The sequence below is a fragment of the Dysidea avara genome, chromosome 13 (genome assembly GCF_963678975.1).
Source record: "Dysidea avara chromosome 13, odDysAvar1.4, whole genome shotgun sequence".
Lineage (NCBI taxonomy): Eukaryota > Metazoa > Porifera > Demospongiae > Dictyoceratida > Dysideidae > Dysidea > Dysidea avara.
In genome coordinates, this window is record NC_089284.1 from 5044174 (window position 1) to 5316105 (window position 271932).

Sequence of the window (271932 nt, forward strand, 5' to 3'; positions counted from 1 at the left end):
AGGATGCAAGCAATAAGAGGCAATAACAAACTGATTGTGGGAATTAAGCTCAGTATTCAATGGCTAAATATCTTTCATGTTTTTGTCTTCACACATTGTACCATAATCACTGCTGCAAGGAAATGAGTGTTGGCATATATTTAGCAGCCCATGTGGATATAGCTAGCTAGCGGTAAGAACTCTTCATCTTAATATAATAAGACATTTGGTATGTTAACACTTTGGTGTATATCACTGTAGGTTACCATGATTAGATGACAATTAAAATTTTCTCACTACCAATCAAGAACAGAAATCTATCGAAACTCCTTTTTCCCCCAAGACGACCATTGAATGGAATTCCTTACCCTATATCCTGATCTTCATGAGATTGACACAGACACATTTAGGTTGTACTTATTTACTTAATTGTAATTGTACATTAGCGTGTTACCCCTAAGGGTTTTGCTAATCAATAAATAAATAAAATAAAAATAGATGCGAAGTTGTAACTGCAACCTCGGGAATAAGTCACATGATGGGTATATGGTAGCTGGAGTATCTGTATAGGTGCATGGCTCCAATGAGGAGACTAAGAATAGTATAAGCAGCTATGCATGAGGACTCCTCCTGGAGCTACTTTACTTGACAAGCATACCAGTGCTGCATGTATACTCCCATCATATGACTTCTTGATTATCTGGAAGCAGTATAGGTGCAGTTTTCAAACCCTATAATAGGCACTGTCAGTTAACTAGAGTACTTTGGGAATCTCAGCATTAATTGTAAGTTTATAATGTTAAATGTTTATGGTTTCAAAGAACTTAGCAGCTAACTTTCAATATTGATGACTTATAGCTAGTCTATATACCTAACCTATGACAGCTATAGTCCATCAATTCACAGGCCATCAATGTGGGTTCCTGGTGGGATAGTTAACCAAACATTCTCGACTGCTCTATTAGAGTGTTTCGATTGTTTTAGCAAAAGGATCCAACCAATGCTGCAAAGAAACACTGTGCTGCAAAATCAACCTGTATACTGAATGATGACCTTTATCAGGCATTTTCCATGGGTTGTTCCTGTTTCTGCTTTCGTCTACTTACCCTTCAACTTTTTTGTCATGAATTTTATGTTTACTTAGACCCTTCATGTTAGCACTAGCTTCTTTTTTGCACACAAACACTGGTATATAATGCTGGTAATTCATCACTACTTGACAATCAGTGAAACTAGCACAGGTCAGCTTTTTCCTACTCAATAATTAATGCTGCATTCAACAGCTGTCAACATACAACACTATAGGCAAACAGTTGTTAATGGTGGGTACATGTTTACTGTCCTATATAGCCATTGAAGTTTGCCCCTCCTATCTTCTGGTACCCACCCTGTGTTATGACACATAAACAGTTGTTATTCTAAATTTTACAATTGTAACTGGCTACTAGAAAAGTTGTATTAGCTATACATTAGGTACATGCACAGGTGTTGCGAGACAGGAGCACTGAAGCACATCAATTTTGTGATGTGGTTGAGAGCAGGTATAAAATTTCTGCAACACACTCTATCTTATAAAGAATATTATCTACTACGTCTCAGCAAAATCCCCTCTAGTTAAAACAGCTTTTTTCTGCATTATCTACAGCAGTGAATTCCCTTAAACATACCGAGTGTGAGTGTGGAATTTCTCTGAAAACACTTATTGGTCACTAATGATGCTTAAATTGGTTTCAGTGTTTATAGTTGTACAGGAGCTGTCTCTAACTGGGTACCATAATCAGTGAAACTAGCAAGCTGACCTGTGCTAGTTTCACTGATTGTCAAGTAGTGATGAATTGCCAGCATTATATACCAGTGTTTGTGTACAAAAAAGAATCTAGTGCTAACATGAAGGGTCTAAGTAAACATAAAATTCATGACAAAAAAGTTGAAGGGTAAGTAGACAAAAACAGAAACAGGAACAACCCACAGTATGGCAGAAGTATCAGACAGATAAGTATTGTAACTACATGTGGTATTAAATTAATGATTGCCAGATTATAGTCATTCCCAAAATTACACCTTCACTGTAGTACTAGACGTGTATGGCAGGCTCTGATGGCTATGTCAGTCATTCAGGTACATATAGATTGCATGACAATTCATAAAATTATAGTCTATCTTTGCTGTGACATTTTAACTCGCAGTGTACCAAATATACAGATACATTACTGTATGTTATTGTTATTACGAAGTGGCAAGCACATTCACATATATTCCAATACTAGTCTAAAACCATAATCATTTTTGTGCTCTGAAAAATTATTTGAAGCTGTACAAGATTTCAATGCGAATAAATGCACAGTAAAACTATAAATGATTATTATATCAAATTTTGCATTGATGACATGCAAGTACATTTATCTAGCTTTTAATTTGTATAGCCCATACAGCATACACATGAGGGACACCAGTGTATACTGTTGACCAGCCGGACAATACTACTTTACACACATCAAATTTGTGAAGTATTCGGCAGAGTTGTATGTGTGATGTGGAAACACCTGTATCAAAAAATGATAATCAATTCTGTAAAATGCTGAAGAAGTGCATAGAAGCATATTCTCCGTAGAAGGAGATCCCCAAACAGAAAATACTACTGTAAGGGTGAGTCCATTTCTCTGAAGTTATCGGCTGCTAATCATTTTAATTGACAGAAAATAGCTATAGCTAATAAACTGAATCAAAGGTTTTCCACCATTGCATAACCCCAGCCGGTTCTCTATCTCCATTGTAGCTAATTGGCTGCATGATTAGATTAATTATAGTCACATAATTTCCTGTGCAATAAAATATTTAAACATGATTAGTGACCAATAAGTGTCTTTCAGGAAAATGTCTTCACTGTTATGATATTTGGATCCTGTTATACTTCTTATATGCAATGCTGCAGGGGAATATGGGCAAGTTGTAGCTCATGTTATATCCGTGGCTTGTACAAATAACATGTTATACATGAGCAAATAATTGTTTACATGTAGTTATGCCAAGAAAATCATCAAGCAGCTTCTGGGCTGAAGGAATCAGAGAAGCTACAAAGGAAATTTTATAGCAACACAAAGAATGGAACACTCTATTTGAGCACTCAAGTGTTCTAATGGAACATTTTATTGCAACATCGTGTGCCTAAATGAATTTCAAATATCTTTTTTTTCATCTGAGAGGTCTTTGTTAGAAATGGGGTGAATTGGTCAGGGGTATAGTTTTGATCATCAAATTGAGTGCACTGCTTAGTTACTATACATACATAATTATATTATATCCTGCACCTTGTACCAACCATTGAGGTATGCTCCTTCCCTTAACAACTCCTGCATCTTCCAAATAGACTATAAGTCTAAAAAACACTTATTGCATGGTTTATAGAGTTCATACTATATTATGAACTCTTGTTTATACTAATGATACTTAAATTTGGTTTCACTGCTTGTTGTACAGGAAATAAAAAGTATCTATCAGTATCCCACCATAGGAATCTGCAAAGATGCATACTGAAAGTCTGTGTATCTGCACAATAGAGACATATATAAGTACAGTTATACAGGTATATGTGGTTCTAAAGGTAAAATTGCACCATAAAATAGTCAATCCTCAAATTGCATTGTTACTGTAGTGACAGACACACAGATGTTGAACATTCCTGCAATACTCTGTCCTGTCACACTGTCTTGGCTTATAAGTAAGAATCCAGCCAGCACTGCATGGTCATTCTCTAGAGGATATACTGCAGCATTGCATACAAGAAGTATAACAGGATCCAAATACCATAACAGTGAAAACATTTTCCTGAAAAACACTTATTGGTCACTAATCATGTTTAAATATTTTATTGCACAGGAAATTATGTGACTCTATAATCAATCTAATCATACAGCCAATTAGCTACAATGGAGACAGAGAACGGGCTGGGGTTATGCAATGGTGGAAAACCTTTGATTCAGTTTCTGCATCATTAGCTATATTTCCCGTCAATTAAAATGATCAGTGGCCAATAACTTCAGAGAAATGAACTCACCCTTACAGTAGTATTTTCTGTATAAAACTATACTAGTAACTGTAGATATACCAGCTTGTCTCTATATGCATCGCATCTTTCACTTTTGGTAATTGGGTGTCAGCACAGTTCAAGGTACGTAATAGCAAAGTTGAACTCTGCATAATAAAAGACCTCCATTAGTTGTGACAGTGGTGACATAGCTACTCTATCACCTCATGATGTGACAGTGATGATGTCAAAGAATTCAATGTGTAGGATGCAAGCAAAAAGAACTTGGTAATGATATACTGATTGTGGAAATTAAGCTATAGATCCTTCATGTTTTTGTCTTCACATTGTACCAGTACTAGTATCACTGCTGCAAGGAGTTGAGTGTTGGCATAGAGCAGCAAAGCTGGAGCTGAGTGTTGGCATATAGAGCAGCAAAGTGCAGTTCATGTGGATATAGTGGTAAGAACTCTTCATCTTATAGACATCATGTATGGTATACTAACACTTGATTGTGTGGCTGTAGCTTACTATGATGAACAGATATATGTAGCTAGTTCTCCTTACCATAAACTTCCAGAACCAACTCGTGATTTTTTAAAAATTCTTTATCTAGGCGATAGAATGTGCTATCATCATAAAATTTTCAGGAAATCTAAACCACTTTACACACCACTTTACACTTTGAATTTGGTGTTAATTTCAGACTTTTATAAAGATGTGTGGGTGCAGTAGTGAATAACACTGTAAATAAACCTGTTTTTTTACAGCAAAACATAACAGTTTAAGGCAACCTAAATTAAATACATTTAATATGTTCACATGTAGTTAAAAGTTACAGAGGATTTTTTTGATTGCTACTTTGATATGATTGATTATGTGGAAACTTAAATGTTAAAAATGATAACAAATACCACACACCTGCAGAGATCAACATTGCTTTATCTTACTCACCATTAAATTTTTGTTTGAATGGTCCCATACTTCGTTGTGTTCATCCAACCCAGAAACACTCGCTTCACTTTGAAAGAGTAAAATAACTATCCTTCCGTTTTCCTTCTTCACATAACGATGTACAAAGGGCCATGCATGCAGGGGCATAGCCAGGGTTTTTAGAAGTGGGGTTCCAAGAGCATTATAGAGTTACCAGAAGCGGGGGTCTGGGGGAACAGTCCCCAGCCACTGAGAGACTTTCAATATTTTAATGAATCAAAACTCAGCAAATTGCTATATTTTATGCAAAAAAATACATTAATTATAAAGCATATAAGTGCCTTTGGGATGAAGCTAGTACTAGATAAAGCTACCTAGTGGAAACAGACAACATAACACATAGAGACACATATAATAACTTGTAAGTGATAGTTATCTCACTGGTATAGGAACCATGAATCCACTGATACAAATAGAATGACTTACAATCAAAACATTGTAATTAAGTACAAAATATGCATAGCTAGCATAGATTCATTTTGCATAACAAATTATTGGAGTTGTATATCTTTATACACTGTACCAGGGGCGGAGAAATAGGGGGGGTAGTGCCCCCTCACTTTTCCAATGCCCAGTTGCCAAAATAAAGCAACCATTTTAGTCATTACTTTGCCTTTGGATTTGTGCTACAGGTTATGCAAGCATGAAACACTGCATGAATTAGTGCTGGGAGTGCACGAGATCGATATACTCTAATAGAGTAGTCACCTAGCTACTCTAATAGAGCATTCAGCGGAATCATAAGTTTGCCCTGCCATATGTATTTAATTCAATATGTCTTCATATGTATATAATCAACAGCATGAGTCTCTGAAATGCCTCCATTTACTGATGTATCTAATTGTACAGTGTCTCAATGATAGTCATTGCATAGGGAGTATCCTATTCAACTACACATATTCTACTGAAAATGCTCTCAGATTCAATCTCAAAGCATCCAAATCTCAAAATTTTCCTGTGGGGTATGCCCTTAGTATTGACATGCTTTGCATGCTAGAGTGCAAAGCACACTAAGGTACAGTTAATGATTTTAAAACACTTTTGTAATTTACAACCAACCCACATGACTTGCCCCCCACTTTTGAGTACTGTTCTCCGCCCCTGCACTGTACACCAAAGCTATAGCAGTATAAGGTCATGTCCAGTTCTGCATTTAACATTAGAATGTCTGATAAACTTCACTAATTCCTTAACATATGGATATGAAAATTCAATGCATATTTTATTAGAGTATACGTGACTGCTCTATTAGAGTATATACCTGACTGCTCTATTAGAGTGTATCGATCTTTTTAACAAGTTTTGAAGAGGGCTCATGTTACCTCTGTAAATCCTTCCCTGGGAGAATGCTTTATCAAATGTTGTGCTGTGCTATACACTATATTACTTACTCATTTTGTCCTGCCACACTAAAATGGTATGTTAGGGTCCTACATGCTGTAAACTCAGAAGTCTAAATTTTAGAGAGGGGTTCCTGAACCCCTCGGAACCCCCCTCCCTATGCCCCTGATAACTCGGCCGTACTTCGTCGTATCGACTTTTGCTTGGTGTCATGTTACTCCTCACGTGATGGCGCTATAGATATCACGTGATAAATACGAATGTAGAAGGGCTGAAAATAATTTAGCGCAGGTGAGTTCCTTGTTTGTATGTTGAAAGTTCATATACTGGCAGATAGCTTACTCTTTGCCAATTAATAAAATCTGTTTTTCGAAGCGATCAGATAAACTGCTTCATGAGATATGCTTGTTTGTAACCGCCTATGTAGCTAGCTCTCGAGCTAGCTAGTTTGGCAAAACTGAGTATTGTGCGTTTTCAAATTCGTTTTTTATCAAATCCAGTTTTCTGGATTATGAGGGTTTAAGGGTTAATACATGTGTGTCACAATTTTCATCATATGTAGCATTGAATTTTTTGTGCCATTAAAACTTCTATATCAATCTGTGCTATAGTTTTATTCATAAAATAAGTGCATGGGGTGTTGAGGGATTGCTATGTAGTAAAGTTTTATGAAGCATTATTTTGAAGTTTAGGAAGTTTGTGGAAGGAGAACTATATAGGCAGGTCAGTGATAGTTGATAACTCAACTGGCGTACTGCAATATGAGTACATTTGAGGTAGATGTTTATCATCCACCACCCAACATGTCAAAGAGAGCTGCTACTATACCCATTGCACTCAGGTATGGTTTATGGACATAGTTTACTAACTTTACTACTAATTTAACATTACCTTTCTACACCTATTAACATTCATTGGGCAGTCATCTTGAAAGTTTATAGAAGATTTTGGCTCATCATTACCCACCCCTTGCATGCAGTACAGTGTTAAAGTTAAATTCAAGAAAGCTATCTGAAACAATGAAGTATGCATTTGTTAATCAAAAGTTCAAGTAGCAAATGTTAGGCATGTGTGCTGGATCACTGGACGGCTTGCTATTTCACTTCCAGCAGTACAAAACGGGTTTCTTTGTATCGTCCATCATAGTAGGCTTCTATGTTGTTTTGATATCCTCTGCGGAGAACGACACCAAGGTATTTACCATTGTCAGCCTTCAGGTAGACACCTCCTTTATTTTTATCATACTCAACTTCAAATTCACTATATTGATCAATGTGTGGTTTAGCAGCTTCAATGTTATCTTGGCCAAACCGATTGATCCTGCTCAGAAAGTTCCAGCCGCCATTATCACCTTTAAAGGAAACTTTATTATTGTATAAAACACTAGCTCGAAAATAACAGAAAACATCAATCATAGACTTCTCCGCTTCTATATAATCAACTAATCCACGTCGAATTCGGCTAAGAAATTTTCTGTTGTGGGCTAGGAGTACATAAGTATTCCCAGCCTTGATTGGGCTTTGGCCAAGGTCTGTTTCATCCTCAATTTCAACCAACCCACCAGAACTCGCTGAGGTTGCATGAATTGCGGTGAACAGCATAACCAAAAGAGCAACATTCAAAGTGAATATCATCTTGAACAGTGACAACTGCATCTGAACAGTGACAACTGAATTGAGGCTAGATAGAAAATTAAAAAGCTTTTTATAGTAACTGAATGGCCTTATCTTCAAGGAAAACCACCTTGTAACTGATGGAAGTAGAGATTAGCAAGTTACAGCCAGGACAGCTGCCAATGAAGCCAGATGATTGTTTGCTAAAGTTAAGGGTTAGGTTAAAAATCAATATCCTCCAACCAACTTAACAACTAACCTTATTTTGTGTTAGGCTAAATGTAATGTAAAACATTTGTGTGTTAGCCAAATTTGTCACTTTCTTTAATATATATATGATATGTTCTAATGTCATTATTGCATCTTAGTGGTGTTTGTTAGAAATGGAGTGTATGGTGGATCAGGGCCAGTATATTGATTCATATTTCTTGTAACAAAAATTCAAGTACATGAATTTTGTGCCCTTCATGTTTACACAAACACTGGTTATAATAGTGCTGTGACAATGCATCACCACCTGAAAATTGGTGAAACCACTACTCAGTATTAATGCTGCATTTCTCTATTACAAGTAACTGAGACAAACAGTTGTTAATAATGGGTACACTGTTTACTGTCTATAGCCTTCATCTTGTATTTACCATTGAAGTGTGCCCCTTCCTTTGCTATCTCCTTCACCCACCCTGCTAGCTGTCTAAAGCAATAAGGACTTTTGTGCTCTGAAAATTATTTGAAGCTGTACAAGATTTCAGTGGTTGAATTAGTGAATAAGTAAAACTACAAAATGATTACTACATCATATAATTTGCATAGATGCATGCAAGTACGTACATTGATCTAGCATTTAATTCACATAAACTATACAATATACATGTGTTACCATATCAGGAACATTGGACAGTTTTGCTTGGCCCCAAGGTGTACCAGTATCTACTGTTGACCAGCCAGACAATACTACTACAAGTCTGTCAAACGTTGAGCAGAGTTGTTTGTGTGAAGTGAAAATACTTGTATCGAAAATGGTGATCGATTCTGTAAAAGTGTAGAACAGTCCACAAACAGAAAATTTTAACACTACTGTAAGGGTGAGTTCATTTCTCTGAAGTTGTTGGCCACTAATCATTTTTATCAACAGGAAATATAGCTAATGATGCAGAAAACGGTTTTCCACCATTACATAACCCCAGCCTGTTCTCTGTCTCCATTGTAGCTAATAGGCTGTATGATTAGATTAATTATAGGGTCACATATAATTTCCTGTGCGATACAAATATTTAAACATGATTGCTAATCATGTTTAAATATTTTTATTGCACAGGAAATTATGTGACTCTACAATCAATCTAATCATTCAACCAATTATAGGAGACAGAGAACAGGCTGGGATTATGTAATGGTGGAAAGTCATTTTCTGCATCATTAGCTATATTTCCTGTTGATAAAAATGATTAGTGGCTGACAACTTCAGAGAATGAACTCACCCTTACAGTAGTGTAAGGGTGAGTTCTGACAGCATTCACAGATAATCTGCCCAGGACATTAAAGCCAGAAAATACTCTAATAGAGCAATCACCGATTATACAATTGCAACAGTCAGAAGTTCTGAGAACCATGCTCAGGTATGTTGATTCCAATAACTGATCATTTTATCTAAATGCTTATTCAAATAGTGATATTATTATAATAAGTGATTGTTATTATTTGAGTAATGGACTGCTCTATTACAGGATTTGATCTGGCTAATGTCCTGGACTACACTTTTACAGAATCGATCACCATATTTGATACAAGTGTTTTCACTTCACACAAACAACTCTGCTCACAGACTTGCAGTAGTATTGTCTGGCTGGTCAACAGTAGATACTGGTACACCTTGGGGCCAAGCAAAACTGTCCAATGTTCCTGAAAAGGTCTTCACTGTTATTGTATTTGGATCCTGTTATACTTCTTATATACAATGCTGCAGGGACATATGTTGTAGCATCTGTGCATGGCTTGTACAAATAACATGTTATACATGAGCAAATAATTATTTGCAGCTATGCCAAGGAAATCATCAAGCAGCTTCTGGGCTGAAGGGATCAGAGAAGCTACAAATGAAATAATTCATAACAACATGCAACACACAGCACTCAAGTATTCTAATGGAACATTACATTGCAACATCGTGTGCTTGAATTTTCCTAAATGAGTTTCAAATATCTTTTCTTTTTTCATCTGAGAGCCGGGCCTTTGTTAGAAACAGGGTGCATTAGTCGGGTAGTTTTGATCATTGTAAAAACTGAGTATACTGCTTAGATACTTTACATATACCAATGTATATTATATCCTGCACCTTGTACTGACGGTTGAGGTGTGCTCCTTCCCTTACCAGCTCCTACATCTTCCAAATAGACTATATGTCTGATAAACACTTATTGGTCACTAATGCATATTTGATATTAAATTTGGTTTATTATAAAGTATCTATCCCACTCGGGATCTGCAAAGAAGGATACTGTAAGCCTGTGTATCTGCACAATAGAGACAGACATAAGTACAGTTGTGGTTCTAAATTTCATACCAGTAAATTGCACCGTAAAATAGTCAATCCTCAAATTACATTGTACGGTAGCAACAGACACACAGCCTGGTGTTGAACATGCGATGCTCTGTCCTACTCTAATAGTCCTATCAGTCATCCAAACTCACCTTTAAAAAGTTAAATATATACATGCAGCTTTTGCTGTTATAATTTAACTCATGGTTGGAACAATTTTCACTAAATTTATAAAGTTAAGGCATGTTAGCATGCAGGCACTGAAGAGTGGAAAAGATGCTATTATTATTTCAAAATGGCAATGCTATAGCCAGCTTAATTAGGGAATGTACTTATTTCCATGACAAGGTTTCAATGTTAAGATGACACCCAGACTAAACTTTTGATCTAGAACAACTTATTAAGTTACAGCAGAGACAGAGAACTGGGACAAATAATCTCCTTCCTTCAAATTGTAGTTCTTGTTATATGCATGATAGTTTTATATAAATCATCAGTGCAGATTTAGATACAGATGGTATCTTTCCCCACCTTTTTTAAGGGGCTACAGAGCAATAACTAAAACTGAGATACTCTATTTGAGTGGCCAAGTCCTGTGTGCTTGAATTTTGCTATGAGAATATTTAAAATCAAAAACTGCCCCTGAATCTTTTAACAAAGACCATGTACTCTGATGTAATAATGATATTTGGACATCTCATGTTTGTAGTAAAATTGAGTTCACTGTTTGCTAACTGTATCTTGTACATATTTATCATTAACACACATGTGCTAGCTCCTGAATGTACTTCTGTTTGGTGTGTGTGCTTACTCTAATTGTACCATAGAATAGTTTTCATGCAACAGCATTCTATATAGATTCATTAATTGTTTACCCCATAGGTGTTGAGTAATTACAATCAGCCTCCTTGCCATCTTTAGGACCAAAACATTAGAATATTCTAAATGAGAATTATACATGTAGTTTACTGTCCTTCACCTAGCATGTATCATGTCTGAGCATCTGTACTAAATGACCATTATACTGTTTGTGGCACCCAAGTACAGTGGCGTATCCAGGATTTTTCCTAATAGAGCGGCATAGCACCAAAAAATTAATGGGCATTTCGTGCACTCTGTGATACAATTATGAAACTTTCCACACAAATTGTGCTCCTCATGACATATGTTATTTGATATAGAGCCATCACAGATTTGACCTTTGGTGACCTTTAGAGCCATTTTTTCACTGAAAATTAATCATTATTGCCTTTATCTCCCTGCATGAGGCATTATTTTACACTGTTAAAACATAGTATCAAAGTAAAGGTGTTGATCCAAGAACTATATCAACTTTTGTTTGAAGTTTGTATCTCATTCCACTACAAAGTTATGGTCATTTTTGTATGTTATAAAATTCTTTGCCCTTGGGGTGTAAATTACTCATTTGAGTAATTCATAGAATTTCATGGTTAATATAAATGATCATGACTTTGAAATGCAATCACCTGTTGACTTCAAATAAAATCTGAGTAGTTCGTTTTAGTAGCACCTTTAATTTGAAACTGTGCAATACAGTGCCTCAGGGAGATAAAAACAAAAACAATGAATTTCAATACAAAAATGGCTGTAAAGGTCACCAAAGGTCAAATATGTGATGGCTCTATATCCAAACTGAAAATTATGTCACAAGGAGTACAACTTACATGGAAAGTTTCATAATTGTATCAAAAATTGCACAACTATCGTACTATATATATGCTGCTCTACTATAAGTGGTTTCCAGAGTTATATCAGTAACAGGAGTCTGAGGCACACTGCACCCCCAGCTGCTGACAGATTTTGAACATCACAGTAGAAACAAGCTGCACATTACTCACTATTTTGTGGCTGAAATTAGTAGTGACATTCACTACTACTTTTTTACAGTGCTAAAATGCTTCAAACTTACTTGATTTATGATTTCATGGGTAGCATAAGCGTATTCATGCTTGGTTCGTGCATTTAAGTCATAAATGAATTATGGTTTGTGGCTAGTCAGATATTGTAGTAACCCAAAAATATATACATACCCAAATTCTCCAATTTAAATAAAAACTTAAGATTTATAGCTGCTAACTTATTCAAGTTAACCTTTAACATCATATTTAAAATTGCAGTCTGTTATGAATGTTCTATTAGAGTAGTAAGACTGTTCTATGAGTGACTGCTCTATTAGAGTATCTTGATCTTTATATTAGCTTTGGCCATGTTCCCTTTTGAGGAACCAATATGAGTGTAAGTTTCCTAACACATTGTAGCTATATATACTACCCTGCACTGTTCCCATTTACTCTGCACATTTGTGCTGCCAAACTAAGATACTGTAGTTTGGTGTTCCTGCTGCAAACTCACAAGATAAAATTTCACGGGGGTTCCTGGAACCCCAGGAGTATGCCCCTGCAAAGATCTTGAAATTCAACTACTAGAGAAAGCTACTTTGAATATGGACAATAGTTTGTTTGTTGTTTTTGTTTTTATCTGCTTTAGCAGTTGTTAGGCACTGGAAGGTGAACACTGGATGGTGTGATGGTCTGTCTTTGCAAACAATATAAGGATGTTCTCTACTTAGTGTCATTCAAGCATTTCTTAAGCATGCAAGCATAGCAGATCATGGAGAACCAATGGGAGTAACTTATAAATGTATAATTAGTGGTTATTGATTTATATAGAATGTGTAGTAGTGTATGCTGACATTGCTCGACATGTTTGCCCAATTTTAATATTATGAATGATAAGCAATAACAATGATCTTTGAAATTGAACTTAGCAAACTACTGCACAACAAACTTTTCAATACAAGTTGTAAATGCCATATAGACAGTCAATTAACTTTTGTATCATCTTTTAGAAATGTTGTAAAATAAATGTGCAGCTTTTAAATCTTTTGATGTCTCAAGCCTCAAAGAAGTGCATGCAGTTAACACTGACTTTTCTATCAGAGTATCTTAATTTTATACAGAATTTGAAGTGTCTTGGCTATACTCTTGTTATAGCACAATCCATAAATCAATATAGATGCTATAACAGCAGTTAGCAGGTGATAGTACATGTGTTTAATATAGCTAGTTAACAATATAAAATGTCACAACATATGCACCAACAGCTTAGAGTCAAGGGTAGCTATAGTGTGAGGCCATTCTATTAGAGCTCTTTGATTTGTGATGCGTCTATAGTCACACGTATATTAAGGACAGTAAACCACATCTTATATGGTATAATTATGTACATAATTGTGCAAAAATAGGATAAAGTTCTTATAATTTTTGTATACGTATGTTTATAAAATCCATTTTACAAAATTGCAGTAAAATGGAGTAGATATTGTGTCAGCACTGGGTCACAATCTAGAATGGTTATTTGGCTGGCAGTGCATCTACTATCAAACACATGCACTGTTAGCTCTTTTCACTACTGCTCTTATATTCTATGTAAGTTGAATATACCTGCATGGGTCTATACTCCTGCTTTCTGCATTTCCTTAAGAGTGGTACTTGCATTTTGTTTAGCTATCTCTTCAATGTCTTAACAACATTAAGCTTTCATTCTGATGAGTGCAGTGTGGATATCTCTTGTATTGATTCTGTCAGCATTGAGTGTGTCTACACAGTCTTCCATTGCATTAGATCGGTACATATAATTATGCTAAACAACATCGAAGGGTGGTCTTTGCATCTGTTTACTCATTTACTCATTACAGTATATGTACAAGTATCTCTCACATTTTTACACCCAAGCAGTATGACTTTTTAAATAAAAGAGTTGTTGAAGCACCATCCAAAATATAGTAGGAAGTGTGAACTTTGGCTTGCATTTTGTATTGCAAAGCAAACTTCAAAGTGCCATGCAGATATCAGACACCTTATAAACTTTGATGCTTCAATTTTTCTAATGCAGATACGTGGCTTAGCTTGTTTACCCCTGTTCTGGTTAGCTATACCCCTGTGAACACCTTTGTATAACTGCTATCAGTTTATTCACAACATAAGAATGTAACATTGCAGCATAAAAATTCCAAACCCAAATATTATAACATGGCCCTTATATATATATAATATCTCTACCTGACTGTTTATTATTGCATGACTTGAAACATGTAACACTATAAAGTTAAGTCTAACATGTTTAAAATGCCAGATTGAGAAGAATGTCTATTCAACACAAATGCATAAATAGTAGCTATACATAATTACTTAAATAAACACAACAATTAAGGTGGACTTTGCTATTCCTGCAAAAAAGTAAATGCAATCAGCTTGCATGGCTTTGGGTCTTAACACATACAAAAGAAGTTATATCTAGCCATATTAAAACAGCCAAACTGTAAAAAAAGGTGTAGCCTCCAAAACAGGGTGAAAAAAGAAAGTCGACAGCCAAGAAATGGCTGCAATGAATTTATGTGGAATGCTATGTTGACAGTTGTACTGGCTATATATAGTACACAAGAGCTGAAAGATCCATTGCTATATACTAATGGCTACACTCCTCATTCAAACTATACATGGATCATTGACCTTCCAGCGGGGGCTGATCCAGCAGGGTTTCTGAGGTTTCAGGCAATTAACAGTTTCCACCCAAAAATCTGATATTTTAAACATGCATATATGTTAGGAATTGATTGATATAGGCTGCTTATGCTTGCTTCTGCTGGTGCAGTATCAGGAACTGGCTAAACTAATGGTAAAGAGGTGGAGCAATGTGAAGTTCGGCAAACATGGGTGCCATTCTGGGGATCTGGGGGCATGCCCCTAGAAAAATTCCAGGCCTTAAATAATTTGAGATATGATATAGACTGTTTTTACTGTGTTGGTACAAATAAACTAAGTAACTTAAAACTACAAATGTGACTGTTCTATTAGGGTAGTTAACTGCTCTATTAGAGTATTTCAATCTGAACCTTTGCAAATCAATACAAATCTCAGAATACATATTATTCAAAAGTTGCCTGAGGACTTCTCTAGGTTTAAGTGTGTATGCAACAGAAAATTTGGGGCATGCTCCCCAGTACTGAGGATTTCATGCTGCAGCAATGCAGATCATATAATGAGACATTTATGGTTCAGAAGTAACTATTTACAGCTACATATACGTAGCTGTAAAAATGTATGCATTGATATATAGCCTCCTTGGAGAGAGAGCTTACTTACTAATAAATAATTCATACAGCAAAGTAGTTTTTTTACACTTGCAGGTTGTGTCAGCAGTTATATACTGAGACACATCAGTAAATATTGTATAGCATATGTTTGAATAATTAAACCTAATAGTTTGTGTTACAAAGGGTTGAACAATAATAACAACACATTATAGTTGACAAATCTAACTGTTCATTATAGCTATCCACTTTCACTGTATGCCAAGAGTGCAGATGCTCTATGATGTTTGCATGCATACACATAAGGAATGATTTTGTGATTTCCACAAGCTGAAAAACATGGATGCTAACTCAGACCCTGGCAAAATAGCTGAATTAGATATTATGTATGAAATCTAAAACAAAATCTAACTCACATAAAAAATGTACCTTTGTTATGGCCCAATAACTGACAACATGTGGTATACTAATCACACTGTGCATGTAGCTATGTAATAGTGATTGAAATAGTTGTGAATTAGCAATTAAGTATTTGATTATTCTAAAGGTATTTCTATTACTTGAATAAGTATACACACAAACTACTGATATGTATTCAAACTTCGTTTAGGGAGTAACCACCAACATAATCGCTCTCTCTTCTTTTCTAAAATAGATATATATTACATAATATATAATTGTGTCACTTTATTTACTTATTATTGTGTAGGACTCAATCAAACAGTACAACACAGAGATACATGTAAGTGGAAAAATAACTTTGAGCAATGCAGTTTATTAAAATTAACTAAACATGTACTATATATTTAAATAAGCTCTTAGTAAATCAAATGCCAAATATACATAGCTAATAACCAAATATGTAGTTATGTATAATATCATATCCTTTCAGCACTATTATAAGGTAGTCAAGATTTATACCTATATACCGCATGGCTCCAGCTACAGCTAATGGTAGACTCTATGTGAAAGAGCAATAAGATCTCTGCAGACAAGTTGTTGCTTTTAGTATATATGTGAGCGGATTTGCAAAAAAAAAACACCTTTTTCCACACATTTTACATATCAACAAACAAAATGATGTAACACTTGATTCCTTATAACTGATTAACTTATTCTTAGTTTCAACATGCAGCCAGATACTGTAGCTACACGTATACATCCATGGAAAATTTCAGGCAATTAAAAGCCATGATAAAAAAGTTATGAAGCTTCAAACTTCCAAAAATGGGTCATATGTTGTAAGAGGAAAGGCAAATCCAGCCACATATGTGACCGAATTTGAGAAAAGGGGTCAACCAATATATCAAATTTGATGACTCATAACTTCAGATTGAAAAATGCTATTGACTTGGAATTTGGTTAGTAGTGAGTGCTAACATAGCTTAGTGGATGGAGCAAATTTCAGGTTAATATGTGTATTTATCACTAGGATATGGATTTCCAAGTTTATGTGTGTGGAAGACTCCTTTTTGCAAACCTGGTCACATATATGGTTTGCATAGAAGTGTACTACAAGCTAATACTTACCATGTATATCCTACTCCTCAGCTGACAAATAAGTTGCTTTCAGTTTATCTTGGCAAAACTCGTATTTAGTGGGATACGGATTGTATACATTCAAGTTCGGCTAACTAATTAGCTGCTAATAAATTTATGACAATTTGCTAACAACATTTACTGTCTACTTAAAATCTGTATTCAGCTAGCTCTGGACATTTTTGTTACTTCCTGTAACCACATACATGTGTGTTTTAACTATATACTTTTCTGTTATTACACATGTAAGCCAAAATTCTGCTTAATTGTGTGATTTTATATTCTGTTTGTGCTTACACATTATTAGCTACTTTTGTTAACAACCTGTATAGCTAGCGGGACTAGAGCTATAAGTCATAGCAAAATCTGTACAGTAATCTACAGAGAATATAAGTGTTTCTAATATTTTCGTTAACAGCATGTTTGCATGTCAAATGTTATGGATTTTGACAAACCTCAAACCCTCAACTATTCTCATAAAAGTCATGATGTCAAGAGAAGCCATGTATGTAAAACATGCATGTCAGCTATAAAAGCTGATGATCATATCACTGTATGATAACAAAGTGATTGTGGGAGGCTGTATGCAATGGTTGAAGTTCAGTCTTCTTCATATTTTAGTGTTAAGATACTGCTAGTATTAGTATCACTATTGCAGTACTCTGAATGCCAGATTCTATTAGGAAATCCTTGTGGAGGAAGTGGTAAGAAAACTGTTTGACAAATTTGCACACTTTGTTGTGTGGTGTACATGTAGCTTACTATGATGGGACAGATATAGGCAGGCCAGTGATAGTTGATAACTCAACTGGTGTACCACAATATGAGTACATTGAGGTAGATGGTTATCATCCACCATCCAACAAGTCAAAGAGAGCTGCTACTGCTTATAAGCACCGTCTGTGGCCAAAGGGCAAAGTCTACTTTGAGTTTCATAGTAGCTTAACTGGTGAGCTATAATGAACTGTCATATATTACTCTATTAGCAATCTTTAATATTCAGATGCAGAAAAGGAGGTAATTTATGATGCTATGAGACATTGGGAGGCTAAAACATGTATAAGATTTTGTCAAGGATGTACACCAGATGGATGCATCCGGTATTTCAGGGGACCAGGGTAAGTGAAACAATTATTTTTAATGTTACTACCCCTTTATGTGATTACATGAAGGGTCAAGCAATGTAGAGCAATGATAAATAATATTGCGTGCATAATAATTATTATGTTTTTGACATATGATGTTGAGCCATGATTTTTTATAGGTGCTGCTCTTATGTAGGGAGGATCAGTGGATATATTCAACCAGTTTCTATTGGGCAATATTGTGAATTTCCTCAAACAGTTCATGAAATTGGACATGCTCTTGGCTTTTGGCACGAGCAAAGTCGTCCTGACAGAGATGAGTATATTAAAGTTCATCCAAACAATATCCTAGCTGGACGAGTCCATAATTTTAATAAGGAGACCACTTCATCAGTTGACTCGTTAGGAGTAACATATGACTTCAATAGTATAATGCATTACAGTGCATACGCATTTTCAAAATCTCGTAGTGTAAAAACAATGACTTCAAAGGAACCTAACATTCCCCTTGGAAGGTCATCAGGACTAAGCCCTTTAGACATAATTCAAACCCAACTTCTGTATAAAGAACAATGCAGTAAGTTATTTTGTGGTTGGAGTTGTTTAAAATATCATATTAGAATTACGTGGATCATCAACAAGTCAGCTTCCACCCAAGAAAACTGTCACACCAGTCCCTCAAATAGTACTACCACCAAATGGCAAACACTTGAAGGGAATGAATGGTCGATTCTCTCCCCCTAATTACCCTCAGCCATATAAGAGCAACACTTGTTATGTATGGATCATTGAAGTCCCTGAAGGATATTTTATCTCTATTCAAATATTTAACATCCGCATTGCGTACGTAAATTGTGACACCACCATGTTAAGTAGACATTCATAGTTATACTACTATACTATACAGGTCACCATGCAATGTGAACCATGTAGCAGTGTACAGTGGAACAACAGATGATCGAAGCATTCTAATTAGGGAGGTGTGTGGTACTTGGGCCCGCTACCGATTCTGGACAGGACGTCACTTTGCTTACATTAAGTTTTGTACTGGGCCTTCTGCCAATACTAGGGGATATACTGGGTTCTCTGAAATATCTTTTGAAGCTAACGGTATATACACACACATATTTAACCGATGATAAAATATTTTTGTACTACAGATATCAATGAATGTCGCTACTCTTATTGTGACCATAATTGTACCAACCTGCAGGGATCTTACAAGTGTACATGTAATGATGGCTACTATCTAGATAGAGATGGCAAAAGTTGTTTAGGTAATCAGTGATAGTTAGAAATAATTGTTTCTAAATTATGTGTGTCATATTCAGATGTGAATGAGTGTGGTAATAGCAATGGAGGCTGTGCACAAAAATGTGTCAACACAGCAGGCAGTCATCGATGTGAGTGTTCCAATGGACAAATAGGCTGTTATGGAGGTGAGCATCTGTTATGACATTGTCACTTACTACTATAACAATATGTGTAGGAGTTAGTTGTATGGCAGCCAATTACACATACCAATAATTGTATGATATATATTCACAGGACAGTTATGTTCAAGTAATAATGGTGGGTGTGATCACAATTGTGCTGATAGGACATCTGGTCCAGTGTGCACTTGTAACAGTGGCTATGAGTTACAGAGTGATAAGAAATCTTGTCGTGGTCAGTGGTCTATATTGTTATCCAGTATTAAATAGTTAGTGTGTGTACTACTATAGACATCAATGAGTGTAATACTAACAGAGGGATATGTGGTGCTGGTGGAACTTGTGTGAACAGAGCAGGATCCTACACTTGTCGGTGTAATCGTGGGTATCAGTTGAGAAATAAGAAATGCCAAGGTATGCAGTTTTGATAATGTCACACAGTTAATGCACATTGTCCAATCAGATACTAATGAATGCTCTAATCCAACATCATGTGGTGCAAATAGTAAGTGTGTTAATCTACCAGGAACATACAGGTGTGACTGTAATAGTGGCTATATATTAAAGAGTGGACAGTGTAGAGGTATGAAGGAGATCATACCTAGAAATTTTAATCTTGTACACTACCAGATATTAATGAGTGTGCTGATCCAACATCATGTGATTCAACAAATCAGCGCTGCATTAATTTACTAGGGTCATTCAGGTGTGAGTGTAACAGTGGCTACAGGCAGTTGAGAAATGGACGCTGTGAAGGTATGTAGCTACATCAGTAATCAAAGGCGACTGATCTCAATTACACATGGCTTATATGTCAGTCCCAAATCACATCAGTCAGTAATCACCATGCATGGTTGCTGTAGCTTATAATATCCTACATCTGTGTGTGTGTGTTTTTTGTTGTTGTTGCAGACATTAATGAGTGCAGTGACAGGTCTCAGTGCTCTGATCCTAGCAAAAAATGTGTGAATCTACCTGGAACATTTAGATGTGAGTGTAAAGATGGTTACAAGCAACTGCAGAATAGGAACTGTGAAGGTATGTGTATGCGTTGTACGAGTGTTTAGTACCAATAAATGATTTAAAAGACCAAGGGAGCTAAGACATAATATGTATAGCCAATGCAGGGTCTAAAAAGGAACTAACAAAATATGCTGTACATCATGTATGTACGTATGTATGTTGTTTATTGGCCCATGCTGTCAAGCAGTTATTTACACTGTACATAATCAGCATTTCAATAATATCCTGTCCACGTTGTAGATATTGATGAGTGCACTACCAACCCAAGTGTATGTAAGAAAAATGAAAAATGTGTCAACAAACCAGGAGGATATTCTTGTCAGTGCAAACAAGGATATAGGAAAAATGATAGGGGAAACTGTAAAGGTATGTATGTGTGTACTAATCATTACAAGCTGTGTTAAGGAAAACAAATTCTGTGGTATTTGTTACAGAAGAATGTATTGCATCAGGGTATATTATTGTGCATACAGATATCAATGAATGTGCTGAGGGCACACACAAGTGTGAACACAAATGTGTGAACACAGAAGGATCACATTATTGTGAGTGTTCTGCTGGTTATGAAATAAAAAGGAGAAGCTGTAGAGATATGTGATGCATATTCTGTTTGATATTCATTGTGGATATAGCAATTAACCCTATTAAACATATATAGTAAATCATTTGTATCTAATTAACCTCAAAGATTGTTTGTGCCACTTCAGTAACCAGGAGCTGTTTGATACTTGGGTGTACTGCATGTTAAGTGTAACCTAATACTTGTAATGTGCATTGTGGTTTACTTAATATGCATTAATATGTACCCAACCCTAAGACAATCAGCCTGGTGTACAGTACAGGCAGACTACATTATCATGTATATAATTATGTATGTGCATGTGAATACAATGTTCTCATGCTATCTGTCTAGATATCAATGAGTGTGCTACTGGTAATCATACCTGTGAGCAGAAGTGTGTTAACACAGAGGGCTCCTACTCCTGTGAATGTCGCAGTGGTTATGAGCTTAGAAGAGACAAGCGTACATGTAGAGGTAAAGCAATTGATGTGATGAGCCATCATGTACTAAAATCATATTCATCACTTTCAGATATTAATGAGTGTAGAACTGGTAATCACAGTTGTGAACAGAAGTGTGTTAACACAGATGGGTCCTACCACTGTGAGTGTGAAAGTGGTTATGAGCTTAGAAGGAGATCATGCAGAGGTAAACTATATATTGATCATGTGCTAAAGTTACTGATCACTTGTAGATATTGATGAGTGCAAGGTTCAAGAACACAATAACTGTTCCCAGATATGTACTAACTTACCAGGCTCTTATCAGTGTGAGTGTAATAAAGGCTATCAACTACGTCGAGATCAAAAATCTTGCAGAGGTAAAGTGTCCAAGCAATCATATAATTCTTTGGTGTAGCTGCCATGGCAATAAACTTTTGTATGCTATTATTAACGTTGCCATATCATTGACACCATATATTTATGTCTCTTTTAACTGCAGTCCTTACCAAGCTGCTATATATAGGTAATCTGTTTAGTATTGTTATATACATAGAACATTAGTCACTAAATGCTTTGACTAATGACAGATCCATTTGGGGAAAATGTTGACTCTTGCAGCTTTTCAAGTGGTATGCACAAAGTTCATGTGGTAAATGTGTATATAGAAGCTGTATTAATAGGATGGCCTGCCATGGATGTAGGATGGCCTGTTCTTCCTCCATATATAGAGGAAGAACAGGCCATCCTCACCATGTATAGGCTTTAACTGATTTACCATAAAATGTATATCATACCTACAGCCGAGTCTTCATAATAATTCAGTGCTCCAGAATTCAGAACAATAATATGAACTCTCTCGCTACCATGATACTCTAATAGAACAGTAGTAGTATGCATTTACCATGTTTGTTCAACAAGAACTTTGAATAAAGATAAACATTGGCACGGATGAATATGCCACATCCAGACCACTCTGATACAATAACAAATGTCTAAATATTTCACTGTAAATTTAAGTGCGACAATAGCTAGAATTTTTTCTTCCTGGCCACACTTGCCTGCTTACATGTAAGGCTGGCTGTGCACCTCTCATCAATAAACCTATATACAGCTTACCCATCTAGAACTTTGGAGGTTGCTTTTTTGCATTCAAACATACCCAGCATCTATTATAACTGAATAGCTTTGCCTTTCATTTAAAGAACTAGAACTGTCTGTTGAATGTGTTAAAGAGTATGATGCCTAGTTGGTATTTACATTATTTTGTCATTTCCTTATGGCATAGGTGTAGCAGTGAGGGAGGCAAGTACCTTTTATTGATTTATGATTTTAATTGTAAAATGTTGCCCTAATAAAACAGTTAATGAAACAATCAGTGATAAAATTGCCCTTAGAACTGATCTAGAAAGTTACAATTCCGAACTTAGCTGTGAGGCTCAGATCCCCCTAAGAGACAGCATGCCTAACTTTAGGCCAGTTTAGGCCAGTGCCCCCATATTTACTAATATCTTATGCCTGGAATGGTGTCTCTTTGTTGAATGTATTGTCGCAAGGAGTTGATGAGACTGACTATGTGCCATTTTATATGTATGTTCTATTAGAGCTTTTTACTGTGTACAGACATCAATGAGTGTACAACTGGTCTCCATGACTGTGAACACATTTGTGTCAACAAACGTGGATCATATGAGTGTGAGTGTCAAGATGGCTATGAACCAGGGAGGAACAAGTCAACATGTAAAGGTATAATCACTGTGTATGCACTCCAACTTGTTTACTGCATGTGACTTGACTGACTTTTTCATTAAAACACTTTACTTACAGTCCATGAAGGATCAGTGTAATGAAGTTAACTACAGTTCATAAATCTAGACTTCTTGGAGATATCCTGGTTATGCATGTTCCTATTATATAGTACTACTTTGAAACATGTAATTGTCAAGGAAGGAATTGTCTCTGACAAACTGTTTATACAATAGTAGTATACAATGCAGATCTGTCATAGTGATTAATATATATCATTGGTGTAGACATTGATGAGTGCAAGAGAGGACTACACAAGTGTAGTGATCAGTCTACGTGCATGAACACATTAGGATCATACAAATGTGTTAGTGCTGACTGTTCTCCAGGATACAGAGACACTAAGGATGGATGTAAAGGTGTGTACATACTAAATATCTCCAACAATATTAGTTACTAGTGTATATACAGATATCAATGAGTGTGAAGGAGATCATGGGTGTGCTCATGAGTGTGTCAATACATTGGGAAGCTATAAGTGTACCTGCAGACCTGGATATAGGCTTGGTGGTAATGACAAAAGATGTAAAGGTGAGGATAATTACATAAAGTGCCATTTCTAGTTAACATATCGATGGTATGAGTTTTAAACAGTTATAGTTTATATTATTGTTCAGTCATGTGAATTTGTAACTAAACGATGGCTTCATGGCAATAACATTAGGTCAGTACTTGTGCTTAATGCATATGTTTGTATGTTACTCTGTGTGCGTGTGTGTGTGTGTGTGTGTGTGTGTGTGCGTGTGTGTGTGTGTGTGTGTGTGTGTGTGTGTGTGTGTGTGTGTGTGTGTGTGTGTGTGTGTGAGGTAGCATAACAAAGTGGCTAGAGTATTGGCCTGGTAATTAGGCTTGAGCCAATTATGCTCAAAATTTTTCCCAACATGCTTTCAGGAATTTCCCTAAATTTTCACCTTTTTTTGCTCTTCAGTGTTCCCATTATGCTTGCATTAAGTTAGCCAAATTTCTTACAATTATCTTGTGGAACATTAATCAGTTAATTCTGTATTAGAGTATTTCTCTACAAAGTGACTGTTCTGTTAGAGAGTATTGATATGAGGAGCTATTATACAATGCATTTGAGTTCACAACTGTAGTTTGCAGTTTTCAATACAGGACTGTTCTATTAGGGAGTATCAATCTATTTTAATTCCATAATTTGAAATATCCATCTAATATGCTAGGCATAGCACTCCAGCCTGTTATGCTCTTTATTATGCTGGCATATTTGTTGCAGGCCTACTGGTAATCAGAAAGCTCCAGGTTTGATGCCCAGTTATGTAAATTTGGTTCCTTGAGCAAGAAACTTTACTCACATTGCTCCAGTCTACCCAGCTGTGTAATGGGGACCTGGTAGCTCTTTGACTAATGCTGGTTACTTTGGCTGGCTTCCACATGCCATCCTTTGATGTCATTAACACTGAGTCACCTATTTTGAGGCTTTTCAATGGTTTTGCCTGGCGGTCGTAAAACATCTTTTGTTGTTTTCTGTGTTTTTGAAGTTCCTCCTGTACTGCAGTTGGGTTAATTGTTGCTGGCTTTAGTAAAATATTTGCTGTAGGTATGAGAGTCTTTGTCCGCCTCCCCATAAGTCGCTGGGCTGGTGACCCAAGGGTGTCTGACCATGGTGTGTTCCGATACTCTAGCAGTGCTAGGTAGTGGTCATTTCCATCATGTGCTGCCTTCTTCATCAATCGTTTGATGGTTTGTACTGCCTTTTCAGCCATGCCGTTGGACTGTGGATGGTATGGGCTGGATGTACGGTGGTCAATCTGGTATTGCTTGATAAACTGTTGGAACTCGTGGCTGGAAAATTGGGGGCCATTGTCGGATATCAAGACATCCGGTATTCCATGACGGGAGAACTGAGATTTGCAATGCTTAATTACTTGCTTTGCTGTGGTGTGAATGAGCAGGTCTAGTTCAACAAATCCTGAGTAATAGTCCACTATCACAAGGTACTGCTTTTGCTGCAGCTCAAAAAGATCAACATCAACTTTGGACCATGGACGGTCTGGGATAGAATGTGGGATGAGAGGCTCCTTCTGGTTTTTTCTTTGGTATGTATTGCAAGTGCTACAAGCTGAAACGGTATCTTGGATTTGGGATGACATCCCTGGCCAGTACATTATATCTCGGGCTCGCCGTTTGCATTTCTCTATACCTAAATGGGAACAGTGTATCAATTTCAACATCTCTGGCTGCATGGCCTTAGGGATTATGAGCTTTTCCCCTTTTAGAAGAACTCCGTCGCTGGAGGATATTTGATCTCGGAATGACCAATACGGTAAACACTCAGTTGGCACTTGTGACTTGTGATCTGGCCAACCATCCAGTGTTAGTTTCATTAATTGCTTTAGAGCTGAATCAGATTGGGTCATTGATTGAAATTGCTCTAACTTGGTTTTTGATATTGGCAGTGATGCTACTACATTCACTTCAAATTCAAATGATGTGGAGTCATCTGGCTGTTTTGTTAGATACGCTCTGGACAGAGTGTCTGCAATCACTAGCTGTTTACCAGGGCGGTAAATAAGATTGATTTGATACTTTTGTATGGACATAATCATCTTCTGGAGTCGCAGTGGTGCTTGATGTAGTGGCTTCTTGAGTATGGCTTCTAAGGGTTTATGGTCAGTCTCTACTTCAACAGACGGCATGCCAAAAATGTACTCGTGAAATCTGGTGCATCCAAAAACCACAGCTAGCATTTCTTTCTCAATCTGGGCGTAGTTCTGCTGGCACATAGTGAGGGCTCTGGATGCATAGGCAATGGGGTGATTATCTTGTAGAAGTACAGCTCCCAATCCTTTAGAACTGGCATCGACGGATAGTTTGGTAGGTTTACTGGGGTTGAAATACTTGAGCACAGGGGCAGTGGTGATTAATTTCTTCAAAGATAGAAAACTGTTGGCTTGTTCAGTGTGCCAATGCCATTCCACATTCTTTTCCAATAGGGTTCGTAGAGGCGAAGCTACAGTGGATAAATTTGGTATAAACTTGCCCAGATAAGTTAACATACCTAAGAATCTTTGAAGATCATCTTTGTTCTCTGGACATGGCATTTTAAGAATGGCATCGGTCTTTTTTGGATCAGGTTTGAGACCATCTTTGCTAAGTATGTGACCGATATAGGTAATGGCATCCTTTCTGATTTGGCACTTGGTTCTATTGAGCTTGAGATTTCTGTGCCGTGCTCTTTCTAAGACTTGTATTAAGCGGGTGTCGTGTTGCTCTTCATTTTCTCCCCATATGAGCAGGTCGTCCACAACAACTTCGACTCCTGGTATATCTTGAAACATCTCTGACATTATTTTCTGGAAAATGTCTTGGGAAGACGAGAGCCCGAAAGGAAGACGTTTGAACATGTAGCGTCCAAAGGGTGTGTTAAACGTACAAAGCTTTGCACTTGGTGTGTCTAATTGGACTTGCCAGAATCCAGAACTGGCATCCAGGACAGAGAAAACCTTGGCATTTGGCATTCTTGTAACGATGTCATCAATTGTGCTCATTGGATAGTAATCACGTTTGACTGCCTTGTTTAAATCGCGTGGGTCTATGCAGATTCTGAGGTTACCATTTGGTTTAACAATTGTTACCATACTATTTACCCAGTCTGTGGGTTCATCAACTTTCTGGATTACATCAAGATTTTCCATGCGACTGAGTTCCTGTTGAATTTTGGGTCTCAAAGTGACTGGAACTTTTCTCGGTGGGTGTACAATAGGCTGGGCATTTTTGTCAATTTTGATGTGGTACAAGGCGTCTGTGATACATCCCAATCCGTCAAAGACATCACTGTAGGCATTGAGAATATCATCAGGTTGGTTGTTGATAGCATCTAATCGTTGCACTAGATTCAGTTCCATACAAGTCGTCAAGCCTACTATGTTGGGAACATTCTGGTCAATCACTTCAAAAACCACAGGGTAACATTTTCCTTCGTGCTGGCAGTTTAGTGTGACCTTACCACATGTGTCGAGTCGTTGGCCACCAAAGGCAACTAGCCTTGCATGAGATTTTTGCAGTGGGGTTGAGCTTAGTTGGAGGTATTTCTGTCTGGAGATGACATTACATTGTGCACCTGTATCAATCTTAAAACTCATTTTCTGGCGATTTACGAGGATTGTTACTTTCCAATCGGGTGACTTTGAGGTAGCACATTGTATCATACCAATAAACATGTCGTCAGGGGAATCGGAGTCTTCATGTGTAACACTGTGCACTTTCTTTTGGTACTTTGTAGCAGTGTGACTTTGACAAACCTTTGCAAAATGGTTTCTACGACCACAATTGTAGCATTCTACGCCTTGTGCTGGACAGGGCTGGTGACGGTAGTGTTGATTTCCGCATCGGTCACATCGAGGTTTGGGGTTTGCTTCTTGACTTTGACGTCGTGCTGTAACAGCAAGGACTTCCTGATAGTGTGTTTCTTTACCGGTAGTACTGGAACTAATTGTTTTCAGTTGGGTAGATGTAGCTTCGTTCGCTCTACATATGTCGAGGGCCTTCTGAAGAGTTAAGTCGCTTTCTTTTAATAGACGCGCACGGGTCTTATCGCAAATAATGCCACACACAATTCGGTCACGAATCAGACCATCCTTCAATTCGGCAAATTCACAAGATTGAGCTTTTGTTTTTAAATCTGTTACATACTGATCAATGGTTTCTCCTGGTTGCTGGTTTCGCGTGTTGAACTTGTGTCTTTCCCACGTAATATTTTTGCGAGGGTTGCAATACTCATCAAACTTTTCTATTATTTTATCCACCTTGTTCTTGTCGTCGGAATTTTGCCATGAGAAAGTATTATAAACTTCCAGTGCCTCCGGTCCGGCCACGTGAAGAAAGGCTGCGGCTTGAATTCCCGCGTCTTTTGTAGATAGTCCACTAGCAAGGGAAAATATCCTGAAACGTTGTTTCCATCGTCTCCAGTTGTCAGCAATAGTTCCGTCTAAGTTTAATGCCTCTGGTGGCGAAAGCTGATCCATTTTCGCAAGAAACTTCTGACACCATGTAACAACGTGCTAAGAATGTTCTAGAATCATTTCACAACACTCACGTGCCTTGTACAATCACGTGCTAATCTATATATTACACTGGTGTTAACTGGGGAAACAGCCCACCCGACTGTAGCATCAATGGGTACCTGGTGTTGGGGAAGCAAATGCCCTTGTCGCACTTAGCGGTGTTGGGGATGTTGTGCCAGAACTTTGAGTTTGGCAATCTCTCTCTGTGAGACCTGGACAATCTTCCTATGGGATAATAGTCCTGCTACAGGAGGATTTCCTGCACAAGACTCAAGTACATGAGTAGTACACAGGTATCCCAGTGCTGGTTCACTGGTCAGCAATAGCTGTGTTTTGCATGACTGCTGTAGGCTTTGCTTGCTTACTTTGCTTTTATGTGTGTTTGTGTGTGTGTGTGTGTGTGTGTGTGTGTGCGTGTGTGTGTGTGTGTGTGTGTGTGTGTGTGTGATGCACGTGTGTGTTTAAATGGTACTATTGTCTTTCAATATATGTTTCTGGTACCACAGATAATGATGAATGTCTTACTAACAATGGAGGATGTGACCACATTTGTACAAACACCAAAGGATCTTACCAGTGTTCCTGTAACACTTCCTATGTGTTAGCAGCAGATAATATGAAATGCAATCTTGACAGTTGTGGCTATATCACAAAAGACCTAAGTGGATCCATTGCTACTAATGGCTATCCCAACTCATTGTATGCTCCTCATTCCAACTGTACATGGGTTATTGATCTTCCAAGAAGATACAAAAGCATCGAGTTGAAGTTTGATGGTTTATTCATTGAGCAATCAGTTGACTGTGTCAAAGACAAAGTGATAATATTAAATGGCAAAAATACCGACTCATTACCACTGGGTAGTTATTGTGGTTCTCAGTTACCGGCCACTGTACACAGCTCAACAGGTGATGTGACAGTTAGGTTCACTTCAGATGGTGCCAATAACAAAAAAGGATTTAAGTTACGTTATAGAGGATTAGAGGAAAGAGTAACAGGTGAGACATATAGTCTTTGAAAATCACTGTTTTTATTGTTGTAAACTCATTATAGGATTATTTGACTGTGACATAGTAATTACTGATGAAGGTACATTTGGTCCTACCACTTTTCCTTCAAAGTACATTGACCCAATGGCCTGTCAATATCGTATTGTGGCTCCAAGTAGAAAACAACGAGTAAAGCTGACATTTCTATATGTGGATGTTCATGATTCAGAGTGTTATTTGGATAATGTTTCAGTGTACAGTGGAAGACAAGCCACTATTGACAAAAGGCTAACACAGTTCTGTAATGGTAGTCATGGTAACACTGTAGTAACTTCAACAGGATCACGAATGGTAGTAGTATTTTTTGGAAACACACCAAAAAAGTATCGAGGATTTCATGCTTCTGTGCAGTTCTTACAATAAGGAATTACCAATTAATGACAGCAACTGACCATGTTTTGTTACTGGTTATAGTTTAACTGTGATTTTTATAGTGATGACGCAAAACTTTACATACACAAATAAAATTTGTTCTATGTGCATGTTATTGTGAAAGCTGCACAATAGTGGAAAGCACTTCTATAGTAAGGCTACATATATTCTGCACAGCATATGTTGCAAAGCTCATTGCAGCATTTACATGAGCTTTTTCAGATGTATTATAATACAAATTACTAATAAAATTTTTTGTATCTGACAATCTTCTTACAATCACCATCTGCAAGCTATGTATAACAGTGTGTGCAAGCACTGCAATCATTATACTCACTTCTTTATATATACACAGCACCTTATCTGGCAGTGTTATCCCACTAGGGACTTGTGAGAAAGCTAAACCCTGTAGCTATATGGAGAGAGTAAGATTCTTGAAACTGGTTATAAGCTTGCTCCTATAACATGCTTGTAACCAGGTCTGCAGGTATACACTCATAACTTAAACCCTTTTTTCATTAAATTGGTAGCTCTGTTTCCTCAAACCTCTTACTAACAACAGAGGATGTCACCACATTTGTACAGACACAAAAGGATTTAATTTAATTTAATTGTGCACATTAGGTCTATGCATGTATAAGACTGTTGCATAATCCAACATGATTAGTAAAACATGATCGTCTTTTCTGATTCTTTCAGGTCAGATAAATAGTAACCAACAAGTATCTCCAAACAATGTTGAAAAGCAACTCCTCACTATTATACTATGTCAGAGACCCAGAATCTCAGATGATGTGCTCACCTCCACTAATATTGCTAGCATTGCATGCTCTACAATTATAAAAATGTTCTACAGATGTGTATAGCTACAGACTGCCAACCTAGGGTATAGGTGATGCTTACTTAATGAAGAACTCAACACACTTATGTACAAGCAGGGTCACATTTTATTACAGATCTCTATACTATAAATTATAGTCACTTATATATATATATGGAATGTTTATATACTATGCAAGTTGTCATGCATGCAATTGTAGGGTCATATCAGTAAGCATAACTTATATGAAAGCACACAAGAACCCCCTAAAGCAACATTTCCTAGGGATCAACTTAATTAGGTCCCCAGTCAGTGTGTCATTACCATACTATAGGGAACCATTTTGACATGGAGCTATCCCAGGGCCCTTTAAAGTCTGCATGCATGGGCATCTCTGCAGTCACATCACTATCATTAAATGTGGTAAGAACAGATGTCATGGAGCACAGAATCTAGCTATGAAAGTGGGGAATCTGAAATGATGCTCTGATAAAGATGCTGACAGTAGCTCCATTACTATTTTAAAATTTCATTATTATTATTATTATAAAGCTTTACAGTGGCCAGTACTGACAATCTCTGACAGCAACAATTAATACACCATATCGATAAGTTCTGTTATAAATTTAGTTACAATTCATTTAACTATACAAAGCAATTTTGTGTGTGTTTAAACTTAAATATTAGTTTCTCATCCACCAATTACTCAAAATAGCAGTTGGGGAGGGTGTATCTTATTTTTAGCTAGATAGCTCACAAGACTTCGGAATACAACCTCCTTGGTATGCTCAGTCTAGCTATAAACTTAAAAAGTAGTCTACATGCAATAGCTAGATTCAGCCACTAACAAAACAGCGATGCGGATGTGGATACTAATAATTTAGTTTATGAATACTTTTTTTCATTTTCAGCTTTGCAGCCACCCCCCAAAAAGGGGCAAAATTAGGGGATTGAGATGCCAAAGTATCCCCTCCAAAATTTTAATATGTGCTAGTGGAAGCTACAACTATACAGGTGCAATTACATCCATAGCATACATGGAGAATGTAAAGATTAAAAGAGCAAGAAGGGAAGAGCTAATCTCTTCTAGGAATTAACAAGAGGAGTAAAGATTAAATTTTAGAGGTAAAGCCATTAAAAATCTACAAAAATCAAAGTACTCTAATAGAACAGTCAACTGTATTCTAATAGAACATTCATCATTGAAACATTTCTAAACTAAAGACCAGTGTGTACATGTTGAATTGTCCTATGCACTGCTATCTCATCAACATTATTCCATACCAATTGTTTGCACAATGAATCACACGAATGAGAACAATTTTTTTGAGTATAGTAGAAAGTTTCAGATGTGGTTACAAACTTGATACTAGAGTGAAATACTTTATTAAACATTAACTCTTATGAAATTTAAGCATCTATAAAGCTAACAGAACAGAGCTACAGCATCTGGAGGCTGCACAATTATTTGATCAAATTCCATGCTTTAGAACAAACAAAATGTGACCACTGTTGCATTTGAATGAGAAGCAACTGCAAGATTATTGCTGGTCGCAGTTTCATCTTTTAATGTTATTATAATTATTTAGGTTAACAGAATAAATATCTTAGCTTTCTAGAGGTTGCACTGCTAGACTCCTAACTTTGGATATACTGTAACATTTATGCGGTGCCTTTTATATGACATATTATACCACTGCCAGCTTGCAATGCTTATGCTTATTCAATAAGTTTAGTCAAAATTATTACTAATTTTTCCTGCCCCCAGGCCCCCCTAGATAAAGCATGCAGAGTCAGTGTGTATAGCACACTATATAGCTACTATAGTTGTATTAACCAGTCGCCTCTTTCCTTTCTAGTCCCCACTATAGATACTCCTAGCTTAGCACCTCTCTGTGGGAAATCCTAGATTTGCCCCCTACTCATGCAACCTCGAGCACTTTTTCCAGACATCATATACTCAGTCAAGCTCCGTACAGTATGCATGTCTCTTTATAGTAAAGAATTGCAGGGCATGAATAACTTTGGCCGCTGTCAGTGTCCTTTATGGTACTTTTATCTTGGAAACATGCTGTATACTGTAGTACTGTACCCTGGGAAGCTTGCTTCATGGAATATGACATGCATATATTCTTGTTACTGAGCAACGGTAATGTATACCAAAGCACTCAGACACTTTACTATATTGACCATTTATAGAACAATCACTTTTTCATCATTCTTCAACGTTTCAGTTACACGTTTATGACTCCCTGTATTCACAGGCTTTAGCCTTCTCACAGGTCCCTAGTGGGATAGTATTCACAGATCATTCCTGCAGCCTAATCTGCATTCTGGGACTTAAATTTTGATCAAAAGCAAACTAAAACTTATATAGCTATACTTCCAAACTTAATAAAACTAAAAGAAACCTGAACATTCACTGCTGTGGAAGTGACAAACCCCAGACCACTATTACGCCTTTCCTTTGCTTCACACAAACAAATACTGGCTGTACTAGTGTCCTTACCAAATTATGAACGTGCATGTAATCAATTATTTGCAAACCAATTAAGTATTGCTTAAGATTTATGCAAGTAAAAAGACTCTTACCTGGAAAGCAAATTACTCTTATTACTTAGCAACAACTTCTAAATTAATCTAGTACAATAATCTCATCTTGTCTTTAAAATCACTACTCAATGGGCAGCACACCATTTGTGCTGCATGCATTCAAAAGTTCATAATATCATGAACCCTTGATCGATGCATTCAATTGTCAATGCAATTATATAAATATTATAGTGTACATGCATGTATGTCATAAACAAATTCATTTAAAATTTGTCACTGTCATTTAAAATCCTTAAAAGTAATGCTATCAAACAATAAACCCACCACAACAGTCAGTATAAATTAGAATCAAAGATTTGAAGTCCCAAATTGCGTAAAATCATGCTAATTACTATAACCCTACCTGGCTCTGCTATACCACAAAAGGATGAATTCTTTCTTTGCCATATAATTACTATCAAGTCTAAGACTTCAAGAGGTCCATGCAGAACAGATTTGAAGGAAGTGGGTTAATAGAAAGAAGAGAGACACACTGCAAGAAGGGACACAGCTATTTTACAGCTTGTACACGTCATTGGTGGATACAGAAACCTTCTAAGTGGTTTACTACACAACCTTTAATTTTTGTGTCAATGTTTAATAACAAACAAGCTGTGTTTACTACCGGGGCAGTGATCATCACTAAGATAATGGTCCACTTCCTGGTTGCCATAGTGAGCATCTATATGACAATAGCAAAACAGCTCATCACCACATGGCATAAATTCACATTTTCATTGCAACTGTAAACCAGAAATTACATAAAGAAGTTTCTTCTTAACTGGTATATAGTTTGTCTATCGTGTTTTCATATGCAAATTCTCTACACAAAGCCTTATAGTTGTCTCGTGTGGCCAGACCACTATCTCACCTCCTCTTTTTCTTTGTGACATCATAGGTCAACAAGATAGGGTCTGGTGAATTACCATTGACAAAGTTGTGAATTTCCACCAAAATTTGGTGGATTCAAGTTGATTTCATTAGTTAGCTTTACATTGGCATGGCAGAACATAAAGTTTACCACAAAATTTAGAACAGGAATATATGCACAGAATAGAGGTCTTGTAGTTTTGGACACATTTGTCTGGCTAGCTGCACTGGCAAATCGAAGCACAATATACCACAAGTGAATTGGGGAATGTCATCATTACAAATTATTACTATAAAATCGTCTGCATGGTCATACACATGCATGGCTTAAAATACCAAGAATCCTGTTTAATAAATCCATGCCAAAAATGTCAGCTAAGCTGCAAAAAAAGGTGTGACATTCAAAAAAACCAAGATTTTACTTTGATAGAAAATCAAACGTGACAACCAAGAAATGGCCACCATGATGTTAATGCTAAATATGACAATCTGCTCATGATGGTCGGCACATCACACATGATCTGCTATACAAGTTTTGACTACCTACTTTGTAATGCTTCTCAGATCAACATTGCTGACAAAAGTTTGTGATATCATTTGCCACATGAAGACATCATGCATGTTCACTATACCAAGTCAGAGATCATTACTGAGAATATATTCATTACCTGGTATAGCAATATAGCCATTGTAAACTGCAAACATTACCAAATATAGTAGTGTATGTGTTTCACCCATATATAGCCTTATGGATAATGTGGCCAACTTACTATAACCACATGTGGTAGTGACTTTACCACAAAAAGGATGTTGAGGTATAATGTACAGCCAGTGTATGCATGGTTAGACTGTGAAGGTAACTGTTCCTGCATCATAATATGTAATATATAGTTTGTCATGTTTTCAGGTTTGCCTAATAATACATTTGTACAGCACATAATTACACTTGCATGGATCAATATTCAGGCTGTAGGACCATGCTGTTGCAGGTGTCCTTTACAGACCATCAGCACTTGTGCTGTACCTCATAAATAAATAAATAATTAAGCACTCTACCAAGTATATATACATGCATCCAAGAAAAGGCTGTCATACATCCTGCACTATAAGCTCAACTGTTCATGCAATTATATTGGTGGACTGTAGTGCAGTACTCAATATGATGCATATATAGATCATCTGCTGACACTAGAACGTGTAATATATTTGGATAACTCCATCAAAAATGTAGCTACTAGCTATTGAGAAGTTTCTATCTTTGCTGGTTATGTTCTTTCTTGATTTGGAAATCATCAAGAAACCATTAACTGGCACTGTTTTGAAAAACAATGCATCCTCTAATGGTAACTTACTTACGTATCTCACTGTTATATATTGAATAATGCGTGGACACATACGTCCTCTAATAATGCAGTCAGATGCTCTAATAGGGCATTCAAACAAACTATATGCATGCAGCTATAAATGTTGTACACACTTATAGCCTGCTCTTTAACCACTGATGTATGGTTAAGTGCAAGCGATATTCACTATACATAAAAATCATGTTGAAACCGAGCAGAAACTATTGAAATTTTACAAAATAAAGGTTAGTGAATCATATAGCGGGTGGATCAGTGAAGACTGTATATATACCGCTTAGATAAATACGTTAAGTACTTTTCTGCAATCATATCAGTTGCATCAGTAATGCATGTAATTATGCATACCTGCTTGATATAGTTCATATCTTAATTAATTCCAGGAACTGAGTATATGTCCATGCACCCTTTTAATTGATGATTGATTGATTGATTATAGGTATACTGAGTATAAGTCAGTGCAGCTGATATCTCTTATATAGCCGGAAAAATAAAATGAGTAAAAACCAATATTAGTGTTGAATAAAATGTAATACTTGCACATATAAGTAAGGTGAGTGAGTCCTCAGGCATGCACACACAGCCACAGATGGGTGTGCAAGTGGGTGTGGCAAGGAAATACAGCTAACAATAAAATTAAAAAAAAACTTAACACCTAAACTATAGATATGAAATATTAAGATGATTAACATCTGACCATTCTGGGATATCTCTTATACCTTCTAGGAGAAGAAACTAATACTCCAGCTGCCAAATCAAAATTATGCCTGCAGCTGGATTAAGTTATATTGAGCTCATTCTGAATAAAGTTGACACAGTTTTGAAAAGAAGATATAAAGATGCATGATGGCATAGGCGGATCTGAGGGGGGGCCAAGGGGTGCTGTGCCCCCCCTGGCCCTTCCCTTGCCCCCCTTGGACTCACAGTACTATATTGATACCAGAAACTGGAATCATGCATTCATACTGTATTCAGAAGTATAGAAAGCCAATGGGTAAATAGAAGACAACAGTTATAAATGTACTTTACAGTTATACTTACTGTACATTATAAAGAAAGTAAGTTTAAGTTTTTGTGCCAAGATCGAGATACTCTAATAGAGCAGTCACTACTCTAATAGAACAGTCACAATTCTAATGTCATAACAATGCTAGCTACTTTATATTTTGATTTATTACACTTTACCATCAAACAGGTTTTATCTCAGATAGGATAACTAATCTTTATATACATTGCAAGCATACACTTTTTAGCTAAATGTTACCAAAAATGCTCCCAAATTCAAACCTAGGAAGTCTAATTTTTAAAAATTTTCTCTAACTACAATCTTAAAATTGTATGTCTATCATTCATCCAGCTATACTGAATCTAGTTATACAACTGAATATAACCTGTATACTAGAATTCCTCTTAGTGGAATAGATGCTGTTGTACACTAAAACTTCTTGCCCCCCCTTGGCCCCCCCTGACAGTGCCTCCTAGATCCGCCTATGCATGATGGCAAGAAGTGGCCTAAAACACTTAATTCAACAGTGTTGTTGCTGTATATGGTGTAAAAAATTAGCAATACTTTAAATGACGCACACAGTATGATATACACATTGTAGCTAGGTATACTGCATTACTTTAGCAGGACTGAGCTGAAGATGGTGAAGTTCTCTGGTTGTGATGGTTTGCCGGGGGAAATTAGCTAGGTCTGGACTATGATGATCTGGGTGGATAAAATAATCATCACAGGTGAGCAGGCCGCAATGTGCCAGGGGATGGAGTGAAAGCAAAAGGTATCCTAGTGCATGGGCTTCAGTTTCATCACTGGTTTTCCTGTAATGACGTCATTGTAAAAACGAGTATATAGGTCACATGCTACTGCATGGCCGGTGTGACGAATTCAAGTTATGCATGGTGAATTGGTGATTGAGGTCGATGGCTAAAGTTTCTGATTCGTTGTGTTCTCTGCCGAACGTCATACCTGTGTTCGTAATCACAGTGTTGGCATTACTGGTGCGGTGTTATGAATGTCTACCGGCACCACCTCCTACAATGAAGACCTGTGGATTTGGTAAGGTGAACCGCATACTGAACAAGCTATAGCTGCACTTTGTTCACAAGTCCGATGATGAATGCATACATGCATGGCTGTGTGGTTTGGCTGTAGCCAGTTACGACGGAACAGATATAATGATGCCAGTTGTGATTGATAATTCCACTGGAGAACCACAATTCAAGCATGTCGAGATAGGTGGTTATGATACAATGAAGTCAAAGCGAGCCGCTACTTCGTATCAGTCTCGTCTGTGGCCAAATGGTACAGTCTACTTTAAATTTCATAGTGACTTAACAGGTAATTAGCAATCAGTTGCATTTTATACTAGCTAGCTATAGCTATACATTTTACATTAATAGATAAACAGAAGGAGATTTTTTATGATGCTATGAGACATTGGGAAGCTGAAACTTGTATAAGGTTTTATCCAGGGTACAATCTGCAGGGAGAAGGAGTCTTAATTTTCAGTGGGTCGGGGTAAGTAATGTGCTTATTATAGATTCCTTGTTTCTCTCATCACCTTCCATAAATTGGTCAAGTGCACAAATATTCAATGTGGAGAAAGATTAGCCATCCTTTACAGCAAAGAAAGCACTCCTCCCTGTTTAAGGAAAGCTGTATATATAGTATTAGCTTTGAAAGGTCCCTTAATTATAAAATAGCTCTTGTCTGCTATAGCCATTTGCTGCATGTAATGAGTAATTCCTTCACCCGTATCGATATTAAACAAGGAATCAGTTTGCCTGGTTTTATATGTAGTCTGAGCTATATTAGCAGTTTTATCAATAACTCTTGCATGTAATTCTTAGCCATTTAACTAATTTTTATCTTTCCAAGGGTAAAGCTTGATTTGCTTCATTGTACCCTTTCAAAAACATAATTCAACCACTGATATACTGAACTTGTGTAGTATACCACATCACAGGGAAGAATCACACTAGATGTATTGGTCCTATGAATTGCACAATTTAGACTCCAAATTATCTAGCTACATTTTCTGTCCACTACCTGTCAGTATAGCTACAGAAGACATAGTCTTAAAGGAATTATGAAGCTATTGGCATGCATGCTGGCTGCAAATTAGCACCTTAATCCAAGAAGAGAAAGAAAGATAGCAAAGTTTATATCCTATAGAACATTTGAACTTGATGATAGTATGCAGCACCAAGTCATCACAATCAGGCTGTCTATTTGTAGTACGTATTTTTAATCATGATCCATACTTAAATGATATACAGCTCAGTTGTGTATATGTGTATAGAATAGTCTGATGACTCAAAAGTGATCATCACAAATTAAATATGACATTATTTTTCTAAATGTAGGTGCTGCTCTGTTGTAGGAAGGGCTACTGGATATATTCAAGTACTTTCTTTTGGTCGCTTTTGTGGTTTTCCTGAGGCTGTTCATGAAATCGGACACGTTCTTGGCTTTTGGCATGAGCAAAGTCGTCCTGATAGAAATGAGTATATCAATATTCATCTAAATAATGTTGAACGTGGAACAGAACTTAATTTTGCAAGAGTAACACATATCAACTCACTAGGAGTAACTTATGACTTCAATAGCATAATGCACTACGATGAATTCGCTTTCTCAAGAAATGGTGAACAGACAATGAGTTCAAAAGAACCCAACATTCCCCTTGGAAGGTCAACAGGGCTCAGTCCTTTAGATACATTGCAGACCCAACTTCTTTATGAGGATTTGTGTAGTAAGTTACTTTGTGATAATGAAAACTGTTAAAACTGCTTGCCCTATTAGGATTACGTGGATCATTGGAAAGTCGGCTTCCACCTAAGATGGTTGTTACACCTCCTCCAATAGTCCTACCACCCACTGGCAAACACTTGAAGGGAAAGAGTGGTCACTTCTCTGCTCCTGATTACCCACAACCTTACAAGAGCAACACTAATCGTATATGGATCATTGAAGTTCCTGAAGGATATGTTGTTTACATTCAAATATTTAATATCAGCATAGAGTATGTGTACATGCTGCATTTTGATGCAGTGACTACACAGTTGCTGTTATTATATCACCATTGTTATTATAGGGAACCATGTGGTGTTAACCATGTAGCTGTGTTCAATGGAAGGACAGACAATCGAAGTATCCTGATAGATGAATATTGTGGTTCTAATGTTAAAAACAAATTTATAACACTGAGCAGTAATTTTGGTTACATAAAGTTTCAAACAGGATCTTCTGCCAACACTAAGGGATACACTGGGTTTGCTAAAATTACCTTTGAAGCTAGAGGTACAATTATATATACACATATAGCATCAAGTTTGTCACAAAGAGCTGTGTTGGCATTGCAGATATTGATGAGTGCCGGAATATTCTCTGTGACCATAAATGTACCAACCTGGAGGGATCTTACAAATGTACATGTAATGATGGCTACTATCTGGACAGAAATGGCAGAACATGTTTGGGTAGTCAATATACTATTCAGTGGTAGATTAAAGAGAATTTCCCATTAATATTAGTAGACGGTAGCCATAATTACTGTGCATCAGAATGCAACCCTCTCTCAGGAGAGTTTCCAGGGGTTTAGGAGATCGCTTTGGATTTTACACACTACTTGAAGCATTAAGAAATTGAAACTTTAGGTTTTCAGAATCTGGAATCTATCATGAAACAGGACACATTCTCTTTTATAATAATTTCTCACATGACCCCTTTCAAATTCCTGCAAGTACCCCTGCTCTCTGGATCCACTACTGAACTCACAATGGTTTTGTATAGTTAACCACCTCTCATGTATCATATTCAGATGTGAATGAGTGTGGCATTGACAATGGAGGCTGTACATATGAATGTGTCAACATGGCAGGCCGTCATCGATGTCAGTGTCCCAATAGAACAACAGGCTGTTATGGAGGTGAGCATATGTTATAGTGCCAGTCATAGTACAACTTGCAATTGGCTTAGAAGTAGTGGAGTACAGGCAGAATTCACAGCTTCTTAATGAAACTGTGTTAGCAGCAGCAGCAAACTATGTGACAGTGGTCTGACTAGTCAAATTCAGCTGTGTGCATGCTAAATATATATACAATGCCTAAAGAATAAGTGATGCAGGGTAGTATAACGGTGCTTATCAAACAAATAAGGTATCACAGTAGTGTATCACTTGAACAAGGAAAAGTGCTTAAAATGATGTCCTTTATTAATAAGACCATTTTTGCAGTAAACCTTACAACCTAGTGCTGCTGCTGCCACTGCTGCTACAGTTGTACTATTACTATTGATTGTATGACGCTACTGACAATGAGTCTGCATGACGTTTTGTACATTAATCAGTGGCAAATCAGACTTGCAGCCTTTAGCGAGTACCTAGTGGGATACAGAGTTTTTCCCAGCAAAATAAAGTACAGTGGTATAACTGTAAATATTGTACTAACATCAGTGTCATTTTTTTAAATTACATACATACCACATCAAAGAGATTTTGAGCAAAGTAGAGTGGTGCTGCACCACTCTACCATTCTTTAGGGAATAGCAATAAATGGGTGTAACAAACAAGATTGAGATATTCTATTAAAGAAAGCAATCAAAGTACTTTCAGTTATTATTAGACTTTGAAATTAATAAACACAGCAGAAGTAGTAATGTGCTGTTTCCATGGTGATAGTACATTTTTAATACTGCCTATACTTCTAACTGACACCTTTCGAGAGTAATGCATGCAGTTACTACAACCTTCCTCCAACTGAAAACAAACGTGTGTGTTTTTTTATGCAGACTTTGATGAGTGCCATGCCTATAGAGGGATTTGTGGTACTAATGGAACATGTGTAAACATACCAGGATCCTATACTTGTCAGTGTGATCCTGGGTATCAGTATAGTAATGGGAAATGTGAAGGTATTGAAAACATGATGAAGCTAGCCTGTGGATATATACACATTTCTACCCAATCAGATATTAATGAATGCTCTAATCCAACATCATGTGGTACAAATAGTCAATGTGTTAATCTACCAGGAACATACAGATGTGACTGTAATAGTGGCTATACATTAAGGAGTGGACAGTGTAGAGGTATGAAGGAGATAGTTATACTACATGTAACAAACTTAATTTTTATTTTTAATCAGATATTAACGAGTGTGCTGATCCAACATCATGTGGTCCAAATCAGCACTGCATCAATCTACCAGGCTCATTCCAGTGCAACTGTTTTAGTGGATTCAGACAGTTAAGAAGTGGCAATTGTGTAGGTACGTGTATAGGTATTGCCAAGTTATGGCAATTTGTTTGTTGTGCTTTGAATGTGTGGATATAAGCTTAGTATATTTTAGTGGTGCAAATGTGAGTTTTATATACCAAACATTGAATTTCAGAGGTTACAGGCCACAAGAATATTTTCTACATGTTTAACCTTAATGCAGCATGTTTTAAGCATGCAGCATGACTGCTTGAGTTAGTGTCCACACCCATATTAATCCTTGTTGAACTGTCCTCATAAATGCTTCAGATAGATTGCAAACTGTGAAGAGAAATGCTGTATTGTGTGTGCTAAAGCATTGGCACTCTAATAGAGCAGCAATATTAACAATCACTCATATAAATCATGATCTTTCACTACTGGCATTAAAGTATGCTCAGAAGCAAATTTGGGTCAGCAGTAACTTAAAAGAATGTCTTTGGGTGCTCTATAACAACATCTTAATCCTGTAGTGAATGTGCAACCTGCAATGTTTCATCACAAATTATTCCTATGTGGGCAGTCATAGAGCTGATCTAAAAGCATCACTATAGTGACATACCAGCAATGTATACTAAATGCTGAGAATGAATACGTATGTTCGCTTTTACGAAGTATGGAACAGGCTAATCAAGTTACAAAATGAAGAATCATGTTGTGGTGGACTAATTAGTTAGTGGCACAAAGATTTATGACTTGTATATGAATAACCAACTATGTGGTGTATTAAGAGTATCATATACTTTACTTGTAGAAGTGACTCTTTTCTTGCAGATATTAATGAATGCAGTAACAGAACTCAGTGTTCTGATCCTAACAAGAAATGTGTTAATCTACCTGGAACATTTAACTGTGAATGTAAAGATGGCTACAAGCAACTGCGGAATGGGAGCTGCGAAGGTATTGTATCATTATTTATTTTCAGGGTACCATTTCATGTAATCAAACCAAAAAAGGCAAAACAACATTTTATGATGATTTAAAATGATGTTGGTCATAATGGAGACTATAGTGTGTAGACTTATGCAGTATGTGTATGATTTGATGCACATCAACATGAAGATTATTTTTGCTATGCACTGTGCATGCTTATTCCACTAAACAGTGTTCTTTGCTACTTTCCAGACATTGATGAGTGCACAACTGACCCAAATGCATGTAAGAAAAATGAGAGATGCATCAACAGACCGGGAAGACATGTTTGTCAGTGTGAAAAAGGCTACAGGAGAAATGATAGAGGAGATTGTGAAGGTATAATATGACAAGCAAATTTTTCAGTTGATTGCTACTTCCTTCTACAATAGATATAAATGAATGTGAAGAGAACAATGTCTGTAGTGACTTTTGTGTAAATGCTATGGGGTCTTATCGGTGTGAGTGTAAGGAAGGATATGAATTGGCAAGGGATGGCAAAACATGTAGAGGTATAACCTGAACTACACATGTGTGTGTTTGTGTGTGTGTGTGTATGTCTCATCTCTAAGTAATAATATGGGACTGCTTGTAGCAGAATTTGGTCACTGACATGACACAAGATGGAATTTTTGTGTAGATATTAATGAGTGTGTTGATGGAACTCATACTTGTGAGCAGAAGTGTGTTAACATGAAAGGGTCTTACTCCTGTGAATGTCTGAGTGGTTATGAGCTTAGAGGAGACAAACGTACATGCAGAGGTAAATCATTAATGGCCACTGTGGTAAAAATTATTGTTTACTTGTAGATATCCATGAGTGCTTAACTGATACTCATGGTTGTGAACAGAAGTGTGTTAACACAGATGGCTCCTACCACTGTGAGTGTCAAAGTGGTTATGAGCTTAGGAGAGACAAACATACATGCAAAGGTAAATGATGAATTACCATACTGAAAATATTGATCACTTAATTGCAGATAATGATGAGTGTAGAACTGGTAACCACAATTGTGAGCAGAAGTGTGTTAACACAGAGGGCTCCTACTCCTGTAAATGTCTCAGTGGTTATGAGCTTAGGAGAGACAAGCGTACATGCAATGGTAAAACAGTAATGACCATCTGTGGCAGAAAATTATTTAAATTTATATAGATATTAACGAGTGCTTGACTGATACGCATGGTTGTGACCAGAAGTGTGTTAACACAGGTGGCTCCTACCACTGTGAGTGTCAAAGTGGTTATGAGCTTAGAGGGAGAGACAAACGTACATGCAAGGGTAAATTATAGTGCTAACTCTATTTATCTTGTATTAAAATTGCTGACCACTTGTAGATATTGATGAGTGCAGAGCTGGCAACCACACTTGTGAACAGAAGTGTATTAATACAGAGGGTTCCTACTCCTGCGAGTGCCAAAGTGGCTACAAGCTTAGGAGAAACAAGCGTACATGCAGAGGTGAGTTAATAATGGCCGTCTGTAATAGAAATTATTGATAACTTGTAGATATTAATGAGTGCTCAACTGATGCTCATGGTTGTGAACAGGAGTGTATAAATACAGATGGTGCCTACCATTGTGAGTGCCAAACTGGTTATGAACTTAAAAGAGACAAGCGTTCATGCCAAGGTGAATGATGAATTAACATACTAAAACTATTGACCACTTAATTGCAGATATTAATGAGTGTAGAACTAGTAACCACAGTTGTGAGCAGGAGTGTGTTAACACAGAGGGCTCCTACTCCTGTGAATGTTTCAGTGGTTATGAGCTTAGGAGAGACAAGCGTACATGCAATGGTGAATTAGTAATGACCATGTGTAACAAAATTATTGTTAACTTGTGTAGATATTAATGAGTGTTCATCTGATACTCATGGTTGTGAGCAGAAGTGTGTTAATACAGATGGCTCCTACCACTGTGAGTGTCAAAGTGGTTATGAGCTTAGACAGAGAGACAAGCGTACATGCAAAGGTAAACTAGTACTGGTCAAGTGTGCTAAAGTTATACCAATCACTTGTAGATATTGATGAGTGCAAGGTTCCAGAACACAATAACTGTTCCCAGATATGTACTAACTTACCAGGCTCTTATCAGTGTGAGTGTAGTAAAGGCTTTCAACTGCATCGAGACAAAAAGACTTGCAAAGGTAAAGTGTAGTGGGCATTCTCCTTCCTTTATTATTTGGCATTAATGCTTAACCATATTTCATTCCAGGCCTCACAGAATTATGCTGTAAATTTCCCTCCCTATTCTACTGGAGGTGTATATCCCAAGTTTCTTGAAAACTTCACATTATGCTTTTGTTATTCCCTAAATACATGTCCACTTTTTAAAATAATTTTCCTCAACTTTTGTGATCATACCGTTTACAAGCAAACAGTTTTGCTCTATTACACAACAGAAAAGTTATATTAAGTTGACAAGGTAGTTAGTGACTGTTGCACTTGTGAAGAATTATTTCACAAATAGCTCTAATGGAGTAGGTAACTGCTCTATTAAAGTATGTCAATATCCCATTACTTCAGAATGCTGGTTACCCCATCATTATGTCCTAAACAATTCAGGCATAGTTTCCTGAATTCTATATTTCTGCTCAGTAGCTCTCATTGTTAAAAACTGGGAATACAAAATTATTAATTCTGTATATTTTAACTGTCAACAACAGTTTGATGCATGTATATTGTGGAGCATTTTACTGTGTACAGACATTAATGAGTGCAAAACTGATCTCCACGATTGTGAGCACATTTGTGTCAACAAACATGGATCATATGAGTGTGTGTGCCGAGATGGCTATGAACCAGGGAGGAACAAGTCAACATGTAAAGGTGATCACCATAACTGTGATTCACGTGCAGACATTAGTAAAATTCAGTAACTGGTCTACAGGGAATGCATTCAAACTACAAAAAATAAAAATGTCTAGATGTAATGACTGATATATTATTTGTGCAGACATTGATGAGTGCAGTAGAGGATCACATGAGTGTAGCCACCTGTGCTTCAATACATTAGGATCATACTCATGTGGATGTCCTCAAGGTTACAGGGCCACCAATAGGAGAAGAGTTCCATGTGAAGGTATCTATACACTGAGTAACTTTGGCGGTATTAGTTACTAGTGTATAATATACAGACATCAATGAGTGTGAAGGAGATCATGGTTGTGCTCATGAGTGTATCAACACATTGGGAAGTTATGAGTGTACCTGCAGACCTGGATATAGGCTTAGTGGTAATGGCAAAAGATGTAGAGGTGAGGATGGTTATATATCACACTGGTGACAGTAGTGCATGCATATTATCATATCGTAAAATCTTGAAACATTTGTGTGAGCACGCTCTCATGAAGTATAGTAATAAAAGCTTCTGTAATAATGGCTGTAAGACAAAGTTTACCATTGTGGAAGTTTAGTACAGATTTCATTTCTTGTGTACTGATTGCTTTTGGTGTAAAACTTTCTGTTATGTGCATGGAAAGTGGATAAGCATAGAAACATGCATCCACACAGTTGTTCAAGAAACGATTTCACAAAACCAGGCATGTCTGACAAAAACAGTGCTGTGCAATACAGCTATCAGAAAACTTTACATTAATTCCTCAGAAATGGATAAAAGAGATCATAGTTCTGGGTACGTCCTGAACTCCAACCTGGATCCACTACTTCTGTATATCGAACAACCTTTTTACATTGTATCTGCATAAATTAGCTGCCTTTGTGGCCATGTATAGCTAGCTATCTATGGCTTATAGTCTGTTCTTGTGTCATTGTCTGTGTTTCATATCATGTGTGAAGTGAGAGAAATAGTTTGTAAGAATGTATGTATTTGAAACAGATATAAATGAATGTCTTACTAACAATGGAGGATGTGACCACAATTGTAAAAACACCAAAGGATCTTATCAGTGTTCCTGTTCTTCTCCCCATGTGCTAGCAGCAGATGACATGTCATGTATATTATGAATTGACTTTCATTTTACCCTATACTTGTGTGCGTGCATGTGATGTGTATGTTACATTATCACGCCATCTGTTTTGGTGGTCTTTTCTGCATGCATGTATATATATATATGAATTTATGATTGTTGTCTGAGATGACTGGTGTCATACGTCTGGTAAACCATGGCTTCTAACCACTTGGTTAATCTTTATCAATCAATGATCAGATATATAGTGGAAGTAACAGTTTAAAAATCTAAGGGCATCTCCAAAGAAAATGCTTGACAAGTAAATTTTCTGTGCTTATTCACCTTAACACAATAATTAACAATTACACTTGCGTATATTTTTACTGCAAAACACATAAGAATATGGTCTAGCCAAATTGTGAACTACCTTTGTGTGGACTGTTTAGCTATATAGGCATGTGGTACAATTCATTGTTGCAACAACAAATTATTATATAATATATGTATAAGCAGGACTGAAGTTTTAGTGGTAATATCTTGAATCAAAAACGTGAAGGAAAATTGTTGATCAATCCGCACTAAAAATGCTAGAACAGTAATCCCGCCAAAACAAAAGTCCAGTCCTTATCAGGCATCAAAAATGATGGCTGATTTTGTTGACCTTGTTAATCCAGTTATCTACCTGCATGTTTTACATATCATTATCATGTATTTGGCCTCTTGCATCCAAGCATTCTGTTAACTCACCAACTTTAAAAATCACATTCCAGCTACTAGTCAGTGAAACCTAGACCACAACTCTTAATTGAACAACTTCATCTAAAACATTTAATAGATATTATGTGCAATGACGCTTCACAAAAAATTAATACAGACACGAATTCTCATGTGTGCAGTATTGAGATTGAATTTAGTATGTGACCACACTAAGTCATGTACAGTAGGCAATACTCCTGTTGGTCCCTGGCTTGATTCCAAAGACTGAGTTTTGTAGTTGTCTTTTATTTATACTACTCAGATGCTAAAAGCATCATGGGGTGCATGATAGATGCTCAGTCAATCAAGTAAATGTGAACTTATAATTTGTGTACTGAGCTACTTGCACAAGTTTCTAGTTGTAGCAAGACATAAAATGACTTAAAAACTAAGATATGAATATCCCTTGTCAGACTCCCAGCTAGTATACATTTGTACTAGACAAACTGTTTATGGTGCCAAACAATGGATGTGCAGATAGTCTAACCATCACATCTTAAATCTTTTGTGAATTGGAGTATTTATATACAAAGTCGAACATGTGTAAAAGGTGCAATCAAGATACTCTAATAGGCCAGTCACCTAATAGAAAGTTCATGAGCAAAATCACATTAAAATAAAGCATAAATACATATGAACAATGTATTAATATGACAAATTGTACTTTTGTTGTTCATGACCATTATGGTATTCCTGTAAAAAGGAAAATAAGAAAGGTACAACAAAGCCAGCCTTAGGCCGTATAAGGCTTATGAACACAATATAGTTGAATTCTTTTCATTCAATACAGCCAGGATGTTTTTAAAAAGGGTGCACAGTGAAAAAGTGAAATCATTCTTAATTTCACAAATTTTCAGCTAGGATTTTTTTGGGGACACACCCATTTTTACAGCTTGGCTGCAGTTATGCTATATATATTGCAGGTAATTCAGTACTTTTTTTGTGATATCATAATCCACCCCTGGGCCCTGGCAGCTGGAAAATTCTACCATTTTTACAAAGTTGTTTAATAGTGATAGTACATACAACCTGGGTGGTACCAGACTCTTAGTCATCATGGTCCCCAGAGTTCAGATGTCACTGTACATCATACTTTACAGTTTAAGGAGTTCATGTTTGTTAGCTACTAACATTTCAAGCTACATCGGTGCTTGAACAGTAAACAAAATGTAGTGTTAGACAAAGCAAACCTTCAGGTGTTGTGTGATTCTTTCTCCCTTTCTCATCTCATTAACATCTTTCTGTAGCAGTCTGATCTCCTTTTCAGTGTCTGGAGTCGAGGGTAACTGGATAGCCACAGTTCTGTTAATGTATTGTTATCCTTTAGATCCTTTAGTAATTCTTGCACAGCTTTGCCACTAATGGGGTTGCTGTCAATATCTAGCCTGGTTAAAGTGGTGTTAGCAGCTAGGGTGGTAACAATATCATCGGTTCATCATCGGTAATGTAGTTGTGGCTAATGCACAGCTCCTGTAACTTTTTGGCATTCTCTGCTCTCCCAAATAATAGTTTTAGCTGTTTTTGAAGTTAACATGACAGCAGCCATGTGTAGATGTTTTATCGTCAAGGAGGGATGAGACAATATAGTGTACTGGTCAACACTGTCACCAATTTTAAGATAACCTGTAATCCATATTTCTTTTACTTTGCAGCTGAGGACAATATCACTGATGAAGGGAGAGGATAGTTGTGACTAAGGCTGTTTAAGGTCAAATCCAGCTTGGTAATAGTGATGTCACTACCGTTGAAATATTTGTGAATAGTGTGGAGTCCATAATCTCGGATGTAGCATTTGTTTAAGTTGACCTCCATCCACTGCTTGTGGGAAGAAGAGGAAAAGAACAGCTGAGATTTATTTCTCTCTCGCTGAAGTCTGTTGCCTCTTTGCACATTCTTTCATCATTAGCCTCATGAAAGCAGTGGAACAGGCAAAGACACTTTCTCTGATCAGTAAGAAATTTATAGCAATGGCTATTTTGTCATCTCCACCACACAAGAATTTTTAAAAAGCAGGTCGCTATCCTTTAGTCAGTGCAATATAAGTGGTGAACATGTTAACATGGAAATCACTCCAGAATTTCTCCTGAAGAAAATAAATTCTTCATCAGGTGGTAAGTGATTTATAATGTAATAAGCTCCTGATGAAGGAAATTGAATGTCATTGTTGTTCCAGTGAAGCTAAAGTGCCATACAGCTTGCAGTAGCCCAAACCCATTAATTGTCTGTGGAGAAGCTATGACATCAGGACATGTAACTCTGATCTTGTCATAGGTAAAAACTAGCTGATTATTTTCAAGTACTATTTTGCAGCAGGTTTCTGGCAATTTGGACAAACCAATAATTGTAAAAGAGTTGTCATATTTTTCATGATGTCGATAGATAGTGTGACAAAATAAAATTGCTCTAGAGTTGAGTAGCACTTTTTGGAAGGGAAATTCCATAATTATACAGATACAGCAATATCACTATGTTGAATGGCACACAACCCAGGTTACTGATGGTTAGATGTTCCTGAAGATACTGGACATACTCATCAATTTTGTGTGGTTTGCCTTTAAGTGTCTGTTCAATGTAGTATTGCCGTTCCTTTTTGGTAAACCCTAAAACTTCTGCTCTAACAACTGCCTGTTCCTGGAGCAGAAGTGAAGCATGTGGACGAGATGATACTACCATACCACAGAAAGGTAACACCTTTTAGTTAAGAATGTCTACAATTAAGCTATTCCTTTGTAGCTTTTTTGGATACTCATTGAAACCATCAAAAAGAGAAGTAGCACTTTTACCTCCATTTGACAATAGGTAATCACTACATGTTGTAGCGATTTCTAAAGCCTTTGTGTCCTTGCAAAATAGTTGGATGGATTGATGTTACACTCTGAATGTCGGGATTACGGAGACAAACTAGTAAACTTTGGATATACACAATATCAGTTTCTTTCCCCATTCAACTGCGATGTGCTTTAGTAAAACAGTCTTGCCTATTCCAGGTGCCCCTTCAAGTAATACAAATTTCTCACCATTATTATTTTCTAATGGGGTGAGGATATCTGTGACTTGTTTAGTTACAGTACTGGTATTGAGGACATGTTTTAATGTATTGTGGCAGCCTATCTTAAGATGTTTGTGAGCCGACTGACCACTAACAACTGAGTCAATGTCACCTGTTTAAATGAGTTTAGCTATTTCAGAAACTTGTTCTTGAGTATGCTGTTCTTGATGGTGAATCAGAACCTGTGGAGTAAAGTGTTTAGTAGGTGGGTGAGATGGCCATGTGCTTTCATCAACAATCTGTAATGCTTGTGTATTCATCATAGCCACCCGATTAGACAATTTGGAGATCACCTCAGCTCTTACAAGATAATCACTGTTATACTTGTACAGTAACTAAGTTATAACCCATGTCAGTGACAATTGCCATATAGATATATATGGTCACACAAAATGTGTAACCCTTGTCCTGTTGCATAAGCAGATGAGTAGTCTATCGTCTGGTTACACAGCAAGACAATTATGCTATTGATGAAAGTATATTATACTCGGTAGCAGAGGAAGTAGTTGATGTGAGGGGGGGGGGGGGCTGACCAGAGTATAGAATCTCTGGCAGCAATCCCTCAATGAATGAATAAGCCATCAAACTTCAATTCAATGTTATTGTATCTACATAACTGCAGCTGGAAGGTCATGATGCATGCATAGTATATAGTGCAGCCATTAGTATATAGCAACGGACCTTTCAACTCTTGTGTACTACATATAGCCAGTACAACGTATAACTGTCAACATAGCATTCCATATAAATTATATTAACACCATTGCAGCCATTTCTTGGCTGTCAACTTTCTTTTTCACCCTGTTTTTGGAGGCTACACCTTTTTTTACAGTTTGGCTGTTTTGATATGGCTAGATATAATTTATTTTGTATGTGTTAAGACACAAAGCCATGCAGGCTTACTTTTTTCACAAGAATAGTAAAGCGAGATAAAAACCACCTTGTTGTACTATTAATTTTATGCATTTGTGTTGAACGACATTCTATTAGAGTATCTCAATCAGGCATTTTAAACATGTTAGACTTAACTTTGCAGTGTTACATGTTTCAAGTCATGCAATAATTAACAATCAAGTAGAGATATTACATATATACATGTTATAATATTTGGGTTTGGAATTTTATGCTGTAATGTTACATCCTTATGCTGTGAATAAACTGATAGCAGTTATACAAAGGAGGTGTTCAAAGGGGTGTAGCTAACCAGAATGGTAAACAAGCTAAGACACGTACGTATCTGCATTAGAAGTTGAAACATTGAAGTTTACAAGGTGTCTGATATCTGCATAGAGCTTTGAAATTTGCTTTGCAATACAAAATGCAAGCCAAAATTCACACTTCCTGCTATGCAATTGAAATTCAAGTAGTTTTAGATGCTCCAACAACTCTTTTATGTAAAAAGTCATACTGCTTGGGTGTAAAAATGTGTGCAGCAGAGAGGTACTTGTACATAATATATGTACTGTATCTACTAAACAATGAGTAAACAGATGTAATGACCACTCTTTGATGGGTCTCATGCCAATTGGACCACGTAGCTGTTGCTTAGCATAATTATATGTACCAACCTAATGCAATGGAAGATTGTGTATACACACTCAATGCTGACAGAAGCAATACAAAAGATATCCGCACTCACACTCTTTCATCAGGATGGAAGCTTAATGTTGTTAAAGACATTGAAGACATAGCTAAACAAAACGCAAGTACCACTCTTAAGGAAATGCAGAAAGCAGGAGTATAGACCCATGCAGGCATATTCAACTTAATGCAGTAGTAAAAAGAGCTAACAGTGCATGTGTTTGATAGTAGATGCATTGCCAGTCAAATAACCATTCTAGATTGTAAGACACAATACCTACTCCATTTTACTGTAATTTTGTAAAAATAGATTAACATACATATGCAAAAATTATAAGAACTTTATCCTATTTTTGCACAATTTTATATCATATAAGATGTGGTTTACTGTCCTTAATATACGCGTGATTATAGATGCGTCACAAATCAAAGAGCTCTAATAGAATGGACTCACACAAAGCTACCCTCGACTCTAAGCCGTGAATGCATTTCACCTGATCTACTACCCTCCTGTATGTTGTGATATTTTATATTGTTAACAAACACATACTATCACCTGCTAACTTCTGTTATGACATCTATATTGATTTATGGATTGTGCTATAACAAGAGTAAGCCAAGGCACTTCAAATTCTGTATTAAAATTAAGATACTCTGATAGAAAAGTCAGTGTTAACTACATGCACTTCTTTGAGACTTGAGACATCAAAAGATTTTAAAGTTGCACATTTTTCTAAAAGATACAAAAAGTTAATTGACTGTCTGTATGGCATTTACAATTTGTATTGAAAAGTTTGTTGTGCAGTAGTTTGCTAAGTTCAATTTCAAAGATCATTGTTATTGTTTATCATTCATAATATTAAAATTGGGCAAACATGTCGAGCAATGTCAGCATACACTACTACACATTCCATATAAATCAATAACCACTAATTATACATTTATAAGTTACTCCCATTGGTTCTCCATGATCTGCTATGCTTGCATGCTTAAGAAATGCTTGAATGACACTAAGTAGAGAACATCCTTATATTGTTTGCAAAGACAGACCATCATACCATCCAGTGTTCACCTTCCAGTGCCTAACAACTGCTAAAGCAGATAAAAACAAAAACAACAAACAAACTATTGTCCATATTCAAAGTAGCTTTCTCTAGTTGAATTTCAAGATCTTTGAAGGGGCATACTCCTGGGGTTCCAGGAACCCCCTTGAAATTTAATCTTGTGAGCAGGAACTCCAAACTACAGTATCTTAGTTTGGCAGCACAAATATGCAGAGTAAATGGGAACAGTGCAGGGTAGTATAGCTACAGTGTGTTAGGAAACTTACACTCATATTGATTCCTCAAAAGCGAACATGGCTGCACTGTTCCCATTTACTCTGCATATTTGTGCTGCCAAACTAAGATACTGTAGTTTGGAGTTCCTGCTACAGACTCACAAGTTAAAATTTCAAGGAGGTCCCTGGAACCCCAGGAGTATGCCCCTGCAAAGATCTTGAAATTCAACTACTAGAGAAGGCTACTTTGAATATGGACCATGGTCAAAGCTTTTATAAAGATTGAGATACTCTAATAGAGCAGTCACTAATAGAACAATCTTTCTACTCTAATAGAACATTCATAACAGACTGCAATTTTAAATATGATATTAAAGGCTAACTTATTTTTAGCAGCTAAATCTTAAGTTTTTATTTAAATTGGAGAATTTGGTTATGTATATATTTTTGGGTCACTGCGATATCTAACTAGCCATAAACCATAATTCATTTATGACTTAAATGCACGAACCAAGTATGAATATGCTTATGCTACCCATGAAATCATAAATCAAGTAAATTTTGAAACATTTTAACACTGTAAAAAAGTAGTAGTGAATTTTACTACTGATTTCTGCCACAGTACTCACTATTTTTGTGTAGTGACCTTCACTACTTTTGTAGTGACTCTCACTACATAGTAGTGAATCTCACTACCATGTAGTGATGGTCACTACAAAAGTAGTAGTGAATGTCGCTACACAAAAGTAGTGAGTGTTGTGGCAGACATTAGAAGTGACCTTCACTAGTTTGTTTTTACTGTGAATGTTCAAAATCTGTCAGCAGCTGGGGGCGTAGTGTGCCCCAGACTCCTTATCTATATAACTCTGGAAACCACTTAGGAAAATCCTGCATATGCCACTGTACTTGGGTGCCACAAACAGTATAATGGTCATTTAGTACAAATGCTCAGACATGATACATGCTAGGTGAAGGACAGGAAACTACATCTATAATTCTCATTTAATGTTTTGGTCCTGGAGATGGCAAGGAATCTTTACTCAACACAGGGATGGATCTAGGATTTCAGAAGGGGGGTGCTAACATAATGGTTGGTTGGCTAAGAAAAGCGACAACTGGTTAATACAACTAGCTATATAGTGTGTGAACTATCTAGGGGGTCTGGGGGCATGCCCCAACAAAATTTTGCCTATTCATTATTAAAATTTGGCAATATTTTTGACTGAAAAATGATGCCAAGTGATTCACAATGCTTGTAAAGCATTGTGAGTCACCTAAGTGTAATAATGATGAAAATAATGACACCATTATTCCAGAACAGTTGTAATACTAGCTGTCATATAAGGGCACAACCAGTAACTAAAAATATATTTTTTACATAAAGAACAGGATGCAGCTACACATGCCATTAATTTTGTGTTTGAAATACCTAAATTTAGTGGTACATTAAATTTAACAATTTTAGAGTTTGGTTTTTTGCTAATTGATTACATCAATTCACGAATTAATAAAATTTATACGGTAAATTCATCAATATACAAGATCACTAAATTTAGTGTATCGCTTTGCTTAAGGAATAGCTAGTGTGCCTTATAGTCTCATGGCTCAAACTGTAACGTCCAAACAGTAATAATGAAGAGAGCGCTTAAGAGGGCAGGTATACACTTACCATGCGGTGTGTAGAGTACGCAAACGTAGAATTTTCCAGTTAGGGGGTCTGGGGTGATGCTTCCTCAGGAAATTTTTGGAATATAGCTATCACAAGATTGAATCTGGAAGCCATTTTTAACCAAATGCTCTATTGTACTGAAAGATTGTGGGGGTAAAAGATGGATGAGTTCAGTTGTAAGCAATTTTAGAAAAAACAGAACTACACTTGTAAATGCAATTGGATTATAAGGCAATACATAATAGTGGATTGTCAAAGGCATACACAGGATCGGATCTTAAGGTCACTACAGAGATTTAAAATGCACACAAAAACAAATTCAACTTTGTAGTATATATATAGCCACAGACTGTTCTGTTACTATTTCAATCTGACTTTTTACAACTAAATGGCCCCATCACCATATTAATTTTTTACAACCAGAGTCCAAAGTCACTTACATGCACAACTAGTTTTTGGCCACAACTAACTGCCTTATAACGTGACAGTGTAAATGCAGTGGTATCATTTGAACTTTTGAAGTTGAGCTTCAAGGGATTTGGGAGTGCAAACCCTGTATGACCTTAAATTTTATTAGCTTCGATTGATGCTAGATTCAGATAAATGCAGCATGGAACTTTGGTACTGATAAAGCAAAGACAAACAGTTCTCAGATACTACAGCCTTTTTAACTGTATACATGCTAAGAAATTAACTGTTATACTTAAGCATATCAACCCAAGCATCAATGTAGCAACAACTGAAAATACCCACTATAATATTAAACTATTTGACAGAAGTTGTTCTCAGAAAGTGATTAAATAAGGCAGGATGTTTGGAGCAATGGTAAGGTAGCAGTGCACAGGTCAAGAAAACACACTGGCAACTTCTTGAAAAAAAAATTATGATGGATGTTCTATTAGAGTAGTTGACTGTTCTATTAGAGTATTCGATTTTTAGTGGCTTTTGGGTTAAGTCTAACACCAAAAGTATAACCACTTAAAAACAGCCAAGCTGTAAAAAAAAAGACTGCGGCCCTCAAAAGCCTGGGTGAAAAAAGTTTATGAAATCAAAGGTGGCGGCCAAGAAATGGCTGCAATGATGTTAATGCTAATAAATTTTAACAATGTATACAGCCATTATTAAATTTTTTTAGCATTAACATTATTGTAGCCATTTTTTGGCTGCCACCTTTGATTTTACAACTTTTTTCACCCAAGATTTTGAGGGCTGCACTCTTTTTTTTACAGCTTGGCTGTTTTTGAGTGGATTTCACTTCTTTTTGCATTTTCAAAAACCAAATCCTGCACCCTTTTTACTGGGATATGATTTCCAGGCTGTTATATCACAAGTTTTACTAGCATAGCACTTATTATGATTATTATTATTTATTACAGGTAATTTGTAAGGCTAAACAGCCTGTTACACCGATCAACAGGTACAACAGTACAAGTAGACTAATTACATACACATATACATAGTGTTAGATGAATACTGGTCAATCAATTTCTTAAAATCATCAACTGATACTGCACATACTATTTCTTGGGGTAAGTTATTCCATGGTTCAACACCTCTTCTTGTAAAAAAATATTTCCTGACATTTGTTCTTGAATGTGTGACCTCTGGTGTGGGTAATGGGTGAAAAAGTAAAAAAGTCAGAATAGTCTATATCATACTTATCATGTAGCATATTGTAGACAACAATCATGTCACCTCTATAACGTCTACAATGCAATGATGGCAAGTTAAGTACTTTCAATTGTTCCTCGTAGTCAAGATTTCTTATAGATTTGATCATTCTAGTTGCTTTCTGCTGGATTTTTTCTAATTTTTGGATGTCTGTTTTATAGTAAGGTCTCCAAACCAAATTACTATATTCTATGATGATTATGATGATGATTGGCACAAGTCGGTCATACTCGTCTGCTCGCAGACTGCCTGGGGGCGAAACTAAGTTAATATACCACAAATATACCACTGATCGATACGAAAATGGCTCTGATTTGATGAAATAGCTACTAGATTGAGCCTCAAAGTGTTGCAACAATAGTATGGTGCTAATGCTCTAATAGAGCACACGTTTTTGCTTTCGCTGAAATCATCTAATAGAACACACATAGAATGTTCTAGAACAATCTAGATTTTACATTGGTAGCTAGATCAGTTTTACTTATTGAGCTAGAATTTTCATTTATAAGGTAGAAATTAAGTGAATTGATCAGCCGAGATAGCAGTGATTCAGTGGTTAAGGAAGCAGGCGTTAGGTATGGATGTCCTTGGTTCAAACTCAGTTCATTCTTTTTTCAACATTTATACACCTTTTTTTGCCTCCCATGCAGTGACTGCTGTATTAGAGTATCTCGATCCCGCGATTTTACACTTGCTTGGTTTTTGCTTTATAACTTTGTAGCTGTAAGTCTGTTGCTGTTCTAACCACCAAAGGGTACTCCTACAATGATCAGCCTATGTTCACACGAATTTTAAAGTTATTCCTCTACTCGGTTTACCCTGTAGCCGTGACAAAAGTTTCATCTTTTTTTATGTGAATAAACATTCATAACTCCTTGGATATTTATAAGATTCATAGCAAACTTGGTATGCGAATGTACCTTTATACACTTCTTTACTTGTGCCAAATATCGATACAATGGAGTTACAAGTTTGTGTTTTATAGCAATTTTTGCAAAGTGTGCGAAAAGAAATCAAAGCCCCCGTAGCCCCCCTACGGTGAAGAAGAAAAAAATGAAGAAATTAAAACGAAACTTTGGCCACTCATATCTCAGAAACGGCCATGGAGATTTCCTTCAAATTTGGTATGTGGCGTGGCCTACCTGGCGGGCACCTCTGTAGTGAAACTAGTTTCAATCGGATAAGGGATCATGGAGCTACAAAGGTGTGAAAATCGCGTTTTCTTTCTTCCTAGCTGTAAAATATACTCACGGTGTGGCGCGCCGGCTTCTTGGGCCGCACGACACACTACCGTGTCTTGATTTGAACCACTCTTAATAAAGATTAGCCATTCTCCTTTCTCTTTCCATCTTTTCATTGCCCATGCATACATATAAGATGCAATTGTATCTATACAACTTCTTGTATAGCATGTATTTTAATGTCATTCATTTATAAACTTCCTAGCTTGCACATGGTAAAATTTTGGAGGGGGGGGGCTTCACACCCCAAGATGCATGAAAACTTTTCTATGTACAATTAGAGTGACTCACTCCTTTGATAATATTAATATGATTGTAACTATATGCATGTTTGTTTTTTGTGTTGTAAGTTGTTTACTTTGGTTGTCTTTGTATTGGTTATACCTTGCTTTGTTTAGTTTTGTGTGTACTATCTATGTATTGTAATGTGTCCCTCCGGGCAAGGAAGAACGGCTGTAGCCGATTGCTCGGAGGTTAAATATATAAATCAAATCAAATCAGAGTAAACACACACACCAAACAGAAGTACATTCAGGAGCTAGCACATGTATTTTGATGGTAAATACGTACAAGATACAGTTAGCAAACAGTGAACTCAATTTTACAATGCACATGAGATGTCCAAATATCATTATTACATCTGACTGAGTACATGGTCTTTGTTAGAAATTTTTTTGATTTTAAATATTCTTGTAGCAAAATTCAAGCATATGGTATTTCAAATAAAGTATCTCAATTTTTAGATAATGCTTTGTAGCTCCTTAAAAAAGGTGGGGAAAGATACCATCTGTATCTAAATCTGCACTGGTGAATTATATGGTACATAAAACTATCATGCATATAACAAGAACTACAACTTGAAGGAAGGAGATTATTTGTCCCATAATAATCCATGCAGTTCTCTGTCTCCGCCGTAACCTAATCAGTTGTTCTAGACCAAAAGTTTAGTCTGGGTGTCATCTTACACCTGTAACATTGAAACCTTGTCATGGAAATAAGTACATTCCCTAATTAAGCTGGCTATAGCATTGCCATTTTGAAATAATGATAGCATCTTTTCCACTCTTCAGTGCATGCATGCTAACATGCCTTAACTTTAAATTCAGTGAAAATTGTACTAACCATGAGTTGAATTATAACAGCAAAAGCTGTATCTATTTACTTAACTTTTTAAAGGTGAGTTTGGATGACTGATAGGACTATTAGAGTAGGACAGAGCATCGCATGTTCAACACCAGGCTGTGTGTCTGTTGCTACCGTAACAATGTAATTTGAGGATTGACTATTTTACGGTGCAATTACTGGTATGAAATTTAGAACCACAACTGTACTTATGTCTGTCTCTATTGTGCAGATACACAGGCTTACAGTAACCTTTGCAGATCTCTAGTGGGATAGGTACTTATCGTTACTTTTTATAATAAACCAAATTTAATACAAATATACGTTAGTGACCAATAAGTGTTTTTCAGACATATAGTCTATTTGGAAGATGTAGGAGCTGGTAAGGGAAGGAGCACACCTCAACAGTCAGTACAAGGTGCAGCATATAATATACATTGGTATATGTAAAGTATCTAAGCAGTACACTCAGTTTTTACAATGATCAAAACTACCTGACCAATGCACCCTGTTTCTAACAAAAAAATTAAACATGATTAGTGACCAATAAGTGTTTTTCAGGAAAAGGTCTTCACTGTTATAGTATTTGGATCCTGTTATACTTCTTATATACAATGCTGCAGGGGTATATGGGCAAGTTGTAGCTCATGTTATATCTGTGGCTTGTATATACAAATAACATGTTATACATGAACAAATAACTATTTGTAGCTATGCCAAGAAAATCATCAAGCAGCTTCTGGGTTGAAGGGATCAGAGAAGCTACAAATGAAATTTCATAACAACACAGCACTCAAGTATTCTAATGGAACATTTCATTGTAACATCGTGTGCTTCAATTTTCCTAAATGAGTTACAAATATCTTTTTTTTTCATCTGAGAAAATATTTTTATTGCACATGGAATTATGTGACTCTAATTAATCTAATCATACAGCCAATTAGCTACAACGGAGACAGAGAACAGGCTGGGGTTATGTAATGGTGGAAAACCATTTTCTGCATCATTAGGCCAGGCCAAGTTGATTGACAGTTTATCGTCCGGGATATTTGAAAAAGTCATGCGGGCGGGAGGTCATTTTTCATATTTCATAATGTTTTTAGCATGGAAAAAGTAGCTTCACACAGTTACTATAGCTACTTTAACAATGATTGCAGAGCTTATTTGATTACGTCACTGTTAATACTTAGCTATTCGTTTATGCAATCTCTCTTTAAAAATCCATTTATTGAAGGTACTAACGTAGTAACGAGTCCAGGCTGGGAATAATCGTCACGTTTGTTGCACACATCATGTTTTTAATATGCAAAAACGAGTTCAGAAGCGTAAGCAATGATTATCACGTGAGAAATAATGAATTATGAAATTATTGCTCTATTCCTAAAAACTCATGCGGGCGGTGACGATAAACTGTGAATTAATTTGGCCTGGCCTTAGCTATCTGTTGATAAAAATGATTAGTGGCCGACAACTTCAGAGAAATGAACTCACCCTTACAGTAGTGTTAAATTTTCTGTTTGGGGACTGTTCTACACTTTTACAGAATCAATCACCATATGTGACCCAGACTGAGAAAACCAGTCTTATTGCCTATGTCAGCAGATTCGATTTTTTACCCAGGACACAAAGCTACATGAATAAACTATCTAATTCCACAATCAAAATCAGCTAGACTTCAGTGGTCTGGTTTGCTGGCTGCTTTTCCCAAGCCCAGTGGCGATCCGTACGTGCGGTGTGGGGCCTTAATGGAACTCTGGTCAGCCTGGGGGATGACTGTATGTGGCTATACAGCTCTGTGGTGTTGAATAAGTATCTCTGCTGTGAATTTCCTTTCATTTTAGCCAATTTTGAGACCTCAATGGCCCAAAACTTGGCCTAATTCATCCCTACGCCTTCCTTTTCAATTCATAGTCTTTGTGAAATACTTATAGGCACCGGATTGGAGAGATTCTGTACTACTGCTCCCATGTTTACTCTTAATGATACTCAGCACACACACACACGCATGCGTACACACTTACTATGACATAACACTTTACAATACCGGGGTTTTCAAGTCCGTTGTCCTATTATAATTGCGCATGCGCTAAAAACCTACTAACCGAAGGGCCATTCACTGGTGATAAAGGAGTCACAACAACACAGTGAGTAATAGTTTTACCACATTTACAATCATCCATCATAATAGGGCACACACAGTTACCTGATCTCACTTGAATCTGCCATTTCTTTCGCACTGCTAAGCGCATGCGCCAAAATACATAGGACAACGGACTTGAAAACCCCGGTACAATATAATGAGTTACTGTTCAGTCATTACATCTTGAACACCATTAGCCAATTTTGAGACCTTAACGGTCCAAAGCTTGGCCTAATTCATCTCTCAGACGTGACGGCTTCCTTTTCAATTCTTGAACACCATCTTGTCCGCCTTCCAGCCCCCCCCCCCGGCCGCCTCCCACCCATTTTGCAGCTCGCCTGATACAGTCAACCTCGGTTTAAAAACTATCTTACATGGCGGGAAACTTATAGTTATAGGCTACTTGCACAGTGGATGCTGTGGAAGGTAAGGGAATTGGTGTAAAATGCCGTGTGAAAATTTGGTACACATATATAGCTTCAACCATTGGCGAGTTACAACACAGTAAATACTTAAAACCGACGTTTCTCGATACTGTTAAATAGGCGATAAGCCCGGTTTTCCCAGACTGGGTCACATATTTCGATACAAATGTTTTCACTTCACACAAACAACTCTGCCAACACTTCACAGACTTGTAGTAGCTAGTTAGTATTGTCTGGCTGGTCAACACTGAGTAGACACTGGTACACCTTGGGACCAAGCAAAACTGTCCAATCACTAGCTACTGGAAGAGTTCTCATGAAAATCCAATGAAAGCAATTTTGAAAACCATCTGAAAATGTTGAAAACCCCCTGAAAAGTCAAAATTTCAATGGGTGGCCAAGAATTTTCATTATATTTTCACATATTAAACCTATGAAAATCCATTGAAATTTTACCAATGAATACTCCATGAAATTAGAATTTTCATTGGTTATTTTCATTAGATATTCATTGATTTGTTCAATGAAAATACTAGGAAAATAAAAATTCATTGGGGACACCAATGAAATTTTGACTTTTCATAGGTTTCTTTGAAAATTTCATTGGATTTTCAAGGCCAAATTGTCCAGTAGTGAATGTTCCTGATATGGTAGCTAACACATGTATATTGTATAGTTTATGTGAATTAAAAGCTAGATCAATGTATGTATTTGCATGTATCTATGCAAATTATATGATGTAGCAATCATTTAGATTTCCTGAAAATTTTATGATGATAGCACCTTCTATCGCCTAGATAAAGAATTTTAAAAAAATCATGAGTTGCTTCTGGAAGTTTATGGTAAGGAGAACTAGCTACGTATATCTGTTCCATCATAGTAAGCTACAGCCACACAATCAAGTGTTAACATACCACACATGATGTCTTAGCATAGTCTACTACCTTACCACACTGTTAAAAATAAAGAGTAACCACCACTCTGAGAGTTCCCAGTGTAGGGAGGATTTAACACCCCATGGAGAGTAACCAACACTCTGAAGAGAATAACCATTACTCTGAAGAGTAAGCGACACCACCTTCAGAGCATGTGTTACTCCCCAGTTACTCCTTTAGAGTAATAGTTACTCTCCAGGGGTGTTAAATCCTCCCTACACTGGGAACTCCTTGAGAGTTGTGGTTACTCTTCATTTTAACAGTGCACTATATCCACATTGACTGCACTTTGCTACTCTATGCCAACACTCAACTCCTTGCAGCAGTGATACTAGTACTGGTACAATGTGAAGACAAAACATGAAGGATCTATAGCTTAATTTCCACGATCAGTTTATCATTACCTAGCTCTTTTTGTTTGCATCCTACACATTGAATTCTTTGACATCATCACTGTCACATCATGAGGTGATAGAGTAGCTATATCATCACTGTCACAACTAATGGAGGTCTATTATGCAGAGTTCAACTTTGCTATTACCTTGAACTGTGCTGGCACCCATGCAATTACCAAAAGTGAAAGAAGCGATGCATATAAAGACAAGCTGGTATATCTACAGTTACTGATATAGTTTTATACGTATATCCTCTAGAGAATGACCAGTGCTGGCTGGATTCTTACTTATAAGCCAAGACAGTGTGACAGGACAGAGTATTCCAGGAATGTTCAACATCTGTGTGTTTGTCACTACAGTATTACAATGCAATTTGAGGATTGACTATTTAATGGTGCAATTTTACCTATATGAAATTTAGAACCACATATACCTGTATATAGCTGTACTTATATCTGTCTCTATTGTGCAGATACACAGACTTTCAGTATGCATCTTTGCAGATTCCTATGGTGGGATACTGATAGATACTTTTTATTTTTTAGAAACTAAGCAGTGCACTCAATTTGATGATCAAGACTACCCCTGACTAATTCACCCCATTTCTAACAAAGACCTCTCAGATGAAAAAAAGATATTTGAAATTCATTTAGGCACACGATGTTGCAATAAAATGTTCCATTAGAATACTTGAGTGCTCAAATAGAGTGTTGCATTCTTTACGTGTTGCTATAAAATTTCATTTGTAGCTTCTCTGATTCCTTCAGCCCAGAAGCTGCTTGATGATTTTCTTGGCATAGCTACATGTAAATAATTATTTGCTCATGTATAACATGTTACTTGTACAAGCCACGGATATAACATGAGCTACAACTTGCCTATATGCCCCTGCAGCATTGCATATAAGAAATATAACAGGATCCAAATACCATAACAGTGAAGACATTTTCCTGAAAAACACTTATTGGTCACTAATCATGTTTAAATATTTTATTGCATGGGAAATTATGTGACTCTATAATTAACCTAATCATACAGCCAATTAGCTACAATGGAGACAGAGAACAGGATGGGGTTATGCAATGGTGGAAAACCTTTGATTCAGTTCATTAGCTATATTTCCTGTCAATTATAATGATTAACAGCCGATAACTTCAGAGAAATGGACTCACCCTTACAGTAGTATTTTCTGTTTGGGGACTATTCTATGTACTCCTTCAGCATTTTACAGAATTGATTATCATTTTTTGATACAGGTGTTTTCACGTCACTCAACTCTGCCGAAGACTTCACAAATTTTATGTAGTACTGTCCTGCTGGTCAACAGTTATACACTGGTGTCCCTCATGTGTATGCTGTATGGGCTATACAATAAATGTACTTGCATGTCATCAATGCAAAATTTGATGTAATAATCATTTTATATAGTTTTACTGTGCATTTATTCGCATTGAAATCTTGTACAGCTTCAAATAATTTTTTCAGAGCACAAAAATGATTATTGTTTTAGACTAGTATTGGAATATATGTGAATGTCATTGTGCTTGTAACTTCATACCTTAATTTGCTTTTTTTTCGTAGTAAAATAATTTTCGTATGCAAAAACTTGTGACGAAAATTTCTTGCGCGAAATTTTTTTATATAACATCGAACTACTCTAATAGAACAGTCATTCACGTAAATCATACGAAAATATTTTTACAATTATCACGAAATTTTTTTTGCACGAAAATAAAACAAATTACGGTAATAACAATAACATACAGTAATGTACCCGCTGTATATTCGGTACACTGCAAGTTAAAATGTCACAGCAAAGATAGACTATAATTTTATGAACTGTCATGCAATCAATATGTACCTGAATGACTGACATAGCCATCAGAGCCTGCCATACATGTCTAATACTACAGTGAAGGTGTAATTTGAGGAATGACCATAATCTGGCAATCATTAATTTAATACCACATGTAGTTACAATACTTATCTGTCTGATACTTCTACCATACTGTGAGAATCAGTTAGAGACACTTCCTGTCCTGTACAACTATAAACAGTGAAACCAATTTAAGTATCATTAGTGACCAACAAGTGTTTTCAGAGAAATGATTCCACACTCACACTTAGTATGTTTAAGGGAGTTCACTGCTGTAGCTAATGCAAAAAAGCTGTTTTAACTAGAGAGGATTTTGCTGAGACGTAGTAGATAATATTCTTTATAAGATAGAGTGTGTTGCAGAAATTTTATACCTGCTCTCAGCCACATCACAAAATTGATGTGCCTCAGTGCTCCTGTCTATAACATTCAATATGTGCCTAATGTATAGCTAATACGACTTTTCCAGTAGCTGGTTACATTTGTAAAATTTATGTGTCATAATGCAGGATGGGTGCCAGGAGATAGCAAAGGGAAGGCCACATTTCAATGGCTATATACTAGTATATAGGACAGTAAACATGTACCCACCATTATTAACAGCTGCTTGCCTATAGTGTTGTATGTTGACAGCTGCTGAATTGAGCATTAATTATTGAGTAGAAAAAAGCTGACCTGTGCTGGTTTCACTGATTGTCAAGCAGTGATAAATTGCCAGCATTATATACCAGTATTTTTGTGCAAAATAAACATGAAAAGAAGCTAGTGTCAACATGAAGGGTCTAAGTAAACATGAAATTCATGACAAAAAAAGTGTGAAGAATTCAAGGAAAATGGGAACGGGACGGGAACGGAAAGCGGAAATGGAAACAATCCACGGAAAATGCCTGATAAAGATCATCATTCAATATACAGGTTGGATTTTGCAGCACAATGTTTCTTTGCAGCATTGGTTGGATCCTTTTGCTAAAACGATTGAAACACTGTAATAGAGCAGTCACCTGCATTAAAATACTCTAATAGAGCAGTCGAGAATGTTTGGTTGACTATCCCACCAGGAACCCACATTGATGGCCTGTGAATTGATGGACTATAGCTGTCATAGATTAGGTATATAGACTAGCTATAAGTCATCAATATTGAAAGTTAGCTGCTTAGTTCTTTGAAACCATAAACATTTAACATTATAAACTTAAAATTAATGCTGAGATTCACAAAGTACTTTAGTTAACTGACAGTGCCTATTATAGGGTTTGAAAACTGCACTTACTGCTTCCAGATAATCAAGAAGTCATATGATAGGAGTATACATGCAGCACTGGTATGCTTGTCTAGTGAATTGGCTCCAGGAGGAGTCCCCATGCATGGCTGCTCATATTATCCTTAGTCCTCATTGGAGGGTAATGGTAAAACCAGGAACGGAGAAATAGGAATCAGGAAACGAGAAATGGGTGGAAATAGAATTCCTTTGCTGCAGAACACTCTTCATTTGTAACTGAAGGGTAGTAAAGCACAGATTTTCTCACGACTTTAGTTGCTGAAGTAGCAGTGACTGCTGTATTAGAGTGTTTTTCACATTAGCTGTTGCTAAAAAAAAATCATAAGATAAGCATACAACTGTACTAACAATTGTATAATGTCTTGGTACAATATCAAATCTATCAATTAGATAAAGTCCAGAGGAGTGCAGCCTATTTCATTGTGGGGATTGTTTTTCTACACAGTACATTTCAAGTACATGAAAAGATGCCTCAGACATTCCCAACCTAAGTATATATTTTAGCACCTTAGGTTACTACAAAGTTTAAAATAGTATCAATACAACTAATGAAACCCATAATCATTTCTTTTTGTGCCCATAATGTAAACCCACAATTGATGTTTGCAAACCTCTGTATAAAAGTAATTTGTGACCAGATTTTACAAAACCGATCCAAATCGCACATCAGGCAAAATCAAACTAACACCACCAGTGGATAGCTACACTATCATACTAGTAGTTTTGACACTCAGTACCACTCAAACTACTCGAGGCTGGTTTCAACAGACGTCTTTTCTGGGGTGTGTGTAGAGCTTGAATGGCAGTTTTAGGCCTTGTGAAGGACCTGGCTTTAATTGGCAAGAATCAGTGGTTTACTGGTGGACAGCCTGGTAATGTAGGCCACTCGAATGACTCGAGGCTGGTTTCAACAGACGTCTTTTCCTGGGGGGTGTGTAGAGCTCAAATGGCAGTTTTAGGCCTTGTGAAGGACCTGGTGGACAGCCTGATAATGTAGGCCAGACGTTTTTCTGTGAATTTTGCTTCATATCAACCACTAAGGAGCCAGCACAGCCCTGTAATCTTGTCTCTGGACTCCAATTGTGGTCCGTCTCCATTTTGAGGTCTAGCCCTTGCCCACCCCGCCACCCTCCACCCTCCACCCCTTTGTGAGCACTCATGATACTACTTCGCTCGTCCAACAGCTCAGATTTTTTATCTTATTTGGCGGGAAACTCTACAAGCAGCTACAAGTACTGGAACTGATCTGAAAGATAACAGATTGATGTATCTTTAGTGTCAATTTCATACACGTGCTTGCTATCCTTGGAGAATTATGCTGGCCTGAACTCTTTAAAACTTCTAATGTGCGATTTGGGTCATTTTTCCAAAATCCAGTCACATTTGGTGAATGCAGGTTTGCCTTCCTTCACCTATTAGGTGAGCATACCAGAGCAGTATACATTTCTTATACCATGGCCACTCGGGGTTTGCCTGATTTATATTCCCACACCCTCGGGCTTGGGCATATATATTAGGCAAATCCCTCATATAACTAATATTGCACAGTTTGGTGTGGTGTTACGCATAGGATTCTGTTATGCAATATGAATGTTTTATTAGAGTAGTTTTAACTGCTCTATTAGAATACATCTGATTGATATAAATTATTTGAGTATCTCAATCTTTTTTCGCTACATACCCTTGCTCTCCCTTAATCCATTTTTTGAGGAATCAGTGTATGTTTCCTTATTATATACACTGTAGCTATACTACCCTACCATTTACTCTGTATATTTCTGCTGCCCGACTATAGTGTTCCCACAAATGAGTTAATATTTCAGAGCTGGTACTCCCCTGCCATATAGCAGCTAAATATAAGCTAATCTTCTTTAGTGGAAAGAGGAGGTAAAAAAGAGGTCATATAGGCATGAATGTCACCAGTTGATACTGTATTAGCAAGACTTTTCATTGTATACAGACTGTTGTCTCAAGCTGGCATTCTCCTATAGAAGCTTAATTCATGAAAGCAGTAAAAGATATGAAGGTATTTCAATTTTCAGCTTAAGAAATTCACCAGCAATAGTGATTTTGTCATTCTCACTACATAACAATTGTTTGCTGTCCCATTAGCATGAAGATCACCTCATAATTTATTCTAAAAAAAAGATGGGAGTTCTTATTTCATTAGCATGGTGAAAGGTGTGAATCTGATAAAGTGATGATTACATGCATGTACAAACTGCAATGATGAGAAAATTAAATGCCATTATTTTTTCAGTGGCTACAATGTTGTCAGCAGCCCATAGTCATTGATTGCTCTAGATCTAGCATATGTGGCTTGATATACATAAGGCAACTTAATAACCCTACATCTTGAACCAGGGAGGAATAAGTCAACATATCAAGGTTATCATTATTATATAGCTTTAACTTGGAGAAGCGTGCTCCCATGCAGGCCCCTGGAAGTTAGTGTGCATGGTTACACTGGTAAAGCACATTGTTTTTCACATTAGCTACATATTTATTTTTTAATTATCACATTTTCATTTATGTAGCCCACTTTTGTTGCATATGCTGTTCAAAATATTACCTAAATACTCTTAAAAACACAATGTGGATTGGATAATGGCATCTCTGGCATGGTGTGAATGCTGCTCACACTATAATGCCAAATTAGTTATTTATATTGCAGTATTGCAGTAACGTGCCCAATTCTTGCTTGTAATGTAATGTTCAGTGCAACCATGTGCATTTAATAATTTTTTGTTTGGAATGCCAGCAATGCACAAAGTAGCAATACAGCTAATCTGTTTTGTTTATTAAATATAAATAACATCACTGTCAAAAATTCAGCATAAAGTAAGTCAATTAATTGCCATTGTGCTCAGTATAGCAGTAATGTTTTATTATTATTACACTGAAGCATTACTGATATTCTCAATACTTGTTTGGCATGCTCCCAGTAAATAACACTGTTATTTGTTACCACAGTATCACTATGACTACCATTACAGAAATGTGTTTGTTTTTGTCTTACGCATGCAGTATGCTGTAACATCTGAATGACATTATCTGAATCATGAACATCCACATTACATAGACTGGAGCATTTCATCTCTGTTTTTTTGATGTGAACATGTGTATGATTGGATAGTGGTATAGTATGTGCTGATTAGTGAGCTGAAATTGACTTCTTCTTGATCTCTGCTCTGTTATGTACCTCACCCATAATTTTATGTAGCCATATATGCCTAACTAAGCATTGCAAAATAAAAAATATAATAAAAATTGAAGCATATAACAGACACATGAATGTTATCCTGGGGAATTCCCCCAGGAGAAAGTCATCTCTGAGATATGATTTTAGACTATTTTTGCTGTGTTGGTTAAGTAACTTTTAATCGTGACTGTTCTATTAGGATAGTTGACTGCTCTATATATTAGAGTATTTCTATCTGAACTTTTGATACCTTTATAAATCATTGTAAAATTGGCTGAACATATACTTGACCAGTTTCTGGAAACCTCAGAAATCTGCCTCTGCATAGAGTTTTAATTATTAATGAAATCCTTTGAATGTTCTATTAATCTAAGAGTATAGTTGACCACTATAATTAAAGTGTTCTAAAATTATTATAATTACATCTACCACACAACTTTGACCACCTCATTGATTTATTATTCCTCCACATTGCTTTTCCATGCTACACTTAAAAATAAAATTACACCTGTATAGTTTCTACCAGCAGCTTCCCAACTATCACGCAGTAAAAGAAATGAGGGGATGTCTTATAAGTAGTCACCTCTTCCCTGACTAATGAGTCTGCACTTACGCTATTTTTATATTCACTTTGTCTTTGACACAACCAGGTAATTTCTTAACTTCAACCTGATGCTATATATTGCTACTGGAAGGTCAGTGATCCATTGAGGAGCATGCAATGAGTTGGGGTAGGCTTTTTGTGTAGTATAACATTATAACCACCACAACCGTCAACATCGCATTTCATATTAACACAAAGTAAACTTTTTTGATCAAATGCTACAATATTTGTGTTATAGAATACCAAAAATTGAAACTTTTTAGAGGAGAAAATCTGATGAACTGCAAGCAAATCATCTCCCATAAACTTTGGCGTTCTATATGATATCCTGAGCAGACTAAGAAAGTAGTTTTCTAACTCAAATTGTGTGAGATATCAAATTCTAGTTATTAAAAATGATTTTACTGGCAGCTGCTTGGCTAGTATGGGTAAGTAAACTGCTGACAGAAATTATAGAGCTTCTACATATTTTCTAAGGATCAGTAACATTGCAGATTATGTAGCTAACCCACTGAAGCATTACAAAATGAGTTACATAAGTATATGCACAGTATACACAACGAACACATGGCTCCTGCAGGCTCTTGCCTAGACTGCAAGCTGTGGATCAAGTCACTACCTCGTTCGGAACTTTTGTCTGTATTCAGAAGAGTTTTATTGTATTGTATTGTATTAATGCTTTACAGTGACCAGCACTGAAGGTCTGCAGCAACATGTGCTAGTAACACGTTTCTGACTCCCTGTTTTCAGTAGCCTTCTTAGGTCCCTAGTGGGATCAATCAATAAGCACATCATAATCAAGACACACGCGGTAGTGTGTCGTGCGGCCCAAGAAGCCGGCGCGTAACACCCGTGAGTATATTGACAGGAAGAAAGAAAACGCAATTTTCGCACCTCCGTAGCTCTGTGCTTCCTTGATGAAACAAGACCATTTTTGCTGTGGACACTCCCTCCACCTTCAGCACTCCACATTTCAAATTAGAGCGAAATCGCTTCAAGCGTTCCCGAGATATGCGACTTCAAAAATTGGCTTAGTTTCTTCGTTTTTTTTCTTCTTATTTTTCTTCCTCTTTTCGCACACTTACAAAAACTGCTATAAAACGCGAACGTCATATCCGATTGCCTTGAAATTTGGCACACAGAAGGGCGGTATAAAGGCGCATCTCTGTACCAACTTTGGCTAGGATATGATAAACAGGAAAAGAGTTATGATCGATTATTCACGAAAAATAACACCAATATGTTGTCACGCCTACAGGGTAAACCGCGTATGGGAAGAAGCTGAAAATCGGTGGGTGAATAGGTTAACTATTGAACCTCAAACCTTTTGTGGATTGAAAGATATCGAGCTAAAAACCAGGAAGATACAACAAAAAAACCAACAGTGTGTAACAATTATGCAATCGAGATTAGCTAATAAAAAACGACTACTTGCCACGCCTACCAGATAAACCGCTAGGGGGAATGCTTTGAAAATCGCTGTACAGATGGAGTAATCATCTTAGAAAGGCTCTTCAATGGTGTAGAAGAATCAGACTTAAAGCCACAGAGTTATAACACGAAATCCAACTTGGTGCAGCAAGTGCGAGATCGAGATACTCTAATAGTCTATTAGAGTATCTCGTTTCCAACTCAAAATATGAAAGTGTCTCTTTTTGTTGTTTTTGGCGATTTTCACACAGGCTGACCTTTAAGATATAACAAACAACCGTTTATTTGTTGTTAAAATGCTTTAGCACTTGGTATTAGTGTAGTTTTTAGCATGCGTAAATACTCAAAAAGTGGTCACGTGACCAGCAATTCAATAGGCGATATTCAAAAATAATTATGGCTAAAGCCAGTTCATATGGTGAACTAGGACACAATTGTCATGTTTCTTACCTGAGTAACATTTTCTACATCTTGTAGTTCCGTAGCATGCACAAAGTGTGTAACTCGAACTATTGTGGGATCTTTGGTCACGTGACCACTTTTTGAGCATTTACGCATTCTAAAACTATGTTGTTACCAAGCGCTAAAGATATTTTAACAACAAATTAACACTTGTTTGTTATATCTTAAAGGTTGGCCTATGTGAAAATTGCTACAAATAATATAAATGAGCACTTTTGTATTTTGAGTGGAAACCCTATAATAATTAAATAGAGCAGTCATCCTAATAGAGCAGTCACCCTGAAGAGAATTCAAGACATCAGCTAGAAACAAGTAACCTGTATAGAGATCAGCTAGAAACAAGTCACCCTGTAGAGAGATCAGCTACAAACAATTCACCCTGTAGAGAGATCAGCTAGAAAAAGTTACCTTATAGGGAGTTCATGCAACTATGGAAAGGGATAGTTCAGCTAGAAGAAATCACCTTGTAGAGTTCAGCTACAAAGAAACTACCATGTAGAGAGTTCAACTACAAACAAATTGCCCTGTAGAGAGATCAATAGAAGAAGTTACCTTGTAGAGAGTTCAGCTACAAAGAAACCATCATGTAGAGAGTTTAGCTGCAAACAAATCTCCTGTAGAGAGTTCAGCTACAAACAAATCTCCCTGTAGAGAGATCAGCCAGAAGAAGTTTCCTTGTAGAGAGTTCAGCTACAAACAAATCACCCTGTAGAGAGATCAGCTAGAAGAAGTCACCTTGCAGAGAGTTCAGTTACAAAGAAACCATCATGTAGAAAGTTCAGCTACAAACTAGTGACCTTGTAGAGACATCAGCTAAAAGAAATTACCTTATGGAGAGTTCAGCTACAGAGAAACTATCATGTAGAGAGTTCAGCTGCAAACAAATCACATGTAGAGAGTTCAGCAACAAACAAATCTCCCTGTAGAGAGATCAGCTAGAAGAAATTATCTTGTGGAGAGTTCAGCTACAAAGAAACCATATTGTAGAGAGTTCAGCTGCAAACAAATCATCTATAGAGAGTTCAGCTACAAACAAATCTCCCTGTAGAGAGATCAGCTAGAAGAAGTTATCTTGTAGAGAGTTCAGCTACAAAGAAACCATCATGTAGAGAGTTCAGCTGCAAACAAATCACCTGTAGAGAGTTCAGCTACAAACAAATCACCCTGTAGAAAGATCAGCTAGAAGGAGTCACGTTGTAGAGAGTTCAGTTACAAAGAAATCATCATGTAGAGAGTTCAGCTACAAACTAGTGACCTTGTAGAGACATCAGCTAAAAGAAATTACCTTGTAGAGAGTTCAGCTACAAAGAAACCATCATGTAGAGAGTTCAGCTGCAAACAAATCACCCTGTAGAAAGATCAGCTAGAAGGAGTCACCTTGTAGAGAGTTCAGTTACAAAGAAACCACCATGTAGAGAGTTCAGCTTCAAAGAAATCACCCTGTAGAAAATTCAGCCACAAACAAATTGCCCTGTAGAAAGATTAGTTAGAAGAAGTTACCTTGTAGAGAGTTCAGCTACAAAGAAACCATTCTGTAAAGAGCTCAGCTGCAAACAAATCACCCTGTAGAGATATCAGCTAGAAGAAGTTACCTTGTAGATAGTTCAGCTACAAACAAATCACCCTGTAGAGAGATCAGCTAGAAGAAGTTACCTTGTAGATTGTTCAGCTACTAACAATTCACCCTGTAGAGAGGGCAGCAAGAAGAAGTCACCTTGTAGAGTGTTCAGTTACAAAGAAACCACCATGGAGAGTTCTGTAATAAATATATGTATTATATAGTGGTATACAAATACAAAAAGAAATGAAATCTAATCCAAAACAGCCAAGCTGTAAAAAAACAGTGCGGCCCTCAAAAAGGCTATGGTAAAAAAGATGTGAAACCCAAGGTGGCGGCCAAGAAATGGCTGTGATGGTAGGTTAATGGTAAAAATTTTAATAACGACAATTCAGGTGAATTTTTGTGCCGCTTGGCAAAAATTCACCTGAATTGTCGTTATTAAAATTTTTACCATTAACCTTGGCAAAAATTCACTTGAATTGTCGTTATTAAAATTTTTACCATTAACCTACCATCACAGCCATTTCTTGGCTGCCACCTTGGGTTTCACATCTTTTTTCACAATAGCCTTTTTGAGGGCCGCACTGTTTTTTTACAGCTTGGCTGTTTTGGATTAGATATTAGGGTCATTCCATACATACCAAATCAACAAAAAAAAATCCAGACCCTTTTTGATTTTCATGAAATTTGGCACAAACGTGGACCCTATCAAGAAACTTTCGCACACAAAAATTTGGCTCATTTCATTGGTCTCCCTTTAAGTTATGACCACTCAAAGTTTCTGTTGAAAATTTTATTTTATTTACATGACTTCAATAAAATGACCATAACTTTGCTTGTGATTCATGTAGAAACTTCTGGTTTAGATGTTTGAAATCCTTATTAAATTCTCTGTCAGGTGATATATAATGTTTTATAATTGCTAAAAGGAAAAGGTCAAACCACAAAAATGTAGCTTTTTCCTTTGATCTTAATTTTCAAAAATATATATTCTTTAATTAAATGTATTTTTGGTTTACATGTTGCTCCAATACCTATCAGTCATCACTGTGAGTTTAAAGTTGGGACCAATAGTAGATCATGAGTTATAGGTGTTAATGTGCATCCTTGTAATTACTGCTGTTTGTATGGTTCAAGTATGCAAAGATGCAATACCAATTGCAAGTAACTTTATATAATACTGTCACAATCATTTTATACATCGTTGGTTTATAAGTAAAGTGTAAGAAAACCCAGTAAAAGCTTATACTTAAATATGTATACTTAAGTAATTTTACCACTTATCAAGCTTGTTCCTGATTATGATGCCAAGTCTATTATATAGTAGTGAAATATTGAACTTGATGACATTTTCACTAGCTACAGTAACTGCTACTGCTACTGTTAGCATTTAATGCTGATTGTTGATATGCAAGTATGTATTTTGATACACAAATGTAGCTATAGTGGAAATTGTCTAAGCCAGTCAGGGCCAATTTTTTTGGCCTTAATATGCGGTGGCTATTTATATAGTTTGATGTGTATAAATGTCTTACTAGAACAATTTAAAGTTGGCCCTTAATAGAAAGGTGGCCTTTCGTTACAGGTGGCCACTAAGACAAGTTCCATTGTAATTTGAAACACTTACAAATAAAATATGATGTTACGTAGCTGCATTCTTTGTTCTTAACACAGGCATGAATGTTTCAATATTGTAATCTACTAGAGATTTTCTAACAAGTATAGTAATGAATGACTGATGCAGTATTAACAGCCTTTTCAACTTATACCTTAAAAATTCAATTGTGTACTGACATCAATGCATCAGGTTTCATTGCATATCAGAGTTACATGTGAATGATTGTAGAGACTGTCATGCAATACCGTATATCAATTAAATTTGGCGGTGAACTAAATTTGGCGAATTGGCGATTCGTCACGAATCCACCAAATTTAAATTTCGTCAATATTATTTTAAACCTTGGGTCAAATGGTTGTTGAAGTAGGTTTTCGACAAAGCTTCGACTGCTGAAACTGGTAAATTAGTGTGGTTCCACGCATGCAAATGGGTGTGGCTTACTGACTAGACTAGAACTTGTATTCGATTAGTAGGCGTGGCTCCATCTAAGCTTGCAGACAGCAGCAGACATGAATTTGTGTGCAGCCATTGATAAATGGGCGAGTATGCCTACAGACAGCATTAATAATCCTGAAAGTGGGTGTGGCCACGAAAGAAATTGGAGCACAGATATTCGAGTACAGTAGGCGCTATGGAAGCAGGACCAGAATATTCTTTAATTATAATTAACCCTTTGGCCCCTATATTAATTTAAAGCGAGTCAGCACAGCATCGTATACTTACGCCATTCGCCAATTTTTCAGTGAAAGCATTTCGCCAAATTAAAATTTCGCCAACTGCAATTTTATAGCGAATCGCCAAATATTAGTTTCGCTAATATTTGTTGTCATACGGTATGCACCACTTTCAGTCTCAGCTTGTACTATAACGCTCTGATTTTTAACTTTGAAATTAACTGCCTTGACCCTTTCCTTAATCGATTGTTGATGTCTTTCACTTAAGGCTATAGACATGTATCAGTGTGCAATTGCTGTAGTGAACCTTTCTACAATGTAATTTCTATGGAACATTTCTATGATTCTAATTATAGAAGAGCTACATTGCTATTTTTATCATGATACAGTTGATGTATGGAGTTTAAGCCAGGTACCTTAGGGCCAAAATTTTTGGCCCTTAATGTGCAGGTATCTGCATGCTTAATACATTTGCATAAGTGTATAGCAGCAATTTAAAATTGGTCCTTATGAAGTGGTGGCCTTTCTATACATGTGGCCACTTTCCACTCTATTCCATCAAATTTTTGATGAGTAAGTGGTTTTAGAACTGTACATCTTTCCAGCTAAGGCATTGTTTATAGGTACAAACATATAAAGGTGGTCTTTAAGTGTTCAGTTGCAGGCTTGCCCTTTCAATGTATGATTCAAAAGTGATATACAGTGTAACATATCTTAGTGGCTACCATAAAGGCCACCTTTTTATAAGGGCCAACTTAAAATAGGATATTTCTACTCTAATGCAACTATATGAAGTAGCTATCTACTAAGAAGCTTTGGATATAACTAAGACATGGCATTTCAATTCAACAGTTCCACTTTACATGTACATATGTATGAATAACTGTGTCGTTTGCATCCATTAAGATTGGAAACTATCATCATAATCTGTGGCCGAATATCATATTATTATTCAGTGAGTAAAATTGAAAGAATAGATTGGAATATCATTAGTTGTACAGTAAATCCCTTATGAATATAGCTACCTCTATAATAAGACCACCTTGTTGTAGTGGCCACCTCTATTATATAGGACACTGAACTTACAGCAAAAAACATAATCAGTGATTCCTTTAATAGGCAGCCTTATTATTGCTCCAACTTTCTTAGCTTTAAAAGTGGCTCTGTTAATATGGTTTCACTGTAGTGAGCCCTTATCAATACAAACCCTAACTATTTCAATGCATAAAATGATATTTGACGTACCAATATAAGGTTACTTGCAACTGGTATTAGAAATTACACTGTAAAATACCATACAAACAGCAGTGATTACAAGGCTACACATTAACACCTATAACTCATGATCTACTATTGGTCCCAACTTTAAACTCACAGTGATGAATGATGGGTATTGGAGCAACATGTAAACCAAAAATAAATTTAATTAAAGAATATGTATTTCTGAAAATTAATATCAAAGGAAAAAGCTACATATTTGTGGTTTTACCTTTTCCTTTTAGCAATTATAAAACATTATATATCATCTGATAGAGAATTTAATAAGGATTTCAAACATCTAAACCAGAAGTTACTACGTGAATCACAAGAAAAGTTATGGTCATTTTATTGAAGTCATGTAAGCAAAATAAAATTTTCAGCAGAAACTTTGAATGGTCATAACTTAAAGGGAGACCAATGAAATGAGCCAAATTTTTGTGTAAGAAAGTTTCTTGATAGAGTACACATTTATGCCAAATTTCATGAAAATCGAAAGGGGTCCAGATTTTTTTTTGTTGATTTGGTATGGAATGACCCATTATGTACGTGTACACAAAAGGTTGTGATTTGCAAATGCTCACAAATTTATTGTAATAAAAGTCTATAATCTACATGATGATATTACATATCTATGTATGTACAGGTAAAGTGGCCATCACTATAGCTAATCCATCTGGCTCTTAACTTGCTTTATGCATTACCTCAGCAGCATCACTATACTGCATTACTTGATGTACTATATACTAACGTTCAGAATACTATATGCATCAGAATTGTTCTCCAAACTGAGATATGATAAATGTGGTTACCAAGTGCATCTGCACAAGGTTGATGTGCATGGATAGTCATATCCCCCTTTAAATTCACACTCTATGATGTCTGTACCATGTACGTAGTTATTAGTTACCAGACACTGTACACAGCTCAACAGACGCTGTGACAGTCAAGTTCACTTTATGTGATACCATTGACAATAGGGGCTCAAGTTTCATTATAGAACAGAGAAGCAGGTGTCTATGGAAAATAATTGACTTCTGTTATATCACATTACTACTGTTTGACTGCTAGTATCTACTGAGAAATGTCCTATTACATTCCTTTAAATTATCATATACATTAACTTGTTTTTTTTTGTTACAAGAAAAAAACGTGATCTAATTATTATTAAATTGCGTTTGGCATTCTGTATATGCATAGTAATGTGGCTTGCTAGCACAGATTTGTGTTACTGTGGTAGCTTCAACAGGATCACAATATGACAGTCTGGAAACACACCAAACAGGCATCAAGGACTTCACACTGCAGTGCAGTTCATTTAGTAGTGACTATTGTTGAAATGTATGTTGCATTTCCCTGCATTGTATCAGCAATCATTACAAGTTTTGTAATAAATGTTTTAATCATATCATGTGACAGTTAGTGGCCTACAGAACTTGCATATATAAAAATTGTTATGCACTTAAACACATACTAGAGAAAATATCTTATATAACAATTGAGTTGGTGTATGCATGGTGGTTAATATCATTCTACTAAGTGATAAATTGTTTTGGACTAATTTGATTAGTCTTTGTCATGTAGGCAATTACATTTAATGTAGTACAAAAATATTATATTTCCATGCCATCAATCTCGACAAATTTCCTCGATTCTTCTGTCAACCGCAAGTAGGTCAATCTGAATCCTGTCCCACCTCTTGCTCGGCTCCTGAAATGGATCATCAGATTTGAAGTCCTAGAGACTATGGTAACTCTGCTATGAATTCCACACAATCTTCCATTGTTTGGCAGAGTTAGCTTGTCGGCATGATTAGATATTTTCAAATAATCCATCTTACAGTCTGGGGAGTAGTTCAGGTTCAAATTTGCAATATGTATTATATAATAGTGAGGCTTGTCAGAGATTATCTTCCATACACAATTATGAAATGGGGTATAGACACCAGGATAGCCAGGAGAGGAGATAATGACAGATTGCTTGTTTGTGTAAGTCTCGTGACACCCTGCAATATGTAACAGTTTAAAATGCACACTAACAATGCGAAACTTTTACTTTCACAGGTGATGTTGTCTGGATTTCTAGAGTATCCTAAGTGACATTTACAATGATATGATCCGTTAGTGTTCACGCACTGTTGAGCACAGCCTCCATTGTTAGTTCCACACTCATCAATGTCTGCAAGGGTTAAAGTATATACATCAATTAGTCCGTGATCTTTGCTTGAACTTTAAACCAGCCAAACTGATTAACTAACCTCCACAGGAAACTCCGTCATCCAATAATTTATATCCGGCAGTACACTGACATTTTCTTGTAGTACCAAAGGGAACACATATATGTGCACAGCCTCCGTTGTTCAGTGTACAGTGAGGTTCTGTAATAATACCATATACATTATGTAATGAGTCTGGTTTACCCTCACGTTGCTCCCGAAAGATATGTGCCTTAAATCCTTTGCCATTTTCTGCGTAATCACTATGGAATCGGATACTGAGCTTGCTACCTTTTTTCACAGTGATTGTGTCGTAGTAATTGTCACATAATCGTTTACCCCTATATTGATAATGAAATAACACTGGACCAGTTGAATGAGTAATGAAATGTGAAATATGTAGTATATAAACCAACACCTTAACCAGTAAACAATGTGGTGAATTAAGGCGGTACCATGTGCATACTTTATTGCCCTACCCTTTCCTATTATTAATTTAGTGTGTAAACTGTCAATAAAATATTACTACTCTTATAATAGTAACCTTTCTGTTCTCCCTGTTGCATTGACTTCAACAACATCAACATAATCATAATTGCATCCGTACGGTTGTCTTTCAACATGTATGTCCGCAAAAGAAATGCTCAAAGGTTTCTCTTCTGTGTTATAGATGCTCCACACACACTCCACATTGGCTTCATACAAGTTGGGATAACCAGGAGATGTGATGAGAAGGGGCTTCATGTTAACATTCTTAATCATTATACTGTTGCCACAGGTTTCTGTGATTGATTTAAACAGATTAATTACAGCACATTAGAAAACATTAAGCTCACACCTTGGCACAAATAATTATTATTAATCGCTGATTTTTTTGACAGAAAGCCACCTGATTTGACTGCACCACCAGAATTGCTGCTATCAAAAACCGTAGTATGCTTCTTGCTTGATAAAGGCTCTGCATCACCGATTCCCAGAATCTTGATAAAGATCGTGTTTAACTCAGTAATATTGGTGGATACTGATGGGGACAGAGACACTTCATGTTTCGATTCACTACCATAACCAAACGATGCACAGCTCCTGCAGTAAGATCACACATACCACATCATAACACCTTGTGTTAATCATAACACCTTGTGTTAATTTAATTAATAGCAAGAATTTCTCACGCATGTTATAATAAACAATACGTGAATTCCACATAACATACAGTAGTCACTATGTCTAACTGATGGGTTATTAGTAGCAGCCATTATAGTACACACCTTTCTCCGGGTATAAAAAACACGAAGCCATATTGGCTAGTGCGTGGCATGAATCTGATGCATGTAGAAAGCTCCCAATGCTTGATCTGCTTTTTGACAGCCATATAAATATCATCTGCGTGGAATAATTAGCTAAGTCATCAGCTTAATTTACACATACAATTAGTAATACAGAGACACAATGAATATACCTGAAAAATGTGTGTTCATCACATATGGAACGATTCCGCCTGGCCAGAGTCTGTTTGTGCCTGCATGTAGACAATGTTTGGGTAATCAACCATTGTGCACTGTTTACTTATTAAACAGGATTTTGAAATAACAATTTATACAATTGTATAGATTTTGAGGTTCATCTTGTGATGAATACATAAAGCATGTAATCCAATATTCTTTATCAGTGATACAGATACCCATACAAGTAAAGCTGAATTATTAATCCATAATTAAGCCTGTGACATTCATGAACGGCAAGCAATATATGACCAGGCGCATTCACCACCTAGCTAAGCCATACATTTCCTTTTTTGAATTTCCAACCATGCATGCAAAGAGCTATATATGCATGGTTTGCTAAACTGCAGTACCTGCATGGCCTTCTAGCTTGACTAGCTAGCTGGTGGTACGTAGCTACAATATCTCAAATTCTATTTGTGCTGGCATGCACTAGCAAGTTGAGATTGCCTGAGAAAGTGGTTAGGCCTTTTCATATTTGTGGACAAGGTAATATAACCAGTGGTCAGGGACCAAGTGTACTGAAGTATTAATGAAAGCTTTTGGTCAAGTGTTTAGCATATTTTGTTAACTTTGACACCTGGCTGCCGGCACAAAGGGAGCCATGGCAACTGTTTGGTTTAGTTTCTATGGATATAACAATCACTCACTATGCACACAAGTATATTTCATAGCCCAATCCATTCATTAAATAAACTAACCTGTTGCAGTAGCTCCTTCAGAGTTGCATGGATCAGCAGACACGCTCCAATGAACAGCTAGTAGAGAGATTAGCATCAGCTTCAGTTGGAGGATGAACATGGTCATATTACTCATGTAGCTAAATTGAAGTGGTTAGCTGTAAAAGAATTTGCAAGTACTTAAAACACATGGAATAGGTAGATAATCTACAGCTAGCTATGAAGTTTTGTTGCATGGATTGAGCCGTCATAAAACGCAGCCCAAGCAATACTTTAACGGTAGCTATGCTATAGCTATCTAAACTTTGGAGAAGGCTCACTGCTGAACACCTAACAGTCTCTTGCTATTGTGCTTGACTAGTTTAGCTAGCAATCCTTACCCTGACCGAGATCTGCCGATCGACAGTCCAAAGTCTTGATATGAAAGCCGTGCTTGCAAGTGAAATTGTACAAAAAATGCGCGTACACCCCGCTTTTATAGCGCTATGATAACAGATTACGTCAATAGCGAAACCATTGAAGAGTCCCTGAAAATTCGGATTCTGCACGTGCGATTCGTGGTGTGATTATCCTATTATGGACGAATTAACGGACAAGCAGTACTCATGGGAAACTGAATATGAGAAAAGCTGGTAATTTCAATTATAAGATCGCCTACTTTATCGTTTACTGGGTAATTGCAAACCACAATCGATACTTTTTTAGCATGCACTAGCCAAATGCATCGATGTTTTCCACATACACTCCTGTACAGAGCCTGTACAAATCGGTATGAAACTATATCAAAATCTCCCAAACTAATAATACTAGCTAGCTATCCTCCACCCAGGCATATGTACTAACAATACTAATGCACCTATCAATGTATTGCCCCACCACCCCCCCCTCGGGCGTAAGTGGGGCTTTACAGGGGGAATTGACTCGAAACTGCTGCCCCACTATGGGGCATTTGACGATCGTTCAGTAAGCACCAAAATATTTTTTTGTTGTAACTTCCTTCGCTATGTCAAATCCCGAGTAAATCCCGCGTTGCAACTGGGGCCAGCGGTGGTGATTTGACACGATAGGTTTGCCCTACTATGGGGCATTTGACATTCGGCTGTGTCAAATCCCCACTATAGCCCCATATATGCCCGAGGGGGGGGTAGTGGGGCAATACATTGATAGGTGCATAAATTGTGGGTAAAAGGTCCAACATACATATTCTATTTATAAAATTGGCGTATCTGTGTAGAATAGTGGTTTAGCTAGTACTTTAATTGTGACAATGTAGCTCTGGGACTAACAACTCATGACTGGCTGTTAGCATGCCGGAGGAGAATACAGAGTTAGTATTGCTGTGATATATTCATACCATGAATAGCTATGCTGCTTCTGCTTTTACATTTAAAAATTCAAAATTTACTTTTATATCTAAGGTAGATACTCTATAATTATGGTTGTGTCTATTGCCTTATATGGTCATCAGTGGTTAATTGTTTAGGGAAGAAATTCAAGAAGGTGAAGACGGATTGTTATCTGCCGCTGCCAGTGAACTCCAGTTCAAGGCAAAGAGAAGGAAGTATGTGGGTGATGTACAGTGTTGGGAGTAACGCGTTACGTAATATTATTTTGGTAACTAAGTAATATAACGAAATACGCTATAAAAACAGGTAATATAATTCAAGTTACTTTACTTACTAATGTAATACATTATCTAAGTAATATAGTTACTGTAACGAGTCTAATATTACGTAATTTTATTACTACAAGTAACGAAGTTACTAATCCCGTTAGTAATCCACTGTGTAATGCCTAGCCACAATGAAGTAATGAAGCCTACTGAATGAAACTTATTCACCGGCTTCTTACTTAAACCAAGATTTGCACATTGTCCAACAACGCAATCATGTCACGTGATTAGGTGATAGTTTCACATGTGATAGCTTTAAGGCTGTGGACACAAAGTAATATAATATGTAATATTATTATAGTTACTTTATTTTTTGGGTAACATGTAACTGTAACTAAATAGTTCTGTTGCAAGTAATATGTAATATGTAACTAGTTACTTATAAAAAGTAACTGTCCCAATACTGGTGATGTATTGTGCATACTTGTTATAATTGCGGAATTGATGCATGTATAACAGAGTCCGTGCACATGTCGCTACAATTGTTGAATAATTAATATATGTTTGATAAAGTTAAGAAAAAATTTTCAAGACGATGCTAGGTGTGTCCTCAGGTAACACAGTGCTGTAGACCGCACCTGATTGTATTATGGATCACACATGTATATATGGCTTAGCGAATAATGGCTTGTATATTTGAACGTAAAGGGAAGCCTGACTTGGTGTGGTACTTTGTCAATAAAATCACCTCATTACAAATCACATGCCTAAGGTGTACTTGACAACTGGCATATAGTGACCATGTCAGAGTGTTACTACCCAAACACATCTGCATGTACTGTATGACCCCTCCTGCCTAATAGCTTGTTTTGTGGTCCTATTGGCAGTCGTATTAGTTGAGGTTTACTGTACTGCAGTGAATAGTTGAATTACATTAGGCCCAACACACCTACCAACTATTGGAAGTGTTAATGAATTTTCACAGACGTGTTATAATTAATTATCTACATTGATATTTGTTGTAACCATGGAAATGTCAAAAATATGTCGCAAATTGGTACGGCCAGCGTAACAGGGACCATGTTATATTTTAGTAGCAGATATAGTCTCAGTAGTTAGGCCAAATTGTTTGGGTTAAATATAACATCTAATCTGTACTTGTCCATAGGATGTTGGAGCTACCAGCTAACATCAAACTAGGTGTGGTGAGTAAGCAGATTGTGTTGCATATGTTGCCTAGAAAAGGACAAAGGTGGTTCGTGTAGTTTCCTTATTTTGGCAGGTGCTATGTACCTTTAGGTAGTCTTGGCTTCTGCTTTAATTTTAGGGCTTGTTTTCATGCTAATCCTCATTATGGAAGTTGGTACGGAAGTGTTGCAATGAGGATATGCTGTGTTTTGCAGATGAGGCACTTATTTCTGATTGTTGACACATCTCGAGCAATGGACTTGCAGGACCTCAAACCCAACAGACTGAAGTGCACAGTTGAGGTAAATATGTGAAATGTGAGTGCATTTGTATGTTCCCATGGTGATAACAATAACTACAAACTGGCTCAATAGTGATAAGGGAGTTCTAAAAAAATTACTGTTCAGTGTGTTTAATGTGCATTTTGTAAACTATAAGAAAATAATTATTTTGTGTAACATTTAAATCTGTATGTAGTAAAATATGCTGTCTTTTTTAAACACAGCTGATTAAGAAATTTATCACTGATTACTTTGATCAGAATCCGATATCTCAGGTAACACCAACGTCTGTAGTCAAGAGCAACCAATTTGTTACTAGGAGTGCATACATGAACTTTTTGTTCTATTTAAAAAGCCTTAATTTTCATTTCTGAACATATACACCTTCGCATTTAACATAACTGGTTGCTAAGGTGGTAAAGTACTAACAAACTATCATACAACTTCCTATTAAATGGAGGCTTATCATCTTTTGAAAGTAAGAAGCCTCCTGAGACCACCAATTTTCTTTTTATTATAGCTGTGTAATGACTAACTAAAATGAATTTTTTTGTTATTGCTGCTTAACGACTGACTAAAAACAAATTCTTAATCAGTAGAATTCCTATTAAGTGGAGCTTTTGAAAATAGGAAGCCTCCTGAGACCGTCAAATTTCTACCTGTGTAACGTCTGACCAAAAATATAATTTTAAAATGCTCAATCAGTAGAATTTGTACTTTTTAATGTTTCAAGGTAACGAGTACAGAAGCCTTTTATTCTTTTGTGTAATTTTTGATAAGAAGTAGAGAAGGATATTGCTATATATGCTGATGGTCTATCAGTAAACATTGCCATGTGTAATGACATACAAGTTGCGTGCTAATGAGCTGCCACCCATCCTACTGGGCTATGTAGGACTGGAGGAGACCACGTTGTGTGACTTCCCTTGTTATATTGTGAATATGTTGGTGTTACAGTTAGGTATCATTACAACACAGAATGGACGTACACAGAAGCTGACTGAACTATCCAGTAAGTAAACTGTTTTACCTGTTGGTTGTAATATCTTATGTAGGTAATTGTCAAGCACATTTAACTGTTGTTCAGAATTTGGATACCAAGCCTTGCCTTGGAGAACCGTCACTACAAAACTCTATTGAGATGGCAGCTAGGGCATTAAGGTTAGCTATAGTTCAGTTGGTATGGCAACACACTGGCTAATGGATGGTCCTGTTTCCACTTTAGGAATGTACCATCTCATGCCAGCAGAGAGATATTGATCATATTTGGTTCATTGACTACATGTGATCCAGGAAATATTTTGGAGACAATTGAGGTGAAATGATGACAAAGTGTATAGCTAGTTTAGATCTTGTTTGTATTCATTGTGCTGGAGTATGGCTTGCTAGGGAGAATTGTTTGTTCAGGGATATACAGGAGGCACCTGTTTTCTTTTCCCTCCTTTACCATTGCTTATTGTTCTGTAACCACTACACACATAATCATAATAGCAGTACTATATATGGAGTAGAGTTTTTGACTTGCTAGGTGCTATGGTAGCTGAGGTATTGTGGCCTTGTTTTGCTTGAGCAGTTTAATTTGTAAGGTACAATGTCTGAATTGTTGTGAGTGTTTGTAAGCTGGTGAGTTGTACTTGTTCTGCTTGTGAACAGGTGTTATGTAAAGCCTCCATTCAGTGTTCAATCATTGGGCTTGCTGCCGAGGTGAACATCTGCAAGACGCTGTGCCACCAAACTGAAGGTGATAATGCAGTCTGCTTGTACCCATAATTTGTTCACATTAATCTGTTGGCAAAATTGGTGGTCACTTTGTGTAAAGTTACTTAACAATGAATGTAATTATTTTTTACTTATTAATGTTGTTAGTCAAGCTCTGTGCTAGGCAGGGAACAAAACATTAGCACATTAAGAATAATTGGCCTTGTTTTCAGCTACTATTTAAACATTTAAACTGTAGAAACAGTGTACGTATCTTAGCAATTCATGTGTTGTGACCACAATATATTGCAACAGAGCTATATGTACTCTTTTCAGAGGTAGTACAGACATCATGTGAGCCTGCCCTTTAGACAACGTGGGCTCTGCATGTTGCTTTAATTTTCTATGTTTAGGAATGGTTTAGAGCTATTTTATTTGCTTTGTAACAGTAGACGACATGTAGGATCAATTGACTACTAATTAGTTAAGAGAATGCTCTATGTTTTTGTTAGTCACCCAGGTGTCAATGATGTATAGAATACAATATTGAAGCCAGCTCACTCACTGAATTGATATCATTCTAGCTAGCTATTGAGAATCATTTCTTTTTGGAATTATATGTAGCATAGCCTTATGATTGGCTTGTCGTTTCTCGTATGGGCAGGAGTGATAACTACATAGTTACTTGCAATGTCATTGGCTGGCTTTCACAATTCCTAATTTTGACACAACTACATTGTTTAAAAATTTTCATCTACAATTCCTATTAAAGGCTGAGCCTGTATGACTACCTATGCACACCTGAGCTGTCATCAAAACCCACACTGTAATTTGGAATGCAACAAGTTGGTCTCTACAAATTGGACATAATTATATTGATGATGTAGTACAATGTAGTTATGCCATATGACATAACATCTGACATTACTATACCATTCAGGAAGTTTAGGTTTGTTGTAGTCTATTAAACTATTGTATAGTTCTGGTGAAATTAATGAATTTAAATAAATAGAAGTCTTTAAGTTATCAATTGATGTATGTGCACACAAGTGACAATTGTTTCACAACTTTGATGACCTTGCAGTCATCATTTCCAGTAAGAAGTTATATGATTTGTTATTAGGAATTTATTCTGTTGTACTGGATGAACAACATTTTGGAGGACTGTTAACCCAGCAGTGTAGACCTCCTGCTGCAAAGGTACTTGGGTGTGTGTGTGTGTGTGTGTGTGTGTGTGTGTGTGTGTGTGTGTGTGTGTGTGTGTGTGTGTGTGTGTGTGTGTGTGTGTGCGCGCGTGCGTGTGCGTGTATGTGTTTATATGTAATGTGTACGTGCGTGCAACGTGTGTAATCATGTGATGTACTACCCATATAGGTTGACTCTGAAGCTTCTCTGATCAAAATGGGTTAGTCATTAGATTAGTGTGCAGGCAAAATTTGCTTACTTTGTAGTCCAAGACAGCTAATGTTAGCCTCCGTAATGTTAACCCTAGCTGAATGTGATGTCTCAGGATGTTCTGTATAGTGTAACCTGTTAATTTCTCATAACAGGAGATTAATTTTCAGTTTAGCTGAAATCATTATTAATCTACTCATAGGGTTTCCGCAACACAGAATGAATGGACTTCCTTCATTGTGTATGTGGTAAGAATGTTTTGTAGCAAAAATGTGTTAATTAAAATGCGTGACATTGCAAGAATATTGAAAGTCTCATACACATCCGTACTAGCCCGAGGCTGTCACAGTAATATTTGATAAATGTCATTTGTCACATTTAACTGCTTGTAAACTGAAAGTGTATGCCTGAAGGCTCTTTTTGAAGTCTTCTCTGCTTTGTATTGTCAAATTATCACACTTTGTTAATGTTATTAAACGATTTCTTTTTTTTAGCCACTTGAACAATCCAGACAGCTGTAAGCTTTCCAATGAAGGGTATTTCTGTCCTCAGGTAAGCTCTGATTGCAGGTGGGTGGCATGTAGTACTCAGCGTTTACTATGTCTATGACAACATTCTCTAATATCCTATGGAATTCAGTGGCGGATACAGGGGGGGTTGCAATGGTTTCAGCTGAAACTCCTCTGAAAATTTCTAGATCCGCCACTGGAATTCTAGAGTGGATTCAATTTTTACCCTTTGCTCTTTGTATACTCCTATGTCATTCTGGCTAACACACACTCTGCTTTTGTAGTACTGAATTTTTTGTTAGATATGAACTGAAACACAAGTGCCTAAGGACTTTGATGATAGACTTTGATGATAGCTAGAGTGGACTTTGTGGACTTTGAAGATAGAGTGCTCTTTAATTAGAACCTAATGTTTATTTTAGTAGTATGCCAAGCATTTTAATGATGGACAATTCACAAAGACATTTTTAAATAGTGCCATGAATTAGTGCACCTCATTTTATATAATGGCAGGTCCCAAACACTGTTCTACATAGCCTCATATGTCATCAATAAAGCTACCTCTTTATTAAAGCCATAACCCCATAGATGGTCCTGTACTGTTTGTAAAACGTCATTAATAGAGCCACCTGTTGAACTACTTAATATGGCCTCATGAAGTGGCCTTAGTAATAAGAGAATGAAATATATGCCTTTTCCATATTTGGGACCTCTGTAAAAGGTAACTACTAAGTAAGGGTTTACTGTTAATAAATGGTGATGGTAGTAACAGTGAGCTTAACAGTGTACTTGATTACCGTATGGTAAAAACTTTGGCGATAAAAAAGTTTGGCGAAAATGCACTATTGCAAAATTGGCAACAAAAAAAAAACTTTGGCAAATGGGTCTTCACCTTAAATATTTCTATGATCTATGATAGAACGTAGCTACCACATACTGTACCGCTCGAATGCAACTGTGCTACACTTAATGCCAGTGATTAAACAACTGTGATGTGTTGAGTTTTGCTGATTTTCCTGTCTAACTGTTTACTCTGAAATGACAATTGCTGTACTAACACCATCCAGTCATGTAATTGCACACAACAACAGTTATTGACACTGAAAACATTGCTATAGTATGTTCACGTTGAGCTGAATCCTGAAAAACAGCTAAAAATTAAAAGTTGATTTTTTCTAAACAGAGTTAACACTTCAGCCAACCAGATGATTATTGGTAACAGCAAAGGTGTCAACAACAAACACGTACAGTTTGGCTCCATTACAATTTCGGGAAAGGGCAGTAATGGATGGACACTATACTTATATGGCTTCCCCATAGGAAATGTATAGTGAAAATTTTGATTGGCCGTAAATATTATGTCAAACATTTGAACAAAAAGATTTTGAAATATTTTTAGCGGGTCAAGCAGTACTACAAATGAGCCAAATATCAAGATCGTGTGTAATTGTATCCATGAGTTATTAAATGTTTTTGAGGATTCGGCTCAACTTGAACATACTATAATGTCAGTTGTTGTCTATTGCAATTCCTTGAAGTGATGGCAAATAAAAGGTGTATATAACATTTCCTAAGAATGAAATGAATCATGATGTGAACATGTATGCTAATGTTGGCAGCTCATAAAGCATTTCTACTAACAACAAGGGAATTCTATAAATAGGACCATAAATGGAGTGTAGTGAAAAGGGAAGTTTTGGTGAAACCATGGCACACTGATTTGTTGCATAAACAGTTTGCGTGCTTGAAGTTGTATGATTTGGTTTGTGACATGAGACATCTGGTGGGATGACATGGCTGATGTCCGGCATATTTGGTATGAAGTATGTATGCTGAGCCTGTGTATTTGGCTGGCAGGTCTGAGCTGGGCTGACAACTGCATACAACTTACAAATACAGTCTCATACTGTCTTTAAGAAATTTAAAGTAATTTGACAGTTGTTTTGGCAAATTCTATGTGGTGTATGGTATATAAGCCTGTGTATTTGATGGTGTGAATTTTAGCACGTAATTCATAATGATAGACCCAGGTCATTTGGATTTGGCTGAATTCTCAAATGATTTTAACAATTACAAATATGCACAACCAGAAAGGAGAGGCTCAGGGTACACTGGATGACCATTGCATAATAGTATGACCAGCTGAGATACCTTTTGATCATATGCATATCATTGGGTAATCAGGTATGATAACTAGAGGTTTAATCTACGTAACATTAGTAGCTACACTTCGATTAAAGATAAAATTGGTGGAACATTTCTAGGAACTTGTACAGTGTGAAATTGAAAAGAAACCGATCTGTTTAATCTGATTGCTTTGTGGTTCATTGATAGCATTCTCGATGTCCTTTTTGTCAGACACACCAACAGTAGATGTCTTTGTAAATGAGACATCAAGTTACATTTTTTTTGAGTGGTTCGTGACAATTTTGAATTAGATGGGATGTGCCCTGCTTTATTATGTTACTGTGCTGGTGTAATTTAACTTCTGTAGTTTCTATGATTACTGTTTACTCAGAGTTTTCTATACCATGTTGTAAAGCCATTGAGTGCTTGGGAAGATTGATCACAGCATGCAGCCATTCAGTTTGGTAATTGAGTAATATTTTTGTTAACCTCCTTATGATAATCATAGTAGAAGTTAGTTACTTCACATATTTGATATCACCTACCATGCAGACATATGTGTGTATCCAACGGTTGGATTGAATAGCCTGTAATTTAATAGGCTCACTCTATATGTAAACTCATGCTTGCCTGGTCAATTGGTGATCGTTGTGAATTAAAGTATTCACAATAGGTAGTACCATATTTCTTAACAAAACACCTTCTAGTCTGTAGTGTAATGTTGCTGTTTTTAGTTGCTTCTTATCATCTTGGTGTTGTCATGCAAGAAATATTAACCACCAGAAATGCTGCATCATGCAAAAGCTGTTCTTCAATTGCGTTCTCAACATACGTAATACAATTCCTTGTTTTTTTTTAGGTAGGCTGGGGCAATCGGAGTAAAATTTCTTGCTCAAGGAATCAGTCACCATCCAGGAATTGAACCTGGAACCTATGATTACCAAGCCAATACCCTACTACACTGTTCAATCACGATTTCTCCTCACATGCTATCATTGTAATGTGAAGTCTAGTTATGTTGTTAGGCATGTACGGTCAGTATCATTAAATTACAGTTATGTAAGCTGGCATAAACCATATAGTTCTTTGTAATGGTATCGGCTTGTAGCGGTATACTTGAGCAAGTTGTCACATGAAAGTGTGTCGGAGCCTTCTGTACTGTTGTAGACAGAACAAGCAAATTAATTTTAACTACACAAGGCATTCATGCACTATTTGCTAATTTCACCATTTTATGCATGTGGATTTTTGATTGTCTGCACATGTGAAACCAATGCGAAACTTTGAAGTTGTTGTGATGTACACTAATAAAGTCCTTCAGGTCTGAGATGCTTGTCTTTCCCTGTATTGACAGTTAGTTGATCTATAGTCACTACAGAAAGCCAAGCAATTTTTTCTCTCTCTCTATACTGGTATTTTGCCAATGGTTCCACAATTTGTTTCTTTGTGCTATTATTTCTCTCAACCCTAAACAGTTTTCTCTGTCAGTCTCTCTCTCTCTCCCAATTACACTAAAATTTAGGTGTACTTTGAAGAGCACAGACAGGTGTAACAGCCTTGCGCATGTTGGAAAGTAATAAAGTAAATGTTTAGTGTGTATGGGCTGCACGTCTGTATTCCCTTGTGGCTCGGACTAGTTTGTGATTTTCAATGTTTATATATGCCAAAGGCTTGATTGCAGAAAAGTGTTTAGTCTAGCCTATCAAGATAATAGTATGGTTATTAGGTTGGGTATCCACGGGTGGTAGTTTATTTGTAATTTACATGCTTTTATTGAATTCTGATGAAGAAAAGAAACCATGGCAGGATGCACCAAGACAAATTGTAATTTTATATAACCAGTTTTGTGTGGGCAAATTAAAGAACTTATTGTATTGTAACTTAGAGATCATAACTAAGTTACAGTAAGGTGTAAGGGCTGGGATGCCAATGTGTGCTTATCTATTGAAGCCACTTACAAGTTGAGGGATATAGTTATATCACAGATACGTTGCTGTGATGTTGCACTGCGTCTCGACATGAAGTATGTATAAACAAAAGATCTTTTTCATGTTTTGTACTAGTATGCCAAGCATTTTAATGATGGACAATTCACAAAAACATTTTTAAATAGTGCCATGAATTAGTGCACCTCATTTTATATAATGGCAGGTCCCAAACACTGCTCTACATTATATAGTTATACAACGGCCACGAGTGCTCTGCCTGATATAAACGCACGAGCCTGAGGGCCGTTAGGCCCGAAGGCAAGTGCGTTTATACAGGCAGAGCACGAGTGCACGTTGTATAACTGTTATGTACCACTCACCTAATAGGTAGGGAGAGTCTCACAAGACAGTTGTAACACTTATAAAGGCCAGGTTTCTAACATCGATTGTGGGTAACCAAGCCGGACGTTGCGATAACGTTCCCCCTGCAATACTGCAGCCACCTGAGATATTGAAAGCTAGTACGCTATGGGTTATATCACTAACCTGCATTTGCTGTTCGACTCTCATCATGTAGTGCTCAGCATGCCAGCGTGATCACTCAATCGCCATATAGACTAAGCGCCAGACTAATTGCCATAGTGATTCTCTCGAGCGAAAGAAAGCAGCTAAATAGACGGTTTAAGTAAACAAAACCTAACTACTAAATGATACTAGTCTAATTCTTACTATTCACACTGGCTAAACTTGAATCTGGTGGCTTGACAAAACTGGTTACCACAATCGAACGTAAAGGTTAGTATTATTTAGAATATATTAGTTTTATTGAGTCATGGACTACAGTTTAATCTGGGCTAAGATGGCACCAGACTAGTAATGTGTATAAGTATAAGTACGTTTATATATATGTAGACTAGAGTTGTGGCCACCCGCGTTGGCTTTTTCAATCGCCATTGGCTGCTTGTAAACATTATACGTATTGGTGACGTTATGGCCCACAATCGACTTCTACATGTCAGGCTATAAAAGAATTCGAGTGATCTGTGAAGTGTCTTTCCACCTATTAGGTGAGGTGTCGTGGTGGTCTTGGCCACCGGCACTTGTGTTATGCTGCACAAAACTGCAGCCAGTGCAATATCTGTATATTGCACTGTGGTCTACAAAACCGCAACCGGTGCGTTATAAGTTATAATGCACTCGCTGCGGTCTGCAGCAGTGCAATATACAAATTATGGCACTGGCGGTTCCTTTGAACTTCCCACGCAGAGTGGTACATAGCCTCATATGTCATCAATAAAACTACCTCTTTATTAAAGCCATAACCCCATAGATGGTCCTGTACTGTTTGTAAAACGTCATTAATAGAGCCACCTGCTGAACTACTTAATATGGCCTCATGAAGTGGCCTTAGTAATAAGAGAATGAAATATGTGCCTTTTCCATATTTGGGACCTCTGTAAAAGGTAACTACTAAGTAAGGGTTTACTGTTAATAAATGGTGATGGTAGTAACAGTGAGCTTAACAGTGTACTTGATTACCGTATGGTAAAAACTTTGGCGATAAAAAAGTTTGGCGAAAACCCACTATTGCAAAATTGGCAACAACAAAAAACTTTGGCAAATGAGTCTTCACCTTAAATATTTCTATGATCTATGATAGAACGTAGCTACCACGTACTGTACCGCTCGAATGCAACTTTGCTACACTTAATGCCAGTAATTAAACAACTGTGATGTGTTGAGTTTTGCTGATTTTCCTGTCTAGCTGTTTACTCTGAAATGACAATTGCTGTACTAACACCATCCAGTCATGTAATTGCACACAACAACAGTTATTGACACTGAAAACATTGCTATAGTATGTTCACGTTGAGCTGAATCCTGAAAAACAGCTAAAAATTAAAAGTTGATTTTTTCTCAACGGAGTTAACACTTCAGCCAACCAGATGATTATTGGTAACAGCAAAGGTGTCAACAACAAACACGTACAGTTTGGCTCCATTACAAGTTCGGGAAAGGGCAGTAATGGACACTATACTTATATGGCTTCCCCATAGGAAATGTATAGTGAAAATTTTGATTGGCCGTAAATATTATGTCAAACATTTGAACAAAAAGATTTTGAAATATTTTTAGCGGGTCAAGCAGTACTACAAATGAGCCAAATTTCAAGATCGTGTGTAATTGTATCCATGAGTTATTAAATGTTTTTGAGGATTCAGCTCAACGTGAACATACTATAATGTCAGTTGTTGTCTATTGCAATTCCTTGAAGTGATGGCAAATAAAAGGTGTATATAACATTTCCTAAGAATGAAATGAATCATGATGTGAACATGTATGCTAATGTTGGCAGCTCATAAAGCATTTCTACTAACAACAAGGGAATTCTATAAATAGGACCATAAATGGAGTGTAGTGAAAAGGGAAGTTTTGGTGAAACCATGGCACACTGATTTGTTGCATAAACAGTTTGCGTGCTTGAAGTTGTATGATTTGGTTTGTGACATGAGACATCTGGTGGGATGACATGGCTGATGTCCGGCATATTTGGTATGAAGTATGTATGCTGAGCCTGTGTATTTGGCTGGCAGGTCTGAGCTGGGCTGACAACTGCATACAACTTACAAATACAGTCTCATACTGTCTTTAAGAAATTTAAAGTAATTTGACAGTTGTTTTGGCAAATTCTATGTGGTGTATGGTATATAAGCCTGTGTATTTGATGGTGTGAATTTTAGCACATAATTCATAATGATAGACCCAGGTCATTTGGATTTGGCTGAATTCTCAAATGATTTTAACAATTACAAATATGCACAACCAGAAAGGAGAGGCTCAGGGTACACTGGATGACCATTGCATAATATTATGATCAGCTGAGATACCTTTTGATCATATGCATATCATTGGGTAATCAGGTATGATAACTAGAGGTTTAATCTACGTAACATTAGTAGCTACACTTCGATTAAAGATAAAATTGGTGGAACATTTCTAGGAACTTGTACAGTGTGAAATTGAAAAGAAACCGATCTGTTTAATCTGATTGCTTTGTGGTTCATTGATAGCATTCTCGATGTCCTTTTTGTCAGACACACCCACAGTAGATGTCTTTGTAATGAGACATCAAGTTACATTTTTTTGAGTGGTTCGTGACAATTTTGAATTAGATGGGATGTGCCCTGCTTTATTATGTTACTGAGCTGGTGTAATTTAACTTCTGTAGTTTCTATGATTACTGTTTACTCAGAGTTTTCTATACCATGTTGTAAAGCCATTGAGTGCTTGGGAAGATTGATCACAGCATGTGCCATTCAGTTTGGTAATTGAGTAATATTTTTGTTAACCTCCTTATGATATTCATAGTAGAAGTTAGTTACTTCACATATTTGATATCACCTACCATGCAGACATGTATGTATCCAAACGGTTGGATTGAATAGCCTGTAATTTAATAGGCTCACTCTAGGCTGCAGCACATGTTGCTGCAGACCTTCAGTGCTGGTCACTGTAAAGCATTAATACAATAATACAATGTAAACTCATGCTTGCCTGGTCAATTGGTGATCGTTGTGAATTAAAGTATTCACAATAGGTAGTACCATATTTCTTAACAAAACACCTTCTAGTCTGTAGTGTAATGTTGCTGTTTTTAGTTGCTTCTTATCATCTTGGTGTTGTCATGCAAGAAATATTAACCACCAGAAATGCTGCATCATGCAAAAGCTGTTCTTCAATTGCGTTCTCAACATACGTAATACAATTCCTTGATTTTTTTAGGTAGGCTGGGGCAATCGGAGTAAAATTTCTTGCTCAAGGAATCAGTCACCATCCAGGAATTGAACCTGGAACCTATGATTACCAAGCCAATACCCTACTATACTGTTCAATCACGATTTCTCCTCACATGCTATCATTGTAATGTGAGCTCTAGTTATGTTGTTAGGCATGTACGGTCAGTATCATTAAATTACAGTTATGTAAGCTGGTATAAACCATATAGTTCTTTGTAATGGTATCGGCTTGTAGCGGTATACTTGAGCAAGTTGTCACATGAAAGCGTGTCGGAGCCTTCTGTACTGTTGTAGACAGAACAAGCAAATTAATTTTAACTACACAAGGCATACATGCACTATTTGCTAATTTCACCATTTTATGCATGTGGATTTTTGATTGTCCGCACATGTGAAACCAATGCGAAACTTTGAAGTTCTCATGATGTACACTAATAAAGTCCTTCAGGTCTGAGATGCTTGTCTTTCCCTGTATTGACAGTTAGTTGGTTGGTGATCTATAGTCACTACAGAAAGCCAAGCAATTGTTTCTCTCTCTCTATACTGGTATTTTGCCAATGGTTCCACAGTTTGTTTCTTTGTGCTATTATTTCTCTCAACCCTAAACAGTTTTCTCTGTCAGTCTCTCTCTCTCTCCCAATTACACTAAAATTTAGGTGTACTTTGAAGAGCACAGACAGGTGTAACAGCCTTGCGCATGTTGGAAAGTAATAAAGTAAATGTTTAGTGTGTATGGGCTGCACGTCTGTATTCCCTTGTGGCTCGGACTAGTTTGTGATTTTCAATGTTTATATATGCCAAAGGCTTGATTGCAGAAAAGTGTTTAGTCTAGCCTATCAAGATAATAGTATGGTTATTAGGTTGGGTATCCACGGGTGGTAGTTTATTTGTAATTTACATGCTTTTATTGAATTCTGATTAAGAAAAGAAACCATATGGCAGGATGCACCAAGACAAATTGTAATTTTATATAACAAGTTTTGTGTGGGCAAATTAAAGAACTTATTGTATTGTAACTTAGAGATCATAACTAAGTTACAGTAAGGTGTAAGGGCTGGGATGTCAATGTGTGCTTATCTATTGAAGCCACTTACAAGTTGAGGGATATAGTCATATCACAGATACGTTGCTGTGATATTGCACTGCGTCTCGACATGAAGTATGTATAAACAAAAGATCTTTTTCATGTTTTGTACTTGTGTCATGTAGGACCTTGGTCTTGATATCACAATCATCATTACTGTCTCCCACTGTGTGGGTTATCGTGCTGGGTGTGCATGACCTGTGTACCTGCCATAATACAATAACAATTTGGATATTGTATGTATGGACAGGTGTGTAGCTTAGCCACACAAGTGTAACAAGCGTATAACTTGCGGTGCAGACCATATATCAACTAAAACAATAGTTGTGTCGGCCTATTGTTTTAATTAGCCTGAAGGACTGCTATTTTTTTGAAATTTAACCCTTACGTAGTAATTGAGAAATGTTATTAACTAACTTTTTTGATCTTTGTCATTGAGAAGAGTCTGGATTTCTTGTACTCTAGTAGATAGTCTTATTGCTCTGACTAATGTATTTGATATGGCACACAAAACTAACAGCTAATTTGGCAAAAAATGTACTCTTTTTTTCACTAATTGAGATTAAGTAATTTGGTGGGGTGTATGTTAAGAAACTAAACTAGGTGTTCTCCTACATGTTATTGTGAACTTGTGGTATACCCATACCACCTGTGTAAACAACACAGATTATAGACCACTTGAAAACATGTTGTGAGTGGTCTATACGGTATATCTTCAGTATAGCTAGAGATTTCATCATTCACATGCAGTTGTCACATACACATGGTAAATGTTATAAAACAGTCTGTTGTTATAGCGATGAAGTAAACTGTGAAATTCACTATGTCATTATTATCTCATGAACTTGTTGTTGTTGTTGTTGTTGTTCAGTAACTTATAAAATTATCACTACACTTTAATATATTAAGTTCCCATGTAATGAAGCTCAGGGAGAGTATGTCTTCTGTGGAATGTTATGCCAACTAGGTCTTGAAGGACACGTCTGTATGTATCTCTGCTTGTACCCTCAACTATCCTAATAGAATGCACATGATCTTTGATATGTTCACTTATACACATATCCATAGAATGATATGATCTGTGGTCTGGCTTGCATGTATAGCTGAGAGCATTAAGAATAAGAGGAAATAAATAAAAACAGGTGCATGTGTGGAATCTGTTTTAGTTATCTATTTATTTTAATAATGTATACAGACCTCATCAAAAGCATACATGGAGTTAGCTGTTAGTTCCTTCGTATCTAAACCATTCTAGGCTGGTGCTACTGGCTGTGTTAGGCATCATCTGATAGAACCAGCTAGCATTACCACCAGACAATGGCTACATCCAGACTCCAGAATTGGTTGCATGTAGCTATAAACTATTGACCTGTGTGGGACACTTTCTCAGGTTACACTGTAAGAATTTGTGCTTATGTGGTCAATCTACAGAATTGATGGTATCCCTTAAGTACTGAAACTTTAGTTATCAAGGGGATAAAATTTGTTAGTATATTCTTTAGGATTAAACATCTGCCATGTCTCTGCCCACCGCCAGTGCGTTTAAACCCTGCTGTAGGAGACCAACATCTTGTTGGGAATTGATGATTCTTTACAACAGGGAATAACTTGTTTATTTTAAATAGCAAGGGCTTTGGGGGTAAGTTCAAATACTGGAATTTAAAATCTAGTAGGAATCTGATCTGCGAGACATAAACTTGTTAGTACAATGAATACAAAGAAATTTCAGGTCCCATCTTTTAGGAACGTGTCTGCCTAGAATGCAAGCTGTTTGCAAATAAATTAAGCCACTACTGGTGTGGACTCAATGTAGCCATGTAGTTTTAATTTAGTGCAAAGGTTCTGACAACAGGTTTTTGCAAGTCTCTAGTATGGTGGATGCTTAGCGTATTATGTTATTAGTCTTTCTTCATCTCTAGGTTATGAGCAGGCCTCTGTCAAGTTCATCAAAAAAAGTGCATGCAATCATGTGACAAGAAATAATTTTTTTCCTTGCCTGTCTGTACCTACATTATGCAGCCAAGCTACAGGAATTGTTATCTTTATATATAGTTGCGACATATTCAATTAATGCTTATAGCTAGCTTGCTTTAGTAAATATTTATACACAAAATTATTTAGCCTAAACTTTCATTTAGGTGCATGGGGACAGGAAAAACTTTATTATGTCTTTAAAACTGTGAAACAACAAAGGCAGAAGTTGTAAACTGTAGCTTTGACTGCTCTATTAGAGTATCTGTGTCATTTTTAAATGCAGTTTGCTGAGGGCTGGGTTTAGTAGCTATAATGGATGTTAATTAAATGCAATTGCATGCATGCTACTGAAATACAGTCTTATACAGGGTGTTTTTTTTTTGTTTTTTTTTTTTCGCTATGATCAATAATAAAAGTAGTTAGACTGCCACTGAGCTAAATTCAAAAAAGAGTTTCTGTTGAAGCTACTGTGGCCATTGAATGAAGTCTTTAGGATGTCCTGATTTTCAAGGTCAGTTTATGTCCTAAAGGAAATTTTAAAAGGTTTACTAGCCACATAGCAGTCATTTAATCTCACTTCTCAGTCCTGAGACATCACGACACATGATGGTGAGTCATGTGGCCAAGGAAAACTGGTGCAGGTGGGAATATGACAGACAAGTGCATATTATATGTACAGGAGCCAATTTTCAGACATTTGTAGCTATGCTATGCCAGATTTAAGTACACCAATATTGCTGTAGAAACATCTTTCATACCAAATTTGAGTGCTAAATCATTCTGAGATATTCATTTTTTGTCTTAACTTATCTTTCTTACTCTAATAATTTTTTTACAACATACATATGTATAGCTTGCATGTGTGTGTGTTTTACTTCATTATGCAAGCATGACAACCTGCTTTTGTGCTCCAGTTTTTATGAAAGAACTGGTGAAATTTATGGATGGGATTTGTACAGGTAAACTGCTTGCAGGAATAAGTTGAAATGGTTTTGTAGATGAGTGAAGAATCACAGCTAGAACCTTATGTGGTTTGAGAAATTGGAGTAATAACTGCTGCATAAGGCAAAAGCTACGTATACATGAGTAAAGAACACGCGATCAAAATTCTGTCAAAGTAAAGGACTTTAACATTATTGCATACCATAACAGCCAAGCTGTGAAAGGAAAGATTCACTTCAAGCAATAAAATCAAAGATAGCAACCAAGCAGTGGTTGCAAAAATGCTAATGTTGACCTTTTAAATCTTGGTTTTTCGAAGACCACATTCTTTCATTACAGTTTCGGTGTTTGTATTGGATATCAATTCTAGCTGATTTGGAGCTTGTGTTTACTTCTCTACATAATTATTGAAGAAATGCGTTAACTATTGCTTGAAGTGATTTTAAAAGTTGTAGCACTCAAATAAAACTTGTTTAAATTTTGCTTCCCATTACTAGTTTTATTAAATTATCAAGACACATGGTAGCTTGTTGTACTGTCAAGAAAGCCAGCATGCCACACTGTGTGTATTGACAGGAAGAAATAAAATGTGATTTTTCATACATGCATAGCTCCATGACCTCTTCTCCAAAGCACATGATTTTTGCATTAAAGCTGTTCACCAGGTAGGGCAAGCCACCTACCAAAGTTTACTGAATTCACTCCAGCTATTCTTGAGATGTGGGTGGGGAAAAGTTTTGGTACTGTTTTTCTTGGGGTCCAAGATTTTTCGTCTTTTTTAAAATGCAAATGCATGACTGAACATTTGGTGCAGATATGAAGGTGAATTCGTGTACTAAGTTTCTTATAAATCTGAGGAATATCACTGTGTTATGTTTATTCCCATAAAAAAGACCATACAAAAACAGCCAAGCTGTATAAAAGGGTGTGGCCTTGGTTGTGAAATCGAAGGTGGCTGCCATGAAATGGCTGCAATGATGTTAATGATAATAAATTCTAATAATGGCATGCATTTTTAAAATTTATATTGACATCATTACAGCCATTTCATGCCCGCCACCTTTAATTTCACAACTTCTATCAGGCTTTTGAAGGCCGCACCCTTTTTATACAGCTTGGCTGTTTTTGCATGGATTTCACTTCTTTTTCTATTTTAATATCCCAAAGCCAGCCATAAACTGGCTTTGAGGCTTGTTTTTACACAAATCATTGTTTCTCTTAACTACAAATGCAATGACGATGATATAAGACAAAATGGTGCTATACTGATGCAGAAAAATGCCTATACGATCCAGCTATGCAATACCAATTAGCTAGCTAATATTTCTCTATAATTTTGTGCTTGCTTGTTCATGGCTATGGCTATACAAAGTTGTATTATAGTGCCTGTATTTAACAAAGTAAATTCCTTCTAAGTTAGGTATGCATGATTGTACTATTGGTCTATTAGATTTTTATTTTGCAGTGACTGTTCTATTAGAGTATCTCAATTTTTCATGCAAAACGTGTTGAATTGCATCAAGAGTTCATAATATTTGTATGGGGAAGAGTGTCTAACTACCAGTATGGCCTGTACAAACACACTGCTACAAGTTCACTTTTGATCATATATACACCTCTAGCCTGATTCTACTGATAACAGAGAACTGCTGATAGGTGATGATTGGTGTTGATAAGGTCAAGCCTTCCTTCTAAGAGAAGCCTGAGGTGTTACTTGCAGCAGTGTGTTTGCTGAATGTACTCCAGTTATACACTCTCCCCCACACACAAATATTATGAACTCTTGATTGCATTTACTCAATTTTCAAATCCTGCACCTTTTATACTAGAATAAGATTTCCAGCCTGTTGTCACAAGTTTTGCCAGCATAGCACTTATTATGATGATGACGTGAGTGGGTCTTAATCATAGTGTACTGCCATAGTGATCATAGTGATATGTACCAATGGCTATGATATCAGCTTTGACTTGATGGAATACTAGAGAAGTTACAATAGTGTTGTATTGCAGCATTTATTTTGATTACTTTTGTAATACTCTAATAAGGCACACATTTTTCAAGGATTCCTAATGAACACACATAGAATGTTCTAGATTTTCCATTGGTAGTTACTACTAAGTAGATTTTTCTAGAATTTCCATTTTATAAAGTAGAAATTAAGTGAGGTGAACAATCATGTTCAGCGTTCAAGGATTAGGTGTTCAGTATGGCCTGGTTCGAAAACTGGTAAGTTTTTTTCATGTACCTTTTTACTGCACGGTGACTGTGCTATTAGAATATCTTGACCCCGCTATTTACAGTTGTTTGGTTTTTGCTTTGTAACTCTGTAGCTGTCAATGCAATTTCTTTTAAACCACAAAAGGATGGTTAACCTATATGCATACCAATTTTTAACTTATTCCCATAGGCGGTTTACCCTGTAGGTGTGACAAAAAGTCAGCCTTTTTCAATGCAAATAATCATCCCTAGCTCTATGACCATTTATCAGATGGTTGCACCAAACCTGGTATGTGATTTTGTCACAATACGTTCTTAAAATGCACCAAAGTTCAAGAAAATTGAGCAATGCATTTGCATTCTATAATGGTTTTTGTAAAGTGTGTGACAAGAATATCTCAGCCCCCTAAGCTCCCTAAAAAATTAATAATTTAACCCAAACCTTGAGGGCTCGTATACACAATTGCCAATTAGGCAATCTTGCTCAAATTTGGGCTGAAGGTGGAGGGCATTTGCAGTACAAATATGATTCAAATTCAAGTAGGGAACACGAATTCATGAAAATTGCATTTTTCTTTCTTCCTTTAAATATACTCATGGCGTGGCACACCGGCTTTCTTAGCCGCATGACACACTACTGTGTGTCTTGATAAACGTTTGTCATGGTTACAGAATAAACATCTTATATTGAATTGGTGTGTACATAGGTAGCCATTGTAGCAGTACCTTTGTGGTTTGAACGTTCCAGCTACAGAGTTGCAAAAACAAGTACAAAATTGCAGGGTAGAGGTATATACTCTTAATAGAACAGTTACCATGGGGTATAAAAATACATGAAAAATGTAGGGGAAAGTTGCCAGAGCTCAACCTTCATACCTAACACCCAAATCCTTGACCTTCTAGTCACTGTTATGTAGCTAAGCTGTGTACCTCACTTAATTCTAAATGAAAGCTTTAGTTTAAATCCATTAATTAGATCAACCAATGGACATTCTGTGTGTGTTTTAGAAGTCCTTAAAATGTCATATCAAGACACACAGTAGTGTGTCATGCGGCCCAAGAAGCCGGTGCGCAACACCCGTGAGTGTATTGACAGGAAGAACGAAAACGTAATTTTTGCACCTCTGTAGCTCTGTGCTGCCTTGACGAAACAAGACAATTTTTGCTGTGGACATGCCCTCCAACTTCAGTACCCCCACATACCAAATTTGAGCGAAATCGCTTCTGGCGTTCCTGGGATATGCAACTTCAAAATTGGTTTAGCTTTTTCATTTTTTTTTCTTCTTATTTTTTTTCCTCTTTTCGCACACTTACAAAAACTGCTATAAAACGCAAACGCTATATCCGATTGCCTTGAAATTTGGTATACAGAAGGGGGGTATAATGGTGCATCTCGGTACCAACTTTGGTTGGAATACGATAAACAGGCAAAGAGTTATTAGTGATTATTCATGAAAAATAACACCAATATGTTGTCACGCCTACAGGGTAAACGGAAGAAGCTGAAAATTGGTGGGTGAATAGGTTAACTATTGAACCTCAAACCTTATGTGGTTTGAAAGAAATCGAGCTAAAAACTAGGAAGATACAACGAAAAAAACCAACAGTGTGTAACAATTATGCAATCAAGATTAGCTAATAAAAAACGACTACTTGTCACGCCTACCAGAAAAACCACTTAGGGTAATGCTTGAAAATCGCTGTACAGATGGAGTAATCATCTTAGAAAGGCTCTTCAGTGGTGTAGAAGAATCAAACTTATAGCCACGGAGTTATAACACGAAATCCAACTTGGTGTAGCAAGTGTGAGATTGAGATACTCTAATAGAGCAGTCATCCTAATAGAGCAGTCACCCTGAAGAGAATTCAAGAGATCAGCTAGACACAAGTAACCTGTATAAAGACCAGCTACAAACAAATCACCCTGTAGAGAGATCAGCTAGAAGAAGTTACCTTGTAGGGAATTCATGCAACTATGGAAAGAGATAGTTCAGCTAGAAGAAGTCACCTTGTAGAGAGTTCAGCTACAAAGAAACCACCATGTAGAGAGTTCAGCTACAAACAAATTGCCCTGTAGAGAGATCAACTAGAAGAAGTTACCTTGTAGAGAGTTCAGCTACAAAGAAACCATCATGTAGGGAGTTCAGCTGCAAACAAATCACCTGTAGAGAGTTCAGCTAAAACAAATCACCCTGTAGAGAGATCAGCTAGAAGAATTTATCTTGTAGAGAGTTCATCTACAAACAATTCGCCCTGTACAGAGATCAGCTAGAAGAAGTTACCTTGTAGAGAATTCAGCTACAAACAAATCACCCCGTAGAAAGATCAGCTAGAAGAAGTCACCTTGTAGAGAGTTCAGTTACAAAGAGACCACCATGTAGAGAGTTTAGCTACAAACTAGTGACCCTGTAGAGACATCAGCTAGAAAAAGTTACCTTGTAGAGAGTTCAGCTACAAAGAAACCATCATGTAGAGAGTTCAACTACAAACAAGTGACCCTGTAGAGACATCAGCTAGAAGAAGTCACCTTGTGGAGTGTTCAGTTACAAAGAAACCATCATGTAGATAATTCTGTAATAAATAGATGTATTATATATATATAATTATAATTTGTACATTTACTGATAAAGGGATTATAAATATGTAAAGTATTTAACATCTGCTTCATCTTTTCTTCTTCCTGTGGTAAAGAAAAAAAGATTGGTTAAAAAAAAGTCCCAAAGCTGGCCTATTTTGGGGTATACAAATACAAAAAGAAATGAAATCTAATCCAAAACAGCCAAGCTGTAAAAAAACAGTGCGGCCCTCAAAGAGGCTATGGTGAAAAAAGATGTGAAATCCAAGGTGGCGGCCAAGAAATGGCTGTGATGGTAGGTTAATGGTAAAAATTTTAATAACGACAATTCAGGTGAATTTTGGTGCCGCTTGGTCTTGGCACAAAATTCACCTGAATTGTCATTAGTAAAATTTTTACCATTAACCTACCATCACAACCATTTCTTGGCCGCCACCTTGGATTTCACATCTTTTTTCACCATAGCCTCTTTGAGGGCTGCACTCTTTTTTTACAGCTTGGCTGTTTTGGATTAGATAAAACTTACAATACAATACTGTCTCCACTATATCTGTAGATAAGAAATGTGCAAATCCCTGTGGCTGACTTTGGGGCCTTATAAAATACAAAAAGACAACATCACATTGCAGTCATTTCTTGACTGCCACCTTTGATTCTCACCCAGACTTTTGAAGGTCATGCCCTAGCTTTTCACAGCTGGGCTGTTTTTGATAGTTTACTCCTAACCCTTTGAAGAAAAAAAGAGAAAACTTTTTGCAGAATGGCTGGTGAAAATTGTATTTGAGTTTTCTTCATTAAGTGTGTGTTGTGTGCCAGTTTTTTTAGTCTCACAATACACTACCATGTGCCTTAAAAACTGAAAGCAAATTTTAATTTTAATTTTCTTTTTCAAACATTCATAGTTATTCATCACCATGGAGCCAATACTGTATACCATTGCTGTGTTAGGGATCTTCTTGACATACTGGTCTTTATTAAAGAGAGTATTTACTGTGCTTTAGTATAAGTTTTGATACAAGAGGCATATCATTTAACATTATAATAAATGACTTATAATTTCTTACTTAACTAGCCCATTTGGTACCTTGTTGAAGTCAGTATGGAACTGTACTGAGAACATTCCACTAGACTCAGTAGGATTGTCACTATTTGGACAAGGCACAATGTAGGATTTTGAACACAATTTAACAAACACACACACACACACACATGGACAGACCAATTGGCCTTACGGGATGTGTTGATTTTGCTGGCAAAATAAACTGGTGAACTTAATTGGAAAAATAAGGAACATATGCTTCACACGTTTTGCTTGAAAATGATCAAGGTATTCTAATAGAACAATTATACATTGTAAAATCAGTGACATTTAGCTAAGATCAAGATACTCTAATAGAGCAGTCATTGCATGGTGAAATTATACTGAGCAAGGTAAATAAATTTTGAGCAGTATAAATAAGTGAGAAATTAAGGAAATTGCTGGAAAGGAAACATACATAGGAAGAAAAACTTTATAGAGTCACCATTTTGACTGTAAACAGTTATTCTAACATGAGATTGGTGCTGGCTGGATATCTTTTCATCTGTGCTGTTAAAGATTTTTTGTTGATTATGATTATGATTGCCTTGTTGCATATGTGTACACCTTTATCAAAGTTCATAGTATTACAACTCATGTGTGTATAGATGTTAGTTGTGTTTTGAGTTAGCTGTATATGTGACTGTCTCTGGGAAACCAGCCTTCTCACCTATTTAAATGTATTGAGAAATGACATATTTAGTGTGTTGTAGCTTGACAACAATGGTTGAAGCTACATGTACCAATTTTTCTACCAGTTCCTTACCTTCCAGAACATCCACTGCACAAGTAGCCAACAGCCACGTTTCCCACCATTTTAGATATTTTTTAACTTGAGATTGACTGTATCAGGCGAGTTCCAATAGTGGTGGTGGAGGGGAGGGCAAGAGATCGTTTACAAAATTAAAGAGACACTTGTATGGATGAATTAGGCCAAATTATGAGCCATTCGTGTCTCAAAACTGAAAGGAAATTTACAACACAGTTTTTTATTCAACACCACTGAGCTATATAGCCACATATATATAACCATTCCCAGATTGGCCAGTGCTCCATTAAAGCCCCGGCTTGCCACTGGGCTTGGGAAAGCAGCTGGCTGCAGTAAAAACAGTCTACTCAAGCCTGGCTGATTTTGACAGTGAAATTTGATAGTTCACATAGCTTTGTGATCATGGTGAAAATAGACCTGCTGTCATGGGTGATAAGACCTGTTTTCTCATATCCAGTCACATGTGTAACCTGCAGTGAGATACTGTATAGCCTAAATGTTTCGAGGGACAGATTTTTCAAGGTTGAGCAATGTTGCTAGACACTCTAAAAATGAATTATATGGAGGTATAAATATTTCAAGGATAAAATTTTCGCTGCTAACCCCCCAAAACCGCAAAATCAGCGAAAAATTTCCTCCTTGAAATATTTAGGCTATACGGTATGTCAATTACTGAAGGGATTTTTTGGTAGACCATGCACAGCAGCAAATACAAATTAATGCACTATTGGGGTATATACTATAGCACTTCATAATGCTACGCATGAGCCAATATAAGGAAGTGGTATTGAACAATAATAGTTTTCAATAGAATGTTTGAGGTGTCATGAGTTTGTTGTGTTGTCTTAAAAGTGCACAGAAGTGTGTAAACTTGTGATTAAATAATATCACAATTTGGCACTATAAAATTTTTCTTATTGCACCAGTTAGCTGTTCCAGTGTTGTCAAATTGTATTCATGTGATATTCTTATGAAGTAGGAAGGAAGTGCTCAGTCATGTATGATCACTGACTAATTATCATGGCTAATGTAGTGTGTAATATAGACCTATCCTTTGATCTGATCTTTACTATAAGTTCATCACATGATGTAGTTTCTCAGAACCACACTTCTATATTGCTTCACTGCTACTATAGCATCACAGCATGCACGATACACACATCAAATGTCAGGAATATCAATGTCATGTTATAGATATGATTGCAGCAAGAGTATATAATGGGGAGGGATACCATATTGTGAGTGAAGGCAAAACTTTTGATCGTGAGAAATTCTGGGAGTAACTATATGTGTGTTTGCCACTGCAGGTATTTATAGCAAACATGGGCAGTTGCTTATGATAATCATGTCTCTCCTCCACTGTGCAGCTTCTAAATGTGTTGGAGGTTTAGCCTGCTAGTTGCTGTTTGCTGGATTTTCTCTATATGAGAGCGAGCTCAGTTATACTGATTTATGCTCATAACATGGCAACACTTGTAAGTGTCTGGGGCATGGCAAATTCACTTAGCACTAGTATATTTATTGCTACATGTTAGAACATCTAATGCTTTATGCTGTGCAGTGTAAAAGCACACACATTAAGTTATTGATCACCTCAGCTTGCTATCCGAAGCAGCTAATTTTCCTATGATTTGATTTGATTTAAACCATAATTGCATAAAATACAAATTTTGACAAGAATTTATTACACTATAATGTGATTTTGATGGAAAATTAATTCGGCAGGTTGTGGGAGTAAATATAAACAATGTACCCCAGGTCAATAACCAGGGAGTCTATCCTACCACTCCAATACTTGAGAACATGCATTTAGGCAGCTAAAATAGCAATGTGCAGATGGCCACTAACCAAATTTGAAAGATTTTACCTTCTACAGTGATATATATCTCTGTTCACTGTTTGTTTCATTACCTACTCTACAGCTCTTTTGGGACTACTATGGCAAGCCTGTGAAGCAGGTCAAAGATCTTGACTACATATATAGTCAGCTCAAAATGTAACTTTACAAGGGTTATGTACGTCAGTACAGGTCTCTTCAGCACATAGTATTTCAATGTAGTGTTTGTATTATTAGAATATTTCATGATGTTGGCATCATCATTGGGAGTTACATAACACACACAAAACATCACACTTACTGTATACACTACACCTTAATTGCTGTGCTGTAGCAACACATTACGTGTTATGCCTCCTACAATTCTGTGGTGTTGCCTATTATAGCCATCTGTTTAATGGCAAGTAAACAATCTTTTTAAACACTTGTTTATTCACAGTTATTACAGTAAACTATGGTGCACCATCATTATGGTGTGCCTACTCATCCATATGTAGTCAGTCATGATGGAATGCTGGCTATTTGTTTAGACTAAAAGCCAGCAGTGCAAATTTTATTTGGGGACTTGTGGGTAGTAAGGGTGGTTGATATTAGTAAGTGATGAGCTAACCAACAGTTGGGTGTGGTTGTCAGTGGAGCACTGTTCTTAGAAATTGTTTTCACAATGCTCACAGTGCATAGCTGACATCATCATTCAACCACTGGAAGGATACTGAAAGCCTGCAAATGCAGGAAGTCAGAATCTCACAACTCTGTTAAAAAAAATCCCAGGCCCAGTGGTGACCAGACAACTTGCAGTTAGGCAAGTGTCCATGCAGGATCCATTAAAGACTAAGGGGTAGAATAGGGATCCGTAAGAAGGCTAGCCTCAGTAAATGCAGCAAGAAAACATAAAGGTGTGCTCTTGTAACAACATAGTCAGTCAGTATGCATATAGATAGTGTTGTTTACCTGTAATGGGATATTGGGTATATTGCAGTTGTTTACCTTGTCACAGTATATCTGTTGTTTACCTTGTCATAGTATATTGCCAACAACATATGTGGTTTAGTGTTGTGGTATTGTTGAGTTATGGTACTGATAATTGGTGGGTGCAAATGTAGTTAACAATTACACTTATTGTTTCACTACTTTGTCTGTTGTGTGGGGGACTGGACAGCCAAAGAGTCTGTCTGGTCTCCAAATCACCTGCCAACTGTGCATTGTGCTTTTTCATTAATTACATGATCTCCACCTAATCCTTATAAGCCATGCACCAAGCATAAAATGTTGTATAGCTGTGACTTTTTTTTCTTGTAGTGTAATTCCAAGTACTGTGAGCTCCCAGTGGAGTGTAAAACATGTGGTAAGTGTTTATGTTGACATTTAAAATAATTGGTACCATTTTTGCTGTGTTTATATCACATATGTGGTTTCTTGTACATCAATTAAGTGTTATCATTTGTGACCCAAAATTTGATTATGTGGTGTAAGCTTGACAAGGACCAGTAAACAGTACACAGAGTTATGAAATGTTGAGAGAACTTTGCTGCACATGTAATGGTGTGTGGCTGGTGTGTGGCCAGAAAGGTCCACTAATATGTAGTGACTGTCTGTGAGCTACAATATCAGAAGGTTCATTGTTCATCATACTTAAGTCTGATAGTTCAAGCAAGTTGATGGTAAAATTTTATATTCTAGTTCTTGAATGTGTAATGGCCTGACATTGTTTGTATACATGAATGGCAATTTGGTTTGGCAACAAAACATGCTGTTAAAATATTTTATACAATGTAGTGACTAGATGCTGTACTATAAATATACAGGCTAATTCTGTTTTCTGATGATATTCCATTCAGTTTGTGACTGATGAAACTTAATTATATACCACAGACCTTATGTTCTTCTGTATTTTATTTGACTGCAGATTTTTTTTTACTTCACTGTAGGATTAACGCTGGTGTCAGCCCCACACCTGGCCAGGTCATATCATCACTTGTTTCCACTCAAGTGTTTCTCTGAAGTGTTTCTTACTGAAAGGTACCAAATTATCAGCTACATAAGTGGTGGTCATCACAAGGGTTACACTCCCTTCATTAGACACTGGCCATTATAATACTGTTTGGGCTCACCACTAGCAAGCTTCACTAGTAATGTTAAGTATCGGCAATTGACACTCCTGCTATTCAAAGATGGTGTGTATCACACTATAGACCTGTTAAAGACATGATCATGCCTTAGTGAATTCCAGTTCTCTAAACTAGTTGGTGTAAATAACTACAATGGAATACTGTGGATGGTGTTGAATTCCATGATAATCTTTCAATGATCAATATTCTGCACCTGTTTAAAGAATTTGGTGTCATTGTTGATCCATTAAATATACAATCAAAAAAACGTGGTATGCTACTAGCTAAGTAATCGCCAATGCCTTATATGTAACCCGGCCAGTTTAGGAATATTAAACTCACCAGACTAGTAAACATGCCAACCTAATTGTATAATATTTTTGGAACAAATATATAATTTGTTCACTGCATCATGCATGGATCCTGGCTGTTCTTTCACTGTAGGAGGAATTGCTGTGGATGTCATGTAATGCTGGAGAATCAGGTAAGGAGATGAAATGAGGTCAACACTGGTGTAATTTAAGATGCCTTTACTTTATTTCCTTGTACATTGTTTGAATTGTTTTATTTCTGGTTTAATTGTGGTGAAATCTCTTATGGTTTCAAAATCAAAGTGTTAATGAACTTGAGACTGCTTGACTCTATTTAATCTCTTTCTCTGCAGGCATATGAATGTGTCACCTGTAACCAGCTGTTTTGCATTGATTGTGACTTGTTCATACATGAAAAGCTCCACACCTGTCCAGGCTGTACTGCCTCACTAACAAGATTAGAAAATTAAAACATTTAGACAGTAAATCAGTCCATGATAACTTCATTTTATCTCAAGGTTCAAAGATGATCACAAGTTACTTCATTTTAATATATAGCTAATAGGCCATCTGTAAGTGGCAATATGTTGATACTTTATGTCATGTCATACAAGTTTAATCAGATTGACGGGAGCAAAAAGTCTCCACATGAGTGAACACCAAATGGTAATAGTGTAAATTTACTATGAGAAATGTAAAATTCTTACTTTGAGGTTGAACATTTTTGTTATAGTGAAATACTAGACAGTTTTGTGACATTTTCTTAGTATGTCACCAAAACTTTCACCTGAAGCTCTGTTGAAGATAATTAGAGGTTGACCATGTGTTAGAACTTCTGAATATTTATATGTGGTAAATTATAGAACCTTTTTGTGACCATAATCCAATCTTGAACATCAAAGAATGACCATATTCATTGATTGTTAGTGCTTATGTGGCCAGAGCACAAATTATTCATAACTCTATTATACTAACCAGTTGATGTCAGCAAATATATATCATTCACTTGTTTATGAAATAAGAATGGGTAATTACATATAGCCAGCATATGTTATTGTTGATTAAAACTGTGTTAAAAATAGCCATCCATCTGTGATGTGATGACCCTTACAATGAGAAAATCAATTGTAATATATTACAAGTGCATCTGTTTAAAAATCAACATTGCTATACAATACCATAGTTAATCACTGGTTGACTACCGGACCTTGGCTTATCAGAACATTTTACAAATGTACCTTCGGGAATTGTAGCTCTTCTTTTTCCCTGTCCTTTTCTTTTATGAAGACTACCAAAAGGATCCGACAAATTATTGTTCAAATGTGTAATAGTTGCTGGTGTGACTGTGGCTGCCGACTTTGGCGATTTCTTCATAGATTTCTGCTGCTGTTGCAGCTGTTGTTGTTTCTTTCCAATTCTACCTGCGCTAGACACTGCACTTAATGGAACAGCTGACATGGATCGAGAAACAGCTGACATTGAATGTTCTATACTAAGATTGTGCACTTTTTGATTCAAACCTCTAACTGAAGGACTAGGGAGGACTTCAGCCTCTGGTATTTCATCATAATCATTGTCCATATCAGTAATTGATTCATAAATATGCTCTAGTTCATATTCCAGATGCTTTCCAAATTCCTTCCTGTTCTTCTTCATGGTTGCTGGTCTTGTTAACTGTGAAGGTGTAGTTCCATTAGATGATGACCTAGTCAGGGCCCCACTCTGAGGTTTCTGTGAGGATCTAGAGTATCCTTTACTGTCATATTTACTACTCTTATGGCCACTACTAAACTTAATGTTCGATTTCTTCAAGTCCCAGGGTCTGGAGTAGTCACCTGAAATAACGGATGCCTGGGAGCCCAGGGTCTGTACACTGCCACTGATCTGGTGCATCCGTACAGCATCTATGTTTACAGGTTTGTTACGACGAATGTCAAACAATTTCTGGTTACTAAAGGGTGGTCTTTCTTCTACTATAGTTCTTGACGGTGACTGCGATAGTTCAAATGGAGTTGGTGGCAATGGCTTTGTCCGGTATGATGTCTTTGATGGTGACTTTGCGGTACTAGAGTCACCAGCATGTTTGTTGATCACTGAGTTCTTAACAGACCTATCTGAAGAATTTTGGGAGTTTTGTGAGTTGAAGTATTCTTCTTTTCCACCCCATGTTCCATACTCTGGTTGTGATGATGACTGTGGGCTAAGCAGAGCAGTACCGTAACCACTAGAGGCTGCAGTATATACCCCACTGTTCTTAACATACGTGGTGGACATCTTAGTTTCCAAATTAGAGTGCTGGTACTTGATAAAGCTGCTGGGTCGATACGTTGCATGACAAGTCCGATGTGTCTTCTTCTCCCGCGTCAGTAATACTTGCTCTGCAACTTGCATATCCACCACGGAGGCGGAGTCCCCCGGAATCTTTGCAAACATTAGATCACTTAGACCATCTTCTTCCAAGTCCGTTTCCTCAAAGTAACTTGAGTAGCCATCGCACTCTGGCAAGGCATCAAATCCACGAGGTAGAGAACTAATCGTGTCGAAGTACATTCCAAGTCTATAGGCACATCCAACAGCAGGGTGCCGTAGTTTCAACTCTTCCAGTTTCGCCTGAGTTACCTGTGTAAGCAATACACGATGTACATCAACGATAAAACAACACGACTAATAGCTATTTCAGCCCCACCATGTAGCAATTATTTTAGCTATACATCTACGGTCTTACTAACCGGTTTAGCCATTGGTGCCCTGCTAGTACTGGCCGGCATTGTGTTTCTCCTACGAAGGGCACACATTTCTACTAACCACTACTAAGAGGCAGCGATCGTCAACACTTTCTCTATGGCGGCACTACTCTTAAGAAGTAGCTAGCTGGAACACTATGGTGCTAAATAGCTACCCTTACAACGGTCAGACTATATAATTGCCTCTTAATGGAGGACACAAAACTGCTACTATTATACGGCCGTAAAGAAGGAGCGATGGTAATTAGACACCGTTCAATGCATAACTACCATCAGATCTCAATGAAAACACAACCAAATGGGCTACAATAATACTGTATTACTTACCACATTGTCAAATGCTACGTCGCAGGCCATATTTGCATGCTACTGATTTCAGCTGGCTGGACAGCAATGCCAAGCTAACTATACAAATGAGTGCACAGATAAGACAACAAACGATTATAAGCTTCCCAACTGAATCCGTATCACACTCACTAGTCGATGGAATCCGGTAGAGTTCCGTGTATGCGTGGGTGATTAACAATAACAATGAATTTTATTGACTTTGTAGTCACACGTGCCACAGACAAGGACAACAGTTAAGAGGTTCATAACACAGTCCACTTCTTGTCTTCTTGTCCAATAAGTGTTTCTTGTTGCCGATAGCTGCATACAGCCAGAAGGGGAGTAGCAAAGCAAAGTAAACTAGACAAAACAAAAAAATTGCTGTAAATGACTACATGAAAACTACACATTATGTAATCATACATTATCACCATGGCATGCACTCTAGTAAATACCTCTGATTTTTGTTGCCACAATTGCCCTAACAGCAATCTTACACTTATGAGGCTAAACTTTTGATCCTAACCAAGTTTATAACAACCCTTCATTACCCATAGCTATAGGAATTGTTCCATCTTAGGAAGACAGATATACATGGTCTAGTAAGGCCAGGTGAACTTGATTACTTGTTTCTCATCCCCACCTGCATCACTTTTTACCCTACTGCCTCAAATTTCATCACATGCACACGTATTTTGATGCTGAGAAGGCTGGCCATCATTTCACTACACAGAAAACGTATCTTACAGCTCAGCAAAGGCTGTAAAATGTAAGTATTAGCTTTTAGAAGGCCATAGCTAACCTTTACAGTGACAGATAGCCTACTGTTCCAGTGGTTTGAAGTATTTCCTCTAATAGTTAATGCACCCACACTTAATGATTTTAAAAATTTTCTCTACTTTATTGTATGATTATTAATTAGTTAATTATTATTGTATATAAGTTTTTGCTATGTAGTTGCAAATTTGTTAAATTCTTTTTGTACAGATCAGGCTTTACAGGCTCCTTGAGCCTTCTTTACCTGTAACACAAATACTAATAAAGAATAATGAAAAATGACCTCCCGCCCACACAAGAATCCCAAATTTTGTGGATGAGAAACAAGTAATCAAGTTTGCCTGACCTAACATGACATTAGCCCCCATACATGCTCAATATGTTCAGCAAATCGTTTCTCTGTAACTGGATACACTGAAATGTATTGCTATACATGATATACTATACCTGCCACAATCTTGGGGGCCTCTACCAGCGGTTATTTTTTAATATATCAACTAGACTATAAAGTGCACAATAGCTTCATGCAGAGTTCCTTCAGAATAGTAGTCATCTCCACATACTGTAAATGAAAACTGGTACCCCTAAATTGCTAGTGCCAAATGATCTGTGTGCTATTGAGGGGTTTCAGTGTAGATGATATAAGTCAGTGGTATTAACAATCAGAAGTCACATATTAACCTACACGGTCATTAGGATATACAGATCCTTTCATGTTTTAAGTCATCGTTCTGACATAAGGACATATACACACTCAGCAACTCCAGCTCACACCACCTGACGTTTCATACCCACCTTAATGTGTGACCTCATACTGCAACTATACTATAGCAGTGTTGTGTGGAACACAATACATTGTGTGCTTCAAGGACACACACAAGTTGTGTACATAACTGCACTATAAATGATATAGGTATTAGATTCCAACGTGGATCATAAGAATAACAAACTCTATCCCTAACTATGGAAACATCCTACACATTGAAGTGCTCAAGTAAACAAAAAATAAGTAAGCAAGCATATGTCTTGAACTATTCAATACCATAAAGATCACTCTATATGACTATTCCTTCAATTCATTGTAAGGCTACTAAGATGGTAAGTTGATATATTAGTGAACAGGAAAATGCTTCTATAACTGCATCTCTTATATAGGAAGCATTTCCTTTATGATCACCTATGTAACCACAATAGTATGTAAGTTATGATCCAATTTGATTCGATGATCAAATATCACTATCTTCAATGATCAAACTATCACATTTTGGTTAAAAATGAATTTCTTTTGTAACCCTATAGCAGTTGCCACTAAAGGATTGGGGTTTTACATTCTATAGTAAGTATGTAGCTTGGCTCAGTTATGGTCGCCACTCAAAATAGAGTGTTTAGAAAACTGAAGCCCACAGAAAATTGACTATCAAGAGCAGATAAGAACATTTATAAAAACATAAGTAAAGGAGACCAAATAAGGACAGGCATGATAGGGAACAAAGAATACCACAGCTATAACCTCCGACAGTCTTCAACCGCAAACACGTCAATGTGAATAACAAACACCATTACAAAAAGAGTCACCTCAATCATAACCGAAGATACCTTCAAGCCATCTCGAAATAGTATTTTTTCAGACCATGCTAGTCTAGATATCAAGTTTTATAAGGCTGCCTCGATTACAACAGTCTAGCCACAGACATGATGTATATTCAGCCAATGGGCCAATCAGTGAAATCAGATTTGGTGAATTACACCTGCAGACTATTTTGTGGTCACCCTCTCACAAACAAGCTATCATATGACCTGCTAAAGTATTAGCTCTTGATACAATGAAACTGATATGGAAGATATTAGATTAAGCTTATTTCCCAGCTGACTTATAACTGCCTTATTATAAACGAAATAAACATGTCAGTTTAGCTATCCAGACATGAATAGTGTTACAAGAAGTGATAACGTGTACAAATGATTTGTGTACACTACTACAAGTTAAGAAATGTGCACTGTGTTACATACATTGTATGCATGCTGGGGAAACGTGAAGCTGCACACAAGCACCTTCAGGAAAGTGAACAGTGCTGGTATTCATGAGTAAATTGCTGCCTGTTGAAAAGGCCTTGATGTCTTAAATAAACCTCAACTGTTTTAGGCTTCCTTAATTGAGAGGTGCACAACCTGGGTATATACCTGTATAACAGAAACTAAGGTGTGTGTGTGTGTGCGTGTGTGTATGACTGGCACTTGTACACGCACTATTATTGTGCAATGCATTGTGGGCATTGACAAATTTACATCATGATCTTTATCTTGATTCAATGTAATCATGCAAAACTGTGTGTTGTGTCTGTGCTGCTGATGTTGGCCTGCTGGGTAACCACCTGGTCTGGCTACCCCTGTCCCTGACCTATATATTCAGTAGTACCAGGAAGAGTCAGGAGATTCCCTTGAAGAAACAACAGCTAGGGCAATACATCATAGTACCATACATACACGTGAGCATTCTTTTTGTAAAAGTTCTTGAACCAGGTTAATAAATCGGGCCCTGCTATTGTCCTAGAATTTTGTCCATCCTCCTGGAGGTCCACTCACTGGGAGGGAGCTGTTAGACAGGAGAGCCAGCAAAGAAGTGTGTGCATACATAAGCTTGTCATGATATGTAAATTTGGAATCATATACCATATATGAATGCATGCATGCATCGATGTAAGCAGTGATATTGTAACTGTGTGTACTTCAAGCAATATTACCATCATGATTATCATCTACATATCCCTAGAGCACACCACCATGGGTCACTTGGCTTATACAGTAGCACCATGTAAGAACTAACAACTGAAAAAATGTGTACCATTATGGTCATGGTTATCATACAAACTGTCAAGTGGTCTATGATAACTACTGATTCCATGAAGAAGTTCTATGTTTGGTAAACCTAATATCAGTATGTCCAAAATGGTAACTTTAAAAAACTCAGGATACATGATACATTTGATGCCAGCCACTATCCACCCTTTCAAGCCAAGTGCAACAAAAATACCTACTTTAGTGATATACATGTATTGACATTCTTGAACGTGTAAGCAGCATGGTTCCTAGTAGTATTGACACTGTCCTATTACGTTGTCAGATTTCCAAGTATTTGGCTGTGTACGACATAGTAATGCCTTGCTAAGGGCACCCTTGAATCTGCCATCACACACACACACACACACACACACACACACACACACACATACACACACACACACACACACAATACATGGAATTGAGATATAAAGGCCCAAATTCCTTTGAGATATGCTGTCATCCAGTGTCCAATCAATACCAGAATGGGAGTACACATGCTTAAAATTTCCTCCATTCCTTTACAAAGAGGCCGCATAGCTTTTTACACTACAGGCAGTGTACTGATGTTCACCCTACAGTTTCTCCCCAACTTAGAAACTGCATACCAATGAAGTGAGGTATGACCAGAGAGAAATAAACAAACGTTCACAAATGTGTAGAATTGTAATGAAATTCAAAAGATAAACAGTTGTGTCTGTACGAGACTTGAAGTCTAAGTGCCACCAATCATAAAGAGACAAAACTTGGAACAAGTCGTCCATGCTAAATATTTACCCAGCACCTCCACTGTACTGTTAACACTGCAACAGATACAGTACAATTCCTAGATACAGTACAATTCCTACACACAATGTAGAAAAATTCCTGACACCATGTAGCGATTATTGTACTATGATACTACTAAATTTAGTAACATTTACATGTACAAGTTCGATAATTACTACTAATACGTTTTGCATTAGACAGTAGCTGGTGTATGGAGTTTATGAATGTTGATATAGTACAGGAATGAGTGGGTAAATGTATTTGCCAACTACCCCCTAACAGGGTTTAGGATAGCATGTACATTTCATGATGCCATATATAGAGGGAAATTATCATCATTCATCAACACCAGAAAAGTGTGGTAAAACCCTACTGTAAGACATTCTTTGTAAAGTAAAAATTCTACAGCTAATCTTCCAAATTTGTCCACTGTCAAGCTTTCTTTCTTGACAGCAGTGGTATTTGATTCTAATCTACAGAGTTTATGTTTATTGCATTGGCTTATGCTTAACAAGTGGTTAAATACGTGTGTTTTCTATTTCAATTTGACTTGGTTAGTTCTCGTTTGTTCTTTATACCTTATTTTACTGTGCTACAATGTAGAAATTTGTTCAGTGGTACACTTCATTAGCTAACTGGTGGGAGAATGTGCCTTTTAAGGATGAACTTCATTTGTGGCATGACACTTGTCACACTATAACACTTCGGGAGTGATAGTTCACAAAAAAAAGAAACTGGATACCAAATATACAATTGCGTGTTGATCGGAACATAAGCTAGGGATCAGATGAGGATCTGGTGGCGTTGTCAGTCTGTCTACGCAATATGATATGTACACAACATTCACACATCTTAATATACATAACGTCTCATGTTTATGTCGGCACAGTAGTTAGCTAAAACTTTAGAAGAGCGCAAATGGAGTTTCCTACCAGATTGTCTTTTGCACACACCTACAGTACTTTTGGGAAGAAAGAAGGACCACAACATAAACAAGACTGTAAAGTCAAAGGCATCATGGTTCTAGAGTAATTAGCTAAGAATGAACAAGCTAGTAGTAACCATGCATGTATTAAATGATGTAATATACATTATGTAGGTTGTAGAAACTACCACACACTTACAAATTTAAAGGAATGTAAACTGCGTACATCTCATAGTTACTTGAAAATGTAGGTAGAGCCTGACTATAGCATTTTTTTTGCATATATACAATCCTGTACATTAATTTCCTTGCAGTAGTATACAACACTTTTATGGTATTACAGAAACATCGCTATGATTCTCTGGCTGAAATGTCTATTACATGTAAAGTGTCTGAAAGAAGACCCACACTGCACATCTCTAGTAAGGAAGCATGCACCTGTGATATAACCTAGGTGCTTCCTGTCTGGCTGAGATAAATAATGTTATTATGTGTTACTACACTGAGTACAAATTGTAGTGTGGTCAAACATATGAAAATAATGAAGCACTGTTGTACAACATCCCCAAGCTCTGTGTCGTAGGCGAAGGATGGGCTGGAATATTGTAGGACAGTTAAAACCAATAGTACTGTTTTCTGAAACAAAGTCACCATTATGCCTCTAGCAAGCACTTTTACTTTTTATATACGAACCTGGTAGAAACATACAATACTGCGTAGCAAGCCCTTACTTGTTCTTACTATTACAACAATGTACTAGAGAAGCCTTTTAGTCTTGTCACAGTGCAATCCACAAGACTTGACCTAGGCTTGTTTCCTGTATACTTATATAGCCCACTGGAGCCAGAGTGCAATTACCGAGATCGACATGCCCATACTGTACCCTGCACCTTACAGATGGTCTGTGTGTATGTGTGTGTGTGTGTGTGTGTGTGTGTGTGTGTGTGTGTGTGTGTGTGTGTGTGTGTGTGTGTGTGTGTGTGTGTGTGTGTTTGTGTGAGTGGAGGTAGGAGAATTAATAAGTGCAACAATAAAACCTTTTAAAAAACAAAATACATTCCACCAAGGTGTTTATAAGTTACAGTTGAAAGAGATAGACATTACTTACCAGTAGAGCAAAGTGATAAAATGGTGAAGGTCCAAGTGACATAATAGAGGGCAGTTGTTGTGTCAACCTGTAACACAAAACATGTTATTCTCCACATCCCATTGGCTGGGTGTAACACAGTCGTAACAACACAACAGAAAGCAATTAGTTTTCTGTGATAACAAACGTCTGCACTGTAAGTGTGACTTTTCCACCACGAGCCAACTTGAATGGAACACTCCCAGTACAGGTTTATGTGTGGTTGCCCTATCATGCTATAAATATGATTACCACCAACCACAGCACATAACTCAAGAATGTCATGATTGGCTGCTAGGGGAAACCAGTTGGTGAACACTACGCTTTTGTCACTATTTTTGTGCTATATGAATATCCCTCTTGTATGCACCAATTATGTTGATGTTTACATAAGTAGACACTCCATAGCACAAGTGTACACGTACACATACAGTGTACACATGTGTTCACACTACACTCATGCATGCATGCATGCACACACACACACACACACACACACACACACACACACACACACACACACACACACACACACACACACACACACACACACACACACACACAACTATACACCACACATACACGCGCACACATACACAAGCAAGCACGCACATATACACCACACACATATACACTACTACACACACACACACACACACACACACACACATTGACACACTACATAATTACTACTCACAATTTATCACACTACACCACTACATATGGTGAATATGGGAAAGTAGTGAGCTAATAGAATGATATTAAACCACAACATCTCTTGTATAAATTCACTACAGTGTTGTCATGGCTTCTTTATAATTGCCTAAGGACATAAAAATAACTGTGGCAAAAAAATAACACAATTTCTATAATCACTGAGGTTTAATGGTCTCTTTAGGGAGTTTCACAACCAAAGCTGGCTGATAAGGCGACTGATTGAACATATGTCAGTGGGCTCACTACAGTTAGATCCTATACCTCTGTGGTAAGGGGTTCACAAGTTATGTCATAAGTGGTGCAAACATATGGGGGAAGTTGTCTTATAATTTTTTTACTGTACAGTGGCTGGTGTCGGGCTGCCAGCAGAGACTGATCTTCCTTGTGAAAAGAGGAAGTACGTTGGACATTGGAGCAAAAATTATTGATGAGTAATACTTCTTGTATGTTGCAATCTTGTTGCATTTCACTACTATGATCACTTTTGTTGTGAACACAACTCAAAGTACAGGAAGTGCGTGTGTCCCACACAGCTTCTTTTTTTGCAGGTGCTTCCAATGTGACTGACAAACTGTTACATGTGAAAAACAGTCTAGCTACTGGGACTTTACACCACATGGTTTACAGTATATTGATAGGCAGATGTGCAACTGTGCACACACAAACACCATACAGGCACATACACTGATACATGTAATGCACAGACAGACACAGACACACTCTCACTCACTTACTCACATATACACAAATCACAGATACCATGCATACATACACATACATACATACATACATACATACATACATACATACATACATACATACATACATACATACATACATACATACATACATACATACATACATACATACATACATACATACATACATACATACATACATACATACATACATACATACATACATACATACATACATATATACATACCACATACTTAAAAGCACCCTCATACACACAACACAACATTCACAATACACTGAGACAATACAAAGACAACAGAACATAGACAACACATATACTTACACAATCAGCAGCCTGGGAGATGAAGTAGAGAATAATAAACTGGATGACAAAACAGGCTGCACCAAATGAATGGAAGCAAATCTTCACCACCAACACAACAGGTTCCATGGTCACCAAGACAAAAGTGAAACCTGATAAACAACAGCTGCAGTTAAGTCAGTATTGCATAATTTAATTAGCACCACTGTATTCAGCTGAAGGCTGCTCAACCCACAAATACGTAACAGCTGGTACTGTTTTAACACAACTAATCTACTCAGGAAATCTACTCAGGAGTACTACAGGCCACCCTGTGTTATATCAGCTGTGCTGACTTACACAGTAAATAATCAGTCAATATATTGTGAACCACAGGTAGTTACCACCTTTGGTAATTTAATTCATGGAAGAACCTCTTAGCCCAGAATTTAGCAAGGATATTCATACCTTTTGAAGTAAGGTATAACTGTTTCTTAGAGACACAGTGAACTGTGCTATTGTCAGAGGCATAGCTAAGGGGGGGCAAGGGGGGGCATTTGCCCCCCCCATCACTAGCTAAATGATTTTTTTTTAAACCTTCGTCACAAGTTTACCAGTATTAAACTGACACGCAAATGACCGTAAATTATGTACACTACTACACGGTATCACCAGGGGTTGCTAGTGAATGTGCACACACAACATTCAATTCGCTCTTGAATCCATCGAACGAAAATATTAGAGACATACTTCTATATTTAGCCTAGATTACTCGCGTGATAGAACATTTTTGAATCTAAAAAGAGTGACCCGCTTCTCCGCGGCAGGAGTCACAACTCACAAGTGACAAAGGAGACCAGATGACGCTACGAACCTACTGCCTACGAGGTGATAAAGTGTTAGCTAAATAAATGTAGCTACCAAGTTTATTTTATCGAGTCAATCACACTGGACCTTTGTACGTACGGCAGTGCAGTCTGTTTTTACTTTGTCAGTCAGTCAGGTGGATCAGTCAAGCTTACAAGTTCTGATAGCAAGACAGGTGGGATTTCGTGCAATACATGGCATTTGAATTTCGCCGAGTGAAGTGAGTGAATACGTCATCCTGTCAGCAGAGTGCTAGGACTGCAGCACAGGCTGTGGCTATCGTAAAGTAACTTGTATTTGCACTAAAGTATTAACTCTACTGGACTGTGGATGAATTTGTTGGAGTACAGTTGTGGCACGTGCGAAGATGCTCGACAAATATAGCTACCTCGATTGGAAGCAGTCAGTACTGAAGTAGTTACGTAGCTAGTTATTTAGGTTGTAATAATACAACACCGTATGTTGGCTAGCCCACCATTGGGTCATTAGCCGTTTTTGCAATCATGAATGATTTTGAGTGTTTTGTGGGAGCATGCCTGCCCCTCCATCACCTTCTGGCTAGCTACGCCCCTGGCTATTGTCACAGCTATGCATTACTCAACCACCTATGCATTAGCTCAGGATGGTAGTACACATCAAGCAAACTTGTGTCTCACAAGCCAGCCAGTTTTTCATGCAAATCCATGGGTAAGTAAATAACTGCCTGGTAACTGTTGCCAGCCTTTTTTGTTGGTACTACAAAATTCTGGTAGATTCATTCAAAATAAGTTGGCACATAATTGTATCACCACTTGGAAAACTGCTGCTAAGAATAAACTACCATTTCTACCGGGAGAGAACATCAAGATGTTCCGCCTACCAAGCAAAGGCCACCAGGAAGTTTTTGCCCTCCAATACAAAAAATTAACCAGCTTGCTAGCAAGACTAGTGGGGTTCTTGCATCTTGCGATTTATATGCATAGCAGATTTATATTGCATAGTATGACAGATGCACCAACAAAAATTAAATATACAGAAATTTTTGATGGAAGAAATAATTGCCAAATCATTAGGCACCTTTAAAAATGGGTATTTAGATATTGATTTCTTTCATCAAAGGTATTGAAGTGTGGATTCATTAATTTTTCCTTTCATCAAAATTTCCTGTATTTGTTTGACAGAGAGGAGCATTTGAAGGGTTTAGCCTACTACCATAATTTTCCGGTTCATTGTCAAATCAAAAACTCGCACACGCGCATATTCAAATCTTCTTGTCAATATTTAGGCAGATAACTGCACTAGTTAGAGATTCCGCTGGGATATTCAGTTGATTTACGATAGTTAACCACTCGCCCTTTGATTAGAAGCGTCTCCTACGATGTTTAGAGCATATTTGAATCATGTGCAACGTTGCTGGTGAGCATGCACCAAATTTATTTTTGACAACGAACCGGAAAATTACGGTTGACTGCCATAACTAGTAAATTAATCACCAAATTAATTAATTAATTCTAGAAATTTATTTCACAGTATTCGTCGAAAACTAGCAGCATGTAGGAAAAACTCTAATAAAACAGTCACCATGGTAGCAGCCAACTAACAACACATAACAAGCACACATACATCACACGAGTAGGGAGAGGCCAACTAGACAAGAGTGTAATGTATATGCAGTATTCTTAAGTAGTCATGACATATCTTTATACGACACTTTGGTTGCTTCTTAAGACATAAAATAGACGCAAAATTGAGTAATACCTTAGCAATCACCCCTTGTCCTCCTTCAGATTACTACAATATTGCCCCCATAGTGGGATATAACTACTAAGAAGCCACATAAAAATTCAAGACCTATCCTTAGTCTTAAGTACTCAAAAATGTTTTAATTATTCAAATTGTGCTGCACCCTTAGTTACAGTACCACAGTGCAGTTTATTCAAATGGTTAAGTATTCAAAGGGTCTATGTTTTATTTCAATTGTATCTGCATATGCACAGATGCTACTGGTAATTGCTTTGTTGCTTTCATGTGAGGTTGAAATGCATTAGGTTGGAAGCACAGCAGCAGCAGCAGCAGCAGCAGCAGCAGCAGCAGCAGCAGCAGCAGCAGCAGCAGCAGCAGCAGCAGCAGCAGCAGCAGCAGCAGCAGCAGCAGCAGCAGCAGCAGCAGCAGCAGCAGCAGCAGCAGCAGCAGCAGCAGCAGCAGCAGCAGCAGCAGCAGCAGCAGCAGCAGCAGCAGCAGCAGCAGCAGCAGCAGCAGCAGCAGCAGCAGCAGCAGCAGCAGCAGCAGCAGCAGCAGCAGCAGCAGCAGCAGCAGCAGCAGCAGCAGCAGCAGCAGCAGCAGCAGCAGCAGCAGCAGCAGCAGCAGCAGCAGCAGGAGCTAGTAGTAACAACAGCAATACCAGTCTGCTACAGTGCATCTGTAGACATTGTGTTTGATATAATTGAGTATAGTGCATTTTTTTGCATGCAGCTTTTATAATACATTAACAGACATGTTCACACACACACTTACCTATTGCAATGATCGATATCACGATGGTGAATACATTAAGGCTGTACAGTGGCTGAGAACAGTAGATCTCATAAGAGTCTGGTCTATTGTACCAAGATACCAACTGAATACTTTTAGGAAATTTAAAACTTACAAGATAGCAACATACAGCAATGGAGTTAGGGTCGACAGTGACAGGAAACCCACCATCAACAATCTGTAAGACAGAGTAACAGTTATTCTATTCATAAACTATGAAATGTAACCGATTACAGAGGGGGAAAGGCCTCCGGCCCTCTAAAATCTTTGGCTACATATACGACCACGCCCACACACGAAACACTCACAAAACAATTCTGGTCATTCGGTGAGGCGGGAACCAACGTGCCACGTGATAGGAAGTATGTGCCCAGAAATACTGTAACATTTTATTCGTTCACATAACAACGGTAGAAGGTGTCAAATCCTCGCAAATCCCCTTACAGCTTATAAACAAACTCTAACATTTTCGTACAGTTTTCATCACGTGCGAAAAATACCTAGGATGCGAACTAGGATGTGTTTGTGTGCCGTGTGGACTGTACTACTTCTATCCTGTGCCCTAACTTGCGGCGTCACTCATTGGAAGTTAGAGAAAGATGGAATTGTTGCTATGTCAGAGCCTAGGGTATTTACAGGCGATACAGACGACGTGGCCGCCTCAACAACAGAAATAAGTAAACACAACCATGAGACAATATTTTCATTGTTAGAACGTCGCTTCATGTCATCTTCACAAAACTGTGCTGCGTCAAATTCGATGTGTCAACAGCAGTGCACGTGAGTATAAATATATCATTCTGCAATATTTTATACCACGTATTCAGTAGGTGTAGAAAGTTGACAGACGTGGCGGAAACTGATGACCTGGCTTGTAAGGAACATGCTAATGAGACTGCATATGACTTTTTGGAGGGTGTTGCCATGAGACGACGCCATAAAGCTTACCCAGAACCAGAAGTTGCTATGATATTTAAAAAGGAGCCAACTGACAATTCTATCGATCTTACAGAAGTAGAAGTTTCTTTACAGAAGGCTATTAAACAGGTAATTAGTGTATTACTAGTAAGTGGTATTAAATTGTGTATTTGAAATATTCTATAGACTCCGAACTCTACAGGGGTGTACAATCAGATTGGAAATTATTGGAGAATCAAAGGAAATACGTACTTAGCAATTGAGTGTTTTAGAAAAGCGTTATCCATTTCACCCAGCAATGCTGACGTGTTGCTGAACCTTGCCAGAGTGCTATTCAATCTACGCTACTTGCAAGATGCCATTTTCCTTACTAAGCACTCACTTGATGTGAAACCTGTAGGACAGACTGGTTGGTTGCAGCACTTCACCCTCGGAGAAGTATACAAGTCCAATGGAGAATATGACAAGGCCACTGAACACTTTAAGAAAGTTTTAGAGCTTAATCCTCCCTTTCATCCCGCTGAGGTCAATCTCAGGGAGTTGGGAATGATGCAAGAAAGCTCAGTGAATATCTACACTGTACTAATAATTCTCTGTCTCATAGGCCTTGTACTGGCCATCATTCACAGCATGGTTAGCCATTCTATCCAAGACAAAGGAAAAAGACGCTCTGCCTAATAATCCGAAGTTGCCACGTGTGGTGTAATGTACATTTTGATTTTGTATTCTAACATGCCAATGAAATACTCTAATTGAACGTTCACCGTGCTAAATTAATAGAATACATCATGGATTACGAGTCAATATCTCTCGTCAAACCTGAAGCGCTAGTTTATAATATACCGCCTCGTCAGTCGATTAAAGTAGTTAGGTATGATAGTTAATTTAGCACTGGAAGTTTGTCATCGATTTCATTACTTTCAGAGCAGCCGATTGGAACTTGGCAGAACCAGACTGGGTGGGACGACTGAAAGTGGTAGCTAAGGGCGAGAATTGTTTCATCAAGCTCGAAGACAAGAATACAGGTTAGCCGTAACTGCATGCACCATTGATTGGAGTCCATTGGGAAACGATTTAGCCACCCTTTCGTAATAGGTGAATTATTCGCGATATGCCCTGTGCGGTCTTTTCCCGGCACAGACGTGGAGCCTGTGTCAGATTCCAGTAGATATTTTGTGCTTAAGTTGGAAGATACATCAGGTGATGCACTAGGGGTGGGGCTAACTGCTTTGCAGCATTAACTGTATGTTTTCTGCAGGTCAACATGCATTTGTTGGCATGGGATTCTCTGACAGAGGTGACGCATTTGATTTTAATGTTGCACTTCAGGATCATTTCAAGTTAGTTGACAGAAATTAGTGTGTTATTATGAAGTATTAAATTCTAACAGATGGGTCAAACAGAGCAAAGAGATTGTCAAGGAGCAGCAAAACCCTGCACCTGCCAAAGACTATAGCTTGAAACAAGGTGAAAAAATCAAGATCAACATCGGTGCACTGAAGGTGATTTGTTTATCTTTACTTAAAAACATGTCCTTAAATGGAGCATTTTATATGGTGTCCTTTTGTGTGTTAATATTATTTTAGTATCAGTGTGTTGCCAAATAGGGTAGCAGCTCCGGTCAGACTACAAAACCTGTCAACACTGGAGGTGGTCAGCCATTTTGTTAGTTACCATTGTTACTAGTATCACTGTGTTACAGGAGCAGGTTTGGGTTTGTTACCACCACCTCCATCAAGTGGAGTAGCACATGTGCAACCCATCATACCTCCGTCTCAGCCTGTCATGCCTGCATCACAACCGACAACATTTGCACCATCCAACACATCTAACGATGACTGGGGTGATTTCTTTTCATCAAGGTAAGAGGATCTTGCGTGTACATTAAATGTGTTGACTTGTATTGCTGAAAGTGAAAATTGAACAGTGTGTATTGTCACTAAACTTTGTGTAAACTGCTTTGTCAGAGTCCTGTGTGCACAACACACACTTTGACAACTTAAAACATGGATGAAATAATAGATCAGTATATGATCCACTGAATACAAAAAAAAAAAAAACTGTGCACGATGCAGTATTTTTAAGTGCATACTGTAAGTTGGGTTAACAGGGTTCAGACATGTAAGGGTAAGTCACTACTTCTCAGATCCCACGGTAAGTACAGCAATAAAAAGTGAAGCAAGAGATGAATGATGGTAGCTATGTGGAAAATCCTACATTGGCATAATTCCAAGGTAGGGATTTTTCCCACATAGCTACCATATTTTTTTTTATTGCCGGAACCCCACTTCCACTTTTAAAAAATTTAATTGCACCTTTTGTTACAGCATAGCTATGATATACACATGTAGCTGTGACTGCTTTATTAGAGTATCTTGATATCCCTGTTGAGCTACACAATACATTAAGGGGTATGATTCAGTGTCATGTACCATAACTCATGGATGGAATTACACTCATTTGTCGTATTGCATCACCCACTAAAAATGTTTCAAAGTTTTTTCAATCAAATGTCTGACACTTCATTCAAAATTTTTACCATGCATTTCTTATGGGGAAGCCGTAAAACACACAGTCTGTTATGACCAAAATATTTGCCTATTGAAGACATTAAAGTGAACAGTGTTTTGCCAAGAAGCTATTCTGGTAGTATCCGTAATAGGATGTACAGTGGAACCTCTCTAATCTGACACCTGCGAATCCAGAGAATCCTCTCTAATCTGACCAAAATGTCATTTACCAATACTTTTATAAGAAAGCAACCTCTGTAATTTGAAACCTATGTACTCCGTAATCTGACACAAAATTTGATTCCCTAGACTTGGAAATACATTCTTTTCAACCTTTGTAATCGGACAAAGAATAATAGCAGCATTAAAAAAACAATCACAGAAAATAATTTTTAAGCAACCAAAGCATTTAATTGGTTGACAATAATAGAAAAAAAAAGTTGTAATATTTGCAAATTCTAAAATTAATTCATGTTAAAAACATTGTGTGATCTGTTTTACCTGTAATTTACTGCATAATCCGAGTGATATTGTATGTACAATGTCGGGTTACAGAGGTGACTTGATAATCCAACAACCTCCTTAATCCAGCAAAATTTATGGCTCCCATTGAGCATTGGATTGAGAGGATTGACTGTATGTATATATCAATACACAGATTTGTAGTCACAGAATTGTAACTGCTGGTGGCTACTTTGCAAAAAATCTTCCTCACACATAAAAGCATTCTATGATAGAAATGCCAGTTCCATTAGTTTTCAAGTCGTAGACAATGAATGTTACATAGACAATGTTAGTGTTGTTATGCAGTTCTCCTTTTATCTCTAGAACTGACACAAAGCCATCAGGAAACACAGGAGGTGGGAGCAGTAGTGGTAATACATCTTCTAGCAGTGGTGGTGGTGGTGGTGGTTGGGTACAGTTTTAACTGGCCATCTGTTAGGGACACGCTATTTCATAGCGTATATTTTATAGACTGTGCACATGTAATGTATGCACTCCACGTGTCATGAAATCTCTTGGAATGTAATTAAGTGTCATTATATACCACTACCAGTGTTGGGGCAATTACTTTTTAAAGTAACTAGTTACATATTACTTGTAACTAAACTATTTAGTTACAGTTACATATTACCCATAAAATAAAGTAACTATAATAATATCAAGAGTTAATAATAGTACCTACTATTATTAACTCTTGATAATATTATAATTTATTACTTTGTGTCCACAGCCTTAAGCTGTCATGTGTGAAACTACCACCTTATCATGTGACATAATTATGTTGTTGGACAATGTGTAAATTTCGGGTTATAAGTAAGATGTTGGTTTTGTAATGGTATTATACAAACAAATACATTGTTTGAAAACACAGCATACAAGCGATACAACATGTATATGTATACACAGAATGGTGTTTAGTTGTTGTCACTGTATACAAATGCATAGAAGAGAGATGGATACAGTAATCATGTCATTGTCAAACTGACTGGCCAGACTTGGGGAGAACGTTGTGTGTTTTTGGCTCCAGCTGTTCGATATTGAGTTGATATATTGATAATTGGAAGAAGTACCATGTATAATGTATCCAGCTGGATTCCCACAGCAATGTAGACACAAGGGTCTAAAATCATTCAAACTTCAGAAAACTGTATACATAACTTGACTATAGTGAGTATCATACATTATACAGGTAGTACGAAAGGTTCTGGTGATTTGTCTAAGTAATAACCTTCATGCACATTCATTTTAGTTTTTGGCTTTATACAGCGCATGCAGACCTATACATTGTTTATTCATACTGAACTTCTCAACTTAAAAAGTAATGAGATGTACTGTGTTATAGTGGAAATTGAAAATGACTGTTCTATTAGAGTACTTTGAATATCAACATAAAAACTGATTGTACTTCACTGTTAGTGCCTTTTTCCGCACTTTTGCATGGGCTCCCAAACTTTGACATTACTGAATTGTAATGCTCTTGCTGCTGCAGGCCTGTATATGTAAAGAAAAGAGTTTCAGCACTCTTCTCTCACTACATAGCTGCTTGTGTACTACACTGCATGACTAGGTAACATTTAGAAAGAAGAACAGTGTTGGACACTGGATCTGTCAATAGATGAATTTCATAAGGAATTTTAAACCATTGCCCCTAGCAACCTGTATTTTGTAGGTGTGAATGTCAAAGGTAGCTAACCCAATTTTTAAATGGATACCATTTATAGGTCATAAGATATGACATTTTAAAGTTTGCAGCTTTCCCATACATTATCTATGGGAGGGGGTAACAGTTGCCCCTTCTGGGCAATCACATATGGGAAAACCACAATTTCAAAATATCATATCTCACGATCTATAATACTCTATCGCTTTAAAATTTGGAGAGGTTAATTGTGAGATTCACACCTACAAATAATGTTCAATTAAGAAATGACATTGATTGAATTTGCTGTTTTCCCACACATTATTTATGTGATTGCCCAGAAGGGGCAACTGTTGCCCCCTCCCATAGACAATGTATGGAAAAACGACAAACTTTAAAATGGTATATCTCATAACCTATATATGCTATCCTTTTAAAATTTGGAGATGTTACTATACTGAGACATTTACCCCTACAAATATTGTAAAATTCAGGTTGCTAGGGGCAACTTTTGTTATTATGAAATTCATCCATTATCCTCGACATCATGCACATTCTGTGCAAATAGTACTTTCACCAATATTGTTTGTTCCAACTGGGTGGGGTTAGCTGAGGTGTATATATACCACTGATGTGGTGTCTTTTCTCTTTCTACTTTGTGATTTAGTGATTATTGACAGGCACTATCTTGCAATTTGTGGGTGTCATAGTCATTCTTTACTGGACACGTCAAATTATGCTGCATGATACTAATATTCACAGCTGTACTGTGGAGGATGAGATCAAAATTAATCGTTCATAAATCATGTATATATGGACATTGAAAACTGAACTGTTTTATGATCTATATTGATCAAGATGAGTTGCTACCTAACACATGCATTGTTGGACTGTCATTGATTAGATTGCAAGTGTGTAATGCAATACCTTTAATACATCTTCTTGATGAAATGTTGACTAAGATCCTAGCAAACTAACACACATCAGTAATATGCGCATGCATATGCACTTTCCAAAATTTCTTAACCATTCTTTTAAGTTGACAGGCTGCAAGCATTGAAGGTAGTTAACAGCATAACTCTGAAAATTTAATGTATTTTTATTTACTGATAACTCTAATGCTTGTGTTCATCACCCTCAGTAGCAGATAGAGCACATCTGGAATGATGTGATTAATCTCAACAGAGATGCATGCTGACATCCCAGCTTTCGTTCCTGAACTGTGATTTAGGTTTATAATTCTAGTAGTGTGTATATATATATGTTCTAACTTGTATAATAGTCTGTATAGCACCTCCCACAGAATATATAACATGCTGATGACATCTCTAAAACCCATTGTGTATTGCCTTGTAGTATTCTGCTGCTTCACAGCTGTGCTGGTATGCACATCTGCACATTTATCAGTTATCCTATTATCAATAAGTGTATAATATGCGGGCTATGCATCATCATAGCAATTGTGTGCATGCATGCATGTGCATCTTATCATAGCAAGTGCTGTCATTTTTCGGAAAGCAGACAGAGAGCAAACCCAGATGTTTTGTTGCATTTTGTGACACTTTGACTAAGAGCAGCTGGCGGGTGACCACTGGTACACTTTGACTAAGGGCGACTTCCCAGTAGTATAATCTTCATTGTCAGATCTATAATAACTTTTTACTATCACAGCAATAAATACACAATGGGGCCTGCATATTATACAGTATGCCCGGTATAACATGTACACAATAATATGCAATACACTGAGAACACTTTCCATGCATGGTTACCACAGAGGACATTGTGTACATGGTGATACACCTTATAAATTAAATTAAATGTTCTTACCGACTTGAATTTGAACTGGACACTGGTTATAATTATGGATTGGTGCTAAATAAAACTGAGGAATTTTAAGTTTGATTAGCTAGGGATCAAAGAAATAAAAAATAGTGAAACAAGGGAGGTCACCTATATCTACATGAAGATGTACTGGTGGACATCAATTTTAATTCCTACTTTTGATATGCACAAAACACTTATTAATTATTTTACATATCTTCAGCAAACAATAGCCATCTTTTTGAGTAAGCTATAGGGTGGCTTTTTCTCCTGCTGACATAGCTACTTTAGTCAGTGACTCAGAATGCCTGTATAGAAAAGCCGTGTATGCTCATGTGTTATAAAATTCCTGTATAGCACTTGTCAGTCGTCACATGAGTCCACCTGTGATTGTATACAACCCTCCCTTTGATGTGTGTGTGTGTGTTGTGTGCACCCCCTAATAATTCTAACTTTCACCTACTTCAGCTACACTGAAGTCTATAGCAGGGGCGGATCTAGGATTTCAGATGGGGGGGTGCTAACATCATGGTCGGTTGGCTAAGAAGAGTGACAACTGGTTAATACAACTAGACAGCATGCGGAGCATGCTCTATCTAGGGGGGTCTGGGGGCATGCACCCACAGAAAATTTTTGCAAATTTAGCCTATTCAGTATTAAAATTTGGCAATATTTTTGACTGAAAAATGATGCCACTTTGTTTAAGTGATTCACAATGCTTGTAAAGCATTGTGAATCACCTAAGTGTAATAATGATGAAATGACACCATTATTCCAGAACAGTTGTAATAGCTGTCATATAAGGGCACAGCCAGTAACTAAAATATATTCTTTACATAAAGAGATGGAAGCAGCTGCACATGTTCAATACTTGCCATTAAGTTTATGTTTGAAATACCTTAATTTAGTGGTACATTAAATCTAGCAATTTTAGAGTTTGGTTTTTTGCTAATTGATTACATCAATTCACAAATTAATAAAATTTATATGGTAAATCCATCAATATACAAGATCACCAAATTTAGTGTATTGCTTGGCTTAAGGTATAACTAGTGTGCTTTACAGTCTAATGGCTCAAACTAGAATGTACAAACAGTGACAATGAAGAGAGGGCTTGAGAGGGCAAGTATACACTCACCATGCAGTGTGTATAGAGTACGCATACGTAGAATTTTCCAGCTAGGGGGTCTGGGGTGAATGCTTCATCTTGAAATTTTTGGAATATAGCTATCACAAGATTGAATCTGGAAGCTATTTTTAACCAAATACTCTATTGTACTGAAAGATTGTGGGGTACAAGATGGATGAGTTCAGTTGTAAGCAATTTTAGAAAAACAGAACTACACTTTTAAATGTTATTGGATTATAAGGCAATACATAATAGTGGATTGTCAAAGACATACACAGGATTGGATCTTAAGGTCACTGTAGAGATTTAAAATGCACACAAAAATAACTTCAACTTTGTAGTTGGTATATATATATATAGTGATTATAGTCACAGACTGTTCTGTTACTATTTCAATCTGACTTTTACAACCATATGGCCCCATCACCATATAACCAGAGTCCAAAGTCACTTACATATACAACTAGTTTTAGGCCACAACTAACCCCCTTATAATGTGACAGCATAAATGCTGTGGTATCATTTGAGCTTATACAGTTGAGCTTCAAGGGGTTTGGGAGTGCAAACCCTGTATGACATTAAGTTTTATTAGCTTCAATTGTTGCTATCGATTCAGATAAATGTAACATGGAACTTTGGTACTTATAAAGCAAGAACAAACAGTTCTCAGATAGCTACTACACCCTTGTTAACTGTATACATGCTAAGAAATTAACTGCTTTACTTAAGCATGTCAACCCAAGCATCAATGTGGCAACAACTGAAAATACCCACTATAATATTAAACTATTTGACAGAAGTTGTTCTCAGAAAGTGATTAGTATATGGCAGGATGTTTGGAGCAATAGCACACTGGAAACTTCTTGAAAAAAATATTATGATGTATGTTCTATTAGAGTATTTCGATTTTTAGCAGCTTTTAGGTTAAGTCTCACACCAAAAGTATAATTTGAATCCCTCTTAGTAATTCTAAGTTAAGATTAGCCATTATCCCTTCTCTTTCCATCTTTTCATTGCCATGTATATGTATAAGATGCAAGTGCATCTATACTACAACTTCTAGAAGCTTCCTAGCTTGCACATGGTAAAATTTTGGAGGGGGGGTGCTTCAGCACCCAAAGCACCCCTCCTAAATCCGCTCTTGTATAGGGACAATAAAATTACTAGTAGGAAAAACTACCATGTTGTTTAAGTTCAACGTAGCTATAGAGCCTTTATTATATTAAAAGGCTCCTGCACTTTGACGTATGTATCGATAGTAGAATGAAATAGCTAGTCAATAGTTACTGCTCTTGGCACTGAAATCAGCTAGGGCGGAGGAAGCATCTACAAGTTGGGTAGGCAACTGTGAGATCATACTTCTATCACCACCACCACCATGCAGCATTTGCAGTTAGGCTAGCCATAGAGAGTATATTCTACGTATGTATAATATACTATCTATATCATAATGGGCTATAGTATGTACGCGTTGAGCTGAATCCTCAAAAACATTTAATAACTCATGGATGCAATTACACACGATCTTGAAATTTGGTTCATTTGTAGTACTGCTTTACTCGCTAAAAATACTTCAAAATCTTTTAATTCAAATGTCTGACATAGTACTTACAGCCAATCAAAATTTTCACAATATATTTTTGGAAGCCATATAAGTACAGTGTCCATTACAGCCCTTTCCCGAACTTGTAATGGAGCCAAACCGTACGTGTCTGTTGTTAACACTTTTGCTGTTACCACTGATAATCTGGTTGCGGCTGAAATATTAGTCTGTTGAGAAAAAATCTAGCTATACTATTAATTTTTAGCTGTTTTTCAGGATTCAGTTCAACTTGTACATACTATAGTCCCAGAAAAAAGTGCTTTCTGAGATTGAATATCTGGAGATGATTATGGTTATGATTATATACTGGGTCGAGACAGCATAGCTGATAATTGACCCAGGTAATTACAAACAAAAAAACATTTAACATATACATGCATACATAAAATTATTTATTGTGTGATGACAAGGTGGTTGGTAAAAATTTCTGTGGATTGCTCTTCAATAAAGTTGTTAGGTAAAGTGTTCCATTCTTTTAAACTATTCGGAAAGAAACTTTTCGGATACGATATAGTGGAACTGACTGGGATGATAAATCGATGTTGATGAAGCTGTCTAGTTGGATACTGAGTTGGTAAGAAATAAGATGGTAGCTGTATGGAAGGAGTAAGCTGATGAACAATTTTGTGAAATTGGCTTAACCTATTAATGTGTCTTCTCTCTTGTAGGGTTGGCCATTCAAGGAAGTTCAACATATCTGTCACACTACTGTACCAACTAAAATCAGAAAGGACCCATCTTGCAGCACGTCGTTGGATTTTTTCTATGTCATATATTAAGTATTCATGATAAGGGTCCCAGACACAAGCTGCATACTCTAACAATGGCCTTATGATGGTAATGTAGGCATTTTGCTTGACATTACTACTACATTTACTTAAGTTGCGCCGAAGAAAATTTAAGGATCTGTTTGCTTTAATGCACATAGCTTGAATATCATACGACCATTGCATGCTTTCATGAAAAATAAGTCCCAGGTATCGATGTTGTTCTGTTACTTGAAGAGTTTCGTCATTTAAATTATAGCTAGTCATAATTAATGGTAGATGTTGATCTTGTACACCTTAATACTACACATTTGTCAATGTTCAATTGCATCTGCCACTTTTTAGTCCAGTTAAGAATGGTACTGAGGTCTCGTTGAAGGCACAGTGAATCTTCTAAGGAATCAATTATCATATACATAACGCAATCATCAGCAAAAAGCCGAACAGTTGAGGAAATATTTTCATCATGTCTAATGTTCAACAAAAACACGAGAGGTTCCAATACGGTTCCTTGTGGAACTCCAGACTTTACGGGTAGTTTACTTGACACATGATTTTCTAGAGTTACTTGTTGATTTCATATCTATAAAAAAATGGGATAACTGCTAAAATATATTAGGATATCGCTGACTGTTCTATTACAGTATCTCGCGATCCTGGAAAACCAGAGCAACCAGACTGTTTCCTATGGACTTGGAACATGGCTCAATAGCTACTAGTACCCGGTTCCGCCGCCCCTGGAAATGCATTTGAGCAAGTTAGGAAGTGTACATATCATAGTAGTGTCACACTGTCTACCAGTCTACGTGGCAGTTCATTTCCCTCACTTTAGCTAGAATACTGAGTACTTTAGTCAATAGTCTTGTGGATTTTACGGGGGGACCTTTCAGCGATCCTTGCTGCTGAAAGACGAGCTTATTTTAGATCACGTGATACACCGGATGATGCAAGTAGAAATAAGCGCAATTTAATCACGTGATATTTACAGTATTCGGAGAGTATACTATCTATTTGGTTGTGTGCAGGCGTTCATGTGTTGTTTGTTGGCGATGAAGAAGCTGCTCCATTTGCTGTCTTGTTGTTAAAGTTGGAGTATAATAATTCTCGTTTGGAATTTCCCTGTTTTATGAAGTTTTGATCACCGTATTGTTTTGTGGTTTCATTTGTAACAATTGTACCGATGCCCCCTCCATCACGCCAGTCGAGGCATTTGTGGGTCGGTAATTTACCAGAAGACGTTGACAAGGATAATATTACGGATTATTTTTCAAGGTATAGCCGTGCTTTCTATTTGATGCTCACCCCCAAGTTGATTTTTGCACTTGCAGGTTTGGCAAGGTTGAAGGAGTTCATATTTTGCCTCAACGTTATCCTGGACAAGGAATTGCCGCATTTGTTGATTTTTATGATGTTCACTCAGCTGTGGATGCTGTGCAAAGTGCACAAACATTTAGTGGTCGTGAAATTCGTGTAAATTACAAGTTTAAAGATGGTGCTGGAGGGCCAAGATTTGGTGGAAGGCAAGAGCAAGGCTCTCCACACCGTGATAGGGAGAGATACAGTGATAAGAAAGCACAGAGAAGGTATAATGATTGCCGCATGCTTGAGCAAAAGCGAGTGATAGTTTCTGAAAGTCTTGTTGGTATTACTTGTGTTAAAGAAACCCTATTTGTCATGGAGTCTTCGAGTTTGCTTTGAGAAATTGCTTTGCTGATTTTGCGACAGTTTTTAGCTGGAGGATATTGTTGTTTTGCTGATATATTGTTACTATTTCTGGAGACATAAGCTTATTGTTTTGTTTATTGTTGTTGTTGTTGCTTCCTATTGTATACATGACTTGGCTTGTGGCAGGACCAGTGAGATGGAATTGTTGTCGTTATTGTTGTATTAGTTGTTTACAGTCCAGTAAGGTAAGACATCTTTGAACAAGCGACTTGTGTTATCTTGTGTAATTTACTTGGTTGACTTACATGTAACACAATGCTTGATTTCCACCATTACCCACAGGCAATACCTTACCAAGTTGAAGCATTACTACTGTAACTGTATTCTTATGCTTTGTATTTCTGTTGTTATATTAGCTGTGTGGCTTGGTTATCACTAATTAATATTAATATTGACTATAATTAATACTGTGTATTTTATCAGGTCTAGGAGCAAATCAGCCTCTTCAAGTAGCTCCAGTTCCAGCAGTTCTGCAGCATCTAAGGAAGGCTCTCGTGCTCGGTCTGCCAGTCCTCATTCCAGCCGGTCTAGTAGCTCATCTTCTAGCAGTTCAGACACAACAAAAGGCGATGATAAGAAAAAGAAGGCAAGCAAGAGGAAAAGTAGAAGTCGCAGTCGTTCAGCATCACCTGGACCACGACTGGGCTTGTTTGTTAAAGTGTCTAACTTGCCGTCGCGGCCTACAGGTTCATTTTGGTGATAGTAGAGTTTGATTTGCTATCTTAGCTTTTTGCAGACAACACAGTGCGTGAGGAACTCTACTTTGAGTTGCGTAAACACTGCAATCTGCACACTGTCCGAATCTACCGGGACAATGGAGACCGTTATGCAGTGGTCAAATTTAGGGAGTGAGTTGGGATATTTTAGAATTGTTTTTATTAGTACAGAAAACATATGTACTATGTTCATTGTGTTCCTGAAGTGCCTATAAAATGAAGCCTGGGATGGTATATATGTACTTGATTCTTCTGGGTGGTGAATGGCTTTTCATTATGAATAACCTTGTTTTGATAGAAAATTGGATAGAACAAAACAACTGTCAATCTGGTTTAAAGTTAAAAACATTGGTGAATTGAGAGTTGTGTTTTCATTGTGTTGTGTGTTATGTTCAGTGATGAAGTAATGGTGTGTGTAGTGTCACTGATAGCCAGAAGATGTACTCAGAGTGTAGTGGAAAATCTTTTATGGGAAGCAAGATGAAACTGACTGCATGGCATCCGGGTGAGTGAGTTAATGTATTCTTTGTATTAGTATGGTGCAATGTACCTGCAGAATTGTCAGGTGCTTGTTGCTTAGCGTAATTCCCACAATCTGTTTTGCTTGTGGCTTTTCAAAGTGAATGAAGTGATTCAGTTTTGTTGTGCTTGTAAAGTGTAAAGTCACACTCAAGTAATGGAGTTTATCCACAATGACGTCGTGAACACAAGATGGCCGTGTTATATAGGTACAAGACAACACAATAAACAATTTGTATTGCATGGTGAAAAATTTTTAGAGATAATGCTTGTTTGCAATGGTTTTTGTTATGTTATACCTGTACCCGTTGGATACTGGTCGGTATCTTTCTTCACGAGTGAAATATGATCAATCAAAACAAATTTCTCCATAGATGCCTGTACATTAGTACCCCAAATAACGCAGCCATCTTGTGCTCGTGGCGTCATTGTGGATAAAGTCCATTCATCCATTTTTCAAAACAAGAAAAACATTTAATTGTCTATATAGTATTTAACACTGAATGAACTCATTGTAGAGTGTCTTTGTTGCTGATAATAGTATGCTGTTTCTCTGCCAGAACGACGAAGGTCCTTCTATGATAACTACCAATCTGGTGATCACTATGGTGGTGGTATCCAATATGGAGGCCGTCACATGCAGCACTACAGTGGCGGAGGTGGTACTGGTGATGATGTACTTGAAGCAGACACCACAAGAACCCTATTTGTTGGAAACATTCCACGTAGCACTAGTGTGTACGAGCTGAAGGACTACTTCATACGGTTTGGTCATATATTGGTGAGTAATTGAATGTCACACTGGAAAGGATGCATTAAATATAATTTTGTGTAATTTATTTGGACAACCTTGTAGTTTTAATAGTAGTCTTAATCCCTTAGATACTACTAAAGATGGTTGTGCCTGTTATTAGGGGGTTGTACATGTTGCTGTAACACATATTCACATGCTTGTACTTTGTAGGATGTAGAGATAAAGAAGGGACAAGGACAGGCAACATATGGATTTGTGTTATTCTTTGATCTTATGAGTGCGCGTACTGCCAAGAAGTTTATGGATGGAACTATGATAGGTCGTAACACCATCAAGGTCAGTTTGACCCACAGTGTGTGTAGTATACTATTGTGGGGAGTATATAGAGTTGATTTGATAGCGTTGTCAGGATGCTTTAGCATTGCCAAGTTGCATTTGAAGCCTGTTTTTGAGTTTAACTGTGGAGTGTACACACTACAAGAGCTGGGGCTTTTGTAACTGTGAAGGCATCATAGGTTGCTGTAATAAGCTTGCATATTCCCAACAGGTTGGCTTTGGTAAAGGACCTCCCAGCAAGAGCCTGTGGGTTGATGGTGTTGATCCCACCATGAGTGACTCTCAGGTGGAGAAGCATTTCTCACGTTATGGAACAGTTGTAAATATTGGATTTGATCGTCAACGTTGTACAGTAGTGGCAGCCTATAACAGTGTTGAGATTGCTAAGGAAGCTATGTTAGATCTTCGTGGAACAATAATTGGAAAGACAAGAGTTCGTGTGTTGGTGAGGATGGTTTGCAGTGATTTCTTGGTGCTTTTATTGTGGGTCATTGTATAGGTTGATTTTTGTAGCAAGGAGGCACGTTTAGCATTCTTTCAAGCATTGGAACAAGGAGACCTCGATGGACCGGATTTCCCTCCTGGATTTGATCCATGGGTACCACCTGGTCCTGGACGGGGTGGCTTCAATCCTCACGGCAGACAATTTTACCGTGGACACCAACAAATGGACTATGGGTACAACCCCTTTGTGGAGGGGCGTGGTAGGGGAGGGTACCATATGGATCACATGAACAGGTATCAGGACCCAGATTATGATGACTATGGGGAACAGTTGAGAGCTTACAGTGCCAAGAAGGAACGGGAGAGAGATTATCATCAGAGGAGACACCGACGCAGAAGTAGCAGCTCAGAGAGTGGTTCACGTAGTAGTTCAGAGGACGGAGAGCGCTCTTCAAAGAAAGGGCGAAGAAAGCGCAAGTCAAGCAGTGATAAAGAAGCTAGTGAAACAGAAGGAAAAGGAAGGCACACAAAGAAGACAAAGAACCCTACCAAAGATGAGCGTGCTGATTCTGATAGTGATGCTGAAGATGTATCAGCAAAGAAAACAAGAAAGAAACCCGCCACGCCACCATCAGATAAAGAAAAAGGAAAGGATTCAGAGGATTCTGAGGAGGAGAAGACATCAAGTAAACAAGAAACAAATAACAAGAAGGAAGATGACAGTGATGGTGAAACTGAAAAGAAGCAGATGTAAGATTTTTGATGCATGTTTTTTATGATGGTAGTAAATTTTCTCTTTTCAGTTTAAAATTCAAGGTTGCAAAGAAGCCACGGATAGAACCATCGGCAATGCTATCATCAGATTCTGATGGTGAAGGTGCTGGTGAAAAAGATAAGCCACAAATGCCTAATGACACACAGAAAGCTCACATAGTCCCCAAGGATGAAGACATTAGTGGTGGTGACCTGAGTGACATGGACGATGAAGATTTGAGTGTAACAAAATCTGATGCAAACAAGAAGGCAAGGAATGATGATGATGAAAAAAAAGGAAAGGGGTTGAAGGACAAAAGGTCTCGTAGTTATCGTGGCAAGGCAGATGACATGGATGGTGGTGATTCAGATGATGCTATGTTGAAGAAAGAAGACAGTAGCAAGAAGGCAAAGCCAGCTACTAAAGAACTGCCACTCCGTTATCGTGAAGAAGGCGAAAGCTCTGTGAAGCGTAACAGACGATCTGACCGTCCTCAGTCACCTTCCAGCCCTCCGCCTGTGTTTGATCGGAGGAGCAAGTATGGTACGTCACCTCGTCGTTACAGGAGCAATTCCAATAGAAGACGCAGTCAAGGGTCGTCATCGCCACACCACCGCCAACAGCAACAGGACTCCAAAACATACAGGGGTGGAAGTGGGGGACATCCCTATTATGGCTCCTGGCAACGGGTTAAATCACCTCGACCACAACAGCAGCGTGGACGTTATGAAACCAACAGATCCCGCTCCCCTGATAAACGTCATCAAGGAGATGATGACCAGTCATGGAAGGATTCGCGTTACTCATCACAGCGAGGTCGTGCTGACAAGAGGAAGTCAGCTGGCGAGAGTAGTAGTGAAGTGAAGAGACGTCGTACGGACGCTGGTGGTCCCAGGTCCCCATCAGCCACTCCTCCTCTGCCTCCTGACATGGAAGAGCCACGTCCACAGTTACCAACTGAGCCACCGCCTACCCAACCAGAGGCACCCCTCCCAACTGAGGGCAGTTTTATGCCATCACTGAAGGATACTAAGTCTAGAGAACCTGTCACAGGTGAGCAATACATGCAGTAGATATTGTAGACACTTGTCTGCTCATAGCTACAACTACCACAGTCCAGCCACCATCACAACCTTACTCTAGCCAACCACTGCAACAACAGTTAGCTCAACAGCCAGGGGCCGACACTCTTGTGGAATTGCTCAGGAGGTGAGGTGTCTTGATGCTGTGCATTATATCATCTATGCTATACCATTGTAGGTATCCAGTAATGTGGCAAGGTCATTTCACCCTTAAGAATGACATGGCTGCTGTCCAACTGCATTTCCTGTCTGGCAACATGGAGCTTGCAAAGAAATCACTACCATTCCCTACCCAAGATAAACCAACGCCGTCACTTAGAATAGCTCAGCGGATGAGACTGGAAGCTACACAGATTGAAGGAGTTGATAAACGAATACAAGTAAGTACACATATATTGCACCAATACAGTTGTATATGGAGGGAAACATTACATCATCACTGTAGATGGCCGCTGAACACTGTTTGTTATTGGCACTACCATGTGGTCGTGATCCACTTGATGTCCATGCACAGACAAGGGCACTGAAGACCAGTTTCATCAGCTACTTGATGCAAAAACAAGCTGCCGGGATTATAAATGTCACAAGTCCCCAGGTAAACAATATTTGTTTTAATAGAAGTTTGATATGGTATTCAATCTCCCTTGCAGCAAGCCAACTTTGTTCTGCACATTTTCCCACCATGTCCGTTCTCACATGGTCACTTAGCCAGGGTAGCACCAGATTTGTTGAGTAGTGCTTCTGATAGTGGCCATCTTATGGTGATCATTGCAACAGCATGACTGATAGAAATTTGTAGCTGCTTTAGGTGTTATCTTTTGTTGTGTACATAGAGAATTGCAATTGCACTTTTATATTGGTCAATTTTAGTTATCAATTTAATTTAATGCGCACCAAGTGTATGTTTTATAAGAAAACCAAGTATGTCAAACGATATTTCGAACGTACGTGACACATAGTACTGGGGTGAATTAAATAGCCTGTTGATCTAGAATGGCAACAGCAAGACGGTGGAGAACAACGACGATGACTACAAAGTGATGGTTCTGCAGCCAGACCCTAAAGGCAATTCGTTTGACGAAATTACAAAATATATTGACGAGAACATTAGAGTATTTCGAGTAAGGGCTTTGTCAAATCTCACAGCCTGTTACACAGTTTAATTCCTTCTAGTACATACCGTGGATTGTGGGCTGTGCTGGCGTATTGGTGTTGGTTGGGTCTGCAAACATGGTGAGCATATGCACAACAGCTCTTTCATGCTTCATGAAAAAGCTGTTGTGATTGTGAACGTGCAGGTTAGGAGATATGCAGGAGCCGCTGGTGTTCCACGACGATTAATATATGCTAACTCTGTACTACATGGACGAGTGGCAAAGACCGAACAACAATCGTTACTGGTCTGGCATACTCCATTGTTACGTCAACTGTTCAGAGTAGGATTACGCCCACCTGGTAAGAAAAGTTGATAAGCTCTCTACGTACTGTTGTTGATTCCAGCTAATGTTGAGTCGCGTGATCTGATTAAAGTGCAGTTTTCTGGAGTGTCACTGAATTCAGCCCCTGACAAGACAGCTGTGTGGCTAAGGCAGACTTTGCTAACCAGATCAGTACAGTTTAGGCTGCTGCACCAGAAGGATGATTACATTGAGTGTATTGTACATAGCTGGAGACCAAGATGGTTTCATTATGTAAGATGCGTATCTGGCCACTGTATATGTGGGCTATTTTTGGCCAATAAATCCACATACCTGGTATCAAGAGTTCATAATATATATACTAAGGAGAGTATCCAGGGGCGGATCCAGAGTTTGGAAAGAGGGGGGCACCTTTCTGAAAAACAGTTGAAGACCAAAAAAAAAAAAAAAAAAAAAAGGTCACGACAATAATAGCTAGTTATCCTTACCAACTATATCACGTCTGTTATGTAAAATAAAATCCTATTTATAGCTTCATAGGTAAGCTACACTGCCTCATGAACATTGTGACTGCTTTATTAGAGTAATTGACTGCTCTATTAGAGTATCTCGATCTTGTATGCAATTTCTTGAAGGGGGGGGGGGGGGGGGCATTTGCCCCAAATGCCCCATCCTGGATTCGCCACTGGTATCCTACTCTCATATACCCCTGTAGAAAGGCGTATCGTGAAATTATGACGTAACGACAAGATGTCGCGGTTTGTGACGTACATGAAGCCGTAAAAGTGCAAGAATCGTTAGCACCGTTTCACACTTGCGACGCTCAGGATAGCCGTATTCGCGAATGGCCTAGTAAGAAACGCCTACAAAGCGGTCTTAACCCATGAAGGAACGATTGTAGTTGGGTGAGAAACGCTTAGAGCTGGAGTTAATTTGGTTGCTAGCGACGTTGGTAGGCACGCGTTCAATCGATACCATGTTCAACTAATGACATCATTAATTATGCAAAGAAAAACGGGCGAACTCAGAAGTGTTACGTCATAACTTCACGATACGCCTTTCTACAGGGGTATATGAGAGTAGGATACTCTCCTTAGTATATATATTATGAACTCTTGCTGGTATGCAATAGACATGCACTAGGTAGTCACTTGAGGACGACTTATTTTTTTATCACATTGTGCCATTTGGTGTTATCAATGCTAGGTTACCAATGAAATTATCATTAACGGTACTCCACAGAACTATGTAGTTTGGTTTGTGTTCATTGCAGGGACCAAGGAAGAAGTATTGTGTGAATGAAGAGCTGGTATCAGCTGGACTGGGTACAGTAGAAGAACTGAAGGGGTTCCACAATCATACAGCTAGCGTCAAATTTATACAACAGTTAATCAGACAAGAGAAGACTGCACAACGTAAAGGCAAAGGTGTTTGGCAAGGAACTGACCATGAATCAAGTTGGAATAGACTGCGTCATCAGATAAATAGACTACTAGGAAGATCAAACAAAAATGATTATCATAGCACGTCCCTTCCAATTTCAGGTGTAGCTGAAGACTTCTCTAGTCATAAACACTAATGTTGCCATTTGATTCATGTAATTCAAAAAATAGCATGTAATGTATGTGACGATGGTGATTAAAATTCTGTCAAATCATCATTGAAATACAAGTGGATTGCTGGCAAAAACTGGTCTTCGTCCATGTTGAGCTCATAAAATGTTTCGCTCTCATCAGTGATTCCATTCTGTTGCAGGGTCTTCGTCATGTCAAGGTTATTACCTATGGTATGTCTTGAATACAGCAAGTTATCACCCATTTGTATAGAAGTTACCATTGTATTTCCATGTGTAACTAGCTGCGTGTGTGTTGTAGAGTAGGTAACGGTTCAATATTTCCATCATTGTTTCTTCACTGCATACCTTGAATTAGAAGGCCATCATTAATATGTACATACAGAAAGAAATTATTTAATATGCATGCTGGCTGTATATGACAGTTGAGCATTCTATTTAGCAGAGGGGTCTAACTAAGATTTATGTACTACCCACAAGTAACCTTGTTCAACCCATTTTTGGAATGCGACATTTCAATTTGTAGAAATTTTGTGCATTTATGTGAAAGACTACGAATTTTCGCCAGATTGAAATTTCTATAATTTAATTTCATAGATTTTTGTGGGTAAACATCAACCACTTGATTCAAGAATTTATGAACTGACATGCTGAAGAGTGTCTTTGTTGCAGGGAAACATACATAATTATGAACACAGATAAGAGTATTTATTTATGATGCTAAAATTTTAGGGATTTAGTATATGCATTCATCTTGTTGTCAATTTAGTAAAAAGCTTAATGTCTTGACAGTGTGCTCACTGAAACATGGGGGTTCCAATTACTATGGGGGAATCTCACCTCAATAGTTTGCTCTTGTAGTGTTAAAGTATTGATTAATCTTATCTTCCTGGTCTTCTCAGTCAGTTTGCCAATATTGTAGCTGTCGTTTTTCCACCATGGTATTCCAAAGTTGTTAGACCAATCGGACCGAGGACAATTTGGAGGGATGTGCACAAATCTTCCCATTGGTGTGTATGGAGCAACACAGGTTGTGATTGGATCGATGTGTGTCTTGATCTGCATGTACGTGATACTCTTAAATACAGTTAACTGCTTTTCAGATTTCTTACATCTTTTGTCCTTGGGTCAAACCAATGTGAGATGTCTTTCCCAGCATGTGCAACAATCGGTTTTAATAGTACATTTCCTATACAAAATTGCTAAACATGCAAACAGTCTACAGTAATCCCCTAACATGATACCTGAGTATTCTTCACAAAGGGGAGTCAAATCATACACATTACCCAAGAACGATACCCAGCAATCTGAGCTGGTGTTGTGAACAGCTACCTCGCTTGGGGTGAAGTATTTGGCGCGGGACATCCTTTACGCCTGTTACTATGGCAATGACTCTATTAAAAGCACACCGGAATCGAATAATTTAGCGCGGTTGTTTGTTGCTGCGGGTATCTCGATGGTTTCATGATGGAAAGTACTGACAATATTGATGATTCCTCTGCGGTGACTGCAAGAGAAAAGCTTAACGCGTACCTGGGCTCGCAGATGAAAGTAACTGTGAGCGATGGGAGAGTGTTGATAGGAGAGTTTATGTGTACAGATAAGGACAGGAACTTAATACTTGGAAACTGTGACGAGTACATTCCCTTAAGTGAGTCAAGAAGAGGTGTTAAAGATTGACCATAATTTGTGGCCCAAGAGTGGTACATGCATACACAGTTTATGAGTTTATAACTGAGGTGGTCTTGGACTGTAGTGGTGGAGTACCTCATTTTTCCAGTAGAAATTTATTTATTTGAAAAATGAAAGAAATGTGAATGACAGGGAAAAAAAGCAATTCTAATATTCAAAGCAGTTTTGAAATTATAGAAGTTTAGCCTGCAGGAATTTTTTTGAAGGTGTAAGGATTTGGCAATAAAAATCCAAATTTAAATCTGCAAAGTTTGTGTGTGACATTCAAATTTCAATTTCAATGGAGCTTTTTTCCCACTAATGTGCTAAAAATTAGCTGTGCACACAGGCATCAGATTTCAAACTCAACACAAAAGTTGTTTTGAGTTGAAAGTCTTGTGGTGAACCTTTTTGTCATTTTTGTAAATACCTACAAAAAAGTTACTAGTTACTATGCAGAACTTTAGATGAAAAAAAAAAGCTTGTTTGCGTTCGGTAATAACATTAAAAAATTGGGGCTATTGTTTTATCCATCTAGTTTGGTACTGTTGCATACAGCTATATGGTATGATTAGATAATCAGTAGTCTTGAGCTAATCTATTCACAGTGGTCTACAGTACACACGTGTATTATGTAGTAAAATATTTATTGGTAATTTTTTTTTCTCAAAATACTGTACTCTTACAATTGAGCATTTGTTGGCAAATCACAAGATTTGCTATATTTCTGAAGATTTGCTCTCTCTGTCTCTCTCTCCCTCTTTGTCACATTTTGGTATGGCATAGGATCAATAAAATTAATTACTACTACATTATGCAACTACTATCGTAATAAACTATCGTATTGTGATGCAAGTATCATGATAATCGATATAATAGCAAAACCATTCAGCTCAGTGTAGCATACTTTTGTATCATTATAACACTGCAAGATGGTAACTGATTTTTAAAAATCTTTCACCAACAGGTCGTGATGGACAGGATAACAGACAAGCATTATCAAGGACATTGTCCCTTGCAATTGTACCGGGACACCATATATCATCATTATCAATAGCTAAAAAGAACACTACACCCACAAGCACTACTGTTGAACCAAATGTGGATGAATTAAAAGAAAGTGACAGTGATAAAAAAGACGTAGAAGAAAACGAAAACGTTGGTGAACATAGTGATAAAGACGGAGATCAAGTAGAGTGTACGGAGCAACATGACCAAGCCCACGAAACTGTTAATACCCCGCCAGTGGTTGTGACGTAACAATAAACTCATTCTTTGTACAGATTTAATTAATTTGATTTTTTGTTATAATTCCTTGTCTACCGATCGCTTTTAGCCAGAGGACTAGTAGTTACATAGCGGGAGATAAAAATGCCAAGTAAAAAGGGACGATTGAGTGATGATGATAAATTATTACAAAGGACGGGTCGAGACGTGTCCACGACCGCTTCAGCGCTGTTTTATGGACATGCCATCATAGTTTCAGCTCTGCCACTCTGTAAGAATAATAACGCATGAAATTATATCACTGTATCGTTGTTAGTTAACCAATCAAGTGAGAGTTGGGTTGAACATGTGGCTAAACGCATGGTGGGCGATTATTAAAATTACAATGACCATAGCATACACAACTCGTGCCATGGAAGGGTTTCTAGTAGACAATATCATGTGAAATATTATCCAGACCTTGTTGTATATTGTTTTTAGGGCTGTGCTGGAGAGTGTATATGCTGGACATGTTCACCTTCTCATTATTGTTCTTGTCAATGACTCTCTTGAGCACGTGGCTACTATTCCAGTCCTACAAGAGAGTAATGTTCTCACTGAAGCACAAGTTAGTATACCAACTGGTAGCTGTGAGTTGTATATACTATGGCTACATGTAGGATAGCTCAGAGGCGTGAGAATGCTGTTAGTAAAGAGATCATCAAACAACTGGGGGACACAACCGAGGGGAAGAAGATGTCCAAAACTGACAAAGATCAGAGGTATTAATAGAACACTGTATTTCCTATGTTGCTCTTTTAATGATTTTTGCTTCCTTTTGTTTAGGGTAGAATGGAAGGTGAATGAAGTGGCTGATTCTGAAGCAACCACATTTGCAATTTTCTACAACAACACATTGTTCTTGTTCCTCTTTTTGCTGCTGTCATACTTGTGCAGAGGCTTTCACCCAGCAGTGTATCCTTATCTGTCTGTGTAGCATTGTGTGTGTGTGTGTATGCGTGCGTGTGTATGCGTGCGTGTGTGTGGTGTATCTATGCAAGTAAAAAGCATCATTAGGTGATTTGGTAAGTTAAAATGTGCTCAAGCACACACTGTGTATGTATGTGCAAAGTGTAGAACTCACTGTATATGTGTAAGATATATAAACTCACTCTGTTGCCACTTGTACTCCTTAACTCACATACTCCAGCACTTACTCAGTGTCAATGGCTGGCTCAGGATTCATCCTTCTGTTCATCTCGAGTACTTAAAGGATGGTGCTCATTACTAGGAGAAACTATGAGTTTAGATTTATAAATTAAAATTTTCGTATGTGTATCTGTAAATTCTACATAACCAATAATAATAATCTTTGTAAAGCATCTTGATATAGTACAGTACAGTGCCCCTAGTAATATCAAAGGATAGTTTATTTTGTTGTCCTTAATTTACCATTCAAGTGCAGCCTCCTAAATTAACTGTCATGCAACTTCCTTATATGGAGGTATCACTTTGTACAACCACTTCACTATGGAAACAAGTTTCTGGCCTCCAAGGGGGGTGGTACCCTTTTTATTTTGTGACCTTTCATGAAATTGGTCGATTTTTAACTAGGTTCTGTGTGGTAGACAACTCGTTAGTAATTTACAGCTTGGTGCATTATTGATCCCGATATGTACCCACGTTGCACCCCATGGTGTCCCAAGTGTCCGCCCTTCAATAGGGGTTGACCTATATAAATTGCTGATTGAGCAGAAAAGGTGTGTGGAATAGACAAATCACGTGTTTATTAAATTATTCATGACTGTGGTTTCGTTTTTCATCCCGACCCCGGTGGGGTGGGGGTTGTTTTGTCAAAAGGGGCCAATCTGATTGGCTAAAATGCTACTTGTTGTCATGTTGTTCATTTCCTGTAGAAAGATGGCGGTTCCTTGTATATTCCGGTTATATTAATACCACGCCAGGCCAACTGTTCGTCAACTCGGTATGATATCGTTATAGGAACGAAAAGAAACCTCGCTGGATAACCCTGGGACGTTACCTGCGGTTTATAGAGCAGTATTAACGATTTTATCGTTCTAACAACGGAAGACTAGGCTAAGAAGTTACAGAATAAAGGACAACGACCGTCGCGTCTGAATAATTAATTTTTCAAAGTTCCCTCAATATTCGTGGCCATTCCCGGATTCTATTCTAGTCGTTTTCCGTACACTACTACAATCACAGCCCCTGCCACAGATACACAATGGAAGGTACGCTAAACCATTTGTTAGTGTACAAATGCATACTTCTGTGCTACTAAGATGATTGTTGCTTGCTTTGTGGGTTTTCCGGATTTTCCCGCATATTATTAATATTCCGTTTATTTTGGGTTGGTATAGGTCTGAAGAGGACAGGGTCAGGTGAAGTGAAGAGAAAACGTGGACGTCCAGCTAACGTATGTGACTGTAGTACTAATGTCAGCTGATGTTACATTCCACTCCTTGCCCCCTTTGCATTACAGAGTAGCTTGGAAAAAGCAGAAGTGCCATCAAAGCGGCTACCAAATCAGGTGAGAAAATAGTTATCTACTTTATTGTGTGCTTACAAATGCAGACCTCTAGTTAACACTTTTCACAGAGGCTGGTGGGATGTGCAAGTGTATATGTGCATGCATACCATAAAATATAACATCCTCTTCTTGATAATGGTCGTGAATGACCTATTCTTTTAACCCTCTACAGTAGGGGTAATCCTGATGTTATATATGCCAGGATCTCTAGATTTTGTTTTCTATGTGGAGGGTTTTTTTCACCATTGTGTCCTTCACCAACACATTCCAGCATGTATAAAATTACCTCAGGTTTTTCTTGGTGCATATTTGTTGTAAGTATCAACCTGTGCTGGTGTGTTTTATCTGCTATCATGTTTCAGGATGATGAAGATGTAGATTTGGATGATGCGGGGTTGAATTCTGATGGTCCCAGCTCACTGCGCACTCTCAGAAAGAGGGAAGAAAAACCATCAGCTGTTAAAACTTTTATTGATGATGCTATTCAAGACTTACCGACTGAAGCGCTGATGTGTACTTCACATGGACAATTCTCTTCAAAGATGAAGCCAATTTTGTTGGCTAAGTTACCTGCAGCAACTAGTGCTGAACTGAACTCTATTATCACTACAAAGTGGCGGGCATTGAAGGAGGCTCGTAAACAGCAAGCTGGACAACTGGGGGCTTTTGCTGCCGCAAAGATCAGTAATGATGGTAAGTAAGCAAGTGTTGTTTCTTGTTGCTAAGTTGACAGGTGGCAGTAGTGTTTTTGTACAACTTAATTGTGGTGTAGACTGTTTGGCTCCATGTGACGAAGTCACTCCCCAGGGTATCTGCTCTGATACTGACACCCACATGCACTCCTACAAGTGCCGTGGTTATCACTTCACTTGTGTGGCTTATCCCATAGAAACCACTGCCAACAATTCAGACTCTGGAATGTCCTCTAAACGACCGAGCAGAAGGGCTGCACGTAACATCTCTAGACAGGCATATACGTGTGACGATGAGATGGAATTTACTAAAGAAGAAATAAGCGAAATATCTCCGGAAGCCTCTTCTCCAAGAAGAGGCCCCGGTCGAAGGAAGAGAAAGCGTGTGCCTAGCATGAGGATAAAACTGCTTGGCCGCAATGAAGGAACAAACAGTCCAATATTCTCAGCAGAAACTTTTGATGTAAGTATTATGGTGTGAACCAATTAGGTTTTAATGTTTGTGCTACAAGTGATTAGAGAAGTCATACAAGTTTACATTGTGGTCTTGATTGTTTGTGCTGGGTAACCATAGAAACTGAAGAATATAAGATATTGGAAGTTTTTTTTGGGGGGGGGGGGGGGGGGGAACAATCAAAGCGTCTTTTATGATATTTAAAATTCCTAATAGTCTCATAGGACTTGTTTAGCGTAACTTTAAATGTTCACTATATTCTGCTCAGAAACAAAGGGAATTAGGGACTGAATACATAGCAGTACCTGTCTGTGTACCTGGCTTATTTAAGGGTGTAGTCCCAACAGAGAACAGAACAATTACCCTCTATGGTATATTATAACACTAATTCTATTAATCATACTTAATTCCCAACCATTCATTGTATATTCAATGAAGTCCCTATAGATAGTTTCCTAGCAGAAGTTTATGGTTTATTATGTAAATTAGTGGTCATGTGTGGTCACCAGGTTGGGTGTTGGTTTAGTTAGTTGATGACTCATTAATGGGACCCAGTCCATCCTGCTTAACCTGTTTATTGTTTGCTATTGTGTGCTATAGGCTGATTCTGATAGTAGTGAAATCACCAGGATTAAGAAGAAGAAAGGTTGGTTGGTTGGTTGGTTGTAGTTTGTAGTGATGCTATGATATATTGTATAATCGTGATAGAAACATTTCATAATAATCATGATAGGGAAAAAAAGCTGTATTTTGATATTAAAAATGCTAATTATTTAGTGAAAAGTGACCTGATATTTATTATTTGCAAAATATGAGGACATTTCTCTGGCAACATGTGGTGGTGCATAAAAAACAGGTGTCAACTTTATCACATATATTGTTGTAAGTGCAATAGATTGACTGAATAAAACTTGTCCTGTGAAAAAACATATTCAATTCATTTAATATATCGTGATTGTTGTGATATAAGACCCACGATATCATGACTGTCGTGATATTAAAATTTTCATATCATGGCACCACTAGTAGTTTGTGACCTGGTCATCTTATAGAAATTCTGGATTCAGAGCTCAGTAGTCGTGACACTGAAGGAGAAGATGTTTCAGAGGTCAGTAAGGCTGTGTTGTGTGGGTGTGCGTGTGTGTGTGTGTGTGTGTGTGTGTGGGAGTTTGTGGTTGGAATAGTATGTTGGTACATGTAATTGCAATATTGTAACTTATAGGGAGTTTTTGTAAAAGTTTTTTTTGTGTCCAAGCTCACCACTACATGATCTCTAGTCGGCTCATCAATGCTTTTTTGTATATAGTATATGCCATCGGAGGGTGATGATACTGTGGAGACCCAGCCAGAGGATGATGATGTTGAAGAAGAAGAGGAAGATGGTGATGATGATGATGATGATGAGGAGGAGGAGGATGAAGATGACGATGAGGTGTCTGGTCAAGATGAAGTTTCTTACCAAGATGCTGGGTCAGATGGTGAACACACTGACTACTGTTACCTGTGCAAGGATGGTGGTGAATTGCTGTGCTGCGATATGTGCCCTCTGGCTTTCCACCTGAAGTGCCTCTTCCCACCAATGAAGTCCATCCCTCATGGCACCTGGTCTTGTCCACGTTGTGCTGTAAGTGATACACTGTCTGCAGCATACTATAGTCCCTAACCACAAGTAAAGGATGGCCTGTAACCCTGTAAACAATAATGCCATTTGGTAGGGAATTTGTTATCAAGTCAATTTAAAATGTTTGGTGGTTGTAGTTTGGCACGACATTGCTGCACCCCCTTTCCAAACATTCCCACCATATACAGTAGATGAAAAATTCTGATTCCGCATTGTGTTAAGAGGTTTCAGTTTGTTTGTTTTGTTTGTGGGATGTTCTTTCATTTGTATTCTGTTGCTATACAGGCTGAGTCATTGCCGGGGAGGGTGGAGAAGATATGGCGATGGCGGTGGAAGGAAGAGACACTAGAAGTTCCCTCCAGTCAAGATGATGATGCCTTTTTAGGTATGTCCCTCTCTTTGACGTATTAAAACTAGCAACTAGGCATGCACATATTTACCAAAAATACATCTGTGTCTTAGCAAACAAATTATTAGCGATTTGTACATGTTCTGACTGTGTTATCTCCATTATGTACTCCATTCTTGTTCAGATGGTGACCAACAGCAGTTGCAGTCCAAGAAAATTGTCAGTCACAAATCAAGAGAGTTTCTTGTCAAGTGGAAAAACAAGTCGTACTGGAAATGTTCGTGGGTTTCTGAAATGAGGGTGAGTGAGTGGGCAGGCATTATATAGGATTGTACAGTGTCTGTGATCACCTCCCACATGTGGTTAGAGAGTACAATTGTGTACTGCTTTCGGTTCATTGAAAGGTGGCTGATAAATTACAACTTTTGTAAAACATTGTCCTACCACTGGATTGTGAGGGCTGGACTATATATATATATATATATGACATAATTTATTTAGATTTATTCCACTTACACATTGATTGCACCATTACATTCATTGTATACATATAGTTCTAAAGCCACAGTGATGGTCCCAAGTTATTTGAATAGTGAATGAATGATCGAAGCCTTACTCGAATGTCCTTGTTGAGGTAGTGGTGTTTAAGCAAAGATTTTATTTTTGTGCTGAAAATTATAATTCATGTGAGCACTTTTTCTTTGCTAGTTGGATGTTCACCAAACTCAGACGCTGAGGATGTACATGAGACGGACGGATATGGATAATGCTGTATCCATGGAGCCCTTGACGCCCGATCGTCGGCATAAACGACGCAGCACAACGTCGTTCATGGACGAGGCCACTGAGGCGCAGGAAGCCATGCTACTGCAAGCTGGTATCCGACCAGAATGGCTAGTCGTTCACCGGATAATAGACCGAAGGTGAAGGAATGGCATTTTTCATTACACCAAACAGGAGGCCTCATTTATTAAATAATTTAGTGTGTCACCTAGCTATGGGACTAAATGTTATGGGCCCAATTTTGTGTATGGCAGTGAAGTCATAAAACTATAATGACATTGTATCTTGATCACATACCATATCATGTTTGTGATGTGTGTTATAGGAATACCAAGCGTGGGCAACAGTACCTTGTGAAGTGGAGGGATCTCCCCTATGATCAAGCCACTTGGGAAAGCTTGACTGAAAATAGCCCAATCAGGTTTGTCTGTCTGTTAATATATATATATCAGTCACATGCTAACTCGCTATGGTGCATTTGTAGGGGAGCCTCGTATGCCCTGAGGCAGTATGATCACTTCAAAAACATGATGGAGACAGCTCACGGCAAGAAGGAGCGTAAAAAGAGAAGGGATCGGAAGAAACTCACTGATGTGAGCATATCTGATAGCCTTGTGTGTTATTATTAATTAGTGATTCTGTGTAGCCAAAAGAAAAATACTTCAAACAACCACCGTATATAGAAGCAACAGGGGGAACTTTACATGATTATCAACTGGAGGGCCTTAACTGGCTGCGATTCTCCTGGGCTCAGAGCACCAACACTATTCTAGCTGATGAGATGGGACTAGGCAAGACAATACAAACTATTGCCTTCCTTTACTCTCTTGTTAAAGAGGTTAGCTATATATCAGTTAGCACTGTATATCTGGGTTTGATATGATAGTATTGTATAATAGGGATCATGGAGGTCTGCACTTTCTCACAAAAAAAAAACTGTTGACCAGTAGTCATGCCTCAGTAGTACAGTCAAGCCCAAAAGTACCTTTCTGTACAACCTGGAGCACTTCCAATAGGTTGCTACAAAAAAAATTTTATTCAGTGAAATTTTCTGCTGGCTGACATTTCATGTTTCCTCAAATTGACACCTTGTGCTGCAACATGATAGCACATGGTCAGGGCTCAACCCAGAATATTAACCTAGAGGGGGCGAAGTAAGTCGCTTCGGATTCTAGGGGGGTCTGGGGGCATGCTCCCCCAGGAAAATTTTGAAAATTTAGGTGTAAATATACTCAATTTTGGTGAAATTTTACTGTGATGCCATTGAATATTGACCATTGGATTATACAACTTTCGGATCAATTAAACCTTTCCATTTCTCAAGGCTTTAGGTATAAACCTAGGGGGGGCAATAGCTAACCCAGAGGGGGCCTGTGCCCCCCCCTAGATTAACCCCTGATGGTGATATAGGGAAGCCACTATGTCTTCAGTCCAGTGTAACTCAATTGTCCTCTGTATCATTTCTTTTCACTGTAATAGGAATCCTTCGTATTTTCCATAGTGACTGGGTTGATTGCAGAGGCACTACTTGTACGGTGATTGATTTGATTAATGATTTTACCTATCAATGATCGGCAGTTCTTCAGTATAACAGGCTGAACATACTATACTCTCTGGCAGTGTAATTTAATGTTATGAACATCTTGTTTACCTGCAGATTCACATACGTCACTGACCCACACGCATACACAAGATCACCGTATTTAGATTTGTAGTGTATCTGTAGTAACAACTGTTATGCATGACGTCAATCGAGTTAGTACATGTTCAAAATTTGCATTGTGTGAGTAGGTAGCCAGGTAGTTCGGTGTGGTATGCATGTATAGTGTAACCCTTATCAATCATCAGATTAAATTACAACCATCTGTTACCAATGTTAAAACTTTTAAGTGGATTTTTTAGAGACTAACTTACTGTTGCCTCAGACAAGTGTAACTTAATAACTGATAAAGCTACTGGGCTTGATTTTTTCACTGGTACAGGTAGATGACACCTCAGCACGCCTTTTGGCATACCCGCAGTGCATAAAATGCATGAATACTGGACTTACCTTTGTCCTCCTTTGTGTCCCAATTATTTTCACTAACAGTGCCAGGTCTCAATTTGTGGTAGCGTGTATGGCTTCCCTGTGTAAATTATTGTATAGACTGTAATTAGGGATCATGAAGGTTCAGGCTTTTCTGGCCAAAAAATCATCGCAAAACCAGCCTCACAATACCTTCATGGCTATAATACCTTGGAAAGATGTTTATAAGGTAATTTTATGAGTATTTGTATTATTAGTGATCATATAATTATGCTAAGACAAAATTTCATTATAATACTCAGCATATTGATCAAGTAAAGCCTAAATATGAAGGGTGGCAGCTTGCAGTTGGTTAGGTTAACCAAGCCCAAAGGTTCCTTCAGTGTGATCCAGAATGCTTCCAATAGGCTACGAAATTTTTAGAACTTTTTTCTTTAATGATTTTTTTCTGTTGGTTAACTGACTACCTGACTGACTGACTGACTGGCTTACCTACTAATGCCTTCAGACAAGTGTAATTTGATAACGGCTAAGCCTATATTAATTTTTTTTTGCTGTTCGTCGTCGCTTCAGCCCAACAGGTGCCTTTTGGCATACCGCAGTACATACAATACACATATCATGGACTTACCTTTTGTGTCCTTATTTTTGTGGTGACTGGATTGATTGCAGATGCGCTTCTCCAACTGTTCTTCATTTTGAGTGCTGTGCAATGGACTGAACATAGCTGAAAGCGAAGCATAATGGCCACTTCACTTTTGAGTCAGTAATTGATAGTTACGGCACATGTTCAGACGAAAACACTAACTCTGGCACCATTCTTTCTTTTGATGTGGTATGTGTGGGTTCACCAGTCATAATAACATTACAAAAAAGTAAACAAACAAGCATAAGGAAAATTTAGGAATTTTAAGTTCGATTTGGGATCATAGAAAAAAGTAGGGAAACAAGGGAGGTCGCTTTACCTACACAAGCAGCTATATTAGTGGACATTTCATCCCTAAGTCAGTGAAGTAGCTTGTTTCACTATTGTTTCTATGACCAAAATTCATTTTTTGTGCTAGTTTTTTGTAACATAATAATGAGTGTAGGTTTGTCTTGCACTGATCATTTGTTTTGTAATCTGAAAGAAATTAATGCTTTGATGTTGATACCAAGCATAAATTGTAGATCCATACTATATGTGTATGTGTCGCCACAATCCTTCTTGTAGTCATCTCAGCCAGCATTATATGCATTGCTTTCATGCGTATAGTGACAAATGTATCATGTGTTTCTTTCAAAACTATCGCTCACCTGTATGCTTTCAGTTTTGATTAATGTATGTTTGTAATAATACAGGGACACACTAATGGACCATTTCTAATAAGTGCCCCCCTGTCAACCATCATCAATTGGGAAAGAGAATTTGAATTCTGGGCCCCAGATTTGTATGTGGTGACGTACACCGGAGACAAGGAGAACAGGGCAGTGATTAGGTAATCTCTTGGATATGTAATTTTGTGTGAGCAGTGCTATCATACGTGATGTAGGGAACATGAGTTCTCATATATGAGAGGAGCCTTCCATGGATCATCATTGAAACTCTACAAGTTTAAGGTTGTGGTGTGTCTTTATTGATTGTGATGTGTCTGCTGTTTATATATATATATTTATGTACTAGATAAAGCACTGCCACGAGTGATAGCTATACAGGAAATATAGCATGAAAAGAGTGGGCAAGAGACAAATATAGCACGAGGCAAAGCCGAGTGCTATATTTCGTCTTGAGACCACTCTTTGAGTGCTATATTTCCCGTACAGCACGGGCGAAAGGCAATGCTTTATCTGGTATAGAGAACTGTCAACTTGAGGTACACACAAGACACATGAAACAATTAGAAACGCACGGAGCAGTGTTATCATCGGTAGAATAGGCATTGCGCCTGTGTTTCGCCTGCGTTACACTGTGCTGCACCTTCATTAGTCATTTTGTGAGTCTAGTCTGTCTTCTCAATGCTAAAAGTTTTCGATTGTGGTACTTTAATAAGCATATTTCCGTGATATTCCTGGGACTCATCCGTTTATTTGAACAAAACGTAAGAACTTTCACTGCTGCTGACCACAAGCAACCATCATCGAAATCTTCAAGTGTGTCTATAAATTAAATCCAGTGTGTCTATAAATTAAATCCAGTGGTTTTGCTCTTACTGGTTGGGTTGACTGGTCAGCCAGTGCAGTCAGGCTATTAGCCTACACTGGCTTGGTTGATTGGTTGCACTGGTCAGAATGAGTGATTACTCACTCAAAGTAGGCTATTAGCCTGCAAAATATACCTGGCAGTTCTATAACTACCTGGTATAGACCTGTGGACTATTAAAGTGTTCTATAACTGCCCAATATAGAACACTTGTGCTTGTATGGCAAATATAGAACACTTTTTTTGCTTTGATCCTCCCACGCAAATTTCTTTATATATAGTCTGGTTATATGTGTTCAGTGGGACCTGCATATAATATGGACACCTTAGAACTGAGGATAGTGTCCTGGTGTCCCTAGTTCATCAGTTCAGGATACTTTGGGACCTCAACTAATTGTCTGGGTCATGCAGATGTCATTGGATTAAGTGTCCAAATTATAGAGTTCCATTGTGTCATGACTGATGTAAATTTGTAGACCTGAATGCTTTTTATATTCCATTTTATCTGTACAGAAAGAGTATCCAATCAAGTTTCACGTGTTGTTGACTTCATACGAGTTTGTCAGTGTGGACAACACAGTGTTGCAGTCAATTGATTGGGCAGTTTTGATTGTTGACGAGGCTCATCGACTGAAAAACAACCAATCAAAGGTAATATGAACTGGTTGTACCACTAGTAGTATTGTGGGTTTGGTTTTTATGTAATCAATTGTAATTTTCAATATTATCATTGCAGTTCTTCAAAACGCTCAGTGCCTATACCATCCACTACAAGTTGCTGTTGACTGGTACTCCACTGCAGAACAACTTGGAGGAGCTGTTCCACCTGCTTAATTTCCTTAACCCGGACAGTTTCAGGTTTGCATCGATATCTTAATTATGTCACTGTGTATGGTAGGATTATCTCTTTGTGTATGCTGTGTTTAGTATGAAATTTAGAAGCTTGTTATAGTGTTCCAATAATAACCAGTGGTAATACCGTAATAGTTGGCCCATGTTATGCTAGTTCTGTACCTTATTTAGTTCCCTGGAACACTTCCAAGAAGAGTTTGAGGATGTCTCCAAGGAGGATCAGGTAAGCAGTTGTCTAGTGACTGCATGGATTCTTGTTACCATGTACACATCACCATAGATTCTAAAACTACATGAAATGTTGGCGCCACATCTGCTGAGAAGGCTGAAGACTGATGTACTAAAGGTTTGTAGTGTAGTTTGTGTGTGTGTGTGCGTGCATGTGTGTGTGTGTGCGTGCATGTGTGTGTGGTGTAGTGTGTCTAAAGGTAATGTTTGTGTATAATGATTTTGACATCAGAACATGCCAGCCAAGAGAGAACTGATTGTAAGGGTGGATCTTAGCCCTATGCAAAAGTGAGTGTAAATGTTTCAATAATCAGTTAATTCATCCAATGATTATTAATCTTCCCTGTACAGGCGATATTATCGTTATATACTGACGAAGAATTTCGAAGCTCTCAACTTACGTGGTTCACACCAGGTGTCCCTGATGAATGTCATGATGGACTTGAAGAAGTGTTGTAATCATCCTTATCTCTTCCCTACTGCTGCTGAGGTGAGTGTGTGGTGGGATGGTAGGTATGTTACTAATGGTGCCAGGATTACAATAAAAAAGCATATAACCTAGTGGAACAAAGGTTTTGCATGATACAATAAAGCAATGTGATTACTGTATGCTTGTAACTAACTTGCCTATTTGAATGTAGTATGATCATCTAAAAGTTAATATTTAAGTCTCTAGGTATAACCAAGAGTTCATAATATATATACTAAGGAGAGTATCCTACTCTCATATACCCCTGTAGAAAGGCGTATCGTGAAGTTATGACGTAACACTTCTGAGTTCGCCCGTTTTTCTTTGCATAATTAATGATGTCATTAGTTGAACATGGTATCGATTGAACGTGTGCCTACCAACGTCGCTAGCAACCAAATTAACTCCAGCTCTAAGCGTTTCTCACCCAACTACAATCGTTCCTTCATGGGTTAAGACCGCTTTGTAGGCGTTTCTTACTAGGCCATTCGCGAATACGGCTATCCTGAGCGTCGCAAGTATGAAACGGTGCTAACGATTCTTGCACTTTTACGGCTTCCTGTACTTCACAAACCGCAACATCTTGTTGTTACGTCATAACTTCACGATACGCCTTTCTACAGGGGTATATGAGAGTAGGATACTCTCCTTAGTATATATATTATGAACTCTTGGTATAACCAAGAGTAAATAATGGGTATAACAGAATGGAATGTTTCTTGTGTTAGTAAAAATACTGCTCTAGTACATTAACTACATGTATAGCTACATAATCTATGTAACGTCACTGTTTCTCAGACAATTTAGTATTTAGTCATCACAAAGTGTCCAAGCAAGCATTTTTATCACACATCATTCGCAGTCCTCTGTTTAAATACTCTATTAGAGCATACACTTATTGTAATAGAGAGTGCACATCCTTGATAAAAACTATTCGGGTCATTTTTTTGGACAACCAATTGACTCTCCACCACAATAGTGTTATTTACCTGCCTGTGTGGTATTGTCTTTAGGAGGCAGCTATCACTGCTAATGGCTACTATGAGGGGAGTGGTCTGGTGACTGCCAGTGGTAAACTGAGCGTGTTGGAAAAGATGCTAGTGAAGCTAAGGAAGGAAGGTCATCGACTGCTAATATTCTCACAGGTAACATGATTTGTTTTGTGGCCTGAGGAGGGTAAGGTCATGTGTCAGGGGTATGTGATGTGTTGAGAAAGTGGAAGTAAACATGGTGACTGATATTAGAGTAGAGTTGCTTGTGAGTATAATGCTTCTGATAAATGGCTTACTTGGCAGATACCAGCTGGCCGCTTACTATATAGGGTTTCAGCATGCGAGACAATTTCTGGCATGATTTTTTTTGTGGTATATACACATCTATGTTTGGGTGATAATGCTGAGATTGTGTTGTTTTTTTGTTTTTTTTTTGATTTTTCACATGACTCATTATGACACATGATCAACTTTTGGTCAATATATTACCCTTGTCAGCATTTCAATGTGTGTTGTGTGTGTGTGTTGGTAGATGACTAAGATGTTGGACATTTTGGAGGACTTCCTCGAGTACATGGGGCTGAAATATGAACGTATTGATGGATCTGTTAATGGGGCAGAACGACAGCAGGCAATTGATCGGTTCAATGGTGAGAGTTTATCTATCCTGTACAGTAAATGTCTACAGTAAGATCTGTTAGAAGTATAATATAGGGAGATCTGGTTTTGCTATTGTTCTATAGCTGAAGGTGCTGAACAGTTTGTTTTCCTCCTGTCAACAAGAGCTGGTGGTCTAGGCATCAACCTGGCCACAGCTGACACAGTTATCATTTATGACTCAGACTGGAACCCTCATAATGACATACAGGCATTCAGTAGGGCACATCGGATTGGTCAGCATAACAAGGTAAAGGTTATAATCCTTTGTTAAAGAGTTCATAACCTTCTGTAACAACTTTAAACAGGCTGTAGGACCAGGTGTCCTATAGACCTTCAGCACTTGTGCTGTAAAGCCTTAATAAATAAACTAATATCCATTTGGTTCCACATGGGGTACTTTGAGATAATAAGTCACTCTCTAGAGTTCCTTGGATACATATACATGAAATTGATAAGGAGAAAACATCCTGACCGCCTGGCAGACTCCTGTAAGCATTCGAGCGTTAATCGGATAGCTGCAGGTTCGAGGCTGCCTAGGTCCAGTCATGGATGTTTTCTCCTTTCTCCACCTTTTCAAACACATTTTCTGTAACAACTTTACGCAGGCTGTAGGACCAGGTGTCCTACAGACCTTCAGCACTTGCTGTAAAGCCTTAATAAATAAATAAATAATAAATAAACCCTTGCCTTCATGTGGCTAGCAAATTTGTGGGGATAAAAATAATTTGTGTAGTAGAACATTTTTATTGAAATAATATTTTATAGAAACCTTTTGGCATTGAATTTTTGTTACATTTGCCTTATTTGGTAGGTAATGATCTACCGATTTGTGACAAGGAAGTCAGTTGAGGAACGAATCACAGAGGTCAGTGTGTGTTGTTGACCAAAGGTCACTTGTTGACCTGATGACCTTTTACAGGTTGCAAAGAAGAAGATGATGTTGACACATCTGGTGGTGCGACCAGGTATGGGCCAGGGCTCTGCTCCTAGTCTGACCAAGCGAGAACTGGATGACATCTTGAGATTTGGTACAGAGGAGTTGTTCAAAGATGGAACAGGTGAGGACACGGCAAAACTTTAGTGAGAGTGTGTGTATACAGTGTGTGGATGCGTGTTTGTACATGTGTGAATATTTGAGTGGCTATAGCATCAACCCAGTAGTCACAATGACCACCAAGACAGCTCAATACCTCCTATATAGGTACTTCAGCTGTTTACAGTACTGCATTAGGTTGAGATACAGTGTGTACTGTTGCCCAATTGCCACAAGTGACTGTTCAGTTAGAGTGTTCCATTGTCAGTATTTGAATAGAGGAGCTCTGTATATACACAGTCAATGATCAGATAACTATTGTACTCTAGAATAGCAGTCACAAAAGGTTACAGTAAATACAGTTGATCGCTTAGTCATTTTGTTTGTATGTGTATACCCTTCCTACACTGTATGTATGCAACCGTATGTCATTGTTATAGATGATGACAGCAGTGGATCAATAGTATGGGATAACAAGGCTATTGATCAGTTACTAGACCGTACACAAGAGGGAGACTCAGACAAGCCCCAGCAAGACTGGTTTGCCAATGAGTATCTCAGCTCTTTTAAGGTAATAAAACAGCAGCCGTCAGAGAAGTAGCAGTAAATTATGTAGTTTATGCAGCATTGATTATTTGTGTTGTGTTGTGTATGTTTAGTAGAATGTTTATATTATAAACAAACATTTCAGTGCAGATTATATATTTATTTGTAGGTTGCCAGTTACGTTATGAAGGAAACTGCTGAGGTGAGTGAGTATAGAAGAAGTATAGATACCTGTTGTCAAGAGTATATAATAGAAACCAAGAGTGTCGAACAGTGTATTAGCCTGTGATTAAAACCCTTTAAGGACCACAGAAATTTATACAGTGCCTACCCTGACAACCCGCAAGTTTTATGAAAATGCACATTTTATTATTTTAAAAGTTTGTGGTGTTAGCAAAACACCAGTTAGAAAATGGTATGCATAATGGCTGCAGGTTCGAGGCTACCTAGGTCCAGTCATGGATTTTTTCTCCTTTCTCCAACTTTTCAAACACACCTTAAGGTTACGGGATAGTGAGCGACTGTCAAACAAAAATTTTATTACGTAATTAAGGCGGGCTTGGTGTTGTTGTGTTTTGTATCAGCTGGTACAGGCTTAAATTGTTGGGAGAATAATAGCGTGCTGACTGGACAGTTACAAGGTACAAGAAAACACATGTAACAGTACAAGATAACATAGATACAACATACTTAGCAACTGGCGCACCTGTAAGCGCATGCGTAGTTTTGCTGACTAATGGCGATATTTTCCTGAACCAAAAATCAGGACTGTCAAACTAGTTGTTAACATTTTGTATAAACAGACTACTAGTCTGGCTTCTTGTCTAGGTCCTGACGGAGCCATTTGTTAGAAATAATGTTTCTAGTGCTTGTGATATCAATTTAAAAATTAATTTTGTGACCACAGTGTCTTGCTTTACGCCATATTGTAGTCATATTTCAGCAACTATACACATTATTCACAAATCCTCTTGTCAGTCCCTCACAAGTGATGTTCTTCAAACCTTAGAATTGTTAGTAAGTTCTCATGGTTCTTCATTGGTCTGATTTTTGGTTCACAGTTTTCACTGTTTGGCATGGGGACAACTCATGTTTCCATAACAACATTTGAATTCCATGTCGATTTATGAGAAGTTAAGAATGCATAAATATTTGATAACAATGCATTAAGAAAAATCAAACCCCTAATCATGAAAAATGATCGATAGTGTACATGTGGGGTTTACAGTATCCCGTAACCTTAAGTAGCTAAAGTCTTTGAGCAGGCTGTAGGACCAGGTGTCCTAGACCTTCAGCACTTGTGCTGTAAAGCATTAATAAAAATAAAAATAATAATATGCTGTGATCTTTGGAGGATAATGAGGTCTTTAAAATCCACTAAGAGACCTTCTAGCAGGTTCTTAAAATGGTTAGAAACCTGCTAGCAGAAAGACCTCAAGCATCACAAATCTCACTTTTGATCATTGATTTGCAATGCTCCCTCCAAGCATATTCAGGTGCAGGGGGCAACCAGTCGCCTAGGCCAACATGTGGTTAACCACTCTATTCATTTATAGGCATGCCTAAAAGAATTTGATTATGGGAGGTAGCTTAGTTTCACGTAACATATTATCATTGTATATCAACTGAATTGCCTACTAATGGCGAACATATTTAAAGCCTGTAGCTTCTATTACTGCGAAGATATAGCTCTTTGTTTACTGCCTATATACTTGGATGTACATGTCGAAAGTGGGCTTTTGTGTTAGTTTATATTTGGACGTACATGTACAATGCTGGTCCCTAAAGGGTCGATTGATTTCTTAAAATAACATGGATATTTCAGTAATTGTTTGTTGCATTAAATGGTAATTTGAAATGCGTACCTGACAACGGGTCTTTGTTCGCCAGTTTCCATGTTATTCAACCAAGTTATATTGTACAAGGAAAGTGTAGTAAGGACCCAAGATAACTCCAGCTTGCAAAAAAATGGTTGTACAAACGAGCATGTTGCCACACCTTCAGGGATCCGCTTGGCAGTGCCAGAACTTTAACATTAGCCATATCCCGTTAATGCTATCATGTTTTCACTTGGTTTAGTGGCGAATTGGGCTAAATACAGCAACCTATATTTGCAGTATAAATGAATGATTACTGAAATATCCATTGTACTTCACACAATCATTAATCACAGAGTATCACACCCGTTCGATACTCTTGGTAAGGACCCAAGATAACTCCAGCTTGCAAAAAAATGGTTGTACAAACGAGCGTGTTGCCACACCTTCAGGGATCCGCTTGGCAGTGCCAGAACTTTAACATTAGCCATATCCTGTTAATGCTATCATGTTTTCACTTGGTTTAGTGGCGAATTGGGCTAAATACAGCAACCTATATTTGCAGTATAAATGAATGATTACTGAAATATCCATTGTACTTCACACAATCATTAATTACAGAGTATTACACCCGTTCGATACTCTTGGTTACTATTATATACTCTTGCTGTTGTGTAAAGATAACAAAAATATTGGTTAGATGTACTTGTTTTAAGTACCTGCTCTATTAGAGAATTTTGGGTTTTCTTTTTTTAATTTGCTGCACATTTGATTGTGGTTGCTACATACAAGAATTACCAGTTACAGTAGTTAATGACTGTAGATTTGACTTCCAGGCCTGACCTTCTCATAGTTCTCTTGTTGCTGATAGTACTTATGATGGTAATTTACACTGTAAATGTAACTACTCTGTTCTGTTACCATAGGAAGAACCAGAGACAGAAGTTCTGAAGGAGTCGGTAGAGGCAGATAATGACCCCACGTTTTGGGAGAAGCTTCTCCGTCATCATTTTGAGCAGCAACGGGAAATGGAGGCAGCACAACTTGGCAAAGGAAAACGGCTCCGAAAAAGGGTATGTGCATTTCTCACTTAATAGTAAAGTTCTTCAGTAAATGTTAGATGTTAGGCACTTGCTTGTTGCACATGTACAAACATTGCAAGTATGTAGCAAACATTTTAAAGACTGACTAGTGGTTGGTGGTCATTTGAATTAGCAGTCCAGTGTATGTTTGTAGTGCTGGATCATATAACTTTATATGAACAAGTTAGCATCCTGCGTCTGCTTGGCCCACATACACTTTCGCTACACCGGCATACACTAGAGCTATGCATAGTTTGGGGTTACCCAGGACATTGCTGGTGCTAGGTATTAAGCACACCTGTATCTGCCTTAGTGAGGAAGCTAGCTGCTTTCTGTTATTATAGTGAGTTCTTAGTCTTAGTCATATCAAGCAGCCTGAGTCTGACTGCCCTTTGACTTGTCCTGAGGGAAAACAACCTTGTGATGGATCCAATCTTTGTGATAGGATTCAGCACAAGCGATTCCAATAAGTTCCTCTGTTGCCATGAGTAGAGATTGTGTGATTAACATGTGCACATGCGATGGTGTTTAATATTATTGGTTGTGGGTTCTACTTCTTTTAATCCCAACCATACCCAGGCTTCCTACCTTAAGCTTGTTTGCAGTATTTGGTTAATTGTACCATTAATTTATTGGACACACTTTGCTCTGACCTCACAACAGGTGAACTACCTTGACATTAGCATTGAGAATAAGATACAAGGTAGTGACGATGATGCAGGCTCCATGTATGAGGGACACACCTCAGACTCCTACTCCAGTGGAGGGGAAGATGATAATGATGACTTTGTTTTAGAAGGTAAGTACATAATGTATAAGTTACGTATGTGGGACAGGTTGTGTATGATGACTACACCATGCTTATGTATTGTTTCAGAGGGTCGCAAGGGTAAAAAGAAATTAGACAAAATCAAGGACAGCCTCCCACCATTGTTATCAAGGGTCAATGGAGTGATGCATGTAAGCTTATTGATACATAAAACACAGCTATTACAACTTTTGCATTTAGACATTTACTTTTCTAGAAATAATCAATGACACGCACACTGTTTGTGGTGTGTACGAAGCATAAAGTTTTGTTGAAGCACTTTACTTTATTGGTTGGTCACATTTTGTTAGGTGTATGGCTTCAACCCTCGACAGCGGAAGGCGTTCTACAATGCCATCCTCCGTTATGGGATGCCTTCATCTGATGCTTACCATACGTCATGGCTGCCTAAGGAGCTGAGAGGAAAATCCCAGATGAATTTCAAGTACATTGTCTCTTGTGCTTATGCCAGGCCTGTTATGTGTTATTGCCACCCCTAGGGCATATGTCAGCATGTTCATGCGTCACATGTGTGAACCAGATGACGAAACTGGAACTAAAGCATTTTCTGATGGCGTACCACGTGAGGGACTATCTCGTCATTTGGTACTGACCAGAATGGGAATAATGAGACTTGTTCGTAACAAGGTGTGTGTGTGTGTGCGCGTGTGCATGCATGTGTAGAGATGTAAACGTGTGTACTGTGTACACATGTTTCATGTTACCATTTGGTTAGATTGAACAGTACAAAGATCAAAATGGAGCTCACTGGTTGTGCAGTTGCCCAAAAGCCTATCGTGAAACTCTTATTAATAAAATTGACATGCCGCCGGGTGTGAAGACATCAGCAACAACATCACTGCCACCTCGTACAGTTGGAGAGACAACTCAATACACTAATACTGATTCACCTGCCACTAAAATTAATTCTACTGGAGAAACAACAATTACAGATGAGATGGAATTAACCAATGAACATAATGATGTTTCTGTTGAGGATGAAAGCAATGGAACGGCTACAAATGCTATACTGGAGAATGGAACAGCTGCACCACCAGAACAGAAATTGACTGAACCCAAAGTGACTGAACCAAAAGTGGCTGAACCAAAAGTGGCTGAACCAAAAGTACCAATGACTGCTGAACGGATGAATTCACAATACAAACAGTGTAACTTCATGTTTAACATAGCTGATGGTGGCTTCACTGATCTACACTCATACTGGGCAGATGAGAAGAAGAGCACCTTCAATCCTAGTATATGGCAGCGTCGCCATGACTACTGGCTACTGAGGGGCATCATGGTGTATCCTTATTGATGTTTATGGGTGATGCTTATTGTATGGATGATGCTTCTGCAATGATTCTTCTTTAACTTTCTTGTAGTCATGGTTACTGTAGGTGGACAGAGATTTGCACTGATCCAGTTTATGGCATCATCAATATTCCCTTCAATAAGGATGGTGGGTTTATTAATTGTTTGATTGAGTACTATCCTATTTGTTTATTTTCTGTAGAAATCACTGGAGACTACAAGTCCCGTTTCCTATTAAAGAGATTTAGAGTGAGTGCATTTGTAGTAGACAGTGGGCACCAAGCTTATTTACTGTGTTGAGAAGGATCTGGTGGTGGTTTTATACCCAACCACTTTGCTAAGCTTTATGTAAAACAGCTTATAAAGGAAAATTTCTTAGGATGCCACCTGATCCTATGCAATACAGTAGTGGGAGTTTGGGTACAAGGAACATCTTTTTGTGTGCTATTGGTGTGCAGTTATTGGAACACGCGCTAGCTGTAGAAGAGCAGTTACACAGAGCATCCAGCTTGGGGCTGATGCAGGACCCCAACCAGTCGGTTATGATGCTCCACTCCAGGTAAGCACATCTTCATTGTGGACCATGTTAGTGATGTGATCATGGGAACAGGTTTACTGACCTTGACTGCCTGGCTGATGGCCACCTTCATTTGGTGAACGATGTGGTAAATGGTGACAGAAATGCTATCAAGTTCATGAAGAAAGGTATCATCATTTAATCATTACCATTTTTATTACTAAGTGATCTTGTTAGCTCTTAGCCGGATGGAAGAAATTGTTGGTGAGATGAAGAATGATGTTAACAAGTTACCAGCAGAGCTAGTGAAGCTGCCTTGTGTCACGAAACAGTTGAACCTCAGCACTTACAATATTCTCAGCAAACTGGCACATCAGAAAAGTACACCCAGTAGTGGCAGCACGCTTGCAGTTAAGACAGAACAGTCCCAGAAATCTACCGCCCCACCTGTAGTTAAATTTTCATCCACTTCAACCACTACCACAACTCATGGTAGTAGCAGTACAACCACCAAGTCAAACCCCTCGGTGATACAACAAACTATCACTAAGTATGTTACCTCTACGAAGGCAAAAGCTGCCACAACACATACACCATCGACAGCTCACAATTATGCCATTCAGACAACTGGTGGTAGTTTGTTACTGTATAATGCTGGAGGTCAAAATGCTGCGCAGTACGTTGTTAGTGGTACAGGAACCGCTCCACAATTTGCCATAGCTACAGCAGGAAGTGGCTCTACGGGACACACCCAGTACATTCAAGGATCAGATGGGAACTTGTATGCCATCACAACACGTCCGTCACAGGGGCAACAAAATTTGATGTTGCCTAATAGCCAGGGGGTCATATATTGGCCTGTGCAACAAGGGGGAACTACCTCGTCTAGCACACAGCCCACTGCCATTGTTCAACAGCAAAACCAACAAAAGTATGTTGCCACAGCTGCCATGCCAGGCAGTGCAGTGATTGCAAAGGAAACAAGCAAAACTAAACTGCTACCTGCAGCCATTACTGTCACAACTCCTGTGACTATGTCCACTGCAAAGGCAGCCCCAACAACAACAGCTACTGCAGCAGCAACTCAAGTCAGCGTTATCACTATAGACTAATACTATGATCACAAGATTTTACATAGTAATTGTATTAGGTGCCAATTATTTGTGTATATAAACAATTGTAACCAGCACAATAAGCAGTTGTATAGCCACCCACCCACCTCCACTCATTCACAATTCATGTAACATTTTGATTAGCATTCAGTTGTATTGTTGCTGTATAGTTAATGAAATTTTATCACAATGAATCAAGTGTTTGAATGCTCAAGATGATCTTGAACCATTGGCTTCTATTTTCATTTAATAGCTTTTCCATTAACCCATTGATTGGTATGATATGGTTTTAGCCACATAACTTAGAAATGTACTTCAGAATCCTTTTGGACTGCACCTGTAGGAGGAAGTAAAATGGAAGCTAAGGCTTCTAAATTTCACCACCAATCACACAGGGATCAAAAAGTCAGGAAGACAAATCAAAATTTCAAGGGGCAGTTGAGCATGCAATGTAAAAATAAAGCAATTTAATAATTTTCACTGTTACCCCCAAATCTTGAAAACATAAAAATTTTCCCCATGGAAATATGGCTATATATATGAATAAGCTATTTCTGGATTCAATTAACTACACAACTAAACCATGGCCACCCCCTCCCCCTGCTGAAAAATAGGTTTTGGGAAAAAGTTGCAGTATATAGATTGGCATTGTTAGTTTTAGCATTTTCATAGTATTAGAATAAATTTTAAGGCTGTTCTCAAGCTTGCCCCCAGACCCCCTTATATGGCCAGACTGCTTTTTTGAGTGATGGATGCTGGCCATATCACTCAAAAAAAGTGACCTGGCCACACAAGACTACAGGACCTCCTGAACTTCTACTTCAATTCATATTACAGCCATACAACAATAGTCATGCTGTGCCCTACTTGGCCTCCCCTGTAGGTCAAGTCTATTGTTTGCTGTATCTTGTGAGTACACTGAAGGCTATTTTGACTGAAATTCATTATCAACAGCGTTTTGACTATATAATTATCAATTTTGTCTAACAACAGGGTACACAAAAGGCTAAGCACCTGTACAAGGTAATACAAAAAAACAACAATAGTACAAGGCAAAACATTTACAAAAACAAGACACACAGATATACAATGGCAACAATAACTCAGTGATGATATGCAAAATTTAAGAGCCACAGGCATAAGTGGGTTTGGGAGACACAGTCAGAGGAGAATTTATTCCACTATTAAAAAAGAGAAGAATGGAACTCTAGTACACAAATTATATTCATATGCATAACTTTGTTTGGTATAGCTGGATGAATGGAGGGCATGCACTTTCTAAGACTGACACTCTATTTGGATATTTTCTGTGAAAATTTTTAAAATTAGACCTCCCTAGATTTGAAACTTTGAATTTGGATAGCATTTAGCCCAACAAATTGTATGTTTTGTAATGCATATAAAAATTAGTTAGCCTATATCTGAGATAAACTTGTTTGATGGCAAAGTGTACTAATGATACTAAATCAATGTTATAATTTGCAAACAAAATTGACATTAGAATTGTGACTGTTCTATTAGAGTAGTGACTGCTCTATTAGAGTATCTCGACCTTTGCACAAAAATTTAAACTTATTTACCTCACTTTATTTACAGTGTAGAGTTTATTATAACTGTTGTCTTCTATTTTCCCATTAGCTTTCTGTACTTCTGAGTACGTACAGTGTGATTGCAAAATTCCAGTTTCTGGTGTCAGTATTATATAGCCATAGATCCTTTAGCCATGTAGGTACAAGGGAGGCGAAAAAGGGCCAGGGGCCCCCTCAAATCTGCTTATGGCCACAGGTGAGGATATAGACAAAAATTGCCATGTGGTATTCGGTTCCAGAGGAAAGGATTTGAAGTCAATGTCACCATAATTATATATCACAACATTCTTATTTTCATCGTTTACCATCCCTGTGGAATGCCATACCAATTCTAGACCTAAACATGTCAGTTTGTTTGTTGAAATCTAAACTGAAATTATATCTGTGCGGGGACCATTTCCTGAGTAACCGCTTTGATGAGAATAACAACTGCACTCTACATTACTTGTGTCCATGCTCCAGAAGTCACCAAACTAAACCTCCAATTACCAATTTTAACCACTTATAATCTTAACTATGTAACTATGTAATTACTTAAGTAGTTATAATATTAATTGTACATATTTTATGGTTGTTGGTTGCTATCAACAGACCTTTGGTGTGTTTACACCTAAAGCATAAATAAACTCTTTATGATGTCACCATAGATATCACACAGTACTATCTCACACAGTACGGTAGTAGTGTATGCTATCGATAGTGAACAAGCCGAGGTTCGGTGATTACTACCAAGATTACTATACCAAGGATTAGAATCCTCTCAAATAACAAGAGACCTATCCTTCTATCTAATCAGTACAGACTGCCATATCTATGAATGTGCACACTTAGTGTGAAAGCACAGAAAAGGTGATTTCAAGAGAGGAGCAATCCATGTTAAAGCATGTAAAGAATTCCTGCTTTCTTGTGTGGGGTAGGATCCGACAAGGTATCATTCGAGTACACATGCTCAAATATACCTCAGCTGTGCCTACTCGGACACCTGTCGGATAACGCGGACTTACACAAAGCGCGTAATAAAATAAATTATTGAAAATTTTTTGGGTTTGGACATGCAGCCATGGCAATGAAGTGATGTCAGACTCTAGCAGATTAAATGTGACTATATAAATCGCTAAGCTAGCAGTCTGTTGTAAATTTTCCTACTAAGTGAACATAGGCAGTGATAAATGGCACAGCCAGCAAGTAATTCTAAAGGAGGCGCGAAAGTCCCTCGCAAGACCATCTCCAAGCCAGTAAACTTTCTGTTTGGTGGATTATCCGGGTAAGTTTCTATCAGTACCTGCAGGTTACAGTGAATATCGTAGCGACTGTGTGGTAATTATTGAGTTTGTCACTAAATACGTTCGGTGTGTGTATGTAGTAACTCTGGCCATAGATAATGTGTTGCCTCTGTGCAGTCAACTGTAGTGTATAACGTTGTGACCTTTGACACGACTCCGACACACCCAGATCCATTACAATGTTATTCATAGAATATAAGTGCCACCATAAACATACTACACAGGATGGGGGCTACTGCCATTACCCAGCCATTAGATCTGGTGAAGAATCGTATGCAAATGAGTGGTGAGTTATTATTGGTGTAAATGTTGTATGTATTGTCACATAGCTTTAATGGATTCCTCATAAGTGACATTCCTCATAAGTGACATTCATGCACACATCTGTGTATTTCACTCTACTCGTGCACAATCTGTTGTAAGGGGCCCTGTGTTTCACTGGGTAGGCTGTAAATGCAATTGTACAACAATGGTAACTGAAGGCTGTTGTGTGTGTGAGTGCACGTGTGCATGTATAATTCACAGCATTTTGTTAGGTCTTGGTGGAGCAGCCCGCGAACACAAGTCCACCATCCACGCCACTATCAAAGTTGCACGTAGTGAAGGTGTGCTGGCTTTATACACAGGGTGAGTGCCACCATCTTGACTAACCTACTGTGAATGCCACTTGTTTGCAGGTTGTCTGCAGGCTTGATGAGACAGGCAACTTACACTACCCTGAGATTGGGAATCTTTTCTTCATTGATGGACATGTGTTCCAAGTGAGTATACATTCACATTATCCATATCCTCCACACTATAATCTTTGTGAACAGTGATGGGCAACCACCAAGGTTTATAGTGAAAGCAGGTCTAGGTAATGAGTGAGGTGTTTACTTTTGTGTTTAATTTGGGTCACTCTTAGCTACTGTGTCTGGTGCAATTGCATCGTTCATTGCCACACCAACTGAGCTCTCCCTGATAAGAATGACATCCGATGGAAGGTTGCCTGTGGACCAGAGAAGAGGCTACAAACATGTATTTGATGCCTTGTACAGGATAGGCAAGGAGGAAGGAGTGCTTACATTATGGACAGTAAGTTAAAACATGTGACAGTCACACCTACAGGAAATATGATTAGTAATCACATGATTAACCACACAGGGATATCGCCCTACAGTGGTCAGGGCTATGGTAGTAAATGCTGCTCAGTTGGCTTCATACTTTCAAGCCAAACAATTCCTGTTGTCTACAGGTATGTACACTTAACTTGGTTTAGCATCATGTGAGTGTTGTTGTTGTGTTAGATTATTTTGAGGATAACTTATTTGCCCATTTTGTGGCCTCAATGATTAGTGGATTTGTTACCACCACTATATCCCTACCAGTTGACATTACTAAGACGAGGTAGACCAGTGTATGTCTAGTGTGTGAATTTAACTAGTTGTGTGTAGAATACAGAACATGAAAATCATCGATGGGAAACCTGAATACTCTGGTGCAATAGTAAGTCATGATGTGAAAGTTGACTTATTTTCAATTTTGTTTTGATTTTTCTCTTATTAGGATGTGTTTACTAAGACAGTACGTCAAGAAGGTGTATTTAGTTTGTGGAAGGGTTTCACCCCCTATTATGCAAGAATTGGTCCACACACTGTATTCACGTTTATCTTCTTAGAGCAGCTCAGAAAACTTTATTGGAGACATTACAGTTAACTAACCATTCTCAGATAGTTTTTCACTGTACAAATTAAATTATTTCATGAGCACAATCTATCTAGAGTGATTATATGTGTCTCATTACACAAACCATCTGTCTTGTGGGTTATACTTATGCCATAAAAAGCTGCTTGATGGCTACACAATCTCCCGTAATGTATGATCCATTAGGGAGTGGTAATGAGTATTCAGTCATATCCTTGCCAATACTCACCATACAATCCACCACACTCAGATAGTACTTCTGTCTGCCTTCATTGGAAAAGAAACGTGAATTTGTGCAGGCAATAGTTTTTAAGTGATATATTTGGACAAGAAAAGCCCAAACTTTCATGATTCCTATTACACAGTATTACTGTACCGGAAACATCAGCCAATAGCTAGCCAAAGGGCTGCACTCTGGCAGTCACAGTACAGAAAGTATACTGTCTCTATCCCAAGGAACTTTATTATCAGTTAGGCAATTGGGAGACTCATAGTATAGTGGCGCAACCAAAAAATTGTGCTCTTTTTCATAAAACCATGAAACTTTCCACATAAATAGTACTCCTCAATACATGTATTTTAAGATATAGTGCCATTGCTAATGTGACCTTTACGGCCATTTTTGTACAGAAAATTAATCATTTTTGTCTTAACTCCCTGAGGCAGTAATTAACTTTTTAAAACATGGTACCAAACAAAAGATCTTGCTGATAGAAATAATGTGGTTTTTATTTGAAGTCAATTCTTAAGTTATGAATATTTTTAATAGCTGCAAAATTTGATAAATTTATGCATGATTATCTGCCCACAGGTACAAGGGCAGGTAAATTTATCACATTTTGCAGCTAGTAAAAATGATCATAACTTTGTAATGAAATCACCTATTGACTTCAAATAAAAACCAAGTTGTTTCTAACAAGTTAATTACTACCTCAGGGAGATAAAAACAAAAATGATCAATTTCTGTACAAAAATGACCGTAAAGGTCAACTCAGCAATGGCATCGTATCTTGGGCACATTTAGCTTGCTAGGAATTTTGTAGATAAAATACACAGTCTTTAGGTTTGTATGCCATTCTATATGACAAGTGGAACTGAACTACCTACATATGAGTCATTGATCCCTACAACTTTTTTGATCAAATGCAAATCACCTAGAGAGCACAATTTATCACTATGTGCATAAAACTGCTCTACATAAAAACTTCAGTCCTGAAACATATAAAATATCTTTAGCTTTTGGAGGGCTGCACCCCCAGCTCCACTACTATGGTGCACCCCCTGGATTCACCCCTGTAAAGTGAACTTTCCTTTACAATTTGCTTGCCTTATATGGTGGAACCTATCTATTATGGACATTTTGGGACCAGAATTTTTGGCCACTTTTTGTTGCAATACAGAGGTTTTCCTCTTTCAGAGGTAAAAATGTATTAACCAGACCTGTTGGGACCAAAACTTTTGTCCTTATTATGGAGGTTTTTTCTATTGTGTCCTTAATTCAGAGAGTTTGTTAAGAGAGGTTCCACTGTAATATCACATTGCCAATCTATACTATATGTAACTTCCCCAAAACTTAATTTCCATTTAGAATCACCTACATTATTATTACCCATGTTAAGCAAGGGCTAATATACATTCAACTATTTTTACCAAGTCCTTCAACTTCATTACATTACTCACAGCACAATCTATCTAGAGTTAGTACATGTTGTATACCATTGTCTGTCATTACAAAACCCTCTGTCTTGGTCACCTGTGGATTAAATTCATGCCAATGTTTGGCATAATAAGCTGCTTGGCTGGAAACTTCTTTTCTCTTCAAAGTGCGAGATTTCCTTGCAGTGCCTGCCTTTCTGGATGGATTGTAGAGCTCTCCTGGTAGCAAGCTCTTCACCTCAACTGCCATAAAGTTGTTTCTACCATCAGTAAACAAACAGTCTCCCATACTTACATTACCATAAGCAAGTGGCAATACGTACTCATAATCATAAAACAATGGATATTGCTCCATATAGCAGCTACTGTTATACAACAGAAAGTTACGAATGATATTAAACTCTGAGTTATTTGACCAAGTGCATCCCATAAAGTAATCCCGTAATACTCTATCTCTTTTGGTGCAAGTGTTATAGGAGGTGTCCCTGGGCCAGTAAGACAGTTTCCAGTCATCATAACGAACTGGCTTGTTAGAATCATCCATCAATAGTGGATAATCGACATTTCTTTCATGATCGCCATCATTGGACAGAGTAAGGATATGCTTGATCTCAGTACCTGTAACCATCACACCTTCTGTGCTAACTATACCCGGGTTGTGATTATGTACCAACTGTACTAGTGTGTGGACCTTGTCCCTGAGCGACTTCCTCTTTCTATGGCGCAACTTTTGTCTAGTTATACTGCTACCTCCACATCGTAACTGATCATTAGTGACATAGTTACACTCCACCACTAATAGTTTGTCCTTTGCATTAGTAAACAAAAAATCCCCTTTATAGCTAGCATGTTGATCATACATTGTGTAGTTGTAATCAATGACATAAGGGAATTGTGCAGAGTAAATAGCCCAGTTTTCATTGGCAGGTTCCAATAACAATTTTCTCTGCAGGACAAAGTTGGGGTATTCATTCCAAGACCAACCAGACAGGAAAGAGCGAATTATATTATTACGTGTGAAACAATCATTCATATCAATTGAGAAGTTACATTTCCTACTGGTATCAAGGTGAATGGTACAACGAGAGAGCCAGGAACGATGAAACTTCGGATCATAAAACAACCTTAACCTTGCCAACCAACAAGTCATTTCTTATCATTAATACTCTCCACCACGTTCAGATATAGTACTTCTATCTACTTCGAGATTCAGTCGTCGTCGCCTTCATTGGAAGAGAAACGAACTGCCACGTGGGTTGCTGCACCAGATACTGTTAATTATATAGGTTGATACAGGTACTTCCCCCAAGAATGCAGTGTCCGGTTTTAACGAGTTTCCGGAAATACACAGTTTATATAGCCTAAATATTTCGAGGGGGAAAATTTTCGCTGATTTCGCGGTTTTGGATGTTATCAGCGAAAATTTTACCCTTGAAATATTTAGACCTCGAAAATTTTATTTTTAGCAACATTGCTCAACCTCGAAATATTTAGGCTAAACGGTACAACATACACTGTAGTGTACGCTCATCAGTACTACTAGTATAAACATATCTTCACAGTGGTGCAAACAAGATCAGTGAAAGAATGAGTGCTCTTTACAATTAATTTTTAGAGGCGCCTGTTAGAATCAGACGCCTGTTACATTCACTAAACCTTTTCAATAATAACCATAATATTTATTTATTTTCAACTCATTCAAGGCCTGCACATGGATGATATTCCTAATTATACATGGGACACACACAATACTTTACCAAAGTTGGTGAAAGATTATAAAATTAGGTGTCCTATGCTATTGTTGGTCCCTACAAAACCCTATCCTGGTTACCTGTTAAATGCATGCCATTGTTTGGAATATGGACTATTTTGAGAGGAAAACTTTTACATATTTCTCAGATTGGCAGCTATCCATGAAAATTTGCAGCTTGATCAATATATCATTGTACAGATCTTAAAAAAGGGAACCCACCCCCCCCAAATTTTTTGGATGGTGGCTTTCTGCAAAAATTTTATCCCTCAAAAAAATCCTGCTGTAATAAGCTGTTTTACTAGTGCCATGTTTATCTTTCTGATGCACTGTGGGACACTACTGGCAATTATCTCAACTACTTGTTTCTACCAAACAGTCTCCTCACAACCATAGCTAGTGGCAATAGATATTTGTAGTCATAAAGTAGTTCCATGTAAGTGGAATCCAACAATAGCTTACAGATGATCAGTGTCATATGACCTAGTACATCCTATAAAGTAATCTGTTAATATTCTATCTCCTTTGGTGTATTATGTATCAAAAGAAAAGCCTCTAAGATAGCCTCCATTTATTATGACCAACTGACTTGCTAGTATCATCCATCAATAGTGGATAATCTGCATTAGTGGACAGAGAAAGAATATGCTTGATCTCAGTACCCGTACCTATCACACCTTCTGTACTAACTACCCCAGTATTGTGTACAAGAGTGTACTAGTTTGCAGACATTGTCACTGAGTAACCTCCTTTTCTGTGACACACCTACTAACTTCTTCTTGCTTCCATATCGTAATTGTACATCAATAGCCTATTCTGTGCATTAGAGCAGCTCAGGTATTATAGACCACCATAAGTTTTCAGACAAGATGTCAATGAGAGCTGATCATTTATGGCACTATTATGAAGACCTATAACTACAACCTCTATGTATATATTTGGTAAAATTGTCTGGCTGCAGTGACCTTCAAAAGCCACTGTCCAAAAAGAATTAATGCTCGGACAAAGTGATGTTCGTTTGGATGCCTCCATCTCTGCACTTCCCATGCAACTTATATGCTATTGTGTGGTAGTGATCGGTATCGGTAGAGCTATGCCTGAGCTATCCCATGATAAAAGCAGATTAGATTTTTATCAACTAGAATTGCAGATATCGCCTGTTCCCAGATGTGGAATTGTCGGACACCAAATTACAATTATAATTCTGGACACAGCAACTTATTATTTTGGCATTTTTTGAGTTTAAGTATAGCACTAGGTTAGAAACATTTGAAAACAGCTGTTTAGGGACCCACATACAGTGATTTTCGCCAATTTGAGATGGATATTGTAGTTACTTGATATATAGCTACAATACACCAGGTTTATATAATAGCTGCATCATAGATAATAGACACCCCTACCTGGATTGGAAGCACACGTATAGTGCCCATACAAAACTACTGTTCTATCCGCTTTTCGCGCCTGAAGTTTTCAAACACTCTTTTTCATTCGAAGATTCTGTTTTACTGTCTGGATACAGCTCGGTTGCTTTAACTAGTAAGTTTAGTAGATTGTTTCTTGGGTGGCGATTGGCCTACTACTGGTATAGGCGCTTTCCGTATAAAAAGTATTTGAACATGTTTGTGAAAATGGCGGGGTGAACAAGTTTAGTGTAAGGCTGATGCTTATTACTAACTAATGCTACGTGTACTGGTATGTGTTTCATGGTATATTCGCTCCAGTTTAGTCAAGTATCACCTTTCGCGCTTGTCAAACTTCTAGCTAATACACATCAGTACACCCACTATGAATAGGCCAAACCTTATATTCCATAGCGGTAGGTTTACTACTCACCAGTAAGCAAAACATGTTCTTATAAAATATACTCCCGGTACTGTGTACAGTATAAGGGGCGCGAAGCGCGGATAGATTAGGTGGCGCTTAGAAGTTTCCAATCCAGTATGGGGTGTCTATTATCTATGGCTGCATAAAGTATCTAAAATTTAATAACTTTATATATATTTGAACTTATTTGAGAAGTGGGAGGTCATAAATAAACCGCAACAACGTACAGAAGGTCGCCACTGCTTCATAACCTCAGTGACAGTTCTATTAGAGTATATTCAATTGCACCCATATTATAGTTCTATGTATTACAGACTATCTAAGGGTACCTCAAGTAAAAATGCTACATTAAAATAATATACTCTAATAGAACAGTCACTATGATGATGGTGACTTTCTATATATTATAGTTGACTTCACACATCTCAAATAAGTTAAAATACATAACTGTATGTAAAATTATTAATTTTATGTACCTAGTCTAGACCTAATGTATCGTAGCTACATGAAGTAACTACAATATCCATCTCAAATTGATAAAAACCACACTTTACCATGTCTGGGAAACAGGCGATATCGACAATTCTAGTTGATAAAAATCTATATCGTGGAATAGCTCAAGCATATATAGCTCTACCGTTCACTACCACACAATAGCATATAAGTTACATGGGAAGGGTAGAGATGGAGGCATCCGAACAAACATCACTTTGTCTGAGCATCCATTTTTTGGACAGTGGCTTTTGAAGGTCACTATAGCCACACAATAAAACCAAATCCTTTAAATTTTATACATGGAGATTATAGTCATAGGTCTTCATAATAGTACCATAATGCACAACTCTTATTGCTGTTCTAGGAAATATCGTGTCCAAAAACTCATGGTGGTTGATAATACCTGAGTAAACAAAAATGTGCCATCATAGTGAGCACCATCATGATGTACTGTGTAGTTATAATCGAGTATTGTAGGGGAACTGTGCAGAGTAAACAAACCAGTTTGTATAAAGAGGTGTGAATGGACTACCCAGGGTGATCCTCTTGCTATGGCTATGTACACTATCTGTACCTTGCCCTTGATTTCTTGTCTTACTGGTCTAGTAAAGCAGTGCTGGTATGCTGATGACTCTGCTGCTGGTGGCAAACTTTCCAAGCTTAAGCAATGGTGGGACTTGTTATCTTCTGTAGGGCCCCGTTATGGCTATTTTCCAAATGCTACTAAAACTATCTTGATATGCTAGAACAATCTTTGGAGACTGTGACATTCAGGTTACTGCTGAAGGACACCATTATCTGGGAGGTGTAATTGGCACTCCTGCCTTTGAACAGCTATTTTTGAGACGTAAAGTGGATGGCTGGATTGATGATCTTAAGACCTTGAGCCTCTTTGCCGAAACACAACCTCATGCTTCCTATGCTGCTTTTTGTCATGGTCTCTCTTTCCGATGGAACTATTTTTTTGTGTTTCTTCTTGTTCTACAGACCTTTTCCTTCCTCTTAAACATTTTGTTAAATCTGTTTTCCTTCCTAGTCTATTGGGTCGAACTGTCCCTGGTGATGTTGAGAGAAAGCTATTTGCCTTGCCTGTGCGGCTAGGAGGCCTTGGTGTGTTTGATCCTTCGGTTGTTGTGTCACAGCAGCATTCCTGCTCTGTAGAAGTAAATGCTGGTCTCTTTGGCTTGATTATCTCTCAGGTACATCAACTAGGTGACTGTCTTGATGCACAGGTTCAGTTGCAATCCAAGTATCACTCTAGGAGCCATCAAGAGCAACTTCAATCTGCCAATCACTTGTTCAATGAACTTCCTCCTAGCATGCGTTCCTCAGTCATGTTGGCTCAGGAGAAAGGTGCATCGAATTGGCTCTCTTGTCTTCCATTGAAGTCGCATAATTTTGTACTTCATAAAACTGCTTTTCATGATGCAATTGTGCTTCACTATCATTGGCTACCATCTGCCTGCCCTACTTCCTGTGCCTGTGGTCACTCTTTTACCATAGAACATGCTCTGTCTTGCCCAAAGGGTGGGTTTCCTTCTCTGAGACATAATGAAGTGCGTGATCTAACTGCTAATTTACTTTCCGAGGTCTGTAACAATGTTTTCACTGAACCCCACCTTCAGCCTCTTTCTGGTGAGACCCTTCAATACAAAACAGCTAATTGTGATAACGCAAGGCTTGACATTGCAGCTAATGGTTTTTGGGGAGGATGATTTGAGAGGTCATACTTTGATGTCAGAATTTTTAACCCTAGTGCACCCTCAAATCAACCCCTACACTCTGCATATATACCGACATCATGACAAGGAAAAGAGACGTGAATACCAACAACGGGTTCATGAAGTAGAGAATGCCTCATTTACTCCCTTAATTTTACTACTACTGGTGGAATGGGTGATGCTGCTACTCAGTTTTATAAGAGATTGGCCAACCTTTTGAGTGCAAAGCAGTCTTTCCTATGGAATAGTGATGGGATGGCCGAGATGTAAATTGAGCTTCTCTTTGTTGAGGTCTGCAATTATGTGCATTCGCGGTGCCAAGTCCAGTTTGCGCTGTCCCATTGCTGTGCAGGTCGCTGAGGCCCACATTTAAAATAATTTGTTTATTATGTACTGTTTTATCTTAGGTCATTAATTTGTAAAAAAAATTTAAAAATATATAATTATGCTAAGACAAAATTTCATTATAATACTCATAAAGAGGTGTGAATAACAATTCTCTCCAGGACGTCCAACCAGACAGAACGAATCACATTATCGCGTGTGATACATTCACTTGCATTACTAAATCATATCTCCTACTGCTGTCGTAAATGGTAAGGCGAGCGAGCCAGAAGTGACGGATCCTTGCCGACCAATGTCATTTTCTTATTAATGCTCACCATACAGTATTTCTACCATATTCACAGAAAAATAAGTCCACTATTAGGCATAAGTGTGTAGGCATTATAAAAGTAGTCACAAATTCACTCAGATCATTGTCTTTTTCATATGAAAGATCTTGATATTAAGCTAGAAAAGTTCTGTCACGTGATACATCCCGCCAAGTGAACGAAGCGAGGCAAGTTGAGCGGCAGGCGAGAAGAGCGCGACAACACGCCCCACACGCTATCCTAAGGCAACCACCATGTCAACGTCGGAGTCCCAGACTGAAGAAGGCAAGATGGTGTCAAGTCAGTGTACATGTGGCTGTTTATTTTGTGCAAACAAAAAGGGGCGAGTCAGCATATATGTTATTGTTCCCTGTAGCGCCAATTTTGACGGGTAAAGTGAAATGGTTTAATGTGAGAAGTGGATACGGGTTTATAACAAGGTTCAAACATTTTGTAGCCGTGTTGTAAATATTATTGTTGGACTTTACATAGAGACGACTCAGGAGAAGACATATTCGTCCACCAAACAGCCATTATCAAGAACAACCCGACTAAGGCGCTCCGTAGCGTTGGAGATGGGGAGAGTGTGGAATTTATTATTATCCAAGGAGCCAAGGGACCAGAAGCTGCTCAGGTCACAGGCCCAGATGGACAGGCAGTACAAGGCAGCGTATATGCTCGTAAGTTATCACAATATATATTTGCTGTTACAATATTTCTTGTCCACAATAATACTGCTCTGTTTTCTGTTTGTTTCTTTAGCTGACAAAGGGAATTACAGGAGCGGAAGAGGTTTCCGGCGTGGCAGGGGGCGTGGCAGAGGAAGACCACCAAACCAGCGTTATTATGATGGGCCACCACCGGCACCAATGACTAGGGGTCCTCAGCCAAGGAGGATGATGGATGGCCCAGGAGGTCATATTATGTTAAATACTAATACTTGTACTGTGTACTTGTCAACAGGTCAAATGTCTAGACGTCCTGGTCCAAGACCACCCATGCCTCCACCAATGTACAACATGCGAGGCAGAGGTAGAGGAAGGGGACGTGGTTATGGCCGTCCTCGATATGAAGTTAGTTGAACTATATAAGACTTTAAATATTGTCTGGATACATAGGATGAAGGGGTAGTAGAGGATAATGGTCCCAGGTATCCAACTCGCAGTTTCCGTAGAGGATATCCTTCCAGAGGAGGAAGGGTAAGCAAACTGATTTATATATCTTTGTACAAGTCCTTTACAGGGGGGAATGGGAGGCCGCCGTCGTCCTCGCCGTCCACCACAAGAGACCCAAGAGGCTGAGGTAAAACAGTATCATATATACTGAGAAATGTGAACATGTTTTATTACTTATGTAGAGCCCTCAGTCTGGCAGTGAACAGAATGAGGAAAGCCAGGACAATGAGGTGGAAACCACTGCTGATAATTAAAGGAAAGAAAACGCCACTATTGTCAAGAACCACTAATTGTGTTTTTACCTGCTGTCTTATGTAACACACTAGATACCATCATTTTATTGTATTATTGTACTAGGCCATCTGTAAACAACAAAATCTTGTAACACTCGCTTTGTACCACCCTGCAACACACTGTTTTGCGTCAAAACTAAAATGACTAGGCGTTAATCAAGAATTGGAAATCCCCTAGAAATAGTAAATAAAGTGATAATGGCTGCGGAAGTGCCTAAGCCTGCACCGAGAAGGGTGTACACGACGCCTGTGAAAATTTTAAGTTCGCCACCTAGTAGCGACTTGAAAGACGAGGATTTGTATGATGATGGCTCTGAGGATGAACTGCAGTCACTTCGTAGTGAAGTGAAACGACTAAAGGAACGAATAGTGGAGCTCGAAAATCAAGCAAGTCAGAATAAACCGCTAAATGAGTCGATGAAACAGAAGGAACAAGAAATAGAACGGCAGAAAGTGGAACTAGAAAATGCCAGAAGGGAAGGAGAAAAACTGAAAAATGAACTCAAGGCACAAGAAGATGCCTTAAAGAAGAGGGACTTTGAACTAGAAATGGAGAAAGATATGCACATCAGACGGAAGAAGGCAATGGATGAAAAAGAGTTTCGTATACGAGAATTGGAAGATGATTTACAAACAAAAATCCAAAAATTTTCAGTCAGTGCTAATGCACAGAATGCCAGCACTGAAGAAATATTTCACCGAGAGAAAGAAGTAGAGATGAGAGAGATACGACTACAACGTCAACATGAAGACCTAAAATGTTTCCAAGACAAACTGTATGAGAGGGAGGGAAGGTTACAACAGAACGAGAAGATATTGGAAGAGAAATTTAAAAGTACACTTGATAAGGAAAAAGAGCTGAAGGACCAGATGCAAGCACTAGACCTGCACAGACAAGAAGGTCCACCTGCTAGTGCTCCAGCTCACATCACAACTGCACCAGTGAGAATCTTGGCACCATCACCACCACCCCCAGAACCACAGGTAAGAAGTGTTTTTATCATTTTCATGTGAACAATGTACTACACATGTTCCTGTAGGAGTCTGTAGCAACCACATCAACGTTGCAAGAGAACATTGATCCTGATGTGGCTTCTCAGAAGGAGATTGAAGAGTTCTATAGGCAAAAGCGTGAGCAGGTTTGTGGTCATAAGTGAATTACAGTGGAGACTAATTACCTTAGTGCTGTAGTAAGGTGTCCTATTTTTTGGGGTCAAATGTATGTACAGGGGTCTATGGGTGTCGTAATCCCAAGGTTTTCATAACATAGTGGCTTTAGTTTAAATTGTGGCACACATGGTACTGTCAAGGATAAAAACTGAAGACAGCTACAGTAAGACCTATTGGTGACCTTGTAATTATAGTCATTGTATTGTTTAGGAAGAACTAGATCGGATGTATGCATTGCAATTTGAACAATCATTCTTTGGAGATGATGAAATTCCACCTAGCATCTCTGGGGATGTACCAGATAACACCACTTCAACAACAGACAGTGATCACACATCAGGCCACAGCCAATTGGACATTGCCAATAATTCATAGTCCTCTTGCTTACGCACTTGTATTTGTAAATGTAATTACATTTTGTTTATAAATATAATACATGAAATTTTGCTGAGATAAATTTTTAAAATTCGGTGTATAATTTTAAATCCATTTAGAGAATTTGTTTCGTTGGTTACAGTCAGTTTGTAACAACCCAACATTTGATACTTTGGTGGGTCTGTTGAGGTTCCTGCTTAGATACAGCAGCAGCTTCCGCCATAGCAACCCAGTGCTTGCCACCATGAGGCCAGTGACACACCAGAAGACATAGGGGGTCTGAAGTAGAAACATGTACACAGTACGTGGATTTGTAAAACAGCTGTTAAGTTACTTCTTCTAGAAAGGAGTCAAGATTCATGCCAAACGCCACTCCAACTAGACCACAAATTGTAGCAGAGAATGTCCCCATCTCCAGTTGTACACTAAGCCTCATCATCACATTACGCTGACTGGTAAGAGTAGTGAGATCAGTGGCCACAACATGTGTATTGTGTGCTGTACCTGTCCAAGTTGATTAGTATAACACTCTCTGACTGTTCCATTAAGTGTTTAAGCTGTTGCACTTCTGATAACATGTCCTCTGCCTGCAGGAGGGAAGATTACATGGACTGTCAGGAGTGTATTAAATCCTATGAACAAAGAGCATGTGACCCAAAAACAGTGAAATTCAAACATGGCTGTATTGTGTACTGTTACAAAGAGTACAACCTCATTACATCTTTATATGGGAGGAAGTTACCAGCATCACAGAGTGAAGCTATGGAAACAAAGTCAAATGGAAATGCACAGCAGGATATATTTGCTAGTGATTACTCCAGTAAAATTCATCCTTATTGTATATACCTGTAATGTGTCTATTATGCCAAAATAATTTTAGGAATAGGTAGTGAAAAGAAAGTGTAAAAAATGGTTTAGAGATATCCTAATAGAGCAGTCATGACACCCAAGATACCCCAAGAACACACCTGCATGGCATGCCACTCTAACATGTTCTCAAGATCCTCAACATCATCAGGATCACGATCCTCACTACATGACATCATATAGTTAGCCACACCCACATACTGACTACAAGCCACACCCACCCATGCTGCACCAGATGAGTCAAATGCATTTCAGCCATGTAATCGTCGTACTCTAGAATATCCTCAAGTGTACCTTTGAGGTCAAGCACCATTGCTTCAAACTCAGACAAACTGAAGACAACATCCACACCACTTAAATTGTTGAGGTCACTTTTACCATTCACCTTTTGCTGTGCTGCAGCAACACATGTAGCTCTCCCCTGTCCACTGAAAACAGTCGAGGATCTAGTAAATCACGTAAAGACTCTTTGATGGCTTGATCCAATTTAGATATGCTTTTCTCCAAATCTATGAACTAAGACATGAATCAATGACAACATTAAAGTGTATGATGATAGTAAATTCATGTTTTATATACACTATATAAAAAGTGTAGGCTGATAAATGTGTAATACTAACCAGATTGTTCAGGAGGACATCTAGGACCTGAAACTCAAATGGCATCGTCTCAGGGGTCTGCAGTTTCTCCTGTGTAAAAGGTATCAGGTCACTGTGTGACCTCTATGGCATGCTCACCTTTAATTCTGGTAGGATCTTTTTGACCTCGCTATGGTCAGCATCCAACAGGTAAGCCTTGTTCTCAGTAATAATTGCCTTAATGTGCTAAAATGAAAATGACGCAATGGCATTTTTAAGTGACCTCTTAGTAATAGAAAAGGGTCACCAATACATAAAAATATAGCTTTCCTTCATGTGGTCGTTACCTGAAGTCGAAGTACTATTCTTGCCCTGCGTACCAACAATGTGGTTAGGGCTGAGAAACGGATGTCACGAGCTTGTAAGTTCAGTTCTGATAAAAGGTCAGACTTTTTAGTGGCTAGAGGATACATTACAACATAATCAACATTGTATATCATCATACCTTTTACTGTATATTCTCCATTCTCAGTGAATTTTGCCTATTGGGCAATGCACAGAATATAACAGCTAGGCTGCCTATTCCATCATTGAAATTTGCATTTCAAGGATGTTAATAGTTAGGCTACTAACTCAAGAAAAATATTAATCTATTATTAACACTGTAGAATTCCTTATTTGGCAATACTTACAATATTAATGATGAAAGGAGATGATCCAAGGGGGTCAGTAGTTTTTTGAGGTGGTATTGTCGTGTGGTCTCCTAGTAGGATCTTGCGTAAAATTTCAAGTTGCACAAGCTCCTCATTTCTTGACGATAGGAATCTCACAACGCCCACTCGTCTCACGTTACCATAGCAACGGGGCAGTCTCAACAAAATTCTGGAAACCATCATACTCCCGGTTACCTTAGTATATTTCCGTATAAGTTGTACATGTAGACTGTACGATCATTTCGGTGTTACCTTGGCGGATCAAGTCAGGGGACATTGTACTACTGCAATGATATTACACGGTCTACACACGTGCTTTTATAAATCACGTGACTTAGCTCAAAACCACAATCGGTATTTTCGTGACTCTATTATATTGGAGCAGAGGTAATGGCAACAAGGCAAGTATCATAACGTAACGTCATCCAGTTAGTTATGGTGTATTACTACAGCTCCAACCAGAGTCTCTGGCTGCTAGTCACCGGGAGAACCATACAAGAACCGGTAAATTATGGCGGGAAACGTATTAGTTTAAATGATCTCGTGTGTAGTTACTACTGCAGAGAGAATTAGAGAGCAGTGAGGAGCGCTTGTCAGCTGGTGTAGTATACTATAAACCTGCAAGGTAACATACATCAATACAGCTAATTGTATTGTGGCAAATTACTGGCCGAAACAGCTCCAGTTCTGCTGTTGAAGTGAAGAAGAAGCTAAAGGGCAAGGAGTTGGATATTGTCCTTCAGATCAGTAAACTATTGGTAAGGTAGTTTGTTGTTATGGCAATGTCACAACACAGTGGGGTGTTACTAGGATCTTGATGAGCTGATCAGCTTGGAATTATTCCAACATTTTATCCTCGAGGCTTACAGGGGCTCCTTCAAGGATATAAAGGTCAGGAGTGTTATGAATTATAAACTTCTATTGTGTGTCCGATTTAGTTGCACAGTAATTGTATAATGAAGGAAATATCAGAATTCCCTGTGGGAAATTTCTAATGTTTTTCCTTCATTTTTCTTTAGACGAAGGTGAATGGTGTCAGAGAGACACGGGAGTTTCTTCATGATGTCTTCTTGTTCTATTGCTCTGAACGACTTCATCTGCTGAGGATACTCAAATACATTTATGGTCACTGGCAGGATGGGGCCAACCCTTACCAGGTACTACATGTGATGTTATCGTATAATGCACAATTAACAATAATTGACTAAATTGACAAGATTTCTCTATGCTACTTGTTAATGCCCTTTCCTCGTTTTGTTTTTTCCTCCAGCACTATTCCTGTTACCTTTGCCATAAAATTTGCATTATTGTGTGCTCTTATTAATGTTTCCCTTGTTGCAGGAGATATTTCAGAATTGTTGTGAGGCAATTATTGAGAATTTGACAAGGGAGAACCATTATGAACAGGTATTTGTGGTCATTGGAGGTCATATATTAACCCTATTGCATTATTTAGCAATACAAAAGCCTGTACAATACTGTTATACCAGGGAAGATGTCTTTGGTTAGTTTAAATGGTTTGATTGTGGGTTTAGTTTGTCTGTGTGATCTTAGTCTGCTGAGCAAGAGAACTTGTGGGCTTTGCAGAACTTGAAGGAGCAGGTGGGCATGGCTGTAGTTTTGCAGCAGAGTTAACCCTTCTTACCTCCCTGCAGATTGAAGTACTAGAAGTATGCCTTTTGTTTTACAAAGATTTCTTACATCCGGCCGATCGACTGCTTGAGTGTACTAAAATGTTTAAACAGCACAACTATGGGATACGTCAGCCAAACAAGCATTTGATTGGTGTCCATGGTAACCACTTGTTATCACAGATCAGGTGAGCACCTAGCATTTATAACCATAACATTTGGGATCTTGGCTTCTAATGATGTAAGAAAGTGTTTTTTGCTGTAAATACAAGACCGTATTACTTAGATAGCCGAAGTGTTCCTTTTTTGTCTCCTACAAGCTAAATGAATGATATTGTGTCACCTCCCAAACATGTTCTAGACATTAGTCACAGTAGCAGCTATGTATATCCACCAGTTAAGTTTGAAATATTGGTAGTTATTTCAGTAACTTTTATCAACTGAAATTTGCAGCAGTATGTGAGCAGGAAAAAGTGTGTTATTTTTGTTGTCGTAATGCATGTTTTTTATTATTAGTTTAATGAATTTATACCCATCCAGCCACCTTCAAGCACTGATTCTTCTTGAAGGAGTCTGCCTGGAGTGGCTGCAACATTACCAGCTTAATCCAGACATGTGAGTTAGGTGCCCTCTTATTAGAGTAATGTTGTTACGGTGGTTTACAGGATGCAGGGCAAAACACACCATCTATTGAAGGATAGTGCAAAAAAGCCATTCAAGGTACACAATGATGATGATGATGTAATGTTACATCATATAATATCACTTGTACACAGGAGTTGTGTACTGTGTCATCATCTGGGATATCCCAGCACATCTCACCGATGTTACTGGCACTAGCCTTGCTACATTTTCACTTCCCATCATCACCAGATGAAGATACACAAGTGAGTGAGCAAGGCGCGTGGCTGTAATCAGTTGCTGTTATTGATTACTTTACAGGCTGCTCGTAAACTAGGAAATTTATCACTTCAAGCAGGAGTATTTCCTTATCTGCTGGAAATCCTTCAGTGTGACAAGTTCAAAGGAGACTCGGTATGTCCCATCATAACTCTTGTTCTCATACTTGTGGGGCTTTAGTGGCACAAAACAGAGCTGTGTAACAGTGAAATATTATTACAATAACTGCATACACACAAATACTGCTATGGTGCATTACTGTTCCTCTAAAAGGGTGGAATGACTGATCCCACTAAACTTAGTGGTGATCAGGAAGTTTTCTCATTCAATATTGGACTTCTATTATTACCTGTACACCCCTATCATTACAACCACATAAAACAGCTAAGCTGTGAAAAAATGGTGCACCTTAAGAAGCCTGAGTGAAAAAAGTTGTGAAATCAAAGGTGGCAGCCAAAATAATGTTAATGTGAGTAAATTTTAATAATGGCTGTGTGCATTGTTAAATTTAGTGGCATTAACATCATTGCAGCCATTTGTTGGTGGTTACCTTTGATTTCACAACTTTTTTCACCCAGGCTTTTTAAGGCAGACCAGCCAGCATGTTGGGAGATTAGTTTATGTTTTTGTGAGGCACCCATGCCATAGGAAGTATCCTGCCAGGCATTTGTTTGCTGCAGTTGCGTGGTGCCTGGGTGCCTTGCGACCCCAACACCGAAGTGTCCAGGAAGTGCAAAGATTTATGTTACCACTATAAGTTTAGTTGCTCTCCGACATGTTGAAATTATGCTTTCCACTGGTTGATCATTTTTCACAGCTTGACTGTTTTTGTGTGGATTTCACTTCTTTTACTTTATAAGGCCAGCCTATGGCTGACTTTAGGGTTTGTTTTTACTCACATTTCTTCTTTTCTATACAAACCCAATGATATTATTGAAGACTGGCATATAAATGTGTTGTATTACATGATTTACTTCAATATGTTGTAATACTCTAATAGAGTGCACATTTTTTGAGGACTTCTAATAGAACATCTAATAGAACATCTATATATAGAATGTTCTAGTACAATCCAGTACTTCTATTGGTAGATACAAACGTTTATTTGTATACTTAAACTAGAATTTTCAGTTATAAAGCAGAAATTAAGTGAGGTGATCAGCCAAGATAGCAGTGGTTCAGTGGTTAAGGATTTTAGGTATGGAGGTCCCTGGTTTGAACTCTGGTAAGTTTTTTGACATTGTTTGTGCACCTTTTTACCCCCACGGTGACTGCTCTATTAGAGTATCTCGATCCCACGATTTTACACTTAATGGTTTTTACTTTTATGACTTTATAGCTGTAACTCTATTGCTATTCAAACTATCAAAAAGCACTGCTATGATGATCAGCCTATGTACAAACCAATTTTCAAGTTATTCCCATACTTGGTTTATCCTGTAGCCATGACAAAAGTTTGATTTGTTTACATGAATAAATGCTCATAACCCCTTGGATATTCATCAGATTCACAGCAAACTTGGTACGTGAATTCACCTTTAAACACTCTTCGTTTGTGCCAATAATTGAAATACATGTTTATGTTTTATAGCAATTTGCAAAGTGTGTGAAAAGAAATCAAACCCCGTAGCCCCCTGTACAGCATAAGCACAAGAAAAAAAATTATATTGAAAGTTTGAACACCTATATCTTGCAAATGGCTGTTGCAAATTTTCTGTGAGGCCTACACTTCCAGACGGAAAGCCATAATGCAAAATTGGTGTGCTTTGGAGAAGGGGCCATGGAGCTATGCATGCGTGAAAAAGCTGTTTTCTTTCTTCCTGTTATTATACTCACAGTGTGGCGCGCTGGCTTTCTTGGCCACATGACACTACCATGTGTCTTGATGATAATCTGGTAATAGTAATCTTGAGTCTCAAAGATGCGTACGGTAGGTACAGACAAAATTAGTGACTTAATCAATTGGCAAATGAATAGCAACTTCTGTGCTAATGTTAATAATAGATTTATGCTTGTAGTGTATACAACATGTGTGTTGCACACCAGTGTGTTGTATTTACTGTTATCAATAATGTGGCCCACACCCAGCCAATAGCCAGTACCAGTCAGATAGTGGTACACACACTGATGATGGTAACACTGGAGGTGTTTGACGAGGAGTCCCTCGGTGACTCTGAGGTATGTTTGTCTGTCTGTTTCTATGCTGCCATAACAGTGGTGAGCAATTGTTGTAACATGTAGGCAATTTTATCAGTAGTTGCCATGGTAATGGCACACCCACTTCTACGGGCAGAATTTTGGGAGAAAGTGAGTTACACTGTAATAACAGCCACACCCTAGAGTAAGCACTGCTATGTTGTCTTATATTCAGGATCCTGCTGGTGGAGTAGGCAGCTTGCTATTGTCCCACCAGCTCAGGTTAGTGTAGTTGTGTTTTAAGATGGTAATATTTTTGTTGCATTTAAAGGTTTCCATTGGAACTTAATGCACTATTGGGGCTTCTTGAGTCATTGTCACATGACCAGTCATCGGCACTGTCAGTGTATGGCTTTCTTGGTGTGATGCCGTGTTACTCAGAGGAATTCAATCTAACTAATGAGATGGCAGCTGACCATGAAAATGATAATGGTTGGATTAGGATATCTACCACATCACCATTCTCAGGTGTGTAGGGTGGAAATTTTATCATCCAGTTAGGTACTTGAAGGAGTCTAGAGGAGGCACTGTGTTCTAGCTGTATTATTTTTAAACTCCAAATTGCACATATGTTTAGCAGCTGCTTCCTGTACAGATATAACACTAGTTATGGAATAGAGCAGGGACAGTGGAACAGGCCAAAGAGAGTGATGAAAGTTTCAGATATGAAGCTTTATAAAACAGACACTCTAAAGACAATTATTTTAGACAACTTTCATTGTGTTGTTACCAGTCAACTTACAAATATAAGTGACTGCTCTATTAGAGTAGTTGACTAGAGTATTTCAATCATTTGCCTCAAATATGGGAGGGGTGTATGGCCTCCTATAGTGAGAATTACAGTGTAGTATGCATCTGTGTTTACTATCAACAGCCTTCATTGCTCCTATTCCATAGGTTTGGAGATTCCTGCTGGTACAAGGGGACAAGTCAGTCGTATATCTAAAGGTGAGGACTTAAATAAAATGTAATATTTCGTGCCTTCACAATGAAGTATTTGTTAGATATTGAGATAATTTCTTGGGGTGTGCAATGTTCAGCATTCAGTTACTTCATACATGAGGCAGCTGTGGTGTGTAGATCTACAGATTCAGGTTAGACCTCTAATTGTTTAGGGCATTAAGTGATATTATCACTGTGCAGGTGACACATGGTGTTACCATGCCAATAATGTCATTGTGACTGCCAAACTTATTACGTCACTGATACAACACAATGATACACTGGTTGCCAAGCTACAGCCAATCGTAATGCAATATCTTGCCATCATTGAAAGGTAAAAATATATTGTATAGTTTGAATTGTATAATTCTAATACAGGTTTTCCAATTATCCTAATCCTCCAATGGACCTATTGTCATCATGTTTACAAGTTGTTGTGGCAACGATGTCTTCAGAACCAAGCAAGGTATAGTGTTTGTCAGACAAATATTTTGTTATTGGTGGTATGGTTATATCTGCAGCTCTAGTGTATAGTTAATCCAAGTAAATATATACAAGTATGAATGATTATTGATATGGGAGATTTTAAATTCCTGGTTATTTTTCGTGTCTGTCTTATGTCAAAATGTATGCTAAAGTTGAGCTTCAGTTATCCAAGCAGGCCATGGGAATAAACTGGTGTTCAGATAACTGAATTGCTAGCCAGCTATAGTGTTCTCAATAGAACACTCATCTACTCTAATAGGACATTCAGTTAACATAGGGTTTGAGATTGCTACCGATTCATATTAGCACCAGGTAAACGTTAAATGGTAGAGTGATCTTTGCAAAAGAGGCATAAGAGCTTTTAATCCATTTCTGTGTATGTAATTAGAATGTTGGGTGACTTCAGGGTATGTAAACTTTGTGATATATTGCACAGTGTGTGCCTTAAACTATATATTGTGTGCCTTAAACTATATATTCTTATCATTATTAGATGTGGAAGTTGCTGTTACAAACTGGTTTTCCACCATATTTAGTGTCATTAACAGAAAAGTATGCCAAACTAGTTTCATTCTTCTCTTGTTATTTATTGATTAATTTCAGTATCTCTGTTGTTCCTGGTTGCTATGGAAAGCTGATGGGAATGTGGGAGTGTCCAAGGGGCGTGTACCCAGTTACCATGGTATTCCTGGACATGTTGTTGACTCTAATTAAAGCTCACTGGGAAGAGAAATGGAGCTCACATGATCTTCTAGCTGGAGTGTGCCTCACTGTACAAGACATCTACTCCAACCAACACAAATGGCGTTTCACTTCAGTTTATGACCAGCAACTGATAGGTAACCAACCTTAGAGTATTGTAGATAAGTATATAGTGCAACAAATCCTCAGTTATCGTGTTCCTAGAGTTAACCAAAAGTGTTCAGATAAGTGAATTTGTTTGGCTCATACAGTGATGAAATACTCTAATTGAACAGTCAGTTTATTGGAATTTCTGTCTACTTATCAGTTACCTTTGCCAATGTCAGGTGTATATATGCAGGAAACTTATTTTCACTTGTTGGCTGTAGTAAGCTCTACAGGTGGGTCTACCCCTGATTGTCATTAAGGCTGTGCAATTATATCATTTATGCAATTAATTGATTCCAATACTAATCATGATATGCAATAATCTCAACAACAAAAAAGAAGAAATAATCGAAAATAGCGCATTCTCCTGATAACCTACTGTCAAGAGCCATGTTAATAATAATTAACCATTTTTTATCACCATGAACCAACCTGTGTCATAAGTAATGCAAGCCTCTTTTCACAAAATAGAGATGAGCGACTGTTAAGCCTTTCTCCATGCTCAAATTCACAGAATGCAATTAACTACATAATCATGGTTACTGGATGGTAGTAGTAATCACTTGGAATTGTAATTGTAATCACAATTACACAGCCCTAATTGTCATCCATACAGTTCAGTGACACATTCATTATTTCCTAAACACCTGAGTGATAGTTTAGTGTTAGATTGTTATACACAGCTCTGTTCAATGGTAGAGCATACCCTACTCTAATAGAAAATATATACACCTGTAGAGTCTAGACTCATAAAATACTCTAATGGAGCAGTCACATCTATCATTAAAGGTTAGGTTAATCAAGATTCATATATATATATATATATTTAAGTACCTACTGTACTGTTCTGATTTCCTTACAGGTTACAAGTGTTTACAACTATTCCACATGATACTCAATGATGCTCCCTCCACCAGTCGCTTCCTCTCATATACTGTACATTGTCTGCATAACATGACCACCAGTGAAGTGCTCCTTGATTCTATATCAGTCACCATGGGAACCATCCAGTCACTTAGTGACCATCCTAAACTGCATGACTTATTTGTTAACAAATTGAAACTATCATTTGAGGTTATTACACTGTTATTGAACCAGGCTAAGGTAATATCCGATTGTGGGTTCTGGTTTTGATGTGTTGTTGCCATGTAGGAGGGTGATGAGGCTAGCGTTGTATCATTTCAACAGTTGCTAGCCAGCCATTTTTCTTCTAAGCCCACTCCATCCAGCCACTCTGTCATGTTCCATGTTGTGTCTTTTATCCACTTCTCATGTGATCCACAGCTGCCGTGTGTAGTTACCAAACTGTTGAAACAACTTTGTGAGGTATGTGAATATTTTGTATTTATGTTGATATTTCAATATTTGTGCAATTAATCAAAATGGTTTCATGTCCTTAAGCTTTCAGACTTAAGTGTGAACTTTTTGCGTGTTTCAAGTACTCTAATACATCATAGACCATTTGTATTGGTGACACTGTACTCTAACTGAACAGTCACTCTGCTATTCAGCATGCCCTGTATAGATTACAGATCGGCATGGATACACTGTGTCTTGAGGTGGCTTTTAAGCAACTCTGTGTATGTCAAGACACAGAAGTATGCATACAATGCTCCATGCTCCCTCATCTGAATGAAGTGATTTTTGTATTACAGTTTCCTTCCAGCTTCTGTAATCCATGTACCGAATTTGAGCAAACTCGCTGAATGCATTTGTGAGATATGAGCTGTCAAAGTTTGTTTTATTTCTTCAGGTTCTTTTTTGCGAAACTGCAATTAAATGCAAGTGCAATCATGAAGTTTGACACAGCAAACTTCAGTACCAACTTTTAACAGATAACTAACAAATATTGGCATTAAAAAAGATGAATTTGTTCTCACAACATACAGGGTAGGCCACTTATTGTAATCAATTGAAAATTGCTTTGCAAATAACAATGCCTTTGGTATATTCAGAGCACAAGCCATGACGTTATGATGAATTAAGCATGCAATTGAAATAAACTCTTCATCACTCAGAATTTAAAAAAATAAAAAATAAAAATATTTATAGCATTTCTTGGCTACCATTTATGATTTCTAGCTGCACCCTTTCACAGCATGGCTATATTAATTTAGATACACATTAAACAACAAAAATGATTAAACGAACGCTATATTTGCAGTACAACAGCTTGCATGATACATATTGCAAATGTAATTGTCATAGTCTCTCAATGCATGCACTCCGATCACACTCTGGCAGTCCTTTGTGGCTGTGGAGCAACTGAGTTGACTTTGTGTATCCCCAATACTCCCCTTAAATGCTTCATCATTGGCTCACGCACCTGCTTAAAGTATAGCCCATATACTAATGGATGGAGGAAGAGCACTAGGTAGATACTGTTGGGAGCAACCATGTATTGCATTATTTCTTGATAGGCTTGAGACCCAATCAGAGCTTCTCCTATGTAGTACAATGGTGGAAAGGCCATGTTGATTATTGTACTACCCAGCACAATGACAAGGAGCATTTTTATTGGCTTCATGTGTCGCTTTATGTTGTGCTGTTTCTGCTTCAGGGTTGTCATCAGTTCAGACTGGCTGTTGACTCCATGTAGGGTGGATTCCTTATCGATCTGCTTGTGAATCTGGTAGGCTTTGATGGTTAAGTATATGTTAAGGATTGTGGCAATAAGCGGTGACATGAATGTGGGTAGTATGAAAGCAACCACCAGGAGTTCGACAAAAGCCTTTCCGACAAACATGCAAGCGCCATACTCTGGTACGTCTGTGTCACCATCTGAATCAAGGATGAGCCTAAAGGCAGTAGGTATGATGGTTATTAGCCATCCACCACAAATAATAAGCCCCACATTGCAAGGCGTCATAATTCTTCTGTGCTTGAAGGGAGATCTTATGGTTATCACCTTGTCAACTGGTATTAACACGAATGAGAAAATGTTCACAAGAAATAGAAGCTGTACAAGCTTTTACGCATTTCAATTAACGATACTCTCCACACCAACAGCAGAAGAGACGATCATAGTGCCGGATATGAAACATTTTGCTGTTGCAATGATCATACCGTATATCAACAGATTGGCCACAAATATGTTATGTGGCTTATGCAAACTTCTCGTGGTCTTGATGGTGTAGACCACCCAGCTGGACAGGAACAAGATGGCCATTGTAGTGATCAGTTTGAATGCCAGGGAAACATAGGGCATGCATCCTGGAAGGACAAAACCTTGATCTTCCATCTCGTAATCGCTTCCCAAGCCGTGCATCCCACTCGTAGTGCTGTATCTACGTATGAACACCGACTGAAGGATACTCGACTCAACAGGACTACTAAACTGGACTATCACCGATGTGCACTGTTGTTTTATTGACAGAGCTTCTAGCCTTTGTAATTGTAACACAAGGAAGTGATAGCTAACACCTACTTCTATGTGGTGCATATTTAATAAATGACAGCATGCACACAGCTCCAACAAGCTGAACCCAAGCTTCAGCTTATTAGCAAAGTTAGTGGCTTCACGTCTCTTGTCTTCTTAGGCACCAACACCCCCTTGATCTCTTTGTGCCATCTCAAGTCTCCATACCATAGCTGTCTGCAGCAATGGGTTATGGGCTCTAATACCTCAAGCTGGTGTCTCCCATCAATACCTGATTCGTCAATGTACCTGGAAGTGTCCTAGCTTGAACTGTGATGAAGGTTTTGCTTTCTTGTTATATTGTATCTCTTGTGCCTTGCAGGTAACATCTACAACACAGAAGACAAACCTTTGATCAGTTCCTTTGTTTGTTGTTGTTGTTGTTTTTATTAATGATTAAATCTTCAATCCATTGCACTATGGTAGGCAGTTGTACATATAGAGATTGTCAATCCCTAGTGGACTTTCATAAAAAAAATAGGTTCCTATCAATGTTTCCAGCATACCAAATATTGGTATGGAGTCTTCAACCAGGATCATCACAATCCATAGTGTCTTCTATCTTAAGTATTGGCCATCTCATCAAGAAGTCTTAAGCATAGCACGTGTTTGCTTTTGTCCTTAGTTCCTTAGTTTATGACAACTCCGATGTCAAATCCTCCAGTATTACCTAGACATTCTGCTCCAATTATAAGAGCCTCCCTGTTTCCTGCAAATGGCTGGAAAATAGTCACTTCAAATTAAGGGGTAAGTCCTTCCTTCAATAAGCAACCCCTTCATCAAGCTTGACAAGGTTGCTATCTCCATGTAACCCTCCATAGCTGACACAAATATTCTTCAGCACTCCAATGTCTCTGATAAAATGTTGTAGCACCTCAATGGACGATATCCGCAATGATGAAATTTGATGTCATAATTGACAAAATGGCCGTGTTAGTGAGGGGGCTTCAGAGACAGAGACTTTAGCATGCAGTATTCGAAGTGAATGCTGTCTGTAGTTTTCTACGTTTGGAATCACGAGATAATAAAGGTAAGAAGTACTACACGTGCCGTGATGATGCAAAACGCGCTTCAACAAGGAAAGCAGACCGAAAATTTTAAATTCGGACATGCATTGCATTATATACTCACCTTCGCCCTTTTTCGAATTTATAAATGCTATCATAGGGAAACACTATCTTGCCCAATACCTTCCTGTACAAACTCCCCACACTAGCACGGTCATTTTGTTTTTTGACGTCAGGAAACATCATTGTGGATATCGTCCATTATCTTGGTACTTCCAAAGGCATACCATAAAGTTATCGGTGTTATTTTAACAGCCACTCTTTTTTAATACAGTAGGACTGAATCCTTGAATATCTGAGTGACTGTTGTATTAGAGTATAAAGCTCTAAATTTTTATCGGTGTTTGGATGGCACTGTAACTAAACCGTGACTAAGCATGCGATATTTATAATATTAACATTAACATCTGGTAGTTAACAGAGACTCCATAACTTCATCAAATCCTGATCAAATTTGCTATAGAAGTTCCCTCTCATGTTGTATTTCATCAAACTCTGTTCAGCCATCTCTGAAAATATATGTGCACGATATGCATGTGCATAAAAAATTATGTGCATGGTACAAAATAAAGAAATAAAATATAAAGTGAACTGTATCTCAACAAGTGCAAAGTGCTGTCTGAACTACTCCACCAGAGGCTCAATAGTTGGTGTTACATGAGTGTGATGACCCAGTATTAATAAACCCAAGGGTTTTTTTTTGGTTTTTTTTTTATGTTTTTGAATACATTTATTTTTCTGAATGATTTCTCTATGGTACTATCTTGATCACGCACCTGTTATTGCAACCTTTCCATTTGCTGTTGTATTCAGATTTATACATTGATAGATTCCCTAACAATTTAGCAAGCATCACGGTAGCTATCCACCACACATATGTTGTCCTTTTAAAAATTGGAGAGTTACATTAGATATTCAGTCACCCATAAAATTCAGGTTGCTAGGGGCAATAGTTATTACTATGACATTCATCTACTGATAATGTTATAGGTTGCTCCAATGTCACTATTCAGCATGCTGGGGTCACATGGTATTGCTGTACGAGATGCTTTTGTGAGGAGACTATCAGCCAAGACTGAAGATGTTGACCTGAAGGTGGCCATCTTGGATTTTGTCAATATAGCCCTAGAAACCCAGCCGGCACTCACAGAATTGTTTCTCTGTCTAAAGCCATCTGATGACAGCAGTGGAACAGAGGTAGTGGCTTATAGCTGAATTATATTATGTCCAAGCACAGTGTTTAGATCATTGTATTACTTCAACAGGTATATGAGTTGGATGATGCAAGTTGTATGGTACCAGTGTTGGACATGTTGGACAGCCAGAATAAGGTATGGAGTCTCTGGTATGTATTATTATAAGTATACAAACACTACCTTCTGTTGTTTTATTATTGTTTTATCTGTGAAAGTTTCTTGAGAGATATTTCACTTAACAGGAGGTGTTGTGTCCACCAAAACTACTGTGTGCAGCCACCCACCTCATTCATGCTGTCTGGAAGGAGAGGAAAGTCACTGCTATGGCTGCCATAGGCCGCAGGTACCAGCTGGTTTTTTGTTGCTGTGGTGATGGTGCATTTCTGTAGTGATGGTTTCTGGAAGCATCTGTTACAACCACTGTTCTGTGATGTGGACCTTGAGCCAAGTAGGGAGGTGAGGAGGGCATGTAGACGTGTATGCACATCTGCATGTGTGTACACACCCCCACATGCACGTGCACACACACACACGCGTGCATACACACACACGCGTACATACACACACAAGACAAACTAAACAACCAGATAATTCATCACTACTATCCATTGCAGGAAATTGTTCATGAGCTTGAAACTTGTGCCCACATAATCAATACAGTTGCCCTGGAGGCGTTCAATTCATTAGAGTGAGTGCTCTAAAGTGTCAGTTTATGGTCTAATAAATTCTAATAGAAATAAAATGGACAGCCACCTAGCAAGTCTCCTGGATGATTTTTCCAAACAAGGCTACTACCATATTTGGACACAGGTAAGCTATTACTATATTGAATATTGCAGTTGCTGGAACTCTTTCTGTTACTTTTTACCGATTGCAATTAACCAGTGTTGGTGGTATCGTGTTACTTATGTAACACATTATGTAATAATTATTAAGTAGTATAACGAAATACGCTATAAAAACAGGTGATACAACTCAAGTTACTTTACTTACAAATGAAGCATGTTACCTAAGTAATAAAGTTACTGTAATGAGTCTAATATCACATAATATTATTACTACAAGTAACGAAGTTTCTAATCTTGTTAGTAATCCACTGAGTAACGGCTAGCCACGATGGTAACGAAGCCTACTGAATGAAGCTTATTCACCAGCATCTTACTTATAACCGAGATTTACACATTGTCCAACAACACAATCATGTCAAGTGATAAGGTGGTAGTTTCACATGTGGCAGCTTAAGGGCTGTGCATACAAAGTAATATAATATGTAATAGAACTGTGACCTGGACCAAACGTACATAACCAATTATTAGCTCCCTATAACCGATCGATTAACCGATTAATTGGCTTAATGATTATTTTTACATTTTCAATGTCATTTTGTATATTAACAGTGTTTTCTTAATCAATGTACTGTTTGACATAAGAAGTATGCTAGGGGAAAGAGTGGCTTTGTGATGTGTAATCGCTAACACACAAGCAATAAACAGCCTCCTCGCTCACTTTAGTGCACTCTTTATAGCCATAACTGTAAGCAATTCTGTGGTCATGTGATCCAATTGTATAATTGATTGTTGCATACATAGCCCAAATATCAATCACCCTCAATAACCGATTGATTAACCGATTACTGCATAACCGATTCATAGCCCTAATATGTAATATTATTATAGTTACTTTATTATATGGGTAACATGTGATAGTTCAGTTGCAAGTAATATGTAATATGTATTGAGTTACTTTTAAAAAATAATTTCCCCAACACTGCAATTAGCAATGTGGGTCACACCAGTGTGTATATATATATTATATATATATATGGAAGTTGCATTCCAATATACTCTAATAGAACAGTCACTATTTGTTCCATCAACAGAACCTGAAGTCACTTGAGGATCATGATGTAATGGAAGATGTTGAACCTATTCCTGTTGCTGTGGTAACAGCACAGCTGGAGTTAGTCAGATCTTGGAGCACGCTGTTGCTAGTAGCAACTGGTTATCATGTGAGCTACTCACCATCTTGTTACCATGGCACCTTTATGTTATTATAACACCTCAAGGAAGGAGTGTTTCACTTGACAGAGAAGAAGACAAGAGACAAATTGCTCACTGATATTGTTAGTATTATGAAGAGTCAGGTAAGGTTGTTATTGAGCTATTCTCATGTGATATAGTATGATGATGTGTCCCTGTGTAGTTATCTGCTGTCTACTCTCCTCAACTGAGAATCCTCATTACCACTGAACTGAGTGTGTTGTATATGATACTATTGAGGAAGTGGATGAGGTGTGTGTGTGTGTGTGTGTGTGTGTGTGTGTGTGTGTGTGTGTGTGTGTGTGTGTGTGTGTGTGTGTGTGTTAGGGCCCAAATGAACTTGAGCGAATTCAAAGGTTTGTTCCAATGAACAAACATTCGAATGTGGCTCGAACAGTTCGTGATAGAGTTAATCATTCCATAATGACGTGGGGGAAGCTAGTATTTTGGCAAGTCTTATGTATTGATAGTTTAGTGCTGGTCACAGGCCATGCCTATAAAGTAAACTGTGAGGTTTAAAGGTTTCCATGTTGTGCCAGCCACTTGTCTCAACCGTTAGTAAAAACCTAGTAACCATGAGTACTTTTACTTGTGGTATTCAATCTCAAGTTTTCTCAGTAAAAGCGTTGAGTCAGTACAACAGTGTGTGTTGCAAACTTTTAATATGCTGTAATTCATAATTTGTGCACCTATTTAAAAGTTTGAAAGATTCATGAGCTTTAGTTAATGAATGTTCGTTTGGGCCCTAGTGTGTGTGTGTGTGTATGTGTGTGTAGTGAGCAAAATCCATTTGGCACCTACATTTGCAACAGCTGAGTTTGTGATCTGTGTAAGCCAAAAAATGTTTCAGCTAGAGAGTCTAACTCCTTCATCAGCTTGTGGCATAGCTTGAAGCTTCTGGCCATGCCAGGTGAGATGAGTTGCAGTAGGATCACCACTATTGGTACCATGCTGTGAAAATGGATTCTCTATCTATAGTATGTATACGTTGAGCTGGATCCTCAAAGCATTTAATAACTCACAGATGCAATTACACACAATCTTGAAATTTGGCTTATTTGTAGTACTGCTTAAGCCACTAAATATATTTCAAAATCTTTTCATTCAAATGCCTGACTCAATATTTACAGTCAATCTAAACTTTCACCATACATTTCCTATGGGGAAGCCATATGGTGTAGTGTCTATTACAACTCTCTCCTGAACGTGTAAGGGAGCCAAACCACATGTGTCTATTGTTGACACGTTTACTGTCATCACTAGTCATCTGGTTGGCTGAAATGTTAATTCTCTTGAGAGAAAAAATCCATTTTTCATTTTAAGCTGTTTTTCAGGATCCAGCTCAACTTGTGCATACTATACCTTCAGGTAAATCACTCTGTAGGAAGACCCTGCTGTACCATCTGGTGTTAGCTGTGTCAAATCCTTACTCCTTCAACCAAAGAGAGTTCTGTCCCACACATCAATCCCACACAGTGGTCAACAACACCTGATACACATCAGGATACCATGATTTGGGTGTGATGTTTGTAATGCCTCATCTCCATGCCATTCCAGTATGGCATCCATGGTCCCTACGATGGTCCTGCTAGTACTTTGAAGTGATGTCAGTGGATAAGCTTATGAAACTATGGCACGCAAGTCCAGCTTCCCTACTCTTTGCTCCTGCCTCTTCCACTCCACTATATCCCAGCCAATCATTCTATCTTCTCCAGCTTGTTATCATTATTATCTGTGAGACAACCATGCTGTTATTCTTCCACTGTAGCCCAGCTAAGCTTGCACCGGTCAGCTACCTTGATAAACTTTTGCTGAGTCAATTTAGATGCATACCTTCGTTGAGTTTCCATTTGGGTTTTTGCAAAATGGAGAGGCTTTGTAATAGCTGCTTGCAGTTATTTTTGGTTACTTATATCTGGTTCTTGACAAAATAAATCAGCTTTGATTTTCTTTTCTTCACAAACACAATGTCTAGTCTTCCCTAAGCATCTACACTACGTAATGGGTTACTTATTCCTTGACTATCTCTCGATTATCCAGCTTTGCTGCTTGTTTATTCAGTACCTCTATAAACAAGTTTTTCTTTATTTTAATAGTCATGTGATGTGTAGCACTTGGTACTTGAAACCACTACTGCACACATGCTCACCATTTTATTAGAAGGTTATTGTCTGACTACAAAGGTATTTAGATTTGAAGTGTCAAAATATGTGCACTAGTACAAATGTGACTATCCTGATCATTTATTTGCTATTTGTTTACATTTCAGGATGTCGTTTCTTTACTCAAATTGTAGTCACATGTGTCTTGTAATACATACAGCTCACTGTCACCTCAGGAAGGAATGGTGAAGAATTTCTGTGTTGTGTTAGAACTTTCTGGCAACCTTGGCCATAATTCAGCCACCCATCATCTCAATGCACACTTGTTTGCTGCTGCTCACATGATCCTCAGAGTAGCCCCACCTTCTGACAGTAAGCTGTGATTGGCTGAATACTGTTTGTCATGTAATGTGTTGTTTTGTCAGGTAGTCTGTTCATACCTTTCGTTTCTGGAGTTATACAGAAATATCCTGAGTCTGAGGACCATTTCAAAGTATGAAATGTTGCTAATTTAATCCTAAAATAATGTGTATCTTTTTAGATGCACACATTAGCTCTTGGAGTCCTCCAGGAGATTATCACCATGGCAACAGAGCACACACACTGGTTACCACAGCTACGCAAACACACAACTGTCCAATTATTAGTGCACTACTTGAGAAGTAATTTGCAGGTTGGTAGATGTGTGTGTGTATGCGTGTGTGTGTGTGTGTATGCGTGTGTGTGTGTGTGTATGCGTGTGTGTGTGTGTGTTCCGTAAAGGAGAATATAGTGGCTAGGAGTGCTGAGTTTAAGTGTACCTATTTCTATTTCAATAGCTGTGACAACTATTTAAATATTGTATTCTAATTATTTGCTACAGCTGTCTGGTAGGAACATTCCATTCATCCAGTCCATATTAGGAGTGCTCCACGCAATAGCTGCCAGTAAGGTGGGTAATATCATCATGTTACCAATAACAACAAAACTGTTGAATTGTGCTAGTGTTGTTGTTGTTGTAAGCAGCACAGAAGTTCTGTTAGTAAACTATTCTACTGTAGCCTGTAAAATGCCCGTCTAAAACATGTTAAGTTTAATGTCAGTCAGGAATAGTTTCCTGTGTTGCAGAACAATGGTGTTATACGTATATTCCAATTGTGTGTAATCAGCAATGTTGTAATGCTCAAAGACAACATTGCCTTGTAACACAACACTATGACTATACCTTGGAATGCCATTTAATTTGGTTGCCAGCAAACAAAAGTTTGATTCGAGTACTGTATATATAGATTTAACTAACCCACTCACTGCCATGTTTGCCACATGGTGGTATCAATTACAGAGATCTGTTGAATGCACTATGTAACTTCTGTTGTATGTTTAGTAGCCCCATATGCTTCTCCTGTATCAGTCATGCCCTTAGGTGAGGGATAACTGGTCCCTTGCACACTATTTTGGATAAGATGATGTTATTACACACTTTTTGATAGTTGACAATCGTTGATAATAATCATTGTAGATAATTCTTTGAAGTGATGAAGGGATTGTATAGGTCATAGTAGCGTGTTGCTACTTTTGTATGTCTCGAATCAGTGGCCTCGTTGGTGTATGTGCATCCACACTTGCTGAAATGCCTGAAAACCATACTTGGAGATAACTGCTTCAACTGTCAACAGCTTAGTAATGTTATTATAAACACTGCAAATGTGTTTTCACTTAATCTGATTTTTGTACTATAATGGCTTTGTGATTACCACTGTGTAAGCAACAACTAGATAACCAAATTCCTTGTGTACAGTTTCATTGTATGGTTTTGTAAGGTATTGCAGTTTAGAAGCAATGTCTCTACAGATTCAGTAGTGGGATGGATAGTTATTAACTATTCACTATTACAATGCTTCCAATACATGCAGCACTCTAATATACTCTAATAAAGCATACACCTCTAATATGTTAGCAAGACACCTTTGTATACTCCTCACAGGTAGCAAACGTGTTGATCCATTGTGGACTAATGGATGTCTTGTGTCTATGCCTGTCAGGGGGTGAGCCTTGTCATCTCATATGGCATGACGTCATTCAGTTAGTGGCAACACTATTGGTGACAATGAAACATGCATTTGTGCCACATGCTGTGGACTTCATTGGTGTGCACGTGGAGACCATTATCAGTGTATGTGTGTACTGTGATGTATTCTCTAATTATTGCCCACTTCTATAGTCACTTGATTTGTTGGAATCCAGTAAGAGTTGGGATCAAATGCAGATGATGGCTGCCGTGGTGATGTTTATCAACCACCTGTCTCAATATCGTCGTCAGTGGCAACTAGCGTTACCACAGTTACACAGCGTTGTCATAGTGAGTGACCTCCTCTCACGTGTAGCCAATCAGATGTGTGTATTTCTTGTCATAGGATAAAGTGTTAGAGTTGTGTAGTTGTTGTGTGGCTTCCCTCAGCAAGGAAGGAGTGATGAAGCATATTATAAAGGTAATATGTACTTGGGTTGGACAAATCTTATCTTTTAATACTGCTAGAAATTTTCTATATAGGAATTGCTATTTCCTGAATACAAAAAACACACAATAATAGTACCGTCCGTATAGCCAAAAATCTTTGAGGGATGGAACTTTCGTGAAACTGTAAAATACAATTTTTGTGTTTTTAAATTCATGAAAGTCTAGAAAATCATGAGAGTTTTAAAATAAAGAAATATATAAACCTTAAAAAGTTCACAATTATATTTTCAATTACTCATGAAATTTGCGAATGTTTTGTCCCTTGAAAATTTCTGCCTATATGGTATGTAATTTCAGTCTGCAATGTTTCAGTCCCTCAGAAATATCTAGCCTTACGGTATGTAAAGTATAAAAATGGTGACAATTTATATAAAACTATAGAGCCTTCAAGCTACAGGAGAGCCAGCTGTTGAACTGAACCCATCAAAATCATCCAGTACAACTGGCAGTGAAGAAGCAGGACAACGAGACTCATTACTAGAGGAACTGTAAGTCTTGGTGCTATAGAGAGTAGGAAAATAATAGTTGACGATTATAAGAATTTTGTTTGCATTATGTTACTGATTTGCCATTTTTCTAAAGGGTTTTTTTGTACTGTTGTTTGACAAATACAGTTAGTGTATAGGTTAAGAGAGTCAGCATATGTAGTTATTGTATGATGTGTGTCCAGGTTGATCAAAACACTGAGTGGATGTCTGGGTGCACTATATCACCATTGTCCCGACCTTGCTAGTATTCTTCAGGATACTACAGTATGCAGAAATGTTGTGTTTGCTTTTACATTATCCTCAACTATAGTTGTTTGATCTGGCTGACTATCCACCACTGGTTGCCCTTGGCTTTAGTCAGCCGTCACTACAAGCTGCTGATCAGCAAACTGATCTTGGTACTTTGACAGCTTCCCTATCAGTGCTTGTTAGGTTACTAAACAAGGTATGGTAGGCATTAGTTAGAATAATGGTATAGTTTGTTACCTTACTATAGACCAGTGTTGGTCACTTCAAGTCACCGTCAAAGTCTCCTTCAAAATACCCAGAGGATGTCTTGCAGAAGAGGTACAATTATGGTACAGTTTAATCTTGTAGGCCTTCTTATGGGTCACTAGTAGCATGGGACAGTTTGTGAAGTCGTGCTGTTTATTATCAGTTTAATGCAGCAGGGATTTTTCTAGGGGGGGGGGGGGGGCAAAGGGGGCATTTTGCCCCCCCCCCCCCCATGAACTCTTCCTCAACTAGCCCAATGATGAAACAATGATAAATTGATTTGAAATCATAAAATTTAGTTGATGGCTAGCTAGCTACAATAAAACAAATTTAGCCTAAATTAAGTTCTGCCCCCCTCAATTTCTGAAAAACTCGGATTGCCCCCCTGAATTAATTTTCTAGAAAAATCCCTGATGCAGAAAAAAATTGCAACTCCAGCTCTTTAGGCAGCTGCCTGGAGTGCAGATTGTCTGGGAATAAAGTCTAGTCTGAGTTTTTTTTCTTTCTGACTTCGTGCTACACACAGGCTATGGAGATGTTTTTTGGGATTAGTACAATTATTGTAATGAAATATTTTTAGGTTACAGCTGTTCTGGGTAATGGAGCAGGTGGTATTGTTGTTGCTATCTCAGGCAGTGAGGTACCTGATTGATCCTACAATTGATGATCATAGCAAACAATTGTTGAAGAGAGAATTGTCCAGTGAACTGGTAAGCTATTCAACTTTGAAAATGTTTGATGGAAGCTCTTTTTAAAGGTCCAAATAGAAAATAGCTCCATATCGGTGATGGTAAAATATTCTGTTTTACTTTCAAATAAAATGGAACCTCTACATAAATTGTTTCTGTAGATAGTGGAACTTTATAGTCACCAGTGAGAAGAGTGTGTATGCCTTATTTTTATACTATTAAACCTCCACTATCTGTATATAGTGAAGGTTATGAGAGCTTCCATCAAATAGTTTCATTATTGAGAGGTCCACTGTAATATTGTTGTTATAGGGCAACTTCTTGTCAGCATTACTGAGACACTTCACACGTAAAGGAGCTCCTTCACCATTGAGTGCTCGCTCACGAGTTGCTGGCTACTCAGCAGGGGCATTGTTGTCACATGATGCATCATCTAGTAGAACTAGTTCCCTGTGCTTCACTGACTCTGAAGAACAGGCTGTGTTCAGACTAGCTGACAGTTTTGTAAAGCAATTTCTTCAGTAATGTGTAGTTACTACCACAACATAGTTTGCAAAAAGGGGTCTTCCACACACATCCAATTCTGTAAACTTGGGAGACCATAACATAGTATTCAAGTAACATATTAACCTGAAATTTTCGCCATCCATTCAGCTATGTTGGTGCTCACTTCTGACCAAACTTCAAGTCAATAGCTCTTTCCAATATGAAGTTATAAATTGGCAAATTGAATGTGTGTGGAAGTCCCCTTTTCACGAATCCATTCACATATATTCTAGTCAGTCAGTAGTATATTAAAATATTTGGATAAGGACAACAGATCCTCAGTTATCTTGTTTCTAGAGTTAGCCAAAAGTGTTCAAACAAGTAATTTGTTTGGGTAAATTTAAGCTCATACAGTGACAAAATACTCTAGTCAGTTTATAAGAATTTCTGTCTGCTTATCAATTAAGTTTTGCCAATGTCAGGTGTATGCTGGAAAGTTATTTTCACTGGTTGGTCTACAACTAGTGTATATGACTGCTTTGTTCAGTATTTGTATGGGGCCCCCATACAAATATGTGACCAAATTTTGGAAAATCACCCATATGGGTGCACGTGAAATAATTAGAATTTCCATGTTTAGTGGATTGTTAATAAGAGCAGGGCACAGTTTTAAAAATATTTCAAGAATTTTCTTGTAATTAAAGGTATTGAGTATGGCTTAAAACCACAAACAAGTACATTTGCCTTGTAAAGTTTGTGATTTGATTCTTCATTATTTTAGGTGTCAAATGCGCCCATATGGGTGATTTTCCAAAATTCAGTCACATATTATGAACTCTTGATTATATGCATAATGTTTGACAAAATATCAGAGTAAAGTTTTGATTTTGTGGTGCACATGGGTCTCTGAGTTGGAAGCTCTGACTCAATTGTCTGTATAACCTATAAAGAGCAGTTTTTTGTGCTAGGCCTCTAACCATATGTTAAAACATGCAAACCAGGCACCATGCAGCTAGCTATATAGCCTCAATGTATATTAGTGTTATTGGGAGTGATCCCTGGGTCTACCTCTGATTGTCATTAAGGCTGTGTGTAGTGTGATAATAGTGATTATGATTATACAATGAATTGATTACAACATGATATACATTTTAATTTAGTCGGGAGTGAATAATTGAAAATAGTGCATTCACCTAATAACTTAAGAGCCATGCTAATAATGATTATTCAATTTTTATCACCATGGAACCAATTTAACCTCATAAGTAATGCCCGTAAAGAGATGAGCAACTGATAAACCTTTCTAAATAAAGGCATACACAATGCAATTAATCACATAATTGTGATTACTGAGTAGTAATCACTTGCAATTATTGTAGTCATAATTGTCATCCATACAGTATAGTGGCACTTTCATTATCTACCTGTGTATAGGTTAGTGTTGAATGTGTATACTCAGGGGCGGATCTAGGATTTATAAAAGGGGGGGGGCTAACTCAAGGTACTAATCTCTTGGGTAGAGCATGCTGGACCTAGGGGGGTCTGGGGGCATGCCCCCCCTAGGAAAATTTTGAAAAATTGCCGATGCTAAAATACTGCAATTTGGAGACATTTCCACATAAAATTCATACCTGTAGATATTTTATATACTGCCTTTAGATTATAGATATGGCTATCTAAGCATTTTGCTAATGGAAAAGTTTGGGTAGGTACAGACAACCAAGTACATGATGCACCCCTCTCACAATTGCACAACACTGAATAGGTGCATGTTAGAATAAGAATGTGGAAAGTGGAAAATTTTGAAATTTGAACAATACAAGATTGAATCAGAGAGCATTTTCAATGGAAATTGTGTACCTGAATTAAGTATTGCCATACATATTAACTACACAAGTAGATGAACGAAGCCCTTTAAACAGACCAATGCACTTCATTGTATGTATAGGTGCAGGCAGATTTGGAAAAATTCCATAACAGAACCAACTACATGTTTCCAGTGAATGTTCTATTAGAGTAGTTAGCTGACTGCTCTATTAGAGTATCTCGATCTTGTACATTTCCAATGCTGATCCAGGTCCTTGTTGCATAAAGTTTGCATAAATCCACTGATAATACCTTGGAAAGATGTTTATAAGGTGGTTTTATGAGTATTTGTATTATTAGTGATCATATAATTATGCTAAGACAAAATTTCATTATAATACTCAGCATATTGATCAAGTAAAGCCTAAATATGAAGGGGGGGCTTCAGCCCCCAAAGCCCCCCCCCCCTGGATCCGCCCCTGATACTCTGTTCAATAATAGAGCATAGCCTTACTCTAATATAGCATACACTTGTAGACACCCTTGTTGATAAAATACTCTAATAGAACAATCATAAATATCATCAAAGGTTTGGTTAATTGAGATTCATATATTTAAGTACCTACTGTTACAGTACTGTTCTGATTTCCCTACAGGTTACAAGTGTTTACAACTATTCCACATGATACTCAATGATGCTTCCTCTCATACACTGTACATTGTCTGCATAACATGACCAGTTAAGTACTCCTTGACTCTATTGTCAGTCACCATGGGAATCATCCAGTCACTTAGCAACCATCCTAAACTACACAACTTATTTTTTAACAAATTGAAACTATCATTTGAGGTTATCACACTGTTATTGAGCCAGGCTAATGTAATGTCTGATTGTGGGTTCTGGTTTTGATGTATTGTTGCTATGTAGGACGGTGGTAAGGCTATTATTATATCATTTCAACAGTTGCTAGCCAGCTATTTTTCTTCTAAGCCCATTCCATCCAGCCACTCTGTCATGTTCCATGTTGTGTCTTTTATCCACTTCTCATGTGATCCCCAGCTGCCATGTGTAGTGGCCAAACTGTTGAGAAACAACTTTGTAAGGTATGTAATTACGGTGTGTATTTTGTATTTATGTTGATATTTTACTTGTACAATTCATCCAAATGGTTTTGTGTCCTTAAACTTTCAGACTTAAGTGTGAACTTATTATGTAATCCAAGTACTCTAATGCAACATACACTATTTGTATTGGTGACACTGTACTATAACTGAACAGTCAGTTTGCCGTTATGTTTAGATTATTGATCAACATGGATACACTGTATCTTATGTCAAGACACAGAAGTATGCATACAATGCTCCATGCTCCCTCATCTGAATGAAGTGATTTTTGTATTACAGTTTCCTTCCAGCTTCTGTAATTCATGTACCTGTATGCATTTGTGAGATATGAGCTGTCAAAGTTTGTTTTATTTTTTCTTGTGCAAAACTGCAAGTACATGCATCATGAAGTTTAACACAGCAAACTTCAGCACCAACTTTGATCCAATAAACATTATTGGCATTTAAAAGATGGATTTTTGTGATGCCTACAGGGTAGACTGCTTATTGTAATCAGTTGAAAATTGCTTAGTAAATAGCAGTGGAGGTTTAAAAGAAATCAGAGCAAAAGCCATGCGGTTTGATGATGTGAAAACCAAATGTGTGTAGCAAGCATCAAGACACACGGTAGTGCATTGTGCAGCCAAGAAAGCTGGTGTGCCACATCGTGAGTATATTGACAGGAAGAAAGAAAACAGCTTTTTCATGCATGCATGCTAGCTCCATGGTTCCTCCAAAACACATATTTTTGCATTATAGCTGTCTTACAGGTAGGGTAGGCCACACAGCAAATTCGATTAAATTCATTAGCATTAACATCATTGTAGCCATTTCTTGGCCACCTTTGATTTCACAACTTTTTTCACCCCGGCTTTTTAAGGCCACACCATTTTTTTTTGCAACTTGGCTGTTTTTGTGTGGATATACTTTTTATCACTCAGAATTTTAAAATGCATTTACAGCATTTCTTGGCTATCATCTATGATTTCTTGGTTTTTACTTGCACTCTTTTTCGCAGCATGGCTATTTAATTTAGATACACATTAACAACAAGAATGATTAAATGAACGCTATATTTACAGTACAACAGCTTGCATAATACATATTGCAATATAATTTTCATAGTCTCTCGATGCACGCACTCTGATCACACTCTGGTAGTCCTTTGTGGCTGTGGAGCAACTGAGTTGACTTTGTGTATCCCCAAAACTCCCCTTAAATGTTTCATCATTGGCTCACGCACCTGTTTAAAGTATAGCCCATATACTAATGGATGGAGGAAGAGCACTAGGTAGATACTGTTGGGAGCAACCATGTATTGCATTATTTCTTGATAGGCTTGAGACCCAATCAGAGCTTCTCCTATGTAGTACAATGGTGGAAAGGCCATGTTGATTATTGTACTACCCAGCACAATGACAAGGAGCATTTTTATTGGCTTCATGTGTCGCTTTATGTTGCGTTGTTTCTTCTTCAGGGTTGTCATCCGTTCAGACTGACTGTTGACTCCATGTAGGGTGGATTCTTTAGTGATCTGCTTGTGAATCTGGTAGGCTTTGATGGTTAAGTATATATTAAGGATTGTAGCAATAAGCGGTGATATGAATGTGGGTAGTATGAAAGCAACCAGGAATTCAATAAAAGCCTTTCCAACAAACACACAAGTGCCATACTCTGGCACATTAGTGACACCATCTGAATCAAGGACGAGCCTAAAGGCAGTAGGTATGATGGCTATTAGCCATCCACTGCAAATAATGAGCCCTACATTACGAGGTGTCATAATTCTTCTGTGTTTGAAGGGAGATCTTATGGCTATCACCTTGTCAACTGGTATTAACACGAATGAGATAATGTCCACAAGAAATGGAAGCTGTACAAGCTTGTACGCATGGCAATTAATGATACTCTCCACACCAACAGCAGAAGAGACGATCATAGTACCGGATATGAAACATTTTGCTGTTGCGATGATCATACTGGATATCAGCAGGTTGGCCACAAATATGTTATGTGGCTTGTGCAAACTTCTCGTGGTCTTGATGGTGTAGACCACCCAGCTGGACAGGAACAAGATGGCCATTGTAGTAGTCAACATGAACGTTAGGGAAACATAGGGAATGTATCCTAGAGGGACAAAACCTTGATCTTCCATCTCGTGACTGCTTCCCAAGCCAGAATAAGGCATTCCACTCATAGTATGTATGAACACCAACTCCACTCAACAGGACTACTAAACTGAACTATCACCAATGTGCACTGTTATTTTATTGATAGTAGCAGAAGCCTTTGTAATTGTAGCACAAGGAAGTGATAGTTAACACCTACTTCTGTGTGGTGCATATTTAATAAATGACAGCATGCACACAATAAAACTGGCATGTTATCCAGCAAGCTCAACCTCGAACTTCAGCTCATTTAGCAAAGTTGGTGGGTTTACATCTCTTGTCTTCCTATTAACCAAAAGCCCCTGATCTCTTCATGCCAACTCAAGTCTCCGTATCATAGCTGCCTGCAGCCATAGGATACTAGTATATTGGTAACTGGCTCTATCACCTCAAGCTGGTGTCTTCTATCAATATCTCATTCATCAGTGTATTGGGAGTGCCCTAGCTTGAACTGTGATGAAGGTTTTGCTTTCTTGTCATATTGTATCTCTTGTGCCTTGCAGGTAACATTTATTTTTGTTTTTTTTTAATGTTTGATGTTTGATTAAATCTTCACTGTGGTAAGAGTTATGTCAATCCCTTAGTGGACTGCAAGTAACCTTCATCAAAATGACAAAAATAGGTTCCTCTGTCAGACACCAATGTTTCTGGCACACAAAATATTGGTATGGAGCCTTCAGCCAGGATCATCACAATCCATAGTGTCTTCTGATCTAAAGTATTGGCCATCTCATCAAGAAGTCTTAAGCATAGCACATGTTTGCTTTTGTCCTTAGTTCCTTAGTTTTGACAAATCCGATGTCAAATCCCCCACTATTACCTGGATGGTCTGTCCCAATTACAAAAGCCTCTCTGTTTCCTGCAACTGTAGTCAATATGCTTCCTTCAACAAACAACTCCTTTCAAGCTTGACAAGGTTGCTATCTCCATGTAACCCTCCATAATTGACACAAATATTCTTCAGCACTCCAAAGTCTCTGATAAAATGCTGTAGCACCTCTATTACCTTGGTACTTCCATAGGAGTGCCATCAAGTTATCAGTGTTATTTTAACAACCACTCTTCTTAATACAGTAGGCCCTTGATTATCTGGACCCCTGAATATCTGAGTGACTGTTGTATTAGAGTATAAAGCTCTAAATTTTAATTGTCGTTTATTTGACACTGTAACTAAACTGTGACTAAGCTGGTTATGATATTAACATTAACATTTGGTAGTTAACAACAGAGACTCCATAACTTCATCAAATCCTGATTAATTATGCTATAGAAATTCCCTCTCGTGTTGTATTTCATCAAACTCCATTCAGCCATAATCTGAAATACATTTCACTTTAATTTATTCTTTATTCTTACTTTTGTACCATGCAAATATTTTTAATGCACATGCATACCATGCACATAATTTTTCAACAAGTTCAAAGTACTGTCTGAACTATTCCACCAGAGGCTCAATAGTCACAATCTTTGGTGTTACATGAGTGTGATGATCCCAATGTTAAACTCAAGGTTTTTTTTTTGATTGATGTTTTTGAATACATCTATTTTTCTGAATGATTGCTCTGTGGTGGTATCTTGATCATGCACCTGTTATTAACAGGTGCATGATCAAGATACCATCACAGAGCAATCATTCAGAAAAATCAGTTATTACAGCCTTTTCATTTTCTGTTATATTTAGATTTATACATTGATAGATTCCCTAAAAATTCAGCAAGTATCACCGTAGCTATCCACCACACAAGTGAAAGTTCTATATACTATCCTTTTTAAAAAATGGAGAGTTACATTAGATATTTAGTCACACCTACAAATAGTTGCTAGGAGCAATAGTTATTACTATGACATTCATCTACTGATGTTATAGGTTGCTCCAATGTCACTATTCAGCATGCTGGGGTCACATGGTATTGCTGTACGAGATGCTTTTGTAAGGAGACTATCAGCCAAGACTGAAGATGTTGATCTGAAGATGGCCATCTTGGATTTTGTTGCTATAGCCATAGAAACCCAGCCGGCACTCACAGAATTGTTTCTCTATCTAAAGCCATCTGATGACAGCAGTGGAACAGAGGTAGTGGCTTATAGCTGAATTAAATTATGTCCAAATTTTTAGCACAGTGTTTAGATCATTGTATTACTTTAACAGGTATATGAGTTGGATGATGCAAGTTGTATGGTACCAGTGTTGGACATGTTGGACAGCCAGAATAAGGTATGGAGTCTCTGGTATGTATTATTATGAGTATACAAACACTACCTTCTGTTGTTTTATTCTGTGAAAGTTTCTTGAGAAATATTTCACTCAACAGGAGGTATTCTGTCCACCAAAACTACTGTGTGCAGCCACCCACCTCATTCATGCTGTCTGGAAGGAGAGGAAAGTCACTGCTATGGCTTCCATGGGCCACAGGTACCAGCTGGTTTTTTTTGTTGCTGTGGTGATGGTGCATTTCTGTAGTGATGGTTTCTGGAAGCATCTGTTACAACCACTGTTCTGTGATGTGGACCTTGAGCCAAGTAGGGAGGTGAGGAGGGTATGCAGACATGCATAGCATGCACACACACACACACACACATACACACACTCTACTAAACTAAACAACTAAGCATTCCATCACTACTATCCATTGCAAGAAATTGTTAATGAGCTTAAAACTTGTGCCCACACAATTAATACAGTTGCTCTGGAGGCATTCAATACATTAGAGTGAGTGCTCTAAACTTATGTCAGTTTGTGGTCCAATAAATTCTAATAGAAACAAAATGGACAGCCACCAGGGGCGGATTCAGGAGCTGGCAAGGGGAGGGACACAAACAGGCTAAGTTGTAGGTGGTTGGGAGAACCAGATTCTCTTGTTAGTTGCTGCATTTTTGAAGCAGCAAATAATCACCTCTTAGTAGTGTCTCACTGTTGATTTTAGCCATTTTTGCCTTTGCAGGTGGTTGTGAAGTCTTAAGAGCTGTCTGAATGTCTTAAAAACAGCAACACAGTAATTATTTTAGAGGTGCTTAGTATGCACGAAGATGCTGGGTAACTATTTCACAGCTAGTTTAACTTTGGTTGCAGGCGAATTTGTAATAAATGTTAGTAAAATGTGCATTTTTTCTCGAGTTTTAACTGATCTTGGCCTGACATTAAGTTTAGTATTTTAATCAGAAGTCAAGTATGGCTGGCTCCTCCACAAAGGGGGGGGGGATTTGCCCCAAATGCCCCATCCTGAATCCACCAATGGCCACCTAGCAAGTCTCCTGGATGATTTTTCCAAACAAGGCTACTATCATATTTGGACATAGGTAAGCTATTACTATATTTAAAAATTTTGTACTGTAGTTGCTGGAACTTTTTCTGCCACTTGTCACTAATTGCAATAAGCAAGTCAAATATTGGAAAGTTTTTATTGGGTCTCTTGTGGAAGTTGGTTACATGCATGTTTCTAATATACTCTAATTGAACAGTCACTATTTGTTCCAACCTTGAGGATCTTGATGTAATGGAAGATATTGAACCTATTCCTGTTGCTGTGGTAACAGCACAGCTGAAACTAGTCAGATCTTGGAGCACACTGTTGCTAGTAGCAACTGGTTGTCATGTGAGCTACTCACCATCTTGTTACTATGACACCTTATTATTAGTCCACTACTTGAGAAGTAATTTGCAGGTTGGTAGGCATGTGTGTGCGTGCATGTGTACGTGAGTGTGTGTATGTGTGCACGTCAGAGTTAGGGTGTGCTGGTGTATATGTACAAATTGAATGCTTACTTCGGTAGTTGTGTCATGCCTAATTGTTTGATGTAGCAGTCTGATAGGAACATTCCATTCATATTGCTCCATGCAATAGCTGCCAGTAAGGTAAGTAATATCATCATGCCATAACAACAGAACTGTTGAATTGTGTTAGCATTGTTGTAAGCAGTACAGAAGTTCTGTTAGTAAACTATTCTACTGAAGACCCTTCTAACCAATGTTAAGTTTAACGTCATTCCTGTGTTGCAGAATAATGGTGTTATACATCCTTGTATTGCTTTAGTGCTCAAAGGCAACATCTTGCAACACAACACTATGGAATGCCATTTAATTTGGTTGGAAATTTGAATTTTCACAAGCAAAAAAAAAAAATTTGATTCAAGTACTGTATATAGAATTAACTAACTAAAAGCCCACTCACCACCATATTTGCCATATGGCAGTATCAGTAAGTTACCTCTACATGTGGTAATGCAGTTCAGAGCACTGATTTGAGTCAGTGAAGAACTATGTTACCACATCTTAGTATACTACAATTAGCTAGCTACCAGAGGGTAGCTAGTCATAACAATGAGGTGATAGGACGCTTGCTAGTAATTACCATCCAATAATTTTTTGATCTGTAGAATACTTGAATCTATTGTCAAAAATTAATCAATGTCTAAAGACAAACAGAGTACAATATAGATAAATAAATGTACTTTCACTTGTAGAGATGCAAATTAACTGCTTTATGCCACCCTTGTCCACCCAATTCTTGACTACTGTTCCCATTTCATAAAGAATATTCACAAATCACAAGCTAGAATCAGTTCAGAGAAGAGCCACTGACCAAACTCAATAGCTACCGTCCCTGTGTGATCTATATCACATACTTCCTCTTTGCCAAGTTTACTGTATCGTAGAAGTATAATGGATCTAATTATAATTCTGAATGGACCTGTTGTAGTTATGGACAAGAGTAATTTGTTTACAGTGAACTTAGATCACACAAAGTCAATTGGTACTTTGAGATAATAAGTCACTCTCTAGAGTTCCTTGGATATGTATACATGAAATTGACAAAGAGAAAACATCCTGACCACCTGGTAGACCCCTGTAAGCATTCAAGTGCTAATTGGATGGCCGCAGGTTCGAGGCTGCCCAGGTCCAGTCAAGGATTTTTTCTCCTTTCCCCATGCACCTTTTCAAACACACTTTCTGTAACAACTTTCAAGAGGCTACCTGGTCCTACAGACCTTCAGCACTTGTACTGTAAAAGCCATAATAAGTAAAAAATAAAATAAAAATGATGTCCTAACATACTTTTTAATACTAAATTGTGTAATCATTGTTTTGATTATGTACAGATTGTAAATATGTGATTGGTTTTATAAGATTTTCTACCACCAATAATTAATAATGATCAGAGTGACAACTATCTGACACTGGTGCCTTTAATGTTCCTCAGTCTATAGTCTCACACCCGGCAGATTTTGGATCTAAATTCAGGTTTGGGATGTTGTATGGTGACACCAGTGACTTGTTAGCCATTTACTGGTTGTTACCAGCATTCAAAGAACCCTTCAGTCATAGCCTAAATATTTCAAGGGGCAGTTGAGCAATGATTTAAATCTAAAATAGAAGTCTGGCTGGTTACAAGCAACAAGCGAAAATTTCCTCCTCGAAATAATTATTCACAGAGCTATGTTTAGTATTTGTTTACTACTGCAACTTTATCAACAACTATAGAGGTCACAATTACAAGTCATTTAAACCTCAAGCAACATCAAGAGTGAGATCTACTTTTTTCACTGTACGAGCCACCAATGACTGGAACAGTTTACCCAATCACATAGTTAATGCACCCACACTTAATGATTTTAAAAATTTTCTCGACAGTAGCTGGTCTACTTTATTGTATGATTATTAATTAGTTAATTATTTTGTATATAAGTTTTTGCTATGTATAATAGCCCATTTTCACACAAGGGCTGGAAAAGCAAAAATCTTTATGCATACTATAGATATCTGTTTAGTAATGCCTGGAGTCAACCGCTGCACTAAGGAATGTGGTGGTTAATAATTACAATTGTGCAATATCCGGTGTCCTTTAAAATGTATTGAAGCCTACGGGAGTGAGGTAAGAAATCTTCACGGGAGCCTAAACTGTACCGTTTATTCTTATGAGAACGAAATTGTAATCTTCAGGTTGTTAGCATCACGATAGTATATAGTTTGAAGATTCGCTGTGTTGTAAAGCGGAAAGAAGCGACTTTAGCATGGCAGAAGACTCTAGTGACTTTGTTTTCAGCATCTAGAAAGTCTACTTAGTGAGATAAACTTTGTTACTATGTTTCTACAAGGCTGGGAACAGCGCTATGCAAATTTTATCACTGAAATAGGTGATCTTTCATCGCTGTGATTCTATCAATGCTAGGCGATTATTTCACCCGTTACAGTAGGTTTAGTGGCCATGTTTTGTTGCCTAACGATCCTCTATCTATATTATAAGACTGAAAATCCGTCCGTCTGTCTGCATTCCATTTGATGTCAGGCATGTACTCTTGAACCGCTGCATGTTTCGAAGCGTCTTTGTGTCTAAATAAGCGCTCATTATCCAGCTTTACAATGACGGTTTCGAAAAGTTCGTGCAAGCTATCGTTTGTCCGTTACCGCTCTTTAAACACGAAGGTGTAGAAGAAAAATGGCTTAAATTCTTTCTATAAACCGCAAGTAGACACCTATCTCAGTCCATTTGTACAGGTCTTTATAAGACAAAAATAAACATGTAGCCTTGGGTGTAGGACAGGTAGGTGAATGGGTTAGACAGCCGCCTTACGTGTAGAAGTTGTGGGTTCAATTCCAGTTCATGATAACTTTTTTTCTTCGATTTGGGCACCTTTTCAGTACACTTTTTTTTTCGTTCAGGTACCTTTTCAGTGCACCTTTTAGTCACTCTGGGTACCTTTTGAAACTTCAATCTGTACCGTGAGTTCGAATCCTGTACTGTATATGACTGTAAACACATGATCATACACGTTCAAGTACACGTTACATTTACCGAGACTGTACACACGTGATATTGCAAATTCAAATTTTATTTGATGTGCCTAAGCGAATCTACCTTTTGTGCGTCTCAAGCAAAGAGACAAAAGCAGAACCAAAGATTAGATCCAGCGAAGAGACAGGAAGAAGCAGAATGACAAAGACTGTGCCGCCAGGAGGCTTCAACCCGAGCTACCATCTCGACCAGTGCCAGGTGCTAAGTCGACTCACAACATAGACGAAGACAACGTGACGCAGAAGCCCATCGTGTGGCCCGCCAGGACGAAGAAAGAAGATCACAGGAACGGATCCGCGATGCATCTGTCCGTCGACTGGCTTGTGAGGACCCAGCTACAAGGAGGGAGGAGCAACAACAAAATACAGCTGCTCATCAAGAATCTCGGGCTGATCCACGCTACAGAGCTCAGGAGCAGCAGGCTAACACCACACGCAGACAACAGGTACGTGCAAGCACACACCCAAGCTTTAGGGGGTTTAACTATCAGCCACACAGCCTCTTCAACACTACAGATGTAGGTGCACTTAGTGTAGAATGCACACACTGTGGCGCATTAAAATTTCCCGAGGAGACGGAATCCCTTTGTTGCTTGAAGGGCAATGTCCAGTTAGAGGCATTTCCACAGCCTCAGTCATTCTTAAGACACCTGTATGAAGGTACGGACTCGGCAGGTAGACATTTTCTACATAACATACGTAAGTACAATAGTGCATTTCAAATGACGAGCTTCGGCTGTAACGAGATAACTATGGCTGGCTTCAATCCTTCTTTTAGAGTACAGGGTCAGGTCTATCATCGTATAGGTAGTTTAGTTCCATCAGCAGGTGAGTCTCCTAAATTTTCCCAAATTTATTTTATTGACAATCAGCAAACTGAATTAGCTACTAGATGTGGAATAGTTGATGGGTTAAGGCTTGACATAGTTAGGGGCATTAATGAGCTTTTGCATGACAATAATCACTATGTTCAGCTTATTAAAGTAGCTAAAGAAATATTTGAGCAGCATGATGAGCCAGCGAATGTTAGGGTAGTGATTAACGAGAACAAACGGCCCGTAAGAGAGCATGCTAGGAGGTATAATAGCCCGATGTGTGACGAGGTAGGAGTGCTAATGCCTAATGATAATGTAAATAATAGGGACATAGTTTTGCACTATAGGGATGGGTCTTTGCAGCGCATTTCTGAACTTCATAGGGGATATGATCCTTTGCTCTTTTCCTATGGCACTGATGGATGGCACATCAACCTGAAATTGGCTAATGGTAGGAAATTAACAACTACAACTACTACAGAGCAACCACTTATTTTATGTAATCAATTTATCCAATCAGATTCATCATACAGTCACTAAGGAAGTTGTTGCTAAGTATCTTATGTTGAATTTAACCAATCAAATTCACTGTACAATCACAAAGAAGTTGTTGCTAAGTAGATATTGACCAGGCCCCCTCCAACTTAGCATAGTACCTTATATATGTGTAAAAACTTAATGTGTTGTTTATCATCCTGCTAATGAAATAGCTCAACTATACATGCCTAACAGCAAAACTATGGGATTATGTATTCAACAACAATGCCTATCCCATGCAATAGAATGTCACCAATGGCAACAGGCATAGCTACCCTCACAGTTCCTTACACTGAGATGCTGGACAAACTGCCATCTATCATGTTGCACTATATATATAGTAGCTATCTTGCACAATCCCACTGTATAGCTACCAAGTGAATTCATATCTATATGATTCAATAACCCTATCACTTACATTGTATACAAATACAGTAACCAAATCCTTAATTCTATGGTATGCAGTGTCTACAAAACCCTATGCCTGGAATGACATTCTTACAGTGCCTCATGTATCATTACTGAATTATCACCAGTCCATTACTGATGTAAACAAATAAACTGTAATTTCAATATGTATACCACCCTGCACGATAGGGCAGGTACTACAGCTAGTACTTAATAAGAGTAAAAATACCTCACTTTAGGAAAGATGCAGCCTTTAAAACTTAAGATATCACTACTGACCATTTGACACAAGATCGCTGATTTCTCGATCACAACACAGCGTATCTTTCCAATTTTCACGTCATCGTTGTAGTATAGTTGCTGCTATAAAAGTATGTTCTTATACTAATAAGAATAAACGGTATGGTTTGGGCTCCCGTGAAGTGTAAAGACCTTAGTCCCATAGGTTTCAATACATTTTAAGGCCTCCCAAAGGACACCGGATGTTGCGCAATGTGTAATAAATTAGCATTACCATACTGTGAATACTTTAGCTTGCGTGGAAATGGACTATTGCAAATATGTTAAATTCTTTTTGTACAGATCAGGCTTTACAGGTAGTCTCGTCCTCGCAGACCCATTCTCCGGGGTGGCGCTTATAATATCTAATCGATAAGCGCCACCCCGGAGAGGACGAGACTACTTTACAGGCTCCTTGAGCCTTCTTCACCTGTAACACAAATTAATACGGTATTGTAGTCTCGTGCCCAGCCAGGCTCGTGCTAATGGTGTTGGCACATTATTAGCGCGAGTCCGATTGTGCACGAGATCAAATGGCTGAAATATATTTTGGTAGCGCAAAAATTATTGCTGACGTGGTTGCGCTGTCGGTGGTCTGTCTGAATCCAAATGGCTACTGAAAAATTGGACGAAGATCTTCAATGTTTTCATTTCTCTGAGGTGAAGAATAGTGCCATTGTACTGTATAGTGTCGTGTATAGTATTATCTACGAGATTTTGTGTAGGCCTTTTTCAGGGTGGCGCTCGAGGATGGCGCCTATGGCCGGACTAGAGATATGATAAGTGCCGGCACTCCAATATATCACTCAAGACTAGAGATATGATAAGTGCCGGCACTCCAATATATCACTCAAGACATTGATTATATTACTTAGGCGTAGCAACCCGTGGCTCCAGCGATTTTCTGATTGTAAATTGCAAAAAGATCGAGATACTCTAATAGAGCAGTCAATTACTCTAATATCTTGCTACGCCTATGACTAAGCCTCGGACTAATTAACATTGGTTCGACCAATTATGGAATATGCCGCCCCAGTTTGGGATCCGTATTATAACACTGACATTTATAAGTTAGAAAAGGTGCAAAGAAGAGCTGCTCGATGGATTTTATCAGATTACTCCAGAAATAGTGTTACGTCATTATTGTCCTCTCTTAGTATACCTACATTACAACAACGCAGTCAGTCATCAAGATTAACACTATTCTATAAAATAATTAATAATACACTACCAATCTCCATCCCCTCACATTATCAAAGAACTCAATTTTGTACCAGGCAACATCACCCCAATCATTTCATTCTGCCACAAGCAACCCTCAACACCTATAAATATAGTTATTATCCTAGAACTGTTAAAGACTGGAATGAGTTGCCAATTAATATAATAGAATCAAGAAACTTGGATGAATTTATTTATGTACTTAACCTTCACTACTGTAATTAATTATCAAATTGCATGTATGTATGTATGTATTTGATTGTACCATTTGGGGTTTTCACCCCCTGGGCAAACCAGCTGAGCTGACTGCCCAGTACCTAATCTTAAATCTTAAACTAAGCTGAGCTGCCTGCCCAGTTATCAATATTAATTATTATAATTAATATTGATAACTGGGTAGGTAGCTCAGCTGATATACTACTCATTTCGTGTATACCGCACAATCATATTTCCCCCTGGTGGTCTATGGTATCCTATAGACTAGTTACTAGTCATATGACAAGATTTGTTGCTTGGACCCTACCGACCCAACTTTGCACAATAAAATAAAAATAAATTAGACTACATGACGGGGAAATGATGCATACCACACCTCCAACAATTACCATAAGTAGATTAATGATAAGCATTTTTATTTTTCTCTGTGCATATAAACAAAATGGCTACTGCTTGCTAGCATATGTTCAGAATAAGAGTGAGTGTTTGGTCATACAATTATGCCTGATGCTGTTAATGAAGTCAATGGAGAATTGTGTCAAGCAAGTGCAAAGAAAAATAATTACAAGCTAGTAGCAATAAAAAGTGTATCACTGAAGTACAAATTTAATTCCTACCGTAGGCTATAAATTGAGCATGGCTGAAGTAGGGATTATATTTACACTCCAGGTGATGGTCCCCCTAAGCACTTTTAAAATTATAATGATCCCTACTAGATTGTAAAATTCTTTACTATAATGTACGTCACTTGTTCAATTTACACATGTTTCAATGAAACAAACAGAAAGTCATGGGTAGTAATGTCAATCTAACCATGCAACCTGACTGGATTTTTTTAATTTTATTAGTTGGTCAGGAGCAAGCAAAAAAATCAATTATGTAGTTTACATTGTACATATCTCTTATTAAACTGAATAATGATTATCTCGGTGTTATATACTCTGCTCCTGAGTTGCTTATAAAGCTTGGTCCATTGTACCACACTACTAGAACTATAGGTCCCTTATTTCTTGGTAGCATAGTGGACTATATGCAATTCTATACACCAGCCAGTGAGTACAATGTGAAAAATATAGTATTGAGTGTGTGGTTGGAGATAATTACATTATTTTAGTTGACTTTATGGTAACATTATTGTAATACTCTAATAGAGCGCACATTTTCATAGAAATTCTAATAGAACACATAGAATGTTCTAAGAATTTTCCATTGGTAGATCTATAAAGTAAAAATGAAGTGGTGATAGCAGAGGTATTAGAGTATCTCAACCTCACAATATACAGTTGTTTGGTTTTTGCCTTGTGACTCTTTAGCTGTTACAACTATAATACAAAAATGGTGTGCTTTGGAGAAGGGACCATGGAGCCATGCAGGCATGAAAATTGCATTTTCTTCCTGTCAATATACACACGGTGTGACGTACTAACTTTATTAGCCACATAACAACCATGGTGTGTCTTGATATGTAGAAATTAGGTGAAGAGTGGTAATTTAGATCAACATTTAAACAGTACAGTGGAACCCCCTTACTGAATTTATAAAGGCCGTCCATCTAGGTCACAAATCAACAGTATTAGTAGCTTGTACACTCCTTAACTAAACACACCTCTTTACAAAGGGCAAAAATAAATTTTCCAATGGTGTCCGTCTATAGAGAGTTCCACTGTCATATTTTGAGCAGTCAGCATGATAAAGGTGTGAGTATAGCAGGAGTGCTACAATTACATAATGCACTTTGTAAAAGAACAACTATAGAGTGATACCTTTTATGTCTTGATCTTGAATTGGTAAGGTTGACAACTAGTTCTAATGCATATATAGTTAGTCCAGTGATGTTTGTTTTAATTGTGTGATCTCATGGTGTACTATTTAGGCAAGCAATGCCAGGAGAATACCCAGACGGGTTGAGTTGAGAAGGGCTGAGCATCCATGGATTAGACCATCAAAGTTAGATGTTGAACTTTCTCAAACTGAGAGGGAGACTCAAGTCAGTACATCAGTACAGTGTAGTTGTATTTATCTGTATAATGGTGATACAGGAATTGTTCAGAAAGTTTGTTAGCATATTAAACAAGTTGACACCTCAGAAGTTTGAGACACTTGCTAACCAAGCACTGCAGTTGGCCATCGATACAGAGGAACATATGAAGGGCTGTACTGACAGGATATTTATTGCAGTGTGTATAAGAGAATGTGCTGTCTGTGTATATATGTATGCTCTAATGGAATAACACAACACAGAGGGACAAAGAATATTCATACCTATCCTATACCTATAAATGAACTATATACTTATAAGTGTGCACTGAAATTTCAGTATGTTAAAATAAATCCCCCCAGTTAAGGTAGACTAAAAGTTGGAGCTAAAAAAATTCTGCTGCTACATGGCTAGATTTGAATTGAATAAGATAGCTATACCATCTAGCTATACCATCTAATTTGTAAATATTTTGCTTACTTTGTTTCATTAGCTGTGTTTTTGTGTGATCTTCAATGGTAAGGTAATTGAATAGCAATTTGAAGTTCTTGTAAAGTGCAGGTGTGAAAAAGACTAAAAAAAGTTTTAAAAAAAAACTAATATAAGTGTAGTCCACACACAATTAAATGACTAAATTTTGTAATGTGGTTTATTGGCTGCGTAACCTAGAAGTGAGTTTACTGTAAAATTGCAGAGCTTGGAGAAGGAAATACATTTATATGCAAAATGTCTTACTTGTTTGCTACACCGACATCTTGATCTGCACAACATACTGCTGTGTGTCTTACTTAATATTTGGAGAGACAGGATCATAAGCTAATTAGACAAATCATCATAGAAGCCATTTTATTTTATGTATATGTACTGTATAGCCTAAATATTTCGAGGGGCAAATATTTCAAGGTTGAGCAATGTTGCTAAAAATAAAATATTCACGGATTTACAAACACTCCCAAAATATATTAGACTATATGGAGGTCTAAATATTTCAAGGCTAAAATTTTTGCTGATAACCCCCAAAACCACGAAATCAGTGAAAATTTTCCCCCTCGAAATATTTAGGCTATACAGTATATGCTTTTGGTGGTAGCATCCAGTGTACTGGACATGATGCATAGTAAATTTTCATAAATTTTTGGCAGGTATGTAGTGGACCACACTTCAGTGTGGTATATGCTCAGCTGTGTAGGGTATTGTCAAAGATTACTGTTGAAGTGGGAACTGGACCTGAATCTACAAAGAAAAGTTTTCGTAGTCTATTACTTAACAAATGTCAACAAGAATTTGAGAAGGACAAAGAATCAGATGAAACCTTTACAGAGCTGAGGAAGAAGGTTGAGGAAGCTGCTACCCTAGAGGAGAAGAAACAGTTAGAAGAAGAATTGGAGGAGAAGGATTATCATGTACGTCACAACCACCTAGCAATCGTCAGGTTTATTGGAGAACTGTTCAAAGTCAAGGTGAATTTGAGAATTTGTACTTGCAGCATATGTCTGACATGTGTCTTGTGTGTGTAGATGTTGTCTGAGGAAATAATGCACGAATGTATTAGAAGACTGTTACAAAATACAAGAGATGAAGAAGCATTGGAGTGTTTCGTCAAGCTGATGTTCACTGTTGGTAAAGATCTGGACCATGCGAAAGGACATGTAATAGCAGGTCCAATCTGATTGTGCCAAAATATTAGAATCCATACCCTTAGGGTCTAATACAGCAGTACATGAGTAGAGTAGACTTTATTATCAAAGCTGGGATGATCTCATCTCGGATAAGATTCTTGCTACTAGATGTATTGGAGCTAAGAAACGTGTGTAACTTGTATGTGTAGGCCTTCGGTTGATAAATGCCATTTTATTTCAATAGTCCAACTGGGTACCATGGAGAGAGGGCAATAATCCTAAAAAGATAGACCAGCTACATGAGGAAGCTGAGATGTTACGTCAGTTTGCAATCCATACCGGTCCTCGCATAGGAGGCCAACAGAAATCACGAAAATAAAACAGATGCAAATTCTAGTACTATATACCCAGATGACTCTGTATAACTCAGGCTGTAAGCTCTCGTTGTACTCCATCAGAATTTTTTATGAATTATGTTAGAACAGTAGATTGTAAATTGGGTTGTGATATTGTGTTCACATATATGCACACATGTCACAAACACATACAAGCATGCATGCACTGCTCACACACACACACACACACACACACACACACACACACACACACACACACACACACACACACACACACACACACACACACACACACACACACACACACACACACACACACACACACACACACACACACACACACACACACACATTTATGCACACTGCACTATATAAGCATTAATTCTTTCTAGGAATTGTGTTGTGATCTTGATCTCACAACCAAAATTTATGCTGGCAAAAGCATTTTTTTCCTATATCATATACAGCTGTGTGGTAACTTTGAATACTAACATTTATGTACAAAAAAACAACTCAAAAACCACATTTTTGATGATGGGTGATCATAGCTAGATTGAATGACAACTTCACTTGTAAAATTATGGACTCTCTCATTATAAGGCAGCACTATTGGTTTTATCAGCTAGAATAATGAACTATGTATAAACAGGAGTTCATATATAGAGGGAGGTATTACTATATTATAGTAATAGTTACTGTTACCTCGGCCCCTGAATTTTTTTTATAGTTGCCACTTACCATATTCTTTATATATGTCGTAGTCATCATCAACATATTTACCTACTTTATAAGCCAGCTGCAGTGTATAGTGTAACCATATAGCGGTCATTGTATTTGATGTAGCTATAGTGACCATATATGGAAACTTTTACAATGTAATATTTGCTCCATAGTTATGTAGTGGCTGTGAGCATGTGGCATGACATGTTGAACCATCAAAACAGAAGTTTTACTACCGAGGCAATGAACTATAATATGTTGGATGCACGCATCCCAGCTGAAGCCACCATTGTCTAGTAGTAAAACCCTTAGGAGTATCACACTAATGTACAATATGATGTCAGCTTCTAGCTATTGGGTTGCTTCATCATGTCGTAAAGATACAATCTTGTTTTCCAGATCTTTCTTTTGTGCAATTACTTATATTCTTCTCTCTGCAACAGCTATGCACATCAGGGTTGATGTACATTATTTGATTTAGTGTTAGATCATGACCCCAGAGTTGTGATGATCAAGACAACAAGTAAGGGTCTGATTTTGTTTCTTGCCAAGTTGAGTGACTGAAGTAATATGAGTCTCTACATGACACCTAGAGAAGTGCACAAGTTGTTGAGGGTGCATGGATGTATGATCAGTGTTTGTATTAAGAGTAGGACTCTCTGGTAGGTTATGCCGGATAATTAATTACATTGTAGACTTTCACAATCAGTCTGCAGAGAATTCATAATATATAAAGCAATGGTAAAGAGTTCACTTCTGAGAATGGGAAAGAGTCGGAAGACTGAGCAGGGGGAGATTGACATTTTAGCTAACTGTTTTTGGAAGGATTCTAGCATATATCAGTAACTTTACTCTACAGGTGTGTGCTCAGATAATTAAGCTATGGACTTTGCAAGTTAATTAGATCTGAAAGTAGCCAGGACTGATTTCATTTGCCGGGTTCTTAGTCAATACTGGTAGATGGCTTCACCTGGAGTGGATGTAAAATGGATGGCAGCAAGTTGTCATCACAATTTCTGCAAACGAAGACCAGTCTAGTAGCTATAGTATACTGTCTCCTTATGTAGCTAGGGTATGGTCTGCCCATATGGCCTGCCTTACGGTCAGTTGTGGGCGCGCGCCAGACGCGACACTCACGATAAGACGTACGATAAGATGGCGAGTGAAAGGCTAAACGAAGATCTTCAACGTTTACAACTCTCTGAGGTGACAAGAACGGGCAGAGAGTTAGGGAGGGGTTCCTACGCCACAGTATTTGAAGTGATGGTACACGGAACACCATGTGCTGCCAAGGAGATGCACCCAATTTTGCTAAGTGATAAACGCAAACACGACTTCCTCACAGAATGTGTCCACAGCAGTCAGCTCCTTCATCCTAACCTGGTACAGTTTATTGGAATACACTACTCCAGCCCAACTGCTGATCTCCCATGGCTAGTAATGGAGCTGATGTACATTAGTTTGACTGGATTGATAGAGAACTATGAAAAGAAGCACATTCCAGTGAGTTTTAAATTGTCCATTCTAATGGACATTTGCCAGGGTCTTCAATTCCTTCACAATAAGAGCATAGCTCACCGAGATCTCTCATCAAACAATGTCCTTCTGACAAAACATCTGGTAAGTAAGATCGCTGATCTTGGAATGGCTAAAGTGATGGGAGCAGATTCACAGAGACACACCCTTGCCCCAGGCACACAAGTTTTTATGCCCCCAGAGGCACTTTCGGATGAATCATTTTATGGCTTTCCTATTGATGTGTTTTCACTGGGATGTGTTGCTATACATTTGGTCAGCATGCAGTGGCCTACCCCAAGAGGTATCAAACAACAAGACAAGGTGACTGGTAAAATGGTAATGCTAACAGAACAGCAACGAAGAGAGAAATATTTTGTTAATTTTGGCCAATTACTGGTACTTAAAAGGCTTGTAGAGAGATGCTTAGAAGATAGTCCAAGTGACAGACCTGTTGTCAGCGAGGTTACTAAGGGATTACGGATCATCCAGTCTGATCCTTTACTGAATGAAAGTGTTGACATCATTGAGCTATATAATTCTGTAGTGAACTACAAAGAACAACTGCACTGTAAACAACAAGAATTGGTTGAAAGAAATAAACAGTCTCAGGAAAAAGAAATGGAATCACTTCATGAATTAGAGCAAGTAAAATCAGTGTTGGCTGAAGTTGATCAGAAACTGATCAATGCTAATAGCCGGCTGGTTGCCAAAGACACTCAACTAGCTGAGGCAAAAAGTGAGTTGGATGCCAAGGATTCTCAACTAGATAAAGTCAATAATCAGTTGGCTACAAAAGATACTCAATTAGCTACAGTCAAAAGTCAATTAGCTGCAAAGAATGCTGAGTTGGCCGAGACTAAACAGCACTTACAAGATCAAATAGCAGAAATGAAAAGGAGGGAAACACAAAAGGTACGTATCTATTAAGAATAAAACAAAGTACTTCTAGAAATCTAATTATTATTGTGTTGGGTAGTTACTACTAATTACTCACTGCCTTGTAATTATAATTAGTTATTACTCCCTGCTGGACATAACCAGAACGTACTAGCTGCTGACCCTTAATCGAAAATTTTAGGTATACATATATAATACATCCAGTGGCTGCACTCGTATTGGCTTGGGTGATTGATCATCCTGTACAGGCTATCAACCTGATAAGTGTTACATGTTACACTACATGTAACACTTTTACACCTCAGATGAAAGGAGCCGCCCGGGCTACATTTTGTATGTAGTGCAGCTAGCCGGGCTACATACGAAATGTAGGGGTAAGTAGAATTCGAGGAAAACGGGGACAACTCACAGAAAATGCCTGATAAAGGTCATCATGCAATTATACAGGTTGGACAGGTTGGATTTTACAGCACAATGTTTCCTTGTGGCATTGTTTGGATCATTTCGCTAAAACGATCGAAACACTCTAATAGAGCAGTCACCTGCATTAAAATACTCTAATAGAGCAGTTTAAAATGTTTTGCTAACTATCCAACCAGGAACCCACATTGATTGCCTGTGATTTGATGGACTATAGCTGTCATAGATTAGGTATATAAACTAGCTAAGTCATCAACATTGAAAGTTAGCTACTCCTTTGAAACCATAATTTAAAAAAAAAAAAAAATTCAACTATTAAATATTAAATTAATACTGATATGAAACTGAGATTCACAAAGTACTCTAGTTAACTGACAGTGCCTATTATAGGCTTCAAAAACTTCACCTATACTGCTTCCAGATAAAAAGACATACGATGGGAGTATGCATGCAGCACTGTTATGCTTGTCGAGCTGAGGTGGCTCCAAGAAGAGTCCCCATGACTGCTCATATAGTCCTTAGTCTAGCCATGCACCTACACATACCTCAGCTGCTACATGCCTATCATGTGACTTTTTCCTGAGATTGCAGGTACAATTTCCCGCATCTTTGTGCAGGCATTGTCAGTTAATTAGAATCCTTTTGTAAACTTGTAATTATAATTTATGCTAGCTATAATGGTTTAAATTTTATGGTTTCAAGGGAGTAACTAACTTTCAATGTTGATGAATCTATGACAGCTATAGCCCATCAATTCACAGGCCATCAATGTGGTGGGATAGGTGACAAAACATTTTTGACTGCTCTATTAGAGTATTTTACTACAGGTGACTGCTCTATTAGAGTGTTTCGATCGTTTTAGCAGAAGAATCCAACAATGCTGCAAAGAAGCATTGTGCTGTAAAATCCAACCAGCATGATGGCCTTTATCAGGCATTTTCCGCTGGTTGTTCCCATTTGGTTTACACTAATTTCACAACGCTTCATGTCCGCGGACGCCCCTGCGTGTATATATTGATATATTATACCACAATTGGTTTCACGAGGTTTCAAGATAGTAGAGGGCGCTAAAGCGCCCTCTACTATCTAAAGAATGATTTCTCATGATCAGTAGTCCAAAGTTAGGGGTAGGGTTTGGGTTCAGCCATATTCTTTAATATACGTTAGATCACTATTTTAATATTATCTTGCATTTAAGTACGTCAGGGTTCCGGCAGCTGGCAGCGGTGATACAGTGGTTATGGCTCTGATTCATTATAAAACGTCCCGGGATTGAGCTCACATTTCATTAATTTTTAAGTTAAAGTCACAAAAGGCATCAAGCTTTGTGAAATTAGTGCTACCCTTCCTGTCTCCACTTTCCGTTCCTGTCCTGTTCCCGTTTTCCTAGAATTCTACTTACCCAAAATTTAGACCGGGCTACAACCTGGCAGTGATTATATATAGATATGGCACAATATGAGGTATAATTTTGGCTTTTATTTCTCCCTGTAACTGATTACAAAGGTTACAAGGTTACAGACATCGTTTAGAACAGGTTGCGGTAGGTTACAATGGGTTATGGTAGGTTACAATGGGTTACGGTAGGTTACAATGGGTTACGGTAGGTTACAATGGGTTACGGTAGGTTACAATGGGTTACAGCAGGTTACAATGGGTTACAGTAGGTTACAATGGGTTACAACAGGTTACAGTAGGTTACAATGGGTTACAACAGGTTACGGTGGGTTACAACATGTTACGGTAGGTTACAATGGGTTACAGTAGGTTACAACAGATTACAATGGGTTACGGTAGGTTACAACAGGTTACAATGGGTTACGGTAGGTTACAACAGGTTACGGTAGGTTACAATAGGTTACAACAGGTTGCAGTGGGTTACGGTAGATTACAACAGGTTACGGTAGGTTACAATGGGTTACAACAGGTTACAATGGATTATAACAAATTACGGTAGGTTGCAACAAGTTACAATGGGTTATAGTGGGTTACAATAGGTTACAATGGGTTACGGTAGGTTACAATGGTTACAACAGGTTACAGTAGGTTACAATGGGTTACAACAGGTCACGGTGGGTTACAACAGGTTACGGTAGGTTACAATGGGTTACAGTAGGTTACAACAGATTACAACAGATTACAATAGGTTACAATGGGTTACGGTAGGTTACAATGGGTTACGGTAGGTTACAATGGGTTACAACAGGTTACAGTAGGTTACAATGAGTTACAATAGGTTACAATGGGTTACAACAGGTTACAGTAGGTTACAAAGAGTTACAATAGGTTACAATGGGTTACAACAGGTTACAATGAGTTGCTGTAGGTTACAATGGGTTACAGTAGGTTGCAACAGATTATGGTAGGTTACAACAGGTTACAATGGGTTCCAGTAGGTTACAACAGGTTACAGTAGGTTACAATGGGTTCCAGTAGGTTACAACAGGTTACGGTAGGTTACAATGGGTTACAGTAGGTTACAACAGATTACGATATGTTACAATAGGTTACGGTAGATTACAATGGGTTACGGTAGGTTTCAATGGGTTACAACAGGTTACAGTGGGTTACAGTAGGTTACAACAGGTTACGATAGGTTAGAATGGGTTACAGTAGGTTAGAATGGGTTACAAGGGTTCTTGCGCGTACACTGTACAAGTTAATGAAACATTAGCTCGTAACTTCATAGTCATACAGGCACAATATGGAAGCCACCAAACTGTGTGAAACTACACCATTATAGGTTGTAACCCCTTTCGATATAGATTGTGTACTATACTGGCAGAGTTGTAGGTCACCCAAAGTAACTCATTAAGCATGAGGTTGTTCAGAGCACATTTATTTTAATATTTTTTAAAATTTTGGTATTTGACTGTACTAATAATGGTTTTGGTAGCTGACAAGAGCTAAGGAAAATCTCAAGTGAATGTGAGCTGGCTGCAACTATATCAGAAACATTATAGAACCAGTCCTTATTATGTTAACACATCATGTGGTCTTTAAAAGCTATGTATGTGTATTGTATGTTAGCACTAGTACGTGACTGCCCTACATGCTGGACTTTATTACCCTAGGTTTACTCTTTCAGCTAGTGTGTTTAGCTTGACAAAAAGCTGAAATAACACCTCTCTTGATTACCTTGGTCTGATTGAGCTACAGTATTTGTCATTGTAAAGCTTTCCCATACATTTTCTATTACTTTTCCCTTCTTGTGTGACATGTTCACCTGCTCTATCTTATCAACAGGGAACTTTTTTTTTGCTTAGCCGCTGTACTATTTTCAGTATACTCCCTTGTGTTTGTGTGAATAAGTTGACTTTCCACCATAATTGCTTTTACTACCTAAATGTGATGTTAAACTATGTCATTTGGTCTGTCAAAATGTAATTCTAGTGTCCCAGCAATTGGAGCCATTTTTTTGTCAATACAAGGTGAGTCATGCAGCCATGAAAATTAGAAAATGCAAGCCTGGCAGTCCATCAGTTTATTTATGCCAGAAATCATAGTGAAATTGTTATGAAAGTGTGGTTCAACACTTCATAGTATCACTTTACCCATTTAGCTAGTATGTTAGTGTAAAGTTAACAGCAGCTGTAAACTTCATAACAGTTGACTGTTTGCTATTGGACTTGTAATACGTAGGTGTGACAGTGGGTAATATATATATATATAATAGTGTCACAAACAGACTTCAGATCAGCAAGTGTTAAAATACAAATACTCTAGAAATACAAATAGTTTTATCAAGACAGTACTTAAGTACAAATAAATATGTTTTAAATGCTTTCTTGGTGTAATAGTGTTACTGGAAAAACACAACCACCTTGTTTCCTCAAGTAAACTACAGGAGTGTACGTATGTTGCTGTTATTGAATTTGAACCACTCACTATTGATTGACACACTATTACTTTGGCTAGTTAAACGGCAATGTCAGAACTAGAGGATACAGGTACACACCAATTTGCAGTAAATTTCTGGCCAACAGGACAAATGGTTTGCTTTCCAAAATTTGTGCAAATCGTTTTGAAAGTAAGCATTTTTAGCTACAATATTTATGTAAGTTTTTGAATTTATGAGCCTAAAGAAAGGTATTGGTTTTAATCTATGCATATAATATTATACTCAACGACTGAAGGTACCAATTGATCTCTAATGCTATTATGTATATACTTTAGGGAAGTGCTGAACAAGGTGTATTTAAATACTACAATATATACTTATACCCATGTATTTGTCCAAAGGTTTGAATTCACACAATTATTATAAGAAAGCAGTGTCCATCAAATGACACTTTGAAGACAGAAGGTTGATGATGCTTTAGCCATCCTAATTTCCCTGTATTGGTACCAAGTGTTCTACTGCATGAATTGCAGATCTATGTAAATGTGCATCTCAAACTTTCACAACCATTCCAACACAATACACAAAAATTCTACCTTAGAAGTATATAATATGTAGTACCAAGAGTTCACAAGTATGAACTCTTGGTAGTACAGAATCATGATTAATTTTGAAACCTGTCTATTATAGTTATATACCTTTGGGCCAACATGTCCTGACCTTATAAGCATTAGGTTGGTCATTTTGTGTACAAATCACGCACTTATGGATTTTTTTCAATGGCCAATTTAAACAAGTGGTATTCTATTGTGACTTGAGTAGAGTCAGGTTACACTGTATCAGTAACACCAGACTTGTTTTTTTTTGCACAACCACAGATGTCAATATGAAATGGTGTAACCTACTGTAACCCATTGTAACCTACGTCTGTTGTAACATACCGTAACCTGTTGTAACCCATTGTAACTTGTTGTAACCTACTGTAACCTATTGTAACCCACCGTAACCCATTGTAACCTACTGTAACCTATTGTAACCCACCGTAACCCATTGTAACCCACCGTAACCCATTGTAACCTGTTGTAACCCATTGTAACCTACCGTAACCTGTTGTAACCTACCATAACCCATTGTAACCTGTTGTAACCCATTCTAACTTACTGTAACCTGTTGTAAACTACTGTAACCCATTGTAACCTGTTGTAACCCTACCGTAACCTACTGTAACCTGTTGTAACCCATTGTAACCTACCGTAATCTGTTGTAACCTACCATAACCCACTGTAACCTGTTGTAACCTACCGTAACCCATTGTAACCCATTGTAACCTACCATAATCTGTTGTAACCTACCGTAACCTGTTGTAACCTACTGTAACCTGTTGTAATCATCACAATGAACCTGTTGTACTGTATGGGTATAGTAAAACCTATGTACTACTGCTAATCCATAAATCAGTGTCTTCAAGAGAAAACACTGATGTGTAATCATGACAGTGAACAGCAGAGAGATTGACAATGAACAGTAGTAAGATTGACTATGAAGCATGGATAAGGGTTTAAGATGTCTGTAACCTTGTAGTAACCTTTGTAACTGGTTACAGGGAGGAATAAAAGCAAAAGTAAGACAAAATATACCTCATATTGAGCCACATGTGTTAGATAGAATATTGAGCCGCATATGTCAGCCTAATAAGTGTCACAGATTAGCTGTAACACGGGGAATTCAGGCTTTGCCTGATATGTATGTCCTTGGACCTGAGGCCCTCGGGCAGTCGGGCATACATGCGCACTGATAGTGCAGTAACATTTTGAGTCAGTGCAATATATGATATATATGCACTGGCTTTCCTTTGATCTGAGGTGTGAAAGTGGTACATGTGTTTAATATAGCTAGTTAACAATATGAAATATCACAACATATGCACTCACAGCTTAGAGTCAAGGGTAGCTATAGCGGTGTGAGGCCATTCTATTAGAGCTCTTTGATTTGTGAAGCATCTATAGTCACACTTATATTAAACAAAGCCCTCATGCCCGTGTTACAACTATTACATGTATTATATATATGTAATTTGTATATTTAATCAGAAATAGTTAAAGTATTAAATATCTGCTTTATCTTTTTCTTCTTCCTGTGGTAAAGAAAAAAAAGATAGGTTAAAAAGCCCCAAAGTTGGCCTATTTTAAGGAATACAAATACAAAAGAAGTGATATCTAATCGAGCGGCACCAAATTCACCTGAATTGTCGTTATTAAATTTTTTACCATTAACCTACCATCACAGCCATTTCTTGGCCGCCACCTTGGATTTCACATCTTCTTTCACCATAGCCTTTTTGAGGGCCGCACTCTTTACAGCTCGGCTGTTTTGGATTAGATATCTTGATCTTTTAAGAAGTTTGTACTTTGCTTGCTGAACATATAAACATCAGCTCCAGAAGAAAATACATGTAACTTGCTCTATTTTGTGAATTACTCATTTGGGGATAATTTGGGATTAGGTGAATAAAAAAGAATTGCCAGAAAAAATAATGGGTAATTTAAAAAGCACTGGAATTTTTTATTTAAAAATGAAGTAGGGATCCAAGCAATAAAACGTAGTGAAACAAGAGATGAATGATGGTATTACAGCTTAGCTTTGTGAGAAAATCCCTATATCGGCATGTTTTTCTTCAGTACCAAAGTAGGGATTTTCTCACCGAGCTATGCTCATTCATCTCTTACTTCACTACTTTTTATCTCTTTGATTCCTACTTCATTATATACTAGCTTGTTTAGTTCTTTTGCTATATACATGTAACTGTTCTATTAGGGTGACTGCTGTATTAGAGTGGCTCGAATCAGCCTCAAGCACATGGTCACTATTCCTTATTTTCACCATGCTATCATTCAATAAGGGGGTGAGGTCATCATGTTCAAGTAAATAGATTGTTAAGCGGTGTGGTCTCCATGCTCCATTGTGATATATTAGTCAACCAATCATGGTCTTGAACCTATTGTAAAGTTACAGGTGTCTACTGGGTGTCCAGTACCTTTTACAGCAGCGTAAGTGCTTTCAATAATTTGGTGGCATCTAAATATGCTGTTCAAGGAAAGTGTTGGTATGGAAAATTAATGCCTTGGTATGGTATCGTTGTATGAAGAAGATGATAACCAGCCTGATTAAAGATAAAAGAAGGACAAGGCGCACTCATCAGAACCCCAAAAGGCACATCCCACTGGCATAAAATGGTGGCTGTGAGCTGTTTCATTGGCCTCCAGCCTTGCGACTGTGGTCAAGCAGGTAGGCAGGCAGACCAATTTTTTTTTCATGCTGTACTTGATGTTAGATGGACTAACATTATTCCGTAAAGGTGATTTTCATCACATAAGATGTCTCTATGATGATTTTTAAAGGTGGAATTTTAGGCAGTGCACGTCTTTGGGGGCGATCCTTACTTAAACAGTACTACTGTACTGTTTGATATTGTACTCAAGCCTACTTTAACTTCTGTCTTCATTATGTGTGTATAGATATGAAAAATGTGGGTAAAAAGGCAACCCCAGCCTATGGCCGGCTTTGGGAACCTTGTAAAGATGGTGAAATCTACCACCACATTTTCACCAAATATACCACCACGTGTCAGGGGCATAGCCACACTTTTGGTGATGCCAGGGCCTAGCTGTATAGCAAGACCAAAAAAAGAAAAAGGTGACTACCTGCTGACAATAGTTGCCCTCCATAGTTATCCTCCAATAATTGCCCTCTCTATTTATACTGTTACATTGTTCAAGTAAAATTTATGGTTTTGAAAGAACTATACCTCCTTATTTATAACTACACAACTTGTTACACTGCTTCTCTGAACACTGTGACTGCTTTATTAGAGTGATTGACTGCTCTATTAGAGTATCTCAATCTTAGTGCATGGTTATATAATTATTGTTGATTCCCAGGTTCTGGCTACGCCTCTGCCACATATGCAACCAAATCTGCACAGCTTGGCTGTTTTGCGTGGATTACATTAACTAAATTGTACTCAGCACTGATTATACTTTCATATTTGATTATTACGTATTTACTAAAATAATTTTCTTAGTATTGAGCTGAAGTATAGGTGATTAATTATTAACCAGAAATAAATGCACTAAGGTAACTTGTTGACTGTTTGTTTACAGTGCAAATTTGCTATGCAAAGCCTCTAAGATGGGACACACCTTTGAACGGTTCGGCTATTCCTGGTAGCCAACAGTGCAGTTTATCAGTAATTCAAATTTTCTGTTAGAAACCACTGGGAAAGAATGTGCTCTGAAACCAATTTTCACATGCTTTTTTTTACTGGGACAAGGAAACCAAAGATTTTCTAAGTATTTGAGTCTGACCCAGATTGTGCATTGAGTCATTTGTGTTGATTATAGTATCTTGCTTGACAGTGACAATGTCTATAAATGGATCACTGCTGGTAAGTGTATTCTAAAAAAGGAAGTAGAACATGGGGGTAGTTTCAAATCGAGTTATGTGACTGCTCTATTAGAACATTGACTGTTCATTTAGAGTATTTCAATTGTTAGATGTTTGGATAAAACATGCCTCGAAAATAGTATAGAGCAGGTAGCAATATTTATATGGTCTATATACAACTCTTACTACATTCAATGATCACTCATAGGGAAGCACATTAGTACAGTATGAAAATGCACAAAGTCATCCCTTTGAAGTCATGCCCACCAGAGTTAGTGTATAAGAGTACTTTTGAACAAAGCATGCCTGTGTTACTGGTATAGACTGAATCTACATATTTATCTTTTGCTGATGCAAAAACTCTTTTTGTTATAATTGATAGTGTGAAATGTAGGTTTTAGCACATACCTTTGCTTTCATGAAGCCCATACATTTATATACAGAGCTCAGTTAATATACTCTAATGGAGCACACACTTTATGCAAAATACTCTAATAGAACAGTCACTTCCACAATTCAGATAACAGAACGTTTGGATAATTGATGGCTGAGGGACCACTGTACCACCTTGATAACTCAATATTCTCACTAATATAACACAGTTTATAGGTACCAATGAGTGTCAGATGTACATGCTTGTAGTTTTATTGAACAATTCACTACCTTGTTTTAATAATATTAGAGAGACAAACCCCGAAGGATAATAGAGCTACCAAAGAAGGTTGAATTGAGGAAGGCTGCACATCCATGGGTTAGACATTCTAAACTGGATGCTGAACTAGATAATATTCTTGATGAGGAAGAAAAGGAGACAAGGGTTAGCTCCTTGTCATTATTTACTATTTTACTTGTTATTGTGATGATTCAGATGCTGTTCAGAAAGTTTCTTGGTATATTAAACAAGTTGACACCTCAGAAATTTGAGACACTTGCTAACCAAGCACTACAGTTGCCCATTGACACAGAAGAACGTCTCAAAGGCTGTATTGATAGGTTATTCAGTAAAGTAAGTAAATTGTGGGTACACACATGCTCTGATGTGTGTGTGCGTGCATGTATGCATGTAATGGATGAATAATTTATCAATAAGATTTTTTAAATTTCTTCTTCAGGCATTAGAAGAACCAAACTTTAGTGTGGCATATGTTCAACTGTGCCGGGTGTTATCCAAGGTCTCTGTTGAGGTGGGGACTGGATCTGAAGCTAAGAAGAAAACCTTCCATAGTATTTTACTTGCCAAATGTCAACAAGAGTTTGAGAAGGATAAAGAGTCAGATGATGCTCTAAATGAGCTGAGGAAGAAGGCTGAGGAAGCTGCTACTCCAGAGGAGAAGAAACAATTAGAGGAAGAATTGGAAGAGACGGAATATCAAGTTCGTCACAAGTATTTAGGAAATATCAAATTCATTGGAGAACTATTCAAAATTAAGGTAACCTTATATACGCATACACAGCTTGGGTGTAAGTAGTGAAAACGGTGTTAAGATTTCTTAAATTTCAAAGCATGGGTGGAGTGGTGCTGTTGTTGGTGTTTCAAAACTGTAACATATCCATATAGGAATTTGGCTATTATAAGTCAAATGATTGTTAGAGGCCATCATGAGGTATGGTGCATTACAGCTACAGCATCATAGAGTACGAATCATGAAGGTTTGATGGCATTTTCTACCAAATTATATGAAAAATAATATGAATTTAAAACAAGTTGATGTTGTGCTACACTTTACTTCTAAAAATCAGGCCCTCATGCAGTTAAAACTAAGCTATATAGGCAGTTATTCAACCATGTATATAATTTAATGCAATGTTATTATTAAGTTAGCTAGACAATTAGATTTGTAAATATTGTAATTTAGTGTATTTTGTAATTCATGAATTATTGTGTAATTTGGTAATTATGTTGATATGCACTGCTAAGGAAGCGTAATTCTAACAAATTTAAAACTGCAAATTGCTTACAGTCAACTGTTTTATAGTGTCTCTATCATGTTTTCTCATGCAAATTGTTTAGAGCAGGGGCGTAGCTAGCCAGAAGGCGATGGAGGGGCAGGAATGCCCCCACTAAACACTCAACAAAATTGTTCATGATTGCAAAAAAGGCTAATGGCCCAATGATGGGCTAGCCAACATACGGTGTTGTATTATTACAGCTTATGTAACTAGCTATGTAACTATTTCAGTACTGATTGCTTATCATTTATCAATGGAGGTATATTCGTCGAGCATCATCGCACGTGCCACAACTGTACTCCAACAAATTCATCCATACCAACATACAAAGATCCAGTGTAATTGACTCGAGAAAATAAACTTGGTACATTTAACACTTTATCACCTCGTAGGCAGTAAGTAGGTTCATAGCGTCATCTGTTCTCCTTTGTCACGTGTGAGTTGTGACTCCTGCGAGATCACTTCGAGCGGGTCACTCTTTTTAGGTTCAAAATGCTCTATCACGTGAGTAGCTTAATATAGAAGTGTGTCTCTAATATTTTTGTTCGATGGGTTCATTGAATGTTGTGTGCTGCGTAGTAGTGCACATAATTTATTAGTCATTTGTGTGTCAATTTAATGCTGGTAAGCTTGTGACGGAGGTTTAAAAAAACAACACTTAGTGATGGGGAGGGGGGGAAGGGAATGTCCCCCCTTGCCTCCCTTGGCTACGCCTCTGGTTTAGAGAAAGCCTCGAGGCTGCCCTTCATTTTCATTTGTGTAAGTGTAGGACACAGCCCCTTTCACCTTGAAGAAATTTGTTATTTTTGGTGGCATACAAAGCTAGATTTACCATTTTTGGTTGTTTTACATCCATATAGCCCATTGTAAAATGTATTCATAATGTTTTCAGGAGCTCACTTCACCCGTTTTTCAAGCTAACACGAATAAAGTTAAAACTTACATACCTGGAAGGTTAATGCTGGTGCTGTACAGCCTTTATTTCTTACATACAGGCTGCTTTTAGCTTACAAAGTTTTGCTCACATGGATGCAAAAGAGAAACAAATATAGGGGGAATCCACGAATTTACGAGAAGCCACATACTAATCCTTATGCACTAAAATTTTCCCGAGTGAGGAGACTGGGCATCCAAAATTTTCCATAGAAATTGTCTTTACAGAAGGTTTTAAGAATAATTGAAGGTTGGGGTTTATTACTATTTATCAATAAATCTCGAAGGGAAGTTGATAAGAAGGTATGCCTTAATTCCCGAGAAAATTTGGGTCAAATACTGTGACTTGTTCTGTAAGTCGTAGTTTCACAGCCGCAGTCTGGAGATTCCTTACACAGTGATCCTGTCAACAATATGTATGTATTTCAGCCTATTTTCCTTGCTCACTTTCAAGATGCTAACAACAATGCTCCATGCTTCAGGACCTATCCTGAGTATGGGGTGTTGCATAACACATCTCGAAAGTGAGCAATGCGAATGGGTTGAAGCACACATACTATATTTACTTGGTTAAATGCTGCAGCAGTTACTACCTTAGTTCTAAAAAATTGATGCGGCAACTATTCACCATTTGATGCTCAAAAATGACGTTGAAGCCCCTATTTTCAAAATCCATTGTGGCACCATTCAAGTGCAGCTACTACTGTGCAGCGTTTAACCAAGTAAATATGGTATATTGTTGATAGGTTCATAGAGGAACTGTGTAAGGAATCTCCTGACTGCGACTGTGACTTACAGAACAAATCACAGCAATTGATCCAAATTTTCTTGCAAATTATGGCTATTTTAGCGTACCTTCTTATCAACTTTCTTTTGAGATTTATCAATAAGTAGTCTTTAATTTCACTAGCAACAAACTCCCAACCTTTAATTATTCTTAAAACCTTCTTTCTGTAAAGATGATTTCTAAAATATTCACGGAAAATTTTTGATGCCCAGTCTCCTCAAGTGGGAAATTTTTTGGCATATACAGGTTCAAACATTCATACACAGTTACACACACTCACTCACGTTTTTTGGAGAATAATTTCAGTAAATTAGGTGTGTGCCCACAGTTGGCCCATGCCTGGTTTAAAAATTAGTCTCATCACCTTTCCTTTGTGGCAACTTAGCACAAATGTTCCCTCAGTGTGACCCAAAGCAATTTTACCAAAGTCTTTTTGAAAATTTTGTAGGAATTTTGCCATTCAAATCCTATAAACTGATAATTTAAGTAACTAAATGTGTAGTATAGGCAAAGCATTAGCTTTGTGTTATTAGTGATTAGTTATTAGTACAAGTACAGGGACAAGTTGATGTTGTGCTACTTCTAAAAACCAGGTGCCATGCAGCTAGCTAACTCATCTGGAATTTAACCAACTATGCATTACTATTTTGTAAAAAAATAAAATAAAAATCTGCCCTCCCGCACTGGTATTACTATTTTGTTATTATAACTAATAGGTTTTTGATTTTGCAATAATACATAATTAATTTATTGTAATTAGGATTTGTAATTCATGAAGGTTTTGTAATTCTTCAATTACGTTGCTATGCGCTGCTAAGGAAACGCTTTTCAAACAAACCACTTGTGACAACATATTACCAAGAGTTCATAATATACAGTAGTAACTCTTGATACTACGCACAGAAGTATCTTCTAAATTGTTTTATAGTTAATTGTATATTTTTCCACAAATTCTCTTGTCAAAGCCTTAAAACTGCTCTTCATTTTCCATAGGGGACATGTCCCTTTCAATTTGAAGGGTTAGGCTATTCCTGGTAGTCTATGAGGCCTGCACCTTTGTTTTTCAGTTGTTAAATGTCTGTAAAACTCAAAGGGAAGGTAATTCACAAAGTCTAAGGAGAGTCGCCACACCCGTATTTCAGACTGTCGATAAAAAAAAACCACCTCAGAGCAAAGTTTACCTGTGTGGAAGTTTAATACAGACTTCATTTCATTTTTACTTATTACATGCAAGCCGCTTGTACCATTTAACAATTTTGCTCACATGGGTAGATAACACATGCATGCACTTTTACAAAAACAATTTCAGTAAAGTGGACGTGCACCTGGTTTAAAAATAGGGATGTAATGAAACAAGGAGGTCTATACTAGTGGACATTTAATCCCTACTTCAGGGGCTGAGTCTATACCCATAACTGAATTAGGGATTAAATGTCCGCTAGTATATCTTCAGTTGTAGGTGACCTCTTTGTTTCAGAACTTAATCCTCATGAATTCATGTTTCGTTGTACTTGTGTGTTTACTTTTATTGTAGCATAAATGTGACTGGTGAACCCTCACATACCGCATCAAAGGAAAGAGCAGTGCCAGACTTAATGCTTTTGTCTGAACGTGCACCCCAACTACCAATTGCTGAATGTGAGGAAGTCATTACACTTCATATTATTCAGGTATGTTCAATCCGTTACACAGTGTTACAAATGAAGAACAGTACAAGAAGTGCAAACATAGGGAAGCCATTTTGCACAGCCACCACGAATCAACACCTTGTGCTGTTAGCAAAGATAAATGGGACACAAAAGAGGACACTGGTAAGTCCATGAAGCATGCATTGTAAGTACTGCGGTATGCCAAAAGGCACCTGTTGGGCTGAAGCGATGTCGAACAGTGAAAAATCAAGCCCGTAGCCTTAGCCATTTCTTGATCATGCTTATTTCAATGTTTGGTTTTGCTTTGTACCTTAGGGGTCATCCATAGTTTTCAGCATTTTCACAAGCGTACAGAGTGTACGCTGGGGAGGGGGTAAATCCAATATGTACGCTTTTTAATGATGTTGATATTAGAGCGCTATATAAAAATAATTCTAAATAATTTAACGTGCGCATTCATTTTCAGTATCAAGATGGCGGAATGTGAGTTGCAGCTCAAGTGTCATCCATAGTTTTCAGCATTTTCACAAGCGTACAGAGTGTACGCTGGGGAGGGGGTAAATCCAATATGTACGCTTTTTAATGATGTTGATATTAGAGCGCTATATAAAAATAATTCTAAATAATTTAACGTGCGCATTCATTTTCAGTATCAAGATGGCGGAATGTGAGTTGCAGCTCAAGTCAGAGCAGTTTCTTCTGGAACTCGCTAGACATCCAGACAAGTCACCAACTAATCAATACCAGCATTTCGTGAACGCCTTTGTTGTGACAAACAATACGAAGATGAAGAGGGCAGATGCGGTGAATCGCCCACAAGTGGAGTGGAAGGAGCGAGTTGTTGGTAGCAAAGAACACTATGTGGCAGCACTGAAAAAGTTGTGCAACACTTGAAGCGGCACAGGACAAGGAATATTGATTCAATTTTCATATAAACAGGGTATAAATTGTGCATTAGGTATACAGGTAGCTATGACTAGGCCATGTTGGGTAATAGCCAGGATCGCTTTCAGTAAAAACTGGTTTCACTGTACTGAAAGCACGTAGCTGTACAGTACTAAATGGCTAGATCGATAGGTTTAGCACTATTTGATACATGCGGGATTGTAGCTTTCCAGCTAGTTTAATCTATAGAAGTAGTGTTTACAAATAGGTGACTTGCACAATGTATCGAACAATAGCTACCTATAACTTGTTTTCTTTGCAGACAAGCACAGTGAATGAAGAAACTACAGCAGTAGAAGAAGACGTCAGCAGTGGTGCTGAAGTTCATGATAATGTACGAAGCATTGTAACTCAGCAAGTTAGTACAGGTGTTGCAAGCTGTAGTACTGATGATAATTTGATGCATCATATTGAAGACAGCCAATGGATAGCCATTTCTGTGATGTGCACATTTCTGTCATGTTTTTTACCAGTGAAGCTGACAAGGAGTGCCACACACGCCTGATACACAATGGAACTAGGTCACGAGAGGAATCAGAATCTACTCCACAGTCAAAGAAGTCCAAAGTTAAGATAAAATGTCCTGTTTGTGGTGAAATTTATCCCACCAGATACCAGCTTTAGAAACACCAGACTGAGCAGAATCACAAACTGGGAAGGGGAAGACCTAAAAAGAAATAAGTATATGACTGTCACACAAATTCACACATGAAATAACTTCTTGTATGATTGATCTGTCTGCATTTCCTACAGTGTAAAATCAGCAACAATAATTCTTTTTTAATAATATAAAAACAATTTCATATGTGACATACATACATACATACAACAATTCATGATTGATATCAATTTTTTTAATAGTACGCTTTTAGGTGGGGGGGAGGGGGTTATGGAAAAGAGTATTCTCTGTACTCTTGTGAAAATGCTGAAAATTATGGATGACCCCTTACCTAATACTGTCAGTAATTTCAAATTAAAAGGCCATGCTACAATGATTTTTAAGTTGTTTTGTCAGTAGTGTACCCTGTAGATGCAACAAAAATTAGCACATGCAATTTTTGAAAGTTGCTCGTAACTTTGTACCACTTCTACCAATTCAACAATTAAATGATATAAAATCCAATAGATACCAATTTGTACACAAATAATTTGTAGATAAATGCACTATAATATGTGATCCGCTGAGTGAAAACCGGCTGTTTTTGCAAAATTCTATCCACACAAAAACAGCCAAGCTGTGAAAAAATGGTGCGGCCTTAAAAAGCCTGGGTGAAAAAAGTTGTGAAATCAAAGGTGGCGGCCAAGAAATGGCTGCAATGATGTTAATGCTAATAAATTTTAACAATGCACACAGCCATTATTAAAATTTTTTAGCATTAACATCATTGCAGCCATTTCTTGGCCGCCACCTTTGATTTCACAACTTTTTTCACCCAGGCTTTTTAAGGCCGCACCATTTTTTCACAGCTTGGCTGTTTTTGTGTGGATTTCACTCCTTTTTGTACTTTATAAGGCCCCAAAACCAGCCTATGGCTGCCTTTGAGGTTTGTTTTTACTCACATTTCTTCTTTTCTATGTAGATACAATGATGATTATTGAAGACAGATTTATAAATGTATTTCATTGCATGATTTAATTCAATATTTGATAATTATTATTGTAATACTCTAATAGAGTGCACATTTTTTTTGAGGACTTCTAATAGAACATACATAGAATGTTCTAGAACAATCTAGTACTTCTATTGGTAGATCTATGAAATTACAAACGTTAGATTATAAGCAGATTTCAACTAGAAATTTCATTTATAAAGCAGAAATTAAGTAAGGTGATCAGTCAAGGTAGCAGTGGTTCAGTGGTTAAGGATGCAGGTGTTAGGTATGGAGGTCCCTGGTTCGAACTCTGGTAAGTTGTTTTTTTCGACAGTTTTTGCACACCTTTTTACCCCGTGGTGACTGTTCTATTAGAGTATCTCGATCCCGCGATTTTACACTTGCTTAGTTTTTGCTTTATAACTTTGTCGCTGTAACTCTATTGCTATTCAAACTATCAAAAGGCACTGCTACAATGATCAACCTATCTACACACCGATTTTCAAGTTATTTCTATACTTGGTTTACCCTGTAGCCGTGACAGAAGTTTGATCTTTTTTTACGTGAATAAACGTCCATAACTCCTTGAATATTACTCAGATTTACAACAAACTTGGTACGTGAATCCATCGTTACACGCTCTTCATTTGTGCCAAAGATCGAGGCAATCGAGTTACACATTTGCATTTTATAGCAATTTTTGCAAAGTGTGCGAAAATAAATCGAAGCCCCCGTAGCCCCCCGTACGGCATAAGAAGAAGAAAAAAACGAAGAAATTAAAGCGAAATTTTGGACGCCCATATCTCGCAAATGGCTGTTGCGAATTTAATCAAATTTGCTGTGTGGCGTACCCTACCTGGGGGACAGCTATAATGCAAAAATAGTGTGCTTTGGAGAAAGGGCCATGGAGCTATGCATGCGTGAAAAAGCTGTTTTCTTTCTTCCTGTAAATATACTCACGGTGTGGTCGCTGGCTTTCTTGGCCGCACGACACACTACCGTGTGTCTTGATTTGTTACAAAAACGTATTGAAATAAACTAGGTAAAAATATGCGTGCTACATAAAAATTTTACACACATTTTAATCGCTTTGGTATGTACTGAAACAAAACTCAAATCAATTAAAGCTATACGCCACCAGATTATCCAGTTCATTGGGAGTAAGAAAATCTTTGCTTCATGTTTGTACAGCATACGGTATGTGAGTTATGGCCGCTTATTTATGATGTGGTAGAAATAAATTTTATCATTATTTAATTGTTGAAATAGCCTTTTCTTTGCCCACATGGAGACATACTCGGGAAACACTATACCTTGATCGATGTACCAGTTCATGGTGAACAAATTGAGCCAAACCCCACCTTCATAGCTTGTTTCATTTGTGACTTACGTTGATTAAATGAAACATCCAAAGCTGAAGCATCAAAAGTATACCTCCTTAGCTACGTATAACATAACATTGGAATTTGCAATAACAAAAATTAGACCATGTCATGCATAGTATGCTTTGAAGTTTAGTTGTTAATGAGGTATTTAAAATCCAATAGATACCTGTGGGTAGGAATCTAAACTGATTAGATACTTGTAACAAAACTTTTTGTTACATTTGTTATGTGCTTTGCTGGATCCCAGTCACAACAGCCATCAGAAATCATTGCTAGAGTGCAAAGGTGTTGCTAGAAAACATTGCTGAATTATAACGATGCTAGGAAGCCTACCAGTGAGTTATTTTAGCACTAATTCGATCAGGAAGCCGCCATTACTGGCAGTGATCAGAGCCGCACAAGCCATAGTCTAAATCAGACCAGTTATTTTTGCCGTTAGTAATTATTGTGCCATTCCTCATGATCAGGTCTCTAAAATGGATTTGTGCATTATAACCTATTGTTTATACCAAAACAGCCAAGCTGTGAACAAAGTGTGTATCTTCCGAAAGCCTGGGTGAAAAAAGTTGTGAAATCAAAAGTGGCAGCCAAACAATTGCTACAACGATGTTAATGCAATCATTTTTTATGACTGTCATTAACATCATTGCAGTGATTTTTTTCTGCCACCTTTGATTTTGCAACCTTTTCCACCTATGATCATAATTGTACTAGTAATATGGTGTGTTTCTTTCGTGTGTAGATGTTGTCTGAGGGAATAATGCATGAATGTATTAGAAGACTGCTACAACACACCAGTGATGAAGAAGCATTGGAATGTTTTTCCAAACTGATGTTCACCATTGGTAAAGACCTGGACCATAAGAGAGGACATGTAATTCTGGTCATTTTGATGTGCTAAAATATTAGAGTTTTATTTTTCTTAGCATCTGATACAACAGTACATGGACAGAGTAGACTTGATCATCAAAGCCGGAAAAATTTCTTCTCGGATAAAGTTCTTTTTGCAAGACGTTGTGGAGCTAAGAAATGTGTGTGTGTTTATATGTAGTATGTGTGTGTGTACGTGCGCGCGCGTGCATGCCAATGTGAACACATACACTGTACACTGATAAGTTGAAGTTTGTGATTTCTGTGTAGTTGTTGCGATGCTTGATGGTTTTCACATGCTGGTATAGTTACCAGGGGCGTACCTATCATGTAGGTAGGTGAGGCAGCTGCCTCACCAAATATTAGTAATTGAAGTGAGAAGCTAGTAGTGGACCTTTTGATACTTGAAACTTAATGTTACAACAATTTATATGTTATTTAGTGCAACTTACCATGGAAATTAGTACGAATCCATCCATAGCAGATTACCCTCGGCACTGCTTCGTTACAAACAACAGTTGGCATTTATTAGAATTTTTTGAATGGTTAGCCGATTCTTTTTTTGTTGCTAAAAATGGATGATCAGAGTGAGGACCACATTGAGTCACAACCATATGCATAGCAACCCGGGCCCCCCCCTCCCCTGTGATTTTATGATTGTAAATTCAAAACGATCGAGATACTCTAATAGAGCAGTCAGTTACTCTAATAAAACAGTCACAGTATTCAGAGAACTGAGCAGTGTAGCAAACTACGAAGTTCTTAATAAGGATTTTTATGTGCTTTATCAGTGATACAAATTATTATTTAGTGGAGGGCAGCCATTCTTAGTAGGTGTTGACTTTTTTTTTTTGATTTTTTACTCTTCAACACTAAACTATATCTTGCTACACCTATGGTCACAATAACCAAAAAAGAAGTGCCAAAAGACCATTCCACATTATGGGGTGAGTTTAGTTAATTAATTTTATTATAATAAATTCCAAATTATTCTATTATAAGCACACCAATGCTAGTTTGCATATAATAGGCTAGTAATAAACTAACTAATCTAGAGAATAGCTTTGCCTTATAAGTAATGCCCTTTATGTTTGTAGGGTCTGCTGCTCATTCTTCTCAGCCTTAGTCAACACCTGAGCTTGAACCAAGTGCTTCTTTGACAGTTCAAAATTCCAAGGGGCATGCATTTACAGAAGGTATATAAGCTATTGTACATAACAATTGTATTAATTTTCATTTTCCAGTGCACATTCTTTGCAATAATTATTACCATAGTATGACTAAAATTGCTACCAGATTCAAACTTGAAACACCTAATTTTCAAAAATTTCCTGGGATGGCATGCCCCCAGACCCCCTAGAAGGCGAAATGCAAAAGAGTGTGCTTTGCACACTGTGTGGTCACTTCTACTTCTACTACCCTTAGCAAAATCCTACATCTGCCCCTGGAGTCTGCCTCACCTATTTTAAATTTCTGGTTACGCCCCTGGTTACTTAAGTTTTCTGCCTGATTGGATTTGAACATCTGCAAAATATTGTTAGGAACAGCTGGCTTCATTACAATTCATGTTAAGTTAGTTATAGTCTTACCTGATAATTGTTGGTGTTGTGGATATGCTACATTGTTTTGTCTGTGTGTTATTATTGTTATGTTCTGGTCAGCACTCTGTCTCTGTTGCCTTATTTGCAGCATACTGTTGAAATTTCTTTTTGTTTACAATTCCTTGCCAATTTTCTTCTGTATCACTAACTCACCATAGTAGTACAATCCTAGCTGAAATGGAGAGATATTCTTTTCTAACTAGTTACTATCTTGCTTGGAATAGTGGTTGTCAATAAGATAGACACTGCCAATTGTGACTAACAGGGCATGAGAAGTACTCTTTTTTTGTACTAGTGCAACTGGGTACCAAGAAGAGAGAATAACAATCCTAAGAAGATAGACCAAATACACGAGGAGGCTAAACAAGAAGAGGCTGAGAAGCAGCGTCAATTGGTGGTCCATGCTGCTGGTCCCCCCATGGGAGGTCGACAAATGTCCAAGGGATCAATAGACTTCGGGAGGAAGGGTGGGAAGGATGCTGGTGGGAAGATGGGTGGTGACTGGCAACTTGGTGGAGACAAGGACAAGAAGTCAATCCCCAACCAACAGGCACCAAAAATGGACAGTACCAAGTTTATAAATCTTGCAACAAAAGTGCCTACAGTAAGTCATGCTACATCATAGTGTAGATATTGGTATACACACTTCTGTAGAGTATTTTGTTTGTTAACATGCATTATACACGTGAGTTCCCAACCAATATGTACAGCACATGCTACACACATCTTGCTTCCATGCACGCAACACAACACACACACACACACACACACACACACACACACACACACACCTGCATACACACACACACACAATAAAAGAGAGGCACCATAGTAATCAGTACACTTATAAGAAAATGAGTCACAGTAACAATTATGTAGAGTAGGTTTATCAATGGATACGAATATGTTGTCTTTTTCATCTGGGACTTTACAGGCTGGCCAGTTCACTTTAGCTCCTAGTAACAAAATGATGAGTATGAGACCTGGAGGAGGAGGAGGTGTAGAGAAGTGAGTTTGTGTAGTGTAGTATTTATGGTGTAGTGTAAGTGTACATGTGGTGATTAGTACGATGTTGTGTAGGTCCAGTCTAGTTTAGTGTAGTTTGTTCTAGTATTGTACTTTGTTAATGTCATAATAGGAGTAGTAGACAAGAGTCAACCAAGAAGCCATCCAGGTGAGGCTCCTTACTCCACATCAAATAACTAATATCATCATGACTACAGGTCTAGTGGTAGTAAGAGGTCGGACATTCAAAGTAGTATTAGTACTGGTTCTGCCGCCACCTCTGGGCAAATGGGAGGTCCACGGAGGTCCCACTCTGGCCCTGATAAACACCGAGAGAGACAAGCAGCTCTTGAACCAGCCAGCAATATGTCCCGGCCTGGTAGCAGCAGCAGTAAGGGGCCTGAGAGCAATACTGTGAGTGTGTTGAAAAGACCAGTCCCCGATACCCTTAGTGAAGAAGAGGTAGAAAAGAAAGCATCATCGTTGATTGCTGAATTTTGTCAAAATATAGACTATCAGGTAATGGTTGCTATTTAATGCTCTACATTACCATCTGTTACCATGTTACCCTTCATGTAGGCAGCAGTAGAGGAAGTTAAGGATTTGAAGTCACCAGGGAAACACCATAGACTGGTGTGTCAGGTCATCAGTGATGTGTTGGAGAAGTCAAACAAGGCAAGAACAGACACTGGCAAACTGTTCCATAAACTTGTCATGGAGGAAGTTGTAGAAAAGGAAAAGTTCATGAATGGGTAGGTCTGACTGTCCATCTGTCTTCAGCGTCTTGTTATTGTTTACTTTATCATTAGTGGATGTATAACCCATGCAAAAACAGCTTGGACGCATCCTTTTTATACAGCCAAGCTGTTTTTGTGTAGGTATTTCACTCATTTTTGTGAGTTTCAAGTAGTGCCAAGAGGTAAGGTAGCTAATTACAATTGAAATTTTGTAAACTAAATACAGGTCATTGACCTGGTTTCAATGCTGGTCTATACTAATGACTGATATGTGATGATGATTGTTCGATCAAATCCAATTAGTGAATTTGCTTTGGATAGGCTACTCCAATTGGCAATTAAGTTTCTGGTCCACTGTGCACATCTTTTCTGAGAATGTGAAATTTCAGAAATGAGTGGCAAATATGTTAAGTCTACCTTTTAATAAGTGTCATAATTAACTTTTATTAAGTGTCATGATTAGCTTTCTACTAGCAAAAACATGTACGTAGTGTGATTGATGAACACTAATAGAACAGTCAGTAAACCGTATAATACTCTTAATGGAGCAGTCACTTCATTGTTGCTGATCCCACTAAACATTTCATGAAACCAGAAACATAAGTACCAGTTAGAGTGGCCATAAATGAAACTTGTTAAATTATTAGAGTATACACTACTTCATGCACTGGCAGAAGATATCATTGTTTGTACAACAACTGTTGAATACTTGGTTGAATTACATGAAAAACTGGTGAACAAAGACCTGTAAGCATTTTGAATTACCATTCGCGTACATGAACAATTATTGAAATATTTGTGTTACTCTACGCAATCATTAATCATGAGGTTATATGCCGTTTGACACTTCACAATATTTTACAGGTTTTGGCAATTGAATTCGTCGTGTTGACACAAGAATTCGTCATACTTAAATCGTCTTCAAGAAAACAACCGCTCATTATGAAATGAATCATTTTCGCCATGGAGAGTAACGCTTGAGACACTAGAAGGTAATTGAAGCTGGTTGTACGGGAAGCTGATAGCTGTCTGGGAAGTTGATTAGCTTGTTTGCGAGTGACCACACCAGTTGCGAATGTTGTTGAAAACGTTGCATTGGAAGAATTATTACCCTTATAAAGAGTTGTTTATGACAGTTTTACCTGAACAAGATCTTGTAGCAGCTGCTACATCTTGTTTTCTTGTTTTCTCCAGCTGCCAATCTTGTTATGGAGGAATTTTCATGCCAAAGCGATGAATGTATTTGCCAAAGTGACAAGTTCAATAGCCAAAGTGACGAATTCAATAGCCAAAGTGACAAATTCATTTGCCAACAGGACAAATTCAATTGCAAAAATGACGAATTCAATTGCAAAAATGACGAATTCAATTTCCAAAACCTGTATTTAGTGTTGTTTTAGTTAACTAAAACTATAACTAAAAGTAAATCCATATTATAACTAAAACTAATTCTATAACTAAAAAGCAGCAGAATAATTTACTAAAACTAAATCTAAAACTAAAAAGAATTGAGAAAGATAACTAAAACTATAACTAAAACCAAAACGACACAGACAATATAACCATAACTAAATCAATAACTAAAAGGAATTAAGAAATATTACTATAACTAAAACTAAAATTATTGACGAGACTGGCCATGACTATGACTAAAACTAAAACTAAAAGTCCTTACTAAAACAACACTACCTGTATTACACTAATAAATGTTAATACTGTGATATGAAGGTCAGAAATGGAGTGTAATTTTTTATGGCTTCATCATTTCAAATCTTGTAATGAAAATGATACCCAACTAATGGGGGTGTGCATGACAGAACTAAATTGGCCAAGTTTGTCAGTACCAATTTGCCTCCAGCTTAGTGAATTAGTATGAATACAGAGACTGTTATCAAGATGTATGTTTGTGAGCATAAAATCACAGTGAGGATTGAAAAACTGTTGCTACAAGTAATAACTCACTGTACTGGTCACGCTTACTTATTTGCAGTGTGCACTTTTTGCTTTCTTGGCCATGTGACTCACTGCCGATTTAGGTAATATATTTCAATTGCCAATACCCTCATTTACCCATACTCATATACATATATGTGAATGCACCATACATATGTATATGTAACACTTTCATACCTCAGATCAAAGGAACCGCCTGGGCTACATTTCGTATGTTGCCCAGCTAGCCGGGCTACATACGAAGCTATAACTGGGCAGTGATTATATAGACTGAAATTGATTGTTGGGATTGATTAATACTCACGTGATTAGGATGCACAACTTGGATTTTGCCATGAAATCCACTCAGACGGAGAGCCATCATACGAGTTGAAAAATGTTGGGCCAAGGTGAAAACTAGTGCTATAGCTTATTCACTGATCGTTTCTGCACGTTTTCGAATATGGACACGCCCCCATCACAAAGCTACCACTCTGCATGGAGTAAATACTCTACAAGCAAACTTACCAATCTAGGCCTTTAGTGAACTCTGTACTTTTCCATTAACAATTCAATAGCACTGATTAAAACGTTAAACTCGCATAACTGAAATTCTCCATGATATCTTTAGGATATGTCCGTTCATCGTAACCAAACGTAACCAGACCGTACTAGCTACTGACCCAAAATCGAAAATTTTAGGTATGCATATATAATACATCCAGGTACTGCACTTGTATTGGCTTGGGTGATTAATCATCCTGTACAGGCTATCAGCCTGATAAGTGGTACATATTAGCTGTAACATGGGGGCATTCAAGCTTTGCCTGATATGTATGCCCTCTGCCCTCGGGCCTGCAGCCCTCGGGCAGTCAGGCATACATATCAGGCAAAGCCCTCATGCCCATGCGTTACAACTATTTCATGCATTTCTGTATGACAACAGGTTTACTGAAGTGTTGGAAATTGCTGAAGACATTGAAATAGATGTTCCTAACATCTGGCAGTATTTAGCTGAAATAGTTGTTCCTGTTATTAAAGATGGTACCATTTCACTGGACATCCTTACTAAGGCACCCAGCAGTGTCATAGAGTCTGGTAAGGCAGCACTACTGCTAGCTGAAGTGTTGAAACTATCAGAAAAGATCATGGTGAGCTATTTATAGGACAAGTACAAGGAAAATTAGGAATTTGAAGTTCTAAAGGTAGTAAAACAAGGGAGGTTGCAGAATACTAGTGGACATTTAATCTCTGTATTCAGTCATGGCTATAGCTAGACTGCAATTAGGGATAAAATGTCCACTATTATATCTGCATATGTAGATGATTTCCCTTGTTTCATTACTTTTATTTCTATGATCACTTCCTTAAAATTCCTAGTACTTGTTTGTTTGCTACAACATAAATATGACTGGTGAACCAGTACATACTACATCAAAAGAAAGTATGAATTCATCACATTAATTTTGCATCTGAACGTGCTCCCCAACCAGTAATTACTAAAAAGTGAAGTGGCCATTACACTTTGTTTTCAGCTATGTTCCACCTGTTACACAGCATTACAAATGAAGAACAGTACAAGAAGTGTCTCTGCAATCAATCCAGTCACTACAGAAAATACTGATGATTACTGTTATTAATGTGATAAAGGAAAACCATCACACCTTACACTGTAAGAGAATAGAAATGGAATACAAAGGAGTAAGTCAGTGATGCATGAATTGTATGTACTACGGTATGCCAAAAGGTACCTGTCAGGCTGAAGTGATATCTAGATGGCCTTAGCCATTATTGAGTTATGCTTGTCTGAAGGCATCAGGCAGGCAGGTATATTTTTGTAGGACCTCCATGATCCCTAATATTCAGTACTATAGTGGTCTGTATGATAATATGCCATTAAATCTTTGTGTCTTCATTTCACTTCATTGTATGTGTCCAATTTGTGAAATCATCAATGTTCCCACACACCATTGAAGTTGACTTTTTGGATAGCCATACTACATATTTCCACAACAATAGTTGCTTTTCACAAGCGGACTTCCATAGAGATGTGTATCAGCCACTGGGAACATTCTAGCACCTACTTGGATCCTCACTGGCCAGCTGAAACATGAGACTAGAGAAATAGACAATCTTGAACAGTTGTCTAGATGGTTTCTACCTGCACTTTTGAGTTGGTCAGGTGGCCTTGAGAGCTCTAAATTAATGTTTGAGACTCCATATTAGCTGCTTGACCATTTTCTGTTGATATACCATTTGACCTTCCCAAACTATACTGGATTGAAATCTTTAAAATTGTGTAACTTCCAATTTATTCATGTGTGAACACTAAATAATACATAATTTGGTCATATATTGTTAGATTTTCAGCTAGTTACCTATCCAGTAGGGCTGTGTGATAATGGAAAAAATTATATCTCGATAGGTTTCGATAACAAAATCGATTTTATTTTATCACAATAAATGATATTAACTCAGTAATGAAATATTGTCATAGAGTACTTTTACAAGCAATGTTTAAGGCTAGTATTTCTTGCAAAAATTGGGATTACCACAGCTGGTTGTGACCTTACTCACAAGAATACCATCTGCCTGCTTTTAATATACATTAGTCTACAGAGATTTACTGTTATCTTAAGTTATCCATAATAGAAAATTGATTATCTTTATCACGATAATCACAGAGATATCACGATAATCACGTTATCGCCATTATTGCACAGTCCTACTCTCCAGCATTCTATGCATTAATTATTCTTTCTTCACAAGGGCATGCAAATATGCATACATAGCATATACATTAGGCAAGCACAACACAACTCTTATTTGGCTGACAAAAACATTAGTTTAAAATCTTGGTGCACACACTCTCTTTTCCTATGCACACTGACAAATAATCTTTTTGTTATGAATTTTGATCCACATGTGTACATAACCACTTGTCAGGGTGGTGATCATGTGAGCACAATGTGGACCAAGTCAAGCGTCAGTTACAGAAACTTCAGAATATCTGATGTAGAAGAGTTTAAGAGGAAACATGTGAGCTATATGATGTCATATGTTGTAGTGTTATAACATGATCATGTGATCAGGGGCTGCAGTTCCTACCGGAGGTGGCCAGTTCTTTTGACACTGATTTGAAACAATTGCTAGGATTGTTAGAGAATTACTAGGAATATTAGAGAATTATTAATAGAATAAACTACAAGTAGAATAATTCAACTATATGCTATTAATAGTAACATATGAAGTATTCATACAGTATAAACTGCTTTGATACAGAAAGTCTTTACTGGATGAATAACCTATTTTTCCTGGCAAGTTAAGAGTTATGAGCTAATGTGAAAAAATGTGTGAGGTATAGGCATGGTTCTATTATGTCCTTACTGAGCAGTGCTCTTCCATTATTATTATTATTATTGTGATTCTGATTTTGCTGCTGAAAAACAGTTGTACAAACTTAAAGATACAGCAGCTGGTGTACTGATAAGAGCTATCAGCACCCAGAATTATAGGTTAAGATTACAAGGGAGCAACTAAAAATTACGAGTAAACTAATTAATTAAGAAAATGGTAATTGGGATGGAACTTCACTTGTGGCAAGGACATACAACATGATAAGTACAGTAATTATTGTCATCAAAGTTTGAAGTGAAGATGGACCAGAAGATGTTGTTCAACTGTCTCTTTAGTGTTGCTATAGATAGATCTACATTTAAAGGTGGCAGTACATTCCATCAACGTGGTAGACAGTTAAAATAAAAGTGACGAGAGGTGCTGTATTTTGTATAATTATGAACTAGCTTGGAATGGGGTGATGATCTTGTAGAACCGTTGCTGTTAAAATGGACCTGCTTGGAGATGTCAAAGTATAAAGATGGATTTATTGAAAATAACAGGTCATTTAGTTTGTAGGTAAACATGAGGGGAAGCATCGACAGCATTAATAGTCTAGCTCTATTGGATGAAGTTTAGTCATTAAGAATGTATTTTGTGACTCTCCACTGAACCCTTTCCAAAAGCTGGATGTCTTGAACAAGGTTGGGTCACCAGATTTGGGAGCAGTACATAAGTTGAGAGCACACCAAGGAAATATATATTTGTTTCTTTATCGAGATACAGTTAGTTGTAAAACTACGACAAATTAAGCCTAGCTGTTTGTAAGCCCTGGACACAACCATGGATTTTACAAAAAAACAAAAACAAAAAACTTTGCTTTCAAAGGTGTAACCAGAAGCCAGAAAGTTTAGAACACTTAGTCTGATTATTCTAGTGTAAATGACTGCTCTACTAGACTATCTGCATCTTTTGCAGTACTCTAGTCATTCATTTATCAATACGCAGTTTTACCAAAGAAGCTAGCTCAGTTGCCTCAATAGTAACTATACCACCGGGTTTTAAAGTGTTAGCTGAATTTGAATCTCTTTTTTTCTTAGACTTTGTGCTGTTATCTCATTGTTGTATACTTGACATCCTCCTTGTCGAAGTTTATTTATTATTAAGGCTTTACAGCACAAGTGCTGAAGGTCTGTAGGACACCTGGTTCCACTACATACTTGCAGCTAATGGTATTTGTTTCAGCTAACATGGATGCTTGGGTTGAAATGCTTTCGTTTATAATGACAACTTAATTTGAAACATCCTTAAAACTTACACAAAGTTCAAGCTACAATGTTTGGGGGGTTGCCTTCTGTTTACAAAGACCCTATGCTATATTTTATGAGGTAGTAGAGATCATTGCAATAGAAAGCTCTTAAACAGGGGATCATCACTTGAAGTGCATGTGAATTTAACCCCTATAGTAATGATCCCTGTTAGCTTGTAAATTCTGTAATTTTCCTTACAGTTATATTCCAGTATACTGCACCTTTGCAGAAATACATGATATTGTCATTGTACTGGGATAACACATGTGTCATCATTTAAATTATCGGTGAAAGAACCATGGTTTACTACATGGTTGAACTATATTACTTTGAACCATACTTGTAGACACTCTATACTGTGATTCTGGGTCATTTACTGCTGTTATGACAACCTGATACAAACCATTTTGCATGGCACAGGTTGGCCAGTTCAGTTTGCCACCTAGTAACAAGATGAAACAAGGAGGAGGTGCAGAGAAATGAGTTTGTGTCGTAGTATAACTTACACAAAAAATGAATATGATCATGCAATGTGTAAGAAGTATATGAGTGATTTCTAATGTCATTGATTCTCTGTCTCATCTTTCAAACTTTTGTTACCAAGACATAATTGCAGATGGTTGTACATCCAAGAGGCCAGTACACAGACCAGTTTGTGTACATCTGTCTTCAAAACAGATGATTTTATACAATCTAGGAGACAAGTAGTTCCAATGGTGGATCCAGGATGGGGCATTTGGGGCAAATGCCCCCCCTTCAAGAAATTTCATACAAGATTGAGATACTCTAATAGAGCAGTCAAAATGTTCATGAGGCAGTGTAGCTTACCTATGAAGCTATAAATAGGATTTTATTTTACATAACAGACGTGATATATTTGGTAAAGGATCACTAGCTATTATTGTTGTGACCTTTTTTTTTTTTTTTTTTTTGGTTTTTTTTTTTTTTTTTTTTTTTTGGTCTTCAACTGTTTTTCAGCAAGGTGCCCCCCCTCTTTCCAAACTCTGGATCCGCCCCTGAGTTCCATATATATGTCCTTGGAAAACATGCAGGCCATAGTTTAAAAAGTACATAGGAATGTATGTATCTACGTAACTGGCTTGCCGTATGCCTACAAGTGCAATATGAGTAGCTCAGCTGTCCAGAACATAATTCCCTCTATAAGAAGTATCAATCAGAAACTATATACCCATATAGTGTTGAATTGACAGTATCCATTGAGTACAACAGTGTCTTGAAGTGTACTTTCATGAATTTGCTACCAACTAATTGACTCACAGATGCTTGTAGAAAACAGGTTTGCAGAGGTGATTTTTTTTGCAACCATTGTTGTCTATATACTTACCTCAAAAGATGCACCTTAACATACACTTTCATTTATTTTTGCTTACTTTCTCTTTGACTTTTTTTGTTAGATATTGATTTGTACTCATACAACAATGGCTACATTTGAACAATCATCACATAAAAGAGAATCGTATGTAATATATGACCTGATTTTGGAAACCTACCGTTTGGACACATATACATAACACCAGCATGAGATGGCTACACTGTCTGGCAAACAATTTTCACACTAATCTGATCATTTCTGGGGATGTAGGCATGTCAAAGCCCACGTATCACTTAGGAAGATACTGATATGACTTCAGACAATGTTATGAGCTTGGCAAAGTTATGCAATATGCAAAAGTTAAGTATGTGTTGTGTACCATCTATAGACCACACAGGGGCATGTAATTTGTCCTGGAGGTTGCCATTACATCACTGTCCATTTTGAACCCTTAATTATGTTGCCCACTCTATACCCTATGCCCCTTTTTAATCCAGTAATACTCACAAAAAGCCTATTGAAGTTGGTGGGAAATTGCAGGGGTTACTTCTTGTTCTGAAAGGACATAAATCTCCATTTTCAGGAATATGTAGCTACCAAGGTTGGTGAGTTATTACTACCTAAACTATAAAATACCCTTTTATCTATCATACAGTACAATGGTACTGTATAGTAGGGACCACAAAAATTTGGGCATAGCCCTCACCCAAAAACCAGCCTCACTCTCCCTGATGACGATGAAGCAGTATAGCCCAAACAAGCCTTCAGATCGACCTGAAATGCTTTCAACAAGCTACTATGATTTTTTTTTTAGAATTATTAAACAGAATTTAGTCTACTAACTGACTGAGTAACTGCAAGACTGACTGACTGACTGATATATGCCTTCAGACAAGCGTAACTCGATAACGGCTAGCTTGATTTTTCACTGTTTGATGTTACATGTGCCTTTTGGCATACTGCAGTATGTACAATGCATTCTTCATGGACTTACCAGTGTCCTCCTTTGTGTCGATTTGGCAGTAGCACGTGATAGTTTCCCTTCGTAACAGAAATCATCTGTATTTTTCATAGTAACTATTTTGATTGCAGAGGTGCTTTTCGAACAGTTCTTGATATGTAATGCTGAGTAGCGGGTTGAACATAGCCTACAGCAAAGCATACTGGATACTTTACTTTTCAGACAATAATTGATAGCTGGGGTACGCAGCACTGTTTCTTTCTTTTGATACAGTATGCGTGGGTTATAATAATTTTATTTTACAAAAAAGTTAACAAACAAGTACACAAAAAATTGGAATTTTCAACTAGAGTAGGGACCATAGTACATCGATAAAAAGTACTGAAACAAGCTGGAGTAGTGCGCAACATTAAATCACAGTAAAACAATAAGAAGTGTTATATCCCTACTGTGCAAAATTTATCGATGTGCTATGGTCCCTACTCTAGTTGAAAATTCAAAAAAATTTTTGGTTACTTGTACATTGTGCCTAAAAGACAGAATCAGGTTACATGAATCATGCCTATATACAGTGGAACCTCTCTTATCCGGGCAGTCTGGTACATACTACTGTTCTCTGTATCTCAGAAATATCCATAACTAAGAAATGCATACTAAGATGCTGAAGTAACTGTTATAAATGCAAGTAATGTTATTATTGCTATCGGTTTGCACTATATGTTACTACAGAGCATTCATGATCACTTCCCTGGGCTGTAAAATGTTTTATCACCTAGCAATCAAGTGGTAGTTATTATTAGTAGAATAAATAAGGGGAGTCCAGAAAAGGCGGAATAACGGAATGAGCGAAATTTTTCTTGTTAACATTTATAGCTAGGTTTATACACTGCTCACTTTGTAGCAACTCTGTCAAGTACGCAATCGCAATGGTTGAGTCCAAGGCAGCAAGCTTTTAATAGAATGTGCACAAAACTATCTACTCTAGAACAATCTAACTAAGTTAAACTACTCTCTAATACACTTAACTACACAGTTGCTACATAACTATAAGTTCTTTCTGCAATACACTTGCATAGACCAACTGTCATGAGCAAGTACCCAAATTTATTACCATACAGCATAATAATTTGACGGGGGGAAATTTTTGATGAATTCACTCACTATCAAATATTGCCAAAGAAATATTGATGAATGCCCGACTCAAATTATTCTAGTCACGTGACTTTGACTAGGAAAATTTTGATGAATGGCAACCAATTCATCAAATTCATCAAAATTTCCCGTGTTAAATTTTTATAGAATTTAACATGCTGTACTAAATGAAAGTAGCATTCATGACCTTCGAATCATGTTAGGAGGAAGATATTAAGGAAGATTAGAAGAAGTATAGATGATCTTGGTTAGATTTGAAGTGAAACGCTCTGCTCTTTTTAAAGCCTGCCCTACTGTAAGCAATTATAGTAGAAAGAATTTGTAGTATTGTAAAGATTATGTAGTGAAGTGTATTAGAAAGTAGTTCAGCTTAGTTCAATTGTTCTAGAGTGGACAGTTTAGTATTTATAGCTCGCTGCCTTAGCGTTCAACCATCGCGACTGTGTTCTCAACGGAGCTGCTACAAGGTGAGCACTGTATAAACCTATAGAGAGTATATATTAGCTACAATGTTTAGAATTATTTTTGCTTATTCCGCTATTCCACTATTCCGTATTCCGCCTTTTCTGTACTCCCTTTAACATAAACAAGCCACCAAACAGGTAAACAGCAACCTTTAAACTCCCTCCCTGTGCCTTCATCTAACCCAAACTTCATTTTTGTCAATAGACTACAGGCCATGTGACTAATTTAGGCTGTCCAGACAATGGAGGTGCCTGGATAATAGACGTATGCACTTTACTGATTATTTAAAATTAATTCTGTAATCATATGCCCAAATGACTATGCTAATTCATGTGGTTTTAGTGCCATTGAGGTGAAATGAAGTACACACACATACCCCTAGAATAGATTGCAGCAATAGAGCAGTCAAAGATTTTAACAAAAACAGACACACAACACACACATACCATTGAGTATGTGTGTTTCATTCTGTCTACATCCTTAGTGTCACTCTTCCCTTTTAATATATATGACCGATGGATTGTGAGTGTAAGAAAAATAATATTATAGATATGTTATGAACTCTTGCTAAGTTCAAATATATATATATATATATATATTAATACCATATCTATTTCACTGCCCATACAAAAGTCTCAATAGTAGCAGTGAAATTTATCCCATATTTCACTGACAGCAGTGAAAAAGTTGTAATTGTAATTTCATTGGCTAGAATTTATGTTAACAATGTAGCGCCAATTAGTGTCAACACATGTTTAGTGTGTTTAGTACATAGTGACAAATTGCTTATATAACCTGTATGCAGCGAGTATGGTATTAACTAGTAATAGCATGGGTAGCAGTGAAATTTGGGATAAATACCACTCTTGTTGTATTGGAAATGGTAAATTTCACTTGGCTTCGCCTTGTGAAATTTATCTCCATTTCCAATACAACACTCGTGATATTTATCCCAAATTTCACTGCTACCCATACTATTACTAGTACATATACATCTGTATAGGTTTCCACATAAATAATAACTGTGCGAAATAATCTCTAATTTTTTTGTTGCTATGATGAACTTTTTTGTACTTATATGATTGAGTTTGTAATACTCTTCTATATATTCAGTCAAAGTAGTATTAGTGCTGATGATTCTGCTTCCACTTCTGGTAAAATGGGAGGTCCCCAGAGGTCCTACTATGGCTCCGATGAACACCAAGAGTGAAAAACAGCTCTTGAACTAGCCATCAATAGGTCCCGGTCTAGTGGCAGCAGTAAGAGAGCAAGACTGTTAGTATGTTGAAAACACCAGCCCTTGATGTCCTCAGTGAAGAAGAGGTAGAAAAAAAGCATCGTCATTGATTGCTGAATTTTGTCAAAATGTGAATAGTCACTATTTTAATGCTCCACATTACAACCTGTTGCCATGCTACCCATCATGTAAGGAGCAGTAGAGGAAGTTAAGGATTTAAAGTCACCAGGGAAACACCATAGACTAGTTTGTCAGGTAATCAGTGATGTGCTGGAGAAGTCAAACAAAGCAAGAACAAACACTGGCAAACTGTTCCATAAACTTGTCAAGGAGGAAGTTGTAGAGAAGAAGAAATTTGTGGCTGGGTATGTCTGTCTGTCTGTCTGTCTGTCTGTCTGTCTGTCTGTCTGTCTACCTTATCTGTCTTGTGTCCATTGCCAGTGGGTGATGTGAAGATGACTCATGGGTTACAAATACACACAGAGAGACATATATATCTGCATTCATGTGCACTCTCTAATTAAAATACACACGGACACACACAGAGAGACATGTTTTGTCACAGATTTGTTGAGACATTGAAATAGATGTTCCCAAGATCTGGCAGTACCTTGGTGAAATAGTTGTTCCTGTTATTGAAGATGGTACCATCTCACTGGATATCCTTACTAAGGCTCCCAGCAGTGTCATAGAGTCTGGTAAAGCAACACTACTGCTAGCTGAAGTGTTGAAACTATTAGAAAAGATCATGGTGAGAAGTATACCATTTTATGCTTTCTTTTCACTTCATTTATTATTCAGATATACACTTACGTATATGGCATTTCTTACAGTATTCTTTCTTTACAAATCCAGTCTTCTTCATGAGACATGCATATATGCATACATGTAGATACAGATTTTTCAGGAAAATGTTGGCTAGCTAGGCAAGTATCTCACAGTTCTCCTGCATGTGAATGGAAGCAAAAAACAAATAATTATTTACTTTTTTAAACCTTGGTATACCCTGGAAGATTAAGGTCACTGTCTTTTTCCTTGTGCATTTGCATTGTAAAGAATTCTGATCCACACCATGAACATATGTAATTACTTGTGCTGTGTATCAGGGTTGTGGTCATGTGAGCACAACGTGGATCAAGTCAAGTGTCACTTCAAAATATCTGATGTAGAAGAGTTTAAAGGAAACATGTGAGATATGTGATGTCATATTTTGTAGTGTTATAACATGATCATGTGATCAGGGGCTGCAGCTCCTACCTGATGTAGCCAGTTCTCTAGTTGCTGATGTGAAATGATTAACAGAATTATTAAAGTCAAGAGATAACACAAATAAAAAATCATGCAGTATATTGAAGTGAGTTCAGCTTAGTCCTTACATGTAGTTTGCCATGTATAATTAGACTGTGATATGATAAGTTTATCAATTGTTGCTTTATAGTGTGCAGCTACTGTACACAGATGAAACAATTATATCAAGACACACGGTAGTAGTGTGTTGTGCAGCCAAGAAAGCTGGCGTGCCACACCATGAGTATATTTACAGGAAGAAACAAAACATGATTTTCACGTATACGTAGCTCCGTGCTCCCTTCTTGAATTGGAATCATTTTTATACTACAAATGCCCTCCACCCCACATACCAAATTTGAGCTAGATTGCCTAACACAATCACAAAATATGAGCCTTCAAAATTTGGCTTTACTTCTTTTTTTCCCCTTTGTGTAGAGCCCGGGGCTTGGGGGCTTATAGATTATTCTTTTTGCATACTTTACAAAAACCATTATATAAAATGTAAATGCATAACTTGATTTCTTGAGCTTTGGTACACTTTAAGAACATATTGCAGCACTATCACGTACCAAGTTTGGTGTAAATTTCATAATCAGTCATAGAGCTATGGATGATTATTTGCATTAAAAAAGGCCGATTCATTGTCATGCTTACAGAGTAGACCACTAATGGGAATAACTTAAAAATCAGTATGTATATAGGTTAACCATAATAGCTTAAACCTTTTGTTGTTTAAAAGAAATCACATTGACAGCTATAGAGTTACAAAACCAAACAACTGTAAATCGCAGGGTCAAGATACTTTAATAGAACAGTCACCGTGGAGTAAAAAAAGTGGCATAAAAATGTTGAAAAAACTTACCAACATTTGAACCAGGGGCCTCCACACTGAATGCCCAAATCCTTAATCATTGAGCTGCTGCTATCACGGCCGGTTCACCTCACTTAATTTAATGAAAATTTTAGCTAAATTCTACTCAATAGTAGAAGTTCATAATTTCATAGATCTACCAATAGAAATTCTAGAACATTCTATGTGTGTTCTATTAGAAATCCTCGAAAAAATGTGAGCTTTATTGGGGTATTACAGAAGTAGTCAAATAAACTCTGCAAAACAATACCATTGTAACTTCTGTAGTATTCCATCTAATTAAAGCCGATGTTATAGCCATTTTGGTACTGATCAGCAGGGTAGTACACTACTATTAAGAACTACTTGTGCCAATCATCATCATCATAATCATCATAATAAATGCTATACTAATAAAACATGTAACAACAGGCTGGAAATCATATTCTAGGATAAAAAGTGCAGGATTTGTTTTGTTAAAAATTGAGCAACTGCAACTATCATGTTTTGCATGAAAAATCTAATAGAACAGTCACTGATAGACAAATAGTACAATCATGCATACCTAACTTGGAAGGAATTTATAAAACACTATTGCAAATAAATACAAGTACTACAATACTACTATAGAAGCAAGCACAAAATTATAGAGCAATTATCATAGATCCTTTGGCTTTGGTATCAGATCGGTAGGTATTTTTCTGTATTGGTAGAGCACTAGTTTGTCTTATATCTGACTTTGACATTTTCTCAACAAATTTACAACTACTCTTAATCGATAATTAACTGTACGTATTATATGTTAATTCTGTAAATTTTTTTTGTTTCTTATTTTTCCTGGTCATATACCAGCTGTGCTGACTGCCCTGTGTAATTAATATCATAGTCATTGCATCTGTAGATAAGAAGAACAATGATTTGTGTAAAAGCAAACCTCAAAGCCAGTTTATGGTTGGCTTTGGGATATATATATTTTAAATACAAGAAGTGAAATCGCAAAAACAGCCAAGCTGTATAGAAAGGGTGTGACCTCATTAAAGTTGTGAAATCAAAGGTGACAGCCATGAAATGGCTGCAATGATGTTGATGATAATAAATTTTAATAATGGCTTTGTGCATTATTAAAATTTATTGTCATAATTGTTATTTTACAGCCTGAATCAAAAGAATGTAGTTTAATATTTTATCAGAGTCTTACTAGGGACATCAATGTTCCATGCAGTAATTGAAGGTTAGTTAATCTGTCAATATCAACTGATCATATCCACTACATCGTCAGGTTCTGGTAGTAGTGCTAGGTACAATGAGGAATTGTTTGACTTCGGAATGGACTTAGTAACTAAGTATGTTAAACCACAAAATGATAGTCAACATCAGAGACAAGTGGAGTTCCTATGTGCCATGCAAATGGTCCTTGAACAACCAGCAGGTAAGATAGTGGAAACACTGTTATAACTACTTTTAGTTCTTTATCTTACAGGTCTAGCTACTGCTGTTTGTAAGAAGTTATCAGAAACAGGGATACTTGAAAATGCTGCATTCTTCGGATGGAGAGATTCAGCAGCTGGAATTGTAGGGCATGGAGCAACAATGAAAGATTTTTATGAATGGCTGGATAGCACTCAAGAGGAAAGTGACTATTCACAGTAGTTGCTGTTAACTGTGCATGTATATGTTAAATGCATGTATACACCCATATTTTACTCTGGGAGAATATAATAGGTACATCACATACATAGTCAGTACTATTGTCTTGCAAGGGAGCTGTCTTTTTTCCCATACAGGATGGTAAACATTTGCTAATTCTCTGTTGACAAGCATGCAGATATTCAATGTATAATTGTATACCTTCCCCAGCAAAAACACATGGTGTATCTTTGGTACACGCATTCTCAGCACCTGTGGTGTATCCTAACATCCCATTTGTATATCTACAAATACACAAAAAAGTTTTGGAATTTTCAACTAGAGTAGGGACCGTAACACATTGATAAAAAGTACTGAAACAAGCTGGAGTATTGCATGATATTAAATCACAGTAAAACGATAATAAATGTTATATCCCTACTGTGTATTTCCATTATGGTATCTTGAGCACAGTTTGTGAACATGAAGTGTCATGCATAATTATAGTGATTTATGGTCATTTTAAATTCTTACTATAAATTGTTATTATATGGTTTGGCTACTCTGTAGCTTAAAATTGGACAATTTAAATTATGAGTGACTATATACTAAATTATCCATCAGCAGTGAATTCAGGCATGCATGTCACAAGCAATAACCAAATTAATAAATTGTGATTTATGAATTAAGAGGTTAAAACGGCATATTGGACAAATGCCATGATGAATTGTATAAGACACAAGATTTTATCTATATAGAAACCTATACTAAGTTGAGGATCACCACATGTTAGAGTATAATCTGAGTAGATGATGATGATCTTTTTTTTATTATTACTACTACTTTACAGTGTTCAGGTATATGACAGAAATTTTTGCTTTGTGTATGACAGCAACTCGTGCTTTGAGTTATTTAACCTAGTAACAGGAATTATAAGACTTTGACATCATGATGCTATGCAACAGATTGTGCAAACTGCAGCCAACCCTTTAAAGTGTTAACTGTATAGATGTGTGATTGTATGGCTGTTACATTGATTGAGCTAATCATATATGATTTTTTTTAAAGAAGCTAAGTTTTTGTATGGAGATCTCATCATACAAGTGCATCCTATAAACTCATTCACTCACTATAATGACATCAATTAATGTTCCATGCATACAGTTATTTATGGCAACTTAGTGTCTTGAACTCCATCTGTTATGCAGTTGCTCATAGAGCTGAAACATGATCCACTTTCTTTGCATAATATATACTGTTATTGCCATTTTAAGAATAATTTGACCAAGATTTCGTTAAGTACTTATATTATGAACTCCTACAATGCAGAGTACTTTTTGAATTTTATTAATGTGGTCTGAGCTTGTGTTCTTACAATTCTACTGTTGCAGTTCATGTTGTCTATGTCTAACTTTCATGATCTAACTTTCCCTGATGATGATGATATAATATTATGGTTTTGAATCTCATTTGGCTCTTAACATGACTTACAAGCTGTATTAATAAACATCTGTTCTCAAAACATAACAAGCTGCGTCAATTAGATCAACATCAGTACGGCGAGTGTTTTGCTTATTCAGCATGTACTGCATGATCTCACAGCCATCTGTTTCTTTCATTTGGTACTAGTAGTGAGTGGCACTTGCATTCTACCAAATTTTCTTTGGTCTTGCTACTCCTGGTCAGTCCCAGATCTCAGATTTGTTTTTGGCTTTGCTTGTATAGCTTATAGATATATTTTGTTCTCAATTTTGTTTGTGCATGCCATTAAAAGACCCACAAGAGTGTTATATATGTATGTATATGGCCTATGAATGCAGGGCAATAAAATTGCAGAAATCTCCTATAGACTTTTGGTGGATTGATCATGATTTGCATTCTAAGAGGGTGCCTATAGAAGACAATGTATATCCTGAAATAAATACCCAGTGCAAGGGAACTCCACAGAAACCACACTTATAGTAACCTTAGCACCTTCCTATACTACAATGTAAGAGAGGAAACTCCAAAGGTCACCGTGAGGCGTCAATGTGGTGTTCCACTGAA

The 271932-nt window shown here is 37.7% G+C and overlaps 22 protein-coding genes across 33 annotated transcripts; 16 read left to right on the forward strand and 6 right to left on the reverse strand.

Moving 5' to 3' along the window:
* The first annotated feature begins 6473 nt into the window (after positions 1–6473).
* On the forward strand, positions 6474–30165 carry LOC136242784 (uncharacterized). 2 transcript variants are annotated; one of them, XM_066034263.1, is made up of 25 exons: positions 6474–6628; positions 7030–7178; positions 16312–16344; positions 17899–18090; positions 18145–18259; positions 18406–18803; positions 18847–19069; positions 19134–19336; positions 19387–19503; positions 19558–19665; positions 19775–19894; positions 19951–20073; positions 20123–20242; positions 20290–20415; positions 20572–20697; positions 20923–21048; positions 21156–21270; positions 21594–21718; positions 21776–21892; positions 21939–22064; positions 23308–23430; positions 23718–23849; positions 23902–24021; positions 29021–29512; positions 29568–30164. In XM_066034263.1, the coding sequence occupies exons 2-25, from the start codon at positions 7118–7120 to the stop codon at positions 29924–29926; spliced, it is 3900 nt and encodes a 1299-aa protein (XP_065890335.1). In that variant the 5' UTR covers positions 6474–6628; positions 7030–7117; the 3' UTR covers positions 29927–30164. The 2 variants fall into 2 exon arrangements, with proteins under 2 accessions (XP_065890335.1, XP_065890334.1); XM_066034262.1 differs by lacking the exons at positions 6474–6628; positions 7030–7178; positions 16312–16344 and adding an exon at positions 17710–17845 and having other exon boundaries at positions 29568–30165.
* Positions 30166–37456: 7291 nt separating this feature from the next.
* Positions 37457–46847, forward strand: LOC136242785 (fibrillin-1-like). Its single transcript, XM_066034265.1, has 27 exons — positions 37457–37637; positions 37734–37919; positions 37982–38099; positions 38948–39336; positions 39387–39606; positions 39679–39884; positions 39947–40063; positions 40405–40512; positions 41373–41495; positions 41553–41672; positions 41729–41851; positions 42613–42738; positions 42964–43089; positions 43143–43262; positions 43391–43513; positions 43561–43683; positions 43731–43853; positions 43904–44029; positions 44086–44208; positions 44257–44379; positions 44427–44549; positions 44599–44724; positions 44774–44899; positions 45459–45581; positions 45709–45834; positions 45890–46009; positions 46591–46847. The coding sequence occupies exons 1-27, from the start codon at positions 37502–37504 to the stop codon at positions 46716–46718; spliced, it is 3831 nt and encodes a 1276-aa protein (XP_065890337.1). The 5' UTR covers positions 37457–37501; the 3' UTR covers positions 46719–46847.
* A 31412-nt stretch (positions 46848–78259) lies between these two features.
* LOC136243585 (bone morphogenetic protein 1-like) lies at positions 78260–81756 on the reverse strand. The gene is made up of 10 exons (XM_066035117.1): positions 81668–81756; positions 81309–81445; positions 80565–80624; positions 80374–80488; positions 79944–80188; positions 79650–79887; positions 79316–79446; positions 79148–79267; positions 78946–79068; positions 78260–78895 (listed from the first exon to the last, which is right to left on the reverse strand). The coding sequence occupies exons 2-10, from the start codon at positions 81421–81423 to the stop codon at positions 78504–78506; spliced, it is 1539 nt and encodes a 512-aa protein (XP_065891189.1). The 5' UTR covers positions 81424–81445; positions 81668–81756; the 3' UTR covers positions 78260–78503.
* A 4-nt stretch (positions 81757–81760) lies between these two features.
* LOC136243588 (general transcription factor IIH subunit 2-like protein) lies at positions 81761–111365 on the forward strand. Of its 3 annotated transcripts, none has more exons than XM_066035120.1 (17): positions 81761–81919; positions 82771–82848; positions 84068–84104; positions 84303–84389; positions 84593–84643; positions 85326–85380; positions 85424–85529; positions 85594–85684; positions 86022–86109; positions 87190–87266; positions 87441–87471; positions 87664–87709; positions 87956–88013; positions 109599–109644; positions 110228–110318; positions 110852–110891; positions 111072–111365. In XM_066035120.1, the coding sequence occupies exons 1-17, from the start codon at positions 81864–81866 to the stop codon at positions 111186–111188; spliced, it is 1155 nt and encodes a 384-aa protein (XP_065891192.1). In that variant the 5' UTR covers positions 81761–81863; the 3' UTR covers positions 111189–111365. The 3 variants fall into 3 exon arrangements, with proteins under 3 accessions (XP_065891192.1, XP_065891193.1, XP_065891195.1); XM_066035121.1 differs by having other exon boundaries at positions 86046–86109; XM_066035123.1 differs by lacking the exon at positions 81761–81919 and having other exon boundaries at positions 84068–84099.
* Positions 111366–111696: 331 nt separating this feature from the next.
* LOC136243587 (uncharacterized) lies at positions 111697–113933 on the reverse strand. 2 transcript variants are annotated; one of them, XM_066035119.1, is made up of 2 exons: positions 113790–113933; positions 111697–113337 (listed from the first exon to the last, which is right to left on the reverse strand). In XM_066035119.1, the coding sequence occupies exons 1-2, from the start codon at positions 113817–113819 to the stop codon at positions 111886–111888; spliced, it is 1482 nt and encodes a 493-aa protein (XP_065891191.1). In that variant the 5' UTR covers positions 113820–113933; the 3' UTR covers positions 111697–111885. The 2 variants fall into 2 exon arrangements, with proteins under 2 accessions (XP_065891191.1, XP_065891190.1); XM_066035118.1 differs by lacking the exon at positions 113790–113933 and adding an exon at positions 113448–113783.
* Positions 113934–113981: 48 nt separating this feature from the next.
* On the reverse strand, positions 113982–125814 carry LOC136243591 (uncharacterized). Its single transcript, XM_066035127.1, has 6 exons — positions 125627–125814; positions 125434–125496; positions 125301–125383; positions 121983–122113; positions 120206–120272; positions 113982–114149 (listed from the first exon to the last, which is right to left on the reverse strand). Exons 1-6 carry the CDS (start codon positions 125704–125706, stop codon positions 114016–114018), a joined length of 558 nt encoding a protein of 185 aa, XP_065891199.1. The 5' UTR covers positions 125707–125814; the 3' UTR covers positions 113982–114015.
* On the forward strand, positions 125771–126999 carry LOC136243589 (tetratricopeptide repeat protein 17-like). Of its 2 annotated transcripts, none has more exons than XM_066035125.1 (3): positions 125771–126098; positions 126149–126365; positions 126423–126999. In XM_066035125.1, the coding sequence occupies exons 1-3, from the start codon at positions 125824–125826 to the stop codon at positions 126912–126914; spliced, it is 984 nt and encodes a 327-aa protein (XP_065891197.1). In that variant the 5' UTR covers positions 125771–125823; the 3' UTR covers positions 126915–126999. The 2 variants fall into 2 exon arrangements, with proteins under 2 accessions (XP_065891197.1, XP_065891196.1); XM_066035124.1 differs by having other exon boundaries at positions 125772–126098; positions 126146–126365.
* On the forward strand, positions 126968–129796 carry LOC136243590 (adaptin ear-binding coat-associated protein 2-like). Its single transcript, XM_066035126.1, has 8 exons — positions 126968–127107; positions 127161–127261; positions 127332–127436; positions 127495–127576; positions 127627–127738; positions 127844–127886; positions 127939–128098; positions 129575–129796. Exons 1-8 carry the CDS (start codon positions 127025–127027, stop codon positions 129672–129674), a joined length of 786 nt encoding a protein of 261 aa, XP_065891198.1. The 5' UTR covers positions 126968–127024; the 3' UTR covers positions 129675–129796.
* A 7402-nt stretch (positions 129797–137198) lies between these two features.
* Positions 137199–143435, forward strand: LOC136241998 (msx2-interacting protein-like). Its single transcript, XM_066033311.1, has 14 exons — positions 137199–137484; positions 137541–137795; positions 138361–138623; positions 138674–138785; positions 139073–139158; positions 139733–139953; positions 140137–140262; positions 140474–140707; positions 140762–141456; positions 141510–142513; positions 142561–142669; positions 142721–142922; positions 142988–143137; positions 143193–143435. The coding sequence occupies exons 1-14, from the start codon at positions 137393–137395 to the stop codon at positions 143322–143324; spliced, it is 3681 nt and encodes a 1226-aa protein (XP_065889383.1). The 5' UTR covers positions 137199–137392; the 3' UTR covers positions 143325–143435.
* LOC136241999 (protein C3orf33 homolog) lies at positions 143419–145636 on the forward strand. Its single transcript, XM_066033312.1, has 6 exons — positions 143419–143486; positions 143535–143663; positions 143716–143775; positions 143841–143997; positions 144043–144233; positions 145234–145636. The coding sequence occupies exons 1-6, from the start codon at positions 143466–143468 to the stop codon at positions 145537–145539; spliced, it is 864 nt and encodes a 287-aa protein (XP_065889384.1). The 5' UTR covers positions 143419–143465; the 3' UTR covers positions 145540–145636.
* LOC136242000 (cytochrome b5 domain-containing protein 1-like) lies at positions 145542–146944 on the reverse strand. Its single transcript, XM_066033313.1, has 5 exons — positions 146778–146944; positions 146646–146722; positions 146374–146592; positions 145794–145881; positions 145542–145741 (listed from the first exon to the last, which is right to left on the reverse strand). The coding sequence occupies exons 1-5, from the start codon at positions 146896–146898 to the stop codon at positions 145599–145601; spliced, it is 648 nt and encodes a 215-aa protein (XP_065889385.1). The 5' UTR covers positions 146899–146944; the 3' UTR covers positions 145542–145598.
* On the forward strand, positions 146926–148515 carry LOC136242003 (N-alpha-acetyltransferase 38-B, NatC auxiliary subunit-like). Its single transcript, XM_066033315.1, has 2 exons — positions 146926–147184; positions 148172–148515. The coding sequence occupies exons 1-2, from the start codon at positions 146998–147000 to the stop codon at positions 148462–148464; spliced, it is 480 nt and encodes a 159-aa protein (XP_065889387.1). The 5' UTR covers positions 146926–146997; the 3' UTR covers positions 148465–148515.
* A 52-nt stretch (positions 148516–148567) lies between these two features.
* LOC136242002 (translocon-associated protein subunit gamma-like) lies at positions 148568–149792 on the forward strand. The gene is made up of 5 exons (XM_066033314.1): positions 148568–148702; positions 148912–149038; positions 149091–149192; positions 149257–149385; positions 149621–149792. The coding sequence occupies exons 1-5, from the start codon at positions 148576–148578 to the stop codon at positions 149679–149681; spliced, it is 546 nt and encodes a 181-aa protein (XP_065889386.1). The 5' UTR covers positions 148568–148575; the 3' UTR covers positions 149682–149792.
* A 459-nt stretch (positions 149793–150251) lies between these two features.
* On the forward strand, positions 150252–170709 carry LOC136242093 (chromodomain-helicase-DNA-binding protein 4-like). 2 transcript variants are annotated; one of them, XM_066033479.1, is made up of 40 exons: positions 150253–150662; positions 150792–150847; positions 150914–150961; positions 151324–151654; positions 151851–152116; positions 152708–152753; positions 153160–153215; positions 153414–153731; positions 154014–154113; positions 154262–154377; positions 154786–155000; positions 155186–155281; positions 155345–155453; positions 155507–155698; positions 158228–158364; positions 158419–158485; positions 159579–159716; positions 159802–159923; positions 160089–160140; positions 160198–160263; positions 160378–160433; positions 160497–160635; positions 161628–161759; positions 162139–162256; positions 162350–162513; positions 163078–163131; positions 163186–163324; positions 163740–163870; positions 164015–164047; positions 166589–166735; positions 167408–167543; positions 167622–167704; positions 167864–167997; positions 168053–168200; positions 168289–168857; positions 168938–169014; positions 169069–169115; positions 169325–169425; positions 169477–169571; positions 169621–170709. In XM_066033479.1, exons 1-40 carry the CDS (start codon positions 150656–150658, stop codon positions 170493–170495), a joined length of 5916 nt encoding a protein of 1971 aa, XP_065889551.1. In that variant the 5' UTR covers positions 150253–150655; the 3' UTR covers positions 170496–170709. The 2 variants fall into 2 exon arrangements, with proteins under 2 accessions (XP_065889550.1, XP_065889551.1); XM_066033478.1 differs by having other exon boundaries at positions 150252–150662; positions 168938–169115.
* Positions 170710–173108: 2399 nt separating this feature from the next.
* Positions 173109–175132, forward strand: LOC136242094 (mitochondrial 2-oxoglutarate/malate carrier protein-like). Its single transcript, XM_066033480.1, has 10 exons — positions 173109–173348; positions 173592–173653; positions 173904–173994; positions 174045–174128; positions 174183–174223; positions 174272–174441; positions 174511–174601; positions 174654–174753; positions 174801–174852; positions 174913–175132. The coding sequence occupies exons 1-10, from the start codon at positions 173254–173256 to the stop codon at positions 175060–175062; spliced, it is 936 nt and encodes a 311-aa protein (XP_065889552.1). The 5' UTR covers positions 173109–173253; the 3' UTR covers positions 175063–175132.
* Positions 175133–183275: 8143 nt separating this feature from the next.
* Positions 183276–184783, forward strand: LOC136242092 (Y-box factor homolog). Of its 2 annotated transcripts, none has more exons than XM_066033477.1 (8): positions 183276–183437; positions 183529–183592; positions 183645–183832; positions 183915–184067; positions 184116–184225; positions 184271–184351; positions 184395–184454; positions 184510–184783. In XM_066033477.1, exons 1-8 carry the CDS (start codon positions 183407–183409, stop codon positions 184579–184581), a joined length of 759 nt encoding a protein of 252 aa, XP_065889549.1. In that variant the 5' UTR covers positions 183276–183406; the 3' UTR covers positions 184582–184783. The 2 variants fall into 2 exon arrangements, with proteins under 2 accessions (XP_065889549.1, XP_065889548.1); XM_066033476.1 differs by having other exon boundaries at positions 183291–183452.
* A 35-nt stretch (positions 184784–184818) lies between these two features.
* LOC136242091 (golgin subfamily A member 6-like protein 4) lies at positions 184819–186247 on the forward strand. Its single transcript, XM_066033475.1, has 3 exons — positions 184819–185604; positions 185661–185759; positions 186001–186247. The coding sequence occupies exons 1-3, from the start codon at positions 184819–184821 to the stop codon at positions 186163–186165; spliced, it is 1050 nt and encodes a 349-aa protein (XP_065889547.1). The 3' UTR covers positions 186166–186247.
* On the reverse strand, positions 186183–188693 carry LOC136242090 (magnesium transporter MRS2 homolog, mitochondrial-like). 2 transcript variants are annotated; one of them, XM_066033473.1, is made up of 12 exons: positions 188576–188693; positions 188303–188518; positions 188116–188152; positions 187958–188070; positions 187770–187856; positions 187653–187721; positions 187418–187548; positions 187254–187364; positions 187134–187197; positions 186670–186752; positions 186500–186617; positions 186183–186444 (listed from the first exon to the last, which is right to left on the reverse strand). In XM_066033473.1, exons 2-12 carry the CDS (start codon positions 188504–188506, stop codon positions 186271–186273), a joined length of 1191 nt encoding a protein of 396 aa, XP_065889545.1. In that variant the 5' UTR covers positions 188507–188518; positions 188576–188693; the 3' UTR covers positions 186183–186270. The 2 variants fall into 2 exon arrangements, with proteins under 2 accessions (XP_065889545.1, XP_065889546.1); XM_066033474.1 differs by lacking the exon at positions 188576–188693 and having other exon boundaries at positions 188303–188561.
* Positions 188658–209862, forward strand: LOC136242089 (nucleoporin NUP188-like). Of its 2 annotated transcripts, XM_066033472.1 has the most exons (48): positions 188659–188724; positions 188776–188827; positions 188875–188948; positions 189003–189081; positions 189134–189214; positions 189343–189480; positions 189665–189730; positions 189780–189827; positions 189878–189925; positions 189979–190142; positions 190495–190569; positions 190620–190674; positions 190731–190841; positions 190897–190989; positions 192943–193032; positions 193096–193161; positions 193226–193272; positions 193322–193518; positions 193948–193998; positions 194055–194144; positions 194194–194326; positions 194371–194458; positions 194972–195030; positions 195082–195317; positions 196190–196431; positions 196480–196653; positions 200803–201009; positions 201078–201143; positions 201251–201351; positions 201398–201464; positions 201623–201696; positions 201743–201818; positions 202888–203016; positions 203074–203151; positions 203211–203299; positions 205370–205521; positions 205575–205642; positions 205691–205822; positions 206012–206080; positions 207113–207301; positions 207350–207487; positions 207543–207617; positions 208028–208134; positions 208317–208398; positions 208445–208579; positions 208631–208701; positions 209210–209339; positions 209631–209862. In XM_066033472.1, the coding sequence occupies exons 1-48, from the start codon at positions 188714–188716 to the stop codon at positions 209841–209843; spliced, it is 5016 nt and encodes a 1671-aa protein (XP_065889544.1). In that variant the 5' UTR covers positions 188659–188713; the 3' UTR covers positions 209844–209862. The 2 variants fall into 2 exon arrangements, 1 of the variants encoding a protein (XP_065889544.1); XR_010694472.1 differs by lacking the exons at positions 208317–208398; positions 209631–209862 and having other exon boundaries at positions 188658–188724; positions 209210–209277.
* A 3999-nt stretch (positions 209863–213861) lies between these two features.
* Positions 213862–214869, reverse strand: LOC136243427 (beta-1 adrenergic receptor-like). Its single transcript, XM_066034934.1, has one exon. It carries the CDS (start codon positions 214867–214869, stop codon positions 213862–213864), a length of 1008 nt encoding a protein of 335 aa, XP_065891006.1.
* Positions 214870–224294: 9425 nt separating this feature from the next.
* LOC136242582 (eukaryotic translation initiation factor 4 gamma 1-like) lies at positions 224295–229232 on the forward strand. The gene is made up of 7 exons (XM_066034022.1): positions 224295–224371; positions 227022–227135; positions 227188–227325; positions 228269–228586; positions 228644–228775; positions 228829–228933; positions 228990–229232. Exons 1-7 carry the CDS (start codon positions 224321–224323, stop codon positions 229122–229124), a joined length of 993 nt encoding a protein of 330 aa, XP_065890094.1. The 5' UTR covers positions 224295–224320; the 3' UTR covers positions 229125–229232.
* Positions 229233–230974: 1742 nt separating this feature from the next.
* On the forward strand, positions 230975–270635 carry LOC136242695 (eukaryotic translation initiation factor 4 gamma 3-like). Of its 3 annotated transcripts, XR_010694615.1 has the most exons (19): positions 230975–232251; positions 241623–241757; positions 241809–241946; positions 242053–242370; positions 250924–251055; positions 251108–251212; positions 252948–253256; positions 253587–253660; positions 253791–253826; positions 253876–254176; positions 254237–254409; positions 257273–257477; positions 259273–259365; positions 266686–266871; positions 267227–267308; positions 267362–267474; positions 269415–269491; positions 269540–269689; positions 269741–270635. XR_010694615.1 is itself a non-coding variant. In XM_066034139.1 (14 exons), the coding sequence occupies exons 1-14, from the start codon at positions 230977–230979 to the stop codon at positions 259497–259499; spliced, it is 3375 nt and encodes a 1124-aa protein (XP_065890211.1). In that variant the 5' UTR covers positions 230975–230976; the 3' UTR covers positions 259500–259583. The 3 variants fall into 3 exon arrangements, 2 of the variants coding, with proteins under 2 accessions (XP_065890211.1, XP_065890212.1); XM_066034139.1 differs by lacking the exons at positions 266686–266871; positions 267227–267308; positions 267362–267474; ... (1 more) ...; positions 269540–269689; positions 269741–270635 and adding an exon at positions 259419–259583; XM_066034140.1 differs by lacking the exons at positions 257273–257477; positions 259273–259365; positions 266686–266871; ... (3 more) ...; positions 269540–269689; positions 269741–270635 and having other exon boundaries at positions 254241–254380.
* Positions 270636–271932: the final 1297 nt, after the last annotated feature.

Bases quoted from the DNA above. Each gene is read 5' to 3' on its own strand.
- LOC136242784 (XM_066034262.1), top strand. From the start codon at position 17,731: ATGGTTGAAGTTCAGTCTTCTTCATATTTTAGTGTTAAGATACTGCTA. The intron at 18,260-18,405 runs GTAAGTGAAACA...GATTTTTTATAG, and splicing joins CGGTATTTCAGGGGACCAGG to GTGCTGCTCTTATGTAGGGA. The intron at 21,271-21,593 runs AGATATGTGATG...TGCTATCTGTCT, and splicing joins ATAAAAAGGAGAAGCTGTAG to AGATATCAATGAGTGTGCTA.
- LOC136242785 (XM_066034265.1), top strand. From the start codon at position 37,502: ATGGCTAAAGTTTCTGATTCGTTGTGTTCTCTGCCGAACGTCATACCT. The intron at 43,090-43,142 runs GTATAATATGAC...CTTCTACAATAG, and splicing joins TGATAGAGGAGATTGTGAAG to ATATAAATGAATGTGAAGAG. The intron at 43,514-43,560 runs GTAAATCATTAA...GTTTACTTGTAG, and splicing joins AGACAAACGTACATGCAGAG to ATATCCATGAGTGCTTAACT.
- LOC136243585 (XM_066035117.1), bottom strand. From the start codon at position 81,423: ATGAGTAATATGACCATGTTCATCCTCCAACTGAAGCTGATGCTAATC. The intron at 79,888-79,943 runs GTGTGAGCTTAA...AATCAATCACAG, and splicing joins TAATAATTATTTGTGCCAAG to AAACCTGTGGCAACAGTATA. The intron at 79,268-79,315 runs GTGAGGGTAAAC...GTATTATTACAG, and splicing joins ACATATCTTTCGGGAGCAAC to AACCTCACTGTACACTGAAC.
- LOC136243588 (XM_066035120.1), top strand. From the start codon at position 81,864: ATGGACGAATTAACGGACAAGCAGTACTCATGGGAAACTGAATATGAG. The intron at 85,685-86,021 runs GTGAAATGATGA...GCTTGTGAACAG, and splicing joins ATATTTTGGAGACAATTGAG to GTGTTATGTAAAGCCTCCAT. The intron at 87,267-87,440 runs GTACTTGGGTGT...CTACCCATATAG, and splicing joins GTAGACCTCCTGCTGCAAAG to GTTGACTCTGAAGCTTCTCT.
- LOC136243587 (XM_066035118.1), bottom strand. From the start codon at position 113,513: ATGTGTGCCCTTCGTAGGAGAAACACAATGCCGGCCAGTACTAGCAGG. The intron at 113,338-113,447 runs GTTAGTAAGACC...TTGCTTACACAG, and splicing joins GGGCACCAATGGCTAAACCG to GTAACTCAGGCGAAACTGGA.
- LOC136243591 (XM_066035127.1), bottom strand. From the start codon at position 125,706: ATGTTACAGTATTTCTGGGCACATACTTCCTATCACGTGGCACGTTGG. The intron at 122,114-125,300 runs GTAAGTGTGTGT...GTTGTTTATCAG, and splicing joins GATATCGATCATTGCAATAG to GTTTCACTTTTGTCTTGGTG. The intron at 120,273-121,982 runs GTAAGTATATGT...TTTGTGTTACAG, and splicing joins TCTCCCAGGCTGCTGATTGT to GTTGACACAACAACTGCCCT.
- LOC136243589 (XM_066035124.1), top strand. From the start codon at position 125,824: ATGCGAACTAGGATGTGTTTGTGTGCCGTGTGGACTGTACTACTTCTA. The intron at 126,099-126,145 runs GTGAGTATAAAT...CCACGTATTCAG, and splicing joins ATGTGTCAACAGCAGTGCAC to TAGGTGTAGAAAGTTGACAG. The intron at 126,366-126,422 runs GTAATTAGTGTA...AATATTCTATAG, and splicing joins TACAGAAGGCTATTAAACAG to ACTCCGAACTCTACAGGGGT.
- LOC136243590 (XM_066035126.1), top strand. From the start codon at position 127,025: ATGGATTACGAGTCAATATCTCTCGTCAAACCTGAAGCGCTAGTTTAT. The intron at 127,108-127,160 runs GTATGATAGTTA...CATTACTTTCAG, and splicing joins CAGTCGATTAAAGTAGTTAG to AGCAGCCGATTGGAACTTGG. The intron at 127,577-127,626 runs GTTAGTTGACAG...AAATTCTAACAG, and splicing joins GCACTTCAGGATCATTTCAA to ATGGGTCAAACAGAGCAAAG.
- LOC136241998 (XM_066033311.1), top strand. From the start codon at position 137,393: ATGCCCCCTCCATCACGCCAGTCGAGGCATTTGTGGGTCGGTAATTTA. The intron at 138,786-139,072 runs GTGAGTTGGGAT...TGGTGTGTGTAG, and splicing joins GCAGTGGTCAAATTTAGGGA to TGTCACTGATAGCCAGAAGA. The intron at 140,708-140,761 runs GTGAGGATGGTT...GTCATTGTATAG, and splicing joins AGACAAGAGTTCGTGTGTTG to GTTGATTTTTGTAGCAAGGA.
- LOC136241999 (XM_066033312.1), top strand. From the start codon at position 143,466: ATGTCAAACGATATTTCGAAC. The intron at 143,998-144,042 runs GTAAGAAAAGTT...TGTTGATTCCAG, and splicing joins AGTAGGATTACGCCCACCTG to CTAATGTTGAGTCGCGTGAT. The intron at 144,234-145,233 runs GTAAGATGCGTA...TGTTCATTGCAG, and splicing joins GACCAAGATGGTTTCATTAT to GGACCAAGGAAGAAGTATTG.
- LOC136242000 (XM_066033313.1), bottom strand. From the start codon at position 146,898: ATGTCCCGCGCCAAATACTTCACCCCAAGCGAGGTAGCTGTTCACAAC. The intron at 146,723-146,777 runs GTATCATGTTAG...AATTTTGTATAG, and splicing joins CCTTTGTGAAGAATACTCAG to GAAATGTACTATTAAAACCG. The intron at 146,593-146,645 runs GTAAGAAATCTG...ACGTACATGCAG, and splicing joins TTGACCCAAGGACAAAAGAT to ATCAAGACACACATCGATCC.
- LOC136242003 (XM_066033315.1), top strand. From the start codon at position 146,998: ATGATGGAAAGTACTGACAATATTGATGATTCCTCTGCGGTGACTGCA. The intron at 147,185-148,171 runs GTGAGTCAAGAA...TTTCACCAACAG, and splicing joins TGACGAGTACATTCCCTTAA to GTCGTGATGGACAGGATAAC.
- LOC136242002 (XM_066033314.1), top strand. From the start codon at position 148,576: ATGCCAAGTAAAAAGGGACGATTGAGTGATGATGATAAATTATTACAA. The intron at 148,703-148,911 runs GTAAGAATAATA...TATTGTTTTTAG, and splicing joins AGTTTCAGCTCTGCCACTCT to GGCTGTGCTGGAGAGTGTAT. The intron at 149,193-149,256 runs GTATTAATAGAA...CCTTTTGTTTAG, and splicing joins AAAACTGACAAAGATCAGAG to GGTAGAATGGAAGGTGAATG.
- LOC136242093 (XM_066033478.1), top strand. The intron at 150,962-151,323 runs GTGAGAAAATAG...ATCATGTTTCAG, and splicing joins CAAAGCGGCTACCAAATCAG to GATGATGAAGATGTAGATTT. The intron at 158,486-159,578 runs GTTGTGGTGTGT...TTATCTGTACAG, and splicing joins TGAAACTCTACAAGTTTAAG to AAAGAGTATCCAATCAAGTT.
- LOC136242094 (XM_066033480.1), top strand. From the start codon at position 173,254: ATGGCACAGCCAGCAAGTAATTCTAAAGGAGGCGCGAAAGTCCCTCGC. The intron at 173,995-174,044 runs GTGAGTGCCACC...ACTTGTTTGCAG, and splicing joins GTGCTGGCTTTATACACAGG to GTTGTCTGCAGGCTTGATGA. The intron at 174,602-174,653 runs GTATGTACACTT...TTGTTGTGTTAG, and splicing joins ACAATTCCTGTTGTCTACAG to ATTATTTTGAGGATAACTTA.
- LOC136242092 (XM_066033476.1), top strand. From the start codon at position 183,407: ATGTCAACGTCGGAGTCCCAGACTGAAGAAGGCAAGATGGTGTCAA. The intron at 184,068-184,115 runs GTCATATTATGT...ACTTGTCAACAG, and splicing joins GATGATGGATGGCCCAGGAG to GTCAAATGTCTAGACGTCCT. The intron at 184,455-184,509 runs GTAAAACAGTAT...TTACTTATGTAG, and splicing joins AAGAGACCCAAGAGGCTGAG to AGCCCTCAGTCTGGCAGTGA.
- LOC136242091 (XM_066033475.1), top strand. From the start codon at position 184,819: ATGGCTGCGGAAGTGCCTAAGCCTGCACCGAGAAGGGTGTACACGACG. The intron at 185,605-185,660 runs GTAAGAAGTGTT...ATGTTCCTGTAG, and splicing joins CACCACCCCCAGAACCACAG to GAGTCTGTAGCAACCACATC. The intron at 185,760-186,000 runs GTTTGTGGTCAT...TGTATTGTTTAG, and splicing joins ATAGGCAAAAGCGTGAGCAG to GAAGAACTAGATCGGATGTA.
- LOC136242090 (XM_066033473.1), bottom strand. From the start codon at position 188,506: ATGATGGTTTCCAGAATTTTGTTGAGACTGCCCCGTTGCTATGGTAAC. The intron at 186,753-187,133 runs GTGTGTTCTTGG...TCCCTCCTGCAG, and splicing joins TAGAGTGGCATGCCATGCAG to GCAGAGGACATGTTATCAGA. The intron at 186,618-186,669 runs GTACAGCACACA...TACTCTTACCAG, and splicing joins ATACTAATCAACTTGGACAG to TCAGCGTAATGTGATGATGA.
- LOC136242089 (XM_066033472.1), top strand. The intron at 189,828-189,877 runs GTTAGTTTAAAT...GTGTGATCTTAG, and splicing joins TACCAGGGAAGATGTCTTTG to TCTGCTGAGCAAGAGAACTT. The intron at 203,152-203,210 runs GTAAGGTTGTTA...GTCCCTGTGTAG, and splicing joins TTAGTATTATGAAGAGTCAG to TTATCTGCTGTCTACTCTCC.
- LOC136243427 (XM_066034934.1), bottom strand. From the start codon at position 214,869: ATGGAAGATCAAGGTTTTGTCCCTCTAGGATACATTCCCTATGTTTCC.
- LOC136242582 (XM_066034022.1), top strand. From the start codon at position 224,321: ATGGCTACTGAAAAATTGGACGAAGATCTTCAATGTTTTCATTTCTCT. The intron at 228,587-228,643 runs GTGAATTTGAGA...TTGTGTGTGTAG, and splicing joins GAGAACTGTTCAAAGTCAAG to ATGTTGTCTGAGGAAATAAT. The intron at 228,776-228,828 runs GTAATAGCAGGT...CCATACCCTTAG, and splicing joins TGGACCATGCGAAAGGACAT to GGTCTAATACAGCAGTACAT.
- LOC136242695 (XM_066034139.1), top strand. From the start codon at position 230,977: ATGGCGAGTGAAAGGCTAAACGAAGATCTTCAACGTTTACAACTCTCT. The intron at 253,827-253,875 runs GTGAGGCTCCTT...TCATGACTACAG, and splicing joins TCAACCAAGAAGCCATCCAG to GTCTAGTGGTAGTAAGAGGT. The intron at 259,366-259,418 runs GTGAGCTATATG...TCATGTGATCAG, and splicing joins AAGAGTTTAAGAGGAAACAT to GGGCTGCAGTTCCTACCGGA.